Source organism: Mercenaria mercenaria, chromosome 18, assembly GCF_021730395.1.
Source record: "Mercenaria mercenaria strain notata chromosome 18, MADL_Memer_1, whole genome shotgun sequence".
Taxonomy (NCBI): Eukaryota; Metazoa; Mollusca; class Bivalvia; order Venerida; family Veneridae; genus Mercenaria; species Mercenaria mercenaria.
The window spans coordinates 29,729,704-29,940,262 of NC_069378.1; the positions used below are offsets into that span (position 1 = coordinate 29,729,704).

At 36.5% G+C, this 210,559-nt stretch overlaps 4 protein-coding genes and 2 long non-coding RNA genes across 11 annotated transcripts; 4 read left to right on the forward strand and 2 right to left on the reverse strand.

Moving 5' to 3' along the window:
• Positions 1-31,617: 31,617 nt before the first annotated feature.
• On the forward strand, positions 31,618-54,338 carry LOC123538985 (uncharacterized). 2 transcript variants are annotated; one of them, XR_008368270.1, is made up of 10 exons: positions 31,618-31,715; positions 35,330-35,428; positions 35,709-35,807; positions 36,711-36,803; positions 37,300-37,458; positions 37,818-37,978; positions 38,309-38,396; positions 39,049-39,201; positions 43,564-43,697; positions 48,267-54,338. It is a non-coding gene; the product is annotated as an uncharacterized LOC123538985 (long non-coding RNA). The 2 variants fall into 2 exon arrangements; XR_008368271.1 differs by having other exon boundaries at positions 38,312-38,396.
• Positions 54,339-67,726: 13,388 nt separating this feature from the next.
• Positions 67,727-71,911, reverse strand: LOC123543961 (uncharacterized). Its single transcript, XM_045330023.2, has 3 exons — positions 71,754-71,911; positions 68,656-68,788; positions 67,727-68,168 (listed from the first exon to the last, which is right to left on the reverse strand). Exons 1-3 carry the CDS (start codon positions 71,760-71,762, stop codon positions 67,972-67,974), a joined length of 339 nt encoding a protein of 112 aa, XP_045185958.1. The 5' UTR covers positions 71,763-71,911; the 3' UTR covers positions 67,727-67,971.
• Positions 71,912-78,124: 6,213 nt separating this feature from the next.
• On the forward strand, positions 78,125-90,268 carry LOC128550711 (uncharacterized). The gene is made up of 3 exons (XR_008368383.1): positions 78,125-78,234; positions 86,180-86,293; positions 86,893-90,268. It is a non-coding gene; the product is annotated as an uncharacterized LOC128550711 (long non-coding RNA).
• Positions 90,269-94,158: 3,890 nt separating this feature from the next.
• On the forward strand, positions 94,159-157,059 carry LOC123538071 (uncharacterized). Of its 3 annotated transcripts, XM_053530294.1 has the most exons (24): positions 94,159-94,244; positions 104,472-104,609; positions 119,106-133,665; positions 134,197-134,325; positions 135,006-135,057; positions 135,886-135,962; positions 136,677-136,878; positions 137,552-137,649; positions 139,734-139,884; positions 140,129-140,263; positions 140,985-141,095; positions 141,526-142,293; positions 142,707-142,770; positions 143,497-143,544; positions 144,732-144,825; positions 145,891-146,159; positions 147,415-147,518; positions 147,996-148,091; positions 148,367-148,545; positions 149,141-149,234; positions 150,801-150,863; positions 153,103-153,198; positions 154,974-155,075; positions 156,294-157,059. In XM_053530294.1, the coding sequence occupies exons 1-24, from the start codon at positions 94,160-94,162 to the stop codon at positions 156,456-156,458; spliced, it is 17,880 nt and encodes a 5,959-aa protein (XP_053386269.1). In that variant the 5' UTR covers position 94,159; the 3' UTR covers positions 156,459-157,059. The 3 variants fall into 3 exon arrangements, with proteins under 3 accessions (XP_053386269.1, XP_053386270.1, XP_053386271.1); XM_053530295.1 differs by lacking the exon at positions 150,801-150,863; XM_053530296.1 differs by lacking the exons at positions 147,415-147,518; positions 147,996-148,091; positions 148,367-148,545; ... (3 more) ...; positions 154,974-155,075; positions 156,294-157,059 and having other exon boundaries at positions 143,497-143,543; positions 144,730-144,825; positions 145,891-146,030.
• Positions 157,060-170,581: 13,522 nt separating this feature from the next.
• LOC123538535 (uncharacterized) lies at positions 170,582-182,469 on the forward strand. 3 transcript variants are annotated; one of them, XM_053529503.1, is made up of 8 exons: positions 170,587-170,851; positions 176,053-176,229; positions 176,671-176,847; positions 177,271-177,447; positions 178,580-178,756; positions 179,321-179,497; positions 179,939-180,115; positions 181,754-182,469. In XM_053529503.1, exons 1-8 carry the CDS (start codon positions 170,695-170,697, stop codon positions 181,942-181,944), a joined length of 1,410 nt encoding a protein of 469 aa, XP_053385478.1. In that variant the 5' UTR covers positions 170,587-170,694; the 3' UTR covers positions 181,945-182,469. The 3 variants fall into 3 exon arrangements, with proteins under 3 accessions (XP_053385480.1, XP_053385479.1, XP_053385478.1); XM_053529505.1 differs by lacking the exon at positions 179,939-180,115 and having other exon boundaries at positions 170,582-170,851; XM_053529504.1 differs by lacking the exon at positions 179,321-179,497 and having other exon boundaries at positions 170,584-170,851.
• A 21,981-nt stretch (positions 182,470-204,450) lies between these two features.
• LOC123562304 (uncharacterized) lies at positions 204,451-205,011 on the reverse strand. Its single transcript, XM_045354946.2, has one exon. It carries the CDS (start codon positions 205,009-205,011, stop codon positions 204,451-204,453), a length of 561 nt encoding a protein of 186 aa, XP_045210881.2.
• Positions 205,012-210,559: the final 5,548 nt, after the last annotated feature.

Genomic DNA, 210,559 nt, shown 5'->3' on the forward strand with positions numbered 1-210,559 from the left:
ATGGAAGGGAATTAGCTGATAGTCATAATGGCTTAACTACCTTAATTCATGAAACGTGACGTTAGAACGATTTGATTTGATATATTATACACATACAGACTGCTTAGCTCAATAGGTAGAGTACTGATCGCGGGGTCGTGAGTTCGATCCTCAGGCAGGCTGTATGTTCTCCGTGACGATTTGATAAAAGACATTGTGTCTGAAGTCATATGTCCTCGACCTCTGATTTACGTGGGGAAGTTGGCAGTTACTTGCGGAGAACAGGTTTGTACTGGTACAGAATCCAGGAACACTGGTTAACTGCCCGCCGTTGCATAACTGAAATACTGTTGAAAAACAGCGTTAAACCCAAAACAAAAAACAAAAGCAGACATATACCAAAACCAGGGTAATTTTGAGGCGAACAAAGCAAATGGAATCGTCTGTTGAAAAATGCACACTTCATTCTTTGTGTTAACATTTGACAATTTTTGTCATCTGTCGTCCATATTTTTCTGTGCTTCATAAAAGTAATACATGTACTAAAAGTCTGTCATTTACAAACCTTAAAAGAATTAAGTAATGTTGATCTTATCATAAGGTGTACAAAGTTAAGGTGGTTGAATTAAGTAATGTTGATCTTATCATAAGATGTACAAAGTTAAGGTGGTTGCCATTTCATTACAGTCAGCAGTTACCCTTTAGTTATGTATTTTCCAAATGCAATCAAGGCTTCTCCGGCTAGAATAGAAAGCATAAGGTGTACAAAGTTAAGGTGGTTGAATTAAGTAATGTTGATCTTATCATAAGATGTACAAAGTTAAGGTGGTTGCCATTTCATTACAGTCAGCAATTACCCTTTAGTTACGTATTTTCCAAATGCAATCAAGGCTTCTCCGGCTAGAATAGAAAGCATAAGGTGTACAAAGTTAAGGTGGTTGAATTAAGTAATGTTGATCTTATCATAAGATGTACAAAGTTAAGGTGGTTGCCATTTCATTACAGTTAGCAATTACCCTTTAGTTACGTATTTTCCAAATGCAATCAAGGCTTCTCCGGCTAGAATAGAAAGCATAAGGTGTACAAAGTTAAGGTGGTTGAATTAAGTAATGTTGATCTTATCATAAGATGTACAAAGGACTTCGGACACTATCATATGCTTCTAGCCTACATTTTGAAAACAAAATTCCCATTAAGTATTTAAACAATACCCAAATCGTTTCGAGTCAATGATAAACCAATGTATTAGTTAATTTATTACAGTAGAAACTGGTTTGTATCTGTTCCTTTCAAGATGTTTTTCTTATTTTATCTAGGCCAGGGTATATTTTCTTGAAAAAATAAAATGTTTAATTTCCGTAAAAAAATAATGTCATCACTTTGCGGAAGTTCTAAATATATGAATTCCAGTCGAATAAAGTGACAAAATCATTTTATTTAAGGAAAAATTAACATTTTAAGATTAAAATCCTATAATAATAAATAAATAAAAATAGAACAATATTTTTGCAAGCAACCTGTACATGATTTATCTATACACTGTTCGTAATGTTAAGTTACTGATGCATTACATGTGTGAATAGGTATACATGTATAAGTGACCGGTCAGTTTTATTACAGTGGTTCAGGTAGTTATTTAAGTACATGTACATGTCTGTATAGTTCTGTTATAAGTGATGGCAGATAGTTGTGTGCTGCATAACATTAATACTAAGAAAAGGCAGTCATCTTATCAAGGCCGTAGGGTTGGTTCTTGTTTGGGATAAGTACCAGTGGCACAGATAACATTTGAGCCGCGCCATGAGAAAACCAACAGATGGCATATATAAATACGGCTAGACGCGAAAACGAACTAAAAGGTCCAGTCGAGTTTCAGGTGTATTTTTTATGCAGCGACCTGGATACATTTTTATAACATGTTTAAGCCAAATGAGCTGAGCCATGAGAAAACCAACAGAGTGGCTTTGCGAACAGCATGGATCCTGACCAGACTGCGCAGATGCGTTTTCGCGTCTAGCTGTACTTATATATGCCATCTGCAATGGAAAACGACTTGACACATCACTTTCGTGACATCACACTGAATGTGAAACCGTCACTGATATGTCCTGCCATGAGGCTACTGTTCTTGATCTATGCATCACAGGCATATCAATGCCAAGCGTTATTTCTGTTGGATAGACTATAGTCAGGATCAGATTAACTGCTGTGCACACATTGCCGTTTTTTTTTTTTTGTTTTTTTTTTTCTTTTGGTGTTTAGGCCTAGTCCGCTGCAAATAAAGTCTTCAATTCAGTTTTCACAGAAAAAAGAACATAAAGTGATGAATGCGTGTGACATTTAGTATGTCTCTAAAAAGGTAAATATAAACGCACAGTAGAAGATGAAAAAATAAAGACATGAAAAATATATAAGAAAAACAAAATGGAAAACAAATTACATCCTCATCGCTAGTGGCGTGCACGTCGCGAGGGGGTGGGGGAGGAGGGGGCATGTAGAAGATTACCTGGTGTGTTGCAAGTAAGTTAAAGCACATATTTGTCAATCTACTTCAACAGACAACCAGGATAAGCCAATGAAAATTTAACCCAACGAATAATAATGAATTCACAGTATTTGCTTCTTTCACTACTTTACATGTATAAAATGCCTATGTATACCCTTTCAAACATTTGTATATAGTATTTGAGTTACAAACAGATGTAGATATATGTGACTATTAATTTATTAAAAATGAATATAAAAAGTATTGGTTACTTTACATTTGCGAACACCCTGTAGTTATATTTTTTGTTTAAAAGTACTGTTCCACCCCTTGCATCAACACAATAGTCGCAGAAAATGTGTAAAATTAATATCTACATATGCTGGCCAAATATGGTTTTGATGCACGGGTGGGAACACTGTTGTATAAAGCAAAACACTTTTTATATCTATATAACAGGGTACGTAATTCTATTTAGAACAAAAATCACTGTTCTATAAAACAAATATTGAAAATTTGACTTTAAGAAATAATCTCAAATATGTATTTTGATGGCATATGTAATTAAATACTTATTTCTTAGTAGTTCATTTTTCACTCTTGGAGTAGGCAAATTCATATAGAAAGTGTCCGAAGTCCGTTAAGGTGTTGCCATTTCATTACAGTCAGCAATTACCCTTTAGTTACGTATTTTCCAAATGCAATCAAGGCTTCTCCGGCTAGAATAGAAAGCAGTGTGCACGTATGGGCTATATTACCATCAGAAGGAAGCAGAAATAATATTAACAAGAAATAAGCGAATGCACGGATATTGCCAATTATCTTTACTACATAGTCAATTACCTTAAGCATTAGGACACGAAAATAAACAAACTAGACAACCAGAATATTGTTCTGGTTTTGCAACAAGCCAGTTATGGAAATGTTATAGTGTAAAAGAGAAAGTAGATGATCTGCAGAGGTTGCAACATTTTGACCTGTAAATGCTGCTTGTAACAGATTGAAAATTGAGTTAAAATAATGTTAGTTGAATGGTGTATATAAATCAAACCCTGTTTTGTTCATTGGAGTAATCTCGTGAAGCTGTTCAAAATTGATATAATTTTGCCCCTTCTCAAGAAGCCTTGATAGAATTTTGCTGAGATAATAAAAAGTGAAAAAATAGAAGGAAAAATGTTTACAAAGTTAGCAGAAAGTTTATCAAGTTGGCAGTCAGGCTAGTAAATGAGAGCAAATGAAATAAGTGTTTTACTGCAGGTCATGTATTTTCTGTGTATAAGTGTCTTGAATGATATCTGTTATAGTTTGATCAAATTCCACAAAGTCATTCTGTGGATGAGTGGTTAAGGTTGTTGACTTCAAATCACTTGCCCCACACCGATGTTGGTTTGAGCCTTACTAGGGGTGTTGAATTTTTTCATGTGAGGAAGCTATCTAGCTGGCTTACAACAGGTGAGTGGTTCTACCCAGGTGCCCGCTGATGACGAAACAATGCATGGACGGGCACCTGGGGTCTTCCTCCACCATTAAAGCTGGAAAGTCTCCATACGACCTAGCTATAATTGTGTCAGTGTAATGTTAAACCAAACAAAAACAGACTCATTTGAAAATTATAATCAAAAACATGTAAATCATACTCGTAAGAATCTTTTTTATGTGCCCACTTTTTCCAGATGATGTCAAATTCATTTTTCAGATACTGTAAGATTATAAGATCAGTAGAGAATATTAGGTATGAAACCTAACCAAGTATGCCTAAGTCAAGGAGATGTTTGATTTTTAGCTCACCTGTCACAAAGTGACAAGGTGAGCTTTTGTGATCGCGCGGTGTCCGTCGTCCGTCCATCCGTCTGTCCGTAAACTTTTGCTTGTGACCACTCTAGAGGTCACATTTTTCATGGGATCTTTATGAAAGTTGGTCAGAATGTTCATCTTGATGATATTTAGGTCAAGTTCGAAACTGGGTCACGTGCTATCAAAAACTAGGTCAGTAGGTCTAAAACTAGAAAAACCTTGTGACCTCTCTAGAGGCCATATATTTCATAAGATCTTCATGAAAATTGGTCAGAATGTTCACCTTGATGATATCTAGATCAAGTTTTAAACTGGGTCACGTGCCTCCAAAAACTAGGTCAATAGGTCTAAAAATAGAAAAACCTTGTGACCTCTGTGGAGGCCATATATTTCACAAGATCTTCATGAAAATTGGTCAGAGCGTTCACCTTGATGATATCTAGGTCAAGTTCGAAACTGGGTCACGTGCCTTCAAAAACTAGGTCAGTAGGTCAAATAATAGAAAAACCTTGTGACCTCTCTAAAGGCCATATTTTTCATGGGATCTGTATGAAAGTTGGTCTGAATGTTCATCTTGATGATATCTAGGTCAAGTTCGAATCTGGGTCACGTGCGGTCAAAAACTAGGTCAGTAGGTCTAAAAATAGAAAAACCTTGTGACCTCTCTAGAGGCCATATATTTCATGAGATCTTCATGAAAATTGGTCAGAATGTTCATCTTGATGATATCTAGGTCAAGTTTAAAATTGGGTCACGTGCCGTCGAAAACTAGGTCAGTAGGTCAAATAATAGAAAAACCTTGTGACCTCTCTAAAGGCCATATTTTGCATGGGATCTGTATGAAAGTTGGTCAGAATGTTCATCTTGATGATATTTAGGTCAAGTTCGAAACTGGGTCACGTGCTATCAAAAACTAAGTCAGTAGGTCTAAAACTAGAAAAACCTTGTGACCTCTCTAGAGGCCATATATTTCATAAGATCTTCATGAAAATTGGTCAGAATGTTCACCTTGATGATATCTAGATCAAGTTTTAAACTGGGTCACGTGCCTCCAAAAACTAGGTCAATAGGTCTAAAAATAGAAAAACCTTGTGACCTCTGTGGAGGCCATATATTTCACAAGATCTTCATGAAAATTGGTCAGAACGTTCACCTTGATGATATCTAGGTCAAGTTCGAAACTGGGTCACTTGCCTTCAAAAACTAGGTCAGTAGGTCAAATAATAGAAAAACCTTGTGACCTCTCTAAAGGCCATATTTTTCATGGGATCTGTATGAAAGTTGGTCTGAATGTTCATCTTGATGATATCTAGGTCAAATTCGAATCTGGGTCACGTGCGGTCAAAAACTAGGTCAGTAGGTCTAAAAATAGAAAAACCTTGTGACCTCTCTAGAGGCCATATATTTTATGAGATCTTCATGAAAATTGGTCAGAATGTTCATCTTGATGATATCTAGGTCAAATTCAAAATTGGGTCACGTGCCGTCGAAAACTAGGTCAGTAGGTCAAATAATAGAAAAACCTTGTGACCTCTCTAAAGGCCATATTTTTCATGGGATCTGTATGAATATTGGTCTGAATGTTCATCTTAATGATATCTAGGTCAAGTTTGAATCAGGGTCATGTGGGATCAAAAACTAGGTCAGTAGGTCTAAAAATAGAAAAACCTTGTGACCTCTCTAGAGGCCATACTTGTGAATGGATCTCCATAAAGATTGGTTAGAATGTTCACCTTGATGATATCTAGGTCAAGTTTAAAACTGGGTCACGTGCCTTAAAAAACTAGGTCAGTAGGTCAAATAATAAAAAACCCTTGTGACCTCTCTAAAGGCCATACTTTTCATGGGATCTGTATGAAAGTTGGTCTGAATGTTCATCTTGATGATATCTAGGTCAAGTTTGAAACTGGGTCAACTGCGGTCAAAAACTAGGTCAGTAGGTCTAAAATTATTAAAATCTTTTGACCTCTCTAGAGGCCATATTTTTCAATGGATCTTCATGAAAATTGATCTGATTGTTCACCTTGATGATATCTAGGTCAGTTTCGAACCTGGGTCACGTGTGGTCAAAAACTAGGCCGGTAGGTATAAAAATAGAAAAACCTTGTGACCTCTCTTGAGGCCATATTTTTCATGAGATCTTCATGAAAATTAGTGAGAATGTTCACCTTGATGATATCTAGGTAAAGTTCAAAACAGTTTCACATACCTTCGAAAACTAGGTCAATAGGTCAAATAATAGAAAAACCTTGTGACCTCTCTAGAGACCATATTTTTCAATGGATCTTCATGAAAATTTGTCAGAATTTTTATCTTGATAATATCTAGGTCAAGTTCAAAACTGGGTCACATGAGCTCAAAAACTAGTATGTCAAACAATAGAAAAAACGACGTCATACTCAAAACTGGGTCATGTGGGAAGAGGTGAGCGATTCAGGACCATCGTGGTCCTCTTGTTTTTTTACTTTTGATGTAACTAAGTGAAGCAGCCAATATCTATATTTCCGTCTGTCTATTCTGATTCTAAAATCAAGATGATTATGAAAACAAATTTGAACCAATGAATCTGATAATTAGGAGAAAGTACAATCTCATATTTTATATTTTATATGTAAAACATCATGGAAATTTATTGACTTAGGTTATAGTATATTTCAAAGGAAAAATAAATACAAACAGAATATTGGGTTAGTGACTAGAATTTATTAGGAGAGTTGGAGAAAGGTTCACAGCCGATAGTGGTTTCATAGTCAATTTTCCTGTGGAAAGACAATGATAATCTGAAAACAATTTTGGTCCTACTTGAGAAATTGTAGCCATTGAAAGATAACTCTTTTTGTCTTGATAAATACTAATGTACAGTTCAACCTTTCCAGAGCGGCCCTTTCTTAAGCAAAAACCTCTCTATAACAGCATCATCAAAATTTCCCTAAGCTGAAATATACTTTCAGATTTACCTCTCCAGAACAACAGCCTCTACACAACAGTCAATATTTGTATCTCCAAGGGCTTTTTCCCCCAATAAATCTACCTCCGGTAAAAGGAGATAATCGCAATGCAAAAAAGTATGTTTTTTTTCCCAAATTTGAATTTAAAATTCCCAAATGATTATACTTTTTAGGGTTTTTGCTGTTTTAAGATAGTTTTGGTAATTTGTAGATAAATTATAATACTGTTGAACAATTACTGAAAGGCAGTTCATGAATATTTCACACAAAAACACCTTTATATAGATTTTGGTAATTTGCAAATTGTCCCAATTAAAACAATTTCCAAGAGCATTTTCCCAATTCCACCAGTGTCGGTGGCATTCCTAAAATGGTGGGGGGGAAAAAGCCCGTCTCTAAAAGGGTGTTGCTCTACAGAGGTTACACTGTATCTCTATCCATACCTTCAATGATTTGAGCTTAAACACAATATTAAAACTGAATCATTGAATGATTATACAATCAATGTAAGTACTCGCAGCCACAGTAATAGAGTATATATTAGTATTGATAGAAAATCAAAAACTGAATTTTTTTTTTTTTTTTTTAAATGTCTTATTTAGAAGTTATTTTCCATATGCTATGCAGAGAAAACAGCTGCAAGAGATATTTCAGCAGTTGTAATAAATTTATTGATTTATTATTAAATGATATTCACTGACAGTTATGATACCTACTGTGTGTAAAATGTGTTTTATTCGTAACTAGAGGATATTTCTTTCTTGTGTATTTACACTGGTCAGTACATAAAAAATCTTAAAACATTATCTTTATTTAATTTTGATTCTGGTAATGAATCAAGTCATTTGAAAAATATAACTTTTATAATTATATCTACTGACTTCAATTCACTCAACCCCTCACAAATGAGGGTTAGAGCCCCACTCGGGGTGTTGAATTCTTCATGTGAGGTGGTTCTACACAGGAGACCGCCCGAGATGAAATAATGCACAGAAGGGCACTAGGGTCTATCCACTACAGTGATGTCGGAAACATGACAAACTAATGAATAAAAACTAATATTTCCAAAAAATAGCATAAATTTATATACTTCATTATTCATATTCATAGATTTTTATATTAACATGTTGTAAAATACAGGAGATTTGTCCTCTGTATATCTGATTTATATTTCATACTTCGTGCTCAGATTAACCCATATTTAGTTCGCTTTGTAAGTCATCATTGACATACCTCTTCTATACGAAAAATCAAAGCTTTGAGGACTTTTCATACATATAAGATGCATTTAAAAATCTTCAAGAACGTCAGTGAATCTTTTGCATTGACATACACTACATTTGTACTATTGAAAAATTAAAGCTTTCAGAAATTTTTGTATGTATGATATACATTTAAAATTCTTCAAGAATGCTGATGAATCTTTTGGGCAGAAATTTTCAATGTATTATTTCATGTAGGGTAAGTTATCTTGCAACAGAAAATCTTCTGGAAAAGTTTGATGGAATGTTTTGAACATGTGACTTCAAACAATACTTTTTATTTATATATCATTAATAAGGCATATCCCTTTAAAATAAATTATATGTTTCGCTTTATTATTCTTATTATTAGTATGTAGAATTTCCAGTTTATAAAGAAATACTTTCTGCAAGCAGTTATGATATTTTGATATATAGAATTATTTAATTCCTGTCTCAGTAAGGAACATTACTGGGAGCTGGTTTGTCAAAATGATACACCAACTTATTTTTATCTTTACTCCAAAGTTATAAAATTTGAATTTTGAAACCAGTCACAGAATTCAAGCTTTCCATTGGTCAATTTCAAAATTGCTTCTAGAAATAGCCAGTCAGAAGCTGAAGATTCCAGACTGGTTCCTAAGCTCAAGTTTTACAATGTAGGAAACTAGTATGTGAAGGAATAGAGTGAATGTACTCCTATATGGTGCTCTGTTATATATTATTGTAGTGTTAGCGTTTCTGTTATTTTTTAAAAATCCATAGATAGATATTAATAGTATTATATACAATGTAATGTTAATAGAATATCATTGTGTAATTGGGTCTTTTTGTTACAGTTTTTTTTTCTTTTTTTTATTTCCACACTATGCATATACTGTAATTATTAAATCAAGGCATTTGTTATAGATGTTACACATATTTTGAAACATGATGTTTGCATAACACTGAAACACATACTTTCCTTCACTGTTGCAACCTAGAATAAATATTAAATGTTTCTTTTTTCTGATTCTTTTTTATTGGCTTAGCTCGGCGTCTGCTTCGTAGTGGAGTATTACAGCCTACAGTTGTCCCAAGACACGTGTATGAGTCTTTGCTAGATTCTATGTCTGCAAATACTATGCTGTCTCGTTGACCTTGCCTCAAAGTACTGCAATATTGCTATGACAAGTTTGAAAATAGATTTGCCAGTCTAGACCTTTTTGCGATTTCCAAGTTTTGAATTTTCTCCACATCTGTAATGATAAATATAGGAAAGTATCCAACTGGAACAAAAATGAAAACAGTTTACCCTAATACCCTTTTAATTGCTTTTCCTTTTATCAGTCATTATATTCTTTAAACTGTGACATTTTTAAAGTTCCTATGGGTTTTTTTTATTTTATGCATATCTACCTGGAATAATTCTTTCTAGGCAAACATGTTTTAAAAAGTTCAAGTGAATTTTTGATATTAACTTCCCAGAAATAAAAGGTCAAAGTAACACTTGCAACCTGTTATTTGTGACCCGTACATTTTTGGAAACTGCATTCAAAGAGCTATAAAATCATGAATCTTTGAACCAAAAGACATTTTAATACATTTGTAATAATGGAAGGTAAAATGAATTTGTCATTTACAACCCATTTTTGGTCAGTTTTAAAAGTATCTACTGCAAAAAAATATGTATCTGCCACTTATTACCTTACAAGTTTGCATATACATGTAATGTGCTGTTAGATACCAAAATTATAATTGAGCCGCACCATAAGAAATCCAACATAGTGCATTTGCGACCAGCATGGATCCGGACCAGCCTGAGCAGTCTGGTCAGGATCCATGCTGTTTGCTTTCAAAGCCTATTGCAATTAGAGAAACCGTTGGCGAACAGCATAGATCCTGACCAGACTGCGTGGATGTGCACGCTGATCTGGATCCATGCTGGTCGCAAATGCACTATGTTGGTTTTCTCATGGTGCGGCTCAATTATAGTAATTAGGTAGTAAATAACAGATACAACCTTTCATTATTAATTGTTGTAAAAAGTTATATGGAAAATTTTTCGTATTTAATGCTTGATAGATATACGACAGTCGTTACTATCAGTACTGAGCAATATTGCTACGAACAGTTTCGGTGAGAAATCTATAAGACAACAGTTTTCTCATAAGTACTGATTTTCACTTAAAAACTTCTATTTCTGGGACGTTTATGTAATGTTTTTGGTGGTTTGTCCGTCTCTTGGAAAATTGTGTCTGCTCCATAAATTTTTAGGTCTTGTAAGGAATATGAAATAAATGCAGAAGTGTTTGCCATAATGAGATGTAATGCAGAACACAATGTATGCCTACATGAGACAGTGTAAGCTTGATTGAAGTGTGCATGCATGAGACAGTGTAAGGCCTACATGAAAGAGTGTAAGGTTGAATAAAGTATGCCTACATGAGACAGTGTAAGGCATATATAAAACAGTGTAATGCCTACATGAAAGAGTGTAAGGTTGAATAAAGTATGCCTACATGAGACAGTGTCAGGTCTACATGAGACAGTGTAAGGCCTACGTGAAACAGTATAAGGTTGAATGAAGTATGTCTACACAAGACAATGTAAGGCAAGACAGTGCAAGGCCTACATGAAACGGTGTAAGGTTGAATGAAGTATGCCTACATGAGACAGTGTATGTTTGAATGAAGTATGCCTACATGAAACAGTGTAAGATTGATTGAAGTGTGTTTAGACCAAACTTGAAAGAATGTAAGGTTGAATGCAGTATGTCTACATGAGATAGTGTAAGGCCAACATGAAACAGTGTAAAGTTTATTTAAGTATGCCTACATGAAACAGTACAAGGTTGATTGAAGTACATAGTCGCAGCAGAACTATGCTCCAGTTTACCAACTGTACTGTCTTATTTCAATGTTATATATTATTTTCTAATGTTCCATTCAGAAATGAGCCATGCCATGGGAAAACCAACATAATGGCTTTGCGACCAGCATGGATCCAGACCAGCCTGCGCATCCGCGCAGTCTGGTCAGGATCAGTGCCGTTCGCTAACAGTTTCACTAATTGCAATAGGCTTTGAAAGCGAACAGCATGGATCCTGACCAGACTGCGCGGATGCGCAGGCTGGTCTGGATCCATGCTGGTCGCAAAGCCATTATGTTGGTTTTCCCATGGCACGGCTCAAATAAGTATTAATGCAAACCAATGGATATTCAGAGTAAGTCCGTCAACCTGTAGCCAACTTGGCATTTCATCGCTTTCTCTGTAAGTATTTTTTTATCTTCATCCCGGCATGCTTCCTAGATGTTCTGTTTTCATTTCATCTTTTCTCTGCATGCATTGGACCTCCATGTAGAAAGGAATAAATATTTGGTTTCTGTGTGACAATGAGTGCAATAATTTATATGAGAAACTTGAGAGAAAAAAAATTGTCATTTGAAATTACTGGGAAAAAAGGTATGTCGTTGAATTTTTATTAACAGCTAGGTCTTTAATCCCAGAAAATTTTTCGATTTTTCTAACCAAAATTGTTGGTTCATATTTCATACAAAATTTGCAGGGCTTCTCAGACAGAAACATTTTTATTATACATTTTCAAGAAATAACATTATTTTTCCCTTGCATACCCATACCTGCCATACATTTTTTAACTGTCCTTTTAGTATTCTACAACATGTACAACCTAATGACTACAATCCCAAACTGATGGCTTAGTATTTGAAACAGAAACATTGTTATTGATATCCTGGGTGCAGTTACACATTTTGGGCCACATTTTCTACTTTATATTCATGAAACTTTGCCCTTAATGTTTGTCTCTATGAAATTTAGGTCAAGCTCAAAACTGGATTATCTCGGATATTTAAACTAGGTCACCAGGTAAAATCATAGAAAACTGAGTTTTAAACCTTGCTCCAGAGGCCACATTTTTTACTTGATCAACATAAATCTATGTTTCGTCTCTGTGAAATTAGGTCACTAGGTTAAATCGTGGAAAAACCTTGTTAAGACTCTAGGAGTTACATAAAACATGGTCAGAATGTTTGTCTCTATGAATTGTGCTTTAAACAGTATCACAGAAATATTTCTCCGGTGACCCTATACCAATTTTGTTAATATTATTCCAGTTTGTAAAAATACATATTTTCTATGTGTGTCCCTCTACCAAAATTGTTCACCCAAGTGAGCGATCTATGGCCATCATGGCCCTCTTGTTTAGTCAAAACTAGGTCACCGGGTAAAACCATTGGAAAATCTTGTAAAAGCTATTATATAATAATGGCCACAGTTTCAACCTGAGTTTTATAAAACGTGAACAGAATGTTTGTCATTGTGAAATATATGTTGATATCGAAACTGATATATATGGTAAAAAATTTGGCCAGTGTGTTTTGTTTCCAAATAATGTGACACCGGTCATTATGTCTGTCTTGATGAAATTTAGATTACCCGTAAGTTTAAATTTTGGTCAGTATGTGTCCAAAACTAGGTCACTGGGTTAAATCGTAGACAAACCATTAAACTAGGTCAAAATGTTTGTATATAAAAGCTAGGTCAAGTAGTTTAATTTGGGTCGCGAGTAAAATTATGTTAATAGGACAATCTAAGAAAAACTTTGTTAAAACCCTGGACACGGGCTATAGATTTTATACCTGATCTACGTAAAAGCTAGCCGGAATGTTGTCTTTATGGCATCTGTGTCTAGTTTTAAACTGGTTATCTGGTTTACTCAGATAAGCGATATAGGGCCTTCATGACCCTTTTGTGAAGGATGTTTTTGAATGTATAATTTCGTCTGAATGTTCCTTAGACTAGAAAAGTCCTAAAAAATCACATACCAGTAATTGTATTTCTATGCCTCTCTCGTGTATCCACCAACCCTTACTGATGTATTATTTCATCAGAATGCTCCTTAGACTAGAAAAGTCCTAAAAATCACATACCAGTAAATGTATTTATATGCCTCTCTCGTAATATCCACCAACCCTACTTCTTTCCCCTCCCCACCAACACCCATCCACTAACCCTGACGCACACCTTCAAAAGGAAAAAATAGTCTTGGAGGTAGTTCTGTCGGTTTTCTTTCAGTAACTACAGAATACTTGAGTTTTCAGGAGATGAATGGCACCTATTGATAAGGGGTCAGTACTTGTATCATCAAGGCAACAGTGACCTCCAGACTGAAAAAGATTTCAGATCAGTAAGTGAAGAACGTTCGGGCCTACAGCGGTAAAACTTGATAGGATCGATGTTTGCTTGTGGCCAGTAGAGGATCACTATTGTTTATGGGGTTCAAGGCCACAGTGTGCTGGAGACCGAGAACGATTTCTATCAAAAAAGAACTGGAGATTATTTGGTCATAATTACCTTCTCCAAACTTCATTTGTTGATTGTATATGGTCAGCAGATGACGACTTCTATCACTCGAGTTCAAAGGTCAAGCTACAGTGACATTGAGATTTAGAATGGTTTTCAATCAATAACTGGTAAACTCTTCAGCCTTTAAAGGATAATTGCGAGTGGTAAACAAATATATTATCTATCTTGGCATTCTGTAGATATACGTTCAAGGTTATAGTGACCAGTTAACTAACAAGTCTGCGGGTGCAGACGGCTCATTTGATTTTTTTGTCTCTGTATAATAGAAATATTGTCCTACCCGTGTATTTTTATGATGTTTTCTAAATCCAAAAGGGGGCATAATTCTTGCAAAAACCAGGATGGAGTTATGTTCCTTGCTGTACACAGTCAGCTTTTAATGGTTGACAAGTGTTGCAAGTTTTAAAGCAATAGCTTTGATAGTTTAGGAGAAACGCTGACCTAAACACAAAACTTAACCAAGAAATCTGATTTTCTAAGTCCAAAAGGGGCCATAATTCTTGCAAAAAAAAAAACAATGTAGAGTTACAGTTCTTGCTGTGCAGAGTCGGCTTTTAATGGCAAATAACTGCTCCATGTTTTAAAGCAATAGCTTTGACCGTTAAGGAGAACAGTTTACCTAAACGCAAAATTTAACCAAGAAATCTAATTTTCCAAGTCCAAAAGGCAAAAAGCAGGATGGAGTTATGTTTCTTGCTGTACAGAATCAGCTATTGATGGTGAAAAACTGTTTCAAGTTTTAAAGCAACAGCTTTGATAGTTTAGGAGAAAAGTTGATCTAAACATAAAACTTAACCAAGAAATCTGATATTTTCTAAGTCCAAAAGGGGCCATAATTCTTGCAAAAAGCAGGATGGAGTTATGTTTCTTGCTGTAAAGAATCAGCTATTGATGGTGAACAAGTGGTGCCTGTTTTAAAGCAATAGCTTTGATAGTTTAGGAGGAAAGCTGACCTAAACATAAAACTTAACCAGTCGACGCCGATCAAGTGATGACAATAACTCCTCTTTTTTTTCCCAAAAATTCAAATGAGCTAAAAATAGTCTACCATCAATAACTAGGGAAGGCTTGAGTCAACAGCCCAAATATCGGGATGATTGCCTATGATTTTTTGGACAGAAGATCATGCTCACTGGCTGGTGGTTAGAACACTTTTCGGGGCCTCTGCAGCCGTTTTGTTAACTGACCTTTGGTCGTTTGTTCCTCATTGATATGGTTGTAGAACTCTCATACGTTGTTTAACAAAAGGTCAGTGATCTACCCAGCTGCCCTCTCCGCTTAAAATAATGCCCGGAGAGGCACTTGTAGCTTGCTGCACCATCAAAGGGTGGAAAATTGCCATACGACCATAAAGCATGGCGATGTGTCGACGTATTCGGCAAAAGGACTGGATAAGGTGTTGGCCTTTAACTGTTAAACATCATATGATTGACTATGGAAAGAAGATGCCCCTTCTGTTTTTGGGGTCTGTAGGTCAAAGTAACTTCATGACCTAAAATAAGTAGAAATTCTTTAACATACAAGTCCCAAACTTCATCAGATGGTTGTGGTCATTAGACGACACGGGTCAAGTTCAAAGTGAGGCTGAAAACGGTTTCCGATCGCTTGTGTTTATGGCTATAAAACTTCAAAGAATGGTTTTCATGTAATCAATAGGTGACCACCACTGTTGTTTTGGAGTCCATAACTTAAAGGTCATTACCAAGGTAACTTTTAGACAGAAAACGTGTTTCTGGTCAGTAAATGGAGAAAGATGAGTGCAGGTTGTCTGTTGATGACTTCTACTTCTTACGAGACCACTATGTCAGATGTCAAGGCCATAGCATACTTGATACCGAAAGTTACATACTTGTACCCATGCAGTTACCCTAGACATGCCATCATCGAGGCATATGACTATTTGTTTTATACACAGCTCTTATTTATTTACATTTGCACCTTTTTTTCAAGCAACTTATTTCAAGTATTTATCACCATAAAACAACAACAACAAAAAAACACGCAAAAATGTGTCCTTGTACACTTCCCGTGAGGGTATGAAGTATAGGTTAATAAATATGAGAGCGGTGCCTTTGAGTGATAATGGCCCTGGCAAGGTGATAATAGCCCGAGGGCTATTATCTTCTTCCAGGGCCATTATCACTCAAAGGCACCGCTCTCCCATGTATTTACCTGTTTATTACATGTTTACCTATAATATAGTAAGAAATGGTTTTTGTGTCATTTTTATGGGTAGCCTACTTGCATCTTCTGGCGCAATAAATTTCAGTTTTTCAGTTTATATATTATTTGTATAAGTATATTTACTGTATAAAATCAAATACCTGGATAGTTGTGCTTTCTTGCTTATTGTATAATTTAGGGATACAGATACGTTATTTCACGAAGAATACACGATGTTACGCTCAAGATGATAAAATAAAACGGAAATATTCGCTGTTTTACCTCCATGAAACGCCATGACGTCATTTCTATTTACGGACGTTAATTTCCCGCGCTAACGCCAGGGCCATTATCGATAATGGCCCCGGGGCTTATTATGAAAATGTGATAATGCATGACGCAATGCGATAATGGGAGAATTTTCAGCATAAATTTGTTACTATTTATAGGTACTCATGTAATAAACAACTTTACCGAAACCTTTAGTTTGTTTGTAAATCATTGTAAACTGTTAATCATTATCATTATTTAACAGAACCTTGTTTTCATATATCGAAACAATACCAAGAGGTTGATCCCCTGCGTAATAATCTCACGTGGCACAGCCTGAGTGATTTATACACGCGGCATATAACCGATTCGTAATATTTCGATATATGGATACATGGTTCTATATATTATTTCGATTCCAGTATGTCTTTCGTGTAAACAAGTAGATGAAATAGAGAAGAACTCTTTCATGGCGAGTACATGGCGCCAAATATAGTAGGTCTGTGTGACGTTAACGTGTTTTATCAGAATTAAATTACGGGGCGAACTAACGTCCTGCGGAATAACTTAAGTGCGTAGGCATCTAATGACTTATTGTTTGCACTTAATATAGTGTGTGTGAATTACGTGTAACACTGTTCTGAAGTGTATTTTTAGCCCACCATCATCAGATGGTGGGCTATTAAAATCACTCTGCGTCCGTGGTCCGTCCGTCCGTCATTCCGTCCGTCCGTCCGTCCGTTAACAATTTCTCGTTATCGCATCTCCTCAGAAACTACTGGGGGGATTTTGACCAAACTTTGTCAGAATGATGTTTTGGTACCCTAGTTGTGTCCCCCTGAAAATCAGACTGGTTCAACAATTTATGAGTGAGTTATGGCCCTTTGTTTATTTCTATATTTTACATAGATTTATATAGGGAAAAACTTTGAAAACCTTCTTATCCAAAACCACAGAGCCTAGGGCTTTGATATTTGGTTTGAAGCATCATCTAGTGGTCCTCTACCAAGATGATTCAAATTATTTCTCTGGGGTCAAATATGGCCCCGCCCTGGGGTCACATAGTTTATAATGACTTATATAGGGAAAAACTTTGAATAACCCCTTGTCCAAAACCACTGGGCCTAGGGCTTTGATATTTTGTATGTGACATCATCTAGTGGTCTTCAACTAAGATTGTTCATCTTTTACTCCTAGGGTCAAATATGGCCCCGCCCTGGGGGTCATATGGTTTACATAGACTTATATAAGGAAAAACTTTGAAAATCTTCTTGTCCAAACCACAAAGCCTAAGGCTTTGATACTTGTAATGTAGCATCATCTAGTGGTTCTCTACCAAGTTTGTTCAAATTATCGCCCTAGGGTCAAAAATGGCCCCGCCCCGGGGGTCACATGGTTCATATAGACTTATATAGGGAAAAGCTTTTAAAATGTTCTTGTCAATAACTACAACATTCAAATTTGAACCACATGTATATTTTTGAGTGGCAAGATGAACCTTGACATGAGTTGACCTTGATTTTGACCTAGTGACCTACTTTCACATTTCTGTAGCTACAGCCTTCAAATTTGGACCACGTGTATATTTTTGAGTGGCAAGATGAACCTTGACATGAGTTGACCTTGATTTTGACCTAGTGACCTACTTTCACATTTCTGTAGCTACAGCCTTCAAATTTGGACCACATGCATAGTTTTGTGCACTGGAAAAAACTTTGACCTTGATTTTGACCTAGTGACCTACTTTCACATTTTTGAAGGTACAGGCGTCAAATTTGGACCATATGCATAGTACCGTGTTTCAAAGTGAAATTTGACATTGATTTTGACCTAGTGACCTACTTTCACATTTCTCAAGCTACAGCCTTCAAATTTGGACCACATGCATAGTTTTGTGTACCGAAAAAAACTTTGACCTTCACATTGACCTAGTGACCTACTTTCACATTTTTAAGGTACAGGCTTCAAATTTGGACCACATGCATAGTTTTGTATTCTGAAATAGAATTTGACCATGATTTTGACCTAGTGACCTACTTTTACATTTCTCAAGCTACAGCCTTCAAATTTGGACCACTTGCATAGTTTTTTGTACCAAAATGAACTTTGACCTTTACAGTGACCTAGTGACCTACTTTCACATATTTAAGGTACAGGCTTCAAATTTGGACCGCATGCATAGTTTTGTATTCCGAAATAGAATGTGACCTTGATTTTGACCTAGTGACCTAACTTTACATTTCGCAAGCTACAGCCTTCGAATTTGGACCACTTGCATAGTTTTGTGTACCAAAATGAACTTTGACCTTAAGATTGACCTAGTGACCTACTTTCACATTTCTGTAGCTACAGGCTTCAAATTTAGACCACATGCATAGGATTGTGTACCGAAACAAACTTTGACCTTGACATTGACCGGGTGACCTACTTTCACATTTCTCAAGCTACAGCTTTCGAATTTGGACCACATGCACAGTGTTGTGTACGGAAATGAAATTTGACCTTGAGGTAGTCAGTAAGTCTTAAAATTTGGAACACTCAAAAATGGCACATTGGTGGGCGCCAAGATCACTCTGTGATCTCTTGTATATAAATAGATCAAATGTGATAGTACCCTTTCTCGGCGCCTGTATGGCGCCAAATAATATGCTGACGTGACGTCAAATTTTCATGTTTTAACGGAAATGTGCATCGGTTTTCCATTTCAGAATCTAATTAAGAAATAATTTGTAGCAAAAGAGTGCTTTAACACTATTTATGCACGATGGGTGGTTATACGTCGGGCGTAATAATTTCACGAGGGCGCAGCCCGAGTGAAATTTGTACGACGTATTACCACCCAAGTGTATAAATAGTGTTAAAACACGGTTGTGCTATAAATTATTTCGATTCTAATATGCCCTTAATCTAAAACAGTAGATAAAATATAGAAGCGCTCTTCCTTGGTCGCAACAAAAACTTTGACGTCAACGCACGTTAACGTGACGTCATTCTAGCGTAAGGGTGTTTGACGTCACTTAGACATTATTTGGCACCACATATGCGCTGAGAGAGAGAGAGAGAGAGAGAGTGCTGTCGCATTTAATATACTATCGATTATTAAGCGGGTAGAATAACTCACTAGACTTCTAGGCACTCCTAAGTTATTCCGCGGGACGTGTTACTTCTTATTCGGTTACGCGTTGATGTCGCGTCGACCTACTATATTTAACGCCACAAAATAGCGCTTCTATAATCCATCTACTTGTTTATATAAAACAAATTAGAATCGAAATAATAATATATACCAGAACCATGTTTTAATATATCTCGGCAGTACGAAACGCTGCGTGTTTAGTTCACACCCTTGTGAAATTATTCCGTAAGGTATTGTTTTGAAATGTTAAAACATGGTTCTGCTACAGATCTGTATTATTTCTTAACTAATTCCTATGGCTAAAGAAATAAAAATATACCGAGGGTTTATAACTAAAACACATGATTAAAACTTTAAAGATGTTATTATGCATATTCCCCAGTTTGAAAGCCATACTTAACAATAGTACGTTCATGTATTATTGTATCCTATTAAACCATGAAAAATAGTATGTTTCTCTCCAATATGACTATATTTTTACACAGGAAATGAATACAACGAAATTTATCTTTTTTACACTAGGTATTTCTCGTCAGACGTCAACAACAGGTTTATTGATTTTGTCACGAATGACGTCAACAAGTGGTTTACCAATCGGAGTAGGCCGACATACGTCTACATCCGGGCTACCTAAGGTAGTATCGAGACAAACATCTACCAGTAGTTTATTGACTGCAAGCCGTGCACGTGAAATTCCTGCATCAAATAAAGAAAAGGAACCTTCTGACGAAGACTCCGAAGATTCAGATGATGCAATGGACATTGACGTTTAAAATGAAGATACAAAATAAACGAACATTGTTAGATCTATTTCAGTTAAGCATGTTTAACAATTTACGTTTCGAAATGAAACTACAAAATCAGTTCATGTTCTTGTGTCTATGATATTGTGACGTCAAGCTGCAATAGATAGTGTATGTACGTAACCTGCAACTTATTGACAGAGACTCGCAAAATACAATTTGCTCGCACAATTTTGGGACTATACTTTTATAAAGAATTGAAAGAAATGTCTACAAAATAGAGCTCTATAACCATATCGTAACGCATTTCCGTGATGGTGTGGCATTAGCACCCGTCCCCGTCCCTTTTACTTACAAATGACCAGTTTACTCCGCCCCTTTACTTACGAATGACGAGTTTACTTATGAATGGCGAGTTTACCTCAACCCTTTACTTTCGAATGACTACTGTATAAAATTTGTCCACGACAGGTTTTTCGAAAACATATGCAGCTATGACAAACATACTAATACCAATCTAAGAAATTACATATAGCCAAACTTGCAGTGTATATAGTGTCTGTGTAGACTATCAAACTTACATTTAATTCTGGCAGTATCGTCTGGGTAAATACTATATCGACCACGACATAAAGTGTGGGTGTTCGACTTTTTACACGTACTCTCGTAGCACTGATGAATATGTGTGTGTAACGAATGAAGTTACTTTGTACATAATAAATGTTAAAATTACAGACCTCACACACTTGAAACTGTAGTTCTGCAATATTATCGGGTAGCTTTTAGAATTCTATATTTGATTTGTATATGATGTAATGTGGTATATCGGTATGCTGTTGGAATACTTTCTGTTCCGGCAACACATATGAAATATACAGAATAAATTATGAGACAATTCTATTTTCTGTTCTTTTTTGTTGTTGTTATTGTTGTTGAACATTAGCATCAAATAAATCATCAAAGGAAAACAAAATCAAAGAGCATATAGAACATGAATATATTTTCTACAAAACACGGGTCATGTCATTGTTCTGTCTTATGTACCTTGGACTGGAACCTGTGAAAGGGTAGGTCAGCGCCATGAATATTGCATGCATTCAAAGAATGGTTACGTGTCTTAGAACTTTTTAATGCATTTGCAGTAACGTCCAAGTAATTAAATTACACATTACGAAGGTTAGCCTATAATAGTTTGTAACCAACTTGACCATATATGTATTTGTCCTCGGAAGCCGCCATTTGCAAATGGGGATTGGGGTTGGTGGGGAAAGGGGGGTAACTACTAAATCAAATTCTCCACAGATCAAGCCCATATATACGCTTAATCGTTTCTTCTTTTTCTTGTGCCCTTTCTCAATTTAACATCATTATAATTTCATTTGCTCTTACTGTTAGTATATGTATTACACGCATTCTGTAGAAATTTGCATTCTCCTATCGCATGTTAGATAGAAATGACGGCTTAAGAATTTTAGGGCCTCAGAAAAGTAACACCAAACAAGTGAAAATGAGTTGCTGTGAAATCATTAATATTCGTGGGGGACTTATTTTCGTGGTTGAGTCAATCCACGAAATTTAATAGCAAAGAACAAGTAAAATTCCCATTCATTTTATGTTCAAAAGTTGAACTCCACGAAGTTATATCCCCACGAAATTGCCGTTTTGATCAAAACCACGAAATTTTATGCCCATGAAATTAAATGATTTACAGTAATTTGGGTAGGGCATGTAGTTCAGGGAGCATAACTTTCTTACATAAAAAGCTAACACTCGCTTTTCTTTTACTTTTTCTTGAGTAGAGATACAATTCCCAATGGAAAATCTGAAAAGTCTCTGAAAATCTGATATTCTAGCATCTATCAAGTAAACAGGTGCTATGTGAAATGGAGAATTGCCTATTTTAGTGGCTAGACGCAAAATCGGGTTTCCTAATGACTCTAAGTCTGCTGGCGGCGTGTTTTTGCCTATGCGACCAGTGCAGACCAAGATCAGCCTGAACGTGGTCAGCACTGTTCGCCATTCCTGTCCGTAAATTTTCATAGAACACCCCTTTGAATAATAAATGGTATTGCCCAAATTGAGTGATAGACCAGTCTATTTTAGAAATTTAGCAGGGTAAGGGTTAAGATTTCCCAAAAGGAGAAGACAAAATCTGAACGTTGTCTAATCAAAGTTATCACAACGCGTAAGTTTACGTGCATTGTTGGGTGCATAGGGTTTTAAACTCTGACAGGTTTCTGGTCTTAATGGGTCCCTGTCGCTTGAACGATCGCAGAGGTCCAGTGGTAACACATATTGTACTACGAAATCCGGGATGGTGAATTCGAGCCCCTGCTCCTCCAACAAATTTCTTTTATAATAGTCCGGGTTATGGGTGCTGCACACATGACATGGGAAAGATCATTACCAACTTTTAGTAACATCTCTAAACCGATAAAGCGGGACAGATCTACCTATCATAAAAATCAATAAAACCAATAATCCGATATCATCGCTACTGGACGGATTCGTTGATTTCCGTACTAATTGTTGTTGTTGTAGTAACACGGGGATGGGGGAGGGGGAAATCGATAATTAACAGATTTGGTCTGGAGCTAGAAGCATCTTCTGTACCTTGAACATCAGAAGATGGCGACCATTTTATATATAGTCGACTCGGGTGTTAATACATTTTAAGGGTTGACAATATCAATAACACCCTCACTGACATGTGTTATTTATTTCATTATAACGAAGCAACCAAAACACGAAAAATATTAATAGCAACTGAAATTTTAATAACACATGCGCAAAGGACACCTCTGCGCAGGTTTTATTAGAATTATTACCCGAGGATTATTCGAAAACACGGATCGTCGTGAAAGTCACTAAAATTAGTACATTTTGAGAGATAGGGACTTTGCATTAGGGGTTTTACATGAGGCATAATAAAAATATTTAGAAAGGACATGTACTATGACACATCTATTGTTGAAAGGTCTGCAAACGTGTTTTATTATATTTTTTGGTCCTTCCTGGTCCACTGATTTCAATTCATTTAGATTCGAAGATTGTATACTGCTTAACCAAGTGCTAGTGGGCTTGGACAGTGTTGCATTTTCCATTACTGCTCATGAACAGACACAATCAAACCGAGTCTGCATTTTTCACTGTTTGTCTTGTTCTCGGTTCTTCCGAGGGAACTCCTTTTCAGATTATATTTACGCTGTTATTATCTTTTTTATAAACAACGCTTTCTTCCTATGATTTGCCATAGATGTTTGCCGTTTTCATATAAAAGTATCCATCTTACCATTAAAAGGCACGACAGGGAAAGCTGATCAACACGCAATACACTAAAACTTCAAGAGGAATATCCAGCTGTCAAGATACTGAGTATCTTATGATCCAGTAAGGGGTCGTCGTTCCAGATATCCTGAGCCCAAACAGATTATGACTGATATAATTATGTTGTAAATATGTGTTCTGTAAAATATGTTCAACATAAAAACATGAAAATTTTACTTTTACAACTACATTTTGTTTTGCTTCCTAAAAACGGCAGCATTTTAAAAACATAGAGTAAACACTGTTGTCAAACAAAATTAATTTCTGTTAAATTACATATAGCTACATTGCATTTATCGAACGAAGCGTTATATAAAACATTTTTGTAACATCTATCAAACATTTTAATAACGTGTTCAAAATTTGGAGCTTTAGACAAGTTTGATCGAAAAGTCACACCTATAACATTACAAAAACAAATCAATTATACCACCACCAATACTCAGACTTGTTCTAAATCTAACACCCGGGCTTTGAATTAAGGCCCCACAACCAGTCTAGATCTAGGATAAAGATGTAAAAGCTTACTAACATTAATAATTCAACGCTCTGAGTGAGGCTCGAACCTACATCGGTGTATGGCAAATGATTCGAAGTCTGGCATGTCATTTTGCGCAGTCTTGAAAAGATGACGTTAGTGGTCCTGTTGGAAAATATCAGGGACATAAATAGATACACTTTTCCTGAAGATATACAGCAGAGATATTGAGAATAAAAACACCCTTGGAAATATCTGTTAAAGTTTTACAACAGTCCGTTAAAAATGTGGGGTGGCGCATTCTACCATAAACGAGAAAAATATAATACCCTTATTACACATATATTTGTTTTCGATTTTATGTTATTTGTTAAGACAGTGACTAGCGTCAGTGACTGATTCTTGCAACTTAGTGTCACATACCTAGGGGTGTCTATGGACTATGAATACTTTAAGTAATTTTCGTGTGAATGTGATGACCCTCCGTTTACATCGTTGGCAAGGCGGGAGAAATTCGTCTGATAATTTTTTTTTTTTTGCGACAAATAAAATGTGAAATAGATAACTATAAATACATGTGATCATTCTGAACAGAATTATAAGAGATTATATCTAAAAGCCATATCTGTACATTCTATAAATGAATTAAAACCGTAGATTATACACATTTGTAAAGTTAAACATCCTAATCATGAGATAAAATATTTCGAACCTGGCATTAGGACGCATAAAGACAAGATTTTTCAACGTAAAAGAATAAATCTCTCTATGTGTTACAGAAATGTCACTTATAAATATCTTGTTATGATAGGAAAAGTGCTCCTGTGTGGAAGTCTCGATGTGCCTACACCCACCCACCTGTCGAATATCATTGTGATAAGCTTTCGTTAACAGTTTCCTGTCCAACCGCTCACGTGGCCCAGTGGTTAAGGCGTCCGCCTCGGGATCGGGAGGTCGAAGGTTCGAGCCCCATGGGGACCATTCTGTCATGGGACTCGTTCCGAAAAGGCCGGTTCGTGAGCCGCGAGCTAGTTAAATGAATAGTTACCGACTTCTATCCGCCTGGCGCCTGGCATAGTGGTAGGAGCTGGGAGGTAATTCGTACGCACTATAAAGGTGTCTCATAAGCCAAATTGGCTGGCCCTTTCAATAGGGGTGACACTATAATAAACAAGACCTTTACCATTTTACCTTTTTTATAGATGATCTCGTCTACCTCGGCAAAATTGTCAGTTTGAGCCCTGACTCGGCTTTGTGAAATTATTTTTAAAAAAGCTATCCAGCAAGTCTGCGATAGTTTTTGGTTCTTTCCAGTCAGTGTGTTTCTCTACTACAAACAGATGATCTCCGACATTTTACTTAATTTTAGCCAACCGGTAAAAAATGGCCCCATTACTGATCAAAATTTAACGACTTATCAGGTCTCAACGACTTTTTGATCAAAATTTAATGTTGAAATGTTGATAGGATCAACTCTCAACGTTGAAAAATGACTCATTGGGTCAATTTTCAACGGGGTCAAAATTTAATGTTTACACAGGCACACGTCAAAGGTATCGTCATATGAGATACAGCAAATGAATCCGAAGCGCAACTAATGGTCAAAGTCTATCAGTCACGGGGTTTAATCGGCATTTGTGTGAACTTTCCCCAAATAATAATGTAACATGCAAAATCTCAACTTGATCTCATTTCGGAATGTATATCATATGTTGCTACACAGAACAGTAGTGCGGCGCAATGACCCGGCAACTTAAATGAACTCGTACAAAACATGTTTGACACAGTCTTACACAATTCACTCAACCTTTGTGATTTAAGGCATACACTTATTTGTGGAATGGAATGAGATACTTATTCCATTCCATTCCATTCCATTCCAGTATCTCATTCCATTCCATTCCATTCCATTCCAGGATCTCATTCCATTCCATTCCATTCCATTCCAAACTTCCTTTCATTTTGGTAATGTCCCAGAATATTTAATTGGAATCATGCATGTCAAGGGCAAACTAGCGTACTTAGAGTCTTGACAAGTAGTCTGAAGCTGTGGGATCTAATCTTGTCATACTATTTTTCGTGTCCTCACCTGCACAGTACTCTGTATAAGTTCAAATTGAATAAAAATGTCTGGCTTTGGATCCAAATGAGTTGTGGTTTGTGTTTTGGAGTTTAACGCCCTGATTCAACTTTTTTTCATTCATATCAAGACGATTAGTTTAGTGACATACCATTTCTGGGCAAGCTACCCCAGTTTACCGGTACTTGGTGCACAATTTCCTATACGAAGTAACAATTTCCCTTATTGGAACAGAGGTAGGGGGTGAAGAAACTCCCTGACTAAATGCCATGGGAAATGCTCCGACCCAGATTCGGAATTGAACCCACGCCCCCCCTTCCCCCCCCCCCCCCCCACCCTGAGGGACCAGCGCTCCAAATGAACATCAGAATAAACAACTTGGCCCTATTTTTTAATATTTCAAAGCAAAACAAATAATCCATTCTGATATCACTCGATCCCTATTCCACCCCACCCCCGGCATGTTCTAATCTCTGGCCTGGCCTGGCCTGGCCCGATGAGCCCAATTTCCGACTGAGCCGGGCCAGGCAAGGCCAGGCCAGGCCATAGATTTCAATTTCGTGAAAGTGATTTCTATAGCAACTTTAAAATCTGACTTTTGGAATAAGTTTGGATATTTCAGACTTTGTATAAATACATTTTGAACTCCCACTCTGTAAAATTATACACCTGGGAATAAGCCTGTAGCTAACAAAACTATTATGTCTAATCTAAAGGTGATGCCTGATTAATTGTTATGACTATTATCAGGGGATCTCCACCTCAACTGACCCTTGACTGGTGGTTTGGTTTCCCCAAATTGAATAACCTAACTAATTTTATTATTTTGTCTATTGAGGATTATTTAGTACTGTCCGAAATTATTGAACTAGCACTCAAGAATATATTTTGTATGCTTCTGTAAAAAAAATTGTGCCCAAACATAAATAAAAATACAAATATTGAAAATCAAATAAAATATAAACATTTCTTTACTGCCAGGTCGTACATGCAGATAAAGTTGTGCTTATAAACGTTCAGCTACCAATCTCGGGACTGTAAGTTCGAAACACCTGTTTGATCATTTTCATTATCATTTTTTTAAAATTTCCTCTGTAAACTTAGAATGCAGGAAAATTACCACTTATCGTGATTTATTGTTCATTTATTGAAAGAAATACACAAGTATTTGACATTATTCTACATACAAGTTATTACAATAAAATGTTGTAAGAATAAAACCAGCATCAATAAAATGACATTATATTGATTTAATGAAAACAATCTGAATTGAAATCGAACCCACGGTAACATGTGTGAAAGTCGGAGAACTTATCACTACGCCACTGTGCCATTGGTAAACTTTGCATGTTATTTTGGTCAATTTCGGTTACAAAAATGATGTAAAATAAAGAGTGGCACCTGTCAATACTAACGGACAACAACTTTCAATTTCTAAAATAATGCTACCTCCGTTCTAGAACCTGGGATAGTATGGTGCGGGGAAGCGATATATAAATTTTGTAGTTTAGGTTATACACATACTGAATATTTTTATAAGATTGTTTTTATATTGATGTAAGTATGTGGAAAAAAATCATACAAAGTCTTGTGAAACAGGCTCAAGAGCATCTTTTAGCATGAAATATATCACTTAGAAATAACATAAACACAATGCACCATTATTTTTTTGTGCAAGAAAAATATCAATAATCTAAAATGCCAACACCCTGACAATGAGTTAGAGGTCCCACAATTAACGAATATTATTTTCATTACTTTTCCATAGATTGAACATCAGCTTAACTTAACCAAACACATTAAAAGTTCAACTGAACTGTTAAAAGGTCAGCTAAGGATAGTAGGGACACAACCTGTAATTACAATTCCCATAGAGATGTGTTCTCAGTGCTTGTAAATATTCAGTTATATTGCAGCAAGTAAACTTATCAATGAAATTAGCCATTACTTTTAAAACCAAGTGTGAAAGTTGACTTTAAATAATTTAATTACAGAAAAAATGGGTAGTTATCATTTTGTTACACCATTTTCTTCAGTGCAAATCTGTATTTCAAATAAGATGAATGACGACTAATTAATGATTCTCCAGAGGACTGGTTGACATGCAGCAAGTAAACAATGCAGGTTAATACTGCCTGCTATTGTAATTGTATATTTAGATTTTATGCCATTCATTTGTCTATGTATAATAAAATCTGGCCTGGCCTGGCCTGGCCTGGCCCGGCCCAGTACAAAATAGAGCTCATCGGGCCAGGTCAGGCCAGAGATTAGAACATGCCCCCACCCCCACCCCATAATCAAATAAAATCAGACCCAAAAAGAATTTAATGACCCAATGACCTTGTTATTTCTGGCAAAACAACAATAACATGGCATGTTCTAATCTCTGGCCTGGCCTGGCCCGATGAGCCCAATTTCCGACTGAGCCGGGCCAGGCCAGGCCAGGCCATAGATTTCAATTTCGTGAAAGTGATTTCTATAGCAACTTTAAAATCTGACTTTTGGAATAAGTTTGGATATTTCAGACATTGTTTAAATACATTTTGAACTCCCACTCTGTAAAATTATATACCTGGGAATAAGCCTGTAGCTAACAAAACTATTATGTCTAATCTAAAGGTGATGCCTGATTAATTGTTATGACTATTATCAGGGGATCTCCACCTCAATTGACCCTTGACTGGTGGTTTGGTTTTCCCCAAATTGAATAACCTAACTAATTTTATTATTTTGTCTATTGAGGATTATTTAGTACTGTCCGAAATTATTGAACTAGCACTCAAGAATATATTTTGTATGCTTCTGTAAAAAAAACTGTGCCCAAACATAAATAAAAATATAAATATTGAAAATCAAATAAAATATAAACATTTCTTTACTGCCAGGTCGTACATGCAGATAAATTTGTGCTTATAAACGTTCAGCTACCAATCTCGGGACTGTAAGTTCGAAACACATGTTTGATCATTTTCATTATCATTTTTTTTAAAATTTCCTCTGTAAACTTAGAATGCAGGAAAATTACCACTTATCGTGATTTATTGTTCATTTATTGAAAGAAATACACAAGTATTTGACATTATTCTACATACAAGTTATTACAATAAAATGTTGTAAGAATAAAACCAGTATCAATAAAATGACATTATATTGATTTAATGAAAACAATCTGAATTGAAATCGAACTCAAGGTAACATGTGTGAAAGTCGGAGAACTTATCACTATGCCACTGTGCCATTGGTAAACTTTGCATGTTATTTTGGTCAATTTCGGTTACAAAAATGATGTAAAATAAAGAGTGGCACCTGTCAATACTAACGGACAACAACTTTCAATTTCTAAAATAATGCTACCTCCGTTCTAGAACCTGGGATAGTATGGTGTGGGGAAGCGATATATAAATTTTGTAGTTTAGGTTATACACATACCGAATATTTTTGTAAGATTGTTTTTATATTGATCTAAGTATATGGAAAAAAATCATACAAAGTCTTGTGAAACAGGCTCAAGAGCATCTTTTAGCATGAAATATATCACTTAGAAATAACATAAACGCAATGCACCATTATTTTTTTGTGCAAGAAAAATATCAATAATCTAAAATGCCAACACCCTGACAATGAGTTAGAGGTCCCACAATTAATGAATATTATTTTCATTACTTTTCCATAGATTGAACATCAGCTTAACTAAACCAAACACATTAAAAGTTCAACTGAACAGTTAAAAGGTCAGCTAAGGATAGTAGGGACACAACCTGTAATTACAATTCCCATAGAGATGTGTTCTCAGTGCATGTAAATATTCAGTTATATTGCAGCAGGTAAACTTATCAATGAAATTACTAATAAGCTTTGATAATGTGGCAGTTGAGTCCAGTAAGTCAAGGGGTGTTCAAAGATAATCCGTCACAGATCTATTGTTAAGCAATTATTGGATTTACCCGTATTGGAAAATAAACAGTGTCGATTGTATTGAGGTCAACTGCCACATTATCAAAGTTTATTAGTAGCCATTAGTTTTAAAACCAAGTGTTAAAGTTGACTTTAAATAATTTAATTACAGAAAAAATGGGTAGTTATCATTTAGTTACACCATTTTCTTCAGTGCAAATCTGTATTTCAAATAAGATGAATGACAACTAATTAATGATTCTCCAGAGGACTGGTTGACATGCAGCAAGTAAACAATGCAGGTTAATACTGCCTGCTATTGTAATTGTATATTTAGATTTTATGCCATTCATTTGTCTATGTATAATAAAATCTGGCCTGGCCTGGCCTGGCCTGGCCTGGCCTGGCCCGGCCCAGTACATAATAGAGCTCATCGGGCCAGGCCAGAGATTAGAACATGCCCAATAACATAGCCATCTGAATAATTTCAAATATAACAATAAGACAATAACTGTGAGATAAATTTCTGCAAGAGATATCCCTTGAGATTTTCCAACAGTTTAATGAACCAATTCTACCTAAAGTTGAACATTGGTTTGTCAATCTGTTACAAATGCAATAAGATATGACCTAAAGATGTAAACAAATCAGTATATTTTGGAATGGAATGGAATGGAAGGAGATAGTGAAATGGAATGGAATGGAATAAGTATCTCATTCCATTCCACAAATAAGTGTATGCCGTGATTTAATCAACGCGTTATTCCCGAGGCACTGTTTATGCTCAGTTCACTTAGCACGTGACTGTCGTGACAACATATTGTTATTGTTAGAGCAAGCGCGGGTTTTCAGAGAGGCGAGTCAACAAAATGGTATGTATTTTTTTATTCTTTGTTTTCTTTTCTATTTTCTTTCTATTGCTGTCGTTATTTCTTTTCTCATTTCTTCCGTTAAACTTGTAAATAATTCATTTTGTGGTTTTAGACCAACTTTACCTGTGATTACATTCAAATTCCTGTAAACGCAAGAAACTACTTCTAGAAAAATATCTAATACAACAGTTTGTTTTCTTTACACTGATTATAAAGATTGATTGCAAAGAATATTCATTAGCTTTAATGTATTTTACTGGGGGTTAAAAGCCAGTCGTTCTCGAGATTTTTTCAGCACGCATTCATTCCGTATAGGGACCGATGCCATTATTATGCACAAACTAGATAGGTATGATGGAATTTTCGCCTGTACTTTCTTGCTATAGCCTGAAGTGAACGGTTGCTATGGAAACAATCAAATTATGTATTGTGCCCGTATTTTTTACTGGGAATATGTTTTAAGTCTTATTTATTTGACTGTGAAAACAACTTGGCATCCATGAAAAATTGTGCAAAAAGGGACGCATGGCGTGGCTTACATCAGACTTCCGCTCTACCATTTAAATTGAAAATTAATTTGAAAATATTGATTTAAAAATAAAGTTATATACTGTTCTATTACACCATATGTTGTCAAACCATTATAGACGAATAATCGTTAATTGGTTTATTTTAGGGCCAACTTTTAACGTTAATCATATCCTGGAATACAGATTCCGGGTCTTTCTATCGATTGCAAGGTATCATACAAGTATAAACAAATATGTTAAAATTGCCTTCATAGCTTTAACTGCAAGTGAGACATTTACGTTTAACAAATCATGTTTTATTTTTGCTGTTTTCCAGGTTGCTATGTTGGCATTATTGCATAGATGAGAGACCATCCATGATTCAAACACATCATCGACTGACGTGGTTTCAGATTTGGAGCAGGAAGGGTGTGTATTTTTTCCTTTTTGTTTGAAGTTTTTAGCTCGTCGGATTTTTGAGAAAAAGTCTACGCGGTATTGTCGTCACTTGATCGTCGGCGTCGGCGTTTGTTAAACCTTTTTGTTTAGGTCCGCCTTTTCTGATAAAACATAAGAACTACAGCTTTGAAACTTTGCGCACTTGTTTGTCATCATTAGATGACGGTGTAGGCCAAGAACCACAGCTGTGATATGCATTTTGTCAAAATTATGGTCCTTTTTACTTAGAAAATTTGAATTTCTTAGTTAAAATTTTTGTTTAGGCCCCCCTTTTCTTAAAACTGTACGAACTACAGCTTTGAATCTTTGCACACTTGTTTATCATCATTAGTTGACCGTGTGTAGGCCAAGAATCATAACATAACTCTGATATGCATTTTGTCAGAATTATGGCCCTTTTTACTTAAAAAATTTGAATTTCTTAGTTAAAAATTTTGTTTAGGCCTCCCTTTTCTTAAAACTGTACGAACTACAGCTTTGAAACTTTGCGCACTTGTTTGTCATCATTAGATGACGGTGTAGGCCAAGAACCACAGCTGTGATATGCATTTTGTCAGAATTATGGCCCTTTTTGTACTTTGAAAATTTGAGTTTCTTGGTTAAAACTTTTGTTTAGGTCCACCTTTTCTTAAAACTATACGAGCTACAGCTTTAAACTTTGCACATTTGTTTATCATCATTAGGTGACCTTGTGTACATACAGATCATGGACTAAGGTATTGTCAGATCTGGAGCATAAATGGGGTGTATGTTTTCATATTTTCTTTGGAATGTCTAAGGTACCCCTAGAATTAATATAGGTTTCTGTTTTTACACATAACTTTCTGGGTTTTTTCCCCCTAAATACTAAAATGGGTAGCCACGGAAACACACGCCTAGGCAATGAAATAAATGGGTGGCAGCCGTTCAGATGTACAAAGTTATACTGCAGATTTTGGAAAATACAGGGAGTGTACATGTATGTTTACTTTTTCTTTTTTGTGGCAACACTTTGATGCATTTGTTTTTGTTTTACACATGCCTTTTGTATCTATACACACAACTACAGCAAGGGCTCCATGGAAACGTGTCTCTACGTCTAGGCATTGGTGTAATGGGTGACCAACGTTCAGAGTTTGGAACATATAGGGTGTGTATGTTTACTTTTTAGCTCACCTGTCACATAGTGACAAGGTGAGCTTTTGCGATCACCCTTCACCCGTCGTCCGTCGTCAGTCCGTCCGTGCGTGCGTCCTTGCGTCAACAATTTCTTGTCTACACGATAGTGGTTTCATTTATGATTTTATTTTTACCAAACACGTACACAACTTGTATCACCATAAGATCTCGGTTCCTTTCTTGAACTGGCCAGATCCCATTATGGGTTCCAGAGTTATGGGCCCTGAAAGGGCCAAAATTAGCTATTTTGACCTTGTCTGCACAATGGCAGCTTTATTTATGATTTGATATTTACCAAACTTGCATACAACTTGTATCACCATAAGTTCTTGGCTCCTTTCTTGAACCGGCCAGATCCCATCATGGGTTCTAGAGTTATGGCCCCTGAAAGGGCCAAAATTAGCTATGTTGACCTTGTCTGCACAATAGCAGCTTCATTTATAATTTAGTTTTAACCAAACTTGCACACAACTTGTATCACCATAAGATCTTGGCTCATTTCTTGAACTGGCCAGATTCCTTTATGGGTTCCAGAGTTATGGCCCCTGAAAGGGCCAGAATTAGCTATTTTGGCATTGTCTGCACAATAGCGGTTTCATTTATGATTTGATTTTTACCAAACTTGCACAAAACTTGTGTCACCATAAGATCTCAGTACCTTTCTTGAACCGGCCAGATCCCATTATGGGTTCCAGAGTTATGGCCTCTGAAAGGGCCAAAATTAGCTATTTGACCTTTTCTGCACGATAATGGTTTCATTTATGATTTTATTTTAACCAGACTTGCACACAACTTGTATCATCATAAGATCTTGGCTCCTTTCTTGAACTGGCCAGATTCCTTTATGGGTTCCAGAGTTATGGCCCCTGGAAGGACCAGAATTAGCTATTTTGACATTGTCTGCACAATAGCGGCTTCATTTATGATTTGATTTTTACCAAACTTGCACAAAACTTGTGTCACCATAAGATCTCAGTACCTTTCTTGAACCGGCCAGATCCCATTATGGGTTCCAGAGTTATGGCCCCTGAAAGGGCCAAAATTAGCTATTTGACCTTTTCTGCACGATAATGGTTTCATTTATGATTTTATTTTAACCAGACTTGCACACAACTTGTATCACCACAAGATCTTGGTTCCTTTCTTCAACTGGCCAAATTCTGTCATGGGTTCCAGAGTTATGACCCCTTAAAGGTCCAAAATTTGCTATTTTGGCGTTTGCAGCCATATAGAGACTTCATTTATGGTTTGATTTGATACAAACTTCCAAAATATTTTCAACAACAATAAATCTTGGATTCCATGATGAATCTGTCAGATCCAATCGTAGGTTCCAGTTATTTTATGTATGATTACCTCCCCTGATTGTTATTAAAATGGATTTATATCAGTAAGTACTTATAGGACTTATTTGAAATTTCATTATTGTCATTAGTTGAACTGAGACAAATAGGGTAGATAACTATGGACGGCTTTACGTCAAATTACCTCCCTTTATTTCAAATTAAAATGGGTATATCTTCGTAACTAATGAAGATACTGAACCGAAATTTCATTTATGTCAAAAGATGGACTTGGACAATCAGTGAAGATACATATTGTCTGAATTTATGACAAATTACCTCCCTTTATTTTTTATCTAAATGAATACATCTTAGCAGCTTCTTATGAGATTGGTTCTTCCATGGTAAGAAATCGTCATATTAGATAACTCTTGATATAACATTTATGAATATGAATAATTTACTAATATATTGTTGTATAGGCTTGTACTCTGTATCTTCTACATGCATATACCAATGCCTGATTACCTCCCCTGATTTGAATAAAAATGGATTTATCTCGGTAAATATTTATAGAACTCATTTGAAATTTCATTATTGTCTTTAGTTGGACGTAGGCAATCGGGGTAGATAGCTATGAACTGATTTCATATCAAATTACCTCCCTTTGTTTCAAATTAAAATGAGTGTATCCCAGTAACCAATGAAGATACTGATTTGAAATGTCATTTGTGCCATCAGATGGACTCGGACAATCAGGGTAGATAACATTTGACTGAATTTATGACAGATTACTTCCCTTTATTTTATATAAAACGAATATATTTCAGCAGCGTCTAATGAGATTGGTTTTAAATGTTATTTAAGTCTTCCAGGGTAAGGAATAGTCATGTTTGTACAAAAATGCAGCATTTGAGCCTGACTAGGTCAAAAGGGACTGTTACAAGAAATGTTTATCCTGATGATATTTAACGTGTATGCCTATGTGCTCTATGTCAAAACATGATCATATCATTTTGAGCAATGGTACTCAGGTGAGCGATACAGGGCCATAATGGCACTCTTGTTATTTTTTGTGGTAACAAATTTGATATACTTGTTTCTCTTTTTACACATGCCTCCCTGTATCTATACATTTAACAGGATTACCGTGAACACTTACCACCACATCTTGGCAATGGTATGTATGGATGACCGACGTTTAGATGTTCAAAGTTTTACAACGATTTTGGAGCATATAGGGTGTGTATGTTTACTTTTTCTTACATGTGGCAACTCTTTGATATAGTTGTTTCTCTTTTTACACATGCCTCTCTGTATGTATACACGCAACAGGGTCGCCATGGGAACGTACCGCCACAAAACACATATAGACAATGACTGACGTTCAGATGAGCAGATTTTAGAGCATATACGGTTAGTACATGTATGTCTACATTTCCTTTTTATGTGGCAACGCTTTAATACCTTTGTTTTTGTTTTTACACATGCCTTTCTGTATTTATACATTCAACTTTAACAGGGTTACCATTGAAACGTACCTCAATATCTAGGCAATGGTATATTGGATGGGCAACGTTCAGATGTACAAAGTCATACAGCAGATTTTAGAGCATATAAGGTGTGTATGTTTACTTTTTCTTTTTTTTGTGATGTCACTTTGCTATATTTGTTTTTCATTTTACACATGCCCCGTCTATATTTATAAACACAATAGGATTACCATGGAAACTAACTTCTACATCTAGGCAAAGGTATAAATGGATGACGACGTCCAGATCTACAAACAGCACTGAGAGAAATCCTGCAACCGATAACGATCACGTGACAAACGCTTAGCTTTAAATGGTCTAAGCTTTGCTAGGACCCGTAAATGAATTCAGGCAAAACTTGAATATAAACAAACATCTGGATAATATGTGCGGTTATTGAAAACTAAATCCACCTTGCATGTGTTTTGCTGCGTAATTCTTGGTGTTCGGTGTTTGCTGTTTCGTCAGGGATTTGTTTGGCTATTTGATGGTGTTTGTGGTGGTTTTGGTGTTTGTTGTGGTGTTTGTGGTGGTGTTTTGGTGTTTGTTGTGTTTTTGGTGTCTTCCATGTGGTCTTCTCGGTTGTATTCGATCATGTTTGTGTTGTTTTGTTAAAATGGGCGTTTGGTGCGAATTGTATGTCGCATTTGGTTCTTCATCGTTCGTTCCGTTACAAGGTGAATTTTTTTGCCTTTAGCAGTACATTATGACTAGATTTATTCATGTACACAAAAATTGCGCTGTGATTAATTTCTTTTACGTTTCCCATCAGTTTTAGATAGCTGCAAAGACATGTCATAAAATTTGCAGACGACAGACATGGGGTGCAGGCGAGATCTGGGTTGAACGCACGAAAGCTGCAAAGACATGCCATGAAATATGCAGACGACAGACATGTGGTGCAGACGAGATCTGGGTTGAACGCGCGAAATTGTTTTATTTTATTTCTGCGTTTTACTCCTTTTGTTTTGTATTTCTTTTTTTTCTACTAGAATGCTGGGGTATGTGTACTTGAAGAAAAAAGACGCAGACGGACTTGGAGATGCAGACCAAGCAAAATGTGCGTTTATCTTTATGATGAACAGGTATATTTATTGCTACTTATGTTATCCTTTTTGTATGCATTTTTTCAACCTGGTGGCTGATGTTTACAAGCACGTGTGAATATATCATGTTGTAGACAATGCAATGGTTCAGTGGATGGTGTAGCTATGGAACATGATATTGACAACAAGCACGTGCGTGGATGTCATGTTGTAGATTTCACAGTGGTTAAGTGCATGCTGGCACTTGATCCTTTTTCTAAGGTATGTAATTTTTCTGACAGGTACTATTAGATAATTTCGTTTGATAGCTTTTTTGCAGTTTTCATCCCGCAAGTTACCCACATGCATTTTCATTTTAATAAATTTTCTATAAATTTTATATTTTCTGATTATCGTATGGTCGTACATGGTTTTAATTCTTTCCTTTTTTATTTTTAACTCATTACTGTTAATTGTTAGATAATGACTACCAGTATTCAGTTAAGCAGTGCATAACTTTAAACTTTTAGAAAGCAAAGAACTATTTTTCTCGTAGTAATTCTGGAGCGTAGGAATGTGCATTCAACTTCTAGCTATGGTGAAAGTAAAACTCGAAGTATCGGACAAGAAACTCAAAACTATTCGATGAGAAACTCAGGCTATCAGACGAGGAACCCGAACTATCCAACAAGAAGCAGTTTCCTGTACCATACACGTAAGGACTTGCTTATAATTTATATTGCACTTTGAATATAGGTCGGTATATCAGTTTAATTACACCAAGTAGGTTTTCATGATTGGTGTAATTGTACGTCAGGCTCATTGCTGTGTTGCGGTCTAAACAGGCAAGCGTTTGCTACCGTATAAGCCTGAGACGTGGTTCGAATTCATAATTTTTGTTGTGTTAGTTTGAAACCTATTTTCTTTTTTAAAACGTATCAAAGATTTTATAACAAACTTTTGTTTTCTGTCGGTAAAAGAAAACGGCGATATAACTATCTTTTCATATGTGACTTTGGTGTAAGTGGTGGTTTGTGAAAAACAGTGTGGCTGTTTATTTTATTGTATTAACAGGAAGAAAATATAGTTCATGGAACTACAGTTGTCGTAGAATTGCCTTGCTGGTACTAAAAAAATGCCGATAACCAGAGGGGCACTGGTAGCCAATCGATGTCGCTCATCAGAGTTGTTCTGGAACCCTTATGTCAACATAGTAATCAACTGTTCTTGACAAGGTAGGCTACTAAATTACTTTAGAATTGCTATTTACGCGACGCGAGTTCGAGCCACAGTTTGTATTACATCTGCGGTTTCTGACTTATCTGAAACAATGTTAAATGTGACAGGCACAGCGAAAAGCCATTGTTGATATAGGCTGACATCTGGTTCTGTAACATAACTTTCCTTTTTTCCTGAACATATTGAGAGATTTGTCAAGTTATATAATCGCTGGTAGTTATTTAAATTTTACAAAATAACAATTTCGGTAACTAAACTTAAAGATTATATATCAATATGTAATAAGAGGATTTATAACATGACAGTTAGTTGCCAATTATATCTAGTAGACGACACTTGCTGCTTCTACCAGATGACGCCAATGGCGGAAGAAGGGACCCGATGCCTGGAGTAACTTTGCAGTATAAAATTTTGGTAAAATATTTGAATTTGTTTGTCGTCATACTTTCCAGTATAAAACTTTCATAAAATATTTTATCTTTTATATTGTCGTCATAGTGTACACTGATACTGGCTTGTATAACTTGCAGACCCTAAAGGCGATGCATTTATGATGCATTTGTTCCGGAAATGAAAAGAAATACCAACCTTAAACTGAAGAGTGTATAACTTTGCAAATCACGGATCGACTGTTTCACAAGATTAACTGACTTGAAAAATAATTATTGGCATATACTGTCATTTCTAATAGTGCAATAAAACTTATAAATGTAGGTTATTACATTTTTATCGAGAAATATGCATGAGTTATGCAGCGGAATTATTGCGCGACTTCAGGGCGCAATATTTCGCGAAAGAACGAGTGCATATTATCGATGCAAATCTAATAATCTGTATATTACATACGCATCTAAAGTAATAATAGTTATATAAACGATATGAATTAGTTTTTAACATGGCCAAAATAAATCTTATTGTCGTTAAAGACATTTCAAATGCAACGACACACGTAAAAATTACATCACAAATGACGCCTAGCACCCAACGTGAAATGTGAAAATATTGACGTTTCTTAACGGAGTTTATAACTGAGTATGCATCTGAGTATGTAATAAAAAAATTTTAGCACTGTTCGATTGGTCAAGATAGAGAGGTTTTAGTGGAATTCAGCCCTTGATGAACATGTCGTCTGTATTTGCCCTGTCCTCTGTGGACAGAGAGCTCTTCCACACCTCGTGCACATATCAGAATCCGCGAGGTAGGCGACGAATTTATTCAGGTAAAGAGAAATGTTACTTCATAACGTTTTTTTTCTATTAATTTGAAAGTTATTTTAGCTGCTTTTTATGTAGGTGATGAAATTAGGTTCCATAAACATGGCATTGCGGAAAACAATTCTTCTGGCATGTATATATTATATAAATTATTTTGCCATATAAATTCTTGACATGGTGTGCTCACCCGGCTATAATGGTAGATCATTAGACTCCTTGTTTTGAGTTGCTGATTCAAATCCCGATTTGACAGAACTTTGACCGCAGTTTTTGATGAGGTGCGGGTACTAGTTAGAAACCAGCTAGCAAAATCATGAAAATAAACATGATTTCAAAAACTACTTTCTATGAATCTGTTAAATGAATTCTGTTTCAACTAAATGTATTTAAAATTAGCGAGCAAGTCACTCTGAAGTTCAGACCTTATTTGTATTTATGTCACCAACGGATGTCCAAGAAATATACACATTGTTATTTGCAAATTGTTCACCTCTAAGAACTTTCAGTTGGACTGAAAATGTCTGTCCGTCCGTCAGTCCGTTAGTCACATTTCTTGTATACTCAGCTGCTCTTACAGTTTATATCTAACTGAAATATACTTAGTATACACCGTTTACATTGAAATGCGCATATTGTGGGGATTTTCCTGTAATATTCTTTTGGGGTAATGGCCCTTTTTCGGACTTTGAAATGTTACACCTATATCAGAACATTGTGTACCCAAATGCTCATACATGTATACTTTCTATCCAATTTAAACGAAACATGAAGTGGACATGTGTATTATCGAAACTTCCATGTCTGATTTTCTGCTCGAGTTATGACCCGTTCTCGGACGTCGAAATTTTACAACTACATCAGAACACATTATGTACTTAAGTCCTACAGCTCAAATGAAACATGTAAACATCAGCTTGAAGAAGAAATTAGCCTTTTTCTGGAATTTGGTGTCCGATGTTTTTTTGTTTTTTTGTTGTTGTTTTTAGCTCGACTATTCGAAGAATAAGTAGAGCTAACCTACTCACCACGGCGTCGGCGTCGGCGTCGGCGTCGGTGTCGGCGTCGGCGTCGGCGTCACACCCTGGTTAAGTTTTTCGTACCAGTCCACATTTTGACAAAGTCTTTAGAGATAAAGCTTTGAAACTTTCAACACTTGTTTACCATCATCATGTCCAGTTATAGGCAAGAGTACATAACTCTGTCAAGCATTTTGACTGAATTATGGCCCCTTTTGACTTAGAAATCTTGGTTAAGTTTTTCGTACCAGTTCATATTTTGACAAAGTCTTTTGAGATAAAGCTTTGAAACTTTCAACACTTGTTTACCATCACCATGTCCAGTTATAGGCAAGAGTACATAACTCTGTCAAGCATTTTGACTGAATTATGGCCCCTTTTGACTTAGAAATCTTGGTTAAGTTTTTCGTACCAGTTCATATTTTGACAAAGTCTTTTGAGATAAAGCTTTGAAACTTTCAACACTTGTTTACCATCACCATGTCCAGTTGTAGGCAAGAGTACATAACTCCATCAAGCATTTTGACTGAATTATGGCCCCTTTTTGACTCAGAAATCCTGGTTAAGTTTTTTGTACCAGTCCACATTTTGACAAAGTCTTTTGAGATAAAGCTTTGAAACTTTCAACACTTGTTTACCATCACAATATCCAGTTGTAGGCAAGAGTACATAACTCCATCAAGCATTTTGACTGAATTATGGCCCCTTTTGACTTAGAAATCTTGGTTAAGTTTTTCGTACCAGTTTATATTTTGTGTAAAGTGTTTGACATATGGCTTTGAAACTTTTATATCTTGTTCAGTATAATAGTCTCTATCAATAGGCAAGAGTACGTAACTCTCTCCTCTTTTTTGGCTGAATTATGGCCCTTTTTGAACTTGGAAACTGGTTCTGTTTTGTATATGTCCATGTTTTGTCAAGACTATTTGACATATGTCTTTTAAACTTTAAACACTTGTTTATCATTATGATTTCCATCTCTAGGCAAGAGTACATAACTCTGACAACTATTTTGACTGAATTATGGCCCTTTTTGGACTTTCAAATTTGTTCAGTTTTTCCTACAAGTCAGCGTTTTGTCAAAACTATTTGAACTGTGGCTTTGAAACTTTTAACACTAGTTTATCAACATGATTTCCATCTGTAGGCAAGAGTACATAACTCTGTCAACTATTTTGACTGAATTATGGCCCCTTTTGGACTTGGAGATATGTTAAATTTTTCATATAAGTCCATGTTTTGCCTAACATATAACTTAACATATTTGCCATCATGGTCACACATTGCCATTTAGTGCAAGACTAATCGAAATCCACAAATACAGGAACATTTTTTGTTTAATCCATTTTTAGCTCATCTGATTTTTTGAAAAAAAATGATGAGTTATTGTCATCACTTGAGCGGTTGTGTCGGCGTCGGCGTCGGCGTTGCCTGGTTAAGTTTTATGTTTAGGTCAGCTTTTCTCCTAAACTATCAAAGCTATTGCTTTGAAACTTGGAATACTTGTTCACCATCATAAGCTGACCCTGTTATAGCAAGAAACATAACTCCATCTTGCTTTTTGCAAGATTTATGGCCCCTTTTGGACTTAGAAAATATCAGATTTCTTGGTTAAGTTTTATGTTTAGGTCAACTTTTCTCCTAAACTATCAAAGCTATTGCTTTGAAACTTGGAATACTTGTTCACCATCATAAGCTGACCCTGTACATCAAGAAACATAACTCCATCTTGCTTTTTGCAAGAATTATTGCCCCTTTTGGACTTAGAAAATCAGTTTTCTTGGTTAAGTTTTATGTTTAGGTCAGCTTTTATCCTAAACTATCAAAGCTATTCCGTTAAAACTTGCAACACTTGTTCACCATCATAAGCTGACCCTGTACAGCAAGAAACATAACTCCTTCCTGCTTTTTGCAAGATTTATGGCCCCTTTTGGACTTAGAAAATATCAGATTTCTTGGTTAAGTTTTATGTTTAGGTCAACTTTTTCTCTTAAACTATCGAAGCTATTGCTTTAAAACTTGCAACTCTTGTTCACCATCATAAGCTGACCCTGTACAGCAAGCAACATAACTCCATCCTGCTTTTTGCAATAATTATTGCCCTTTTTGGACTTAGAAAAATCATTTTCTTGGTTGAATATTATGTTTAAGTCAACTTTTCTCATAAACTATCAAAGCTATTGCTTTAAAACTTGCAACAGTTTTTCACCATCATAAGTGGACACTGTACATCAAAAAACATAACTCTATCCTGCTTTTTGCAAGAATGATGGCCCTTTTTAGACTTAGAAAATCATGGGTAGGACAATATTTCTATTATACAAAAAAAATCAGATGAGCGTCAGCACCCGCAAGGCGGTGCTCTTGTTTTGTTTAGTCTGAAAATCTATGGAAATATTTTGACCCCATTCTTCAATCAATTCTTCGAATAGTCGAGCGCGCTGTCATCCGACAGCTCTTGTTTTAGTTTTGCCTCGTTTTAAATTCTTAGCATTATTCTATCGAATATTTTCAGGGGTCATGTGTCATACAATTTGGACATCATTTTTTTGTTCTCTTTAGACATTTACTGACAAAAGAAATTTTATCTTGATACATTTATACTGTTTAATTATTTGATTTTTTACTCGGGTTTAAAGACATTGATTCGGGTGGTCTTGAGAAATTCTGCATTTTGTAATGATACATCTTTACTCCATGTCTAGAGATAAAGCACACTTTTTGCACAAGGCATAGTTTGGCGTGAATACTAGTAGTTCACAGTAACATTGCGAAATGGTGCTCGTTTCAGTCGGGTTATTACTTTACTCGGACTTTATCACAGAACCCCTGTTTAAAGTCAAGTAAAATTTGTTTAAAGTCGGATATCAGAACAATACAACACAAGCTCTGCAGAGGTTTTAAACCGACTCTAAGTTTAAAACCTCAAATTTTATTTTAAATAAAAGTAATCAATATAGTATTCAAATTAAACTTTGAAATGTTTTCATTTTAGCATCCTCTAAGACATGTGAGATTAAAAACTGAACTTGATTTCTAAATTACTGCGAGTCGCTACATGTTCATTGTAAAAACTGGAAAATGACAGAACTTGAAAATGCATCTTTCTGAATAGTCACCTGCTATATGCCATTTTATTTTGTATAAACAATGTTATAACAATAATGTTTAAATATTGGCCACCAACTTTCAGCAAGACAGTTTTCTTGAAGTGAAAGAATTCAACGACCTCGAGCGAGACTTGAACCCACGCAGATATGTGCAATTGCCAGTTATTAAGCGATATGTAGCATATTTTCGTTGAATTGCATGCATTTCGCTTGGTACTGTTATAAGTATGATTTTTTTCAGGTTTAAAACTACAGGAAGACAGTGTTTTACATTGTTGAAAGACAAAGAAAAAGAATCGATTCCAGAACGTGCCGTCCTGTGTTTGTTGTTTTCGACAGTTGAGGGGAGAGTCCGGTGCATGCCAGATACTATCTGTAAGAAATTTATGATTAATTTTGTACCATTTATTCTGAAATAGCTTGTTTTAAACACAATTATACAAATTATGTAGAGAGCTATCCTACTCGGCGTCCGTGGCCATTCTGCTAGTTTCTTGGCAAAAGTTTTTTTTTTCATTTTTAGCTCCACTATTCGGAGAATAGGGGGCTATTCTACTCGCCCCGGCGTCGGCGTCGGCGTTGGCGTCGGCTTGAGCTTTCTTGGTTAAAGTTTTTCGGCAACCTTTGTTTTTCTGTCATATCTTTGTTACTATTGCTTATATCTTACTGTAACTTCACATAAACATTGTCCAGCATACAAACAAAGTATATGCAGGGGCTTGGCCCATTATACCCAAGGTCAAGCACACCAAGATGTTATACTTAAGTTATTTTTAAAGTTAAAATTTTTTGGCTACCTTTGTTTTTCATGTCATATCTGTGTTACTATTGCTTATATCTTACTGTAAGTTCACATAAACATTGTCCAACATACAAACAAAGTATGTGTAGGGGCTGGGCCGATTATACCCAAGGTCAAGGTCACAGAGTTGTTATACTTGGAATTATTTCCATGTTAATTTTTTTTTGAAAGCTTGGTTTATAGACATATCTTTGGTTCTTTAAAAGATAATGACTGATTATTAAATTTTTTTCTTTATAATGTGTGTTACAATCCCCATGACTCTAATTGTATTTCTTTACACAATTATGCCCCTTTCATACTTAATTTTTTTGGCAATCTTCGCTTTCTTGATGTTACTTTAGTACAATATAAGATAAAGACTTGAAACTTGAAATGTGTCTTTATCGTCATCATCTGCATGAGTGGTAACAATCCTCTTAACTCTGATTTGTATTTTTGACCAAATTATGCCACTTCATACTTAATTTTTTTGACAATCTTCGTTTTCTGGACATAACTTTGATACTATTTAAGGTAGTGACTTGAAACTCAAAATATATTTTTACCATCATCATCTGCATGTGTGGTAACAATCCCAATAAGTCTAGTTTGTGTTCTTGACAGAATTATGCCCCTTGGTGTATCTTCCTTTTAAAGCAGAGGTCTCTTATTGAGACATATATTCATTTTACTATCAAATCGCCGAATAGTGGTGCGCACTGTCTTACGGACAGCTCTTGTTCACGTTATCTCATTTGTGACTCAAACCTAAAACATCACATCATAAGGTCCTGGCACTAATCCGTCATAAATGCTCTCATCGTTTTAGTTAATTATTCTTATGCCCCAGCTGTCGAAGACCCGGGAGGCAGATATATAATTTGAACTGTCTATATGTCACACTTTCTTGACATGTTCGTGCATTATAGGACTTTCATGTTGTCTATACTTATGCTCCATTTTATGTCCCCGAAGATGGGCATATTAAAATCGCACTGTCCGTCCGTCCGTCCGTGCTTGCGTGCGTGCGTCCGTCCGGTAAATTCTTGTCTAGGCTGTAACTCTTCCATCCATGAAGGGATTTTAAAAGAACTTGGAATAAATGTTTCCCATAATGAGACGACGTCATGCGCAAGACCCAGACCACTAGCTCCAAGGTCAAGGTCACATTTACAAGTCAAAGGTTATCAGGGTATGTTTCGTGTCCGATCCATAACTCTGCCATTCATGAAGGGATTTTGAAATTAATTGGCATAAATGTTCACCATAATGAGACGACGTGTCATGAGCAAGACCCAGACCCCTAGCTCCAAGGTCAAGGTCACACTTAGAGGTCAAAGGTGAACATAGTCTGTTTCTTGTCCGGTCCATAACTTTGCCATTGATGAAAGGATTTTGAAATTACTTGGCATAAATGTTCCCTATAATGAGATGAGGTGTCATGTGCAAGATCCAGATCCCTAGCTCCAAGGTCAAGTTCACACTTGGAAGTCAAAGGTGTTTCTTGTCTGGTCCAAAACTCTGCCATTTATCAAGGGATTTGAAACTAATTTGACACAACTGTTAATCATATTGAGAAGATGTGTCACACTTATGACCGAGGCCTCTTAGGTCAAGGTCACAAAATGATATGTTATTTTTTGCGAATACAGCTGTGGCATTCTTGGGCCTACTTCGGGGCATTTGTCACTAATAGTGACAGCTCTTGTTTTTTTTTTAAATTTAACAATATACAGCTACAAACTTTGAGCATTCAACTCTTCGTACACTTAACATTCAGATCAATCGAAACTTGGTACACTTCATAATTTAACATGAAGCGTTCATGTGCGTTTTTTTCTGTCCGCATTTTAATGTCCGATAAATGTTTTTAGTCGAGCCACTTGTTTTAACATTACAGTATTACTACTTTTGAAATGTGTATTCATATATCCATATTCCACCCAACTTCAATACAGCTTGATTTTTCATCATCAACCTGAAGTGTACGTGCGCATAATTCATAGTCTGGACTTTTATGCCCGATTATTATATTTTTTTATTTCACAATATATGTATTACATCTGTACCTTCTATATCAATTCAAACGAAACTTGGTATACGTCATCAACATCAAGTGGCTATGTGCATTTGGTTGGGATTTTAATGTATTGATTTTTTTTTCATGCATTATTTATGTCCCATTTTTGCCACTCATCGATGTTGGTTCGAGCTTACTCGGGGCGTTGAATTCTTTATGTGAGGTAGCCATCCAGCTGACTTACGGAAGGTCAGTGGTTCTACCCAGGTGCCCGCTCATGAAATAATGCATATTTTCTCCATATTTTTTGAAAGAAGTTCACACAAATGGTCCTTATGTATCTCTCTACCAAGATTGGCTGCCATGGGGTGTGGTCACTTTTCCCTATACGTATATAGCGGTATGAAACTGCTGGTCTGATTTTGAAATAACTTCACACAAATGGTCCTTGTGTGACTTTCTACCAAGATTGTTCAAATTAATTTATTTTGATTCATCAAAAAGTCTTTATGTCAGAAATAGCAGACCAGATTTTAAAATCATTGTCAGAAACTGCTGACCCTTTACGAAAATTGTACAAATATACTATTTTATAATTATTTCACAGACGTTTCCTTGCGTTTTTTTTCTTCCAAAACTGTTCAAGCAAGCAGTGTAACTCAACTGAGTGGTTTAGGGATAACATGACCCTCTTGCTTTAGAGATAAGGCTGTTGAAGAGATAAGCGTTGCTGTCCTCAGACAGCTCTTGTTTATTATCCCTTGTCGGAGGTGGAGGGATATAGTTTTGGCGTTGGTAATTCATTGTTTCCGTCTTTCGTGTTGAATTTTTTAGCAGGCTCTTTTCATAGAATTTCGTCTAAAATTTGTAAGAAAGTCGACAAAGGCGCTTGTAGTAATTACATACGAAGAGGGCTTTACTAAAGTACGTACAGAGCTTTTCAAACGTACGCACAGTGCTATTGAAACACACTTGTGATCTAGTTGTTTTGCTTATTTTTTTGTCAAGTTATTTTTGTTTTTAATATGCTGACTTTTGTCAAATATTCTATCCCCAGCTTTTAGCTCGACTATACGTAGTATATGGAGAGCTATCCTACTTTACCCGGCGTCGGCGTCCTTCGCGTCCCCACCTTGGTTAAAGTTTTTTTACACTTCATCCTTTTACTCTTTATCACTGTAACTACATGATGGAATTGTTTCAAACTTAACATAGTTATTCCTCATCATCACTCACATCATATGGCACAAGAGCCATAACTCTCACTCCAGTGTTTCTTGAATTATCCCCCTTTTTTATTTAGAAGTTAAAGTTTTGATGCACTTTCACTATATTTTAATCATTACTTCATGGATTTGATTCAGACTGGAAGCAGTTGTCCCACATCATATGACACAAGGTCCATAACTCTGGTACCAATATTTAATGAATTATCCCCCACTTTTACTTAGAATTTCAGGTTAAAGTTTTGGTGCACTATCACTCTATCCCAGTTATTACTAAACGAATTTGATTCAAACTTAAAATAGTTGTTCACCTTATCACCCACATCATATGACACAAGGTGCATAACTCTAACACCAGTATTTCATGAATTATTCCACATTTCACTTAGAATTTCAGGTTAATGTTTTGGTACACTTTCACCATATCTCCGTTATTACTAAATGGATTTGATTCAGACTTAAAGTAGATGTAACACATCATCACCCACATCATATGACACAAGGTGATAACTCTTGCACCAATATTTTATGAATTATGCCCCCTTTTTGCTTATAATTATACTTATTTAGTGTTTTGATACACTTTATCTTTATCTTTCTTATAACTTGATATTTTGACACAGACTCAAGCTATTGTGCAATATCTACATCCACCATTGGAGTCATTTAACACTCCAGTGACAACTCCAGCTTCCTGAGATGTGCCCCGTTTCACTATGCAGCATCAAAATAGTCGAGCGTGATGTCTTCTGTGACAGCTCTTGGCAGTTTTTTTCTCCTGCAAGGGAAGGGGAGATGTATAGTTATACTGATTATTCTGAGAAGAAAAAAAATGGAAGATTTGGTTTAAGTTGATTTTACCTTTAAGTTGCATCTTGAAGTTTTTTATCCTAATTATTTGTCATCATTTTCAGATTGATATCAAACACTCTGGTGAGAAATATATGCAGAAGAAAGAACCAAGTATGATGAATCCACGACAGACCTGGCGCAAGCATACAGCATGACACCACTACAGCCGTCATGACAAAAGCATAGTTAAACAAATTAGACATAAGCTAACATGTATATAATTTAATAATACCCCAGGGGCCTCCGTGGCCGAGTGGTTAAGGTCGCTGACTTCAAATCACTTGCCCCTCATCGATGTGGGTTCGAGCCTCACTCGGGGCGTTGAATTCTTCATGTGAGGAAGCCATCCAGCTGGCTTACGGAAGGTCGGTGGTTCTACCCAGGTGCCCGCTCGTGATGAAATAATGCACGGAGGGGCACCTGGGGTCTTCCTCCACCATTAAAGCTGGAAAGTCGCCATATGACCTATCATGTGTCGGTGCGACGTTAAATCCAAAAAAAAAAAAAAAAAATAATACCCCAACGTACAAAGTATATTGGGCTATGTTGGAGTCACGCAGTCCAGTCCATCCGTCCGTCCGTTCTTTTGTCCACCATGGCCGCTGGGATGATTTTCATAAAACTGACATACATTATAAACCACATCAAGACGATGTACAGAGCGCTCAACCTAGGTCACAAGGCCCAATGTCAAGGTTACTCGTGGAGGTCAAAGGTCAAATAGCTTAGCTTCATGTCCGCTCTATATTGTCTAAACGGCTTTGAAAATATTTAGCTCGACTGTTTGAAGAATAAGGAGGATTACTGTACTTGCCTTGGTGTCTGTGTCACTGTTACCGTTGCATTAAAAGTTAACATTTTAGGACAAGTTTCTCAGTGTCACTGTATCTTCTTACTACTGCCCTTATTTACATCCAACTTCACATAAGTGCTGGTCTTGGTAAGGGAAAGACATCTACATGTATTAGTTTAGGAACAAGTATCCTAAATGTCGAAGTCACTGGCTTAAATATTGTGATAGTACTGGTTAAAGTTTCATGATAAGCTTCTCAGTTTCACAATATAACCTCACATAAGGATTGATCTTAGCACGTGGCAGAAATCTTTTTGTTTAGGGTCACGTTGCTTAAAGGTCAAGGTTACTGGGATCAGATGTTGTAACAGTGTTGGTTAAAGTCTTATGGCACATTTCTCAATTTGACTTACATCTCATAACGGATCTTAGAACTGGTATCCCTCATGTCCTATCCTTTTTAGCTATACCCACACTTCATCTACGTTCCTCCCGACACCCACCCAAAATGCGTTCCATACAAAAACTTATATTTCATGTTTCCATCAACTTCCCTACTCCGCTGTCTTCACCTACCTCCTCCACCCCATTTCACTGAACCTTTACCCTCGTCCGTAACCCCCGCCCCCATCCATAAAAAGGATAAAAAACTCCTTTTCGATCTCCCACACTTATAATAATAACAATATCTTGTTAAACATTTTCCTTATAGTCGAGCAGACACAATTAACTCAGATCACTAGGTCCACGGTCAAGGTTACACCTAAAAATCAAAAGTCATGATGGCAACATTTTACTTTCCCTTTATCAAAGTGAGGTCTGGGGGTATTAATCGACTTCAGTGATAGCCTTAGTTGATCAGGTGTTAGTGGCATAAATGTGTAACATTTGCTTTATTTTTTTGGGGGGGGGGGGGAGGGGGGCGGGGTAGGAATGGTCTCTGCCCGTCCGTAACACTTTCGTGTCCAGGCCATATCTCCTAAACCACTTGAAGGATTTTCATGAAACTTGGGTCAAATGATCACATCAAGACGATGTGCAGAACTTATAAGTTTGCCATGTCGGCTCAAGGTCAAGGTCACAACTCAAGGTCAAAGGTTTTAGCCTTCCATTTCGTGTCCGCTCTGTATCTCCTAAACCTCTTGAAGGAATTTTATAAAACTCTGGTCAAATGATCACCTCATCAAGAGGATATGCAGAACTTATGAGTCAGCCATGCCAGCTCAAGGTCAAGGTCACAACTTAGGGTTAAAGGTTTGAGCCTTCCATTTTGTGTCCGCTCTGTATCTCCTAAACCCCTTGAAGGATTTTCATGAAACCTGGGTCAAATGATCACCTCATCAAGATGATGTGCAGAACCTATGAGTTAGCTATGCCGGCTCAAGGTCAAGTTCATAAAGGTTTGAGTCTTCCATTTTGTGTCAGATCTGTATCTCCTAAACCGCTTGAAGGATTTTCATGAAACCTGGGCCAAATGATTACAACACCAAGAACTCATGATTCAGCTATGTCAACTCAAGGTCAAGGTCACAACTCAAGGTCAAAGGTTTGAGCTCTATATCTCCTAAACCCCTTGAAGGATTTTCATTAAACTTTGGTCAAATGATCAACTCATCAAGACGATGTGCAGAATTCATACATAAGTCATGTCAGTTCATTGTTAAGGTCACAGCTCAAGGTCAAAGGTTCAAGTTACCCTTTCACTATTCATAACAGTGGCGGGGGTTTTAGATGTCTTTCAAACTGCCATGTAATAATTGATTTTAGGACGGGAGATATTTGTTTGTTTCAGTGTAAGATCGATCAAATCATTCTAAATACATCTCGCGAAAATGTAAACTCCAGTGTTCAAGCGTGAAAAATAATCAATTTTACTATAAATCAAAGAAATTTTATATAATGCAATTAAATATATGTGTACTATTAATCAAAGAAATTTTATATTATGCAGTTAAATGTATGTATACCATAACACAAAGAAATTTTATATTATGCAATTAAATATATGTGTATTATAAAGAAATTTTATATTATGCAATTAAATATATGTGTACTATAAATCAAAGAAATTTTATATTATGCAGTTAAATATATGTGTACCAAATTGTACACGTATTACAAGTATAACATCTCACTCAACGCGCAACGTTACGCTTAAAATTATGGCAATATATATGTTGGAAAAAGTTATATAGTTCTACTAGATTGATTTCTTTTACATTTTAATATAATTATTTTTTAATGTTTTTTTTTCTATAAAAAAACAGATTAGATTCTCTATATAATTCATATTCTTTCGCGTTAAATTGATGTTGTGTGCAAGTGAAAACTGTATTTGGATTTCTTACTTCTGAAACAGTGGGTTTATCAGGGTATAATCTATCGTTTTATTTCAACAATATCTGAAAATTTGGCAAAAAATTCAGTAAAACTATCAAATTTAGCGATAAAATCATAGCTCTTTTATTTATCCAAACACACTTTCTACTGTACTTTGTCTGGTTGGTATTAATGTAGCTTTTAAAAGTAATTTTAGCCTCATTTCTTTTTCACTGAATTTTACACTGTTTGGTATAACTCTTAATCGACACGTAACTTTATGCACTAACATTAACTTTTGCGGCTAAAATGACTTTTAAAGCAACTCTGTCTATTATCAGGAACAATGTGTTAAACTGGTAAATCTTTAGGAACGATGGGAGGAAAAATAAGCTGGTTTTTAGTCCTCGCTTTAAATAATTACTGGGATATAACGTTAGATTATAACATGATAAACTAATTGTTTCAAACGGAGAGAAATCCAAATATGATTTTTCACTATAGTACGGAACAACACTTCAACGCAAAAGGATATTAATTGTATGTAAGGACTGGAAATCTGCTTCAAAAAGAAAAAAAGAAGCATAATACTGCTTACAAAAACACGAAAATAATACACGCCAAACTATTAAAATCTAAAAGAAACATGTATATCGCGTAGACATATTTAACTTTTTTCCAATAGCATTGTGACGTCATGAAATGTAGCGTGACGTTACGCATGGCGCAGGTCTCAGCGCGGTTGAATAAGATAACATGAGATAAATTTATTTTAACTCTGCAAGATAATAAAGCAGTACAAAATAAGCGATGAGTTTTTCAATTAGTTAAAAATTAAGAATTAAAATGAACGTGCAATACATATATAAATCTGGTATAATAATAATAATAATAAATATGATGATGATGATGATGATGATGATGATGATAATAATAATAGATAAGTTTTTCAATTAATTAAACATTAAGAATAAAAATAAACGTGCAATACATATATACATATATAAATCTGGTATAATAATAATAATAATGATAATATCAATAATAATAATAATAATAATGAATCGACTTTCACGTAATGCCGAGTTAACTTTCATAACACCAGTTTTCAGTTTATTCGGTGAAAGAAATTTCGATCTTGTACGGAAACCAACACATGCCCCATTTCTATATATTTTTACAGCAGTAGTAGGTAACAAACATCCATATTTTGAGGAGATACGGCTTAAAAGTAAAGTTACACAACTTTGGACTGAAATCATTTTAACTGTTGTTAGATATTTTTTAATTTATGTTCCCAAGATATTCCCTTGAAGAAATTTAACTTCACATTATTTTTCCTCAAGACCAGGTGACATGTTGAACACATCACCTATGCCTGATGGTCAAAGGCCCAAGGTCCAATTCAAGGTCAAAGGTCAGATATTTGGTTTTTGATCCATAACTTCTGTGCCTAGAAGGGTTTTATTACTTAATGGATTTGTTTCAAACTTGAAATAGTTGTTCAACATCATCACCCATATCATATGACACAAGGTTCATAACTCTTGCACCAATATTTCATAACTTATGCCCCCTCCCTCCTCCCCCACTTTTTTACTTAGAATTTAAGGTTAAAGTTTTTGTACACTTTCACTCTCAGTTATTACTAAATGGATTTGATTCAAACTTAAAACAGATGTTCCACCTTATCAACCACATCATGTGACACAAGGTGCTTAACTCTGCCACCAATTTTTCATGAATTATGTCCCCTTTTACTTAGAGTTTAAGGTTAATTTTGATGCATTTCCACTATATTTTAGTTATTACTAAATGGATTTGATTCAAATTTAAAATAGGTGTTCCACCTCATCAACCACACCATGTGATACAAGGCGCATAGCTCTGACACATATTTTTCATGACTTATGTCCGCTTTTACTTAAGATTTAAGGTTAATTTTGATGCATTTTCATCTCATATATATAACTTCTGTGCCTGAAAGGGTTTTATTACTGAATAGATTTGATTCAAACTTAAATTACTCGTTCCACATCATCACCCACATTATATGACACAAGGTACATAACTCTTGCACCAATATTTCCTGAATTATGCCCCCTTTTTGGTAAAAATTTTACTTATTTCATGTTTTGATACACTTTTTCTGTACCTCTCTTATAATTTGATATTTTTAACACAGACTCAAGTTATTGTGCAACATTTATCCACCACTGGCGTCATTAAACACTACAGTGACAGTTCTTGACAGATTTAAATGTTTTTGGTACACACGTGTAACATCATAAAATACAAATTTGACGCATTTTCACTATATCTCAGTTAATACGAAATGCATTTGATTCAAACTAGAAGTAGTTGTTCCACATCATTACCCACATCATATGACACAAGGTGCATAACTCTTGCATCAATATTTCCTGAATTATATCCCTTTTTGGTTAGAATTATATCTATATAGTGTTTTCATACACTTTATCTGTACCTCTCTTATAATTTGATATTTTTAACACAGACTCAGGATATTGTGCAATTTTCATCCACCATTTGAGTCAAATCGAACACTTCAGTGACAATTCTTGACAGATGTTGTTTTTTTTTGTACGCAGGTGTAACATCATAAAATACAGGTCAAGTTCGATTTAAATTGCACTTTCTTTTGGCCATGTCTTTCTTATGATTGCCATACTTCTATGACAAGACTGTATTGTGGGGGTATTCGTCACTCCTGTGACAGTTCTAGTTCTGCTTGCTGGTTGTTTCTTAATGACAGTCAAAACTTTATATATATTCCTTTGATTACATTTTTTCTGACGGAGTTTGACGTTTTTAGTGAAAGCATAGTTAAAAGGAATGATGTTATTGTACATGTATTAAATTTTAATTTAATTTAATTTAAAAACATTTATCAGATTTTCATTATGATTATATTTTACAGTGTCATGTGTGACTACGTGTGCTATTTATTGCAAATATATTTTACAGTGTCATGTGTGACTACGTGTGCTATTTATTGCAGCTTGAGAAATGAATAAAATACCATACAGTTGTGTTGTTTATTTTGTTTAAATAAAATAGGGCATAAAGTTGCATTGATTATTGATGTCCCTTTTCTTTAATAGGTTTATTTCCTCCATACCATTTGCAAAATGCAGGTGTGTTCAATTGGTCATACTTCCTTGTCATTTGCAAACTACATGTACAGAGAAGAGAATCTTTAACAACTAGCGCTTTGTCATAGTTTCCCTTCTTTCATTGACGCCATTTGTAAAATGCAGGTTACAGTTGTTACCTTGTACTGTCAGATAACCCCGACTCGTCCGCTGTCATCCAGTTACTTTCCCTTCCCGTACTGGCGCCATCTGCAAATACCTCCATTTATACGTACTTGCCCTACCCGCCTTGACGCCATTTGCATAAGGGGAGGTCACTAACCGACCTGTTTTTTTTCTCAGTAAGTTATTTCCCTACACGGCATGACGCCATTTGCAAATTTAAGGCGAGGTCACTCTAACCGACCTTTTTTAAAAATTTAATGTTACTTCCCCTACCCATCATGACGCCATTTGCAAAAATAAGGGGAGGTCAATGACAGACCTGTTTTTTCCATTAAGAATTATTTCCCCTACCCGCATTGAAGCCATTTGCAAAATTAAGGGGAGGTCACTCTATCCGTCCTTGGTTTTATTTACCATTAAGTCACTTCCCCTACCAGCCTTGACGCCATTTGCAAAATTAAGGGGTCACTATCCGTACTTGGTTTTATTTTCCATTAAGAGTTACTTCCCCTACCCGCCTTGTCGCATTTGGCAATATCAAAGGAAGGTCACTCTAACCTATCTTGGTTTTCTTCAGTTGAGTTACTTCCCCCACCCACCTTGACGCCATTTGCAAAATTAAGGGGAGGTCACTAACCAAACTTGCTTTTATTTTCCATTGTTACTTCCCCTACACGCCTTGACGCCATTTGCAAAATCAAAAGGTCACCCTAACCTAGTTTTTTTCCATTAAGAGTTACTTTCCCTACAACCCCTGACGCCATTTGCAAAATTAAGGGGAGGTCACTCTAAAGGACCTGTTTCTTCCATTAAGTGTTACTTCCCCTACCCGCATTGACGTCATTTGCAAAAGTAAGGGACGTCACTATCCGTCCTTGGTTATATTTTCCATTAAGAGTTACTTCCCCTATCCACCTTGACGCCATTTGCAAAATTAAGGGGAGGTCACTAACTTTGGTTTTATTTTCCGTTAAGTGTTACTTCCCCTACCCGCCTTGACGCCATTTGCAAAATCGAAGGGCGATCACTCTAACCTACCTTGTTTTTTTCCATTAAGAGTTACTTCCCCTAGCCGACGACGCCATTTGCAAAATAAAGGGGGTCACTCTAACAGAATTTTGTTTTATTTTCCATTAAGAGTAACTTCCCCTACCCGCATTGACGCCATTTGCAAAATTAAGGGGAGGTCACTCTAACCGACCTTAGTTTATTTTCCATTAAGAGTTACTTCCCCTACCCGCCTTGACGCCATTTGCAAAATTAAGGGGAGGTCACTCTATTAAGGGTTTATTTTCCATTCAGAGTTACTTCCCCTACCTGACGTGACGCCATTTGCAAAACTAAGGGGAGGTCACCCTAACCGACCTGTTTTTTTCATTAAGAGTTACTTCCCCTACCCGACTTCACGCCATTTGCAAAATTAAGGGGAGGTCACTCTAACAGACCTGTTTTTTTCCATTAAGAGTTACTTGCCCTACCCGCCTTGACGCCATTTGCAAAATTAAGGGGAGGTCACTCTAACAGACCTGCTTTTCCATGAAGAGTTACTTCCCCTACCCGCCTTGACGCCATTTGCAAAATTAAGGGGAAGTCACTCTAACAGACCTGTTTTTTCCGTTAAGAGTTAATTCCCCTACCCGCCTTGACGCCATTTGCAAAATTAAGGGGAGGTCACTCTAACAGACCTGTTTTTCCCATTAAGTGTTACTTCCCCTACCCGCTTTTACGCCATTTGCAAAATTAATGGGAGGTCACTCTAACAGACCTGTTTTTTCCATTAAGAGTTACTTCCCCTACCCGCCTTGACGCCATTTGCAAAACTAATGGGAGGTCACTCTAACAGACCTGTTTCTTTTCCATTAAGAGTTACTTGCCCTACTCGCCTTGACGCCATTTGCAAAATTAAGGGGAAGTCACTCTAACAGACATTTTTTATTCTATTAAGAGTTACTTCCCCTACCCGCCTTGACGCCATTTGCAAAATTAAGGGGAGGTCACTCTAACAGACCTGTTTTTTCCATTAAGAGTTACTTCCCTTACCCGCCTTGACGCCATTTGCAAAATTAATGGGAGGTCACTCTATTAAGAGTTTATTTTCCATTTAGAGTTACTTCCCCTACCCGCCTTCACGCCATTTGCAAAATTAAGGGGAGGTCACTCTAACAGGCCTGTTTTTTTCTATTAAGAGTTACTTCCCCTACCCGCCTTGACGCCATTTGCAAAATTAAGGGGAGGTCACTCTAACAGACCTGGATTTTTCCATAAAGGATTACTCCCCTTCCCGCCTTGACGCCATTTGCAAAATTAAGGGGAGGTCACTCTATTAAGAGTTTATTTTCCATTAAGTGCTACTTCCCCTTCCCGCCTTGACGCCATTTGCAAAATTAAGGTGAGGTCACTCTAACCGACCTTGGTTTTATTTTCCATTAAGTGTTACTTCCCCTATTCGCCTTAACGCCATTTGCAAAATCAAGGGAAGGTCACTCTGACAGAACATTTTTTTTTCCTTTCAGCGTTACTTCCCCTATCCGCCTTATCGCCATTTGCAAAATCAAGGGGAGGTCACTCTGACTGAACATGTTTTTTTCCTTTCAGCGTTACTTCCCCTACCGGCCTTGACTCTATCTGCAAAATTAAAGGCAGGTCACTCTTACCGACCTTGGTTTTATTTTCCATTAAGAGTTACTTCCCCTACCCGCCTTGTCGCCATTTGCCAAATCTAAGGGAGGTCACTCTAACCTACCTTGATTTTTTTCCATTAAGAGTTACTTCCCCTACCCGCCTTGACGCCATTTGCCAAATCTAAGGGAGGTCACTCTAACCTACCTTGTTTTTTCCCCATTAAGAGTTACTTGCCCTACCCGCCTTTACGCCATTTGCAATGTTTAGGGGAGGTCGCTCTTACCGACCTGGTTTTATTTTCCATTAAGAGTTACTTGCCCTATCCGCCTTGACGCCATTTGCAAAATTAAAAGGACCGACGTCTTTTTTTAAATTAAGTGTAACTTCCCCTACCCGGCTCGAACCTACATTTGGCCACGGAGGCCCCTTGTATTTGTGTTGGACAGTGCGCACGCACATATTCTGCAACTATGCGTATGACATGTATAGGAGAGCTTATACCGGAAACATCCGTGTAATGAAAGAATGCTATGAAATAGCAACTTAATTCTTTTTATCATTTCATTATTTTCAGCAACAGAAGAAAATCTAAATTACAAAATAATTTCAATCAGACACGTCATTTTGCGTATTCCTGAAAAGATGACGTCAGTGTGGTCTTGTTTAAAAATATCAGGGACATAAATTGATACATTGTTCCTGAAGATATACAGTAGAGAAATTGAGAAAAAAAAGCACTCTGGAAAATATCTGTGAAACCAGGCGACAATAGTTAACTGATCTTCAATATGTGGAATTACATACAATGTATGTACGAAAAGTTTAGAGAAATGCATAATATTTTTGTTGCTTTCACTAGTATCGGTGAGAATCACATTAGATTTAGTATTATCAAAGAACTATAACATATTCGGTAATCGTTTTATAACTCTTTGGTATTATACATATGACTTAAATACTTCTAATTGCCAATCTTTATATTTGATTGAAAAACTTCCGAAGACCTCTCGGTAGAACAATCAAACAACAAAATTGTCGTGTGTACAACATCAAACAACAAAATGTTGCTTGTACCAACATATTTTTGCAATGGAAGGTTTTAGAAATAGCAGATAAAAATCTTAAATTAGAGTATAAATTTATGTATACAAATAAATAAACATACCATTTTGTACAGGAATTACTTTTTCATGCACGGCTAGGATTTTTTCGTCACTATAAACTGGCACTGTACCTTCAATAACTTTTTAACAAACAACGATAAAAGCCGAGTGAAGATAATTTATATGGCCACCGGCTGGGCGTTATAGTTTGAAATTTTGTATATAATAAACACACTTACCACTGCAAAACGTGTCCTCTGTTAGGTCAAAAGGTAAACAAATAACGCCATTTTGAACTACAAACAGCATTTTCCTCGCCTAAAAAGCAGCAAAATGCAAAACACGTCCACCCCCCTGCATAATGTTAATTTTAGTTCAGTAGAAATGTTGAATATGATTAGAAACCAACACATAAGTTGAAACACACAACTAATTTTTATATTGGCCTACAGGTCCGTGAAGTTGGCAGTGGGTTAGGCATTAGACATTCAGATAGACATTCGAAACGAATGCCTCTCCCAGAGGCATTAGACATTCGGAGAGACATTCGAAAAAAATAGGTGAATGCCTATCTGAGAGGCATTAGACATCGGAAAGATTCGAAAAGAATAGGTGAATGCATTTCCTACAAGAGTAACTGTGACGTTGTATTGTGACAATATCAAATATTGCTGTTTTTGTTTGAAGTTGTTCAAATTGAAACGCGGGCAAAGCATCAAACGGGAAACATCTTCTTAACAGGTACAGGTAAATTTGTAGTAATTTATACACACTATATAAAACCATTCAAAGCATGTGGTCATTTTATACAGAATTATAAGAGACTATGTCCAAAAGCTATATGTGTACATTCTATAGTAAATGAATTAAAACAGTATATTATACAAATCTGTAAAATGAAATTATGAGATAAAAAATGTTCGAACCTGGCATAAAGACGCATAAAGACATATCTTTACAACGTAAAATAAAACCATATCTCTTTGTGTTACAGAGATATCACTATAATCCACAGACATATCCCTCATATATATCTTGTTATGATCGGGAAAGGTGCTCCTTGTGTGGAAGTCTCGATGTCCCCCACCCAAACCACCTGTCGAAAATCATTGTCTTAAACATTCTTTAACAGTTCCTTGTCACACATAGATGATCTCGCCTACCTCGGCAAAGTTGTCTGTTTGAGCCCGGGCTCGGCCTTGTGAAATTATTTTTTAAAGAAGCTATCCAGCAAGCCTGCCACAGTTTCTGGTTCTTTCAAGTGTGTTTCTCTACTACAAACAGACGATTATCGACGTTTTAACTTAATTTAAATTTAACTAACCGTTAAAAATGACCCCATTACTGATCAAAATTTAACGACTGATCAGGTCTAAACGAGTTTTTGATCAAAATTTAATGTTGAAATGTCGGCAGGGTCAATTTTCAACAGGGTCAAAATTTAATGTTACACCGGCCGGTACAAGAACCGCTACACACCTTCCCTCTTATTGCAAGACATTGGCACTTTTGTGCAATAACGCAGACTATTAACCAAATTCAGATGCACATCCCAGTCAAACTGCTTTGCCCCGCATGGGCTTCAAGGGTGAATATCTCAGTAGAACCTCCAAAATGAAACAGTCTCACGAAAAATGTCGCTGCCTTGACCGGAACCTTTGACCTTCGGCTGAATGCGCGGCCGCCCATAAACTTTAATGATTTAAGATTTATAGGGTGTTAAATTCATGTCATTGATTTTGACACAAAACACTTGTGCAAAACTTTTTTTTTTTTGCTACATGATAATTTTAATTAATTTTAAATTTAATATGACTTATTTATCAACAAGAAAAAGAAAGATTTCCGTACCTACTTTAGAAACATTAAGCGGCCATTCAATAAAAAAATGAAAATGAAATTTAAGTCCCATTCAAATACAGTATAGTCAGTAAGCTACATGGTACTTTCACTTTGAAAAACAGTGTATAATTTCCAGTCTGCACGCTTTCCTGTCCTGAAAATCGTAAAGAATTTACAAGGTACTTTTTTAAGTAACGGATTCCACGGTGAGGATGCGTACACCGGATATTGCCACCAAGTGTTAAGGTATTTTCCGAAAACGTGATTATTTTTCGTCAACAAGGTAAGTAAAATCCCGATTTACTATTGTATTATACTACTACATAAGAAAAGATCATTACTTTTCATAACTACAGTTGAACTTCAATGGCTCGAACTCGGATCTTTCGAACACCCGGGATCGCTCGAACTCTTCTCCCGGTCCCGAATTTATTTCCTCTTTATTCTATATAGTTCTACCTAGGATCGCTCGAACTTCGAAAATTCGAACTCTCGAACTCATTTGGCGGTCCCCTCGGCTTAAATACAGTGATAATTACACATATTCAGTCGAACAGACAATTTGTCGCCGGAATGGCTTGTGTTTACAAAGTTGTTCACACCTCTGTCTGACATGCGCCAAGCTTCCCCTTTAACCGGTGCATGCGTAATTTTCACACGCTTATGTAATTAGCTTCGGTATACGACATACAAATTAAATAAAGTGACTTTCGTTTACTGCAATGCTTCAATGGGCTTTGATTTATACGAATAGAATTATTTAAAATAATTGAGCAATGACTGTCTTTTTTTTCTGCATAAGAACGGGATATCCGATGTCATCTTTCGTACTGCTTTAGCATGGCTGAACAACTTAGAAAAGGACCCGGAAACGGGTGCATATCTAAGTCGGCTACTTGAAAGCAATATATTTGATAATATTTGACTGGATTATGATTCATAAAGGTTTGCTTTTCATTTGATGTTGTCTTCACCAAATTCTTATAATCATGGTAGTGTTTTATATGTGTTTGTTTTTCGTATCTATGTCATGTTTGAAAATTAATAATAAAGCATATTTCAGCGTTCGTTTTTTATTCATCATCGTATCATACACACATTTAGGTACAATATGACAATATATTACGATGTAAGGTTTGTAACACATCATGCCCTCGAATTCCCAAATTCAAAATGGCCGCCATTTGGATGGCTCGAACAACGGAAAACTCGAACTAATTTCCACGGGACCCTCGAGTTCGAGCCATCGAAGTTCGACTTTAGATACTATGTATATGCTTTCACAAGCGTAAAATGGGTCAATCTTAAGTAGAAATGCTAAAATTTTTGATAAAATGACAAGTTTATCATTTGATAAATGCATGCCGTAAAAACATTTGTCCCGATACCATAACATGTTTGCATTGTGGGGAAAATCTGAATCGTACGATTTATTTAGTCACATACAAAGAAAAAATGTGCAAAATTTCAGCTTTGTAAATGTTCAAATTACGGAGAAGTCGGTGATAAATGAGCGTCGATGGTGTACTGTGTATTGAGTTTTCAAAGTAATATTTGTACTGTGTATTGCAGTTTGGTGTACTGAGTATTGATATTGAAAAACGTGCATGTTTTCAGCATTTATGGTCATAAGATAGACGAGGCATGTAATTCTATTGGCCTCAATGATGGAATGTCTTTTTCTGTTTGCAGATGAAATTAGACTTCACAGCGAAAATAACAAGCACCAGTTTGAACACTGTTATTACAACTTACAATTACAGCGATATGCCAATATCACTCCGAGAAACTGTCTAAAGACTAGCCACTGCCCAGTAAAGACCCAGCCACAAGTTCAGCCGTGAATTTAAGTTTTATAGTAATGGAACACAGGATATGATGACAAGTGTGGAAAAGGTCTCACCTTATAAGAAGAGCAAACATGAAAATATGTTATCCTTTCGCTTTCATACTACAAAGAGACATAAACCTTGGTCAATAGACGACCTTTATTGATTATGGTGTCAATAGTTCAAAGGTCAATATGGTAGGGGCTTTGAACTTTTAAAGTTGTTCCTCCTAAATAACCCTAGACACATTTAACGTAAAACCGTCGAACTAGTTTCACTTGAAATTTTCTTAAATAATATAGTCAAAACTATTTATATTGGTTTAAATGCATTGTTCTGAAAGGTAATTAGCTCACCACTTGCTTCATACGAAACAAAATGGGTGTCATATGCACTGAGCAATTTGTGTTAAAAGTAGGAGAAACAGTGCCATGTGTTATTCTTGAAAGTATTTTGCACACTTTATTTGCAAGATATATGTCATTTCTATGTAAACAATTCGTTATCACTTTTATGTGACCAACTTCTCTGTTGACCAAAATTGTATATTTATTGTCAAGGTCAACTTCGAACTATAAAAACGATTGTGAACTCACTTGAAGATGATTTCGATTTTTTTCATGTATTCAAACTGTTGAATGTCAAGTGTTTATGATCTTTGGTTTAAATATATATTTTTATTCCCAACAATATACATAACTATATTTATATACTAACGTTACAAGTACAGTTGGTGGAAAGGATTAGAACGAAAAACAAATCTTATAGAGTTCTTCTACCATCTGATTATTATCTTTGCTATTTTATGAATTTGTGTTTACATTTCAAGTTTGTTTAATAAATATTTCAATGTACATGACTTTTTTTACTTCATCAAAGTAAAACATTACTTTTACAATATTACTTGGTGTTAAAATAAATCTGTCACAACGGAACCTATTTCAGTATCAATGCCCAATCTTATGTGGAAGTAATGTACACTCATCACATTTATGCAGTAACTAGCTGCTTCTTTTAATGTCAATGAGTATTCGTCTGTCTTGCTTTTCTCTTTTCTCTTAATTTAGCGTCAGAAATGCGGTCTCTGTTATGCAAGAAGTTGTATAATTGTAAAATCAGTGGAAGAGTTATAAGCCTGCTCTTCAAAACAACTTGTAGTCTTCACTATACCTCGTATTAACCAAGTTGTCGAAGAAAACATTTTGAGACGTCAAGAAATATAGGAAACTATAAAATCGAAGAAAACATTTCTTGGCAACTAAACTGATTAAAGGCTATTTATTCATCCATCTATTTTGTCACATTCTTCATATGTATCTCTAGATTATATTTTTGTACTGGTAGCATGTGTAAATGATGAGTTCTGCTAGATGGCGAGGTAGGTAGCATACATTTTCACTGCCGTCAATGAACAGGCTACTCACCATTTGTCCAAATCAAAGGTTTCTTTCTGTTGCAAATTGGTCCCTTTTGTAAGCGGGTTCCTTTTTGAAACAAGTATGTTGATATTTTCTGAATCAACAGTTTTTTCTGCTTTTTTTCTCTGCATATGTCTGGTGCAATCTTGTAATTTACTTTTTTGCTGTTTTGGTCGTTAGCGTACTATTATATTCTCGTCATTTGGGTGGTGTTCAACAAAATGACATACAATGGCCTTAAATTCGTTCGTCGAGCCAGCCATAAACACACATAAACAAGTTGGATCTGCAAGGAAAAAAATCACAATATAGTATTTATTAGTAGGACCGGACTATCTGCTAGATATTGAGAGTAAGTCTTAGTGGCATCCCAATGCAAAATTATAAAAAAAATACCTTTAACTGTTTTTTAGATAATTCGTGTAAAATCAACTTAAAAACAATGCTCAATGGAAGAATAGAAAATATATATACATTTACAACTGCTAAACGTAACAAAACATCCGCTGTTGCACTAAGGTGACTGAGAGTTACGTTTAGAGCTTATTACATGAATTACAACAGAGTAAACGCTATATCAATGTAAAACATCACGTATCTTCAGGGCTGAAGAAAATACTGTTTTGTACTTTAGAAAGGAAATGATAATGTACATTTTGTAAGATTAATTCTATAAAACTCAGCGATAATGTAAACAATACACAGAACAGTAAAATTTGATACAAGTCAATACTCAGTACATATATTTGCAATACACAGTACACCATTGACGCTCATTTATCATCGATTTCTCCGTCATTTGAACATTTACAAAGCTGAAATTTTGCACATATTTTCTTTGTATGTAACTAAATAAATCATACGATTCAGAATTTTTATCACAAGACAATAAGTGACGATAGCGGGTGAAATGTGTCCCCGACCTGCATTTATCAGATGATAAAGATGCCATTTTATCACAAATTTTAGCATTTCCTCATAAGATTGACTAATTTTACGCTTGTGAAAGCATATACACAGTATCTAGTTATTAAAAACTATGATCTTTTCTTCTATAGAAGTATAATACAATAGTAAATAGGTGTTTTACTTACCTTGTTGACGAAAAATAAACACGTTTTCGGAAAATACCTTATCATTACATGGCAATATCCGGTGTACGCATCCTCACCGTGGATTCGGGCTGAATCAAGTCACTACAAGTGTTTGTTGAGCGGCGAACGTTCTACTTTACGAACCCTTTCTACTATAACTTTCGGTTTATTTCCACGATTAGGTAATCCACGGCATTCAAGCCAACGTTTCAGCTCAAATAGTGAATGCTCATTTATATCATTTGAGCGAAACTTCGTCCTCGGATTACAGTTTCCGTCAATTTTTTATTGTGAACAGTTTTTCAGTAGCCAGTGTTTGTTGTGTATATCACGCGGTATTTGTTATTTGCCGTTTTGCAGTAACAAGTGTAGTGGATTTTCATTTTCCGTCCGTTTAATTCCATTGAGTCGGAGCAAAGCCAATAAAATAATAAGAAACTCATTAAGGAATACACATGTATGTTACAAATTTCATTATGTTTTAAGAAAAAACAGACGTGCTTAATTTTTTACAGGCTTGCACAATTTTAGAAAAATGTGACATTCACTCATCTAAAAGTTTTGTTTTAATGCTTGCTGAATATTGTAGATAACATTTGTCTTAGACTGAAACCCGAATGTGCATTATGCACCTGTCAATATTTTGCCCGCCCGGGGGGGGGGGGGGGGGGGGGGGCGGCGAATTGACAAACATTTGATGTACCAACCAGGCTCTAGGGTGGGATTTAGACAAAAAAGGTTGTCCCTAGGGTGGGGATTTAGACAACAAAATTTTTGAAATGTCAAATTCCCCCGGGTCGGCCCGCCGCCCCCCTGGGCGGGCACAATATTGACAGGTGCATTACAGTGTTATAAAGTAAAGCATGGAAAAAGAACACTTTATGCAATTTAAAATAACCACTATAGATGGACACACAATAATTTGATTTTATCCAGTCATATCATATTCCAGTAACGGTAATTATATGTACTGAACAGCAAACCCAGCAAACAAAAGACGTCTTTTTTTGGTTGTTATGACGTCTTTCCGAGACGTCATTTTTGGTTCTAAAAGACGTTTTTTGGTGACGTCTTTTTCCGGTTGTTTTTTAAAGGCGCATTCACGACTTTTAGAGACGTCTTTTTCACGTCTTTTAGTGACGACTTCAGAAGCTCCCCATAAAACATTTAAAAATTAAAACTAGCACAACAGAAAGATAAAACGCATGTTCACTTTAAACATTTAATATTTACATTTTCAAAATCAACCAGTGTTAGCCAAGAAACATGATGTTATGATACATATACTTAACAACTGATGATTTCAGGCAAATGTTTTCATTCAAAGATACATATCAACTAAATATTCTTTTCAGCACCAAACGTTGATAAATGTAAATATGGCTTACCGGTACCTGGCTGCTCTTCTGTCATTTAACTTTTTAACATTTAACTCGATATATCACAACTCGCCTGGCTTAAATTTCCTCGTTTTCCGTTTAAAATGGCGGTCTACACGTAAACACGTGGTATGCTGGATTTTGATTGGCCCGCACCTATTTGGAATTTATTTAAGGCATGGGAGGTAAATCGTTATGTACATGGCTTGTGTATAGTTGCCTCTCTTTGAAAATGTTTACAACGATCGCATTTCATTTCTGATAACAGGTTTTCGTTATTTTTTTTTCAAACAAATTGTGCTGTATTATCATTGCACCTAAGCCTGAAGAATACAAGTTGAATTCTGTTTTTGCAAAAACGTCTTCATGACGGAATAAAAACGTCTTTTAAAAGACGTCTTTTTTTACATGCAGAACGACGTGAAAAACACAGACGTCGCGACCAAGAAACAACCAAATAAAGACGTCTTTTTCTGGTAACAGACGTCGCGACCACGAAACAACCAAATAAAGACGTCTTCCAGACATCTTTTGTTTGCTGGGAAAGAAACTGTCCAGATGTATAACTGATATATTTTGAAATAAAAAATTGATTTTTCAAATTTGAATTGTTTCTTCATACCAAAATTACACTTGAAGATCTTTACGTGATATTTTTTAATCAATCAACCGTGAAGTCAGTAGTCCCACAATAGCCGTTTGAAAGGCTGTATCTTCTGCGTGTCAGTTGCATTGTACCATTCCAATTGGGCGCTCACGCTAAACTTGATTCAGTCATGCTGTGCAACCAACAATATTTTTTAAACTTTTTGCTGTTTTTCCGGTTAGTCAGTTATCAACATTTCCAATAACAATATAATTTCACAAAGAACATTGTTAATCACAGGCGCACGTGAATTTCGTGCAAAACGGCTATTGTGGGACTACTGACTTCAGGGTTTCTTAAAATTTTATATGTGAAGTTCTTTAAGTGTAATGTGATATGAAAAACACAAGAGATTTATAAATTAAAGTTTTTTAATAAAAAATACCCCAGTTATAAAACTGGATAGTTTCTTTAGCTGGCTTACGGAAGGTCGGTGGTTCTACCAAGGTGCCAGCTCGTGATGAAATAATGCACGGAGGGGCACCTGGGGTCTTCCTCCACCATTAAAGCTGGAAAGTCGCCATATGACCTATCATATGTCGGTGCGACGTTGAATCAAAGCTGGAAAGTCACCACGTAAGTGTGCCGGTGTGCTGTAAACACACAATCCTTATAAAAACTAAAACATTTATTTTATGTTCTGAGTATTTATAACATAGATATTTACTGAATAAATAAAACTATCTTCTAAATACTGTGATATGAAAGCGGAAGAAACAAATCAAAAATTCAAATAAGCTGTAATACTTAATCAAGAAAACTTGCATTTATCTGTTTTATTTGATTATTTAATAGCTACACTTCCTCACAACCTCCCAGAAAGTATATTACGCAAATTGCATATTGCACAAAAGACATTGTACAGACGAGACCTGTATTGTGCAACGAGCATTTTGCACAAAGAGCATATTGCGCAAAAGAGTGTATTGCACAAAGAGCAAACTGCGCAAATAGCATATTGAGCAAAAGAGTGTATTGCACAAAGAGCAAACTGCGCAAAGAGCATGTTGTGCAAAGAACATTCTGCCGCTAGTTTATACATTCGGAAATCATATTAAAAATCGCTGTGATACTTACTGTTTTTGCCAAATGTTGTGTTGACTTACACAAAAGAATCCAGAAATTAGGTTAAAGTTTTAAAAGATTTCCGATGTGTGTATATTAAATGACTGTTTTAAAATAGTATTCTAGGACGATCTTCTTTAAAAATATATTTATAAATACAGTACATGTATACTTCTTAACAATACGTACATAATTTTTTATAGTACTTAAAAAGGTTATTTTTAAAGTACTTAATACTAAGAAAAAGATGAGAAAGATAACTGAAAGTACATTTTTACAATCAATTGTATTAAAGTACATTCTATAAATAGCCAAGCAGTAAATATCTTATCAAAAAATCATGCCCTCAAACACAAACTAGTTCGTATATTTTTTCCTATTCTCTACTCATTGACATGAGGCCTGGAATACCCTTCACTTCCATTCCTTCCTGCGCAAGCGCACAAAGAGGGCAAAAAAATATTGTCAGACAGTCATTCAGCGGTGTCCCATCTATCCCATTCATCTCTCGGATCTTTCCTCGAATGTTTACCCACTCAATAAGATTGAGAATTGGAACAAAATAAACCAAACCTGAAAGGTATAACACATACTTTGTAGACTGAAATACATATAGGACATACACAACTTTCAGACAATAAATGCTTTTTGATGATACGAGTACAGAAAATATCTATGAACGAAGACTGTCAAAAACTGTCATCATCGGCTCTCTCACTTTGGATGTATTTGTGTGGGCAATACTATTTGAAATTGCTTTTTAATACTTTTTACAAAGACGCATGATTATTATTATTATCATTATTATACCAGATTTATATATCGCCTTTTTCATGCGCATTACATACAGCAAACGCAGTCACACAGAGCGCGAAATTCATCCTCAACTAGTACAGACACAGAGCGATCTGAGCAGAGGGACAGTGTGAGATAAAGCCCCCAGAACAGACAGAGAGAACGTTTTATATACAGACGTGTCCGGCTAACTTAGCCTAACTCTTATATCAGAGTTTTATAAAAACGGATAAGGTAGAGAAGCTACTGTTAGGATATCACCTACCACAAAGGAGACAGCTCCCTTCTCCCATTTTCTCTGCATTTTGACCGTAAGTTACACACGGAAGAAAATATGAAATGATGCAAATGCCAAAATCATCAAAACAGCTGAACAAGCCATGTCTCCATTCTCCAACCTAAATAGATGTAAATTAAGAATCAACTGATTAGTCATCTATGCGTTCGGGGAAAAAAACTCATTCTTGTGAGAGACAATAAAATATTTACAATCGTACTGACCGACCAGTGTAACCGAAAGATTTGGCCTTCGGTCAAGGCACGCTGAAACCCTCTAAAGCAAGGGAATAGAGTAGTGAAACCGGTGGAAAAAACAAATTCCATTCTCCAACCTAAATAGATGTAAATTAAGAATAAACTGTTTAGTCATCTATGCGTTCGGGAAAAAAACTCATTCTTGTGAGAGACAGTATAATATTTACAATCATAGTGACCGACCAGTGTAACAGAAAGATTTGGCCTTAGGTCAAGGCACATTGAAACGCTCTAAAGCAAGGGAATGGAGTAGTGAAACCGGTGGAACTCGACGTATTTTTTCATTTATCAGGAAGGTCATAAGTACTTCTACAATCTTTAGAAATATTTCTGTGCGCAGCATTAAATACATTCTCAAACGTTTTTCCCCCCCAAAATTGCAACGTCCGGTATGGTTACATAACAGTACATGGGCATTATATTTTTCAATGTAATCACTTCAGTTTATCAAGGAAAATATGTTCCTCGTTCTAATACCCATAAATTTGACACTCTAATGAACATAAAATATAAAAAATGCATTGTTAAAGTTCGCACTTTTTTGTAAAACTATTCTGTCTGCTTTTTTGGTTAATATGTACATTTGATGTGTATTAAACCTGTGTTGTCTTGCATATCTCATTGCTTGTCTCATTCAATGTAACTAATGCATATCGCCTTGTTTGTTCGTTTTGTTAATATGTTCATGTTATTGGCACATGCCCTTAGTGGGCGCTAATCGAAATAAAATCTTGAAATCTCGGAAATAAATTAGTATTTTTTTTTTGGTAAAATCAATACGTTAAGTTCGTATTATAATGGAACGCACATTCAACAAAAATATCTTAATAATTTACTTAAAATAGACGCATCTGCCACATTATAAATAAATGCAGCCTACGAACAAAGTATGTGTCATTTTGTAAGCAAAAAAATGAATCTGTTGCAAAAAGAGTCAAGAAAAATATTTTGTTATTGTTACTTTCGTAGTTAAAAGAATTAACGTCCAACTGTTATTGTTAATACGTTTTATCCAAATAAAATGTCTTTCTAAATATATAAAAATTTCATTGAAATAGGTAAACTCTTTTCATACTGGACACGATTGATTCTGCCTTTGCGACCAGTGTAGATCATGATCAACCTGCACGTGCGTGCATTGTGATCATGCTCTGCACTATTCGCCATTCAGTCAGTATCTTTTTGGTAAGCATCCCTTTTAACAGGTAATGGTACCGTCCAAATTGGAAGATGGGCAAGTTCATTATAGAAACTTAGCAGGGTAAGGGTTAAAACTCAGCAGAGACAGCAACGTCATTGGCAAATTAGAGAAATTTGTTTTATTGGTAGTTTATTAGATGATGTATGGTAAAATTGAAAATAAGATAGAGAGGTTAACTTGTGTTATCATTAGCGGATGTCTCCTCTAGACTACAATATAAAAATATAGATTTAAGTCATCGAAATTCATGTCTTATCACAATGGCATATATAAAAATTAAACACTCCCATTTTACTGCAAAACTTTACTACTTTGTGACTTAAGCTTCAGTACATTATTGATATCATCATCATCATTATTATTATTATTATTATTTCTATTATTATTATTATTATTATTATTATTATTATTATTATTGTTATTGTTATTATTATTATCATCATCATCATCATTTATTATTATTATTATGATACTGCACGAGCGTTTATAAACAGACTAGACTTTCTGTGGTTCTTTAGCGTGCCAGATGTATAGCATCTACATACAAGTCTCTAATCCAAATGTTAGTAAGTTGTAGTTGTAGGAGCTGGTCTCTAACTCACGACCCATGGTTTCGTAGTCAGACAGTGTTACCACTGCGTCCGTTCTATTCTTTCGAAATCTGGAGGCGTATCCCTTTTAAGTAACAGCACAGTACATTAGAGAATCTGATGTTAGAAATATACAGTCAATTTCAATACGAATCTCTTAGAAGAAGACATTTACTTTTGAGCCGCGCCATGAGAAAACCAACATAGTACATTTGCGACCAGCATGGATCCAGACCAGCATGTGCATCCGCGCAGTCCGGTCAGGATCCATATTGTTCGCTAACGGTTTCTCTAATTGCAATAGCCTTTGAAAGCGAACAGCAGGCTGGTCTGGATCCATGCTGGTCGCAAATGAACTATGTTTGTTTTCTCATGGCGCGGCGCTTTTGATTTTTTTTCAGGTTGTTAAGTTTATCATAAAAGTTAAGAACGAAATATCAACACTTCCCATACAAATATTCGATGCATCTTCTCAATTTTCGGAAGCACAAACCCGCCAAAGTTTGCATAAATGCGCTTAAAATGTTTTCTTTTTGTTTTAAAATTCAATCTTTATTTTCTTCGAGTAGTGCCCAACACTTAAGCAAGAATACATACATTTAGAAATGTGTAATAGTAAAAACGATAGGCGGAAATTTAATTTTTTCAATTGTGTGTGTAAAAAATGCCAATGTTTACATCATCTTTTAAGAAAATCTTTCATCGTGTTTGTTTTTCAAACTAATTTCCTTGACCCACTAAATGTCTATCTTTTGAACTATACACATAATGAAGACCATGACTGGTAAGAAGTATAATAGTTAAGATAAAAGAGTTTTCACGTAACCTTCTTTGAGCAATAATTATGTATAAGCAAGGTAAAACATAAAGTTTATCCCACAAGAACATGTTTTAGCATAGAGAATTACTATCAAAATAACCACCTATTTAGTTGTATTTTCCAATAGACAAATATTCATTTCGAAAGTAGAGTAATAATTTTCATCACAAATTTACTTTTTTTTCTTCCTGTTTAAAACATACTATTATCAAATTTACCTGAGACATTTTAATCCGTTGTTTTATTATATTATTAAAGTTCGCTATAAAATCTGATCTTCTGTTTGTGAAAAACTACAATAGGTTTAAGTACTTTCGTAAGTATAAATGCAGGAAACTAATTGTCTTATCACGTGTTTATCGTAAGACGGAAAATCCGTCGCTCCCGGAACTTACGCAGTTGTCTTTTCAATACAGTCACAATATACTAATTTAGTTCCTTCTTTATTTCATATAAACAATTATATCCTGAGATTTCAAAGCATTTCAATAATATGAAAACCATATATAGTCAGTTGGTATAACATAGTTCTAACCAAAATAAAAAATATTCAGACTTTATGTTACATATATGAAAAAATAATCTGTTTAGAAAAGCAACAATCTAAAAATGCTCCCATGGAATTTACTGTTTAGCAATTACGTGTATGTAGACATTTTCTCAATGAATAAAACTAAAACCTGGAAATTCACAAATAAAGTGGTCTAGATCTGTTCTCATTACAAAAAGCAATAAAACTAAGCCAAAAATAAAAACTGCCACATCCTTATTTGCCTCATAATACCATATTTTATCAACAATTTAGAACTACATTTTGGACTACTTCATAAATGTAACACTGAGTAGTCACTTCTTATTTGGTGTAAACGTCTTCTAAGCTTAACCGTTACCATGCTGGACACGATTGATTCTGCCTTTGTGACCAGTGTAGATCATAATCAGCCTGCACATCCGTGCAGTCTGATAAAGATCTGCACTGTTCGCCATTAAGTCAGTATCTTTTTGGTAAGCACCCCTTTTAACAGGTAATAGCACTGTCCAAATTGAAAAATGGCACTACTGAAGGTAGATAACCACTGCAGGTAGTTTTGCTTAAGATTATATACCAATTAAAGAAATTGTTTTTGTTCCATATAATTTCAGTCACCTCAGATCTATTTAGATATAGTTTCTAGATGTTCACCCAGTCATAGACTTACTTTTCACAAGATATCCGTACATTTGCTTCGAGAAAACGAAAATGAAAAAAGAGTGTTGAATAGTACGTCAACTGAAGTCATGTAGTCTCATATTGCCGCATTTCAGAAACCGGTGCACAGAATAAATTCCGATAAACAAGATTCTTACATAAGCATGAAAAGTGTCATAAAGACATTCCACGAGTGAAATAATGCCCCCTTGGTCCCCGGATTACGCGCAGATGCGCTAAAAATTGAATCATCCGGATCTATCTATTAAGGACTACATTCAAATACATAACGGAGGCACATTTTTGACCGAATTACTGCCATATCTCATTAATATTTCTTTTGTTTCATGCATTTTAATGATGGTGGTAGTAAAAAAAAATGAATACGCGAGTAATATTATAAAATCCCCGGAATGTATCATACAAAGCTATGTGACGTGTTAGACACCACACGTTGATACATATCACATTCACACATCTATCTATCTATCTTCCTATACTGTCAAACCCCTCACGGGGACGTAGACGTTTGGCGCGCCGAACAATAAAGAATATTAATAGACTGAAATGTAAAATGATAGTGAAAAGCAATGTGAAAAATAGCTTGGTTAAAAGTAAAAGGATAAAAGCAGCTGGTGAGACATGAAATGGCTGCATTGATCTGCTCAAGGGAGGTGGGCAACAGCAGGAGGGAGATAATTCCAGTGATATACTGTTCTGGGGGGAAAGAAAGAATACTTTAAGTAATCTGTATGTAACACTGGAGGTTTGATGGTAGTCATCCAACGAACTGTCCGTCTCTGGACATATGAGGGTTTGGGTATAGGGCGACCACATTTCAGAGCCATATTCAAGCTGGGGTCTAACAAGTGTGTGGTAGGCCATAGACTCAAAAGGTTTAGATTTGACCTAGATGTTTCTGTTGTCCTGTTGATGTGGGCGTCCCACGAGAGATTATCTGATATATATTGAGGTATTTGGCCGAGGTGTGATCCGAGTAGGACTCCATGGAGGAAGTACTTGATGGGTATAGGATGTTTCCTTCTTCTGAAATATCCCACTCTAACTCACACACTTCTAACATTTTGATTTTTTTTTGGTGGGGGGGGGGGGGGGGGGGGAGGGGAAGGGTGTGCGTGTGTCTTGCAGTTTCATTTTACAAAGTGAAGCAAGTCTCTGGGGAAGATTTGGGGCTGAAGACCAATTGAACCTGCTTGTTCAGTACTGTGGCCTTGGCGTTGTTCTCATGGTGGAGCTTCTTGTCATACTTTAAGAGCGGTGTGGAAGAAAAGTTTTGATTGGAATGTTTAATTAATGAGCAGAGTTTCATTGAATTTGGTCTACTTAGAAGGTTGGCATCAGTACTATGTAGATTTAGGATGTCTTCAAGATATCTTTGACCTTTTTCCATACTAAGTGTTTTAGGTATAGAAACTTCTTCCAGTCAGAAGACTTGTTTTAATTCCTAGCTTTGTAAAGGCTCTATTACGTCTTCTGATCATTTTCCTATTACTCTGATTGGCCCAGGGAAAAAATTCCCTTATTGATGACTGTTTGGATGGAGTCCATGTTTCTGTTTTCGAAAAACTTTCACATAACTATTTGGTGTTTAGTGCGGAATATTTTCCTACAGAGATCATAACCTGGTGATAGTCGTTTAACGGTTGTTTCATGGACTGTCATTTAGCTTTCTTGTACAGGAGAATCTTACGAGGCTTTTGGTAACAGACTTTAATTGATTTAATTTCAACTACATTATGATCACAGATGTCTGGTAGGATACTGACCTGATTAACAAAAGAAGAATAGGTCCAGGATATTGCATCCAAAGGTTGAGATATTCATTTTGGGTAATATTCATGTCATTAAATGTTTCAATGACCTGTTTGTAGAAGGAAGGGCGTTTACAATCTATTATCAGGGGCCGGACTAGTAGTGTCCCAAGCCATCTTGGGAAGATTTAGGTCCCAGCCAGGATTAAGGTTAGGATTAGGGTTTGAGATCCGTTTGTTAACCTTTCCTAGGGACTTGTTAAACTCAGTGAAGCTGTTTATGTCGAGCTCATGGGGTTTTGTAATAAGCACTGATCACAATTAATTAAGTAAGTAATTAAGTGTGAGATTAGGTGCACCATATACCGGTTTTAGCTCCCCAGTGGTGGTTTTGTCGCTGACCTGTTCCAAGGCGGTGCCCCAGTGTGTTCCTTTATTTGTTCATTTTGTCCAAGTGTGTTTGTTTTGTGTGAATGTGTAAGTGTTGGTCGTGTGCACGTCCGAGTGCTGGGTTGACGTTTGGGGAGGATGCGTTTTTGTAACATGGCTTTCCCTGTTCTTTTCCTTTTATCAGTTTTCATACATATTCTCGCACACACTTCATATATGGTTACATGTACAAGCAAACTTCTAACACTCTTTTGCTCATACATACACACTCACTGACTCTCACAAAATAGCTATTTGAATCGTTATGTTGTGACAAAGAAGTATAAAATACATTTTTTATGGCTCTTTGGTTGTGATTACAAGTCAGTAAATCTTGTTTTATCTTTTTAGCTGTATATATAATGTTCGTTGTTTAATGTAGGATATAATACGGGAAAATCGAAGGTTTTTCCGTCTATAGATAATATGTACGTGTATATATATATCAAAGTAAACCTATATACCGTTCAACTTGGGAATATGTTCTATAGGTATCATTCTACCAATTCAATTCCTTATTTATTTCATATTAATAACAAAACATTCAGACCTCATTTTCAGCACTTTAGAGCATTTCAATGATATGAAAACCATAAATGGTCATTTAGTATAACATGACTTCTTATCAAAAATAGAAAAATATTGACATGTTATGTTGTATATAAGAAAAATAATCTGATCTGAGAAACATCACCCTCTAAAAATGCCCCAATGAAAACAGCCGTTTAGCAGTTACGCGTAGGTAGACATTTTTCGCAAAGAATAAAACTTATTCCTAGAAATTTACAATGAAAATGGTCTAGATCTATTCTCAATACTATAAGCAATAAACATAAGCCAAAAATTTAACTGTCACCTCCTCATGTCACTCATTATACCAGATTTCATCCATAGCATGGAACTACATTTTGGACTACTTCACATGTAACACTGAGTAGTCACTTCCGGTTTGGTGTAATCTGTCCTATAACTTCACCGGTTGTCCTTTCCTATCCCATAATTCCCGGAACTGCTGCGCCGCGGTGAATAATTTTCAGGACGACATTCGACAAAATAAAGTTTCGTATGAACAATCCTCAGCAGACTTAGCGGCGCCGAAAGAAAACAAATTATTCTTATTCTGTCGTATTCTAACGAGTTGAAAATTCCCGGTATTAGATGGAATCGGTCTTATTCGGGTCTCTTTGTGGAACGTTTTTTTTAATGTGCATTGTAGTAGTGTTTGAAGAACAAAATCATCGCCAGTTTAATTTTTAATGTAGAAAAGCCAGTAATTACAAAAAAATGTCAATGTAAAACGAATCCAGACACACTGGCGTAACAAAAATTATTTATATTTTATAAATTTTGTAATGAAATGTGTCATAGTCGCCCATGGTCCAGTGGTAAGCATTCATGTTTTGAATGCGCGAGGTCCGGAGTTCGAATCCCACCGTATGCATTTTTTTTCTCTTTGCTTTAAGCCCAGTATATTTGTCACAAATTTTGGAGCAGAACTCATCAATGTGTATAGTTTGCCAATGTTCTGTCTGTAAATTTTGAACAAAACTTTTGAGATTCAAATTCAAAGGCATGGAAAGGCTTATCTCCCTTCCACATCCCTAGACTGTTAGGAGTCTGGTAAACAAAATTGATTTTTTTAAATAGTTTGTCTTCTTGATAACATTCTGGTCAAGAACTTCTTAGAATGAATTTGAAATAAGAATTTATTATGTCAATGGTTGTTTGTCATTCTCCCACACAAGAGGTTTACCATGATAGCTAATTAGTGGGACAAAATTTGTCCTAAAAGATGTCATTTGACAATATAAATGACATTTAAAAGAATTGCAATAGTTTGTGTTTAGGATAACAGGTTTATGTAAGTTCAAAAGTTTATTTGTTGGAAGAACATTAGATATCTACATTAAAAATTTAAATCACTATTTTCTAATATCCAGCCAAATTTCTATTTAACTGGTTTCTATTATCATAACTAATATGATTAACCCTGGAACAACTGATACATTGTATTAGACCTTCCTGGATTAACCGTTATAACAGAAATATTTTAGTTATAATTAATTCTCCTCATCTTGTATTGTAGAAGACGTATTTCTTTTTCTTTAATAAAATAAAAAAATGCCAAATTGAGTTTTAATTTTATTGTAGGCTAAGAATCATAATAAACTGATATTAAATATTCAGGAATTATGGATTATCATAATGCAAGCAACTGACATTATGTTAATAACTTAATAGAATATCAAACTTCATAAAAAGAATCTGTAATACCAGGTATTGCCATTAATTTATGATAACACAACTTCAGTTCTTCTATTTTTATGGGGCACTGGACCTCCTCTATTTTTATGGGGCACTCTTGGTTTATCAAGAGATTTCTGCCTTTTAGTAGATAGTAACTAAATTCACACTGGTTTCCTATTAATTGTGATGTCATTTTCTCTTTACAAAGATAAGTTTAAAAGATTTTTTCTAAGTTTGCTATTAAGTATGACTACTGTCACGTCTGACTTGATGTTGCACCCACATAATCTAAATGCGCTGATACTATGAGGTTGAATGTGACGTTACACAGGATTAATGTGTATTTTTTAAACTATTTGTTACGTGTACATGAACTGAAAATAAACTTTGCATTCCCGGATTCAGAAAAATGTATTAGAGAAACGAATCGACAGCAAAGCATGCTCGTTGGGGCCCATAGCGCCGACTGTATATACTGGACTAGTGGCCTCTGGTGCATTTTGGGACTAGATTCTGTGCACCCAACTATTTTTCCGTCGTCTGTCTAGTCTTGACACATTTGAAGAAATGGTCTAATCTTGTTCATTTAAATCAAGCATTTTAAAACATTTGCCTTTGTTCATAATGTTTATAACAAAAGGCTGAAGAGCAAAACAGTCAGGCTTACTGTCAACACTGAAAATATCAAAAAGAACAATGAATGCAGAAAGTAGATTCTGTATGACTAGGTTTTCCCGTCAGATAGGCAGCGCCTAATTTTATATTAGTCTCTTATATTTCTATATTAAAATTGACCATATGCATCTTGTATGTTATTTTATATGTAAAAGACTCAAATAAAATGAAATAATATCAAATAGTGGAGAATATCTGACAAATCAGTGGAACGGAAACGTGTCTTTATCGCATGTCTAGCTTGTTGTACAGATATGGTACGTGGTCACACGGAATTGTGTGCCCGAAGCGGTCCGAATGTGCGCGTGCCCAAAATGGCGACTAAATTGAATAATTTATGTAGCCTCAAATTTTCATCAATTTCTAACTGACAGCTAATATTGAGAAGTATGGAATAATTTCTCTCTCAATGTTTATTTATCCATCTTCTATTTTGAATGTATATATTTCTCTGGCAACCCCGAATACTTTATGTATTCCGTATTTTGTCAGGAACACGTTGCATAGAAAAAATGGTAGCGCTGCCCCACTGCCACTGGTAACCGGACCAGAATCTATCGTTTAAGCTGAGCTAGTTTGCATACCAATTCCAGTGTAATATAAAAACTAGGCAATATAGAGGTGCCATGTAAAAAACTCAAAAAAAATCATCAACTGGGGCAGCTTATATCTGCCAGTTTGCTCATCTGCTGTGTGCATTTGTTTACACAAACATAATTCTTTTCATAAATTAAAAATACAAGGAATACAGTCCTATGCTTATAGAAACATTGAATTAAATTATTTTATTATTGAGGTAGATGTGGTAAATTTTAGTCAAAATAATTCGATGTTCAGATTGTTTTATCAGGCTGGGCACATCTCCCGATCGGGGTAATTTAGCTCGTTCGGGGTATTTTACCCCGATCGAGGTAAAAACCTAACAAAAGAAATCATAAATATCAAAATTATGACCGGGAGCGTGTAAAAGCGATTTCTCTTCCATGTCTCGATGTTTTCTAAGTGTAAAAACAAGGCAAAATAAACTCATACATGTACATTTTTCTTTCGCATAAAATGCGCATTTTGGGTAGAAAAATCACAATTTTTGAAAATACACACAAGAGTGACCCAGTACTATCACTTACGCTGTAATATTAGCCAAAAAATGTTTCTCATTCAATCCAGCATCTCAACAGCGACCATTTTGAAGTGAATAACTTTTATCCGTGATGCACACTACAGAATATTCTACTGTTTTGTATTAATTAGTACAGTGTGTGCGCAAAATTATTAAAATATACAATTTAACTTATGAAAAAGAAGTTAGTTACTTAAAACAATGTAGTTATAAAAAATCAACATTTTATGTCCTTTATCTGTCATAACGTTTGAAGTGATATCTGCGACCAACTGAAGAGCGAATTCAAAACTCTGTCATGACAGCGGGAGTTTTTTGTGACCAATCAGAGCACTGCATTTTTAAGTACCTACCAGTTTCAACTTCGACGTTTCTCATTACAGATCAGTGCAGCCGTCGAGCGCATGCCCGGAATGATTTATTGGAGCGCATGGCAAAATTGTGCATTTTTTTTACATGTCCGCGCACATTTATTGAATAAATATGCTTTAATATACTGACTAAAATCAGTAAATATCACACTTTTTCGTCTAGAAAGATTTTTGACTGCACATGTCCCAGATGATGGCTACAAACTACAAATTTCAAGAAGTTTTATCCGGATTTTTTATGGATTTAACGGTTTTATTTTAGTTTAAAGTTTAAGTATTTTACACAAGGATTCTATGATAAAGTCCGAGTAAAATTTATCATTACTAAATGAATTTTTATGTATCATTCCGCAATGTCTCGCACATGTAAAATTATGGATGACACGAGTTAGTGATTTATATATATAACCGGTATTATCTAACCAGTTAGCGTCATCGACAGTGACTTGCAATTATCTGTCATTGTTTATGTAACTTAAATATAAAATAAATTAGGAAAGTGTGGAAAAGTGTTATTTAGCATAGTGAGGGAGACTTTTAAATAATACAGAAAATTTGCTTCAGGTTCCAGAATTAAGATAAAAAAAATAACATGATGTTCAATGATTATGAGTACAGGCTGTATTATTATTAAACAATGGAAATAACGGCTTGTGTGCATCACGAAAAATTCATCAATCACTTCAAGATGGCGGCGATTGATGTTGCTGCGTTGATACTGATCGAATAATAATTCTCGATCTGTAAGTGTAAGGATATATGGGGCCGTTTTAAACCTGTATTTTCAAAAATGCTATTTTTCTACCCAAATGCGCATTTTTATGCGAAAGAAAAATGTACATGTAATGAGTTTATTTTGCCTTGTTTTTACACTTAGAAAAAAACATCAGGACATGGAAAGAGAAATCGCTTTTTACACGCTCACCGGTCATAATTTTCAGATATTTGTATGATTTCTTTTGTTAGGTTTTTACCTCGATCGAGGGTAAAATTACCCGAACGTGATAAAATTACCCCGATCGGGAGATGTGCCCAGCCTGTTTATATTTGTGACGGGCAATCTAAACATCAAAACTTCGAAGGACCAAAGTAATGGAGGATAAATCACAGTACACAGTCATGAAAAGTTACTGGTTTTATCGCTTGCACATGTCGGCGTGTAGACACGTGGTAAACGTTAATCGTGTGTAGCACATATAATAGGTTTAAACCACCAGAAAATTCGTAATTTTGGATATTATTTGTTAATTTTTACATTAATCAAAATTATGCGGAATTTAATTCCCTTTCGATACATGGAAGTTTTATTTGAATTTATGGCCAATTCATGAAATAATCAGCATTTAAACCTGTACCATGTAAGGCGTCGGCAGCGATGAAAATTTCATCGGAAATTGCTTCAATTATTTTGGTCTTTTGAGTGTTTGACGCGAGCGGAGATATTGCCCATATGAAAAAATTATCTCAATATTACCTAAGATTGCGTCAGATTAGTTGGACTATGATAAATTTATATTAACAAGGACATCACATGCTGTTAAAACTTAATTATTTGTCAAAACATAGTGTTACATTGATCAGGTCGGATATCCGGGCACTTCAGCATATCGCGTTGCGTAGCAACAAGCGGAGGTGACAGCAAACGCTAAATTGTAATTGAAAAGAGTTTCATGTTTCACTAGTGCTGGTTGTCTTTCTTTGCTTAAAGTAAAATTTTGGGCAATATTAATAAGTCAGTGAATTTATAATGTAGCATGATGTTCGAGAAATCACTCCCGAGAAAGAAACCTTTCTTTTTTAGGTTTCAGACGTGATATTCATCATTGATCCGTGTAAGTTGCAAGGTCTCATATTTGTGATGGACTGGATGAAAATTATAATTTAAAAAATCGGAGGTCTTTTTAAAGTAAATAAAACAGAAAATCTATTTCATCTAATTAGGTTTCTCCATTCGTTTCACTTTTCTCGTTCTATTTAGTAGCCTGCCATTAAAATACTGTGGTGTCAAAAGTGATTCAGTCACTCCAAATTTAATCAAATCAACACCTCTTACCTAAATTCTCATTCGTATGAAATTTAATGAGAGGTGTCATAATTTAAAGCTTAATAGCACATTATGCGTAAATACTGGAGAAGGGATTTTTTTTCTCCCTGGAAGGGTATCAGGATCACAATAGCATTTATAACACAAAGCGGTTTTTTATATGTTACAATTGTTTTAAATGTAATATGACATCTAGAGCTACTGTGTTACACGCGGAGATAAAATGATATATATAATAACTGCATGCTAGTTTCTTTTTTACGAAAAGCCAGGACGTATCAATAAATTGATGACTTCCAATTACGAAAATACTAAAAAAAAAATACTGATCTCTGTTTTGTCAATTATTTAAAACTGAGAACGATAATTTGCACGCTTTGTCTAGAATAATGTTAGTCATATCTTGTAGTTTTCAATATCCATTTTTTTTTTGTTAATTGTTAGACTGTCACAATTGACTGCTTCCACATACCACAAAATTAAAGCATTCATTCCAGTCATAAATCACTATGGAAACCAATCAGTATGTGGTATATTGATGAAAATCCGTTTTGACCAGTTCCTAATGACTATCGCTTATTAATAGATTGATTTCCTGTTTGTTTTATCCCTCTGATGTACCCCTTCGGGGCCTTATGGTAATTTCCTGTCTTATCCGTTTGATGTATACCTTCAGGGTCTTATGATATTTGGAAGATGCACATTATTGTTATTTGCGTGTCAATTGCCAAAGGGATTAATAGAGCTACTACATAAAAAAACTTTAACCAATACACATGCCCGAATATTTAGTTCATTTGAAACTTTAAAATTAATTCACCAAACTATTTTTTGGCTGGAAGGACATTTCTTCAAAAAAAAAAATGTCTGCAATAAGATTACATATAGAATAAAGTATAAGTTTTCAACTTTATTTAAATGACTTTCATACTTAATGTACTTCGACATTATAGCATTTTACATTAACTAAATAAAATATATCGCACAAAGTACATTTCAGAAAATGGCAACAATATAATTATTTCAGAGCATTAAAACATTTAGAAAATCAGCTTATTTAAAAAAGACATAAAAATATCAGAAAATTAATTTACTATTTGTTTGATCTGTTCTTTCTTAAAAAGAAAAAAAAAAATTCAAGATGAAAGAAACAACTGCTACGATTTCAAGCAAAGAAGTTGAATAAAAAAATGTTTTGTTCTCAGATATTTAGTTTAGATTATTATATATATAGCAAACTGAGAAAATGTTGAATAAGCTTGGGAACTTGTTTTAATTATATCTGATCCGTACAGGGATCAGCCTAGGTCAAAATTTTAGGGAGAAGTGACTTCTCCCTCCACAGAATTTAGGGAGAAGTTGAGAAATTTAAGGAGAAGCATCGGCATAGCATTCAGTTTCTTGCCTATATATATCCACTTTCTGTGGGTCTAGCTGTAACTTATAAACAGTAATTATTTAAGGAAATTGATTCTTGCGTTATCATTTTCATGAATTTCTAAATAAAGTATAAACTTAGCTATGAAAAAGTCGCCTTTAAATTTTTATCCGAAATTTACATGTCCGAAATTCGTAAATTTAACAGGTGCACGATCAAAACGGCTTGAAAATTTTCATTAATGTTTCGATTCTCGTACTTTTATAATGCCCGATTTTTGCACCAACTTGTTCAGATTTATACATTTAATTTATTTTTTTTTTTTCGAAAATAATACCAAACTCGTAGTTAATGGCGATCTTTTTACAATATTTTGTACGGCAGTTCTGACGTCCGCGAAATCATTTTTTATCCACAGTACCCGAGCCGTTCATTTACAGAAATTGACCGTAATTATGGTAATTGAAATAAAATTTGAAGTAATCTTTAATATAATGAAAGAATAATATACAATTGTTGCATAAAATCTTGCTCTCGTTAAGTTTATCGGCTTTTTACACGCCGATTGAAAATTTTCAAAATGGCGGCGGCTTACAATATTATTGATTGACACTGTTAGATATTAACGCTACGATTGGCTGAAGTTTGACAGGCGAGTAGGCGGGGTTGACTATGGATTTATCGATAATTTAATCTAGAATATGCATCAAGTTTTGCAACTTAAGTAAACAGATAATAACTCGCTGAAAAACTTGGCGATTTGGATTTCGCCCGGAGGCGATAATTAGGCGAAGTGGCCGACTTTAAAGCGACGATATCGCTCAAATCGCCTTGTAGGCTGATCCCTGTCCGTAGCGCCGAAGAGCAGACAACACATAATCTGTCACTTTTTCCAGACCGTTTTAAAATGCCACAAAATCAATTATCACAAAAACCCTACTTTTTAGCTCACCTGTCACAAAGTGACAAGGTGAGCTTTTGTGATCGCGCGGTGTCCGTCGTCCGTCCGTGCGTCCGTGCGTCCGTAAACTTTTGCTTGTGACCACTCTAGAGGTCACATTTTTCATGGGATCTTTATGAAAGTTGGTCAGAATGTTCATCTTGATGATATCTAGGTCAAGTTCGAAACTGGGTCACGTGCCATCAAAAACTAGGTCAGTAGGTCTAAAAATAGAAAAACCTTGTGACCTCTCTAGAGGCCATATATTTCACAAGATCTTTATGAAAATTGGTCAGAATGTTCACCTTGATGATATCTAGGTCAAGTTCGAAACTGGGTCACGTGGGGTCAAAAACTAGGTCAGTAGGTCTAAAAATAGAAAAACCTTGTGACCTCTCTAGAGGCCATATTTTTCATGAGATCTTCATGAATATTGGTCAGAATGTTTATCTTGATGATATCTAGGTCAAGTTCGAAACTGGGTCACGTAGGGTCAAAAACTAGGTCATTAGGTCTAAAAATAGAAAAACCTTGTGACCTCTCTAGAGGCCATATTTCTCAATGCATCTTCATGAAAATTGGTCAGAATGTTCATCTTGATGATATCTAGGTCAGGTTCGAAACTGGGTCACGTGGGGTTAAAAACTAGGTCAGTAGATCTAAAAATAGAAAAACCTTGTGACCTCTCTAGAGGCCATATTTTTCATGAGATCTTCATGAATATTGGTCAGAATGTTCACCTTGATGATATCTAGGTCAAGCTCGAAACTGGGTCATGTGGGGTCAAAAACTAGGTCAGTAGATCTAAAAATAGAAAAACCTTGTGACCTCTCTAGTGGCCATATTTCTCAATGGATCTTCATGAAAATTGGTCAGAATGTTCACCTTGATGATATCTAGGTCAAGTTCGAAACTGGGTCATGTGCGGTCAAAAACTAGGTCAGTAGGTCTAAAAATAGAAAAACCTTGTGACCTCTCTGGAGGCGATATTTTTCAATGGATCTTCATGAATATTGGTCAGAATGTTTACCTTGAAGATATCTAGGTCAAGTTCGAAACTGGGTCATGTGGGGTTAAAAACTAGGTCAGTAGATCTAAAAATAGAAAAACCTTGTAACCTCTCTAGAGGCCATATTTTTCATGAGATCTTCATGAATATTGGTCAGAATGTTCATCTTGATGATATCTAAGTCAGGTTGGAAACTTGGTCACGTGGGGTCAAAAACTAGGTCAATAGGTCTAAAAATAGAAAAAACCTTGTGACCTCTCTAGAGGCCATATTTCTCAATGGATCTTCATGAAAATTGGTGAGAATGTTCAGCTTGATGATATCTAGGTCAGGTTCGTAACTGGGTCATGTGCGGTCAAAAACTAGGTCAGTAGGTCGAAAAATAGAAAAACCTTGTGACCTCTCTAGAGGCCATATTTTTCACGAGATCTTCATGAAAATTGTTGAGAATGTTCACCTTGATGATATCTAGGTCAAGTTTAAAAGTGGGTCACGTGCCTTCAAAAACTAGGTCATTAGGTCAATTAATAGAAAAACCTTTTGACCTCTCTAGAGGCCATATTTTTCAATGGATCTTCATGAAAATTGGTCAGAATTTTTTATCTTGATGATATCTAGGTCACATGTGCTCAAAAACTAGGTCACTATGTCAAATAATAGAAATAACGATGTCATACTCAGTTGAACACTGGGTCATGTGGAGATAGGTGAGCGATTCAGGACCATCATGGTCCTCTTGTTTGAAAAATATATAGATTGTACCATAGCGTAAGGACTGCAGATGACAAAAAAGATGACTCTTGATTTGTTTTATTTGAGAATTAAAACATCACAACCCACACCGCTAGTTAATTCGCTACGAATTGCGAGGTCCTGCTTTCACCTCCAAGGTAATTTGCATAATCGATTGCTCCGGATGTGACGTCACGCCGACCTGATCAATCCCTGTAATGAATAATATAAACTGTTAGAGAGGACAGCATAGGTAATGTTTGTTAACTTTTATGTTTTACATGTTTTCTGCTGGAATAGCATTATTACATTCTCGTTTCCTCTTTTATCATTTGCAGAATTCCTTGGTTTATGTTCCTTGGTACTCAGCAGATGTTATAACCTGGAAAAAAAATGCATGCTCCTTACAAAAGAATAATATTTAGTAATACCGTTTATGTAATATAACTAAGTGCCTGTGGGCAAAATAAGTTTATTGCTGACATGCTTGCATGTGGATCATGAGCAAGGATTACAATTTTTCCTTGATGTCTCGCCGCCTGTTTGATTTTTTTTTATAATTTCAGTTGTTTTTTAAAAAAATGTTAATTCTGGTAGTCTTTTTTTCAGGTAGTTAGATGTTTCAGTTTAAGAGGAGCCTTTTTTTTTTAACAAACAGGAAGTCATGTTGCAATGGAAACATGACAATGAAGAAGAAATTAACCAATTTCACTATCGTCTTCTTTTTTGTTTTTTCAGAAAATCTTACAGGCATGTGTTGAAAACATCACAACGTTCTCATTTGTTATAAATGCAGACTTTTGTACATGTTTGTAGAATGTTTCTCCTCGGACAATTGTGCAGTACTTTACGGTAGGTTCATCGGTTGTCATTTTATGCAGATCATGACAAAAGAAAATAAACTCTTTTTTGTTTCCAAGCAACATTATTTTTGTCAGATTTGTTATTAACTGAATAAAAAAAAACAGTTGGCTTTGAATTAGCTGGAAACAAAAAGAAATTTATAGAAATGGGAACAGATTATATTTTATTTTCAGTCATGATGTCTCGTAAATTTGACAACATACTTCTTCATTATATTTTAAAAAGATCAACCTTCAAATTAACAAAAAGAAAGTTGTAGTAAGTAGACAGAAATATATGCGTTGACCATAGACTCACTTGAAACAAGATGTACAGATTTTGTGGACGCAAGTTTTTGCGTTGGGAGGAATGAAAGTTCAAGAATATTTAAGGCTGTACAATGTACATGTAAGACAATATCTGGATGGTAGATGTTTTCTCTGGTCTAAGGTAAGTTTATTTATTATTTTCTACATTCTTATTCAGTAAATATTAAGCTAATCTTTGTTCTTTTCATTACCATATTTTTATGTTCAAATATTAAACATAACATGTTAGGTTTTGATTTGAAGTTGGAATTAATTTATTGTGTTAATGATAATTTTCAGACCAAAAATGTTTGGAGAAATGTGTCAGTTGACCACAGTGAATATTCATAGATATGTCTGCCTCAAAAAGACCTCCCTGTCGATGTTTCAAACACATTTGTTGTTGTTGTTTCTAAAGGCATTGGTATGGTTCTTACAATTCTTGCGAAACTGTGCAAGGGTTTTAAATAGTAAAAAGAAAGATTTATTCTTAAACAAATCTCAGTAACAAGAACAGAGCAGCCAAGAAAATGGTACAACAGAAGTTGAGATTTTGTGAGGCATATGTGTTGAAGATCTCTTTCATAGTAATAAGCATGTTTAAAATGTCTATAGATGTTAGATTAGGTTTAGCACAATTTTTCAACACTATTTCAGTATTATGGCATCTGATTAACCTGTCGAATTTTCATGTCTCTATAAAAGCTTATTAGCTTTGAGCAATTTTACATGTTCTGTTTTTATGAGAGTGATAAAAGTATTGTCACATAGAGCAGGAGCCTGGTCTACCTGCTGTACTAATGGGGCATACGCAAGATGAACTTTATAAATCTAACAAGATTTGTAACTATGCAGTATGTAGGATTAAGAACATACTTGTACTCTTGAAGTAATTGACAACTTCGCCCTCATCAATGGTAAAATCAGAGGTACATGAATGGCAGGTTGTCTTTTGTCAGATTTTCATTGAAAGCATTCACCTCGCCATGGGATCAAACTTGTGGCCTTCCGATGTGTTTTACTTACATTGTGCTGACTTTACTGCGCTGGGTTTCCTCAAACAAGTTCTTCTTTTTTAGTCTATTGCTTTGTACATCTTAGTGCTATTGACATTGCTTAACTAACACTTATCCATCTCAGACACTTGTTACTATAAATGAGATCTTGTATATAACTGCCTGTATTTGAAATCTCAACTTCTACTATTTAATAAACAACTAGTTTACATGTATCGCTGTAAAAAGCTAGTTATAAAATTATTCTTAAAGCTTTGATATTAACAAGTAATATTAAAGGCAACTTTCAAGAGTTTTGACTCTGCTTGGTGCAGAAAGAGTACGTTATTATAATATACAAGTTAATTTTACTCTGATGTATTTTCGCTCGTTTGTAAACTTATTTGAATTGCTACATATAGAGTTTACTCCACTTAAAATATTTGAATTGCATATGGTCAGATTGTGGTCCTGGCGGATTGGATTTGATCTCGACTGATGAGGTTTGGTCCGATTGTGACCCTATTTGCTTGGGTCAGATCATGACCCTAGTTGGGTATGATCAAATTTTGACCCTGGTGGGGTTCGGTCCGATTATGACTTTAGTTGTCTACGATCAAATCGTTACCCTGGAGGGGTTCGAACCTGCAACATCTGGTTTGTGAAGTAGAACGCCTTAACCATGAGGATATTAGAAAAGCAAGTCACATGACATGTATGACATATATGTATTGAGAAGTCTTAAAATATTTGGGTTGTGCATATACTCCCAAATGAGCGCTGGTGTTAACTATGCCAAGACACGGTATTTAATATAAATATGTTAAATGACTTCTTGGATGATAAACATGTGGCATACACACAGTTATAATAAAGTTAGAAAGAAACTTGTATATCTGAATGTAGCCAGCTGTTAGCTTGTTTGGAGAATCTGGTAAACTTAATATTTTTAACATGTGATAGAAGCATATTGGAAAAGCTGTCACCAAATATAATCAGTATTTGTCTGATTTTATTTGAAAACAGCCAGAAAAGGTAGGTGCACTATTAGTCTAACCATTTTACTATTGTTATTAAAAGTGCATGTATAAAGAAACACCAGTCGATGGTCATTATAGATAAAAGTCAAAAATATTAATTTTAATAAATATATTCATCTTCTTACAAAACTGAATGTTGAACAGTACAGTTCTAGAAAAAGTTCAGGTAAATTATTTCCATATTTAATGGTGTTTAAATTTTTTCACAAAGTTAGGTTTTATCAGAGACCCTTATGGGATTCTTCAGTTTATGATATTTTGAGACAATGACTGCAATATTGGTACACTTCAGACTGGTAAAGCGTTTATGTAATTTAAATGAAATATGCCAAGATATATGCCCTACACGTCTGATTATGAGATTTTGTTAGAATCAAGGTCAGAGGTTATCACTGTTAAAGGCACTGGCCTCCAGATTTTCACTAAAAATGATCTTTCTTTAAAATTGAAGTTTGGTCATGTTATGAACACTAGAACTTGAGTGTTTGTTTCTTAAATGTCCTAAAAATGGCAAATTAAGAAAAAACACGCCAGAGTCGGGAATTGAACATGGGCCACCACGGCAATAAAATTTTTCCTGTTTTCTTGACCAATACACCACGGAGGAATACATATGGGGGAGACATATTGTTTTTGCCCTGTCCGTCCGTCACACTTCATTTCCGATCAATAACTGGAGAACCATTTGACCTAGAACCTTCAAACTTCATAGGGTGGTAGGGCTGCTGGAGTCGACGATCCCTATTGTTTTTTGGGTCACTCCATCAAAGGTCAAGGTCACAGGGACCTTGATCCAGAATGTTGAAACTTGATAGGATGATTGAACATGGAGAGTAGATGAATCCTATCGATTTTGGAATCACTCTGTTAAAGGTCAAGGTCACAGGGGCCTGAACATGGAAAACCATTTCCGATCAATAACTTGAGAACCACTTGACCCAGAATGTTGAAACTTCATAGGATGATTGAACATGCAGAGTAGATGACATCTATTGATTTTTGGGTCAGTCTATTAAAGGTCAAGGTCACAGTGGCCTGGTCATGTAAAATCATTTCCGGAAAGTAACTTGAGAACCACCTGACCTAGAATGTTGAAACTTAATTGGATGATTGTACATGCAGAGTAGATGACCCCTATTTATTATTGGGTCACTTGATCAAAGGTCAAGGTCACAGGAGCCTGAACAGTAACTTGAGAACCACTAGGCCAAGAATGTTGACACTTAGCGGGATGACTGGACATGCGAAGTAGATGATCCCTATTGTAGCCGACCATCAGTGTCTCTTTTTTCGCTCCTGACCCCTATTGACTTCTTGTTGCCTATACGACTTTGCATTGGGGGAGACATGCGCTTTTTTACAAAAGCATCTTATAGTTAAGGCAGTTTACCTCTGGTATCCAGTTACAAATGGTTTTCAATTTTGAATAGTAAAAGTAGTAAAGACAACTTGTTTCCATAACATATAATTTGTCTGTAACTAAATTTTAAAACTCTTCTGAAGGAATATGGCATCTAAAATTTTTTTCTTTTTTAGCTCATCTGATTTTTTGAAAAAAAATGATGAGTTATTGTCATCACTTGAGCGGTTGTCGGCGTCGGCGTCGGCGTCGGCGTTGCCTGGTTAAGTTTTATGTTTAGGTCAGCTTTTCTCCTAAACTATCAAAGCTATTGCTTTGAAACTTGGAAGACTTGTTCACCATCATAAGCTGACCCTGTATAGCAAGAAACATAACTCCATCTTGCTTTTTGCAAGATTTATGGCCCCTTTTGTACTTAGAAAATATCAGATTTCTTGGTTAAGTTTTATGTTTAGGTCAACATTTCTCCTAAACTATCAAAGCTATTGCTTTGAAACTTGGAATACTTATTCACCATCATAAGCAGGAACCCAGTACAGAAAGAACATAACTCCATCGTGCTTTTTGCAAGAATTATTGCCCCTTTTGGACTTAGAAAATCAGTTTCTTGGTTAAGTTTTAGTTTTAGGTCAGCTTTTATCCTAAACTATCAAAGCTATTGCTTTAAAACTTGCAAACTTGTCCACCATCATAAGCTGACCCGTACACAGAAACATAACTCCATCTTGCTTTTTGCAAGATTTATGCCCCTTTTGGACTTAGAAAATATCAGATTTTTGGTTAAGTTTTATGTTTAGGTCAACTTTTTCTCTTAAACTATCAAAGCTATTGCTTTGAAACTTGCAACACTTGTCACCATCATAAGCTGACCCTGTACAAACAAGTAACATAACTCCATCCTGCTTTTTGCAATAATTATTGCCCTTTTGGACTTAGAAAATATTTTCTTGGTTGAGTATTATGTTTAAGTGCAACTTTTCTCATAAACTATCAAAGCTTTGCTTTAAAACTTGCAACAGTTTTTCACAATCATAAGAGGACACTGTACATCAAGAAACAACTCTATCCAGCTTTTTGCAAGAATGATGGCCCTCTTTAAGACTTAGAAAATCATGGGTAGGACAATATTTCTATTATACAAAAAAAATCAGATGAGCGTCAGCACCCGCAAGGCGGTGCTCTTGTTTGATGTTGTAAGAGCTGGAGGCCAGTGCCTTTAAATCGAGGCAAGTATAAAAATTTATAAACGCTATTTATATAAGCAATAAATGCTAAAAAATGGCAGAGGTAAGTTTTTCCAAGGTTGAAAGCCACCAATTTAATTATTTGGACTAATGCAACCACAAAGTCCACAAGAATGAAGTCCACCATGAATATTATTGAAGAAAAGCTTGAAATAACGAAAGCTCAGTGGCTCGGAAAGTGGCATGTACTGAGATTGCATTGTTGTGTAGTAAACACTCTTCGTGGTAATTAACAGTCATTTGAAGGTTGATGGTTCTACCCAGGTGTCCACCTGTGCCAGAAATTATAGTCAGTCGGGTACATGGAATCTTGATGGAAAGTCGCTGTATGACCCTATGTTGATGTGACTTTAAAGCACACAAGAAGTTGGGGAAAAGTGCACTTGGGCCAACAATGGAACCATTTTCCTAACTTTTGGATAGGTTCATTTTCATTGGCATGGTTTTGTTACCTGCTATGTTATTCAGGTGCTAAGTGGTATGTAAAATGGTCCATGTTAAACTTATTAGGCAATTAGGCTAGAAAGAAAATTACCTATGTTTAGGATTACTTGTTCAAAAAAAAAGGTAGGTACATGGGTAATTTTTTGCTTTACTATTCAATGAGTGGTGAGAGCTATTCTACTCACCTAGGCATTGGCTTCACATCTTGTTCTTGGTACTTGTTAACTAGAAAATGAAAATGTAGACAAATTGTTTTTTGCAAAGTATACAGAAATCTGGTAAGTGTTGAGTAAGTATAGTTATTTAGTTTCTCTAATTAATACACCAGCGGTTCATGCAGGCTGGTTACTCTACAAAGTGAAGAAGTTAATGCCTTACATATTGTTTACATTGTAATTTAATACAACTCTAAATTCTTAATGTATGCTCTTGACTTACCTGAAACCATCGGAGAAAGTTTTTACTCAGTTGCTCATGACTAATATAGACTAGCTTTTCACTTATTTGTAGATTTTAATGGCTTTTTAAAGTAACTTCATGAGAAGAATCTTTTTTGTATGTCTCAAATTTGTTTTAAAATTTGTTTTGAGTTTGTCTTGAAAGATTCTGAATTTTGTAACCAAGTGATGAACAGAGTAGGTTGGATTATCTAAAAGGTCAAGAAAGCTTCACATATTGCATAGAAACTCAAAAGGTAAGAGAAATCTTAAATAACTATGTCTGATACACTCAGTTTTTGGTAAAGTTCGGAAAATTTTAACTCAGATGGATAGACGTTTTGCCTGGTCATGTAAACAGGTGTTTATATCCATGCATGACATACCCTTCAGTTGCTTTTTTCCTTACTTGGTCAAAAACTGCAGTTCAGTTCTGTTAGCAGAATTATGTATCAGTTTCTACTTTTGAACCATGTTCGGTTTAAAGTAGATTATAAAAGAAATTTATAAAAATAGTGTAACTTACAAACAATTCTGTTTTAATAGAAAAACTTCTTTATCGTGTCAAAATTATTATATTGTAAGATAGATTTAAGTAGTATTCTGTAAGTTAAAAATAACGGACTGTTGTACAGCATTAAAGAAATATGTTGAATATGTGTTCAAAAATCACCAAAGGGTATTTGTTGTTCCTGGCATGACGAGTCACCTCTCAGAGAGTTAGCATTCAATAATGGAAGCTTTGCCACTTGACAAGGTTTGTAAACTTTTCTTCACAAAATTAATTATTCTGTGTTTTTAAATTAATTGTATATTCAAAACTCTGATAATGTATCTTCATCTATCAGTTTATGTTATTCCAGTAAAACACTAACTGCTCAAAGTCACAAGGGTTTAAGTAAACTATCTAGTTACACAGGTTTTAGAACAATCCAAATATAAGAGGTATTAGTAAAATGGCAGTGGATCATGTGACTCCGGTGAGTCTGGGGTTGCTTGAGTCATCAAAACTCGAGCAGGTAGTGATTTACTGTACTAACGAAGTACTTTCAAAGCCTTAGTATACAAGAATGCAAGGTAAGTGATTTTGTTTCATCTCAAGCTACGAAGTACAGCAAGATGTTCAGTCAAAAAGTACTGATTTAGTTGAAATTTTGTTTTCAGCAGTAATATTTCAGATGATCCGATTTTGTCTTTGTTTCAGGTAGAGGTTTTGGGGCGTATTTCAATGTTGTGTACTATTAACATTAATGATTCTACTTTGTTCCAGGTTGTCAAAGATGATGCAAATTTTATTTGATTTTTAATTTTATTGAAAGCATATTGACAAAGATGTTACATCATAGGTCCAGAATATATACTCATTTTTTCATGTAACATATCAACATTATATTCATAAGAATTTTGCTCATTTGATACATAGAAACGTCACCTAAAACACCAATGTGTGTTTACAAATAGGGATGAATCCCCCTTTTTAAAAAATCTAAATATGAATGGCTTGATCCCTCTGTTTTATAAGAAACGCAATATTTTTGGAGTTAAAAAGGTTAAATCGAATAGTTTTATATTCGAATCACTTACACACCCCTGTTTTTCTTTGGCATTTTGGCAACAAGCAACTCCTTAAAGTGCAAAACAGTTGTCACATGCACACGGTGGCGCAGACCTCATTTGTTGTTTTTGTTTGCCCAAATCATTTGTTGTATAAAAAATGCCACAACTACCCCTGAAAAAAAAATTCAAAAAAAAAACTATTAATTCTTGCTTTTAATGGGTCACCCAAGTCCGCTCAAATTTTTTTTAAAATCCTCTTAAAAATTTTAATTTGTTTTGTAAATGGGGGCTTAAGTAGTTTGCGCTAAAAAAGTCAAAAAAAATCGGGAAGGATTTTTTTTAAAAGATTTAATATAAATTTCCCCTGTCCTTTCGTTATTTCTCATATCAGATGTGAAAAATCAAATTCTTTTTTAGTTAAAAGGATTCAGCATTTTGACATTCTGTTAAAAGTTTGTACTGATAGTAAAGAAATCGTTCCCAGGCGACCATGGATGACGATGGCAAGATGGATATAGATGAACCAGTCGGTGAAAATGCAGGTGGTGGTGATGCGAAGGGTGAAAGTAAGGAAGGTTAGTTGTATTATCTTAATCTCACGAAGGCCATACAAGGAAAAATAAGCTGACCCTGCCCGCCATGTTTTTAGCTCACCTGTCATGTAGGCGATCACTACCAATAGAATGTAAGCCTCCGCGGTCTAGTCCAAGTACCCAAATATAAATATACAATTTTTTTTCCTTTCCTAGTCATTTTCCCCCGGCAGCAATGTGTTTACTTTTACCTACCCCCGCTTTTTCCGATGTATTTTTTGCATTGAAAATGAAATCGCATGTTCCTATCGCATCAGAAAAAAATGGGGGCGTAAAAATTTTTTAATGTCACGAAAAGAAAATTGAAAGAAGCGAAAAGTAGTAAATTCAGGGGGTTGTTTTTAAACGAACTGTATTTTTTCTTATTAAAAGTTAACCCCACCCCCTTTTCTTTTTTTTTTTCTAAAGTACTCAGCTTTTTTGGGGGAATAAAAGTCTCTAAAAATCTGAAAATGCTAGAAAATGTCGAAAAAAACCTTTTAAAAAGGGGAGGGATTTTATATGAAATAAAAAACAGCGGTTTAGGGTGTTCAGCCATAAGGGGCAATACATGTATTTTCTGAAACCCCTCAAAAATGAAGGGAAATGCCATTAATCTTTTCTTTATGATTAAAACGGTAACAAATGGCTGAAAACGTTTAAATTTCTTGTTTTTTTGGGAATTTAGCGAATTTTCGACCAGGGGAAAAACATTTTTTGGTTTTAGGACCTAGAAAATGTTTTTTCCCCTCGCTTTTTGCACTTCATTTGTCTAAATAATATTAAAATTAGCAGTTTCAAAATGAAAAAGAAAACATCGTAACGAAAAATGGATGGAAATGAAAAAATTTCCACAAAGGTAAAATTAATTGAAAAAGCTTCACAGGCAAATTTTGAATTTTTTTGGGGAGGGGGGACCTGTAATGAATGGTTATTTTTCCCACATTTTCTCAAAATTTGCACCAAAACAAAACAAATCATTGTGAAAAAGGTGTACCTTGAGAATAATGCAAAACATGGAAAAACAAAAAAAATTTTCTTTTAAAGGGGATCACACCAAATAAAGAAACCCCGCGGTCAGTCACAAGTATCAAATATAAAAAAATCTAATTTTTTTCCCTTTCCTATGCATTTTCCCCAGCATGTGCTTTCTTTTACCCCCAAACCCCGGGGTTTCAGTATGTATCACTTGCATTTTAATGAAACGCATGTTCCTATCGCATCTAGATAAAAATGGGGGCTAAGAATTTTAAAGCACGAAAAAAGAAATTGAAAGAAGCAAAAGTATAAATTCACGGGTTGTATTTAACGAACTGTAGTTTTCTTATATAAAAGTTAAACCCCCCCCCCCTTTCTTTTTTTTTTTTCTAAAGTAGCGATCTAGCCTTTATGGGGGAAAAATCTCTGAAAATCTGATATGCTGAAAATTCGAAACAAACCCTTAGAATGAGTGGATTTTATATGAAATAAAGAACCTGGATTTTTGTTGTTCAGCCTGTATGACAAGGTAGCTTTGTGATCGCCCTTTGTCGTCCACAAATTTCTTTTGAACTGATAGAAACCATATTTTCGATCGATTTTATCAAACTTGCACACAACTTTTATTTGGGGTAATATCTCGAAATTGGCCAGATCCGATCAAAAGGGTTCCAGAGTTATAGCCCCTTAAAAACCAAAATGAGCTATTTTGCTTTTTTCAGCCATAAGAGACTTCTTTATGGGTTTATTTGATACAAATTGCAAATTCTTTAACAACAAAAGATTTGGGTTTTCCTGAGAAATTTATCAAATCCAACCATAGGTTCCGGATAACTGTCCCTGATTTATTAAAAATATTCAGGTCACATTTGTCAATGCCCCCCTTTAAGCTAGGGGAAACGGGCATGCACCTGCACTTTTTCACACAAAGGGTTTTATAAAGCAAAACAAAAAATTTGTTTTTAAAGTAAAATTTTCAAAGATTTTTTTTGTAGAACATATTTTTCAGAACACATATTTTACATCATAATCTTTAACATAATCTAGAAACTTTGACAAAAAATAAGACTGAAAAAGGGGGTGAAATGAAAAATTTTGAAAAACACAAGGGGTACAAATGAACCCAAAGTGGGTTTGGGGTTGACAGGGGACAGTTGCTGTAAATCGTTTACGGGAGACCTCCTTAAACAGAGCAGGGGATTTTTGTTTAGATATTTTTCAAGCTATTTCCACAGGAGCCTTCAACGGATTACTGTCTAACAGTATAGCTCAGAGCACCTGCACACCTTTTAAAAAAATATTATATTCCTTTGGGAAAACCCGTGGGAATTTTCCCACCAATCAAATGTTTTAGTTTTAAAACAGCTGTTAAATGGGCCTTCACCCCCCCAAAAAAAATAAAAAAGCGAAACATACTGCCCTGCGGCCGAAAAAAAAAAAAAATGAAATGTTTCCGTATAGGAACCAAAAATCAGGCCACCGAAGGGAAAGGCACTTTTTTCCCCAGAAGGTTCACAAGCTTTACAAATCTTCTCTTGAAAACTGCTGGGGTTTGGTTTTGAAAAATCGCAGAAAGTGCCATATAAGCCCCGTCATGATTGTTCGTTTTTTTTTTGTTACAAAAGCATGGCCACCAGGGGTTTTCACCAGTTTTTTACCCTTTACAGGTGGGGGGGGGCAGATAAAATCAAGTCGCTAGTAACTAAAGTTTTTTTCTCAGAACTGAAGCAAACTTAACAAGGTGTTTTTCTATAAAAAACCCACATTAGGTCAGGTTTATTACCACCAGGGCTAAATATCTCAAGTTAGGCCATAATTTAAAAAAAAATTTTTTTTATATGCCCGACTGATATTTGGGAGTGGGGGAGGAGGAGGGGTATTTAGCTCACCAAGCACAAAGTGCTCAGTTTGCTGTTGTGACCCGTCATTTTCCCGCTCTGTCGGCATCCGGCGCCATCAACATTTGCTTTGAAAAAACCTAGAGGCCACATATTGACCCAATTTTATGAAACTTTGGGCAGAATGTTTTTTTTGATGATCTCTAGGTCAAATTTGAAAAGGGGCATGTGGGGTCAAAAGCTAGGCATAGGGCCCGATCAAAGAAAATCTTTGAACACAGAGGCCAATTTTGACTCAATCTTTTGAAACTTGGGCATTTCCCTTTAGATCTCAGGGCAGATTTAACGGGGGCATGTGGGGTTCAAAAAACAGTCACCCGTCATATCAAAGGGAAAAGCTTGTGAACACTCTAGAGGCCCCAGTTGTGACTCAATCTTTATGAAACTTGGTTGTCTTCTTGATCTCTAGGTCAAGTTTGAAACTGGGTCATGTGAGATCAAAAACTAGGTCACTAGGTCAGATCAAAGGAAAATCTTGTTTGCACTCTATAGAGACCACAATTTAAGTTTGAACCTCATGAGAATTAGTTAGAATGTTTGTCTTGGTGATCTCTAGGTCAAGTTTGTATCTGGGTCATGTGGGGTCAAAATCTAGGTTACCCAGTCAAATCAAAGGAAAAGCTTGTGAACACTGTAGAGGCCACAGTTGAGACCCAGTCTTTATGAAACTTGGTCAGAATGTTTGTCTCGATGATCTCTGAATCAAGTTCGAAACTGGGTCATGTGGGGACAAAAGCTAGGTCAGTAGGCCAGATCAAAGGAAAATCTTGTTAACACTCTAGAGTCCATGGTTTAAGTTTGAAACTCATGAGAATTGGTTAGAATGTTTGTCTTGATGCCCTCTAGGTCAAGTTCGAATCTGATTCATGTGGGATCAAAAACTATGTCACTAGACCAGATCAGAGGAAAATCTTGTTAACGCTCTGGAGGCCACAGTTGTGACCCAATATTTATGAAACTTGGTCAGAATGTTTGTCTTGATGATCTCTAGGTCAAGTTTGAAACTGGGTCATGTGGGATCAAAAACTTGGTCAGTAGGCCAGATGAACTCTGGTGAGCGATATAGGGCCATCATGGCCCTCTTGTTTCTTTACCAGGAATATTGGTGAACACAACTTAGCACAGCAGACATTGAAATAAATTCATGAATTTCAGAGAGCAAGAATATGCATGGCAGACATTCAGACAAATTCTACCAGGAATTTCAGAGCACAAACTTGCATGCTTGCATTTAGACATTCATTGACCAGATCTTACATTTTATAATTAATCAAATTTTTTGTAAAACTGAATGACACTGGTGGGAAATAGTCGCAGAATGCACCAGACGATCTGGACACTCCCAACCCTCATCCCCCAAAACCGTTTTTAGGACAGTTGTTCTCACTCCAGATGCTGTCGGACCCTTGGTATGAAATGGTGACCTCTATTTCAGTTTTGGGTCAAAATTTTTAATACTCAAATGTCATTAATCTGGACACAGGAAGAGACAGATGCAGTTTTAATGTCCTCACTGCAGACCTCATTCTGGTTACGCCCAGTGCGGTGTAACCTTTTGTTGTGGGGAGAGGGGTAGGTACGGAGTTGTGTATGCCTTCCTCCCCTGCAAGGGGGTTGGGGGTCTCCCCCTGGAAATTTTGGAAATACAGGTATGAAATAAATTCCGAATACCCAGATATTATTAATATGGACATGGCAGAACCCCCAATACAGTTCAACATTTGGGAATAGGTAGAGAAGAGGGTCTAGGAATTTTTAGATACAGGTGTGAAATGTTGGCCTCAGGTGCATTTTTGGGTCAAAACTTTGGTGAGTACAGGTCACTTCTCAGACTGCAAAGAAAAAGAAACCAAGCTCACAGCACTTCAGCTGCATCATAAAAATCATCTCAGTCCATTATATTAGCCAAATATGCATATTGTACAAATGGAGTAGAAACAGGTCAAATTACATCATATACATCACAACATTTAACTGTGAGACAGAGCTTCCTTTCATCCAACATCAAAGGACTAATGCTGAATGTCACCTTTTCTGTGAACTTAAGCCATTTCAAGATGTTAATATTTTGTCACCAAATGTGTCAGTTGACACTGGGATATGTTAGTTAAATTTTGTTTGAAAATGCAGGAAAATTAGGATTTACACTGTTTGAAAAAGGTCTTAATTAATACAGGATGTGAATAGTTATCACTCAAGTTGCCGAGTATTCCAGTGCATGGTCAGAAATGTTGATCGTCTGTTTTATAAACTTTTAAACTTGAATTGAAAAATGTTGAAGTAATCAACAGAAAGTGTGACTAGTATCTTCAGGGTTATGGCCCTTAAATTAGTCAAGATTGCCCAAATTGACATTGTTTACTCAAACACTAAGTATATTTTCTTTTATGTGAACTACACTCATAAATGCAAATATATTACTATAAAATCTAGTGGAAGTTTGTTAACTAATCAGCTGGATCATGACGGCCAAAATTGCCAGTGTCCAGGCAGCTTTGACAACCAGCCAGTTCGGACTTCTATCTTTATAAGTGTTGCCCTGGAATTGGTCAAAATAGCAAAAATTGACTTAATCCACTTGAAAACCAGGGTATTTTTTCTTTGATGTGAGTCATACTTACACAGAATATGTGGTACTGTGAAGTCTAGGTCAAATTTGATAAGCAGTCATTTCGGACCAGTATCTGTGGAGTTGTGGCCCTTGAATTGGTCAGAGTTCAGTGTATAATGCACATTACAAAGAAATAATCACTTGTGACTTTATTAGCAGTGTAGTAAAACTTTTAGGAATTCTTAGCATAAAAGTAACATTTCTATGAAATAACAGAAAAATCATTTTCAAATTTTGAGTTTGCCCAATTTTTAAATGGGAAAGCATAATTTACAACTTTTAACTCGACTATACGAAGTATATGGAGAGCTATCCTATTCACCCTGGCGTTGGCGTCTTTCCGCGTCCCCACCTTGGTTCAAGTTTTATTACACTTTCTCTTTTTAGCTCACCTGGTGAGCTTTTGTGACTGTTCAATGTCCGTCGTCCGTCGTATGTTTTGTGTCCGTCAACATTTTCTAAAAATATCTTCTCCTTGAAAACTACTGGGCAGAATTTCACCAAACGTCACAGGAATGATCCTTGGATGGTCCCCTTTCAAATTTGTTCAAAGAATTTAATTCCATGCAGAATCCTGGTTGCCACGGCAACCGAAAGGAAAAACTTTAAAGATCTTCTTGTCCAAAATCGCAACACGTAGAGCCTTGATATTTGGCATGTGACATCATCTTATGGTTCTCTATCAAGATTGTTCAAATTGTGTCTCTGGGTTGAAAAGAGGCCCTACCCCGGGGTCACAAGTTTTACATAGACTTATATAGGAAAAAACTTTAAAAATCTTGTCTAAAACTATAAGACCTAGACCTTTGATATTTGGTATGTAGTATTGCCTTGTGGTCCTCTACCAAAATTGTTCAAATTATTACCCTGGGGTGAGAAGACACCCCACATCAGGGGTCCTTAAGTTTTACAAAGACTTGTACAGGAAAAAACTTTAAAAATCTTTTTGTCTGGAACTACAAGACCTAGGCCTTTGATATTTTGTATGTTTTATTTATTTATTTTGTTGGGTTTAACGTCGCACCGACACAATTATAGGTCATATGGCGACTTTCCAGCTTTGATGGTGGAGGAAGACGCCAGGTGCCCCTTCTTGCATTATTTCATCACGAGCGGGCACCTGAGTAGAACCACCGACCTTCCGTAAGCCAGCTGGATGGCTTCCTCACATGAAGAATTCTACGCCCCAAGTGAGGCTTGGACACACATCGATGAGGGGCAAGTGATTTCAAATCAGTGACCTTAACCACTCGGCCACGGAGGCCCCATATTTTGTATGTAGCATTGCCTTGTGGTCCTCTATGAACATTGTTCAAATTGTGCTCCTGGGGTGAAAAGAGACCCTGCATTGGGGGTCCCAAGTTTTACATAGACTTATGTAGGAGAAAACTTAAAAAATCTTCTTGTCTGAAACTGCAAGGCCTAGGCTTTTGATATTTGATGTGTTGCATTTTCTTGCAGTTCTCTACCAAAATTGTTCAAATTATTACCTTGGGGTGAAAAGATGCCCTACCCTGGGGGTCCCAAGTTTAACATAGACTTATATAGGGGGGGAAAAAATCTTCTTGTCTGAAAGTTCAAGGCCTATACCATTGATATTTGGTATGTATCATTGCCTAGTGGACCTCTAACAGGATTTTCAAATTATGCCGCTGGGGTGAAAAGAGGCCCTGCCCTGGTGGTCGCTTTTTATATGAGTTAAATAAGAAAAAATACTTCAGAAATTATAAGATCATATTTCCTGGACTGTTTAATTATATTTACCTGTTGTATCCAAGTGATTACGTGTCACCTTACTGTAACCTTGACCTGCTTTCTTCTTTTTTGAGATACAGCCTTGAAATTACCATGAATGTGACCTACTGACCTACTTTCTAATATTTTAGCATCAGTTTGCCATTTGTAAAGCTTCAGCTAGGAAATTTGTTCAGGCAAACAACTACTCAGGTGAGCGATATAGGGCCATCATGGCCCTTTTGTTTTCTCAGACTTGATGGATTTGCTTTAAACTTAAAATACTTATTCCTCATCATCTGGCATAAAGGCCATAACTCTCACACCGATACTTCATGAATTATCGCCCCTTTTTATACGCCCGTTTGAAAAACCGGACTTATTATGGGAACGCCCCTGAGACGGCGTGTCCTGCGCAAGAACCAGGTCCCTAGGACTAAGGTCAAGGTCACACTTAGAGGTCAAAGGTCAAATTCAAGAATAGCTTTGTCTGGAGCATATCTTCTTCATGCACGGAAGGATTTTGATGTAGCTTGGCACAATTGTTCACCATCATGAGACGGAGTGTCTTGCGCAAGAACCAGGTCCCTAGGTCTAAGATCAAGGTCACACTTAGAGGTCAAAGGATACAAGAATGAAAACTTTGTCCGGAGAATTTCTTCTTCATGCATGGAGGGATTTTGATATAACTTGGCACAAATGTTCACCACCACGAGACGGAGTGTCATGGGCAAGAACCAGGTCCTTAGGTCTTAGGTCAAGGTCACATTTAGAGGCCAAAGGTCAGATACAAGAATGACTTTGTCCGGAGCATTTCTTCTTCATGCATGGAGGGATTTTGATGTAACTTGGCACAATTTTACACCATCATGAGCTGGAGTGTCATGCGCAGGTTCATTCTTTAGAATTACTTCCTTTTGTTGTAACTATAAATAGCTTATATTGTAAATTTTTCATTACTATTCGTAGGGAAAAATTGAGACCACTTTTCTGTAGTACAACATGCATGTTACATTCAATTCTGAGGTGTATTTTGACCTATCACATTTTTTTTATTATTATTTTTTTTTTTTTTTTTTTTTTTGATGAACTTCCCTTAGTTGTTACTATAAATAACTTACATTGTAACTTTTTTATAATCGACCATAGGGAAAAACCAAGACCACTTTTCTGTGGTACAACATAGATGTTACTTTCAAATTTTAGGTGTATTTTAAGGTATCTCTACCTGGTAAGGATTTTTTCGTGGACTTAGAAAAACAAAAGAATTACAATAATTACTAAAAAAACCATAGTAAACAACCACAAAATTAAAATTCCATTTGCAAATACAGGTGCTAATGTAAAGAAATTTGCTGTGACGGGCTTATATTGTGACATTCTGGCACTCTTGTTACTTAGAATTTCAAGTTAAGTTTTGGTGCACTTTTACTCTATCTCAGTTATTACTATATAGATTTGATTCAAATTTAAAATAGTTGACCACATCTTCACCCACATCAAATGACACAGGTGCATAACTCTGGCACCAATATTTTATGCAATATGCCCCCTTTTTACTTGAAATTTCAGGTTAAAGTGTTGGTGCACTTTCACTCTATCTCAGTTATATCTAAATGGATTTGATTCAAACTTAAAATAATTGTTCCACATCATCACCCACATCATATGACACAAGGTGCATAACTCTGGCACCAATTTTTAATGAATTATGCCCCCTTTTACTTAGAATTTAAGGTTAATTTTGATGCATTTTCTCTTTATCTCAGTTATTGATAACTGGATTTGATTCCTGTGACAGCTCTTGTTGTTGAGCCCACTGGTAGTAAGCTCAACATAGTTGTCACAATGGCGGTTTGGTGTATGTGCGTGCCTGTGTCCGTCCGTCCGAGTTTGTCAGGACTGTAACTTATCCATGGATCAAAGGATTCTTAAATAACTTGGCACATATGTTTGCCTCAATGACACGGTCTGTCGCGTGCAAGAACCACATTGGTAGCTTAAAGGTCAAGGTCATACTCTGTGCTGTTTTGCTTGTCCGGGCTGTAACTCAGCCATGGATTGAGAGATTCTTAAATACTTCGGCACAAATGTTTGCCTCGATAAGGTGATGTGTCGTGTGCAACAAGGATATTGATAGCTTAAAGGTCAAGGTCATACTTAGAGGTCAAAGGTCAAAAGTTGATGCAGTTTCTCTTGTCTGGGCTGTAACTTAGCCATGGATGGAGATGTTCTTAATAACATGGCAGAAATGTTTGCCGCAATCAGTTATGTCACAACCAAATAGCATCATAAATGTAGTCCTTTGGACAGCTGGCGGGCTTGACATGTTGCCCGTGGGCATCTAGTTTATTTTATTAAAGATATTTACAGCTAGCGGGCTCCACATGTTGCCCGTGGGCATCTAGTTGATTTTATTAAAGATATTTACAGCTAGCGGGCTCGACATGTTGCCCATGGGCATCTAGTTGATTTTATTCAAGAATTTTACAAAATGTTTAAAATAGTAAAGGATCCTGTTACCACCCTTGGAGAGCTATTTAATGTTGTGTAGTTTATATTTAGATCTTACAAAGTGGAGCTGAGATGCATGAAAAAAAAACGGTTATTAATCAGGTCACAATTTAGGTGGATCAAAGAGTAAGTGCTGTTTACTGCAGTTCAATACTTACTGCTGTGCACAAGGAGTCTCTGTGTATGTGAGGGTCAGTCAGCTTGTGGAAAATGGTAATGCCTGCCCATGCTTGAATTTGGATACTTTTACCTGGAGGGTACAAGGGGTCTTCATTTTAATTTTCCATATGGCCTGAACTGTTATCATGATTTACCTGGCAACTTGTCCTTCTTCCCCCACCAACACACACAATTTTTGAGTGCATTGATGTTTATTTGTCTGAAGATTTACTGTAAAGCATTGATTTATAAATCATGAACTCCTATGTAACATGTCACTGACAAGAATTGTATCCAAAAGTTTTGCTATGATTATTGCTTTGTTTTATCTTCCAGAGCCATCCAGTTCAGCAGCTGCTTCTGTGGCAGCCATACAGTTGATGTTAGGAAGTGCATTTGGTATGAAGGTACCTCCACCGGAATACTCTGGCATTCCTCAGGAAACTACAGAGAAAGAACCAGAACCCATTGATGGTATTATAGCCATTGTATTTCATTATTTGAACGGCACAATGAGAAAACCAAGATAGTGCGCTTGCGACCAGCATGGATCCAGACCAGTCTGCGCATCCGCGCAGTCTGGTCAGGATCCATGCTGTTCGCTTTAAAAGCCTATTGGAATTAGAGAAACTGTTAGTGAACAGCATGCTGGTCACAAGTGCATTATGTTGGTTTTCTCATGGTGCAGCTCATTTCATTATTTATAATGTAACATAGGGCCTCAGTGATAGAGGGTTAAGATAGCCGACTTGAATCACTTGTACGTCTCTGATGTGGGTTGTTGAAAAACCGTGTTAAGCCCAAAACAAACAAAATCTTGCTTTGGGTGTAGAATTCTTCATGTGAGCAAACTTGCCAAAGGTCGGTAGTTCTACCCAGATGCCCACATATATGCATGAAACAATGCCTGGAGGGGCAGTTGTGGTCTTCCTCCAACATCAAAACCTGGAAAATTCACCATAAACGCTAAATTCTAACAGAATTGTTTATGACAGTTTTTTTACTCGTGCCAAAAACTGGAAATTTGCACAAATACTGGTTATTTTTCATGTGGGGAAGGTGGCGGTTACTTGCTGAGAACAGGTTTGTTCTGGTACAGAATCCAGGAACACTGGTTAGGTTAACTGCCGGTTGTTATATGACTGAAATACTGTTGAAAAACAGCATTAAACCCCAAACAAAAAAAAAACACAGAAAAACATTTAACTACATTAAATAGCAATGACATGCTTTTAATGAACAGTGGCACTTCTAAGCTTACTTTAGTTCTCTGGGGCCTCCGTGGCCGAGTGGTTAGAGTCGTTGACTTCAAACCATTTGCCCCTCATCGATGTGGGTTCGAAACCTCATTTGGGGCGTAGAATTCTTCACGTGAGGAAGCCATCCAGCTGGCTTGCAGAAGGTCGGTGGTTCTACCCAGGTGCCCGCTTGTGATGAAATTGTGCACGGAGGGGCACCTGGGGTCTTCCTCCACCATTAAAGCTGGAAAGTCGCCATATGACCTAAATTGTGTCGGTGCGACGTTAAACCCAACAAAATAAATAAATTAGTTCTCCGATTGTGCTCTTGTACTGAATTATACCCCCACCAAACATGTTTGAGGGGGGTATATAGGAGTCAGTTTTGTCATGTCGCGTCGCGTCCCGTCCCGTCGTGTCCCGAAATCTATTATCTCAGTTATTACCAAATGGATTTGATTCAAACTTAAAATACATGTTCCACCTTATCACCCACATCATTTGACACAAGGTGCATAACTCTTGACACCAAGTTTTCATGAACTATGTCCCCTTTTACTTAGAATTTAAGGTTAATTTTTTTGTATTTTCACTATATCTCAGTTATTACTGAATGGATTTGATTCAAACTTAAAATAGATGTTCCACCTCATCACCCACATCATGTGACACAAGGTGCATAACTCTGACATCAATTTTTTATGAATTATGCCCCTTTTTACTTAGAATTTAAGGTTGATTTCAATGTATTTTCACTATATCTCAGTTACTACTGAATGGATTTGATTCAAACTTAAAATAGATGTTCCACTTCATCACCTACATCATGTGCCCACATCATGTGACACAAGGTGCATAACTCTGACACCAAGTTTTCATGAAATATGTCCCCTTTTACTTAGAATTTAAGGTTAATTTTGTTGTATTTTCACTGTATCTCAGCTATTATGTCTCCCCCAGGAGACATATTGTTTTTGCCCTGTCCGTCCGTCCGTCTGTCCGTCCGTCCGTCCGTACGTCACACTTCATTTCCGAGCAATAACTGGAGAACCATTTGATCTAGAACCTTCAAACTTAATAGGGTTGTAGGGCTGCTGGAGTAGACGACCCCTATTGTTTTTGGGGTCACTCCATTAAAGGTCAAGGTCACAGGGGCCCGAACATTGAAAACCATTTCCGGTCAGTAACTTGAGAACCACTTGACCCAGAATGTTGAAACTTCATAGGATGATTGATCATGAAGAGTAGATGACCCCTATTGATTTTGGGGTCACTCTGTCAAAGGTCAAGGTCACAGGGGCCTGAACATGGAAAACCATTTCCGATCAATAACTAGAGAACCACTTGACCCAGAATGTTGAAACTTCATAGGATGATTGTACATGCAAAGTAGATGACCCCTATCGATTTTGGGGTCACTTTATTAAAGGTCAAGGTCACAGGGGCCCGAACATTGAAAACCATTTCCGGTCAGTAATTTGAGAACCACTTGACCCAGAATGTTGAAACTTCATAGGATGATTGGTCATGAAGAGTAGATGACCCCTATTGATTTTGGGGTCACTCTGTCAAAGGTCAAGGTCACAGGGGCCTGAACATGGAAAACCATTTCCGATCAATAACTAGAGAACCACTTGACCCAGAATAATGAAACTTCATAGGATGATTGTACATGCAAAGTAGATGACCCCTATCGATTTTGGGGTCACTTTATTAAAGGTCAAGGTCACAGGGGCCCGAACATTGAAAACCATTTCCGGTCAGTAACTTGAGAACCACTTGACCCAGAATGTTGAAACTTCATAGGATGATTGATCATGAAGAGTAGATGACCCCTATTGATTTTGGGGTCACTCTGTCAAAGGTCAAGGTCACAGGGGCCTGAACATGGAAAACCATTTCCGATCAATAACTAGAGAACCACTTGACCCAGAATGTTGAAACTTCATAGGATGATTGTACATGCAAAGTAGATGACCCCTATCGATTTTGGGGTCACTTTATTAAAGGTCAAGGTCACAGGGGCCCGAACATTGAAAACCATTTCAGGTCAGTAACTTGAGAACCACTTGACCCAGAATGTTGAAACTTCATAGGATGATTGGTCATGAAGAGTAGATGACCCCTATTGATTTTGGGGTCACTCTGTCAAAGGTCAAGGTCACAGGGGCCTGAACATGGAAAACCATTTCCGATCAATAACTTGAGAACCACTTGACCCAGAATAATGAAACTTCATAGGAAGATTGGACATGCAGAGTAGATGACCCCTATTGATTTTGGGGTCACTTTATTAAAGGTCAAGGTCACAGGGGCCCGAACATTGAAAACCATTTCCGGTCAGTAACTTGAGAACCACTTGACCCAGAATGTTGAAACTTCATAGGATGATTGATCATGAAGAGTAGATGACCCCTATTGATTTTGGGGTCACTCTGTCAAAGGTCAAGGTCACAGGGGCCTGAACATGGAAAACCATTTCCGATCAATAACTAGAGAACCACTTGACCCAGAATGTTGAAACTTCATAGGATGATTGTACATGCAAAGTAGATGACCCCTATCGATTTTGGGGTCACTTTATTAAAGGTCAAGGTCACAGGGGCCCGAACATTGAAAACCATTTCAGGTCAGTAACTTGAGAACCACTTGACCCAGAATGTTGAAACTTCATAGGATGATTGGTCATGAAGAGTAGATGACCCCTATTGATTTTGGGGTCACTCTGTCAAAGGTCAAGGTCACAGGGGCCTGAACGTGGAAAACCATTTCCGATCAATAACTAGAGAACCACTTGACCCAGAATAATGAAACTTCATAGGATGATTGTACATGCAAAGTAGATGACCCCTATCGATTTTGGGGTCACTTTATTAAAGGTCAAGGTCACAGGGGCCCGAACATTGAAAACCATTTCAGGTCAGTAACTTGAGAACCACTTGACCCAGAATGTTGAAACTTCATAGGATGATTGGTCATGAAGAGTAGATGACCCCTATTGATTTTGGGGTCACTCTGTCAAAGGTCAAGGTCACAGGGGCCTGAACATGGAAAACCATTTCCGATCAATAACTAGAGAACCACTTGACCCAGATTGTTGAAACTTCATAGGATGATTGTACATGCAAAGTAGATGACCCCTATCGATTTTGGGGTCACTCCATTAAAGGTCAAGGTCACAGGGGCCTGAACATTGAAAACCATTTCCGGTCAGTAACTTGAGAACCACTTGACCCAGAATGTTGAAACTTAATAGGATGATTGGTCATGCAGAGTAGATGATCCCTAACGATTTTGGGGTCACTCTGTGAAAGGTCAAGGTCACAGGGGCCTGAACATTGAAAACCATTTCCGGTCAGTAACTTGAGAACCACTTGACCCAGAATGATGAAATTTCATAGGATGATTGGTCATACAGAGTAGATGACCCCTAATGATTTAAGTATAACTCTGTTAAAGGTCAAGGCCACAGGGGCCTGAACATGGAAAACCATTTCCAATCAATAACTTGAGAACCTCTTGACCCAGAAAGTTGAAACTTCATATGATGATTGTTCATGCAGAGTAAATGACCCCTATTGTTTTTGGGGTCACTCCGTTAAAGGTCAAGGTCACAGGAGCCTGAACATTGATAACCAGTTCCGATCAATAACTTGAGAACTACTTGACCCAGAATGTTGAAACTTCATAGGATGATTGAACATGCAGAGTAGATGACCCCTATTGATTTTGGGGTCAGTCTATTAAAGGTCAAGGCCACAGTGGCCTGTTCATGTAAAATCATTTTTTGGAAATAACTTGAGAACCACTTGACCTACAATGTTGAAACTTAATAGGATGATTGGACTTGCAGAGTAGATGACCCCTATTTATTTTGAGGTCACTTGATCAAAGGTCAAGGTCACAGAAGCCTGAACAGTGACTTGAGAACCACTAGGCCAAGAGTGTTGAAATTTAGCGGGATGATTGGACATGCCAAGTAGATGATCCCTATTGCAGCCAACCATCAGTGTCTCTTTGACTTTTGCTCCTGACCCCTATTGACTTCTTGCCTATAGGACTTTGCATTGGGGGAGACATGCGCTTTTTTACAAAAGCATTTTCTAGTTACTAAATGAATTTGACTCAAACTTAAAATAGTTGTTCCCCCTCATCACCCAGATCATGTGACATAAAGTGCTTAACTGTGACATAATTTTTAGCTCATCTGATTTTTTGAAAAAAAAATGATGAGTTATTGTCATCACTTGAGCGGTTGTCGGCGTCGGCGTTGCCTGGTTAAGTTTTATGTTTAGGTCAGCCTTTCTCCTAAACTATCAAAGCTATTGCTTTGAAACTTGGAATACTTGTTCAACATCATAAGCTGACCCTGTATAGCAAGAAACATAACTCCATCTTGCTTTTTGCAAGATTTATGGCCCCTTTTGTACTTAGAAAATATCAGATTTCTTGGTTAAGTTTTATGTTTAGGTCAACTTTTCTCCTAAACTATCAAAGCTATTGCTTTGAAACTTGGAATACTTGTTCACAATCATAAGCAGACCCTGTACATCAAGAAACATAACTCCATCTTGCTTTTTGCAAGAATTATTGCCCCTTTTGGACTTAGAAAATCAGTTTTTTTGGTTAAGTTTTATGTTTAGGTCAGGTTTTATCCTAAACTATCATAGCTATTGCTTTAAAACTTGCAACTCTTGTTCACCATCATAAGCTGACCCTGTACAGCAAGAAACATAACTCCATCCTGCTTTTTGCAAGATTTATGGCCCCTTTTGGACTTAGAAAATACCAGATTTCTTGGTTAAGTTTTATGTTTAGGTCATCTTTTTCTCTTAAACTATCGAAGCTATTGCTTTAAAACTTGCAACTCTTGTTCACCATCATAAGCTGACCCTGTACAGCAAGCAACATAAATCCATCCTGCTTTTTGCAATAATTATTGCCCCTTTTGGACTTAGAAAAATCATTTTCTTGGTTGAATATTATGTTTAAGTCAACTTTTCTCATAAACTATCAAAGCTATTGCTTTAAAACTTGCAACAGTTTTTCACCATTATAAGTGGACACTGTACATCAAGCAACATAACTCTGTCCTGCTTTTTGCAAGAATGATGGCCCTTTTTAGACTTAGAAAATCATGGGTAGGACAATATTTCTATGATACAAAAGAAAATCAGATGAGCGTCAGCACCCGCAAGGCAGTGCTCTTGTTTATGAATTATGTCCCCTTTTACTTTAAATTTAAGGTTGATTTTGATGTATTTTCACTATATCTCAGTTATTACAAAATGAATTTGATGCAAACTTAAAATAGATGTTCCACCTCATCACCCACATCATGTGACACAAAGTGCATAACTCTGACACCAATTTTTCATGAATTATGCCCCTTTTTACTTAGAATTTAAGGTTAATATTGATGTATTTTCACCATATCTCAGTTACTACTGAATGGATTTGATTCAGACTTAAAATAGATGTTCCACCTCATCACCCACATCATGTGACACAAGGTGCATAACTCTGACACTAATTTTTCTTGAATTGTGTCCCCTTTTACCTAGAATTTAAGGTTAATTTTGATGTATTTTCACTATATCTCATTCTGATTGGCTTAGAGCCAAAGGGAAGTAACCTTTTTTAGCTCACCTGTCACAAAGTGACAAGGTGAGCTATTGTGATCGCGTGGCGTCCGTCGTCCGTGCGTCCGTCCGTCCGTAAACTTTTGCTTGTGACCACTCTAGAGGTCACATTTTTCATGGGATCTTTATGAAAGTTGGTCAGAATGTTCACCTTGATGATTTCTAGGTCAAGTTCGAAACTGGGTCACATGCCATCAAAAACTAGGTCAGTAGGTCTAAATATAGAAAAACCTTGTGACCTCTCTATAGGCCATATATTTCATGAGATCTTCATGAAAATTGGTCAGAATGTTCACCTTGATGATATCTAGGTCAAGTTCGAAACTGGGTCACGTGCCATCAAAAACTAGGTCAGTAGGTCAAAAAATAGAAAAACCTTGTGACCTCTCTAAAAGCCATATTTTTCATTGGATCTGTATGAAAGTTTGTCTGAATGTTCATCTTGATGATATCTAGGTCAAGTTCGAAACTGGGTCATGTGCGGTTAAAAACTAGGTCAGTAGGTCTAAAAGTAGAAAAACCTTGTGACCTCTCTAAAGGCCATATATTTCATGAGATCTACATGAAAATTGGTCAGAATGTTAAACTTGATGATATCTAGGTCAAGTTTGAAACTGAGTCACGTGCCTTCAAAAACTAGGTCAGTAGGTCAAATAATAGAAAAACCTTGTGACCTCTCTAGAGGCCATATTTTTCATGGGATCTGTATGAAAATTGGTCTGAATGTTCATCTTGATGATATCTAGGTCAAGTTCGAAAGTGGGTCACGTGCCATCAAAAACTAGGTCAGTAGGTCAAATAATAGAAAAACCTTGTGACCTCTCTAAAGGCCATATTTTTCATAAGATCTGTATGAAATTTGGTCTGAATGTTCATCTTGATGATATCTAGGTCAAGTTCGAAACAGGGTCATGTGCGGCCAAAAACTAGGTCAGTAGGTCTAAAAATAGAAAAACCTTGTGACCTCTCTAGAGGCCATACTTGTGAATGGATCTCCATAAAAATTGGTCAGAATGTTCATCTTGATGATATCTAGGTCAAGTTTGAAGGTGGGTCACGTGCCGTCAAAAATTAGGTCAGAAGGACAAATAATGAAGAAACGTTGTGACCTCTCAAGAGGCCATATTTTTCATGGGATCTGTATGAAAGTTGGTCTGAATGTTTATCTTGATGATATATAGGTCAAGTTTGAAACTGGGTCAACTGTGCGATCAAAAACTAGGTCAGTAGGTCTTGAAATAGAAAAACCTTGTGACCTCTCTAGAGGCCATACCCTTGAATGGATCTTCATGAAAATTGGTCAGAATGTTCACCTTGATGATATCTAGGTCAAGTTCGAAACTGGGTCACGTGCCATAAAAAACTAGGTCAGTAGGTCAGATATTACAAAAAACCTTGTGACCTCTCTAGAGGCCATACTTTTCATGGGATCTGTATGAAAGTTGGTCAGAATGTTCATCTTGATGATATCTAGATCAAGTTGGAAACTGGGTCAACTGCGGTCAAAAACTAGGTCAGTGAGTCTAAAATTAGAAAAATCTTTTGACCTCTCTAGAGGCCATGTTTTTCAATGGATCTTCATGAAAATTGATCTGAATGTTCACCTTGATGATATCTAGGTCAAGTTCGAAACTGGGTCACGTGCAGTCAAAAACTAGGCCAGTAGGTATAAAAATAGAAAAACCTTGTGACCTCTCTAGAGGCCATATTTTTCATGAGATCTTCATGAAAATTAGTGAGAATGCTCACCTTGATGATATCTAGTTAAAGTTCAAAACAGGGTCATGTACCTTCGAAAACTAGGTCAATAGGTCAAATAATAGAATAACCTTGTGACCTCTCTAGAGACCCTATTTTTCAATGGACCTTCATGAAAATTGGTCAGAATTTTTATCTTGATAATATCTAGGTCAAGTTCAAAACTGGGTCACATGAGCTCTAAAACTAGGTCAATATGTCAAATAATAGAAAAAAACGATGTCATACTCTAAACTGGGTCATGTGGGAAGAGGTGAGCGATTCAGGACCATCATGGTCCTCTTGTTTAACTTTTGTACTGAGTTTCTTCCCCTTAAATTCCAGGAATTAGTCTATTTTTAGAAATCCTATTTTTGGATTTTCAGTATTTTAGGTATGTTTATAACTTTTTAGCTCACCTGTCACATAGTGACAAGGTGAGCTTTTGTGATCGCGCAGCGTCCGTCGTCCGTCGTCCTTCCGTAAACTTTTGCTTGTGACCACTCTAGAGGTCACATTTTTTGTGGGATCTTTATGAAAATTGGTCAGAATGTTCATCTTGATGATATCTAGGTCAAGTTCAAAACTGGTTCACGTGCCATCAAAAACTAGGTCAGTAGGTCTAAAAATAGAAAAACCTTGTGACCTCTTTAGAGGCCATATATTTCACAAGATCTTCATGAAAATTGGTCAGAATGTTCACCTTGATGATATCTAGGTCAAGTTCGAAACTGGGTCACTGCCTTCAAAAACTATGTCAGTAGGTCTGAAAATAGAAAAACGTTGTGACCTCTCTAGAGGCCATATTTTTCAATGGATCTTCATGAAAATTGGTCAGAATGTTCACCTTGATGATATCTAGGTAAAGTTCGAAACTGGGTCACGTGGGTTTAAAAACTAGGTCAGTAGGTCTAAAAATGGAAAAACCTTGTGACCTGTCTAGAGGCCATATTTTTCAATGGATCTTCATGAAAATTGGTCAGAATGTTCACCTTGATGATATCTAGGTCAAATTTGAAACTGGGTCACGTGCGGTCAAAAACTAGGTCAGTATATCTTAAAGTAGAAAAACTCATGACCTCTCTAGAGGCCATATTTTTCATGAGATCTTCATGAATATTGGTCAGAATGTTCACCTTGATGATATCTAGGTCAAGTTCGAAACTGGGTCACATGGGGTCAAAAACTAGGTCAGTAGGTCTAAAAATAGAAAAACCTTGTGACCTCTCTAGAGGCCATATTTCTCAATGGATCTTCATGAAAATTGGTCAGAATTTTCACCTTGATGATATCTAGGTCAAATTCGAAATTGGGTCACTTGGGCTTAAAAAGTAGGTCAGTAGATCTAAAAATAGAAAAACCTCGTGGCCTCGCTAGAGGCCATATTTTTCTTGAAATCTTCATGAAAATTGGTCAGAATGTTTACCTTGATAATTTCTAGGCCAAGTTCTAAACTGGGTCACGTGCCGTCAAAAACTAGGTCAGTAAGTCTAAAAATGGAAAAACCTTGTGACCTCTCTAGAGACCATATTTCTCAATGGATCTTCATGAAAATTGGTCAGAATGTTCATCTTGATGATATCTAGGTCAAGTTCGAAACTGGGTCACATGGGATCAAAAACTAGGTCAGTAGGTCTAAAAATAGAAAAACCTTGTGACCTCTCTAGAGGCCATATTTCTCAATGGATCTTCATGAAAATTGGTCAGAATGTTCACCTTGATGATACCTAGGTCAAGTTTGTAACTAGGTCATGTGCGTTCAAAAACTAGGTCAGTAGGTTGAAAAATAGAAAAACCTTGTGACCTCTCTATAGGCCATAATTATCACGAGATCTTCATGAAAATTCTTGAGAAGGCTTGGGCTTAAGATCATGAAAATTGATAGGAAGGTTTGTCAAGAGCAGCAGATGACACCAATTGACTTTGAGGTCAGTAGGTCGAAGGTCAAGGTCACACTGACCCAGAACAGTTATACCGTTCCAGACGATAACTTGAGAAGGCTTGGGCCTAGGATCACGAAACTTAGTAGGGAGGTTGATCATGACCAGCGGATGACCCCTATTGATTTTGAGGTTCGACTTTGACATTGGCTTACATCTGTGACAAGGTCGTATTGTGGGTGTATATTTCATCACTCCTAAGTCACTTAAATGGTCCTTGTGTGACCCTCTACCAAGATTATTCAAAGTATTCCGATTTGTCCAAAAACATGGTTGCCAGGGGGTGTGGTCACGTCTTCAATTAATGTGTATATTGCAAACTTTATATGCTGTATATCCCAGGTGAGCGAGCTTGGGCCATCATGGCCCGCTTGTTTAATTATCTCCCTTTGTCTATCCTGATTTTGTGTCGGGTCTGTAACTTTGACGCTCATGGATTGATTTAAAAGGAAATATAAAAAGTTAGACCAATGATCAGCATAACATGATGTCTTGTGCAAGAACCTTAATCATTTTCCCTTACGTTTTAGCTCATCTGAGCCAAAGGCTCAAGGTTAGCTTTTGTGACCACTTGATGTCCGTCATACATCGTGCGTCTGTCAACAATTTCTAAAAAAATCTTCTTCAAAACTATGTGGCAGATTTACACCAAACTTCACAGGAATGATCCTTTGGTTGCCCCCTTTCAAAATTGCCCAAAGAATTAAAATTATTCTGAACTGTGGTTGCCATGGCAACCAAAAGGAAATTTTTAAGAAATCTTCTTATCAGAAACTGTAAGCCGGATTTTAAAAATATTTGTAGAAATGATCTCTAGGTGACCCTCTACCAAAATTGCTAAAGCCATTATATTTTGGTAAAAAACATGGAGTTCTATAGGAAAACCAAAAAAAAATGTACTTCTCTGAAACCGAGAGGCACAGAGCTTAGATATTTTACATGTGACATTGTCTAGTGGTCCTTTACTAATATTGTTTAAATCATGACTAAAGCCCCACTCTGGGGTCACTTAGTTTTTATATGAGTTAAATAGGAAAAACATACTTAAAAAAATGATCGGATCATATTTCCTAGTCTGTTTAGTTATAATTACCTGATGACCCCAAGTAATTGTGCCGGGTCTGTAACTTTGTCGTTCATGGATTGATTAAAAAAATTATACACAAATGATCAGCATAACATGAGGATGTGTCTTGTGCAAGAACCTTAAATCAATTCCCCTTACTTTTTTTTTAATTATCTCCCTTTATTGAATGTTCATTAGCACTTCCTGTCAGGTCTGTAACTTTGTCATTCATGGATGGATTTCAAAAAGACATGGACAAGAATTATAAATCTACCCCTCTTACTTTTAGAATTGTTTCCTGTTATTGAATGTCCATCCTGTTTTCTCGTCCAGTCTGTAAGTTTGTCGTTCATGAATGGATTTCGAAAAATCTTATACCAATGGTCAGCATGACATGATGTGTCTTGTGCAAGAACTAATCAATCCCTCTTACGTTTTTAATTGTCTCCCTTTATTGAATATCATCTTGACTTCTTGTCAGGTCTGTAACTTGTCTTTCATGGATGGATTTCAAAAGAACTTGGCACCAATGATCAGTATGCAAAATGATGTGTCTTGTGCAAGAACCATAACTCTACCAATCTTCTTTCTTGAGTAAACTCCCTTTATTTAATGTTCATTTCCAGGGCATAACTCTAAAACTACCAATAGGGAATGCACATTGATGATGACTTGAGAGGAAATACATGTAAATGGATCATAACTACCAGTCTTATTTTGTCAGTTATCTCCCTTTATTGATTTTTAGCTAACCTGTCACTTTGTGACAAGGTGAGCTTTTGTGATCGCGCAGCGTCCGTCGTCTGTCGTCCATCCGTGCGTGCGTAAACTTTTGCTTGTGACCGCACATTTTTCACGAGATCTTTATGAAATTTGGTCAGAATGTTCACCTTGATGATATCTAGGTCAAGTTCGAAACTGGGTCACGTGCGGTCAAAAACTAGGTCAGTAGGTCTAAAAATAGAAAAACCTTGTGACCTCTCTTGAGGCCATATATTTCACTAGATCTTCATGAAAATTGGTCAGAATGTTCACCTTGATAATATCTAGGTCAAGTTCGAAACTGGGTCACGTGCCATCAAAAACTAGGTCAGTAGGTCAAATAATAGAAAAACCTTGTGACCTCTCTAAAGGTCATATTTTTTATGGGATCTGTATGAAAGTTGATCTGAATGTTCATCTTGATGATATCTAGATCAATTTCGAAACTGGGTCACGTGCCTTCAAAACTAGGTCAGTAGGTCAAATAATAGAAAAACCTTGTGACCTCTAAAGGCCAAATTTTTCATGGGATCTGTATGAAAGTTGGTCTGAATGTTCATCTTGATGATACCTAGGTCAAGTTCGAAACTGGGTCACGTGCAGTCAAAAAACTAGGTCAGTAGGTCTAAAAATAGAAAAACCTTATGACCTCTCTAGAGGCCATACTTTTGAATGGATCTTCATGAAAATTGGTCAGAATGTTCATTTTGATGATATCTAGGTCAAGTTTGAAAGTGGGTCATGTGTCATCAAAAAGTAGGTCAGTAGGTCAAACAATGAAAAAACCTTTTGACCTCTCTAGAGATCATATTTTTCATGGGTGGTCTGAATGTTTATCTTGATGATATATAGGTCATGTTTGAAACAAAAACTAGATCAGTAGGTCTAAAAATAGAAAAACGTGACCTCTCTAGAGACCATACCCTTGAATGGATCTTCATGAAAATTGGTCAGAATGTTCATCTTGATGATATCTAGGTCAAGTTTGAAACTGAGTCAACTGCGGTCAAAAACTTGGTCAGTAGATCAAATAATAGAAAATCCTTGTGACCTCTCTAGAGGTCATACTTTTCCTGGGATCTGTATGAAAGTTGGTCTGAATGTTCATCTTGATGGTATCTAGGTCAGTTTTGAAACTGGGTCAACTGCGGTCAAAAACTAGAGTCAGTAGGTATTAAATTAGAAAAATCTTTTGACGTCTCTAGAGGCTATATTTTTCAATGGATCTTTATGAAAATTGGTCAGAATTTTTATATTGATGATATCTAGGTCAAGTTCAAAACTGGGTCACATGAGCGCAAAAACTAGGTCACTATGTCAAATAGTAGAAAATACGACGTCATACTCAAAACTGTTTCATGTGGGAACAGGTGAGCGATTCAGGACCATCATGGTCCGCTTGTTATATGATTCATATAAAGTTGAACTGATAAATTATTGTTTCAATAAATAAAGAACACGTTTTGGACACAGTTTAAATATGAATAATGTCTCAGACTTAAACACAGCTGTAACATATCAGGACAGTAAATGGAAAAGATGATAAGCAAGTACTGGGGCACAGCCTTATACCAAAGTTTCCACTCGTTTTCACAGACTGCCTTAGGGCATGTAACACTACTTACTTAGATGCAGTTGAGATATTTTAGATCTGCACTGATTTGTGTAGTTAAAGGTTTAAGATTTTTCACAAGCATTATAAATAAAATTAAGTCAGTATTTTAATAGGCTTTATGTAATAAAATAGGTTATAAAAAAATTGACCAAGCATTTACACAAATATTAAATATTGGTTACCACTTCCATTCAGATGAAGCAGTATAGGGACATGCACTTTTTCAAAAGTAGTCCTTGTTCTCTTTGATTTCTAGATCATATGAAATTAAGTCATAAATAGCCTAGTCAGATCATAGAAAAACTTTGTTAACAGACAAGAGGACATTTTGTTTACGGTTTACATGAAACCTGTTCAGATTAATTGGAGGGCTCAACGTGAAACTAGTCTATCTGCTTCTATTTCTAGTTCTGTTTCTAACCCCGCCCGCTTAGCTCAGTAGGTAAGAGCGTTGGTCTACTGATCGCGGGGTCGTGAGTTCGATCCTTGGGCGGGACGTATGTTCACCGTGACTATTTGATAAACAACATTGTGTCTGAAATCATTAGTCCTCCACCTCTGATTCATGTGGGGAAGTTGGCAGTTACTTGCGAAGAACAGGTTTGTACTGGTACAGAATCCAGGAACACTGGTTAACTGCCTGTCGTTACATGACAGAAATACTGTTGAAAAACGGTGTTAAACCCAAAACAAACAAACAATATACACTATATACACTTAGCCTAGTTTCGCTTTGAGCCCTCAAATTGTCCTAATAAAAAGTATGTGTAAGTTCGAAACTTGGTGATATGGGTCATAAAACTTGGTCATTAGAGAAAGGTGACACACGCTCGAACTAGATAGCTTATTCAAACATTTGCTATTATGACACATTTAGAAAAGTGGTTTTGTGCTAAATTTTTACATGCTAATACTTCCGTAGTGTTTATTTTCTTCTCCATAAAAACTCTTAGATTTATCTGTATTACAGTTCAACAGAAAGTAGGGCAAGGAGATAGTGTTCTTGAAACAGCTGCTGAAAAAGAACCAGTCCCTCCTGTTGAACCCAAACCAACAAAAAATAGAAGCAAGAAGAAGAAAAATAGAGCCCACGCAGAGGGCAAAGATGACCCAACAATAATGCCTCTCATTTCTGCACCTCCTTCAATAGTTTCAAATCCTCCCAGTAGAATTACTGGTCCAATTGAACTAGATGAAGATGACTTTAATAAAAATGATAGGGAAAAGGGTATGGGACGTTACTCGGGTCCAAGGAGCAGAGGAGGACGAATGGATGAAAGAGGACACTCGGAAGATAGAGGACGTATGTCAGATGATAGGGGTGGACGAATGAGAGAAGGTATGGAAGAGGATGATCACAGTCCTGGGAGAGGACCATGGCATAGGCCTAGACATGGAAAGTATAAGTATCCAGATGATTTTGATGAAGAAGATTTTGAAGATGAGTTTGGTGATCGTGAACAAGATTATGGACGTGACTACGATGATTATGGACCACCATATGATAGAGGAAGGTCGGGTCCACCTGGGAGAGATTTTGGTCCTGGTCCAAGACCTTTTGGACAGAGGCCAAATTTTCCTGGACCACCACATGGACACCATGGCCCACCTGGTCCTCCAGGATATGGACCAAGAAGTTTTGGTCCAGACGGACCATATGGACCAGACGGCCCAGGAAATTATGGACCCCATGGATATGGTCCAGGGCCAATGATGGGACCACGAGGACCTCCACCTATGGGTCCCGGGGGACCACCTATGGGACCAGGAGGACCACCAATGGGACCTGGTGGACCACATATGGGTCCAGGAGGTCCACCAATGGGACCTGGAAATTTCCCGCCACATGGCTTTGGGCCAGGTCCTGGAATGGGACCAGGACCACCACAAGGACCTGGATTTCATGAAGGGTTCCAAGGACCACCAGGGTCCGGGTTCCCTCCAGCACCACAGGGGCCTGGACCATGGCAAGGAGAAGGGTTTCCTCCACCTCCACAGCCAAATTTCAATATGCCTAGCATGCCACAGCCTCCGCAGACATTTTCAGGTGAAGTTTTTCATCAGGAGGGTTTCAATCCTGCTTTTCAGCCAATTCCTCCACCAGAGACAGCTACACCTAAGCCTCCAGTAACCCAAGAGTCTGCTGAGAAACTCATTGCGATGGGTATGAATCCAGATTTAGCAAAAATTTTGGATGCTGATAATAAAAACAAACCTACTAAGTCTGACTCAAGTGGGGGAACACCAAAAAAGAAATCAAAAAAGAAAAAGAAGAAAGGAGAATCAGAGAAGCCCACAGATAATGAACAAAGTTTGGACTTTGATGAGGTTCCACTGCCAATGTCAATACCCTTACCAGATGATGTCCCTCTGCCACCAGAACCAAAGAAAAAGAAGAAGAAAAAGCGTGACAAAGATCTGGAAAATGTTATGTTTCCACCACTTCCAGATGCTGTACCAATAGTAGGACCAGCTCCTAAACCAGCTACTCCACCAATACCTGTACTGCAACCAGAACAGCCAGTTTCTTCAGCAGCTGAAGGTTCCGTAGATGTTATGCCGCATCTACCACCAGAAGGGTCTTCTGTTCCATCACAATACCAACAGTATCCTTCACAGACCCAGTATGAGTCAACTCATCCCCCACAGTTACAGCCACAACATGTGTCAGGTCAGGAACCTGTGCCAGTTGAACAGCCTCCTTTACCAGTCCCTCCATCAATAATCCAGGCTCCAGCTCAGCCTTCAATGTCCCAAAATATACCACAACAGGTGTTTAGCGGACAAACAGTTACTTCACAAATTTTGGTGGGTACAACTCCTCAGACATTACCACTTCAAACACAACAGCAAATTACAAGCCAGGTGCCAGAAGCAAGTTCAGGGCATTCTCAGAGTCAGCCTCAAGGACAGATTGTTTCTATGCAAGGAACAACTGTAGTAGCAACGCAACAACCTGCTATGCAGCAGGTATCTCAAGGGCAGATAATAGGGGTAACAGCTCCCACTCTTCAGCAGCCAGTAATCCAGATTGGCCAATCTGTCATAAATCAGCCAGTTGGTCAAGGAGTGACTGTTTCACAGATCCCAGTTCAGACAGTGCCACAGCCATCTGTACGAAGGTCAAGGTTTGATCCTCACTGGACTCCAGAGCCAGTAACAGCTCCAGCTGTTGTGTCTGTTATCCAGCCAATTCAGACTTCTCAAGTACCAGTAGCTCCACAGGAAGGATCCATTAATTCAGCACAGGTACCTTTGATCCATCAACAGGTTGTTTCTCAACAGGGTGCAGTTCAAGCACCAGTACTACATAATCCAACAGCTATTCAGCAGCAGGTTGTCCCAGTTTCAAACATTCTGCAGGCACCAGTTGAACAACTTCAGCAAAGCCCAATCAGCCAGCCTGTTCAACCTGTGACTGTTCAGTCTGAAATCCCAGTACAGAATTTAAACACGCAGGTAAACATTGAGCAAACAACTTCCGTGTCAGAAAACAGAACTTGGCCAAAGAGCATGGTCCCCTCAGTAGAAGATGCCCCCAGTGAAGAACCTACTGCTATGGAGACAGATGATACTGAAACAGTCGATGAATTGGATGTGAAAGAAGCTGAAGACCAAATTTTGCAAAAAGTAGAAGAAGGATATGTTTACTTCGAAAATAAAGCACTGGTGAAAGAAGATGGGTCTGCAGAGTCACAAGCGCCAAAAGAACCAGTTACTGCTTCCCAGTTGCTGGAAAAATTTAAGCAAAAACGGCAGCTTAAAAAGACTGATAGCAAGTCTGAATTTACAAAATTTCCAGTAGTGTTGCCACCACCACTTATGCAAAAGACTCCCTCTCAAGAAGAAGCTAAAGCACTGGACAAAGGACAAGGTAAATTCACCTTTGCTATTAGAAAACTGAAACAGTTAGAAGCAGAAAAGGAAGAAGAAGAAAAACAGGTATTAACAGCTTTATCTACAGAAGAAGAACAAAAGATGGGAGCATCAGTTAAAGAGTTAGAAAGAGAGTCTATGTCAGAAAAAGGAAAACGGGATAAAATGTCAAAAGAGAAAGACGTAGAGGGAAAGTTGAAGTCCTTGTTTAAAGAAAGAAAAAAGAAATCAAAATCTTTGTCTCCGGACAGAAAATCTCGATCTAGGTCTGATTCAAGGGAGAGAAAGAAGTATAAGAAGCAAAAAAGTGTTTCAAGGGAGAGGAGCAGATCTAAAGATAGAAAGAAATCAAGAGATAGAAGTAGGTCTAGGGGTAGAAAAAGTAAGTCAAAAGAGAGAAGTAGGTCGAGGGATAGACAAAGAAAGAAGGAAAAGTCACTTTCACCTTGGAGAAAAGATAGAGAATTTTTCAAACGTTATGGACGTTTTCCGCGACCTGGTGAAGCAGACAGCATAAGTTATGAAAGCAGTACTTCCAGAGACAGAGGAAGATATAATGACCGAAGTAATGATAGAGCTAGGGGCAGTAGAGTCCAATCATCAAGGAGGAGTCGAGAAAGGAGCTTAGACAGGAGCAGGGATCGTAGGTCTAGGGAAAGAGAGAGTAGGGATAGAAGGTCAAGAGACAGGGAAAGTAGAAGTAAGAGGTCGAGGGAAAGGGAAAGTAGAGATAAGAGATCAAGGGATAGAAGTAGAGATAGAATGTCAAGGGAGAGGAGTAGTAGAGAAAGAAGTAAAGAGAAAAAAGAAAGAAAAAGAAGTAGGGAAAAGAAAGTGAGAAAATTGAGTAGGGACAGTGAAGAAAAAGAAAATAAAAGAAGCAGGGATAGGAAAATTAATGAGAAAGATAGGAAAAAGGCCCGTAAAGGAAAAAGAGATGAAAGTAGTTCCAGGAGTGATACAAGCAGCAGCAGTGAGTCAGAAGAAGACAAACACAAAAATAAGAAGAAAAGCAGAGATAGAAAATCTAGAAGTTTAAGTGTAGACGTTAGTAAAAAGCATAAAGACAGAAGTTTATCTGTTGATAAGAAGAAAAGTAAAAACACGGATAAAAGTTTCTCTGTAGATAGAGAAAATGAAATGATAGTTGTGAAAACAGAACCAGTTGAACAAATGGAAATAGACAGTCATACCATTAAGCCAAAGAACCAAATATCACAGGAAAATGTTGAGAAAAGTGATATGTATGAAGAGTATATTCAAAGAGAAGACAAGGTATTGGAAGCCTCTGGTAGTTTGAGAGTTGAAAGTAAAGAAGTTGAAATGGAAACAAATGAAGATATTGGCAGAGGGAAAAAAGAAGAGAAAAAAACAGAAGTAGATTCTTCTTCAGAGGATGAACAGGAAAGGTTTGTAAGCAAAAAGGAGAAAAGAGTATACACCCCAGAAGAAAGAGAAAGATCAAGAATACGTGAACACAGTGGCGAAAGAGAAATGTCAAAGCAATATGAGAATGATAAGTACAAAGGAAAAGACAAAGAAAGGAGAAAAGAGAGATACAATGATGATTATGGAGATGAAAGAGCTAAATCATACAGAGATGAAAGAAAAGGTGACAGAGAAGATACCAGTGACTTCTCTAGAAATGAAAGAGAAAGACGTAGAGATGAAGAAAATAGATATAGAGAAAACTGGGAAACAACATTGAGAGAAGAAAGATACAGAGAAACAAGAGAAGAAAAATACAGGAGAGATGAGGAAAAAGACAGAAAAGAGAAAAAGTATGATAGAAGAGGGGATGACAGTGACATTGAAAAAGAACGAAATAGAGGGAGAAAGTACAAGGAGTACGACAGTGACAGTGCAGAAAATTATAGAAGTAGAAAAGATGATAGCCGTCAGAAAAGGCATGATGACCGTTTAAGTAGACCTGAACATGTTGAACATACAGTTGCTAAATCTAAATGGGATAGTGGGAGTGATAGTGGTGATGATTATGAAAGAACTCACAACGAGGAATTATTACCAGCTAGAAGTGGTCCAAGTGTCAGATCGAGAAAAGAGGAAGTACATCCTTCCAAGAATCTGTCTGGCATGGTGAAACTCGAAATAGATATAAGTAAAATCAACCAGTTAAAATTACTGAATAAGATGATGAAAGCTAAGCAGCAAAAAGAGTCTGGAAGTGACCAGAGTAGTGACAGTAGTGATGAAAATGATTCCAAATCTAAGAAAAAGCACAAGAAGGAGAAACCATTGAAAAAGAAGAATAAGAAGGACAAGAAAAGGCATGTCGACTCTGATAGCGAAAATGAAGACTCACCGGTCAAGCAAAAAAAGAAAAAGAAAACTAAGAAAAAGAAGAAAGATATTGATTATGATAGTGATGATGATGGTGATAGTCAGAAGAAAGATAAAAGGAAAAAGAAAGGTAGACATGCGAGTTCCGAATCTGATGTTTCAAGTGCGGATGAAATGAAATCAAGAAAAAAATATAAGGAAGGCCGAAAGGGGAAAAAGTATGATTCAGAAAGTGATGAATCAGTTACAAGGTCCAAGAAATCTAAAGATAAAAGGAGCAAAGAAAGAGAAAGAAGATATGAAAGCCCTCCTGATGAGTTTGAATACAAAAAGCGAAGCAGTGGCAGAAGGAGAAAACAATCGGAATACCAAACTGAAAGTGAAGAAGAAAAGTCAGTCAGAAGTAAGAGGGATAAGCAGAGGTCATCAAGGGATGAATATAGAGACTTTGAGAAGAAAAATAAAGATAAGCTTTCCAGACAAGAGCTTAGAGAACATAGTGATGAGGAAACTAGGTATCGAAAAGAAAGAGAAAAACAAAAAAGGCGAATTTCAAGGGATAGTGGAAGTATGGAGGATGAAAGAAGATACCCAAGACAAAGGAACCAGTCAAAAGAAAAGTACAAGAAAGAACTGAAAATAGAAAAATTATCAAAGAGAGATAAGGAACGAAGACATTCTGAAGGAAGTGAGTTCAGTGATGATGATGATGAGAGAAAAAGGAGAACTAGGAAAGCCAGAGATAAAGGGAAAGAACAAAGTGAATCAGATGAAGATCATAAAAGAAAGAAAGGAAAGGATGAAAGTGATTCAGATGAAGACATTAGGAAAAAGAAAGGGAAAAGCAAAGAAATGAGGAAATATGACAGTGAAGATAGTGATGACAAATTCACTGAAATTATGAAAGGTATTAAAAAATACAAGGAAAAATTAATTGAGAAAGATGCTGATAGCATGCGAAAGAAAAAAAGTAGAAGTCAAAGTGAAGAAAGAGATGATAGAAGTAAGACAGACAGAAAAAGGCTAAGTGAATCAGAAAGTGACAATGGTTCAAGGCGATCTGGTAGATTGTCCAAGGAAAGGAAAATGCTTCAGAAAGATAAACTAATTGCTGAAGACAAGCGAAGTTCAAGCAGAGAGAAAAGAAATGTTGATGACTATTTGATAGAAAAAGTAAAAAAGAGAAGCAGGAGTCTTAGTTCACGAAGCAAAAGTAGAAGCAGATCTAGAACAAAGATTTTGAAATCAGAAAAGCAGCGAAAAAGGTATCCTAGTGATAGTGATTCAGGAAAGGATGATAGGAGTCGACGGAGTCAGAGAAAGAGGGAAGATTCGTCCAGTGATGAAGAAAGAATGAGAAAGAAATATGAAGAATATGAAGAGGACAGACATAGAAGCAAAGATAAGGAGCAAAAAAAGAGGCAAGAAAGAGATAGCTTGTCACCAAGACGGGATGAAAGATTTGAAAGGGACAGGCGAAGCCCAAAAAGACAAGAAGAAATAATTTTAAAAGATAGGCGTAAGAAGGACAAGGATGAAAGTTATGATGACGACTACAGATCAAGAAAGAAAAGAGAGGTAGATAAAAAGGAAAGAAGAAGGTACAGTTCAAGTATAAGTGGCAGCTCTTCCAGTTCTAGTTCGGATTCTGGAAGTGATATAGATAATGAGAGAAGGCATTCAAAACTGACCGGTCAAAAAAACGTGAAAGCTGGGACAGGTTCCAAAATGGGGCCTGTCCCAGGTACTCCCCAGACAACAGAAAATACAGATATTGAAGTTACAAGAAATCAAAGCACTATTAAAAGTTTGAAAGCAATTGTTGATGTTATTGAAGAAAAAGCTGGAGAAATTCCAGATTTGGAAAATAGTGCTGACTTTCTACCACCAAAAGTAAAAACAGATCTAGAAGTAACTCCATCAAATGAAGATGTTAAACTTGAAGTTAATACTAGTAATTCATTTTCTAATAATGAGGACGGTGCAACTGGTAAGGGACATGGTGAAAAGTCTTCAAAGAAACATTCTAAAAAGAAAGATAAAAAGGAAAAAGAAAAGAAGAAGCACAAGAAAAAGAAGAAGAAAAAGAAGAAAAAACATTCTGAATCAAATGGCGATAAAGCAGACAGACTAAATTCAAGCACGGACAGTTATCTGTCTGTGGATAAGGAAAAATCAGACATAGAACCGGAAAAGACAAGTAGACAACAAGATGTGGAAATAAACAAACTGAAGTCTGACATAAAGGAATTGCCTGAACAAATACCTCATCACTTCAGACGAACCAGTTTACTTGTAGATTATGCTTCAGATGATGACTCATCTTCACAAGACGAAGGTAACAAGGAAACTGTTAAGGATGCAAAATCAAAGGAAGTTGAATCCAATCTGGCATTCAGAACAGAGCTGCCTGAAACTGTTTTACCACCTCAAAAGCCAAAGGCAAGAATCAGTTTTAGATTAAGTGTTGATTCTGATTCCAGTACAAAGAAATCACCATCAGCAGAGGCATCAAAAGATGATTTGACAGAGAATAAAGAAGTAAAAACAAGTGGGCGAGAAACTAAAGAGGATACAGATAATGAAATAAAAGATGATAAAAAAGAAGCAAACAAGGATGTTCTTTATGATCCATTTGAAATGTTAGATGACAGTTCAAATTCAGAGTCAGAAATGCTTCCAAAACAGCCAGATGTAAGCACAAAGGTTTCTGATAAATCAGATGTGCTTAATATAGTAGTGACCACCTCGCAGTCGCTTGTAGCACCATCAGTGAATATTTTACCAGACATAGGAATTAAAACTTCAGTAACAAACCTAAATGCACAGCCTATAGTCTATCCATTTCAGGCTTTGCATTCGTGTATAGTTCCTGGACCAGTTGTTGCCCCTGTTCCTGCTCCAGTTGGGGTACCAGCTCCATCAAATCTTAAGTCGCAACAAGTGGCCACACAAAATGTATCTGGTATCCCACCTACTGCAATAGTTCAACAAGTTTTACCTGTAGCACCTTCAGTAGGTATACCATCCCTAGGAAATATACCACCACCGTCAGTTACTATTCCTAGTCTTGGAGCAGCTCAGAAAAGTTTTGAAGTATCAGTTACTTCTGACATTGTACAAACACAACTGTCAAGTGTTGCAGCTGATGAACTGAATCCTAAATCTTCACTGCCTGAAATTAAAGTTGGATCAAAAGCTAAACAAGTTGAGATAAAGACATTTATTCCCCATGAAAAGCATCAGTCAAAATCAAAAGCAAAGTCAAGATGGGATACCGATGAACTTATCAAAACGGAGAAGAAAAAACAACCAGATAGTGATGACCTTTATGATCCATTTTCCATGGATTCTGATCATTCACTACCACCTAGCCCAAAAGTGGAAAGATCTGGAATTACAAAACAAGAAAAAGCAAAAAATGAAAACAAATCCAAGGCAAAGGAAAGTAGTCCAGTTTTTGAAAGTAATCTGGATCTAGAAAAAATTCCAACACCAGATGACATAAGTGCGTTGCCTAAACAACCAGCAGTTTTATCCATCTCAAAAACTACTTCAGCTAGTGTTTCCCCTAAAGTAACAATCACAAAGTCTCCACCAAGAACAGAGACACAGAAAATCACTATGAAATTTACATCTGGTAGAAAAGTGATTGGAAAATCTGCTATTATGGCAGAAGATGTGGAAGAATCTGATGAATTGTCTCTTATGCCAAAACTAAAACTTAGTACACCAGCTGAAGATGTTGCTAATGTTACTGAACAAATTCCAGCTAAAAAGAGCTTTTATGAGACTAAGAAGGCTCTAAAGAAATCCATGCAAGCAGCAGAATTTATTGAGAGGCAATTAGAGAAGACTGAACAGAATAATGAAAGCAATGACACAATTGATAAACTGGCAGAGCAAGATAATTTCAAAGAATCTTATGAAAAAGGTAAAACATCTGATAGAAAAAATAGATCAGAATCAGAAGAGAAAAAGGTGACAAGGTCACCAAGAACCAGAAAACGGAGCAAATCTCGAGATACAAGTAGAAGCCTCTCAAAAGAAAGGCATAAAATTGATTCTAAGGACAGAAAAAGGAGTATTTCTAAGGAAAGAAAGAAGAGTTATGATGATAGGAGAAGAAGTATTTCAAGAGAAAGAAAACGAAGTTCATCAAGGGATAGAAAAGTCAGTGTTTATAAAGCTAGAGAACAGAATAGAAGGGAATCAAAATCAAGAAGTACAAGCACATCTCGAGAAAGAATTAGAGAAAAGAGAAGAAGTAATTCAAAGGACAGACTGAAAGAAAAACGATTTTCTAGGGATAGAAGTTTGTCTAGAGAGCGCAAACATAGGAGCGATTCAAGAGAAAGAAGGGGCAGAAGAAGCACTTCTCCTGAGAACCGAAGGTATAGGAGTTACTCAAGAGAAAGAAGGAAAGCTAAAAGTAAAACTCCAGAAAAGCAAGCAAAGGCAAGCCAAGGGGGATCTCTTGATCAGACAAATTACAGAAGACATGAAAGGAATGCTTCTCCAAAATATAGAAGCAGCAGAAGGAAGAGAAGCAGATCTAGAAGCAAGTCTCGGAGTATTGGTAGAGAAAGAAAGTTGCCAAGGAAGAGAACAAGGCAGCGAAAACATAGTTCTTCTGAAAGAGGATCAAGTGATAGTTCAGATTCTGATTCTAGTTCAAGTTCATCTGATGATGAGGATAGCCCTGCTAGGACAGAAATGGATATCCGTTCTCGGAAGAAACCAGGTGATAAAGTCTCTGGCAAGATTAAGGACGATGAAGGAACAACAGCAATAGTTAATTTAGAAAAAATAAAACCACTGAGATCAGATTCAGTAGATGGGTCTGCACAAGATATGCAACTAACAGAGACGTGTAGTGACAGTGACAAGTTGTTTGCACAGGCTGGGATACCAGTACCTGTAACAACAGAAGGAACAGCCAAAATTCTCAAAAATGAAGATAACGTTTCAAAAGAAAAAGATTTTATTGGAGTTGATGATGAAATAAGTTTTAAGCTGAAAACCACTACATCAGCTTTAAATAATAAAAGTGATTTCACAGAAGAATGTGAAGCAAAGCTTGCTTCTTCCCTCACAAAACAATCTGAGAGGTCTAGTTTGTTTGAAAAATTTTCTCCAGAAAAGATGCTGACTCAGTTAGAACCAAGAAAAGTAAATGCTGCAGAAGCTTTAGATAAGGATAAATATGAAACAGAAAGTGATAACGTGAAAGGTTCTTGGGAGAAAACGCCTACAGGCTTATTCAAATATTCTCCTAAGAACATTTCTGTAAAAGAAAGAGACATAAGCCCTGTTGTAAAACTGTTTGATATTTCCCCAAAGAAGTCAGCTAGCACTACAGAATTATTTGGATTTGAGAAGGAGCAATTGCTTCAACAAGGCTCTTCTAGCTCATTAACTGAAAGAAACATTAAAGATGATTTAGATAAACATGTGGCGGAATCGGTTCAAAAGAAAAGCAAAGAAAGTATAGAAGAGACAGAAACAGAGAAACCAGTTTCTAAAAGATTAACAAGAAAACAGGCAGCTGCACAAAAACTTACCTTGCCGCCAGTTATGAGCAAAGATATGCCAACCAGAGTACGTAAAGGTCGAAGACAATCCTTAGATGTAAAAGTAGGCTCTGAGTCTCCTAGTGTGACTGAATCAATGTCGGAAAGATCTGAAGAAAACTCAAATGATAGTTCTTCCATTGGGGAACTTGGTTCAAATCATGCAAGCAAAGAGGGGAGTTTGGAGAGACAAAGTACTTTGAAAAATGACAGTGAGGAAAGACATGAAAATACTACAAAAACAGTTCAAGATGTTTCAACAGAGTTGTTGCTTACATCCAAGGCTAGTCAGAAGAAAAACGCTCAGATTCAGAAATATTCTACTGACACTTCTAAAATTCTTACAATTAGTGCTGACAATGAACATGAAGTGAATGAAGTGAGTGTAAAAATTGAGGATATTCCTATGCCACCTTCAAGCATTGATGAAAATGAGAATTCTTTGGGTTCCAAAGCTGCTAAAGTAAGTGCTAAGTCTGATGAATCCTCTGTTCAGGATAATGAGATAGTGGATATGGACCTTGATGAGCCTGAAGAGACGCATCAAAGTATTGAAATTGTTCAGTTTCAGCCAGAGCAAAAGAAGCAGTCTAATGCAAAGGATATCAAAGATGACCTGAAAAATCTTGAATTGAAAGACAGTAAGCCCTCTGAACAGTCCCGAAAAGAAGAGGCAAAACGACTACTGTTAGAAACTTTTCAAAAAGATGCTTCAGTAAAGGGCTTCTCGTTAAAGTTACATTCCAATGTATCAATGAAACCTAAACAGAAGTTATCAAGTCAGATGCTAGAGGATGTGTTTGATACTGGAAACACTAAATTGGACAAGCCAAAGCTGAGTTTTAAGTTGTCTGATGAGCCAATCAAGCCACTTCCATTTGGACCACCAGAATTTCATTATTCACCAAAACCAGTTACAGTTACAACAGCAGTTGCTTCGTTTAAGCCCTTGCCAGAAGAAAGAAATACATCGGAATCCAGGGCTCAACAGCCAGAAGCTGTGGTTGAGGAAATAGGCCCAACAAAATCGGATGAAATAGCAAATAAAAGTGACAAGACAGAAGAAAGGAAAAGTAAAGAAGACAATACTTCCGAAGAAAATCATGCTGACAAAAATGAATCGGAAGAAACAAGACCTGATAACAACAGTGAGAATGTGCAAATTACTTCTAGGACCAATGATGTGACAGATCTCTCGGAGACACCACATGCAGAGGAAGTAAAAAAAGCTGAAAATATTCTTAAAACAACACAGATCAGTCCTGAACAGATTGGAAAAGCAATTCAAGTGATAGGTCAAGAGAACTTACGTAGACTTGAAGTATTACAGAGAGAAAGTGCAAAACTTCTTCAAGGTAAAAAGATAGAGGTTGTTGGACAGAGGCAAGACAACACGAAATTAACAACTCCATTACCTGGAAGTTCAGCTTTATTACATCCGGGGTCTTCCGACAACTCTAGTTTACAGAAAAAATATGACGAGGCAGATCTTGGACAGCTTGAAAAAGAAAAACAGGAACTGTTAAAAAAGCTTCATACTCCAGACATAAATCCATCATTTGAACTTGGCAGCTCATTTAAAGAAAGCTATGTATTTCATGGCCAGCATAGTTCTTATAGTCAAAATTCCAGTAGTAGAGAAACAGAAAGTGGTGCTTCAGGCACACTAAGAGACTGTGATAGAAATGATGACAAAAGGGCTAGAAGAGATGATGATTATGAGGACAGAAGAAGTGGTAAAGGACACAGAGATAGAAGAAAAAGTCGTGATAGCAGGAGTAGGGAAAGAAGTCGGGACAGGGATAGCTACAGAGGAAGAGATAGAGGAAGGAGTAGGGATAGGAGTAGAGAAAGGGACAGAAGTAGAGAGAGGAAGCAAAAAAGGAGACATAGAGATGAGGATAGGCATAGATCAAGGAGGAGATCAAGAAGTAGGAGTTGGTCCAGAGATAGAAGAAGTCGCAGCCGGGACAGGAGAAGTAGAAGTAGAGACAGAAGGAGCAGAAGTCATGACAGAAGAAGCAGAAGTAGAGGAAGAGATAAAAGGAGCAGATCAAGAGATCGTAGAAGCAGAAGTAGAGAGAGGAGAAGTAGGTCCCGAGATCGGCGAAAAGGTAGACGAAGTAGATCTAGGAGTCGAAATAGAAGAAGTAGGAGTCATAGCAGGGACCGAGACAAAAAGCGAGACAAACTCAAAGAAGAGAAACCAAAGAAGGAATCTGCTCTAGAAAAATTTGAGAAGGAACTTGCAGAAAAGAAGAAAGTTTTGCTACAACCTGTAGGTTCATCTCTTGTAAGTTCTGCTTCACACCCAGTTGCATCTCAGTCAGGTCAACAGCTTGTGTCTCACCCAGATCCAAATACTCAGTTTATTGATGCTCATGGCCAGTTTGTTCAGGCAGACCCAGCATCAACTCCTCACTTTCTGCCACAGCCATTCCCAGTTCACCAGCAGCAGATGCCAATGTTTCCAATGGGACAACACCAGCCTATGCCAGAACAATCATATTCAGGATTTCCTGCAGATCCAAGTATGTTTCAGCCACAAATTTCAATGGGCATGCAACCACAGCCACAATTGGGACCACACTTCTTTCCTGAAGGTATGCCTCCACAAATGCCCCAAGCACCAATGCCTCCCCAAATGCCCCAAGCACCGATGCCTCCAGGACCACAGCCTTTTCAAGGGCCTCTTATAGGTCCTAGCTTCGGTCAAGGGATGTTTCCACCCGGGCCAGGACCACATCAGATGGATCCAAATGTTATGCCAGGTCATCACCAAATGCCTGTGGAACAACTACCAGCTCAAATGGGTCCTCATATTGATGTTGGAACTGGTCCACCACCGCATCTTGCTGGACCTGCCCCTGGACTACATGCCCAAGATGGGATGCATATACAAGGACCTCAGTCCCAGCAGGACTTTGGACCTCAGCAACCTAGATATCATCAACCAAGTCAAAGACCTGAGACAGAGGTTGAGCGTCAGAGAGGCACTAGACCTAGGTCTTCATTTGATAGTCAACGAGATGTAGCTATCAAAAGTTCAGAGCCTGAAGAAGAGTATGACCGCACTCCAATACCAGACTTTGATGAAGAAGATGAAGATGCACTAGAATTCAAGAATGGTTTTGGAGGACCAGGTATTCCAGGGCATCCTAATTTGAAAACATTGTACAAAAAGGATGACAGTGAAAATCAGACTAGAGAAAATAAAAAGAAAGGAAAGCGAGTGAGTAGATTTGAACCAAGGCAAGAGGATCTTGTTAAAAATGAATCCAAGCAGGATGCAGAAGTAGGTAGTCAGAAATTTGAAGTACACGAAAAGTCTGTAGAGGCAGAAAAAGTAGAAGACACTTTAAATGTTGAAAGATCAGTTGAAGATCATACTGGTTTTGGAAAGTGGCAGCCAGTCAGTCCTGTTAAACGTGCATTAAGAGGCACAAATGAAGAAGCTATGGAACTACCTCATGGGCATTTTTCAGAAGCTGAAAGAAATGCATCTGAACTTTATGTTAAGCCTGATGATGAAACCGGTGAACTAGGCACTCCACAAAGTCAGTCCGAGGACATGTCGGATTCAGATGTAGGCATTGGCAAGCCAATGAAGGTGAAATCCAGATGGCGTAGGGCAAGTGAAGCAGAAGTGCCACCTCCTCCCCCACCACCTAGTAAGAAAATTGGGGATGATAACAAAGAAACAGATAAGGAGGAAAAGGAAGATGAAGAAATTCCTATCGACTTTGAACTGATTGAAGAGAATGTGTACTTGGCTGAAAGGTGAGCTCAATTATCTGTGATATCTTTGTTGTACATACATTTTGAAAGCACAGACCTTTTGTCTTGCATCATTTGGCTATTATATGTTATGTCATTACATTTAACATAACAGTCAAACTTGGTTCGCTCGAACTGGAATAATTCGAACACCACCCATCGCACAGTTTCATCATTAGGTCCTGGAAAAATCCCTTTTTAGTATATATTGTGTGATGGCTTGAACTACCAATAACTCCCAAGACATTTTGCTGGTCCGGTTTAGGTTGGGCAAATGAAGTTTCACTCTTCATTCCAGTTTTGTGGGGGGAAAAAATTCACCCAGATTTTTCAGTTGGTTACTCTTGAAAAAGAATGCATTATTTAGGTGACTGTTTAATATACTAATTTGAAAATTTGGGAGTATGTCCGTGAATCCCAGACCATGTCTGTAGACGAACTGCTCTTAAGTGCTTATTTTTAGTTTTGTTTAGTTTAGTAGCCCATGTTAGTGAAGTATGTCCTAGAATTAACAGTAAGTTTTTTCTGTGTTAGGAAAAGATCAAAACAGATGCGTGAAGTACGACGGATGGTTTGTGACTGTACAACGTGTAAGGAAGACAGAGAGATGGGTTGTGAAGCCTGCGGCGAGGACTGTCTTAACAGAATGCTATTCATTGAATGGTATTGTTTTTTTGTTTTTGTTTTTTCTCTGTACATTGTAAAACAACTTTAAGATTTATTTTTTTTTGTTCAAGATTTCAAAAGAATCAGTTTCAGTTTGGTTTTCGGTTGAAAAATAAGATGGGTATTTAAAGTGTTTTCCATAAAAGCTAGTTTTCAGGATTTTTCTCCAAAATGTTAAGGTTGTTTTATTGTCTGCTTAGGTATAGTTTTAAGATCTTTTCCTTTGTAATTTCATGGAACAGTTGACTGAATTATCAATAGTAATTGCTTATTTTTCAACCAGAGCGGAAACTAATCATACTTTTCAGATTGGTAAAAAAGTATGTAGGAAAATCTTTCGGAAGCATGGAATGCAACCAAGCAAAATAATAGCTGACCCAGTTTAGTTGAGTCTGTTCATGAGAGGTAGTGAAATTTGCAACATCCGGCATGCCCTCTAGCACCGGCTTTAGTGGAATTCAGTTAGGGTTAAATTAAATTTACTCCAGGATCCAAAGGACTAGAAAATATAACAACACAGAATCCAAGTACTTAGGGACTTTTCATTATTAAAGGTCAATTCTTTGAATTGCTGTACAAAGAATTAAACAGTATTGTTTTGCTGTCCTTAAGATTTTCACTAAAAGATTGTTAAATGTGTGAGATTCTTTTGCTTTACTAGTATTGTTGATTTTCAGTGGATCCAAATGCCCCTGTGGAGAATATTGTACCAATAAAAGATTCCAGAGGGTAAGAATTGTATTTGCTTTTCACACATTTGGATTTAAAAATGACTAGGCAAACAGCAGAAATTTCCAAGTTCATATATTATGTCGTGAACAAAACAGCTAGTCGACATTTGCTATTCTGCCAGTATCTTAAAAATTACTGAAAGCTCTTTTTCATTTCAAATAAAAGTTGTCTCTAGATCAACATGTTGTTTAAAAGATTTCAAAATGGTCTGTCTAATGACACAAAGTTATAATTTTATTCATTTTACTATCATACCTCATTTTTAAATGCATGAAAGCTGTGATTACAGAAAATTAGAATATGGAAGAGTAGAGTTCTCATTTTATCCTAGAAAATGGTTAAAATATGAGCCACACTGGAGAAAACCAACATAGTGCATTTGCCACCAGCATGGATCCAGACCAGCCTGCGCATCTGCACAGTCTGGTCAGGATCCATGCTGTTCACTTTCAAAGCCTATTGCAATTAGAGAAACCGTTAGTGAACAGCATGGATCCTGACCAGACTGCTCGGATGCGCAGGCTGGTCTGGATCCATACTGTTCGCAAATGCACTATGTTGGTTTTCTCACAGTACAGCTCAAATATTACGCAGATATTTTAATACTCTTTTTTTGAGCAAGCAACTGTTATTATAACCCTAGCATAAACCAATCTATTGTTGAAATTGTTTTTTAACCTGAATAAAACAAAATACTACTTTACTTGCTGTAGGGATTACATGATTCTACCCAGTAAGTTTTCCGTCTTTTAACTTGCACTTGTCTAGTGTAAGCGTCTACCGGTACTAAGAATGTTACCAATATGAATTGATTACTTTTTTCAGATGCAAAATGCGAAAGTTTCACCATTTAGAACTGATTGGAAAGGTTATGGCCTAAAAGCCTTGGAAGACCTGGAACCGTAAGTACCAACAGATAGAACAGTTGCACTGTCATATTTACAATCCAAATGTATGTCAGTAAGTGAAGCTTTGTACAGCTAAAGCCTGTTATATTCCAATGAATGGTGTTACCTGAAAGGTGGAACATTCAAGAGGTCCCAGTGCTTGATTTTGGCTGTGACTAAGTATGTCGTCATATGAAAAAAGTGCATATTCCTCAAAGTTGCACATGAGAAGCATGCATTGCGGGGCTAGGTTTCGGGGAAATATATTTTAGACTTTGAAACTAAGAATGTTCTTAGTTTGAAAAAATAAATGGGCTGGAGGTTTATATTTTAATAGAAACAATAGAGTGATCATGGAAATATTTAGTGTAGTGTAAAGATTTTTTTTTTTTACCTTTTAATCAAAATGAGTTTTGTTGTAATAGAGCCCAGGAAGTTAACATAGTAACTTAATTTGTGAGATCAGTAGGTAACCTACAGCCTGTTATAGTGTTAGCAATCCTCGTATTGTCCAAAAAAAGATCTTCATTATGAATTCACTTGGCAAGTTTTGTATTTAAAAGTATTTTTGAAAATTTGAAAATCTCTGGTTGCTAATTTAGATGATCCCTATGAATTCACTTAGAAGGTATTGATTTAAAGGTAATTGAGATAAAAATTTGAAACTCTCTGGTTACTGTTTGAATATTATAAAGATTTTCTCGGATAATCAGTTTTTCTGTGTTTTAGGGGTCAGTTTGTGATGGAATATGTTGGTGAAGTTCTGGATTATCCACTGTTTAAGAAAAGATCCAAACAATACTCCAAAGCCGGGCAGCAACATTTCTATTTCATGGCAATTAACCCTGAAGAGATCGTTGATGCCACTGTGAAAGGAAACATCTCGAGGTTTATCAATCACAGCTGCGATCCTAACTGCGAGACGCAGAAGGTATGGGAAGTAATATTTCTGTAAAATTTAGAAGAGTTTGTGTGTTTTTCAGTTTTCCTGAATTCAGGCATTTAATGATTGCTGTTACCCTGTATGGTATGCAGAAGCAGTGTGCGTCCAGACTTGCGGGGTCATAAGTTCGATCCCCAGCGAGGCGTTTGTTCTCCATGATGATTTTCATAGAAGACATTGTGTCAAAAGTCATTTTGTACTCCATCTCTGATTCATGTGTAGAAGTTGGCAGTTACTTGCAGAGAATAGGTTGATACTGGTACAGAATACAGGAACAGGGGTTAGGTTAACTGCCCACTGGCACATAACTGATAAACTGTTGAAAAATGGCGCTGAACACAAATCAAACAAACAGTCTGATGTTAAACTTATCTGAGGCTTGATAACTATGAATAATAAGTTTTAAAGCTTGCGGGAGATTGAATATTTTTAGCAAATAATCGAGGTCAGAGCATGGTTTATTGCCTGTTTTACCATGGTTGAGATTTCAGATGTGCAGGAATTGAACCATAGGAGTGTTGCTTATTTGAATCAATGGAGTCAGCTTTCTGGAAAAACCAGTACTGATCTCATTCTTGCCACTGTTTTAATACATGGCAGTGTTTGGGTAAAGTGCTAAGACCTATTGCTTCTCAGCTGTGAATGATATTTTGCTTTACAGTGGACAGTGAATGGTACACTGAGAGTTGGTTTCTTTGTGAGAAAACCTATCAAGAAAGATGAGGAGATCACATTTGACTACAAATATGAAGTCTATGGGTAAGTGGAATTATTTTCTTCATTGAGAAATTGAGAATGAAATTTTGAGAATAAAGAATTTACCCAGTGTGAATTTGGTTTTAGTGAGGCCAAAACTAAAAATGTGTTTGTTTACTGTCTCCCTACCTATCAGCTTAAAATGCTACGTCCCAAAAGTTTTTATTGGAAATGCTGGTCAAATGTTTTTTTAAGTTGCAATATGAGAAGTGCTGCAAATATTTCAAGTAAGCAAAATAATAAGTAAGAAAGTCTTAATTGTATTATTTAATTTCATCCTTTTATACGACATAATTATACAGATTTGCCTTATATTTACAGAAGAAATAATCTGTAAAGAACGATCATAAATGTACTGGTAAAAGTATAATCCCCCTACAAAAAAAAGAAAGAATTGCCTACCTACCTACCTACCCAAGTTTAAAAAGTAGGGTCGGGAGACAGCAAACAAAGACTTTTTTAAATGTGGCCTGAGCTGTGGGAATAAGATATGGTTACATTGAGACCGAGAATAAAGAATGGTTGAGATTAAGAAATAAGGTCCATTTCCTTGAGAGTTTGAGAATGAAGCATACCGTAGATACCCATGTATAATGCGCAGTTTTTTGACCCCCCGGGACCACCCTCGAATCGTGGGTGCGCATAATACACAGGTATAGACAATTTTCCAACTTCAAAACAAGTTTGTTACCGATGTTCGCCATTTTGGTAAAGGGAAACTACTCCCCGCGCTTACTGTCTCCGCTAAAATCTAAGATTGCCGTTACGTTCCGTAAAAGATCGAATTGTTTATTTTTCTTTCAAACAAAATTAATTTCATATAAATTTAAAAGTATTTTGACGAAAGAAATGTTTATAAATCACAAAAATTATGTTACTAATTAAAGATCGAGAATTATCTTTAACCGAGATCAAACTGTGAACAACATGATTGACACGAGGTGACACGTTGATTGCCGGTAATTACTGGCTTTATGATCGTGACAAAAAGACTATCACACCTTTTGTTATCAGTTTAAATTGAGAAGCTCATGTCATTTTGAAAGATACCATTCCGAAATATTGAATCAGCTGCTATTTATTTATTCAAAATAGTGAATTAAAAAAGGTAAAACAACAAATATAACAATAATTTACTGGTTTTATTTTCGAGAAAACAAAAATCGATAGTACCGTGAGACCGATGCTGCTCTCCGCCGTGGAGATAAAATTTATTACCGGTGTCGATGTAAACTCTACTTTCGTTTTCCATCCACCTCAAAATTGACCAAAATTTTTTTTTTTTTTTTTTTTTTTTCCCCAGGATTTTGGACTAAGATCGGGGGTGCGCATTATACACGGGTGCGCATTATACACGGGTATCTACGGTAGTTTCAGTGAGACTGAGAATAAAAAATGGTTTCAGCAAGACTAAGAATAAAGTTCCACTGAGTGAGAATTTGGGAATTAGAGAATGGTTTAAGTGAGACTGAGAAGAAAGTATGGTTTCAGTTTGAATTTGAAAATAAAGTGTTATTTTATTGAGACATTGAGAATACAGTCAAACTTTGTTCACTTGAACTCATCGTCGGGTCCCAGCAAAATATCTATATAATGTATAATTTGATAGTTTGAACTACCGATAACTCTAACAAATTTTGCTAAAAGTATGACTAACTTTGAGAATAGAAGATGGTTTCAGTGATCGATTGGTTTCAGTTAGAATTGAGAATAAAGTATGGTTTTCGTGAGAATATGAGAGTAAAGTATTATTTCAGTGAGAATTTGAGAATAAAGTATGACTTCGGTGAGAATTTGAGAAAAAAGTACAGTTTTAGTGAGAATTTGAGCGCAAGACGTTTTGATCACTAGGAAACCATGTAACTCAGTATTTACCACTAATTGGCAGCATCACTTAAATTTGTTGACAGCTGAAATTATAAATCCTGTTGATAAATGGCATAAAAATGTAGATTCACAACAATCAAAGAGTTAACATGTAGTTTTTCAGTATTAAGAAAAGCAGTCTTTAAGGAATATGGTTACTTTCAGTAGAATTCTAAATGGAGTTACAATATATTGACGGTAAATGTTTTGTCCTTCTTCAGCAAAGAAGCCCAGAAATGTTACTGTGGGACAGCAATATGCCGTGGTTGGCTTGGGGGAGACAAGAGGATGGAATTGCGGTCTACACGTAGGTCTACATCGGTGGATGAATCAGAGAAGAAAAAGAAGGAACTGTTTGATGACAGTGATAAGGTAAGATAAGGAAAAAAAACCCTAATTAGGAACAGAAAATTGTGGCTACCAATCTATTTGCAAGCATGAACCTTGACTTAAGTTAGTGGTGATATAATTGTACCATTGGCTCTGATGGATATTTTTGTCTAGCTTTACCTATATTTTTTCTGCAACTAAGACCTTCTTTAATTTCTTTGTGTATTTCTAATGAGAATTTATAAGTCTTGAAAAGCTATAATGAAGAAGCATAAATATTTTCTAGCTTGAGGAAGAAATTGAAAGAATGTCAGAGCTTCATCAGGGTCTGAGAAACAAGAATGACGTATTAAACATGTGTCGTCTGATGGTGAGAGCTGAGGATCCCGAACATAGGCTGCAGATTCTTCGTGTACTGGAGGTAAAATATTGTGGGGCTCATCAGTATATTTAAGAATGTGGAATACTGTGAAATCATTTAACCTTTACCCTGCTAAATGTCTAAAATGGACTGGTCTGTCATTCATTTTGGGATGTACTATTTATTAATCGAAGGGGTGTTCACTTAAAATTTACTGACTGAACAGTGATCTTGGTTGCAAAGGCAAAATCACTTGCCACCTGCAGGCTAAAGGTTAAATTTGTGGTTTTTGCCAAAATGGTAATTCCTTTGGAATTTGAATTTGCAGATTTCAGGCTTTGAAGATTAAATGAATAGGTTTTTTCTTTGTATATTTAATATTTGATACTTTTATCTTAGATTCTATTTCAGTTTTTTCTGGCGCTAAGATTTATGTCAGACTTGTATCATTTGAAACAGAAAATTCCTGCTAAAATTAAATATACAACGTAAATATGAGCCGTGCCATGAGAAAACCAACATAGTGGGTGTGCGACCAGCATGGATCCAGACCAGCCTGCGCATCCGCGCAGTCTGGTCAGGATCCATGCTGTTCGCTAACAGTTTCTTCAATTCCAATAGGCTTTAAAAGCGAACAGCATGGAGCCTGACCAGACTGCGCGGATGCGCAGGCTGGTCTGGATCCATGCTGGTCGCATACCCACTATGTTGGTTTTCTCATGGCACGGCTCAATTATTATGTTTGATTTTAACTGCATGTATATATCCGGTCATTTTACAGAACACAGAAGAACAAGCGTGTCTGCGGCTATTCCTGGACTACCATGGACTGCCTCTAGTCTGGTGCTGGATGGCTGATGCTAGACTGCAAGTCTCCGATCTCAAACATATTGTAAGTGAAGTTTGCTCTTTGATTAGGATTTCTATCCATTATTAACTAAGTTTGTCCATTTTTTCATTGCTTGGCATAGAAAGTTTTTAGTCTTAGGTGGTATTGAAGGCTTATAGAAGGGTTATACTACACTGGTTGTCAAATTTTAGCTCGAACACTCGTTAGTTTAAATATATTTTACTTTGATTGAATTTGTAGAGAAAATTGTCACATTAAATGTTTTAAAAATGTTTGGTGATGGCTTCCTGGATATCTTGTATAGGGATTGTTGTGAGAGCAGTCAGATTTCTTTTTCTGCTCATGTGGCTTTCTAACCATACACCTTTGTATATCCCCAACATTTAAACAAAACCCAAACGTAACTTCTCCATGTGGAAGCATTGTTGAGGTATTACAACTTTCTTAACATTTAATTTGCTTTTCTCTTCAGATGTTGAAGGTATTGAAGAAATTGCCTATCACCAACAAGACCATATTAGAAGACAGTAAAATTTTAGATATCGTTAAAAAATGGTCAGAGTCTGGTGATGCGTTAGACCCCTCTGAGGTTTCAGACGCTCTGGAAACTACACAGGAAATTACCGACACTGATAATACAGAAAATGACGATGAATCCATATCTACTCCTCCAGTGACTTCAAATAAAAACCCGGTCTCCATTCTTGCATCAATAAGGGATAAAAAATCTGTGAAAAAGTCTGTGAAGTTTGCGGAAGTTGAATCTTCATCTGACAGTGAATCTCGTGCCAGTGCTTCTGAGAGTGATATCCCTGGAGATTCGGTTGAAGGGGACGTAACTAGTTCTTCTCAGACTGGTTCTAGTGTAAAAACAAGAAGACAGCTTAAAGAATTGAGGAGAAGGGTTCTAGAGAGAGATTCAGCAGACACCAAGCCAGAATCTGTGTCGGATGTGACACAGTCTACAGATGCTGATAGTTCATCGGAGAACCAGTCAGTGTCTAGTCTGAAGGATTTAAATGTAGAGGAAAGTGATGACAAGAATGTGGAGGAAAGTGAAGAAAAAACTGTAGAAATAAGTGAAGATAAAACTATGGAATTAAGTGAAGAAACTGATCCAGAAAGCAGAACAAGTGCTGGTATTTCAGAAAAAGAGACGGAAGAATTAGAACAGATTGTGAGAGCAGCTGAAATAAAAACACTGGCCTCAGATTTACTGGAACATTGGTCAACATTAAAGGTAATTCATATAACACCACCCGAGAACTTGGTTCAGCCTTTCATAATTGCTTTAATAATTTTAGGTTATAACTTAAGTATATGTATCAGTTTATTGACTTCATTTTGTAGTCATTGTTACATTGTTAGGACATGAAAATCCTAAACAAGACAACAAATTTGAAATTCGTATCAGTAAATGGACATACACACCAAGTGCTGAATATGTTGTTTCGTGAATACGATCAAGTCAGTTTTCTGCCATGTGATGAGTTTTGTTAAATTGTTTGCAGAGGCTGAAAGATAAATCTAATTAATGCTAATGTTATAGAATCACTGCTGTAATTTGCTGTTGAGAAACAACAGATGTGCGCACCAGTATAATTATGTCTGATTATGAATTGTTATAAATCAGTGTGTACATCTTTATTTCAGGAGGTCTACAAGATTCCAAAGAAAGAGGTTCTGGAAGAGAGAAAGAAAACAGAGAGAGAACTAGGTAAGGCAACACAGTCTTTGTATATCTATTCTTGTCACTCACAAGTCTTATTAATATGATACACTCTTACATTTATGTTCATAGGGACCATATACTATTTTGAACATGCCGTTTACTAACATAGAAGTTACAAAGATTTAAAAGATTTTGAATGTACATTCATACATGACCATAAAAAAGTTTTGTGAAGTAGTGACATCCAAGGACAAGTGGTAAAGAATGCCAACTATAGATCACTTGCCTTTCACTGCTATGGGTTTGAAACCCGGCAAGAGATATATAAAACTTCCAGTTATGGAAGCCATTCAGCTTTACCACAGAAGGTCAGTGGTTCTACCTCGGTGCCTGCCAGTGCTAGAAGGGGCAGCTAGTGCCTTCCTCCACCATAAAAATGAAATGTTACTACCGTTATATGACCTTCATTGTGTCTTAACAACATCCAGCTGACTGAGGAAGGTTAATGGTTTAGAGGCCTGCCTATGTCTGAAATGATCCCCAGAATGGGCACCTAGGGTTTTTCTCCACCATCTGAAAGGTGGAAAGTCGCCGTATGGCCTATAATTGTGTTGGTGTGACATGAAGTCCAACAGAAATTTAACTCAGCAGTCTACTTGCACATCAGACTGTAGCACATACTGCAGGATTTTAAGAAAGTTTAGCTCACACTGTCTGTTAAGATGCTAAAAAACCTGTATGATGTTTATCTTTATATGTTTTCTTTTTCAGATTCAAACTATGAGAAAATTGCTTTGATTGAAGAACGCAAGAAAAAAGGTAAGAAATTTGTGTTTTAACCCTTAGCCTGCTAAATTTCTATAATGGACTGGTCCATCATTCAATTTGGGCAATAACATTTATTATTCGAAGGGGTGTTTACTGAAAATTTACTGACTGAATAGCGAACAGTGCAGACCATGATCAGACTGCACGGATTTGCAGGCTGATCTTGGTCTGCACTGGTCGCAAAGGCAGAATTACTGCCGCCAGCAGGCAAAGGGTTAATTTAGATTAGTGATGAATTAATCTTCAGTTTATTATGTCACTGAATGTATGATTGCTTGACCTGAAATTATTATTTGTATACCAATAAGCTGTCCAATTATTTTGTGTTGAAAATAAGAGCAGAAAAATGTTGATCTATTAAATGCAATAGGGCCTGAAATAAAAGAGTGTTATTTATAATCATGATACTTAGCAGGGCTTTTTTCCCCTATAAATCTACCTCCGGTAAAAGGAGGTAATCCCAATCCAAAAAAGTATGATTTTTTCCCAAAGTTGAATTTAAAATTCCCAAATGATTATACCTTTTAGGGTTTTTGCTGTTTTAAGATAGTTTTGCTAATTTGTATGTATATTTAAAGGTAAATTATAATACTGTTGAACAATTACTGAAAAGCAATTCATTAATATTTCACACAAAAACACATTTATGTAGATTTTGGTAATTTGCAAATTGTCCCAATTAAGACAATTTCCGAGAGCATTTTCCCAATTCCACCGGTGTCAGTGGCATTCCCAAATTGATGAAAAAAAGGCCTGCTTAGCAAGAATTAATCCTTCTCAGTTTATGCTCAGGGCTGGTATTCATGTTTAAAGTCTGAAAATTGGACTTTAAAATGCTTAATTTTCATTTGCTGTGACAGTGTCAGTTATGCATAGATTGCAAGGTAACTTTACAGGAATTATCATTCTGCAACTAATGATGACTTCAGTAGTATGAATATGCTATAGACAAAATTATAGCAAATTAAATATTTGCTATTTAAGTTTCAGTTAAGGTTAATGTTCATTAATATGGGCCCCAGTTTGTCAGTTAAAAGCAAAACTCTGAAGGTTGTATTACTTTTGTCTTCCTACCATTTGAGCTAAGATGACCCTTGAGGCCACGTTCCAAAGTTAAATCTTGTAACAATTTTATTCTGGGTACAGAACTTTCTTTAAAATGTCGGAACTATTTTTAGTGTCAGGCTGGGACACAGTAAAGGCAAGGAAGAGGAAACGGGAACCAAGTTACAAAGATGATACGGATGATTCTGACTCAAACACTGCCTCAAGGTTAGTATTTAGAATCCTTGCTGTGGTTTTAGTCCACAGTTATTTAATTAATGATTTAATTACATCAGCTTTTGGAATCAAACATTGTAACATTATGTAACATGTGCATTTTTCATGTATGATGTCTGGTAAATTACATGTACAATTGAAAATCGTTTTTTTTGAACTTCCTTATCTGAAAATTCCGGCTATCTCGAAGACATTTTCAAGTCCCGTCCCGAAAACATGCACAAAATATCATTTTAAGTCAAATTTCGGTTATCTCGAAGTAAAACGCTCGATCCGTTTGAATTTGAGATACCGAGTTTCAACTGTATATGAAATTACATCATGAGTTCTGTCTAGAAAGGGCTTACAAAATGTTAAGGAAAAGTTCTGAATCTATAATTCTGATATAAAAAATCGGTGCTCTTTTTTGTTAACAGCAATGTTGATGTTGGGGTAGATATTATTTGGTGCCATACAGTTGCTGAGAAAGAGAGCTACCACATTTGATCTGCTATTTTATATAAAAGACACTTCAGAATGGAAAAGATACAACAAAACAGTGTTACACTTAATTCACACACACTGTATTGATTATTGGGCATGCACAATAACCCTACATGTCTACATACTCCTAACTTATACTGCAGGGTGTGTTACTTTCTGTAATTTAACACTGTTTAAACACATTGCCATCATGTTGACCAACTATATTTGGTGCCATACATGTGCCATGAAATAGTGCTTCCCTGTTTCATGTACTTGTTTACATAAAAGACATTAGAATGGAAATATATAGCAGGACCATATTTTAATATTTCTCAACAATACAAATTGGTTATATGCCACAGGTGTAATTCACTCGTGAAATTATTCTGCAGGCAACTAACCTCTTCAAATTGTTTCAGTGTATTAAAACCAGGTTCTGCTGCTATATATTACTTCTTAAATGCCTATTCCATTACTCCAAAGCTAGTATTTTCCTCCACATTAATTTTAATCTGAGCAATTTTCAATGCATTGTATTTTTAAAAGACTTTTAAAGAACGTCTTATAATATAAACCACTGAATTATTTCAGGAAAACTCTGCTTCAAACACCTCCGAAGATGAGCAAGTCAGAGAGACGTCAGTTATTTGAGGCTCAGGTGAAAGCTCAGGACGAGTTGGCGGCCGAGTACCAGCGGCACCAAGAACAGATACAGCAAGAACAGTTTGAGCAGGAGCAGCTGATACAGCAACAACATCAGCGGCAACTCATGCAAGACCCAGGCTTCTGGTATTACGCAACTCAGGACCCAAACTTCCTACCGTCGATTGGCATAGATCCGCAGCAGTTCTTGCAGCAGTGTATGTATTAATTTTTGAAGCAGTAAATATGTGTAAAGTCTAATTTAAAGTTATCATGAAAATTAATTATTTATAATTGTTGGCATAATACTTTGTTTGCAGCCAAGTAGGCTATGATATATTGTTTGAAAAAAATTCGAGTGTTGGAAGTAAACGTCACCAAATTGTGTAACTTCTTCAAGACTTTGTGGTCAAAAGACCAAAATCATATTCTTATTATTTACTTTATATAAAGAACAAGAAAGTTCATTTGAAGTTATGACTAAAGTTTGGAAGTAATAAGGAGTTGATATTTTTTTTCGACTGTATCTGCCTACACATTTTATAGAAGTTATATTCATTATTCATGAGGTATCAAGTCAGTAAAACCATTCATTTTGTTTGCATATTCATAATTATCTTGCTTGCTTTAAAAGCATCTCGTTCTCACATTAAAGGTTTAAAAATGCTTATAGTGTAGCACAAGTTATTTTGATGCAGTTTTAAGTATGTATCAAACGGATAGTGACAAGATAAACATGTATTCAAAACTGTATTCATATAATTTTGTTGGTGTTATATTTTTGTTTAAACATATTTTTATTTCAAACATATGTGCTTACTACAATTTACCATTTACAATATTGTTATCATACATGCTGAAAAAGGATTTGATCCGAAAGCTAAGCTTATAAAGGTCTTCTCCTAGTGAAAGAAAACCACCTGTTATATTTTGACAGACAGTATAAAAAACGAGTGTGTGTATGCATGTGCCTTACTCACCCAGGTATAAAATGAAAGGTACCTATGTGTCTGTATGTGTGCGTGTCTGCACAACAAAACTATATTGAGGTAAAAGGCATGTATATCCTCATTCAGGCTTAGGTACTGTCACATAATGAGGTAAATCTACTTCACAATGTTATTTCGATGTTCATTCCAAACCAGTAATCACTGAGTTATAAACACAAACACAGGGGTACAAACTACTGAGAAAACTGGAAAAGCACCTTGGTAGATTTTGGTACCGCATTATGTATGTATGTAAACCAATGAATTAACTTTGGTCGTGAGTATGCACATACCTTCAGGTGTGCGTCTGTGTGTTTATGCATCATAGATAAACAAGGTATGAATATGCAATGCCAATTGAACAAATTTTTATGTATTTAGTTCCTACATTTCAGTCAAGTCTCCAGTGATAAAAATATTTTCATGAAAGATAAGTATAGTATATCTTTAAAGATTTCACAGTAGATATTTTGCTGTGTTTCAGTGGCAATGGATCCTGTTTTACTGCAGCAGCTGATGGCAACAATACCCAACTTCCAGCAACAACTAGAACATCTCACCTTCATGTACCAGCAAGCTGTTTTACAGGTATGTTCACTCTTTGTTCTCGGCTCTGCTTTACAGCATTTCAGTAGATGGACTGCTCTGTGGCTCTAGCCTGCTTGGGAGAAAGAACCTAAGATGGCCCCTGATGGCTACAAGTGTACAGATCTTAGCACCTGATCGTCAATAATGGATACTAGCTTAGGAATTTCAGCACCTGGTTGGTTGTTTCAGATCATAAATTTGGTTTTTGAACTCTGATCGTTTATAAAACATTGTAGCCAGCGAATCCTGAATTTGGTCTCTCTTCTTGGTATATGTTTCTCAAGGTGGATGAATGAAGAATTCTTTGTCCAGTCTTTTGTTTCATGTGGGAAAGTTGACAGATGCATAGCAAGATGTTAATCATTAAAAATATATCTTATTGTATTTGTTTTTCAAGATTGGGCAAGAGCTTTTGTCAAAGAATGTTCATATGTATACAACTAAGTTTTCAAATTCTCATATTTCTTTTATTTACAGGCCAGTCAGTTTGATATGGCAGCGCAACCAGAACCAGCACCTGTGCAGGAAGATAATGAACCAATGACCGAACAGCATATGGCCTTCCTTCAACAGGTATGTGTGATTGTTGCTTAAAATAATCACTATGGCAATTGTGTGGATTTTTGTTTCCTGTTAAGTATATACTTATATACAAGAAAGCTCTATTCAAGTTAGCTTTTCCGAGTTCAGCACTTCTACATTAATCCCACTACATAACAGATGTATATGTACCATACCTTAATTTTAGATTGAGAATTTTTTTTTTTAAATGGCATAGATCTTCAAAGTAATGTACATCAAACCATAGTTCTGTAGAATGAAGGTAAAATGTTTCCCATTTTCAACAGGTAGAGGCATTTAAGCAGCAACATCTTGAGCCAGCTAAGACAGCCATGCCTACCATAGAGGAGGAAGATATACCTCCACCCCCGTCCCCACCCAAAGGCAAGGCTATAGTTCTACCCCCGAACTGGAAAACTGCCAAAGATGCTGAAGGAAAATTGTACTACTATCATACTGTCACAAGGTAAAACTGATTTCAAGGTTAAGTATTTTTCTCACTTTCAGTCTAAATTTTGAGGTTTGGAACCTGTTGAGTTTCTTTAATGAGGTGCTTCTGGAAGAGGACTGGTGTTCAAGGCCAAAGGCTGAGTTTTGATACAAATTTTTGATTGGTTGATTTTGAGCACATTTGAAATTGACAAATGGAAAATTGTATCACTGTTAAAAAAATAGGTTAGGCAGTGGTTCTACTTTGTGAGGTTCTGCCTCCAAAAAGTATTGAACGTCCATTCTACTGAAAAAATTGACCCAACTTAGTGCTGCAGTTCCTGAATCTAATTTGTGTCAAGGGTATAGTAACAAGAGTGTCAGGGTTAATAAATTGTGATAACTGTGAATTTGAGGTTTGTCACAAAATCCTAAACATATATTCCAATTATATAACTTAACCTTTAGCCTACTGGCGGCAGGTGATTCTGCCTTTGTGACCAAGGTCAGCCAGCACTGTTCGCAATTTAGTCAGTAAATTTGCCATGTTGCCAACACTTTATTTTGTAGACTGTGTATGCAATTAGCATTGGTTTTACTGTGAAATGATGATATTTTCCTGTTTTCTCCAGACAAACCCAGTGGGACCCGCCAAATATAGACACAGGAGAACATGCTGACGACATGGACCTGGGAACTCCGACACAGGATGATACTGTATCTAGGGTAGGTACACTTTCTCATGTATATATTACATTATTGAGGGTGTTCTTTGCTGTGAAACTTCTCCTTTTTTGATAAAAAAATATGAGCCGTGCCATGAGAAAACCAACATAGTGGATTTCGACCAGCTGTTTGCTTTCAAAGCCTATTGTAATTAGAGAAACAGTTAGCGAACAGCATGGATCCTGACCAGACTGCGCGGATGCACAGGCTGGTCTGAATTCATGCTGGTCGCAAACCCACTATGTTGGTTTTTTCATGACGCGGCTCATATAATGGTCATGTAGAAATTGAAGAACTAAGCAAAAAATGTTTAAATTGAATACCAAGTTACATGAAGGAAAAACAATCATCATCATTAACTTCAGCAGTTGACATGTTTTTATCCAAGTTTTGGAGATTTTTTTACCAAATTTTATTTGCTTCGTTCTTTTTGTGGGATGCTGGTTTTACAATTATTACAACTCTTAGCAAATAGGAGCAATTTTAGCTGGTTGAAATATTTCAGTTTTTCTTACTTTCATATACTTTTAAAAGTATAAGGCCATCTTATTAAGGATGAAAAAATTTACATCTCTCACTACTGGCTCTTGTTCAAACATGATGTCTACATCATTGGGTAAATCATTCTTACCAAAATTGTCAATAGTTCATTCTATGCAACAGGCAGTGCGGGTTTTCTTAACTGCTTTATTATTTAGAGGTATGCTTTCGTCAATGCTGCTTTGTGTTTTCATTGCACATAATTATTACAACTTATTCCATTCTCAAAACTGAGTCATTGATTTTAAAGAGTGCTGTTATGTAAATTGACAGTAATTGCATACCGCTCTTTGGGATATTTTAGACAAGGTTATAGGTGCATGCCTCTACATTTATGTTAGTGTTTGGTCATGCTGTTGAAATTTGATATAAAATAGGAGGAATTTATCTGTATTTTGTATCAAACAGTGTAAAATACCTTAGAACAATATTGGTTTATCATTAACAGTATTTAATATCAGTTGCTATCTGGACTAAAAAATTTGAAATTTTGACGTGCATCTGGAGGCATGTTCCTTTAACAATCTTTCTCATTTAGCACTTCTACAGAAATGAAAAAAATCGATGATTCAATGTCACAAAATTTCATGAGGTATAATGCTTTGGTGAATGGTGAATATTACCAGAACTTTGAAAAAAACGATAGGATTGGTGAAATTGTCCAAAATAAAACTTGCCAAAATATCCCAAAGTGCTGTAACTAAGCTAATTGACGTTGCACGGTATATCATTTATAATCCTCATTGAGGAACTTAAGGTAGTTGACCTGTGCTGGCAATTGGTGATTTCTGTGTGAGTACCTGTTCGTGTATTGTTCTTCAGCTAGAACAGTCTTTAGCTACTACAGCTCTTGAAGCCACATAAGAGTTTAGAAATGCTAAAATTACATAATGGAAAGTATTAAAAAGTCAACAGAAAGTGCCAGTTGTCATTTATAGGTCCACTACCTTAACTTGAATAAAAGTCTCGCTGTCTAATCAGGGAATCATGTCATGTACATTTATATCCATTTCCCTGTCTTTATAGTTTCTTGTTCCATCAAAGTTTGCCTTTATGGAGCCAGAATGTGTTGAATCTAACCTGGTGTTGGTAAGCTTAACCATTGTGCACTGTTCAGTCTTGTTTTATCTTGAATGTTATGCACCGTTCACTAATGTTCTTTGTTGTAGTTGTTTGTTCAAAGCTTTGTTCACAGATGAGTTATGTTTTGTAGTCTGCAAAACCTCTTTCTTTTGCTTTATTTACCTTCAGCCTGCTAAATTTTTAAATTGGACTGATCCCACATTCAGTTTTGGCAATACCATTTATTATTTGAAGGGGTGTTCACTGAAAATTTACTAACTGAATAGCAAACAGTGCAGACCGTGATGTGCCTGCATGGATGTACAGACTGATCTTGGTCTGCACTTGTTGCAAAGGCAGAATCACTTTCTGCCAGCAGGCTAAAGGTTAGTAGGCTACTGCAGTATCCTATATTATTTATCCTTAGCTTTGATTTTAAATTGTTGTGCATTGTTCATTTAGAGATTTTATGATCCTTTTCCGAGAAGAAGAGGGGATATAGAGTGTTGTTCATGTCAGTTGGTCTGTTTGTCTGTCAGTATGTCAGTCAGTCAGTAGTAGACACTTCATAGGTTGATTGACTGCGATCATAAGATGAGCTGAATGTATTTAGGATCAGGAGGTCAGAGTTCAAGGTCACAGTGACTTTAGTCTGAAAGCAGTTTACAACCAAAAACTGGAGAACATTTGAGCTTACAGAAGTCACTATATACAACTATTGCATTTGGGGTCAAAGGCCACAGTGACAACAAGACTGAAGATGATTTCAAGTCAATAAATGGAGAAAACATGTGGGCCTGCAATAATCAAATTCCGTAGAATGATTGTGAGGTCTCAAGATGGCCCATTTTGCTTTTTTATCAGTAGGTCACAGTGACAGTGAGAATAAAATTTTTTTTTTAATCAGTAACAATGCATTGCTTATACCATATGTTAACAAACGTCATAGCACACACCCAGCTGCCTCTGACTGGCCATCATTAGGGGCATACATGTTTTACAAACTGCTTGTTTAAACAGTTTTTCATGCTCTAGTTAGTAAGTCTTTTATTTTAGTCATTTTAATACAGTACATGTTCACTACAAATGCTTTGCTATTGTTTATAGTGGTTTCATCTTAAAGCATTGTTCATTGTTGACTACAGTGTAGTTTGGATGACAATGATTGGAATCAGGGCTCCGGAAATGTGCCGGTTTATCGGTTTTGGACCGATTTTTGACTTCAGACCGATACGTGAAGTGGAAAAATGAAAAGAATTGGTCCCGTAAAAATGAAGAAAAGTATACATTTCAGTCTGAAATCTCAATACACGATCATCTGCCAAGCAGGAAATTGTTGTTTGCACCCTCAGAGAATCAATAAATGTGTCAAACGGTGGGTGGGGTAGCGCCAATGTCGTGATTTTCGTTTCGGACCGATTGAGTTCTCAAAATTTCCGGAGCACTGATCGGAATAGTTTGATATTTTTTAAATTTAGATAAATGCCCTAAATAACTTATTGTTCTCGTATGACTTTTAGACTATAGTTTTTCTATTAGAAATATTAGTACCATGTGTGATGTTACTAACTGGTAGACATGTTATTAGTGAATATTCGTATATTTAAATTTTAAGAATTATGTTTTTCTGTTGCTTGTCATGAGTGATTAAACAATAAACATTATTCTTGTTAGTTTATAATATTCTGAATTGATGTTGTTTGAAATTTTTATAACATTATTGTCCGTGGTCAGTAGGTGTTTTCAGGGACAGAAGGTCAAAGGTCATTGTCACAAACACCTTTAGGCCAAAATTTGTTTAGGATTATATGGAGAATGCTTAGGTTTTTGACCATCAAACTTTAAAGCATGATTGTATATGGTCAGCAGATGACCCCTATTGTTCTTTGGGTTAAGTGTCAAGGTTACAGGAAACTGGAGACTACAAATTATACACCCAGTTTCCTTTGACAAGCCAGTATTGGAGATCTGTATTTTACAAAAAAGCTCTTATTCTTTCCTCCTGGGGAACATGTATAGTATTTCCACATTGGAAGCATATAAAAGTGTTACAGGACTGAATTGGCTTTTTACTAGAACATCATATTTAAAATGTGTTCCATTTTATGCTATCATTATGGGAGTTCATATTTTTAAACCTTTTTTGTGCACAATATGAATTACAGTTCAAAAGTTGAGCTTTGTTTTGGATTTAGTGCCATTTTTTTTTCAACGGTATTTTGTAATATATTACAGTATTGTAATGTTTTTGCTTTTATCTTTCCAGGGTGAGCAAAAAGAAGAGAAAGAGAAAACAACCACTGCAGCTGCCGACACTTCCAGTGAAACGTCTCGTAAACTCAAGGAACAGTTCAAAACTAAGGTAAATGACTTTAAAGACTCCATAGCCATGTGGTTAATACTGCTGTCTGCAAATCATGACTCTCATTTTCGAATTTTATCACTTAAGAAAGCTGTCCTAAGCTGTTATGGTTCCACCTGCATCCCTTAAATAATGCTTGGGGAGCATAAATATGTTTTCCTTTATTGCTTAAGATTGTATTGTTGCCATAATATATTAGACAAAACAACATCTCCCTCTAACCTCCGCTCCCCAAGTGCCATCAGGTTCTTGGATGACAACTTTGGATGGAAAATAATTTAAACCAATAATTTGCATGATCAAAAGAGGTGATTAACAGGATCTGAACACTTGGTTTTTCTGTATCTCTGTGATTCCAGCAGGTGTAAAAATTTTGACTCCATGCCTCATACATGTATTTGTATTTCGATGTCAATGAGAAGTGAAACCAAAAGTTTTAGCTCAGCTGAGCAAGGTGAGCTATTGTGATCACCGTGTCCGTCGTCGTGTTTCGTGCATCATTAATAGTTTGACTGTTTTCACTCTTAAGAGGTCATAGTTTTGACCGAATCTTTTGCAGAATGTTGCCCTCGGTAAATTCACGGACGAGTTCGATACTGGGTCATCTGGTGTCAAAAGCTAGATCAGTTAAAAGGAAAACATTGTTAACACTCTTAAGGCTAAATTTTCTATCTAATCTTAATAAAACTTCGTCAGAATGTTTGACTCTATGAAAAAAAATTAGGTTTGAAACTGGGTAACCTTAGATCTGAAACTAGGTCACTAGGTCAAATCATAGAAAACCCTTGATAAAGCTCTAGAGGCCACATTTTCGACTTGAATATCATAAATAATTGTCAGAATATTTGTCTGAATTAAATACAGGATAAGTTGGTTAAAAAGTAAATCACTGGGCCATATTATAGAAAAACCTTTTGAACACTCTAGAGGCCACATTTTTAACTTGATCTTTATAAAACTTTGTCAGAATGTTCTCTGAAATCTAGGTTAAGCTCAAAACTGGGTTATATGAGATCAGAAACTAGGTCGCTAGGTCAAATCTTGGATGGACCTTGTTAACACTCTGTAGGGGCCATATTTTCTATTTCTTCATCATAAATCTTTGTCAGAATATTTGAAATCTAGGTCATGTTCAAAAGTAGGTACCTGAGGTCAAAAAACTAAGTCAATAGGTCAAATCTTGAAAATTTGGTTTAAAATAAAACACGGTCAGAATGTTTTTTCTATGAAATCTAGGACAAATTAGATAATCTTTGGTAAGCACTATGTCAGGTTAGCAATACAGGTTCTTCAGGGCCCTCTTGTTAGTCCTGTTTGATGCCATATAACCTGTACTGTGTTAGGGCTGTAAAACCAAAATCAAACCCCCATCCCCCAACAATTACAATGCTCCAAAAAAAAAAAAAAAAGACATGCATTTTGACATTCTTACATACACATCCTGAAATGAAGTCCTCATACACCTGAATTACTGAATATGTGACATAACTAAATCTTCAAATAGTGATGCCTTGTGTGCTTTCAGTACTTATTTTTGCTAGTTGGAATTTTAGTATGTGACCAAAATATGTAGGGACTGGTTAATATGCTATTTTAGACAATCTTATTTTCACACTTTATGATCTTAATACTTTGATAGTCTTAAATGTTTGTATTATAATAGATGTCAGTTTTTAATGTAGAAAAAAGCAGAACATTGTAGGCTTTTTTCACATTGTTTTTCTGCAAGTGTTAAAGTTCCCTTAAACGCTAAAACTGTGTACCATTTTTTGCAGATGTCCACATGGATTGTGATATGCCTTAATCCATTCCGTAAACCCGATTGCAAACTTGGCAGGGTATCGTCAACAGAGGATTTTAAACATTTAGCAAGGAAGGTAAGTCTTGAAATATGAGCATTTTGTCCCAAGGTTTGCAACTTTTGTATCAGACAAAAGTGTTTTCTTGCACCAACATAGCTTGAAACTGATGTTGCATTAAAGATAACAAGAAGATCCCTCTCAACCCTAAAAACCAGTCACTGGAAACTTTTTATTTTGTAAATGTATCTTTTAATCTAGATATATATATTATACTTATAATAAATGATTTGCCCCTCCCATCTGTTGGTTTGAAACCCCATTAAGGGTGAAGATTTCTTTCCTGTGAAGAAGCATTCCTGACTGATTCTGGAAAATTGGTGATTCTACTAATTTGGGGAAGATTGGTAAATTCTTGCATACCAGACGGGGCTTTCTGGTATTTTTACCGGTGCTGGAAAATCCATCTTATACGTAAGATGACTCTCATTCTGTAAATGATGTATTAGGAACTACATAATTGAGCCGCGCCATGGGAAAACCAACATAGTGGCTTTGCGGCCAGCATGGATCCATGCTGTTCGCTAACAATTTCTCTAATTGCAGTAGGCTTTGAAAGCGAACAGTATGGATCCTGACCAGACTGCTCGGATGCGCAGGTTGGTCTGGATCCATGCTGGTCGCAAACCCACTATGTTGGTTTTCTCATGGCGCGGCTCATATATGTAGAAAATTTATGTAGTGATTATATATTATTTCATAAAATGGAATAAAAATCCAATACCTTGACAGTTCCTCTTTGTTCCTGATAGTATATTTCTCGATTCTAAAAACATTGCTTTATCAAAAATTCATAACGTTACGCTGCAACTGTGAAACAAATCTGGAACTAAACATTGTTATTTGTTTTTTAAACGTCATGATGTTTTTCTGTTTACGGCTGTTGGTTTCCCACGCTTTGTTTCAGTACGCTAATGTAAGAAGTAGTTCTAAAAAGAAAGGCGTTCGATTTATCTTATTTTTATTATTATTTCTTGATTATGGTTTGCATGAAAAAGATTCTATCGCTGGCTGTAGCTGCAGATGGGAATATCCGGCTCTCAGGTAGCTGTTTACGCAGCCTTGTTACCGCCTAAACAGTTACCCTCGATGCCGGAAATTCCCATCTGCACCTACAACCAGTGAGAGAATCTTTATATTCTACTAAGATGCCTTGAGGAACTTCTGGTATCTTCCTTAGGAAGTCGCAGCATGACATAATTTTGTTAAATATATTTGATTGTTCTCTATTTGCAGTTAACACATCATGTGATGGCAAAAGAATTAAAACATTGTCGCCATGTGGAAGATCTGGAGGTGAATGAAAATGTGAAATCCAAGGCTAAAGACTTTGTCAAGAAATATATGACCAAATTTGGACCTTCCTACAAACGGTCTGGGAATTCCCCGACATATGAATAAATACTACACGTTGCACTCTGGGAATTCCCCAACTAAACACTATTTGTTACATTCAGGGACTTCCCCAGCATATGTCTAAATACTCCATGTTACAGTCAGGAAATATCTCAACATACGGCTAGATACTACACATTGCATTCAGGGAATTCCCCAAATTATGATTAGATTGTAGCTCTGACATTACTTGTGTAATGGAAATTTCCCAACATGTGGTTCAAAGTCACTGAAGGCTTTGCCAATGAAAATCTTGAAAGTGTGATTTTGATAAGTGTTAACATGATAGTGTTTCATTTTTGATGTCACCTCATTGAAATCAGATGTTAACTGCATGGACATTCAGAAACAGCTAACCACTTTTTGCAATGATGTGACAACTTTCTAAACATGTATTTTTCATTGTGTGCTGATGTTCTTTGAAACAACTATTAAAGGGAGATAATTGATTTGATCAAAACCAACTACAGTAGGTGAATTTTGATACGGAACTACATATAATATGAAGTAAATTTTAAAGGTTGAAAATCAGTTTCTTCAACAGATAGCAAAAACATTTAAATAAAAAAATGAATGTATGAAGATAGAAATTAAATGGAACTTAAAGGTGTCTCACACCCCCTATTATGAAGGGGAAAAACCCTGATTTAATTCTACCCCTACACCTGGGTGCCTCTCAATAATCCGTGAATCTAATGCATATTGAAAACATAAACTGTTTCAAGTTTATTAAAGTTTGAAAGTATTGTTTTTGATTAAAGAAGTCTAGACTGTGCTGTAAAATCTGTTTCATAGTACAAAATGCATATTTTTAAGTGCGTATACAGCTTATTTTTCGGTTGAATAATTATTGAAATGTGCATCTGTTTAATAAAATTAATAATGATTTACTACATTTTATCGGTGAATAAATATAATCAGAACTCCGGATGCTTAGTAATTAAATCAGGAGTGCGTAGCATGAGTGATTTAATTATTCGCATCATTTTATCCATCAACAAAATACAGGAACATATTTTTTATCAGTCACACTGTGAGTGATATAGGTTTGCTATTTCTTTTATTAGCATTCAGCAAAAAATAAACAGAATTTGTTTGTTGTGAATGGATATGGAATATCACATCGAGAACTGATACAATAACTCGCACTACCTGCTCATGAAAATATCAATTGCATCAACTGTCAGTGTGATATATTCCATATCCACTCAAAACAAACCAATTCTGTTTATTTTGTTTTGCTGAATGCTAATAAAAGAAATAGAAAAACTATATCACTCACAGTGTGACTGATATGGATGTTGGGTCAGTTATACTTAGTTATGATAACTTAGTCATAAACTGAACTTTGATTGTTTTTTGTGTGTTTTTATTGAACTGAACTCCCCCGCTTAGCATTGGTATACTTCCGCCAGAATGGCTCAGAACGCACCATAGACACTCTTAGTTTTTCCAAATTTTCGTGGGGAGGATACCCCAATACCCCACTACCAAGGTCGCTTCTTCGGCGCATTGGGCCTGCAATTTATAAAATGCCAACTACGCCCCTGACGTATGAATGAAAGAAACTATTTTAAGACACACATACTAGTGCATCTGTCTGGATTTTGATTGTCTAAAACAGTTCCGTTCAATGTTTACATCGAAAAATGCAGTATTTGTATCAGTAATGCAGATAAATGTGGACTCTGGTTCATTCCAACTATATTCGTAACCATGTTGAAGGTCGGCTAGACGTGGCTACTGTGAAAGAAAACAAATGTAGTACTTGCTCATGAGGACATTTTCATGTTGCAGAGTATGTGCGTTAATAAGCTGGAGGCAGCTTGAAGAATTGTACTCTCAATAAACAAAAAAAACAAAACAGCAACAACAACAACAAACAGACAACAAAGTTTGTGAAGTTCAAAAGTATGTTCACATCAACTTTTAATGTTATGATAAATTAAAGCAGTATTCAGTTTGACCGCCACAATATAAAAGAAACTGTCGGATTAGTTCGACTAATTTACACAAAGAGTAAATGTTGGGATTCATAGATTGGTTGTTAAGCCACCTGAAATTCTTCAAGTTGAAGTTCAACCATGACTGATCTTAAAAAGCATTGTTGTCAGTATCAGTACATATGCTCTAAGAGTAGAGGATATGAAAGGGGAATGATGGTGGTTCTGTCGATGAGGGCGTCGTTGCTTATGTCATCAGTATTGGTGATATCAGTATGTTATAAGTTGAAAACTACCATGAATGGTCAGACACAAGTGTAAATTTTAATATTGCATGTTGTGAAATTTGTCGCTGGACAGGTTAATAGATTTCAAGTATTTTTAAGTTGAAAAACCGCAGAAGTGTATAGAGATATGTTCATATCAGGTGATCTGACTTCATTGAAAATGAAGTTTCAGTGAGCCCGCAATGTGTTACAAGGGGATGCATATACAAAGGTGTATACCAGGGATGGTATCATTCAGTGCACATATAAAATGAAAAAGTTGTTGTCCTCTCTTTTGAGGATGTTAAATGTTGAAGTTTACTTGGAAGCTGTTGATTTGAGAAGACACCAACTTGTGACCATGGAAGTGTGAGCTCACCAACATGGCCAAGAAAACATTTAATTTGTTCGAATCGTTGCAACACTTCTTTTCGTTTTGAAGTTGAAACTAGTTCTATTTATTCTGGTTGTGAAAAATGTGAGATTAATTTGTACAAATCTAGTCAAAGAAAGACTTATTTATTGGCTTAAGAACTCTTGTTATACTTATTCTATACAAACCATTTAAATCAATAGTATATTATATACATTGTAGTTCCTTTGCAACATAAGGTCATTTCGGAGAAAAAGTGATATTAATTTATGTAGAACTAGTCAAAGGAAGACTGATTGTATGAAGAACACTTATTTTACTCATTCTCATCAAAATATTCATAGTTTGTCTCTGTGCATTATTTAAGAAATAATATATCTCATCCAGTGATTTGTCGTTGAATAAATCACTGCTTGGAGTTCAGATGCGAAGGAATTATATCACGAGGGCGTAGCCCGAGTGATATAATAATACGCATCTGAACGACAAGCAGTGATTTATTCAAGAGCAAATCACTAAATGAGATATATTATTTCGATTCTAACACGTTATAAAGGATTTTAAAGTACATCCTTGATGACATGCATTAAATATTTGCCCGTTTTCAATCGGTTTCTTTTCCAGCGCGCCGCTATGCCGCTTGACGCCGTGACGTAATAAATGTGACGTCAGAACAGTGATTTGTTGTATGATAATTCATTGCTTTTTCCTTCTTTGTTTAATAGGAAAATGAATCGGATCGTGTTAGAATTTTTGATAACCCACAGAAGCTAGTATTTACATTTCACATGATCATGTATATTGGTCATTATCTGATGACAGACTTGTCTACTTTGTATTTAAAATTTCTTTTGTTAAAGGTATACAAGACCTGAATTGTTAAAACATTAAATTTAGCAAGTTTATGCATATTAACAGTACTATACATTAGGTTAGAATTAATACACAGTTGCAAACATGTATAGCTAAAGACAGTATAAATTTGTACTACCATTAAGATTTGAAGTATATGATTGTAGTTCTACATGTACATATGCTATTAAATTAATAAATATATATTAGGTTAAGTTATATACTTGATTGTAATCTTCTACATCTGAGCTTAACCTTTAGCCTGCTGGTGGCGAGTTATTCTGCCTTTGCGACCAGTGCAGACCAAGATTAGCCTGCACATCCGTGCAGGCTAATCATGGTCTGCACTGTTCGCTATTCAGTCAGTAAATTTTCAGTAAACACCCCTTCAAATAATAAATGGTATTGCCTAAATTGAGTGATGGACCAGCTCATTTTAGAAATTTAGCAGGCTAAAGGTTAATTAATATCTAAAGTGAAAGATAGCTATCTTTTTTAATGTCTGAAGCCCATTGTGGGGTAACCCCATTAAATATGATTGGATATTTTAATGTTTGTTGGAAAATGACAAAACTACATAATCTAGATTTTGCTAATTTTGTTAAAAGTTAGGATGATCTTGTTCCATTTCTACTTAACACATGTACAATTTACTACAAAGCTACATCGTTTAATCTGTATATAATTTAATAAGTTATAAGTAAGCCATGATACAGGTGTAAATGTCAGGTTGAATTTTTAAGCTCTAGCTCTATTTTCAAAGTTCATTTCATTTGGAACAACATGTAACAGGTTATCATCTAAAATTTATTCCCTTTGTGAATTGTGTCACTAATACTTTTGAATGGAATACCTTCCTTTATTGAGTGTTGTAAAAGAAAAATACCTTTAGAAGCTTTCATTTGATATATGAAATTCTAACACGATCCGATTAATTTTTCCTATTAGAAAAAAAGGCTGAAAAAAGTGATTTATTAATTCATTATACAAAAAATTCACTGTTCTTATGTCACAATCATTACATCATGGCGTCAAATGGCATAGCGGTGCACTAGAAAAGAAACCATCTGAACTCCAAACAATGATTTTATTCTACGCCAAATCACTAAATGAGATATATTTTTTCTTAATTATATTTTTTTTAAAAATTCTATTTTCTAATTAATGGCGTTAACAAAAGGTGTATAGATATAACTCACTAGAAACTCACTAGAATTTTAATTACCGGTACTTTCAACCCGTATCATGCTGGACACAATTAATTCAGCAACCAGTGTAGATCATGACCAGCCTGCACAGTGTGCAGTCTGATCATGATATACATTGTTTGTAATCAGTCTGTTAATGGTAGTGTCCAAATTGAAAGATAGACAAGTTCATTATGGAAATTTAGCAGGGTAAGGTTTAAAAGAGTTTAGAAAAATAATATACATGTATGTTTAACAGTTTTTATTGCTTGAGCATATCAAATTGCCTAGAAAAGTCTGAAAAACAGGCAAGATTTAATGATGTAAGAATCATATTTGTATTCAAGTCTTTTATTGTAATTTCTTGTTAAATTTATTCTTTTGTGAAGAACTTGCTATGCTTGCCTCACTACATGTACCATAAATACGGTATGAACAGTCAGGTTGTAACTGCTTCAAGTTGTAATATGGCATTTTCATAACCCATTTGAGTTATTGCTTATACTTTCATAACTTGTTTTAGTTATCATAAAATATTACAAAGCCCTCCTGTGCTTAGCTAATTCCTCATTTTGAATGAGACTAATGCAATTATTTCCTGAATCCTTGAATTTTTATCTTTCCAGCCATGCAGTAAATTTTTTTTACACAAGGATGATAAAGGTTTATAAAAGTTTTAAAACTATAAAACTCTTAACATCCCATTTATGCTTATCAGGTCATGATCAGACTAAAAGAGAATTTGATTAACCACAGTTTGCTACTAATTTTACTTTAAAGGTCACTTTGTGAATACAGCAAGAAGACTTTTTGAATAACTTACCTGAGTTAACCATATATTTATATGACTAATACAGGTTATAAAAGGCTTGAAAAACTAACTGAAATACTGTAGGTTACATAACTTAAAACAGTTACACCCCTGACTGATGAATACTTGTTAAAACACATGATATTTCAATTGTATGTTTAATAGAGAAATTATAAGAAAGAGTTGTAAATTTACATGTACATTGTACTTTGTTACTGACCTGAAACATTGAGTGGAGAATTTTAACATTATTGATCAGTTTCAGTTGAAATTTTACACACCAAATTGTATAATCTGTTATGAGCCAAAAGTGTAATTATAGGTACATAGATTTGTATCAAGAAATCTGCAAGAGTTCTGCAGTGGAAATATTGCAAGACTTTAAGAGCGCCATATTATCCTGTGAAATGGGCCTCCGTGGCCGAGGTGTTAAGGTCACTGACTTCAAATCACTTGCCCCCCATCAATGTGGGTTCGAGCCTCACTCGGGGCGTTGGATTCTTCATGTGAGGAAGCCATCCAGCTGGCTTACGGAAGGTCGGTGGTTTTACCCAGGTGATAAAATAATGCACGGAGGGGCACCTGGGGTCTTCCTCCACCATTAAAAGCTGGAAAGTCGCCATATGACCTATCATGTGTCGGTGCGACGTTAAATCGAACAAAACAAAATATTCTGTGAAAAAAATGGGGGCAGGTTTCTTGATGTAAATCTAATAATCTTTTTATTACATCCATGTCTACACTTAAATAACTGCATAAATGAGTCATATTTGTTATTAAGCCTGAGTGAGATCGAAAATTATCCTGGCAACAGAACTGTTTAAATGCGACGGCATGCACGAAATTTACATCACAAATTACGTCAGATATCCAATATAAAATTTGAGCGTCAATATGGAAAAAAAACATTGATGTTTCAGGTTCCAGTGATAATAGTTTTTAGCTCAACTATTCAAAGAATAAGTAGAGCTATCCTACTCACCACTGCGTCAGCGTCACACCTTGGTTAAGTTTTTCGTATCAGTCCACATTTTGACAAAGTCTTTTGAGATAAAGCTTTGAAACTTTCAGCACTTGTTAGTCACCACCATGTCCAGTTATAGGCAAGAGCACATAATTCATCAAGAATTTTGGCTGAATTATGGCCCCTTTTGCCTTAGAAATCATGGTTAAATTTTTCATACCAGTTCATATTTTGACAAAGTCTTTTGAGATAAAGCTTTGAAACTATAAACACTTGTTTACTATCACCATGTCCAGTTATAGGCAAGAGTACATAACTCCATCAAGGATTTTGGCTGAATTATGGCCCCTTTTGACTTAGAAATCTTGGCTAAGTATTTCGTACCAGTCCACATTTTGTCAAGTGTTTTAAAATAATGCATTGAAACTTTCAACACTTGTTTACCATCACCATGTCCAGTAAAAGGCCAGGAGTACATAACTCCATCAAGGATTTTGCCTGAATATGGCCCCTTTTGACTTAGAAATCTTGGTTAAGTTTTTCGTACCAGTTTATATTTTGTGTTAAGTGTTTTACATATGGCTTTGAAACTTTTATCACTTGTTCAGTATAATAGTCTTTATCTGTAGGCAAGAATACATAACTCTGTCATCTACTTTGGTTAAATTATGGCCCTTTCTGCACTTTTAAATTGGTTCAGTTTTTCATACACATTGCCATTTAGTGCAAGACTTATCAAAATCCACAAATACAGGAACATTGTTTGTTTATTCTATTTGTTTTCTTTTGTCTGAAAATTTGTGGTAATATTTTGACCACATTCTTCAATCAATTCTTTGAATAATGGAGCGCGCTGTCATACGACAGCTCTTGTTTTATATAATGATGTAGTTTAAAAGCAAACTTTTTAACTTCTAGTGTAAATCACTAAATAGAAAATATGAAATAAAAAACTTTTGTATATAAGTCTATGCGTTCCCTGTTATTGGTTCTAAATATCAGTCAGTTTGTTGTAATACTTGCATCAGGGGATGGCGGTGGGCATTTCGGGTTCTACTATGAGCTCTTGTTTATTGGCTTTGAGAAACTAGAATTCATGATGAGTTTGTTGAAATATTGTTCAGAATTTGAAATTTCATGTTCAGACTTTGAGTTCAAATGCTGGAATTACAGTTACAGTATTTTAATGCCCCCAAAGGTGGGCATATTAAAATCGCACTGTCCTTCCATGCGTGCGCCTGGTAAATTCTTGTCCGGACTGTAACTCTTCCATCCATAAAGGGATTTCAAAATAACTTGGCATAAATGTTCACCATAATGAGACGAAGTGTCATGCGCAAAACCCAGACCCCTAGCTCCAAGGTCAAGGTCACACTTAGAGGTCAAATGTTAACATGGTCTGTTTCATGTCTGGTCCATAACTCTGCCATTCATGAAGAGATTTTGAAAGAACTTGGCATAAATGTTTACCATAATGAGACGACATGTCATGCGCATGACCGAGACCCCTAGCTTCAAGGTCAAGGTCACACTTACAAGTCAAAGGTTAACAGGGTATGTTTCGTGTCCGGTCCATAACTCTGCCATTAACCGTATTAAAGAATTTGAAGTTACTTGGCTAAATGTTCACCATACTGAGACAACATGTCGTGAGCAAGACACAGACCCCTACCTCCAAGGTCACGGTCACACTTAGAGGTTATAGGTTAACATGATCTGTTTCTTGTTCAGTCCATAACTCTGCCATTGATGTAGGGATTTTGAAATTACTTGGCATAAATGTTCCCTATAGAGATGAGGTGCCATGTGCAAGACGCAGACCACTAGCTCCAAGGTCAAGGTTACACTTAGAAGTCAAAGGTGTTTCTTGTCTGGTCCATAACTCTGCCATTTATCAAGGGATTTGAAAATAATCTGACACAAATGTTAACCATATTAAGAAGATGTGTCACACTTTTGACCGAGGTCTCTTAGGTCAAGGTCACAAAATGATATGTAATTTTTTTGTGAATACAACCCTGGCATTCTTGGGGCCTACCTTGGGAGCATTTATCACCAATAGTGACAGCTCTAGTTAAGACTGACATTGTTTCTGGACAGAACTTTAATATTTTGCCATATGATTTAGGTATCATATTCTTGTGACCAAAATTTGGTATGTATTCTAAGATGTATGTATCTAATTAAGTATATGTTGAAGTAAATATTTTTTTTATTATTCTAACTAAATAAAACATCAAATTTTATGTTCCAACATAGCAATATACATGTATGTTCTTTTTCTTTGATTATTGTGTTTATTATTATGTCATATGTTCTAAATGAGCAATGGCTTTGAAATAAAAATCTTGAAGTCTTAAAAAAATCTTGAAATTGATTATTTTATTATGTCTAAGTAATATGTTCATTAAACTCTTTGTCCACCAACCATTTTTCACTGACTTCAGCATGTTTTGTCTAGTTAGCTTGACTATTCAAAGTATAGAGAGCTATACTACTTGACCTGGCATTCTTTTGCATTCGCACTTTGGTTAAAGTTTTGATGCACTTTTACCTTATCTCTGTAATTACTTGATGGATTTTGTTTCAAACTTAAAATAGTTATTCCTCATCATTCCCCTTTTTAAATAGAATTTCAGGTTAAGTTTTGATGCACTTTTATTCTATCTCAGTTATTACTAAATGGATTTGATTTAAACTTAAAATAGTTGTTCTACCTTATCACCCACATCATAAAACACAAGGTCTATTACTCTGATATCAATGTTCCATGAATTGTGCCCTATTTTACTTAAAATTTCAGGATAGAGTTTTCATACACTTTCACTCATATCTCAGTAAATAGATTTGATTAAAACTGTAAATAGTTATTCAACATCACTCACTGCATTTACAAAAGTGACATAACTCTTGCACAAATAGTTCATGAATTATCCCCCTTTTTACTTGGAATTTCAGGTTAAAGTTTTGAAGCACTTTCACTCTGTCTCAGTTATTACCTAATGAATTTGATTCAGACTTGAAATATTTATTCCACCTTATCATCCACAAAGTTCATAACTCTGGTACCAATATTTCATGAATAATGTCCCCTTTTAGTTAGACATTTAGGTTAATTTTGATGCATTTTCACTCTATGTCAATTACTGCGGAAACCGTTATTTTACAAGTTTTTACGGGCAAAGTCCCGGCAGCTGGTTTCCAGGACAGGACCGTAAATTTACGGGGAGACTGTAACTTTTGGGTACCGTAGTAACTACTACAGTATTGCCCGTTAATTATGATTTATGATTTTTACGGGCAAAGTCCCGGCAGCTGGTTTCCAGGACAAGACCGTATATTTACGGGGAGACTGTAACTTTTGGGTACCGTAGTAACTACAGTATTGCCCGTTATTAATACTGTTACAGTCGACCCGTACAGTTACGGAACTGTCCTGGAAACCAGCTGCCGGGACTTTTCCCGTAATATTTTACGGTATTTTTTTACAGTGTATGTCTGACATATTGCAAATTACATTGTTATGGTGATGTAGCGGGAAAATAACACTGGAAGTGCAAAACAATGGTATTCAATAGACATTTATTTTATATATTACGTGAAATATATTCATATACATACATTTTGTTGTATAACGAAAGTTTTGGTAAAATTGATTAAACTGTTTTCCAACCTAAACACTTAGAAATTTTTATCCACAGATAGTTAGTTATGTCATTTTGTCTCCATGTGGTTACTTTATGATGATCTTGAACAAAAATTAAAAATAAAAATATTACTATGATATTTACTTAATAAAAACAGTCATACTAACTTTTATTGGCTAAAGAACAATATTCTCATTCAATTTTGTTAGTCGTTCACACAACATATATTAATCTATTATTATTACTGTGCTCATCTTTCATTTAATCATTTTATAACTAAATATTGACTAAGACAGAAAATCCTCGTCTTGTATATCTGTTCCGGCTAACTTTATACGAAGATCTGCAATCGGAGTTAAATGTCATCCCTGGAAACCACCATTTGTTACAAAAAACTTCCAGTGTTTTAGTGGTATTACATATTCATATTGTATTTACTTGTACATTAATTAGTATACATGTATAGTAGTTAAAGTCCAGGACTGTTATATACACAGACACAGGTTTAATGTACACAGATACTGTGCGGTAACTATACTCATAATTTTAAATATGAAATTTGGGCATGATGCGAACAAAGTTTAAAATTAATCAATTGGAAACTGTCTGTTGCATAGGTAGTTTGAAGAAGCGTTACACTGGGCATATTTGTCCGGAATTATTTCAAAATCGGAGCGAATTTCCACTTTTTATAATGTAATTTTGTAACAAATGGTGCTTACCAGGGGATGTATGTATAAAAGTGAACACCTCCACTTGTGGCCATTTTGTCGACGAATCAAAATTGTATAAACAGTCTTGGTTGTAGATCGCACAAGAAATATTTCTGTGAAATTATTCCAAAATCGGACCAGCGCATTTCTGACGATCCCTATTGTCTTAATTCGTCAATGTCTGAATTACTTCCGGTGTTGCAGATAAACAGGTAGGATTTTGAGTCGATTTGTTGATCATTTATTGACCGAATATTCAAATTCGTCGCCATCTACCAAATTATTGATTAACAAGACAAATGTATTTCTTTATCGTCACACATTTAATATAGCAATGTTACTCTCTATAAATTGTGCACACGCGAATTTATTAAGATACTTCTAATATTATCAGGGGCGTACCTGGGCATACGCCGATACGCCTGTGCGTACAATCAAATTCAACACCGGGAAAATGAAAAAGCTTACTTAAAGTGTGAAAAAATGCAATAAAATGTAAAGCCTAAAGGGAGTTAGGCGGCTATTTCAAGTTCTTCGTTTAACAATATCATCTGCATGAGATTTATCAAATTCGTTTTTGAAATAGATTTATTTGTTCCTGTAATTATCTTGGAAAAGGTACGGGTAGATTCCTTGCAAGCATAAGGCAAATACAGCCAGAGCCACCCATCGCCAAACAGGCCCGCCTTAAATAGAAACACATACGCACTCCTGTACGCACGCATACAAACAGACAGCGATGTCAAAAAAAAACACTGTTAGCACCGCCCAGGAACGGGTAGTGGTAACACATTCGATATTTTTCTTCATTTTATATCATACATGTATATTGTTTCCAAAGAAACAGTTTTATTGATGAAAGCTGGTCCTATTGACAGTATTTCATCAAGCACAATTTTAAGACCCTGACTTAAAGGGGTAATCCAATCCTTATAGCATTTTAGTCATTAAATGGCATTATAAAGGTAAAACGCAGTTCACTGTTTTCTTTGAACCATTGAGGGTTGAATGAACGGAGTTCATGGTTCTTTTTACCAAATGATCGATTTGGAAATGCAAAATTGCGGGGCTGATTGGCCTTTTATATTTTTATGTAGAAGCAGTAATACTTGTTAATTTAACTAGATCTGTAAAATCTATGAGGATTTTTCTACAGTTTACGCGTTGAATTTAATCATTATGATTGGTGCCTTTGATTTTCAAACAATATGTTTAAGTGTCAAAAATATTTAATTTAATATATTTTATGTAAAGGCATCTAATGATCCCGATTGCGTTTGTGTTTTACTCAAGATACTTTCCTTTGACGGCAGAATTTGAGACACAACATTAATTGCAATTTTGGCAGTAAGCAATTAAAAACGATTAACTTTCATTAATTAAATTAATATATTGCCTATAATCCGAGTCTGCGGGGCGTGAAAATACAGTGACCTTGTTCGTTGCGGATTATCGATTTTGTACAATACCCTGTCACCAAGGTGATCTAGCAAGGTGTCAGCGATATGACAAGATTCTGTGTACATATCAGTCGCCGATGCACTTCATGGTAAATGGAAGACCGCTGTATTTATTTTCAATTATATTTTCTAACCTTTTCAAAAATTTACGAGTTCGGCATTTCGCCGCTCCTTGAAATATTGGGGCGGCAGGCGCCGCCCCTGCCGCCCCATCTCCTACGCCCTTGGGTGCTCCTCCTTGCATTATTTTATCACGGGCGGACACCCGGGCAGAAGCAACGACCTTCCGTAAGCCAGCTGGATGGTTTCTTCATATGAAAAATTCAACGCACTGAGCGAGGCTCGAACCCACATCGTTGAGGTGCAAGTGGTTCAATGTTAGCGACCTTAACCACTCGGCCATAGAGGCCCCAAGTAAAACATTGGTACTCAAGCATGCAAAGGGTGAACAAAAATGCTTCAGTCATCCGAGGTCACAAATAAAAAACGTTTGCGCTTAATATAACATTTAACGTCAATATCGACGTACAATTAAATCTATCAATCTACATCCAGATCAGGATACCGAAATAACTCGCTTTTACGCAGTTTGAATTTTCGTGTGCAAAAATTAAATGTTGTTTACATTTTATAGAAAATGTTTACTTTCGTGTGAGAAAGATATATCAATGATTATTGGGATAAAACCTGACATTTCGCAATGTATGGGTAGACGCATTTATAAAAAACTGTCAAAATGCGGATGCAGAAGTCATGCATGAAATGTAAACATTACGATGATTTCAAAAACGATAACAAGAAAAACTAGAACATCCTTGTAAACACAATCCAATCGAGACCTACTCCATACCAGTCGCAGCTTCGCTGTTTGGCTCATAGTTATGCTGTTCGTCTTTCTGGCGTACAGTTCAAAATCATGCAGGTACGCCCCTGACTTTCGAATACATATCCCCCTTAATGCTGCTTATACACCAGCGAATAAATGTCTTTGGTACAATGCTTAATATTTCTAGTAGATGTTTTGAAAAATACTGTATGAACACATCTTGTTTCCATCTAGACAATGTTAAATGTCAAGAATATTTATATAATCATAATTGTTTACTAAATTGATATATTTGACTACTTTAATACTGCATCTCAGTAACTTCAAGAGGAAGAAACCCGGTTATTTTGCTAGAACAAAATTAAGAACTAAAACAAACAATACTCAAAATGGTTTATTAATTGTATATCATTAAAATGCGGCGTCTGATGTCTTTATAAATAAAACTATTTTTTGTATCCTCAATGAAGATGCAATTAATTAAGTATTAATTATAGTGAAGACCATGAAAATAATAACTCAGTTATGATCTGAATAAAAATATACATAGACAATCAAATAAGTTAAGAATGACTTGACGAAACAATAAAAAGCAAAGAAGATATTCCCTTGGCTTATGGTTAATAGTTTATTGCAAGAATGATTATGAGAGACTGTAATTGAGCCGCGCCATGAGAAAACCAACATAGTGGCTTTGCGATCAGCATGGATTCAGACCAGCCTGCGCATCCACGCAGTCTGGTCAGGATCCATGCTGTTCGCTTTCAAAGCCTATTGCAATTAGAGAAACTGTTAGTGAACAGCATGAATCCTGCGCAGGCTGGTCCGGATCCATGCTGGTCGAAAAGCCACTATGTTGGTTTTCTCATGGCGCGGCTAAATATTATCTTTTTCCGTCACATAATGTATTTAAGTCATCTGGTGCATTAAATAAGATAATCTTTTGCTGTCACTGAAGTACGTAGAACCACTTTATAATTATGATACCGTAACAAATAACCATAAGCTTCAAGGATGTTATTTTTTATGGAAATAAAATGCTAGTATCATCATTTCTACCCAAGTATGTTTTGTACGAAACACCCACGTATGACAAGCAACAAAAGACGCATCCGGGATAGATGGCCTATAAAATAGGCTGAACCGGCAATATCAAGGCCAAAAGCTCTGAGCTCCAGAACAATCGGTTAGAAATTCAACATGCAGCTATCGGTTGTCGTTTTCGGGCTTGTAGTGCTTGCCGCAGTGCTGGTAAAATCAGGAGATGCGAGGGCTTCACCTTCGAAAGATCAGCTGCCGGGTGAATTGATAGAGGAATTACTGGCTAGATATGTGGAAAGAAGGAACCAAGAAACAAGTAAGAACTTACTCATATACAACAATTTTAAATGTTTGTCAAAAAAATCATATTTATTTAAAGGACTTTAAGGTATTAGACCCCTAATAGTGATGTTTACAAAATGGCATTTGCTTGGTATATTCTTAAAGTTAACCGTGTTTCGCACTGTGTTGCAATTTTTGAACAACTTTTACCGTGCCGGTTTTTATAAATTTTGTATAATTTATGGTATTTCCTCAAGCTCAAGTAGAGACAAATTTCAAAGTGATGGCCACTACCAAAAATGTATGCTGAGAATTCATTATTCCATTAAATTTGATAAAAGAAACATCAAACTATTGGTAAACAATTATAAAACACAAAATAAAACTGTCAATATCATTTTTTCTAAGGTGCCTCAAGTAAACGGTTTTAATGAGACAGAATTCTAACTCGCAACATTGAAAAATTGAGGTCGAATTTTGCGGATCTGTTTTGAATTTTGCTCACTTCATTTAAAAATAACCTTGGGGCAGAAACAAAACCTATTTTTTTAATACCTATATTTATCCTACCTTCATGCAAAATAAAGGCAAAAATCAAGGGGTCAGATAAATTTTGCTACACAGTAATAATTTCATACAGCGCGATCGTAAATAGCAAATTTATGTTTTTTTTTAAGTAAATAAATTGAAATTGCTATGATCATTTATTTTAATCTCTCGGCTAGAAAATGCAAAAAAAAAAAAATATTTGATGACATAATGTCATCAATTTAAAAACATAGAGTAATGCAGGATTGATAAGTATAATCAGAACAGTAAACGTATACAGAGAAACTCACTTATCGATCTGGCAAAAATAATAGGCATAGTGTGTAGTCACTAAATAATCTGAGCATGGACAAGTATCGGACGTAAATAGATTTTTTTTAATTAAGTTTTTAAAGTTTTAATTAGTTTTAAACATTTTTATTATTATTGGAATAAAAAGTAGTTTAGGTGTAGTTCATGAGAAGTTGCGACCTTGACCTTGGATAGTTTGTGTGTAAGTCAGGAATGGAACTGCGGGTCTCCTCTTAGATGACTTTAACAAATAAATTTACGAAATATTACATTCTTTATAAAACATTTGGCAAAGTAGAAAAAAGCATGGTATAATTATGGCAATACATTGCAAAATTTAAACACCTCCACCAATACCAAGACATGCTCCAAAATAACATTTTGGGCCTTGAATAAAGGCCCCATATTATACATAATACATTTCAGTATTACGGAATCTATCCAGGCTTCAACTTGCATTTGAGTTTTAATTTCGCTGGGCCTACGTTTGATTAGTTTGACCAGAAACGGTCATAACTACACAGCGCAGCATAAACAAATAAAAATGAATAAAAAAGATACGCACTGATGACGTAAAAATCGCTACATGTAATAACATTTCTTTTATTAATTTACATTCAGTTATAAAAAAAATGCACAGTACTAAGCAAGTAATGTATCCTTATTTTCTCACAATATATTAAAAAAAATGAACATATGGGTCATTTTTAATTCAATCAAATTTTTTACCATTGATAATTTATTGTAAAAAATTTGCAAATACAATTGTTTTTATATATTTCTATACTATCAGGTGTAAAATATTTAATAGCAATTTATGTTTTTCGATGCCATAAGTTAACACTGTTCATACTTTATACTAGAATCTTGTTATTGACTATGAACTGAATGGACAGATTTTATGAGAATAAATTATGTGTTATCATTTGAACAAAATTAATGAGTCACTTTCCCAACTCTTTCTTGTCAATCAAAAGGTTTTGATTAAATCACAACACCTTTGAAGATTTTGAAATATTGACTATTTGTGTCAATCAAAAGGTGTTGATTAAATTACAACACCTATTAAGAATCCAAAATAATGAAACATTTCTTGTATCTCACCTTGCTTTAATTCAGTTCATTTTTTCATTTAGAAAAATAACTAACATTCACAATTTTATCTTAACCAACGAAATAAATGTATCATGTATATTTTGTGGGTTTAAGAAGTTTAAAAGACAGACAAACTTTCAAATCTTGAAAAACAAAACTAATGTTAACACAAAAAAATATTTTACTTTGTAGTTATTATTATCAAAAGTACTTTTATTTTTTCAATCACTGAACATCAAACAAAGGGATTTAACAATTTTAGTTTTTTCAATTATTATCAAAAGTACCTTTTATCATTAAAATCACAATTTCAATCATTGAATAAACAAATGGATTAAAAGGTAAGTTTGTAAATTACTTATTTTTAAAGTTTTTTTGGTCATCTCTACTAACAAATAACATAGAAAATAATAAAATATCTTTTTTAAATGTATTAAATCATAATTATGTATTTAGTCAGTTATTTATGATTATACATTACTCCCCACTCCCCAATAACATTATAATCATATTTACTTATAAAAACAATTTGGGGGTGAAAAGTCTTCATATGCTATAAAACACCAGACTTTTCACTCCCAAATTGGGGGTGAAAAGTCATGGGAGGAAAAGTCTTGGGAGGAACAGTCTTGGGGGTGAAACGTCTGACACCCATCTGGAATGGAGTGTTATTGAATAAAATCATCGAGGAAACGGTTTGCCTATTTGTTCTGTCAAGCGGCGATATGGCGTGTATATAAGTCTCGTCAATCGTTTGCTTGGTGAAGATGGGTAATCCGGCATACAACTGAACTTAGGACAAAACTTCACTTGGCAGCAAATTAAAATTATTCTTTCATGTTCAGCGGAACAGAGAAGTCGGACACAAAGCAAAACACGGTTAGCCTTTGTTTTTCGGCTCTTATTTTATAATATTTTTATTTTAAAGACCTGTTTGTGTAATGGTGGGGCGTATTAATTTCTGTGCAAGACAGACTCAGATCTAGTTGGTGGTAAATTTTGAATTTTAATTAAAAAATGATTTTAGATCAGAAGGTAGGATAAATAGAATATTAGGTTACTGTCTTTTATTTTATGTTTTTCGGTGGTTTATCGAAATATAACGGTGAATTATATCCTGATAAACTCACTGGCCACTCAGTGAAAATTATCAAATCTGATACCCGGATTAACGTCAAAACGTTTACCGAGCGTACTGAAAGCCGGAAACAATATGACGATGACGTCGTTAAAATGACGTCATCTTTGCGATGCTTCCTGATAACATTTCCCGCAAATTTCGACATTTTATTGAAATAAACACAACAAAAGTAGAGTTTTAGACATAAAATAAACAGAAAAATTGTTGGTATCGATGTAATATCACGGTAATTTCACTCGTGAACACCAAATGTTGTTATTTTCACTCGTGGCTGCGCCACTCGTGAAAATATCACTTTTGGTGCCCACTCGGTGATATTATAACGTGATATTACACCGAAACCAACAATTATCCTCTATATAAATTTAAATTTATTAAGTTCGTCTACGAAAAAATAAAAGTCTCGGCAGAGCCTCGACTTTTATATTTTCTCCAACTCACTGCATAAATTTAAATTTATAAGACAGTAACCTAATATTCTCTATTTCTTTCACAACATGTAATCTAAAGAGTGAAGGCAAAATAGAGAACTTTTATCGCATGTAACTCAATTTTTTTAAAGATGTTTAACTCTACCCCTTCTGTTTCAGAGGTAAATTCACTTTGAACAGCAAGAAATTGCTTATCAAATGAAAATTTTCCATTTTTATGCAATAAATCAATTATAAGTCTTGAAAGAAGTACAAACTTACTAGAAAAAAAGGAAAATAAGGAAAAAAATTTGGTCCCAGTGGGGCTTGAACCTACGCCCCCGCCCCCCACTTAAAATTGCAGTCAAAGTAGGTTTATAGTAGGAATTGAATACTCTTCAAAAAGGAGGTACTCTATTACGGGTCTAATACCTTAAGATTATATAACGATAAAGACTGCATGTTTGCATATCTGCCAATCCTCATATTCCGTAAGTTGTCTGAAAAATGACTGAATGTAATTAGTTACTATCTTGCAAGTTAAAAAGTTTTGTGTATCTTACCAGGGCAAAACTTACCTGTCAGTGCCCACTTCTTCAAGATCTTGTGTGTTTTTTTTTCAGTTGGTCATATTTCATATTTGCATTACAGTGATTAGTTTAAGTTAACTTTAAAAGACATATCGGATATAAAGAGTTTGTTTTAAAAATGATATTTTTTTACCTAATCGTCTATCTTGAAAACTTTCGCAAAAGCCGATTCTTTAAGTTAATTGGTGGTGGCATTAAGATATGTGACATATGATAGAGAAAATTATCTATATATCGTATATAAGTGGAGAAATTAGATAGAAAGAATAAGTTAGAAAAATCACACTGTCTGACAAAGAAAGAAGCATATTGTATTATTATAGTACAAAATAAGTAATATTAATTATGTTTCTGTAATATTTTCTGAATAATTGATGCAATAAAACAAGGTTGTTGAAATGGTAACGTAACATGTGTAATGTATGTTACATTTTTATTCTTCCTTCAATAAAGTGTTAACCCGATGTCTGCAAACATTATAGACCACATAAAAATTGTTATTTCAATGATAACAACTAATTATATCATTTTATTCAGTTTTAGTGTTCTCAGAATTGTATTCGTTGTTTGTGACACTGGTTCATTTTATGCAAATTAGCTGAGCACATCCAGTTTTGAGTAAAAAAAAATACCATAAGAGTAACAATATAATATATTAAAACACACCGAGAGACTTTAAGACCAGACCAAAACTGTTTGGTGCATTTAAATTGATTTGAAACTTAGAAAATGTTATTATTTTTTAACAAAATTTTCTCATTTTGTAACATTCTTATTAATATTCATGAATATGCAAATTAGTTAATTAACATAAAAATGCTGCTGTTTAAAGGCCAATGTCTTAGCTCAATTTTGACACCATTTTTGTTGTTTTATCACCAAAACTGACCAAGATATGACTGATTATCATCTATATGGTTGTCCTTTTCAAAAATGAACGGTTGCCATGGAAACAGTGAAATCATATATAGTTCAAAAGAGTTTTTTTATGGGAACACTTTTTATTTTGAAAGAGTTGCCGAACAATTTGGTACCTATGAAAAAAAGTCTAGTGTGCATATCATATGAAAAAATATGTAATCGTGGCCATCTTAGCATTTCAGTCAGTTTTCAACTATCCTGTAGTATTATCTTCCATCACAGTAGCCTTATATTGTAGTTCAAGACAACTTTTACTGCTACGACTGGACGCAGGAGGACCTTGCTGCTATGGGACCCGGTCGTTCAGTGGAGACTGAAAGGCAGCAGTGTGAAAGCAGACCAGGAAGAGTGTTTACACAAGGAAACAACAAAGACTATCCCAACTGTGGAACATGTTGGTGCTGTCAACGCAAAGGTACTTTCTTCAATATAAAATACAGGTCTTTTATTTCGAATTACGGTTATACATAGCATCTCACTATACGACTGCTGTGGTAAATACCTTGCCAAAGGGCATTATACTTCATTATTAAAAGGAATTGAACTTATGCGGACGAAACAGACGACTTTTCGACCGAATCAGTTCTCGCAATATGTCATATATGAAGAATTACTAAAATCTAGGGGTAACTTTCATCATAACCTAGTATCTTTCATACATTTTCAACAATACTGTATCATTATATTCGATCACAGTAGAATTGTGTTTTAGATCAAAACAACTTTTCCTACTGAAAACGGTGGCACTTGTTGATTTGTCAACATATAGGTACATAATTAGGGCCGTTTTAGACTTTCATTTGGTATTCAACAATCCTGTATGATTATGTACGATCACAGTAGGTTTATATTGTAGTTCATGACAACTTTCACTGCTACCACTGGACGCAGGAGGACCTTGCTGCTATGGGACCCGATCGTTTAGCAGAGACTGAAAGGCAGCAGTGTGAAAGCAGACCAGGAAGAGTGTTTACACAAGGAAACAACGCAGACTATCCAAACTGTGGAACATGTTGGTGCTGTCAACGCAAAGGTACTTTCTTCAATATCTAATATAGGTCTTTTATTTCGAATTTCGGTTATACAGTGCATCTCACTATAAGAGAGCTGTGGTAAATACCTTGCCAAAGGGCATTATATTTCATTAAAAGGAACGAAACAGGCGACTTTTCGACCGAATTAGTTCTCGCAATATGTCATATATGAAGAATTACTAAAATCTAGGGGTAACTTTCATCATAACCTAGTATCTTTCATACATTTTCAACAATACTGTATCATTATATTCGATCACAGTAGAATTGTGTTTTAGATCAAAACAACTTTTCCTACTGAAAACGGTGGCACTTGTTGCTTTGTCAACATATAGGTACATAATTGGGGCCGTTTTAGACTTTCAGTTGGTATTCAACAATCCTGTATGATTATGTACGATCACAGTAGGTTTATATTGTAGTTCACGACAACTTTTACTGCTACCACTGGACGCAAGAAGACCTCGCTGCTATGGGACCCGATCGTTTAGCAGAGACTGAAAGGCAGCAGTGTGAAAGTAGCCCAGGAAGGGTGTTTACACAAGGAAACAACGCAGACTATCCCAACTGTGGAACATGTTGGTGCTGTCAACGTAAAGGTACTTTTAATTTCGAATTTCGGTTATACAGAGCATCTCACTATAAGAGTGCTGTGGTAAATACCTTGCCAAAGGGCATTATTATTTTTCCTTAAAAGGAATTGAAATTATGCAGACGAAAGACGACTTAAAGGGCATTCTTGTTGACACTGTCAGCGAGAACATAACGAACATATAAAGGAACACAGTGGGAACCGCACAGGAACGGCCGGTGGCAACACCTTCGAACGATATATGTGTATTTTTCTTCTTTCTAAATTACACATTGCTTACAAAGCTGGGCATACTGATAGTGCTTCATTTCTGTATATCATACTTATCTTCTTTGCAGTTTGCAGTTCATATGATCAGTGGCATCTGCATTATTGTGATCTATAGCGTAAAAGTGAACAAACCTTATATAGGGAGTACGGACATATCATTTGATGTCGAACATATATTGTGAATCGTTTTAAGTTTCGTATATTTTAAATGAATTCGTAATGTCATATGATCTTAATTACATATGTGTATATTGTGCCTAAAACATTCACTAAATCTCAGTTTTCTGGGAGATGGAGACCCCCTCCCTCACCTACATTATACTCGCAGCATCGCTGCTTCGTTCGTAACTATGCCGCTCATATCTAGCGTACAGTTCAAAACCATCCAGGTACGCTCCCGTTAGTGACTGATTCATTACTTCCTACAGCTTAACCTCCCTTACCCTTCGATTTTTATTGCATATTTGTCATTTGTATTTTTTCACTTTCTCGGATAATCTGCAGGCCCGGGCGTGCAGTGCCTTATAGAAGCTACGCCACGATTAAAAGGAATTGAACTTATGCGGACGAAACAGTCGACTTTTCGACCGAATCAGTTCTCGCAATATGTCATATATGAAGAATTACTAAAATCTAGGGGTAACTTTCATCATAACCTAGTATCTTTCATACATTTTCAACAATACTGTATCATTATTTTCGCTCACAGTAGAATTGTGTTTTAGATCAAAACAACTTTTCCTACTGAAAACGGTGGCACTTGTTGATTTGTCAACATATAGGTACATAATTGGGGCCGTTTTAGACTTTCAGTTGGTATTCAACAATCCTGTATGATTATGTACGATCACAGTAGGTTTATATTGTAGTTCACGACAACTTTCACTGCTACCACTGGACGCAGGAAGACTTCGCTGCTATGGGACCCGGTCGTTTAGCAGAGACTGAAAGGCAGCAGTGTGAAAGTAGCCCAGGAAGGGTGTTTACACAAGGAAACAACGCAGACTATCCCAACTGTGGAACATGTTGGTGCTGTCAACGTAAAGGTACTTTCTTCAGTATATAATACATGTCTTTTAATTTCGAATTTCGGTTATACAGAGCATCTCACTATAAGAGTGCTGTGGTAAATACCTTGCCAAAGGGCATTATTAATTTTCATTAAAAGGAATTGAAATTATGCAGACGAAAGACGACTTAAAGGGCATTCTCGCTAATACCTTGCCTAAGGTCATAATTTTTTTATCAAAAGGAAATATTGCGGCCGTAACAGACGACAGTAGAAGGGCATCTGTTCCCTGCGCATGTCACATGAAGAAAAATGTAATCGCGACCATCGTAGCATTTCAGTAGGTTTTCAACAATCCTGTAGTATTATACTCGATCACAGTAGACTTATATTGTACATGTAGTTTACGACAACTTTTCCTGCTATACCTGGACACAAGAAGATCTTGCTGCGGACGAAACAGACAGCAGTAAAAGGGAATCTGTTCCCTGTGCATATCATATGGAAAACAATGTAATCGTGACCATCGTAGCATTTCAGTTTTCAATAATCCTGTAGTATTATATTCGATCACAGTAGACATATATAGATCTAATTGCAGTTCAAGACAACTTTTACTGCTACCACTGGACGCAGGCAGACCTCGCTGCTATGGGACCCGGTCGTTCAGCAGAGACTGAAAGGGAACAGTGTGAAAACAGACCAGGAAGAGTGTTTACACAAGGAAACAACAAAGACTATCCCAACTGTGGAACATGTTGGTGCTGTCAACGCAAAGGTACTTTCTTCAATATAAAATACAGGTCTTTTATTTCGAATTACGGTTATACAGAGCATCTCACTATACGACTGCTGTGGTAAATACCTTGCCAAAGGGCATTATATTTCATTATTAAAAGGAATTGAACTTATGCGGACGAAACAGACGACTTTTCGACCGAATCAGTTCTCGCAATATGTCATATATGAAGAATTACTAAAATCTAGGGGTAACTTTCATCATAACCTAGTATCTTTCATACATTTTCAACAATACTGTATCATTATATTCGATCACAGTAGAATTGTGTTTTAGATCAAAACAACTTTTCCTACTGAAAACTGTGGCACTTGTTGATTTGTCAACATATAGGTACATAATTAGGGCCGTTTTAGACTTTCATTTGGTATTCAACAATCCTGTATGATTATGTACGATCACAGTAGGTTTATATTGTAGTTCACGACAACTTTCACTGCTACCACTGGACGCTGGAAGACCTCGCTGCTATGGGACCCGATCGTTCAGCAGAGACTGAAAGGCAGCAGTGTGAAAGTAGCCCAGGAAGGGTGTTTACACAAGGAAACAACGCAGACTATCCCAACTGTGGAACATGTTGGTGCTGTCAACGTAAAGGTACTTTCTTCAATATATAATACATGTCTTTTAATTTCGAATTTCGGTTATACAGAGCATCTCACTATAAGAGTGCTGTGGTAAATACCTTGCCAAAGGGCATTATTATTTTTCATTAAAAGGAATTGAAATTATGCAGACAAAAGACGACTTAAAGGGCATTCTTGTTGACACTGTCAGCGAGAACATAACGAACATATAAAGGAACACAGTGGGAACCGCACAGGAACGGCCGGTGGCAACACCTTCGAACGATATATGTGTATTTTTCTTCTTTCTAAATTACACATTACTTGCAAAGCTGGGCATACTGATAGTGCTTCGTTTCTGTATATCATACTTATCTTCTTTGCAGTTTGCAGTTCATATGATCAGTGGCATCTGCATTATTGTGATCTATAGCGTAAAAGTGAACAAACCTTATATAGGGAGTACGGACATATCATTTGATGTCGAACATATATTGTGAATCGTTTTAAGTTTCGTATATTTTAAATGAATTCGTAATGTCATATGATCTTAATTACATATGTGTATATTGTGCCTAAAACATTCACTAAATCTCAGTTTTCTGGGAGATGGAGACCCCCTCCCTCACCTACATCATACTCGCAGCATCGCTGCTTCTTTCGTAACTATGCCGCTCATATCTAGCGTACAGTTCAAAACCATCCAGGTACGCTCACGTTAGTGACTGATTCATTACCTCCTACAGCCTAACCCCTCTTACCCTTCGATTTTTATTGCATATTTGGCATTTTTATTTTTTCACTTTCTCGGATAATCTGCAGGCCCGGGCCTGCAGTGCCTTATAGAAGCTACGCCACTGAATTAAAAGGAATTGAACTTATGCGGACGAAACAGTCGACTTTTCGACCGAATCATTTCTCGCAATATGTCATATATGAAGAATTACTAAAATCTAGGGGTAACTTTCATCATAACCTAGTATCTTTCATACATTTTCAACAATACTGTATCATTATATTCGATCACAGTAGAATTGTGTTTTAGATCAAAACAACTTTTCCTACTGAAAACTGTGGCACTTGTTGATTTGTCAACATATAGGTACATAATTGGTGCCGTTTTAGACTTTCATTTGGTATTCAACAATCCTGTATGATTATGTACGATCACAGTAGGTTTATATTGTAGTTCACGACAGTAGAAGGGCATCTGTTCCCTGAGCATGTCACATGAAAAAAAAATGTAATCGTGACCATCGTAGCATTTCAGTAGGTTTTCAAGAATCCTGTAGTATTATATTCGATCACAGTAGACTTATATTGTAGTTTACGACAACTTTTCCTGCTATACCTGGACACAAGATCTTGCTGCGGACGAAACAGACAGCAGTAAAAGGGAACCTGTTCCCTGTGCATATCATATAGAAAAAAATGTAATCGTGACCATCGTAGCATTTCAGTCAGTTTTCAATAATCCTGTAGTATTATGTTCGATCACAGTAGACATATATAGATCTAATTGCAGTTCAAGACAACTTTTACTGCTACTACTGGACACAGGAAGATCTCGCTGCTATACGACCTGGACGTTCATTGAAATTTTCGGTAAAGTTTGCCATATAGTGTAGGCCACAATTAACCTAATATGTAGTATGTTATATACTTACAGTGTACGAGTGCCATTATTGGACGGACGACGACGTAGAGGCCATGGGCTCAAGCCGCACGCCAGAAGTTCAGAGGGCACGGTGTGAGGATGACTTAGGATATCTTTTCACGCAAGGAAACAATGAGCACTTTCCCGGGACTGGGTACTGTTGGTGCATCAAAACTAAAATACCTGACGCTTCTGACAATTGAAAAAAACTGACAAACGCTGATTGAATAGGATAAGGCAGTGACTTTATTATAATAATATTATTACAGAAAATTAAGAAAATATCATGGCATATTCTACGAAATTAACTATCATGAAATGAATTATGAAATGAAAGTTTCAAGCTGAAATGCACAGAAATGAAATGGAAAACGCTATTTTGCTAAAACTATAATGATAAGCACACATGCACTAGACAATGCAAGGAGAATGCAAAGTGCTGAACAAGCCTAGCTAAGGAAATTTAAGGTTAAATGGTCAATGAATTTTCAGACCTAAAACTTGCTAATGATTATGTACACAATACACCATTCATAAATGCATAAAGTGTGTTGAAGGCCATAAAATAGTTCATCAAATAAAATTTGCCCATTGAAATTGTACTATGAATATCATAATATCTTGCATAATAATCACATTTAAATATTCATTTTTTACTAATACTAGTATCAGTTTTTGTCGCCTTATGTAATTACCAAAGTAACAATAAAAAACTGTACTCAACTATATTTGACCTGTGTTATTTCTCTGCTTTTTCTCACACTCGCCGAAAGCTAAGGTTTCCAATACTATTTAACGAATACATTTTCCCTATCCTATTGTATTTGTTTGGTTTAGTCCGAGATTGGTCTGGCAGTAACCTTGACAAGTTAACAATCCAGCCATTTAATATCATTATAATAAACAAACTAATAGTTTTACTTAGTAGTTTTTGCTTGCCCTTATAGGAAAGTTTTCCCTTGATTTCACCATCCTAAAGGGAACCAACTCCACTGAGGTAATACCAGTTTGATTCGACAGTGCTTCTCCGTTAGCTGCAGTCCTATGACAAGAGGATGCAGATGCTGCAGACACGAAGATCTAATTAAAAGAAAATTAAATATTTAAAGAGCAGGAATTCTGTACAATTATTCAGGTACTGTTGACTTCGTTCTTACGATAAAGTCAATAAAACACATAGCCCTACGTTTGGGCTTTGAACGAAAAATATTAACTAGACGGCGGCAGTAAAACATATTGTCATGTGGGTGTAACACTACGTGCATGTAGTGTACTACATTGTATGTATAAATACTCAAGAATCAATATTACTGCAATACCAGCACGACCAAGCCATTACAATATATTACGGAGTTACTTTCCTACGTAGTCTGGTAGAGGTTTTCCTTAATGCATGCATGCATAGGAAATATCGAGCACAGAAAACACAACCAGATACATTGCGAAACTAAAATTAACATAACATATGCCGTTCAATTCGGTTCGACCAGTATCAACTCAGTCCTCAGTCCTCAAAAAAAGGCTTTTACAACACCTACAGCAAGAGAGTTCAATAACAAGCGTCTATTCTTACAAAACTTGTTCTGGTCATAAACGAATTTATAGTCTGTATCGCATATATGAGAACAAAACAAAACGAGACAACGGTTTGATAACATTTACCTTTTACCCGTCTATTTAACTTAAGGTATTGCTGCCAAACAACTTATTTATTCTAACAACTTTACTCAATACCAGCACAAATATCTATAGTCTGTCCATACTGTATGTTTTCTATACACATGGCTCAAAAAGAAATTTCCTCTCAATATCTGCTAAATATAAAACAAAACAAAAGATTGTACAGCCCTGTCCTAAAACAAATGTAACACATTCATATACTTATTGCATTAATTTAAATAAATGCCGTTTCGAACGATTTATATAGTTATTTCTGTAAGTGTCATCAAATGTACGCTCAAATGCATAGTCTACTCATCATCATCATCATCACCATCATCATCACCATCATCATCACTTTTATTCTATCGTAAACAAGCATGATTATTTTGTAAATAATGTAAATTAATCATCATTGCCGTCATCAACATCACTATCATCATCATCATTATCATTATTCCGTCATAATGATGAAAGTGTGTGTGTGTGTGTGTGTGCGTGCGTGCGTGCGTGTCTGTGTTCTTACCTGTGTATGACACTGAAGACAGACATTAGTTAACACAGCAGCAAATGAGCACAAGTTGTAAGAATGAGGACTGTCCCATTCGTCGGTTCTACAAAACCGGGTAAATCGCCTGTTTTTTCGACATATTATCGTTTAAAATTATCAGATTGATAAGTCCTATTTGTCGGCAATTTCCAAGCTGTGTTACGTAGTGCGTACCGATGTAATATTTTCATCACATCTGACATGGCGATTTTTTTGAAAACACATTTCCGTCGACGCATGCGCAAACACCTGAGTAATACCGGAAGTGTCCGACAGTTTGTGCATTTTGAATCGGTAAGTACTGTGCTTATTTTGAACGATAATAGTAAGTGAAAACTGTTGTTCATGATGTCAGTTTTGCTGTTCATCTATGTTATTGTATTGTAGACATTATTGCATCGAAATGAAGAAAAACAAGGCGTTGCTTGGGATGCTATGTGGTCAAGGTTTTATCTTTTCTTTTTTGAAAAAAACAGGCGGAAAGAGATCGCAACTAGATCTAGATCTATTGAATAAATGAATTATCGAAATATAGCTACACATGTCAAGATGTCAAAAATTAATACTTCACGAAAACTTATTGTCGGATTTGTTATAGGTTTAATGTCTAAGTACTCCCCACCCACTTTTTGTGACTGTACCCAGAGAACTATTAATACCTAAAACATTAACAAAAATACACCCACTCCTCTAGTTAAACACAAGGTAATTTGTTCTAACTTCGAATTATTCCAAAAACAGACTAGTAGATCTAGTGCCGTTCCTTGTTTTCACATGTATTTCTTAACTTTGGAATTATCGAAAGGGTTGTAAATCTATTTATCTACACGTCGAAACCACTGCCAAAACTTTACCAAGAATAAATAAAAAGAATTCTAATTCTGAACAGTCTTCAGTCCGCGTATTTAGCCAAGAATCTTAACAGATGAAGATTCCTGATTTAGCCCACTTGTACGAATTTGATTCGGTACGAAAGTAAAAGAGAACGAAAGTGCACAGCTCTTCATAAATTTTTGTATTGCAAAACACAGACAAATTAACGTATACTTTAACATAATATATTATATATTTAATATTAATTGATTGATTGATTGATTTATTTCAACATACAATGTGGTTCAACATGGCGTACAATAAATTAAAACATACAGTAAAACAGAAACAACATGCATGGCATAATAAATAGCCATGGCAAACAACATCATACATCCAGGATAACACAAAAAAGAGATAAAATAATCTCTTATTTCCGTTGTGGTCCTAGAGATATAGTACTGAATGACATGGGAAGACACTGAATGATGTTACAAGAAACCAAAAAAAAGAAATAAAATAAAACTTTGAGATCAATGTAAACAAGAGCTGTCTGATGACAGCGCGCTCGACTATTCGAAGAATTGATTGAAGAATGGGGTCAAAATATTTCCACGGATATTCAGACAAAAGAAATAAATAGATTAGACAATGTTCCTGTATTACTTTGATTTCGATAAGTCTTGCACTAAATGGCAATATATTTTATGAGCCAATTTCAAAGTCCAAAAAGGGCCATAATTCCATGATTTCTAAGTCAAAAGGGGTCATAATTCAGCCAAAATCCTTGATGGAGTTATGTGCTCTTGCCTATAACTGGCCATGATGATGGTAAATAAGTGCTGAAAGTTTCAAAGCTTTATCTCAAAGGACTTTGTCAAAATGTGGACTGGTACGAAAAAATTAACCAAGGTGTGACGCCGACGCCGTGGTGAGTAGGATAGCTCTACTTATTCTTTGAATAGTCGAGCTAAAAATCAAACCAAAGTAAAATTAAACAGGAAGTGAGCTTAGTAGGTGTTCCTTTGTTGTGACCTTGAACTTATTCAAAGTTCACTTTACTGTGAGTAACTATGCAAATGTAGCTTTCAAACATATTTTTGTTCTTTCATTGAATCAGGTGACGCTAATCTGGTTCCCTGTCCTATAATGGTTCCCATCAAAATGGCTTCCCATTATTGGCTCAGGTAAACACCAAGCGAAATAGCCAAAATTGTGACCAATAGACTGCGTCGTAAAATCTTATTTGAGGCAAACTGATTTCCTGATTAAAATATACACCAGTCGAGCACCTGAACTACTTGGCCAATCAGATAGTGTCCTAGATTTTAACAACCAATGAAATCGTGCCATTGTTTCCAAGGTAAACAAAGAATGAAATAACAACAACAACAACATGAAAACTTTTTCCCTCGATTCAGTCAGAAAATCTTGAATTTCTACGACGAAAATACTTCATTTCGTTGTATTTTACACGTGATCATAGGAGAAAAACAAAAATTATACCCCTCACACCACTGTCTTTGCTGAACAAATGAAGAAAAGCTAAAATTACAAGAAAACACTGCTCAAAATAGGCATGTCTGTTGACTTTTCTCAAGAAGTTTACGTTTGTTTGTCATCAAAATGAGCAGGTACGTATATGTCATTTTATTTAAATGGTATGGTTTTACTGTTATCATTGTTGTATTTTATGTGAAGTGGGCGAAATTCCTTAAAAAGCGAGCAAATGATGTCTTGCAGTTTATTCGTCACCCGTCAACTCATTCCCGTTTTGACAATTCATCTCCAGACATGACAAAAATACAAAGAAAATTCGAGCTGTCAATATTTAGGCTAATAATGAATAAATTATTACATTCTACATAAATAAGTAAATAGTTAATAAGTAAAACAATTTTTTCTGTATGCCAGGGCTTCCTGCTAGGATTTGAACCTAGAATTCTTACTGAAGTAAGCGTGTTTCCTTACACTACAAGAAGTAACCCCATAGCAACACAGACATTTTAGAGCATCCTAACACTTTCATTTATATATAATATAAAAGTGCAATTAGTTCCCAAATCTGCAATAACAGATGATAACTGAAAAGACATATACAAAACGGCAACCTATATTATATATGTGACGGTGATTCTTGTAAATATTTCAACGAAACAAAATTTAATACATCATGAACTGTTGTGATATGTGCTGGTCAGGATCCATGCTGTTCGCTTTCAACGCCTCTTGCAATTAGAGAAACCATTAGTGAACAGCATGGATTCATGCTGGTTGCAAAATCACTATTTTGGTTAGATCTATACATAGATCTCTGAATTCGGCTACCCCTGTCAGGCCTCAGTCAGATAAAATACATGCGATCAGCTGTTTAGATGGCATAGAAGCTATGAATATATTTTGGTCTTCTCAGTCTCATGGTGCAGCTCAAATGAAAGTGAATTTTGTTGTTGTTGAATCTATAAGTGTCAAAATTAAAAATATGTATCATCATATTTATAAACAAACGGATGCGGTAACCGGATCCCTTGACCTTATGTCTACCGGTCTGGGTATATTTTAATTTACTGGTAATTTCTATAATTTGGGAAAAGCTGAAGTAAGTTATCATCAAAATTGCCTCTTTCCATTTGTTATTAAAGAATCTATACATTTGTATGAAAAACAAATATCTATGAGGCGTTAGACTTGAACTTAGATTATTAATTAAATGATTAAATCAATTATTTGGGGACGAACTGTCAAAACAAGAGCGAGTTGACTGGGGGCGAATCGGCAGTATGCCATCATTTACGCGTATTTTTAAGACCTTCGTCTACTTAACATTAAACAAACAATGAAGAACAATAAATCTATAACATTTAAATGAAATGGGATTTGTAACTGCCTGTATTGATTTGAAACAAACCTACATTGTTTACCAAAATCCCGAATCAGCCAATCAGGCTACAGAAGTCGCTATTCACTGCCGGCCTAAAACGGAAGTGTACAGTGACATTTTCATCGAAAATAACGGATAAGAATTGAAGAATTGACCGGCTGGAACTGACAACAGCTAGGAGTTTGTTACGATTGGTATGTGTTCACTTCTTTGATTGTCTGGGTTTGACAGTCGGGCTCTGAGTTGATTATAATTAGGTATAATTGTTACCGGGAAGCATGTCACATGTGTAGACAAGCTTGCTGATTGGCTGCTTTTTAATTTCTGACTTTTGCAGCCACCGTTACAGTTTGACCGTCACAATATAAAACAACCTGTATACGTCGGATTAGTTCGACTAGTCACATGTGCAGACATTGTGGTCGGGCACAGAAAAAATGAAACGCCCTGCCTGTAAATCTTTTGCATAATATAACTAATATGAATTAAGGCACCGCCTAGCATGGGGATTTATCTTTTATATATCTTCTTAGAAAGAAATATTCAACCCGCAAGAAAGTGAAACTTCGCTCTAAACTGTAGTTTACATTTAGTGTCATCATACCTCTTACAGCGAATATCATACTTTGCAAAATTTACGGGAAGCCGTGACGGTGACGTCATTCAGCGTTCTCGCACTGGCTTTAGGATTTTTGGTTGCGAGTTTATCCCGCTACCAAAGTTAAAGTGTATTTCTGACAATCATAGCATCTTTATTTGATTCCAAATCACATCCAAAGGATGTTCATGTGCTACACAAAATAGTCCCATTCATGAACAATGCGGATGAATTAACAATGAACAAGCAGTTCTTATTCAGCCTTTATCCACTAGCACTGGCCATTTAGATTGTATAAGATCTATCAATGATAAGGCATTCCAGCCCATGGTTACATCACAAGCTGGGCCAGGCAGAGTTCATCTTAGATATGAGGCACATTAAATTTGTATTTGTTTCTCATTCATGTACATTCATAGACTTGCAATTAAACGGAAAATGAATTTACCAACAACCCGCAACCATCAGACGTTTCAAGGCTTTGATTTTGTTTGTTTGGCTTGCACTCCACGCAGAAACTTGACGGCCTTTACACTTCCTTACTGTTTTAAACAGGTCGGAGACTTCCCCTGGATTGAGAGACAGTCTCTCGATCTAAACATTGTCTCTCGTTTGAAAGACAAAATGTCTCTCGATCGAAAGACTAAAATTAGCTTAAGCAATGAAAATCAATCAATGAAAGAGTAATTAAAACTCTCTTTTTAGAATGCGCAAATTTATTTCAAATATAGAAAATTATCTTTCTTCTATCAAATTTTCAAAATCAAAATTATTTGGGAATTTTGCTTAAGCATTATAATGCTTAAACAAACTTCTATGACAATGTGTTTCTTGTACAGTTTACTTGAAATAACAAGTTGTTTCAATGAATAGATAATGCGCCTGTAAGGAAATTATTTTTTTAATAATGATTTCATGTTTTTTCAACACTTAAGCTAAATATAGTCTTTCGATCGAAAGACATTTTGTCTTTCAAACGAGAGACAGTGTTTACATCGAGAGACTGTCTCTCAATCCAGGGGAAGTCTCCGACCTGTTAAAAGTGTTTTTCAGTTGCATGTACAGTTTTCATTACGAAAAAGATGTAATATAATCATGTTAGCGCGGTTTACGAATTTCTGTGACTGATTCGGGTGCTCGGATGTTCATGCAGACAACCAGTCTGCGGTGTGTATATAAACCGGAACCGGAAAACATCGAAAAAATTGCCTCAGTATATGCAGACAACAAAAACAAATAACTATATACGGACGCGCCGTGGATAAATCCCCTATAAGTGCTATCTATCAACGGGAAAAGCCATGACAATATCCCAAACAATCTACTTTAAGTTTCATCTATACTGCACCTCACTATTGACCCATTTATATACCTAGATTTTTACAATGGGATCTTCCGGCTTACAGTTTGGTCAAGTCCATTTCTTTAAACAGGAGTGCTTTCTTTTGTAAAAGGCTAAAAACATTAATCCTGGGCAGATGACATTGAATTTGTTGTGTGCTGTGGAGCACAGGTGTACGGCGCGTGGCCATGATTTAAACTACTACACCCCTCCCCCTCTACAACCCCCCAAAACCCTTGTGCACATCAAATGTATTCTAAAATCTAATAAACATCATCCAAACACCGTAACTAATGACAAAAGTCAATTATATGGACCAGCAAAAATTTTATACTCTAAAAAACCACAAGGTATTCGACTCTACATTCAATGTCTATGGGAAAAATACAGTCATCTTGTGTCTCATCACATATAACCATCACTTCTTTACCGATCTTGACAATCTTGGTGTCAATTCTTAGAGAAATAAATACTCTTTAAGGTAAAATAACTGCCAACAAGTATATACCAGGGACAAATGAGTTAATATTTTAAGTTACAGCTCTGCAGACTATTTTGTAATCCAGTTATCATGTTATGGTTAACTTTCTACTTACTTGCACAGTCAGTTTCATTTGCAGGAATTAAGACACATAATTGGGGTTGCGGGTTCGATTCCAGGGGCTGACCAACTAAAATTACTAAAACAGTCTTTCGGATGAGACTTGGAAACCAAGGTCCCGTGTATGGGTGCTATACACCTGGCACGTAAAAGAACCAGGAGTGTCTCTGGAATTGGGATGCTTTCTGTATCTTGCACTATCCCCCACATTCTAAAATGACTATAATCTCTTCTGGGGGCGTTGGTCATATGGGCAACCGGTACCAACGATAAAAATCTAAATAGAATAGAATAGCCAGCATAAACAATGCATCAATCTCAATTATTGGGGTTCTTTTGTGTTGTCTTATCAGTATAAATTCCTTTATACTTATTAACATTTTTTTTCACATTGCTACATGTAGTTAGCAATTTTCAGAGACAGCAAACGAAATCAGTCCTTTTCGGGACTGCATCCGTTTCCGGTCTTATTTTTAGGTCACGATCTAAATTCTGATATTTTCAAGATTTCTTTTTCAACAATATTTTGGCAATATAGAATCAATTTTTAAACCTTACCTTTCGATCCCACACAAAAATAAGTTGCTATAACCAGTAAAAATGTGTTTTTCACGATAATGATAATTGCACAGTCAGACACATTTTTTCTGAAAATTAGTGTACTTTCGTTTTCTTTTACTTTTTTTATTATTTTGAAGACATGAAATTTATTTGGGAAAAGTATAATACTTTAATGTAAAACCATTAGTAATTCATCACCAATAACCACATTTTAGCTGAAATTGCTCTCAGTGGCTGTGATCCGTGTTAAAGTATAGGTGGGTGGAGATCTGTTTATAATGCGACCGTGGACCATGGACCCCGATTACCACGTTATAATGAGGTTCCAGTGTATAAGATGTTAAGTGCTGTGGGTCTAAAAGTCGTCCGTGTTGTTACTAATATTTCTCACTAGTACTTCGATATCATTGATCTCGACTCAGATGTAGTCATGAAAATAAAATACCCCTTGAGCTGGAAAGAAATTAGTTTATTTTATATCTATATAGTTTAACAAGTTCTTACTTGTACAACTTTTATTAATCATGTTTGAGAGTTGTTTCCTGGGTTTCTTACCAATAGTCATGACCTCTAGATCTGGATTCCAACAGCTATGCTCTTCCCCTGAACCACAACTTAAGCCAGTACTAATGAACTTCCGACTATGAAGGGGTGTGAGCAGGGGTCGCAGCACTGTTTCATAACCGCTTATGAAATATTCAATTTCAAACTATTGGAATTATCGAAAGGGTTGTAAATCTATTTATCTACACGTCGAAACCACTGCCAAAACTTTACCAAGAATAAATAAAAAGAATTCTAATTCTGAACAGTCTTCAGTCCGCGTATTTAGCCAAGAATCTTAACAGATGAAGATTCCTGATTTAGCCCACTTGTACGAATTTGATTCGGTACGAAAGTAAAAGAGAACGAAAGTGCACAGCTCTTCATAAATTTTTGTATTGCAAAACACAGACAAATTAACGTATACTTTAACATAATATATTATATATTTAATATTAATTGATTGATTGATTGATTTATTTCAACATACAATGTGGTTCAACATGGCGTACAATAAATTAAAACATACAGTAAAACAGAAACAACATGCATGGCATAATAAATAGCCATGGCAAACAACATCATACATCCAGGATAACACAAAAAAGAGATAAAATAATCTCTTATTTCCGTTGTGGTCCTAGAGATATAGTACTGAATGACATGGGAAGACACTGAATGATGTTACAAGAAACCAAAAAAAAGAAATAAAATAAAACTTTGAGATCAATGTAAACAAGAGCTGTCTGATGACAGCGCGCTCGACTATTCGAAGAATTGATTGAAGAATGGGGTCAAAATATTTCCACGGATATTCAGACAAAAGAAATAAATAGATTAGACAATGTTCCTGTATTACTTTGATTTCGATAAGTCTTGCACTAAATGGCAATATATTTTATGAGCCAATTTCAAAGTCCAAAAAGGGCCATAATTCCATGATTTCTAAGTCAAAAGGGGTCATAATTCAGCCAAAATCCTTGATGGAGTTATGTGCTCTTGCCTATAACTGGCCATGATGATGGTAAATAAGTGCTGAAAGTTTCAAAGCTTTATCTCAAAGGACTTTGTCAAAATGTGGACTGGTACGAAAAAATTAACCAAGGTGTGACGCCGACGCCGTGGTGAGTAGGATAGCTCTACTTATTCTTTGAATAGTCGAGCTAAAAATCAAACCAAAGTAAAATTAAACAGGAAGTGAGCTTAGTAGGTGTTCCTTTGTTGTGACCTTGAACTTATTCAAAGTTCACTTTACTGTGAGTAACTATGCAAATGTAGCTTTCAAACATATTTTGTTCTTTCATTGAATCAGGTGACGCTAATCTGGTTCCCTGTCCTATAATGGTTCCCATCAAAATGGCTTCCCATTATTGGCTCAGGTAAACACCAAGCGAAATAGCCAAAATTGTGACCAATAGACTGCGTCGTAAAATCTTATTTGAGGCAAACTGATTTCCTGATTAAAATATACACCAGTCGAGCACCTGAACTACTTGGCCAATCAGATAGTGTCCTAGATTTTAACAACCAATGAAATCGTGCCATTGTTTCCAAGGTAAACAAAGAATGAAATAACAACAACAACAACATGAAAACTTTTTCCCTCGATTCAGTCAGAAAATCTTGAATTTCTACGACGAAAATACTTCATTTCGTTGTATTTTACACGTGATCATAGGAGAAAAACAAAAATTATACCCCTCACACCACTGTCTTTGCTGAACAAATGAAGAAAAGCTAAAATTACAAGAAAACACTGCTCAAAATAGGCATGTCTGTTGACTTTTCTCAAGAAGTTTACGTTTGTTTGTCATCAAAATGAGCAGGTACGTATATGTCATTTTATTTAAATGGTATGGTTTTACTGTTATCATTGTTGTATTTTATGTGAAGTGGGCGAAATTCCTTAAAAAGCGAGCAAATGATGTCTTGCAGTTTATTCGTCACCCGTCAACTCATTCCCGTTTTGACAATTCATCTCCAGACATGACAAAAATACAAAGAAAATTCGAGCTGTCAATATTTAGGCTAATAATGAATAAATTATTACATTCTACATAAATAAGTAAATAGTTAATAAGTAAAACAATTTTTTCTGTATGCCAGGGCTTCCTGCTAGGATTTGAACCTAGAATTCTTACTGAAGTAAGCGTGTTTCCTTACACTACAAGAAGTAACCCCATAGCAACACAGACATTTTAGAGCATCCTAACACTTTCATTTATATATAATATAAAAGTGCAATTAGTTCCCAAATCTGCAATAACAGATGATAACTGAAAAGACATATACAAAACGGCAACCTATATTATATATGTGACGGTGATTCTTGTAAATATTTCAACGAAACAAAATTTAATACATCATGAACTGTTGTGATATGTGCTGGTCAGGATCCATGCTGTTCGCTTTCAACGCCTCTTGCAATTAGAGAAACCATTAGTGAACAGCATGGATTCATGCTGGTTGCAAAATCACTATTTTGGTTAGATCTATACATAGATCTCTGAATTCGGCTACCCCTGTCAGGCCTCAGTCAGATAAAATACATGCGATCAGCTGTTTAGATGGCATAGAAGCTATGAATATATTTTGGTCTTCTCAGTCTCATGGTGCAGCTCAAATGAAAGTGAATTTTGTTGTTGTTGAATCTATAAGTGTCAAAATTAAAAATATGTATCATCATATTTATAAACAAACGGATGCGGTAACCGGATCCCTTGACCTTATGTCTACCGGTCTGGGTATATTTTAATTTACTGGTAATTTCTATAATTTGGGAAAAGCTGAAGTAAGTTATCATCAAAATTGCCTCTTTCCATTTGTTATTAAAGAATCTATACATTTGTATGAAAAACAAATATCTATGAGGCGTTAGACTTGAACTTAGATTATTAATTAAATGATTAAATCAATTATTTGGGGACGAACTGTCAAAACAAGAGCGAGTTGACTGGGGGCGAATCGGCAGTATGCCATCATTTACGCGTATTTTTAAGACCTTCGTCTACTTAACATTAAACAAACAATGAAGAACAATAAATCTATAGCATTTAAATGAAATGGGATTTGTAACTGCCTGTATTGATTTGAAACAAACCTACATTGTTTACCAAAATCCCGAATCAGCCAATCAGGCTACAGAAGTCGCTATTCACTGCCGGCCTAAAACGGAAGTGTACAGTGACATTTTCATCGAAAATAACGGATAAGAATTGAAGAATTGACCGGCTGGAACTGACAACAGCTAGGAGTTTGTTACGATTGGTATGTGTTCACTTCTTTGATTGTCTGGGTTTGACAGTCGGGCTCTGAGTTGATTATAATTAGGTATAATTGTTACCGGGAAGCATGTCACATGTGTAGACAAGCTTGCTGATTGGCTGCTTTTTAATTTCTGACTTTTGCAGCCACCGTTACAGTTTGACCGTCACAATATAAAACAACCTGTATACGTCGGATTAGTTCGACTAGTCACATGTGCAGACATTGTGGTCGGGCACAGAAAAAATGAAACGCCCTGCCTGTAAATCTTTTGCATAATATAACTAATATGAATTAAGGCACCGCCTAGCATGGGGATTTATCTTTTATATATCTTCTTAGAAAGAAATATTCAACCCGCAAGAAAGTGAAACTTCGCTCTAAACTGTAGTTTACATTTAGTGTCATCATACCTCTTACAGCGAATATCATACTTTGCAAAATTTACGGGAAGCCGTGACGGTGACGTCATTCAGCGTTCTCGCACTGGCTTTAGGATTTTTGGTTGCGAGTTTATCCCGCTACCAAAGTTAAAGTGTATTTCTGACAATCATAGCATCTTTATTTGATTCCAAATCACATCCAAAGGATGTTCATGTGCTACACAAAATAGTCCCATTCATGAACAATGCGGATGAATTAACAATGAACAAGCAGTTCTTATTCAGCCTTTATCCACTAGCACTGGCCATTTAGATTGTATAAGATCTATCAATGATAAGGCATTCCAGCCCATGGTTACATCACAAGCTGGGCCAGGCAGAGTTCATCTTAGATATGAGGCACATTAAATTTGTATTTGTTTCTCATTCATGTACATTCATAGACTTGCAATTAAACGGAAAATGAATTTACCAACAACCCGCAACCATCAGACGTTTCAAGGCTTTGATTTTGTTTGTTTGGCTTGCACTCCACGCAGAAACTTGACGGCCTTTACACTTCCTTACTGTTTTAAACAGGTCGGAGACTTCCCCTGGATTGAGAGACAGTCTCTCGATCTAAACATTGTCTCTCGTTTGAAAGACAAAATGTCTCTCGATCGAAAGACTAAAATTAGCTTAAGCAATGAAAATCAATCAATGAAAGAGTAATTAAAACTCTCTTTTTAGAATGCGCAAATTTATTTCAAATATAGAAAATTATCTTTCTTCTATCAAATTTTCAAAATCAAAATTATTTGGGAATTTTGCTTAAGCATTATAATGCTTAAACAAACTTCTATGACAATGTGTTTCTTGTACAGTTTACTTGAAATAACAAGTTGTTTCAATGAATAGATAATGCGCCTGTAAGGAAATTATTTTTTTAATAATGATTTCATGTTTTTTCAACACTTAAGCTAAATATAGTCTTTCGATCGAAAGACATTTTGTCTTTCAAACGAGAGACAGTGTTTACATCGAGAGACTGTCTCTCAATCCAGGGGAAGTCTCCGACCTGTTAAAAGTGTTTTTCAGTTGCATGTACAGTTTTCATTACGAAAAAGATGTAATATAATCATGTTAGCGCGGTTTACGAATTTCTGTGACTGATTCGGGTGCTCGGATGTTCATGCAGACAACCAGTCTGCGGTGTGTATATAAACCGGAACCGGAAAACATCGAAAAAATTGCCTCAGTATATGCAGACAACAAAAACAAATAACTATATACGGACGCGCCGTGGATAAATCCCCTATAAGTGCTATCTATCAACGGGAAAAGCCATGACAATATCCCAAACAATCTACTTTAAGTTTCATCTATACTGCACCTCACTATTGACCCATTTATATACCTAGATTTTTACAATGGGATCTTCCGGCTTACAGTTTGGTCAAGTCCATTTCTTTAAACAGGAGTGCTTTCTTTTGTAAAAGGCTAAAAACATTAATCCTGGGCAGATGACATTGAATTTGTTGTGTGCTGTGGAGCACAGGTGTACGGCGCGTGGCCATGATTTAAACTACTACACCCCTCCCCCTCTACAACCCCCCAAAACCCTTGTGCACATCAAATGTATTCTAAAATCTAATAAACATCATCCAAACACCGTAACTAATGACAAAAGTCAATTATATGGACCAGCAAAAATTTTATACTCTAAAAAACCCAAGGTATTCGACTCTACATTCAATGTCTATGGGAAAAATACAGTCATCTTGTGTCTCATCACATATAACCATCACTTCTTTACCGATCTTGACAATCTTGGTGTCAATTCTTAGAGAAATAAATACTCTTTAAGGTAAAATAACTGCCAACAAGTATATACCAGGGACAAATGAGTTAATATTTTAAGTTACAGCTCTGCAGACTATTTTGTAATCCAGTTATCATGTTATGGTTAACTTTCTACTTACTTGCACAGTCAGTTTCATTTGCAGGAATTAAGACACATAATTGGGGTTGCGGGTTCGATTCCAGGGGCTGACCAACTAAAAATTACTAAAACAGTCTTTCGGATGAGACTTGGAAACCAAGGTCCCGTGTATGGGTGCTATACACCTGGCACGTAAAAGAACCAGGAGTGTCTCTGGAATTGGGATGCTTTCTGTATCTTGCACTATCCCCCACATTCTAAAATGACTATAATCTCTTCTGGGGGCGTTGGTCATATGGGCAACCGGTACCAACGATAAAAATCTAAATAGAATAGAATAGCCAGCATAAACAATGCATCAATCTCAATTATTGGGGTTCTTTTGTGTTGTCTTATCAGTATAAATTCCTTTATACTTATTAACATTTTTTTTCACATTGCTACATGTAGTTAGCAATTTTCAGAGACAGCAAACGAAATCAGTCCTTTTCGGGACTGCATCCGTTTCCGGTCTTATTTTTAGGTCACGATCTAAATTCTGATATTTTCAAGATTTCTTTTTCAACAATATTTTGGCAATATAGAATCAATTTTTAAACCTTACCTTTCGATCCCACACAAAAATAAGTTGCTATAACCAGTAAAAATGTGTTTTTCACGATAATGATAATTGCACAGTCAGACACATTTTTCTGAAAATTAGTGTACTTTCGTTTTCTTTTACTTTTTTTATTATTTTGAAGACATGAAATTTATTTGGGAAAAGTATAATACTTTAATGTAAAACCATTAGTAATTCATCACCAATAACCACATTTTAGCTGAAATTGCTCTCAGTGGCTGTGATCCGTGTTAAAGTATAGGTGGGTGGAGATCTGTTTATAATGCGACCGTGGACCATGGACCCCGATTACCACGTTATAATGAGGTTCCAGTGTATAAGATGTTAAGTGCTGTGGGTCTAAAAGTCGTCCGTGTTGTTACTAATATTTCTCACTAGTACTTCGATATCATTGATCTCGACTCAGATGTAGTCATGAAAATAAAATACCCCTTGAGCTGGAAAGAAATTAGTTTATTTTATATCTATATAGTTTAACAAGTTCTTACTTGTACAACTTTTATTAATCATGTTTGAGAGTTGTTTCCTGGGTTTCTTACCAATAGTCATGACCTCTAGATCTGGATTCCAACAGCTATGCTCTTCCCCTGAACCACAACTTAAGCCAGTACTAATGAACTTCCGACTATGAAGGGGTGTGAGCAGGGGTCGCAGCACTGTTTCATAACCGCTTATGAAATATTCAATTTCAAACTAATTTGACACAGAATCAGGAAATACTGAGCTAGTTTTTACATATGGATTATATCTCCACTCCGGAGCGTCTAAAACACTAGAAGGACCAAAGTAATTGAGAACTTTTCCGACAAAAATGTTGTTGCAACGTTTTCCCGAGGACAGTAGCACAAATGATAAACAAAATCAGATAATTTAAAAACTTAATCTTGCGAAATTAAATTGATTTTTCTGTCTATAGGTATGTTAAATATACTTACAAATTTTCAGATTTATCGTAAGTAAACATTTGAAAACACAGCTGTGTAGTCTACATGTACACAATGTACGTGTTTTAATTGGTTTGGTGTTCTAAAATGTCAACAGTACTAGCTCATGAAAAGAATCTGCAATTTCAGTCTACACAATAGGTCTCACTGTCTCCACCGCCATGCTGGATCACTTTCCTGTACGCGCTGCACTTAAATTTATGTTTTCCATAGTGATGTAAAGCATGTCTAGACTCCGCCATATTGTTACAGGTAAACAGTACTATAGATCATGTTACATGTACCTTCGATTGCGACTGTTTGAAACCCTCCAAACTTTTAACCAATTTTGCAAACTGTAGTAGCTCTCATAATACTGTCTTAATTTCTACCAAAGAGAAATTTCTTAAGAGAAGGGAATTATTTGCAAGCCGATGTTAATTGGATGGCCTGGTAATAAATAAATGTGATTAGGCAAGCCCAGTGAATGCAAAACAAGTGTAAGTGATTCTTATTTCCTATGCACTTATACTAGCTTTGCATTCACCTTTCCAGAAATACTATAGAAAGCACTTCCTGTAAGTGTTGTGGTCCAGATTGGTGTGAGCTCAGTGTAGGAAAATGCTGCATACTGAGAAAACAAGTTGTTAAACATGGCAAATTGGCAAACTCTGCTGAATTTCAGAGGCAAGTTAACTGTAAACGTGAAACTTTTTTAGCTCGGCAAAAACATGGGGAAAAGAAAATCTCAGCTATCAATTGCCAGAGATTGGATGAAGAAAGATGAAGACCCTCCAGGATTTAAAGTTCAGCTATACCACACTAAAGGTAAGTGAATGAGGTCTTGAGTTATATCCGTATTGACAGGACAGGAAATATGCCAAAATTGTTTTTAGCTCACCTGTCACAAAGTGACAAGGAGAGCTTTTGTGATCACGCAGCGTCCGTCGTCCGTCCGTAAACTTTTGCTTGTGACCACTTTAGAGGTCACATTTTTCATGGGATCTTTATGAAAATTGGTCAGAATATTCACCTTGATGATATCTAGGTCAAGTTCGAAACTGGGTTACGTGCTATCCAAAACTAGGTCAGTAGGTCTAAAAATAGAAAAACCTTTTGACCTCTCTAGAGGCCATATTTTTCAATGGAACTTCATGAAAATTGGTCAGAACGTTTACCTTGATGATACCTAGGCCAGGTTTGAAACTGGGTCACCTGCGATCAAAAACTAGGTCAGTAGGTCTAAAAATAGAAAAACTTCTTGACCTCTCTAGAGGCCATACTTTTATATGGATCTTCATGAAAATTGATCAGAATGTTTACCTTGATGATACCTAGGTCAGTAATAAAACTGGGTCATCTGTGGTCAAAAACTAGGTCAATAGGTCTAAAAATAGAAAAACCTTGTGACCTCTCTAGAGGCCATATTGTTCAATGGGTCTTCATGAAAATTGGTGAGAATGTTTACCTTGATGATACCTAGATCAGTTTTGAAACTGGGTTACCTGCAATAAAAAACTAGGTCAGTAGGTCTAAAAATAGAAAAACCTTGTGAACTCTCTATAGGCCATATTTTTCAATGGATCTTCAGGAAAATTGGTCAGCATGTTAGCCTTAGTCAAATCTTGGACGATTTCGATATTGGGTCATCTGGGGTCAAAAACTAGGTCAGATCAAAGGAAAAACTTGCGAACATTCTAGAGGTCACAATTTTGGCTCAATCTTAATGAAACTTGGTCAGAATATTACCCTTAATAAAATCTTTGCGCAGTTTGACATGAACAATCTAGGGTCAAAAACTAGGTCACAAGGTCAAATCAAAACAGAAACTTGTTAACACTCTAGAGGCCACATTTATGACAATATTGTTACGCTCCTGCCCTTGCGCGACACTTCAGTGATTGGATACTATTATACGGCCTATATGCTAGGACAGTGGTCAGTCGCTGCCTAACACATATGCCGATAAAGGCTGACAGAATGTAGCCCTTGGGTGTAGTATAAGACTGAACTGGACTGGACTGGACTGAACTGTATTGTGGGTCCTGTATCAAGTATTGTATATTGACAGTGCTGGCACTATTAATTACTTGGCCTCGAGATTTACTAGAGTACGGTAGAGGTGACTGGACACTCAACAGTCTGCTCAAGGTAGACTGAAAATAACGATTGGTTAGCGTGACTGGCACTCTATAGTTTGCCAATTATGACTGGGACTATATAGAACTGGAACAATCGTAGACTGCTGTAGGCTGCTAACTGGAACTGGAACTCAGTGACCTGCTCGCCGTGACTGGAACGTTAGACTGCTCGCCGTGACTGGACCGTTAGACTGCTCGCCGTGACTGGACCGTTAAAGACTGCTCACCGTGACTGAAAAGTTAGAGACTGCTCGCCGTGGCTGGAACACTGCTTGCTGCTGGACTTCGTCGAGTGGTTCTACCCTATAAGTATCTAATGTTTGGACTCCAACATTGTTTTATTTCAGAAAAATGACCATTGGGAAATACTTATATAACTAAGAAAATACCGCGAAAGATTATTAAAGTTTTCTAAAATTTATTTAGTTTAACCTTAACAACTTCTGCATAAGATTCGGTGAAAATATACGATCAAACAATCAAAGATGCCCGGTAAAACAGTCGCGACGCAACCACTAGAATGAACACGAACTGTCAGCACCCGAGATAAAAATGATCAAGTATAATTACACTGAAAATATCTACAAAAAAATAATATTCTGAACGATTAAATTTATTTTATTTAATAAATTTACTGCCAAAGGTAGAAAATAAATAAAGCACACCTTTCAGATTTCGATTCCAAGTAAAAATTTCGAAAATTTTTAATAACAGCCAAAACGGTGTGCAAGTGCAAATTTTGAAGTTGGAGCTCCAGAATGACGGTGAGCAGCCCTTATATACTGTCACCGAACATGCCACAAAAAAATGGTGAATTCACAAACGCTCCACAGAAAAACTGTGTAGTGACCACAGAAAATTTGTGGTGCACACAGAAAAGTTGTGGTGCACAGTAAAATTGTGGCAACCACAGAAAATGTGTGGTAAAAGCTAAAAATGGCTTTACAAGACTGAAAAATACAAGAAAGTATCTAAAATATTTAGGAGATTTAGAGAAGACTACAATATAAACCTCAAACTTGCGCTTTCTAACATTAAGTTGATGACTCATGATGTAAACAGCTTCTTAGCAACTATCAGCTATCCACCGTGTAAAACAAGATGGCGGATGACCTTGTAATCAATAAATGCTCTAGATTAAAAGTCAAAATTACATTATTATACATAAAGATACATGAATTTACATGGCATAATTACTTTATGAAGGTTGCTACATCAAATGAAATTGGAATTTAACATCTGGAACTTAAAATGAAGGAATAAGGCATTACTGACAACTGTCGTGAAATTCGGATACATTTACAAACTTTTGACAAAGTTCTGTCATGGAAAACGGCTTCAAAAGTGAAGGATAGATAAAAATGCTGGTACAATACGTAATGTCTGGTTGTTGTCTTGTGAATATGACCCAAGACAACAGTCAGCTTCATGCGTTGTCGCCAGCAAAAGCTGCAAAACGAAAGTAAACAACTCCAATGAAAGAATGAAGGATAAATAAAAGGTAAAATTTCTGGAGCATTTCATTACCCCCTGGTTTTCCATGGCAAAACTCCTGTTGCCATAAATATTTAAAATTTTACACTTTCAGAACTAAAATTGGTAGCATGTGAATAACCACCTTAACAATACATATATGGAATGAACCACCTTAAATTTAAATAAACTTTCATCAATTGCCTTAACAATCGTCAATAGCAAAATTTAAAGAGTGTCTTAGTATAAGAATTCATTTAACAAGATGCATAAATTAAATTTCTGCATTTAAATTTAAACTGCATACATGAAGTGTTGAGTATCAAATGCAAAAGTATTTACATATTAAAACACCAAGACTTACAGCCTTACTTTAACAACTAGAACATCATTAAGAAAAACATTACTTAACAACAAATCTGAGTTAACCCCTAAAGCTATCTATCTAAAAGTATCAATCAGGATGATTAAATTAAATTAAAATTTTCTGGAGTATGACTAGTTTTAAGATTTTTGCACAAATAACCCCAGTTTATAAAATACAAATGTTCATCTTCTGTTAGATTTTTTAGTTACTACAAATTTCAGATGGCGATCATTTTCCTTGTTTTCCTCTTCCCTGGCCCTCTTGGATGGAACTGTTGTGGCTGCTGGTTCATGCCTTCGCCCATTGCGCTTCATCTCATCTGCGATCCGGTCAGCTGTCCTTGAAATGGTTAAAAGAGAATCGCTCATCGAATCAAGGGAGTTTTGTAGATGTCTGGTTGCCCTTGCCACGGATTCGATGGCAAATGTTACTTTACCCAGTGAAACCTCGATGGTCTTCTCAAAGTGCCCTAAAACAGCATTCAGAGGGTCAAACTCCTTGCCAACTTTTTTAGGTTCTGATCTTGTCTGGGTTTCCGACTCCCTAGTCTCCTTAACTGGCTCAGTTTCATGGGTCGGCATAGGGGAGAACGTCATCTGTTCTGGAGGCTGCTTTCCCATCAACTGCGGCATAATGTTTTCGACACTAGGATGGTTGTCGAACGTTGAGTCCAATGGGTCTTCAGCAGTACCGTTGAGCTCTGGCGTATTCAGGGTGGAGAACGCCGATCGCCCAGATATTGAAGGGGTGCTGATCCTACTGGTACTGGCTACAGCGGGCATGTGTAACCTGGGACTAGCGCCTGCAATAATCTGAAGTGGGGTCGGCTCATACCCTATTGTGCTGGTTGGCGTCACTGTCCTCTGGTGGTGGGATTTCGCCAGTAAATCGGTGCCTTTAGCATTGGTGGTGGATAAGGCATCCCCAAAGGAGTCAAAAGATCTTGTCAGCCCCGGCATACAAGGGTCATACTGCAATGCTGGCGGAACAAATGGCGGCAGAGTCGGCGGCGCAGATGGCGATAGTGTTACAGATGCAGAAGGTGGCAGTGTCACTGGCGCAGATGGAAGTGTCGCCGGCACAGGTAGTGGGAACGGCGTTGCTGGTGGCGGTAGTGTTAGAGGCGCAGAAGGTGGCAGTATCACTGACGCAGAAGATGAAAGTGTTGCTGGCACAGATGGTGGCAGTGTGGATGGCACAGCCGACGGCAGTGTCGCTGGCGCAGAAGGTGGCCGTTTTAGAGCTACAGGTCGGGGACCACCAAATCCTTGAGGACTCTTGGCACCTGCAGACGGATAAAGTGCAGCCAAAACAGACGGTGGCAACTGTACTATGATAAGTTCCTCACTTGTTCCGATGATTGGTACCTGTGGCGAGGGAACTTCAATGGTAAGCTGGTCACTGGACCTATCGGGTGTCTGCCCTAACCGCGTATCTTCTGGTATCTGCCGAAAGTCGGTACCTTCAATGGGAATCGATGCACTTGGGTTCTGTACCAGATACCTTTGGTGATCCTCGGTCTCCCCCAGCGTGTTGACCATCACTATGTGCCTCTTGTAATTGGTGACATGCCGATCAAGTTGCTCACGTGTTATGCAGCGGAACATGCACAGGTTACAGTAGAATGGTACCCTGTCTAGTGCCAGGTGGTGCTTCAGCACATGGTCCACCATCCGGTATTTTTCGCTCACGTGTGAGGAACCATTCTTCTCACAGTAGAGACAGGCGAAGTGTTTACGCTTGACCACCTTACTTTCCATCATTTCCTGGAATAGAAAATTTGTTGGGATACTTATTTTCTACTGAATCGGCGTTCAAAAGTTATGGGTAGCTGACAGTTTCGTAGAGTGTACGGCGGAACATATTGTCGTCGCGAAACACGGTGGCCTGACCGAAAATGACCGCTCCTTCATCCAAGACGAAAGACGTCACCCTTAGTAGCAAAAATTTCGCTTGTTACAACCGGCAATGCAAGATCAGCTCGACCTTGAGTACTGTTTGACAGCTTCTAAAATACATACTGTGAAAAGATAACAAGACAAAGCTTTATAGTGACAAAATATGTCACTAGCATTTATTCACAATCTTTTTGACCACTTTACTGGCCCATCTTGGTACATTTGACCCGTTATAGTGTTTTAGCTTATCATGGTGTATCAACACAGTACGCCCATCGCGATCAGTCTGAACGACAAAGTTTACTGGTGATGTCTTCTCGGTAACAACAAAAGGACCATCATACTTCTTTTCGAGTTTAGGGGTAACCCCGATCTTTCTGGTCTCATGTAGCATCCACACTAGGTCTCCAGGCTTGTAAGTCACAAATGCTAATTTGGTGTCATACAGGTCTTTGCTGCGTTTTGCGCTGACTTTCAGGTAGGCTCTGGCTACTTCATGTGCACGGAACATGTGCTCTTGAATGGCTTCCACGTGTGATCTGTATGACGGGATGCTGTCATCTTCCCGAACACCATACACAAGGTCAGCTGGAAGTCTCACCTCGCGCCCAAAGCACATAAGATTTGGTGCAAGTTTCGTCGACTCGTTAGGAGAGGAACGGTATGCCCCAGCTATGCATCCTAGGAAAAGGTCCCACTCATCCTGGTCAATGAGGAAAGCTTTTATCATTTTCAGGAGACTTTTATTGTAGCGCTCTACTTGGCCATTCCCCTTCGGGTTTCTCGGGCTTGTTCTGCTCTTCTTTATCTGAAACAGGGTACATAACTCTTTAAAAATATTACTTTCAAATGTTGGGCCCTAATCACTATGAATCTTCAAGGGTGTCCCCCACCTAGAGATAAATTCGTTTGCTATTCGCAAAGCACAGTCTTCTGCTTGCTGATTCGGCACAGCTATGACTTCTACATACTTAGTGAAATGGTCAGTAAGCACGAGTATGTATTTGTTCCCATTGGCCGTCACTGGAAGAGGACCGAGATAATCTATGGCTACAGTATCCCATGGGGCACTACTATGCAAATGACCCATTGGACCTCTAGGAGTTTTCTGCGGCGCTTTATCAGATTCGCAGACGTCACACGTCTTGACATAAAGATTGACGTCACCTTTCAAACCATACCAGTAAAAGCTTGCCTGGATCCTTTGCTTCGTCTTCTTGGTTCCCAGATGGCCTGTAAGTACGCTGTCATGCATTTGACTTAAAATTTCTTTCTGCAGGCTACGCGGCACAATAACCTGGTTGTACTCGTCGGTACCATTCTTCTTACGAAATCTTCTGCAGAGGACATTTTCCTTCATGTAAAGTGAATCCCAGAAAACATAGTACTGCCTTGTTGCTTGACTTTCCATCTCCATGGCAGTGCTGCTTGGTTTTATGTTCTCTGCCAGTGCACTGATGATCGGCGCAATCTCTGGATCGGACCTCTGTTTTTCAGCCATCTTCTTGGGAGAATATAGTTCAAGCCAAGGATGGACAGCTTTATCCTCCATGTCTTTTGAGGTGCTTGGAGCCGAGTCATCGGTGTCCGTATCACTGTGTTAATTAGCGCCCCTAACTTTGTCGGCTCTGGTTCCTTGTTCTGTACTTGTGCCCATTACAGCTTGGTTGCTGAGAGTAGTCGCACACCCCATGTCTTCTGCGCGTTTCCTGCATTTTTTACACGGTCCACATTTCAAGGCCTCAGTCATATCTACTTCACTGCATTGACAGTCCCTAGGTTGCTCACATCTCGATAGGGCGTCACAATGTGGTTGCTTCTTTCCGGGCCTGTACTCTATTGCCAAGTCGTATGGTGCTAAGATCTCGATCCATCTCGCTATCTTACCGCTGGGCTCTTTGAGGCTGAACAACCAGACCAAAGCTTGATGGTCTGTTCGGACTAAGAAACGCCGTCCCAGAAGATATTGGCGAAAATACTGAATGAAAAAGACCACAGCTAGCAGCTCTTGCTCAGTTATGCAGTAGTTTCGCTCTGCCTTGTTTAATCCTCTGCTCACATATGCGATCACTCTTTCACGTCCACCTTGCTCTTGGGCCAACACGGAACCGATTCCGATCCCCGAAGCATCTGCATCAAGAATGAACACACCGCCATTGTTCAGAGGGTAACCCATGACATCAGGACTGGTAAGTGCTTCTTTCAGTGCACAGAACGCCTTTTCGCAGTCGATACTCCAAATAAATTCCTTGCCCTTCTTCGTTAATTCTATTAACGGCCTGGCGGTTGTAGCGAACCCTCTGACGAACTTTCTGTAGTACGAGCCTGTTGCCACGAACTGCTTTACTTGTTTTGGAGTCTCTGGCCTTGGCCACTGGAGTATCTTGGATATGTTTGTTGGGTCTGGTCGGACACCATCTTTAGAAACCACATGACCTAGGAACACTACCTCCGTCTGCAGCAGATGACATTTGTCTGGACGCAATTTCAGACCGGCTGATTGAATTCTATTCAATACTTCATCAACACGTTCAATATGCTGATTGAAGGTTGCCCCGTATACAGTAATGTCGTCGATATACACCAAACAAGTTTCCCATTGAAGACCTTGCAGCGCGAGCTCCATCATTCTCTGAAATGTGCTGCTGCTATTATTCAGGCCAAAAGGCATCCTAGTCATCTCAAACTGACCAAATTTACAAACAAAAGCACTCTTGGGGATATCCTCCTTCTTAAGAGGTATCTGAAAATACCCACTTGTGAGATCAAAACTGCTAAACAAGCTGGCACCGGCAACCGCATCGAGGCAATCTTGAACCCTGGGAAGCGGGAAGGCATCTTGTTTTACGAGCACGTTGACCCTACGGTAGTCCACACAGGGCCTGATAGCTCCTGACTTCTTTTTGACCAGAACAATAGGACTCGCCCATGGCGAGGTGCTCTTCTGGATGACGCCCTTCCTCAAAAGATCTTCAATAGCCTTCTTCTCCTCGTCTGCATATGCCAGGGGCACTCTTCTTGGACGTTGCTTTACAGGTGCAGCATCCTCGGTGTTAATCGGGTGTTCAACTAGATCTGTCATTCCAAGATCCCATTCGTCTTTTGAAAATGTGTCTGAATGTTTAACTAGAAGACCTGCAATGAGTTCAGATTCCTGACGTGTTCGACCCTTTACAGCTTCATTGAAAAGTTCCTTTAGATGGTCAGGTACGTCTTCTACTTTTGACCTTGGCATCTCAGATATGGTCTCCGTTTGCTCTTTCTCTGAGACATTTATTCGCCTTACCCTGTTAAAATTGTCCACCTCACCTTCGTGTTCTTTCTCTGACACTATGCTCACTATCTTCTGTACTTTCTCGGCCTTGCCTATTACTGCATCTTGCCTGAGTTTAATATTTGTAGGGAATGGGTTCAAGATTCGTACCTTTGAAGTCGCCGCCCTGTTTATATCAACTAATGTTGATGCTAAAACTAACTGGTATTCTTCCTTAAACCCATCTGTAGGTTCCACTAGATAATCTGCCTGCGTGTCATTATCATCAACTTCACTTCTTTCTACGTACACATCTACCAATGCTTCTGCTCTTCCCGGAATCTCTATATCACCGGCAACTGTGACTTTCCTCGTCTTTAAATGACTCACTCTGCGGCGGCAAGGTATCTCTGTACCTTCTAACATGACTATGTTTCTGGACAGCAGTAGGTCAGCGGCATTCAGTATATCGTAACCCAGCAGAGCATCATCCTCGATATCCGCAACAAGGATTTCTCTGTTCAGATGTAGTTCTCCTAACTTCATCCCGAATACCGCTTTTCCAAGTATCTTGATAGGAGTCCCTCCAGCACCTTTCAGCCGTGCTGAATTCTTTAATGGTGGTCTCTCTGTGTCACCCAACTTGTGATAAACCCTAGACGATAGGATGGTTCTAGAGGCACCAGTGTCTGCCGTGAACACTACCGGCTTCCCTTCAACACTGCCCTCGATATATACACCATCACTTGTCTCCCTTTCCCTACCAAATATTTCCTCTACTGCTCCCAGTCCGTTATCATGTTTCTCGTGAAGTTCAGTGGCCTTAACATCAAACTCTACTGGGACCTCCCTTTGGCCGCAAGGGTCGGTCCGTGAAAGTTTAAAGACTGACTATCATCCTTCCTTTGTCTAGCCATGTCATCTGTTCCTCTACCTTCAGTTTTCTTCAAAGGGCAGTTTCTGGCAAAGTGACCATTTTTGTGGCAGTGAAAGCACACCATATTTTTAATGTCAGCTCTTTTATTCTGTTCCGTCCGTTTGTGAGGTTGGGGCTCATGGGCCTTTTCCAGTTTTAAGAGTCTCTCTAGAATCTGATCTAGCACCTTCATTTGATCATTAGTCTCCTCTTTCTTCATCTTCTCAGCATTCTTCCACTCCGGTACTCTCTTGGCTCGCTCATATCTGGAGCTGTCATGATAAACCCTGTCATCAGCCTCTTCTGTTCGAAATCGTCTCACTCCCTGCTTATTTCTTCTATCGGCTCTACCATTGCTTCTTGTTTGTATCAAGTTCACCACATGAAACACTGCCTCATTGATATTTGCCGGCTCTTTATGGTATTCCACCTCAAACCGTATTTCTTCGTCCCTTAAACCATCTAAAAACCTTCTGACCAAGTCCTCATCACGTGTCCTTCTATCCCTGTACCCATGTGCTTTGTCATACAACCTCTACAGGTCAGCTGCATATTCCTCAGCAGTCTCCCCTTGTCGCTGGGTCCTAGCACTGAACTTGGCTGCAAAGGAACGTGTTGTTTCAATCCTTCTATATCTGCTATTCAGCTCACTGATCAGATCATCATAGTTCTGTAGGATTGAAGGGGGAAGCTGTGTGAAAACAAACTCGCTCGCTTGGCCCTCTATTCTTGTTAGCAACTGATCAAGTCTCTCTTCTCGTCCCCATCTATACCTATGAGCAACCGCTTCAAAGCGGGCTATCCATGTTGCCCAGTCTTCTTTACCTGTAAAAGAAGGCATTTTTACATTGAAAGACTTAAAATTCATGTGTTCAAGATTATTTTGGTTGACGTAAGCCGTATCATCATGTATGCCGTAACGGTGTCCTTCAGTTACCCTTCGTGGTCTCATAGATGCACCTTCAAAGTTGTTTTGGTTGACGTATGCCAAGTCATCACGTATGCCGTACCCATGACTTTCAGCTACCCATTGTGGTCGCATAGGTGCCCTGTACAATCCTTCCTGATTTTCATCATTATGATAGCTTCTTGCCTGGTCTATACCATTCATGGGTGGTGAAAAATTAACAGAACTTGATTGCCTAGCTGGGGTCTGCTTCAACTCCTTCAACTCTTTGACAACGTCTTTCAGTACATCGGTCACACCATTCATCATAGCAGATATCTGAATCACTGCATTCTCATTTGTGTTGCCGCTGCTTGCGTCGTGCCCTAGCACAGCAGAGTGGTCACTCATAATAGACGCCACCTCAGACATTTCATCGGCTGTTTCAAAGTCTGCAGACCTTGTGTGCACTTCGTCTCCAGGTTGATTACCCTTAAAGCTTACCACCCCATCACTGTCAAAAGGTGAAGAACTACTCATAGTTGCTGCTACTTATGTAATTTCAAGTGTCTGTCAACTAAGTATCACTGGTCACTGGTAGCCTCAAGTTCAGGTTCGAATCTCTGGATCTACCTCTGGAAAACAGTAGATCCCACCGCTGCCACCACAAAATAATGTTATGCTCCTGCCCTTGCGCGACACTTCAGTGATTGGATACTATTATACGGCCTATATGCTAGGACAGTGGTCAGTCGCTGCCTAACACATATGCCGATAAAGGCTGACAGAATGTAGCCCTTGGGTGTAGTATAAGACTGAACTGGACTGGACTGGACTGAACTGTATTGTGGGTCCTGTATCAAGTATTGTATATTGACAGTGCTGGCACTATTAATTACTTGGCCTCGAGATTTACTAGAGTACGGTAGAGGTGACTGGACACTCAACAGTCTGCTCAAGGTAGACTGAAAATAACGATTGGTTAGCGTGACTGGCACTCTATAGTTTGCCAATTATGACTGGGACTATATAGAACTGGAACAATCGTAGACTGCTGTAGGCTGCTAACTGGAACTGGAACTCAGTGACCTGCTCGCCGTGACTGGAACGTTAGACTGCTCGCCGTGACTGGACCGTTAGACTGCTCGCCGTGACTGGACCGTTAAAGACTGCTCACCGTGACTGGAAAGTTAGAGACTGCTCGCCGTGGCTGGAACACTGCT

Coding starts and splice junctions, on each gene's coding strand:
- LOC123543961 (XM_045330023.2), bottom strand. Junction 68,169..68,655: donor AGGGAGCTGTCTCCTTTGTG/GTAGGTGATATC, acceptor TATACCTTTCAG/GTTTGGTTTATTTTGTTCCA.
- LOC123562304 (XM_045354946.2), bottom strand. CDS start 205,011: ATGATAAAAGCTTTCCTCATTGACCAGGATGAGTGGGACCTTTTCCTA.
- LOC123538071 (XM_053530294.1), top strand. CDS start 94,160: ATGGATGACGATGGCAAGATGGATATAGATGAACCAGTCGGTGAAAAT. Junction 140,264..140,984: donor AGATTCTTCGTGTACTGGAG/GTAAAATATTGT, acceptor GTCATTTTACAG/AACACAGAAGAACAAGCGTG. Junction 155,076..156,293: donor TTAAACATTTAGCAAGGAAG/GTAAGTCTTGAA, acceptor CTCTATTTGCAG/TTAACACATCATGTGATGGC.
- LOC123538535 (XM_053529503.1), top strand. CDS start 170,695: ATGCAGCTATCGGTTGTCGTTTTCGGGCTTGTAGTGCTTGCCGCAGTG. Junction 178,757..179,320: donor TTGGTGCTGTCAACGTAAAG/GTACTTTCTTCA, acceptor ATCTAATTGCAG/TTCAAGACAACTTTTACTGC. Junction 180,116..181,753: donor TTGGTGCTGTCAACGTAAAG/GTACTTTCTTCA, acceptor ATATACTTACAG/TGTACGAGTGCCATTATTGG.